At 43.2% G+C, this 288,358-nt stretch overlaps 1 protein-coding gene across 3 annotated transcripts; it reads left to right on the top strand.

Annotated features, from left to right (window-relative positions):
* Positions 1–65,674: 65,674 nt before the first annotated feature.
* Positions 65,675–273,474, top strand: LOC124721831 (heat shock 70 kDa protein 14-like). Of its 3 annotated transcripts, XM_047246956.1 has the most exons (11): positions 65,675–65,872; positions 66,034–66,114; positions 66,260–66,494; positions 164,513–164,711; positions 209,168–209,329; positions 232,368–232,626; positions 243,796–244,011; positions 263,526–263,591; positions 264,699–264,890; positions 272,892–272,950; positions 273,203–273,474. In XM_047246956.1, exons 1-11 carry the CDS (start codon positions 65,813–65,815, stop codon positions 273,291–273,293), a joined length of 1,620 nt encoding a protein of 539 aa, XP_047102912.1. In that variant the 5' UTR covers positions 65,675–65,812; the 3' UTR covers positions 273,294–273,474. The 3 variants fall into 3 exon arrangements, with proteins under 3 accessions (XP_047102912.1, XP_047102914.1, XP_047102913.1); XM_047246958.1 differs by lacking the exon at positions 209,168–209,329; XM_047246957.1 differs by lacking the exon at positions 263,526–263,591.
* Positions 273,475–288,358: the final 14,884 nt, after the last annotated feature.

Genomic DNA, 288,358 nt, shown 5'->3' with positions numbered 1-288,358 from the left:
AGAAAGAACTGATGTGGGAAGGAGATTTAACAGTAATTTTTCCTTGGAGTTCAAGTGCTGGAGATGCTAATCTTAGATGGGCTGATAAAAACGATGCTGGAACTGAAATGAAACATCAACTTCCAAAATAAGGTAAAATCGGAGTAGGATCTATGGAAGATTGTGTTCCTGTCGTAAAATATGAACCAGAATATTCACTAGAACCAGAACAAAGACTTAAAAATCCAAAAATTTCAATTTCTTTCTTGGAATCCAAACAGTTGAAATAGCAGGATAGGAAGGAGAAAGAAATTTTGAACTAGATGTTACTAATTATTATAATTCTTCAGAATTTGATATGCCTTACATTATTTTTGCTGTTTTATAAACTAAACAAAAAATAATCAACTAATTGATTCTAATTTTACTTGATCATGTTAAAATACAAAATATTTATGGAAGAAATGAAGTTTTTCGTCAAGAATTAGGGACTCTTATCTTAATTCACCAAATAATTATCTGAAAGCATAAGACCCTTTCCTCAATTTTAAGATAGTCACTAAACTTTGATGATGATGTCAATGTAAATCCCTTCAGTTTTATTCAAAATTATCCTATTTTTGTTATGACATGTGAAGGTGAATGAATGTATTAGCCACACAGAAAACTACGATGAAATTAATTGCCACTTTTAATGTTAAAATTTAGAAAGATACATGGCCTACATAGTCATGTACATTAAGAAAATTTAACATATGATGCTCAGCATAGAATTTTGAGTGAACATTTTTAATCTTATTTTTTTATTCAATATAAATGGAAACTTTACTGACAAAGCTTAATAATGCAGGCAATTCTAATTTGTTTTGAAAGATTAGTGAACTAGAAGTAAATGAATTGTATTACATTATGGGATGTGAATATTTGAAAACTAGATATGGGGAAAAAAATTGTATGGAGCTTGATAATAAATTTAGAATTATTTTGTCAGACAGATTTAATAAAATAATAACTAATTGGGACTTTCAGTTTTTTGAAGATGGTAATATTGAACTGAAGTATAAAGGAATGAAGAGAACTAAAAATAATTATAACGAATCTCACAATCTAGAGTTCATTGCTTGAATACATTTTTATTGATTTAATTTTTTGTATTTTATTTTTGTGGTTAAGTGGGTTTGATCATTAAATAATCCACTAATGCACTGAATTGGCCCACTTGCTACTCATGATGTATCTATGTATGTTCCCCAGCGTCATCATCACCCTGAGGGTGGAATAATTGCTCAGGACCAGTTGCTCCAGTCACAGCTGCAAGTCACTGAGCTCGTCATTCAAATGGGTGGGACATGGCAATTCTGTTTCTGTGACAGAGCCATATCTTTGAACATACCGAATCTGACGATTTCCTTTTTGACAGCCAGCTGAACCCACCAATTGAAGGAGAATGGTGCACAGCGTTGTTTACATCCACCTTGTGAATCCCCTACATTCAGAAACGAAGCATGTCAACATCAATGAACAGTTTGATGTCTACACGTGTCTTTTAAATTTGCATCCCACGAAAGCCCAGGAACCTCGAATTTCTGCCATACTTCAAATCTGTTATGGCAATGCCTATAAGTTTTTTATGGAATGGGGCAATGGCAGGCAATGTGGTTTCGTCAGATCTCTCCTCCAAATCAAGATATTTGTAATTAAAAACCCTTTTCTTTGTCACAAGCTGAAACTTGTCACTGGGATAAGCAGCTCTAGTGATCTGCATGTCCTTCTAGCACGCTTATCAGCAAGTTTCTGAGAAGTTTCTTCCATGATGTGTGGGAGATCCAGGGACCAAAGCGATAGTTTTGGTGTGATTCGTTTGGAAGAAATCACCCAAGTTCTCGACAACAAAGTGAGTATCATACCCAATCAGATTGTGAGAGAAAGATGGTATGTGTCACGGTAGCTGGTACTGCATTGTGTACTGCGCTGTGGAACTTCCCCATCGGACGACAATCGTCTCTACATGGCATCTCCGCTTTTGTATCTAACTGCAGCTCACAAATATGACAGTCAACTACCTGCTTGTGTAAGACATCATTCTCCTGTGAGCTGGTCAACTATACAAGTTCTTCGAGCTCGCTGAGCAGTCTTCTCACAGGATTATCTCTGATGTATGATTCTAACTGGTTAAGATTAGAGTCGTACAAGCATACAATTTGATATAGGCTCCATAAGGTAAATGTCACACTGTAAAGGTAATATGAGGGGCATTCTGGTTGCCTTCACAACGCGCCACAGGAGTTAGTCGGCGTTCTAAATCTGCATAAACAACAAAAGCTCCTGGTGGTATCCATTCTTAAACTTTAAGAACTTGGTAGGCGTATCCACAAGTACCAGTTCCTGGTTAGTGTAATCAATTAAGTGCCCTTCCAAATACACTCATGTACAGAAAAAATAGAACAACTTGAACGACTAGAGGTAGGACGTTCATATTCACAGGACACGTACATTAGTATGTTCTGCAGGAATAATCAGCATTTGAACCATCTCGGCCCGCAGGTTCAAGGCAACATCGAAACTGTTGCGCAAGTCCACCTACCGGTAGAATGTGCCTGGGCTCTCGTTGTCGCTATAAACCGAAGGTAACTGATCAGTGTGACATGAACAGACGTGCAGGATGCCTTGCAGTCGTATGGGCGAACGGTACCGCCAGAGCACTGAGTTTGAACGAGAGTGCATTATTGCCATGAGAGACTGTGATGCAACCACCCGGGAAACGGCTGTTCGTGTGGAATTAAGGGTTTCTGCAATGCAATGAGTGTGTGCAGAAAGGTTCATGGAACACCATAGAACATGGTTAGATGGGACAGGTCGCACCACCCAAAAAACCACCTCCTGAGAAAATCGACACCTCACGCTAATAGCATTGCAGAACAGATCTGCGTCCTCCTCGTCTCTGGCACAACTGTGGAACAGTATAACACATCGTACCATATCAGGAGTGACCTTTGCTGTGTATTACAGCGTGGGTTACATGCACATTGTCTACTTCTCTGCCTACCTTAGACGAATGAAAAGAAACTCCCTATATGGTAACGATGAATGGAACGACGTCGCTGGGAACAGGAATGGCATCAGATAATGTTTTTGGGCGAATTCAGGGTACGTTTGTTTGTAAATGATGACCACATTTTGGTTCACTGCGGACAGGGGGAGCGGCATTACAGTGACTGCATTTGCACAAGACATACAGCGCCAACTCAAGGTCTTATAGTGTGGGATGCTATTGGGTAGAATTACAGATCACAGTTGGTGTGTGTCCAGGGCACTGTGACCAATGTGACATATGTGAATGACATCCTGTGATGCGTAGCCATACCCCTTCTGCTCAATACCCCAGACACCATTCTGATGTGAAAAAAATGTTGCTTGCCGTTTTAGTGAAGTTTAGTGTGATCTCCTTCAAAGTAGTTCCCTTCTGATTGCATACATTTTTTCCAGTGCTTCTGCCATTGATGGCAACATTTCTGGAACTCATCTTCTGTAATATTCTCCAAGACCCTCGTCACAGCTTTCTGGACATCTTGTGCTGTTGAAAATGGTGTCCCTTGACCGCCGTTTTGACTCTTGGAATTAGAAAAAAGTCGCAAGGAGCGATATCTGGTGAATAAGGTGGCTGTGGTAGTACTGAAACTTGTTTTGAGGTTAAAACTTGCTGTACTGACAGAGCAGTATGAGATGTGGCATTATCGTGATGCAGAATCCAATTGTCAGCAATGTTGCCACAGACACGAAGAACTCTTTTACAAAGTCTTTCTAAAATTTCTTTGTCGTAATATTGGTTAACCGTTTGTCCAGGAGGCACCCACTTTCTATGAACAATTCCCTTGGAATCAAAGAAGCACACACTCATACATTTCACTTTTGACTTTCACATGCGAACTTTTTTGGGTCTGGGTGATCCCTTTGAGCACCTTTGCGAACTTTAGCGTTTTGTCTCTGAATCGTACTGAAAAAACCAACTTACATCACCAGTGATAATACAGCTCAACAATTCTGGATTGATTTTCATTTGCTCTAACAGATCGGCTGCCACATTTTTTCGTGTTTCTCGCTGTTGTGGTGTGAGATTTTTGGGGACCTTTTTGCATAAATCTTTCTCATACCAAGATCTTCAGTTATTATTAGACAAACCGTTTCTCGATTGGTGTTCAGTTCTTCGGCAATCATTTTCACAGACAATCTTCGATCAGATCGTACGAGTTCACGCACCCTGGCCGCATTGAAATCCGTCTGTGAGGTTGATGGTCGTCCACTGTGGTCTTCATCTTCAACATTCGTTCTGCCTTCACTAAACATTTTATGCCAACAACAAACTTGAGCTCTTGACATAACCTCCTCTCCAAAAGCCTTCTGAAGGTTACTGTAAGTTGTCGACGCGTTTTCACCTCATTTAACGCAAAAAAATAGCATACTGTTGCCCAGTATTATGCGGTTCCATTTCCGTGACGAGAGACACAAACACATGTTAACTTATTACAGTACAGGTCACGACTGAGCAGTTGCATCGATGTGCCACTTGGACTAGAAGTAGCTTATAGACCAAGGTCAAAGATATTGTGCCTACGCAAGCCCGTAGGGTTGCCACATCTTTCAAAGAAAATCAGTCTCATTACTTTATTGTCGCACCTTGTATGTAGACATCTATAATAATGATGATAATAATTATAATAATAATTCACAGTAATTATGTGGAAAATCATTGGTACTAGTGTAGCCACATAGGTATTTCAGTCATTCATCATCCTTAGTACTGATCAGAATAATGGCTTTTAATATTACATCCAGCTCAGCATCAATGTTGATCTCATTGTGAGTGGATGTGGTATCATTAGGAGTAATGACTTTCAGTATTATGTCCAGCTTGACATCAATATCGATCTCATTCTGAACAGAAGAACATTGTGTTGATTCATGAATTCTAATATTTTACCCAGCTTGGCATAAGTATTGCTCTCATTGTGAGCAAGTATTGCATTCACAGCAGCTAGAAAGAAAAAGAATCTCATGGGTAATGCACACAAGAATAAAACATATTCAAGAAATATCAATTATAAATCTATAACAGGAACACATCCCCAAGTGGAGATCTAGGTGTCTACTCTACTAAACATCTCTATAATCATATCTATGTATTTTCATATGCCATTCAAACATCATATTATCCTTTTCCATTGTGAAAGCGGATTAACAAGTAGTTGTCCATCGAGTATTGGCACTCTGTACTGCTCTAAATGGTCTGAGTGGAATTACAGTAGATGAGAATGTTGTCAGTACTCGTCCAGTGTTCTCAAAGGCAAGGTATGCAACATCTTTAAACACAAATTGTCCATACTCTTCACAGAAGCCCTACACATCTACAACAACATGTGAACCTTAATGGGCCATCGTGTAATGCCTCAGCTGTGAAGCAGCAGCACCACATTTATACTAATTGCTGTACGATTCCTGTGAGAGATGAGTAATTAAAAACACATTCATGTAACAATAATGCTTACACCACGGAGTGTGGAGGGAAATTGTCTAATGATTCATGTTCAGTATGGCTGTCTACAGGGCCAGATTTTATACTTTCATTTTGATTTGAGCAGTCGATCACAGTAACTGGCACCAAATCTTTAAACTGGTTTGGGCTGAGAATCCATCTAAATTCATTGCCCTTACAGTATGATGATCAAAACTTATTATACATATTGTGCAGTAGGCCAACGTTGTTATTGTCCCAGCCAAGCTGTAGATTATTGTGTGGGTAGTATAAGGAAGTCAGTAAGATTCTTGCATTGGTTAGCTTACAGTTGTCAAACACGTTGGGATCCTTCTTCACATTCTGTCTCCTGTCTGTTTGCATTGCCAGAATAATGAATCGAGGTGTCTCTAGTTGAACTGATATCTTAATCAGCCAACTCTGACTTGGTGCTGTAGGTAGAGTTGGATATGCATAAAGTTTCCATGAGTGGAAAATTAATGGTAGTTGAACACTTGCATTCATTACATGTGACATTTCATATGATCCTTGAACGATGTAGATAAATGGGGCACTTTCCACATCATTGTCTCCAACAAAACTTTATTCTATTCTTTCTGCTGTATGTATTATTATCTATAGTACTTCCACCAAGAATCGGTTCTTGTTTAGCATTCATAGCGATTGTCTATCATTCTCAAAGCACCCTATAAACATTTTTTTCACAAATAAAACTTTATGATTCACTGTCTCTGTATAATTGGTACTTCAGGCCTATACTGGCTGTCTTGACATGAAGATGATTCGATGGTGTCACCTGGTGGCGTAAGTACCTTACAAAAAATTATGTTGTCGTATATAAGTCTCTGTACTTGCAAATCAGACATCAGATTTTTGGTATACTGTAGATGTAGCCTACAAATGTTGTGCATTTTTATATAAATTAGTGTAAAGTGAATTTTTGTTGAATGGGAGACGATTTCATGTTAACTTATGTGTACACACTTGTTGTTTTTACAGGTCAAAATATGTAAAAATGTTGAAGTATATAAATAAATGGTCAAAATTTTTTGTGACCTACAGAATTCATTTTATATTAGCAGTAGGGTAAAGAAGGAAACCAGCTAAAATGTTCCTGACATACCACAAAAAAGGCGAATATGCACCTCTTTCATAGACTCTGACAGAAAAATGGGGAACCAGCTACTTCATTTCTCACTTCGCCCTCCTCAACAAAAATTTTGGCATGCGAACATATTTGTCCTTTTATGTGTTGAAAGAGAGTAGCAGGGAGACAGTGACAGTGGAAGAGAGGACAGTGTCAGTCGGAGAGAAAGAGAGGGGAGACTGTGGTGGTGGGAAAGAGAAAATGGCGGTGAAAGAGATGGATTGAGATAGAAGCAGTGGGAGCAAAAGAGAGATGAGGCAGTTGAACTTAAAAAGAGGGACAAGGGAGAAGATATATAGATTTGGGGGGTCTGGGCTCCCTTCCCCCACCCTCTCCCCCAGACTGGCGAACTTAGGCACAATTTTTTTTTTACAAAATGCATATTTGTGCCATCAGCTGTACAATTTTATGTTTGTTCTCTATCGATTTTGGGCCGTTACAGCCATCTTCACAGGAGAAAAACAATGTACATCAGTGAACCAAAAATATATTTTTTTATTGTGAAGATGGTTTTAATAATCGAAACTGGTAGAGAATAAACACACAAAATTGTACAGTTGATGGCAAAAATATGCTCTTTTTAAAATATTTAACAGCTGTAAAGTGTCACCTACGAAATGTTTTACTACAAAATGTGCCTGCCCTCCCATGTACACACATGTTAAACTTTTCCCTGTCTAGGGGTCAAAACCCCGAGCAAACTATCACCAAGGACATGTGTGGAGAGGAGACAGATGAAGAGAAAGACAGCAGACTGTAAGTGTGAAAAAAGGAGACAGTGGGAATCGGAGAGAAAAAGGATGGACAAAGACCATGGCAATGGAACAGAGAGACAGTGAAAGTAGCAGAAAAGGGGACTGTGGTACGCATGAGCGAAAGAAAGAGATGGAGGCAGTGGAGAGACAGAGAGGACAAATTGCCAATGGGGAAAAAAAGCAGACAGTGAGAGAGAGACATACATAGACAGTGGCAATGAGAGGGAGTTCCTGAGTATGAAGGCTTTAAAAAGAGAGACTCGGTAAAAGCCTTTAGAATGTTCTGTGTTAGAAGAGTGCGAATTCTCCCACTTTGCTGTTAAGAGTCTTTTAAATAGGAGCAAATTTGCCGTTTTTCAGCTTGTAGAACTTTACTTTCGAATTTGTTGAATGCTTCATGCATGGCTTTCCTTACACTAATTTTTGCTTCATTCAGTTTTTGTTTGTTTGCGCGTCTTTGGCTACATTTAAATTTGCAATGCAGTTCTCTTTGGGTTAGTAACAGCTTTGTAACACGGCTGTCGAGCCATGGTGGGTGTTTCCCATCCCCCATAACTTGGCTTGACACTTACCTGCCTAAGGCATTTTATACAATACTCTTGAACTTCGTCATATAAGTAACTATGTCCTATTATTCTTACCTATACCACAACAGAACCTAAAACATATCTCTGAAATGTATTTCCACTTTACCAAGTGTGTTAGTTGTAGCCATATTGAGTTGGGAGCGAGCGAGGGACAGACAGCGTGAGAGAGAGAGATGTAACCATATTACTTCTCCTAAAAACAATTTCACTCACGAAGTATCATTCCTGATCCTATGTGATGCTTGCTTCAGTAAATTTCTGTACTTTTAAGTAAAACTAAACCGCCAAAACGAAAAAAAAACAAGAGAGATGTTAACATCTGTGTACGAATACACTCAGCAGCATCCACAAGGACTTCTTATTAGCATGATCCAACATACTTTCACAAGTGAATGTATATTTAACACTCCAATACACTCTATGTATCTGACAAATACATGGCTGAGTGTGTTTGATGACATTTTAGCAGTGCAAGGGCGACGTTGTCTTCCTCCCTCCTATTGCTCAAGCACCTGCTCCTCAACAGGTTAGTCGAGCATTGTCACGCGTCCAACGCACCAGAGGTGATTAATTTACTTTTGAATCTGACAAATACGTCGCGTGTTTTTAAGTAAGTATTTACAAATGTTTCAGTCTCGATTTTACCCTTCAATTTTCTTTTTAGAATACGTTGTGATATCTTGTGATTATAATTATTTTTGTGGAAATGGATTTGTGTACCTGATATGTACTCTTGTATCACTTTGATGCAACGTCTCTATCAATGTTAGTTTGACTATTTCAAATGTTATGGGTAACTTTATTCTGTCCAAGATACGTGTACATAATTTGTTTTTCCAAAGCCCAGTATTTTTCATTGTCAGGTTCAAAACGGCGACAAAAACAGTGCATTATGATCTCGGAATCCCCATCGACACCCAGCAAATTCACCAACTTCCATTTGATGTGGCGATGAAAAAAGTCTACCTTCACTAGCTGCACCTCCTGAAGGAACATCAAACCTCATTCCAGAGATTCCAGGAGGGGAAGTTGACACTAATACAGAATAATAGGTTCAAGAACACGAAGAGAACTGTGATATTGAACAAAGTGTCTCAGATACACTGCCTGATTGTGAAACCGACGAGACGTCTTATGTTTGTCTCAAAAAGCAAGGAAGAAAAATACTGGATTCAGTTGGACAAAAACACCTTATCCACATAAGAGGAAAGGCAAATAACCTCTTAAGACAACACCCAGGCCCAGTCAGAAAGGCAAAAGAGTCACAGACAATTCTAGAAAGCTGCCTCGGTTTATATGATGATAGCATGTTAGTGATGGTTGTAATGCTCACCACACATATTGATAGCATCCAAAATAATTATTCATGTTGTAGAGGTGCTAAAAAGACCGACAAAACCGAGATAAAAGCATTTATTGACCTTTTCTATATTAGTGGAACTTACAAAGCAGAGAAACTGAAATTTTCAGATTTATGGGCTGGTGCCGGATTCGGGATTGAGATATTCCGTCTTACCATGGGCATGAATAGGTTTTGTTTCTTACTTCAGACACAAAGATTCGATGACAGGCAAACTAGAAAAAAGCGAAAAGCGCTCGATCGCCTTGCCCCTATCAGGGAAATTTTTGAAAAATCCGTCAAGAACTGTAAAGAGAGTTATCAAGCGCGGGTAGGTGTCACCATCGATGAGAAATTTAAGGCTTTTAGGGGTAGGTGGAACTATACAGTATATACCCTCTAAGCCAGATAAATATCGAGTTAAAATATTTGGTGCCGTCGATTCAAGCGTGTATTATAGTGCAACATGGAAATTGGCAAGCAAGCAACATAGTAGCCCTTTCCAACAATGCCTGGTTGCCCCTCTTAGTAAATCAGGTCGTAATATAACAAACAGCTGACAACTGGTTTAGTGATGTTACTCTCCTTCACATCTTATCAACAAAATACGGCCTGTCCCATGTGGGGTCTCTGAAAAAGAACAAATGGCAAATTTCAAAAGAAGTGAAAGCTTTGGGTGATAGGCATTCTCCAGCGTTTCCGCTTTTTAAAACAAAAGGCTCTATGGTTTCATGTGTGCTGCACAAAAAAAAAGAATAAAAATAATGCGCTCTTGATTTGCAGAATGCATGTGGGCGGAACAATTGACAAAGGAAGTGGGGAGAAAAGAAAAGCAGATATGACTGCATATAATAATAAACGTAAAACTTGGTGTGGACATGGTTGACAAAACGTGTTCTGCTTACAGCGTCCAAAGAGGCACGAAAAGGTAGCCAACGGTATTGTTTTCCACCATTCTAAAAGCAACTGGTATCAACAGCCAAGTTATTTGCCTGGGGAACGGATAAAAAGTGCCACCTCGCTGAATTTTCCTTCGTGAGCCAGCAGAAGAGCTCATATAGGATCACTGGGTTAGGCCGTGTCCTACGAGAGCAACAGAAGCAAGCGACATTGAGCGACTTTTGGATACGCGATACTCCAGCGACAAGCAGCAACATCGGGCGAAAACCTTGGGTGTCCTGCTGTGTGCGAGCGACCACGTCGCGCTACAAGATGGCTGCTTAGCGCCAACCAGTTGTTTCTATAAAACGGCGTCCTCAACCTGTAAAATACTGTAGCTGGAGAGTAAGGCTACAGAATTAGGTTTACTTAGGAAAATATAGTGAAAAGGAATGCTGTGCATGAAATTAACAAAGGGAGGAATCTCCATGGAGAATTTCATAAGTATCAAATGGTTCAAATGGCTCTGAGCACTACGGGACTTAACATCTGAGGCCATCAGTATCCTATAACTTAGAACTACTTAAACCTAACTAACCTAAGGATAACACACACATCCCTGCCCAAGGCAGGATTCGAACCTGCGACCATAGCGGTCGCGCAGTTCCAGACTGAACTGCCTAGAACCGCTGGGCCACACTGGCCAGCTCATAAGTATCGTCAACCACGAGGATCACCAGACAAGTCCTTTGGATACACCTGAATGAGCAGAGGAGCATTGGACTATCTCATCAATAAATTAAATAGGAATGTTTTTTACATGATCAAGAACTTTTAACAGCCAATAAATGCAGAAGAATGACAATTACATGACTAACTACGCTAAATACAAACATAAGCACACATATTGATATCACTGAACAATCGGTAGCTGTGGTGTAGGCGTAGTGTACGCAGTTTATAGTTTTATCTGAGGAATAGGTCCTGGGTTCGATTCCCAGCGTTCTTATATTGTTACTGACTCAGTTTACTAAGTTTTATGTATACTGTTTACACTGCATCGCTAAGTATATTTTAAGGTCTTACCAAAGAACTTGATTTCACACCTATCCCAGTATATCACACACATTTAATTCCTAAAAATTACAATGAACCATGAAATTTAACAGATATTTGATGTTGCGAACGTAATTCATCAGCAGTCAGTGTTAAGGCCAAGCCTTTCAATTACTCTAAATAGTCTGTAAAAGTAAAACTTACAAAACTTTTGAAAAGAAAGTCAAACGTTTTGTGTAATGATTTGTCTAAAAGCATGAAATAAAAAATATTAGGGAAACGTTTGGTGCACCTCATTTTCTGTTCATGATTTCGAGCATTATTCAAAGGCACGTGCAGCGTTTCTCTAATCTACTTATTTCTTGTACACTAACCATTTCATGAAATATTTGACTGACTTCTTTCATTTTTTTTAAAATTTCAAGTTTTATTCAGATCTTACTGACTCCTTGTTTGCCTTCCTAACTTACTTAATTCGAAGGAAGCCTTTTTGGTATTTAAATACCGCATCAATGTATATTTTTATGTGCAAAATAGCTAGATCTTGAACAGATGAAATTTTTGACACTTAATTTACACAAGCTTTTGGTGAAATATTTCAATTTTTCCTCAGTTTATTAATTAAGTTTTTGTTCATTACCCTGATGACTTTCAAGGAGTTACATATTTTCATGCCAAACTAGACCTCATACTGGTCACTTTAATACCCCGTTTACCTGTTTCTCTCCCTTTGTTTGGCTATGAAAATTTGGACAAAACCTCTTGGTGTAAGTTATAGGGAGTCTTGTTTTCGCTCTGCTGACGCGTTTACAAAAACGTATCGAGTGTTAATCATATGAGAAAATAGTCCTTTCTGCGTGCTGTCATTTCCAAAATTCGTCGTTTCGATATCTTGAACCTTTTATAAGATATGATGATTTTTACGACCACTAGATTCCCGAAGCGCAGGAAAGGTTCGGACGCGCCGCGAGCGACCCGTCCGCCGATATAACAACCAATATCTCAAGAATGAAAAGAGATATCATTCCAGTCTCAACTTTAAATACAATTTAGATATATTAGTTACATTTCATATGCAATAACGTATGGCCTTAAATGAACTATACGGAAAGTCTACACAATATAATTTTACCTCTGCAAATCCTTAAAAATTTCGTACAGCCATGTACTCAATTTCGTGCAGCACATTAACTATGACGAGTAACGAAAATAAATTCTGACCTTTATCATTTAAGGATATCAAGCTATAGGTTGTGGAGGAATCAAATTTTTTCACCGAATAATTTTCTCAAAATCAGACGTTAAGTAATTCATAGCTCTGTGTTGCGCGTGCTGCAGCGACAAGATTCAAACACGTTTGAATTCAAACGTCGCCAGTTGCATCGGGAGACAGGCAGCGACACAGATGTCGCTCATATAGGACACTTCCGTAACTACACCTGCGGTTGTATTTGTCGCCTGAAGCGATCTAAGGTTATTGCCCGTTTTTAAGTGCTGAACGTTCTAGTCTTAGGAGTGTGTGTGTGTGTTTATGTTCTCTCTCTCTCTCTCTCTCTCTCTCTCTCTCTCTCTCTCCTACCAGAACCTTCGATGCACCGATCATGGACTCTAGAACAATACTTTACACATGATAGATTGGATGATTTGCTTAAAAATCTATCGAACTACGTCGTGTATAAATATCGCCCGGTTTTTGTTCTTGTTCTTCTTAACTGCATGCTATTAAATTAAGGCACTTTGAGATCTGTTACTATAGATCGATATGGTGTGCTAAGCTCCAAGACTTCGTAACATTTCGAGAAATGTGGTGCACTTGGATGGATTAGGACTAGGAAAGCTCTATTCAGTCAAGATAGGTGGAGTGTAGCTGTATTCGACTGCTTGGTTGAGGAATAATTGGGCAGCGATGTTGCGGGGTAGGTAGGTCAATGCCAAGGTGAGGACGGTCTTTTAACGTAAGAGGACTAGATAGCTCTGTGACCGCCATACGCAGAGAGATTGATCGATTACTATGCGTGAGGTCTTAGAAATATGTATAGCGTTGTCTCGTATAATTTGATCGTCTTTATGCGTTCGAGAATTAAGTGTGAATGACGTGCTGAGAAGTCATATATGAATGGTCGCAATGATACTTGCAAAGTAGAGGATGTATGGTTTAGCTATGATACTGAAATTAAGAAAACAAGCTGTCACATGATTGGCCAGTGTTGTACTTACTGTAAAATTTTTCGCGATATCAGCTGTGAGGGATAATATTACAGTAGATCGGTGGTGTCTTATCCATCGCATCTGTGCATTGGGTATGACATAATGATTGACTGACAATGCTTGCTTGAGTTGGGGGACAAATTTTGGTTCACGGACCGCAACTTCTGGGGTTGCTAGCACCGGACACAGTGATCCTGTAGTTGTGTGCAAAAATGACCAATCACTAGAAATTGAATGCAGAGTTATAAACTGTTTGGTCACTGCGACATATGAGTTTAAATGTAGAGGTGGTCAATCACTTCCGAGGGAAGTCGCTACAACGCCACCAGGCTCTTCTAGTTTCCCTATGTTGTGGCTGTCGTTCATTTAAAATCATTCAATGTTAAGCTATCGACTGTAAGAATATGATTTATAAGGTGCAAGGTATAGTTTCCTGTGAGAGACTGTGCATCAGTCCGTGTTAATGTCTGTTTAGAATCAGACAATGACTTCGAAGTCGCGGCAGAAAGACGAAATGCTCGGCAGTGTGCAAAAGCGTGTTAGAAAACACTGTTTGAACAAGGGCCAGAGGCAGCTTCTCATCCGCTTAGAGTATGGGTGATCAAACTTTAAAAGGGTCTCTGCAGTGTGTGTGTATATTAATATGATCTTGTTCATATAGGCATTTGTAGTTTGAGGTGTTGGATTTGGTGAGCTGTTAGGAATTCTTGGATGGTTGCACTCTGAGTTATTCGGGGGGAGTATTGTGAATTCCGTTTGTCCGCGCTGGAGGTGGATCGCATTGGTGCCTTCGTGACTTTTTCACTGTTTGATGGTAGAGGATAAAGATGATAGGGTGTTGAGGATCTGTTGTACTTGTACCTAGTTTGAGGTGTACAACATTGCGCGCATTTCCGGCGAATGGTCAAAACAAGGTCCTGTTGCAGTAACTGAGATCGTTCTATTTATAGACAGGTTGCAGAAGGTAATAGATATGTCTTTCTCCAACTTAAATTGCAGAGATCAGATGAGTGAAGATAAATGCACACTATCTATGCTTAAAAAGAGAGAATGCTTTTTTATTATTAAGTGAGATTTGGCAGGAGTGAATATGGTGTTATATATGCGAGTGGAAATTATCAGCAAAGGGTGAATGACGTCGGGTTCGCTGGCTGGGGCAGACACTGTTTACATGTCCTGTTGGAGATGCAAGGGGGAGGTAGAGATCTGAGCTATTCAGGAATCCATTTGTGCACTGTATGTCGTTAGACAATAGCTGGAGAGCAGGTATAGGGAGAGCCCACTTCAGCATTCTGGTACTGGGGCTGAGTGGACGGCTGTTTAGATGGACAGCTATGTGGCTTTGACATGCCGCCGGCGGCGCTCGAACACTCGCTTTGTAAGGCGCTATGGGATTAGTTTGAGCATTTAGTACTTGTTTCGGTGGTTATTGGATTAAGAACTGTAATATTGAAGGTCATGTCCTCACCAAGATCGCTGTGTAACTGAGTAAGTGTGTTTACGTATTTGAAGATATGTTTCACGAATGGTGATGTTAAGTTGATGGCGCAGTTTAGCTACCACAGTAAAAAAAATAGCTGTCTGCTGCTGAAAGAAGGAAAGAAAGAAAGAAAGAAAGGGGTGACCTTGGCCCCAGACCTGATGAATGAGTTATTAGATAAGAGCAAGTGATAGTTGAATGATGCTGTGTGTTCGGATAAAAGAGTCTCTAAACGGCGCGGCGAGATTTTTTTTATGTGGAAATTTACGCAGTCTATAGACAGTGTTATTCGACCGCTAGTGACAACAGTTAAGAGCGGAAAAATAGGTACAAATCGAGCGCTGGTAGAATGTTGCGGCAATGATAATAATATTTAATTGAAGGTGGAGGTGGTAAATATGGACCAGGCTTTGAATATTGGTGTGAGTGTCGTAGATGCTTGAAGCTCTGTATAAAAGTTTGAGTCTTTAATTGCGTTTGGTATTTCTGGGTGTGTGTAAAATAATTTTACTGTTGAAAGTGCGAGAAAGATGAGTTGATTGGTGTTTAGATAGAGGCTACGTTTGTAATTCGAAAAGAGGGGATGACAATGGTAAATTGATTGATGGGCATGGTTTGCAGGGTGATATATGAGTGTCAAGTTAGGGTTGAGGACGTTTGCGTATGTTGATGCTGGGATGGGTGTGAGGTTAGGTGAGGTGGGAGGTGTGAATTAGATCTTATTTTTTAAAAAAAAGTTGTAAAGTAAGAATAATATTGAGAAGGTTTTTAGATGGCTGGTCACGCGACGAGGCGAGAGCAGGGCTGTGTAGTTATGTTTAGTTAAAGAGCCATGTAATGTCGTGTGAGGAGCAATGCGCAGTGTGCTACAGTGTCATAGGAGGTAAAGACATGTGCAGAGTGGGAGTACCTGTGCACGTCTGCTGAGTTATTTTGCGAGCGAATGTGCAGGCTCTGCTATGCGTTATTAGGATAGTTTACGAGTACTGAGCGTATCTACACATCTGTGTGATGTATTATTTAGTAGCAGTTTGCTATAGTGTCTACTGAAATTATGATTGGGTGCGTGTCTGTGGGCTGTGTAACATGGCCCAGGGCACATCTGGGATTGGTGTTTTGTGATAGCGTTCAAATGGTTCAAATGGCTCTGAGCACTATGGGACTTAACAGCTGTGGTCATCAGTCCCCTAGAGCTTAGAACTACTTAAACTTAACTAACCTAAGGACATCACACACATCCATGCCCGAGGCAGGATTCGAACCTGCGACCGTAGCAGTCGCACGGTTCCGGACTGCGCGCCTAGAACCGCGAGACCACCGCGGCCGGCTGTGATAGCGCGATAGATACACTGTATGGTTAAACAAGTTGTTCGAAAAAAATAAATAGAGTGTTCTCAATGATTACACGCGCCTGCAGCGCAGATCAGAGTAATTGGTTTCCGTCACCATCTTTGTTTTTTTTTTTTCTTAATTGAATTTCAATTCCCCCCAAAGGGGGCGGGCTGGCAGCAGCTTAGGACGCTGCTCTGCAGCCTACAGATTTTCTGACAAAGAGCAGGAGAATAAATAATAATAAAAAACAGGCGATAAAATCGGGGACTTAGTGAGTAACAAGGTGAAAAGAAAATGGGGAAATTAAAACAAGCAACAGAGGGATGATGAAGCGAATAAAAATACATACGGAGCAGACAGGGAAAACAATAGACAGTTAAAAAAACACGGCGACAGTCTGGAGTCTGTTCGCAAAGTATATAAAATTCACACCCAGCGACAGCATGGTTTCTGTTCGCAACACAACACTGAATAGGCACTAGAACACAGCACGAAAAAGTCGGCAAAGGTGACACCACAGTCGAGAGCAGGTGGGGGGAAACTGGACAGGAGATGGTAAAACAAAAAGGGGGGAAAGGAGAGTAAAAGCGAAGGGGGGGGGGGAACCGGGAAAGGAGCTGATGGAGGATGACGACCCATAAGAGGGGTAGGGGGCAGACGCGACAGGGAGGGGGGTAGGCAGAGGAGGGGAATACAAAAGGACTGGGGGGGAGAAGGGAGGTAGGGAGAGCTGTAGTGGTGAGGAAACAGGACGGAAGGGGGGGGGGAAGAGGGAGCCCAGGGAAAGGACAGAGGAAAGGAGGGGGAGGGAGGATCAGAGTTGATAGGAAGGATAAATGGAGGGAGAGAGGGCATCATCCGGGAGGGGGAGTTGATGGAAGCCACCTCGGGAAAGGAGATGGAGGGTGTAGAGATGGAGGGTAGGGGGGACACAACGGTGAAGACGTGGCAGGGGGCGGGGATGGGAGAGGAGAGGAGCAACCAGGGGGTGAGGGGGTTCAAGACGGCGGGAGGTGTAGAGGATGCGGATATGTTCGAGGAAGAGGAGCAGATGGGGGAAAGGAATGAGATCATAGAGGATCCGCGTGGGGGACGGGAGGCGGATACGGAAGGCGAGGCGGAGTGCATGACGCTCAAGGATCTGGAGGGACTGATAGAATTTGGGGGGGCAGATATCCAGGCAGGACTGGCATAACAGAGGATGGGACGGATTAAGGATTTGTAGGTGTGGAGGATGGTAGAGGGGTGCAACCCCCATGTCCGGCCAGAGAGGAGTTTGAGGAGGCGGAGGCGGTTGTGGGCTTTGGATTGGATGGATCGGAGATGAGGGATCCAGGTGAGGTGACGGTCAATGGTGAGGCCAAGGTAGGTGAGGGTGGGGGTGAGACGGACAGGACGTGCGCAGACAGTAAGGGAGAAATCCAGGAGCCGGAAGGAGCGAGTGGTACGACCTACGATGATTGCCTGGGTCTTGGAAGAATTTAGTTTCAGGAGCCATTGGTTACACCATGCAGCAAAAAGGTCAAGGTGATTCTGGAGAAGGCGTCGGGACCGTTGGAGGGTAGGAGCGAGGGCGAGGAATGCGGTGTCATCAGCATATTGCAAGAGGTGCACTGGAGGGGGGGGTTGGGGCATATCTGCCGTGTACAGGAGGTAGAGGAGAGGGGAGAGGACAGAGCCCTGGGTCACACCAGCAGAGGGGTAGAAGGTGCGGGAATTGGCATGATGGATGGTAACGTAGGAGGGGCGGCGGGAGAGGAAGGAGGCCACCAGACGGATGTAGTTGATAGGAAGGGCGTAGGTTTGGAGTTTAAACAGGAGACCGGGATGCCAGACACGGTCGTAGGCCTTTTCAAGGTCAAGTGAGACAAAAATGGCGGAGCGACGGGAGTTAAGCTGGAGGGAGAGGAGATGAGTGAGGCGGAGGAGTTGGTCATCAGCAGAGAAGGAAGGTCGAAAGCCACATTGGGTGTTTGGGAGGAGGTGGTTTTGGTGGAGGTGGAGATGGTCACCATCTCAGTTGCATGCGAGTAGTAAATGTTTTCCCGGCCGTGTTAATCGAGTGTGTCAACGAGCTATGAGCTATTCTGCCAATAGACGTGAAGGCAGGTCCAGACCTGAGACGCCGGCGGTATACATGAGAAGAACAATGCAGCTTTGACATGTGTCGGCTGTCACGAGCGCTCGGAAGCTGAACTTGGCCGGAGACTCTGGAATCCCCTTCCCCGCCGACCGCACGCGCGTGCGGCCTGCCTTGGAGCGCAATCTAAGGCGCATAGGCGATATCAGTTTCTCCGGTGTTAGGTGCGAATGCGACGGTGTTGAGGTCATGTTTGGGGGAGGCCGAGCAGAGACTTTTGGTCGGTTTGGCAGCTGGTGGTATTTGGGCGCGTCTGTTGCACTATTTTGCGAGCATGTCTGTGCACTGTGCGGTGCTTTACTTGGAGGGTTTAAGAGTACAGAGCTCGTCTGCTGATATTGTGTATTGCATTATTTAAGAACTGTTTGCTATTGTGTGGTGAAATTAGGAGTTGTTTACGTGTTTGCAGCCTGTGTCAGATGACCACAGTCGGATCAGTGCGGGTGTTTTGTGACAAATATACTCCACGACTAAATAAAATGGCTCCAAATAAATAGAGTGCAGCCCTTCCTTACTTCCCTGAGCAGCACAGCGCAGTATGAGCTGTTTTTGCGCAATAAAGGCAATCTGGTCAGAATGTGAGTGAGTAGACAAATAACTGGACAAATTTATCTGTAGAGGAGTTACAGGTCTGGATTGGAATGAATATCTTGATGGGTGTGGTTGTGTTGCCAAGTGTAGTGCACTACTGCAGTTCAGAAACAGCCTTATGTCAGCCTTACATATCGAAACCTATGAGAAGTAAAAGTTTCAAAAAGATATGTCGCAAATAAATAAAGTACACTCGTTCTTCCTTCCATCAGCCTATGCACTGAAATTATTTCCGAAAATTAGCAGTTTTTTGGCTATTTGGAGGTAAATGTTTTGCATTATTTACGAGCGGTTCGCATGTCTGTAGGCTGTGCTATGAGTTATTTTTAACTGTTTACAGTTACCAAGCGTGTGTCTAGAACATTATAAATGAGTTATGTAGGAGTGTTTTGCAGGTCTGTATGATGTGGGACATGTCGGTGTGATACATATACACCATTCCTAAATAAAGTAAATTCGTTCCTCGGTCCATGGACCTAGTGCAGGTATACCAGAAACGTGTAGGAAGAGGTTGAGTGCTGGTGGCTTAGTTTGAAACAATTTTCTTAGGTTGGTGGCGGAAGCGCAAGTGAGCTTTGTTTACTGGCAGATTTCAAACTTGGCGCTGGTTCCTAGGAGGAGGGGGTGGCGGTCTGGTCCTCGAAAAGTAGTTGAAATTAGGGAGTTGAACACGTTTGCATACGTATATGAAATTGTAAATTGAATTATTTAATATGATTAAAAACGAAAATATAGCGGGGTGGTGAGAGTGAATTAGCGAGTGTCCTCACGACGAGCAAACACGCTGTTATACGGTCATGGTGGATTCCACTGTCGGTCAAACTATGGCGCCAAACGTATCCTTTGTCCGGAACGCGGTCGACAGGTTCCATCCTGTCCAGCGTTAATTGCTGGCGGGCGCGGAAAGATTTTTACGTAGTCGGACTGTGAGGCTAGCGCGGCTGACCGTTTGTGGCGGGACCCTTAGGTGCCGCTCGCCGCCTACCTGGCGCGCTGGCCGTGGGGGCTGTGCAGGCACCTTTGGTCGCTTGATGTCAGCCAGCCAGGGAGCTGTTGATGGAGCGGACTCAGCCGGTTGCACGTACGTCAGCTGCGCTCTGGAGTTTCGCTGTGTGAGCATGGAGAAGTCAGTTGGGACACACCTGCATGAGCGTAATGTCTGAAATAAAGAGTCACTTTCCAGGTATTTACAGAAGGCTATGTCCGTCGCGTGTATGGAGGGTGTGTGATGTAGGCGGGGCGGCCGCGCAGCGATTCTACAGTTATTACGCCCGCGCGCGAGTTCGAGTCAATTAGCGGGAGTTCTAGTGCGGTCCAAATATCCTGTTATGTAGTCATGGCGGATTCCACTATCGAGCAAACTTTGCCACCAAAAGTGTAGCACTGCGTTCTAGCTCGCACAGGGACACGTGGTGGATGGTGAGCGGTCGGCATCGACAGGTTTGAACATGGCGCCAAAAGTGTGGCAGTGAACGGCTGACCATTGTGTGATTCAGCTCCGAGGCAGACAATTTTGGCGGGAAACGTGGGGAAGCGACGAATACACGTGATGAGCGGACAAGGGGCCGCTGTGACATCAAACTCGGCAAATTCCAGCGTGTCCAGCGAAAACATGTTTACGACTTGGGAGCGATCGCTGGGCTCGCCCCCAGCGCTAGTGGCCGGCCGCCTCACGTGACAGGCGTGGGCAGTGTCTCCGCACGGTGCCATGGGGTGGCGAGGATTTGAACTAATTCAGTTGGAGTGCGGACGTCGTGGTGACTGCACTGCGATATCAAAGATGTGTGCTGACTGTGTTGGAGAACAAGTGATAACCATACTGCTTGAAATAAAGTTTTCAATCCCTTCCCCCCTGCAAAATCAAAGGACGTGAATCACGTTACTATAAGTGCAGTTTATTATTTGACGCAATTATGATAGGCTACCAGTGAAAAAAGATAAGTGACGGAGAAAGCTCGTACATGTGATCAATTATGGTGTTGGGGATTTGAACTTGTGATAGATTTTTGTTATGGATGTAAGGAAAATGGCTTTCTCACCGAGAAAATCGGACATCTTGAATAAATAATAAATGATAATAATACATAGAAGTACAGTTTTCGAGATATTATCGTGTTGCAATTTGAATTTGGCGCAATTTTCTAGTGGAGGTAGGCCTATAATAATAAATGATAATGAATGATAATAAATGACAATGAATGATAATGAATGTTAATAAATAATAATGAATAATAATAAACAAAAGTAAGGTTTTGCAGCCATTATCGTGTTGGAATCTGAATTTGGAGGGAATTTTCTAGTGGAGGCAGGTCAATAATAATAAATAATAATAAATTATAATAAATGATAATAAATAATAATAAATGATAATAAATAATAATAAATGATAAACTTCCCGCCATTTTTTCTTCTGGAGGCTTAGGTTAGTGGACGTAGTACAATTGGACTATTTCCCTGCCAAAATTCAAACTTCCTGCCATTTTTTCTTGAGGTTAGGTTAGTGGACATAGCACAATTGTACTATTCTCCCGCCAAAATCCGCCATCTTTGATGACGTCATGCGCTGTTGCCAAGTGTACATGCCGCCATCTTGGATGACGTATTCGCCGCCATCTTGAATAAATTTGGCAACAATGCAATGTGCGCTGACACCACCCTTGTCCCCCTACTCAGGACTACCTCTGCCAATCTACGTTCCTGGGCACCGTCCGTCAGGGAATCGAAGCACATGATGACTGATATGTGCCGGTCCCCTGTCATGTTGGAACCACATACGTTGTCTTGTAGGGAGCGTGATGTCTTCCAGCAATTCTGGCCATGCTCTGGTGAGAAAATTGTAATATTGCCTGCCATTTAATGGCCTAGGTAGCAGATACGGCCCAATTAAACAGTCCCCAACAACACCGACCCACACATTAAAGAAGAACCGCACTTGATGAGCGCTAGTAACTGTGGCATGTTGGTTATCCTCACTCCAAACATGCGAATTTTGCATGTCGAAGACTCCATCATGCCCAAACGTTGCTTCATCGGTAAACAACACAGAGGATGGAAATATAGGATGTATTTCACTCTGTTCCAGGTACCACTACGAAAACTGTGCTCCGGGTGGATAATCAACTGGTTCCAGGTTGTGGACACGCTGTAGGTGAAATGAACGTAACAATTGCTCTCGAAGGACTGTTCTTACATTCGTCTGATTCGTCCCCACGTTACGTGCAATTTCGCAAGTGCTGATTTAAGGATCCCATTCCACATGCTGCAAGATAGCTTCCTCAAATTGCAGCGTTCTTACCATGCAACAGCGTCCCTCTCCAGGTAATCTGCTAAATGACCCGGTCTCAGGCAGACGTTGGTACACAGCAGCGAAGGTCGTATGATGTGGGATATGGCGATTAGGATATTATTGTTGATAAACCTGCTGTGCAGCTCGTCTGTTGTGGTGCACTACGTAGTACGCACCAACCATATCAGTGTACTCACTCCAGGTGTATCGCTCCATTAGTAAACAGAGACAATGCACTACTACACTGGTGGACAGCAGTTGCCTACAACTGAAGAGCGTAATACGCCCTCTAACAACTGAAGATCGTAATACGGCCTCCACCAGTTTAAATAATCCCCTCAGGAAAAAATGACATTAGGGAAAAATATTTGTTTTGATGTCCCCTACAAACTCCCAGAGTTTGTCGCTTTAAATACTTTTCACCCTGTATACAATTTGACGCCTTGATACAAATGAAGATTTAAATATAATGTTTACAGGTTTACTGATAAACCTATGTGTGGGTAGTTGTCTTGAATTTTCTTAAATTTAGCAGCCAGCATAGCAATCTGCTGTTTTTGGTGAATGTTGTGTTGACTAGTAGACTGTCACAGCATATCGCTCTGTTGGTTTTCCTTTGTGTAATTTAATTTTTTTTTTACTTTGCAAATGCATCATATGTAAAGTGATTGTGTGAAAATGGCGTGGTATGTATTGTCCAATATCTTATCACTAACACAGGACCTGTGTTTACTTAATAGTTAGGTGTGTCAGTTTTGAGTTCAGATGAATCCCAAGAAGTCTTGCATAATCACAGGAATTTTCATCATCTAATATATAAACTGAAGAGAATATTTAGTTTTTTAGTGATTGACACGTAGTTAATTGATTCCCAAGTATGTACTAGCTACTATAAGATGGTCCCTACTTTGATTATTTAAGCTTCTAAGTCTTTTCCAGCTGTGAGAAATGTGCTGACCTCTGTATGTAGCATCATATTACATGACGTAATACTAGTCAAGTCATTTACATACATTATAAATAGCAGAGGTCCAAACATGGCATCTTACATCATTCACTTAGAGAGGCCAAAAAATGCTAATTTAAATTTGTCTCGAAAATATGCTGAATTAACAACTTAATAGTCATGTTATTAAGAACATTTCATATTACAGGACCGTAGCTTATTAGTGTTTTATTGGAGATATATCAACTCTAAACAAAATTTTCCTTTGAGGTTCATGATAAATTGATTACTTTGGCTCGAAATGTGACAGAAATATTCACTTCGGTAAATTTTCTCCATATTTCTTCTTCAGTGCATTGCTTTGCACAGGAAACCTATATCTGGATGCCCAGGTGGGGATCCCAACTGCCGTCCTCACAAATATGAGTCCAGTGTTGTATCACAGTGCCATCTCTCTCAGTGTGTCTGTTAGTGCCTTCATGTCAATAACAAGCAGTTCAAGTACATTTATTGTTCATCATAGGCTGTAGACCATGGCTGGCTTCACTGGCAGAGCATCTGGTGCTTATGCAATGGGTGGCAAGTTTCACAGATGCGTGGAGGACAAAAATATCTTCGCCATAGTCTTCATATTTTAGAGCTGACGTTCCTTAGTACTTAGAAACTATTACAGAAACTAACTAAAAACGTTAATAACGTCTAAAATCTTAAATCTTCAGTTTTTGGGGCGAAGACCATGAGGTTTTGAGGACCAATGCACACAAGTAGGGTTGTGTTGCCTTGAGTGCAGAACTGTACCAATCTCTTTCCTGTGTGCAGTCAGTAGTCAGCTCTTCAACTGTCACCTTGATTGCTTAGCTTGCTAAAGGCTGTCATGATCGGTCAGGTTGTGCCAAAGACGGGTCTCCATTAAACGATAGAAGCATTAAACAGTGCTTGGGGACGATGAAGTTGCTGAAGATATGGGAAGTGTCTGTTCAAATATTTCGTCCAGGATAAAACTTGTGCGGTTTAGTTTAAAAATTAAAAAAAAAATCAAGTCACATTTGTGAGAAGACAGCAGTGTATTACAACTGAGGAAACTTTTGTATCGTTGCCTTAGGGTTTAATACCTTTAACAAGAGAATGGTTGGTTATGGCAATGTGGACCCATGCAAAGAGTCAGTATGCATCTACGGCAGTGAAACGTCTTAACAGAGCGAGACCTGCTTGGTTTCCAAACGATTTATTTTTTAGGAGGTAATGAGGTAAGTTTTGTTTGTATTATTGGTCTAAGAAACTAGTAACAATCAGTCATTTGAGTCATCGTCATCATTTTCTATTTAGTTTTAATCGTCATAGAAGCTCATTCAAGAACTGGTTTTAAAATTAGAATTGTCATTTTAGGAAGGGATTTGCAGTACTGGCGGCAGAATACCGTAGTGAATGGTGGGAGTGACTCATTCCATATGAGTAAGCTAAGACACATGTCATAAATTGCAGAGGTGCCGAATCCGACATATCCCTTTCTTGAAACTTCCTGGCAGATTAAAACTGTGTGCCGGACCGCGACTCGAACTCGGGACCTTTGCCTTTGGCGGGCAAGTGCTCTACGAACTGAGCTACCCAAGCACTACTCACGCCCCGTCCTCACAGCTTTACTTCTGCCAGTACCTTGTCTCCTACCTGCTTCTGTAAAGTTTGGTAGGTAAGAGACGAGGTACTGGCAGAAGTAAAGCTGTGAGGACGGAGCGTGAGTCGTGCTTGGGTAGCTCAGTTTGTAGAGTACTTGCTCACGAAAGGCAAAGGTCCCGAGTTCGAGTCTCGGTCCGGCACACAGCTTTAATCTGCCAGGAAGTTTCATATCAGCACACACTCCGCTGCAGAGTGAAAATCTCATTCTGGAAATATTCCTTCCTTGTTTTATAAATGTCCTGTTCATGGCTGATGATTAAATTTGTAGGGGAATGCATGAATGTTGAGATCTATTTGCATAGTAATGTTGGTAGGTGCATAGTTTCGTATTTTATCTGTTTTAATAAAGTGAAACTGAGGCAGAAATATTTATCTAGCTCACCAGTGTTTCGACGAGTGTGGGTTCACCACATGAAAAACATATTGAGGCTGACCAGCAGACCCGAGTTGAAATCACCTAGGGTCGAATGAAGACAGCAAATAACTTCCACAGTCTAAAGGTCTTGAGATGGTGGCGCAAAGCCGCCTTAGCCGGTTTCGATTGCTCTTAGTGGAAAGAGAAACAAAATACAGGGTGACATTTAACAATTCACTTGTCTAAACAATAGTTTTAATTTCTTTCTAAGTGATTTGAACTAATAAAAGCAAACTTCACGGAGTAGTTTTAGTGTCTTGACTAGTGTTAATTATTTTGGTGTTATAACATTGCAAAAATCAGAGTACAAAGCACTTGGTAGCGCTTAAAATTAAAAAAAAAAATTATTAGACTTACCCACCATTTTACATGGGCATAAAATAATGTGTCAAGAAACAAGCTGCCAAAGTGGGTGATAGGCTGGCCCCTACCACTAAAACTTCAGTCACAAAGCTGATTAACCCTAATATAAGCTCACATACCCTTTTTGTTTACTTTATGGATTGTTCAAATATTACTTGTTTGACATATCTTTACCAGTGAGAAGCAAATGTGTCGAAATTATTTTACTTACAAATGGTGCAGTCATTGAAGGTAATATCTTAATCTGGTTTTGTGCATTATCAGGTTGGAGATAAGCGATCTATGAATGTTAAGTTATTGTGTTCATACACTGAAGAGCCAAAGAAACTGGTACACCTGCCTAATATCATGTAGGGGCCCCATGAGCATGCAGAAGTGCCACAACACGTCGTGGCATGGACTCGACTAATGTCTGAAGTAGTGCTGGAGGGCACTGACACCATGAATCCTGCAGGGCAGCACATAAATCGGTAAGAGTACGAGGGGGTGGAGATCTCTTCTGAACAGCACGTTGCAAGGCATCCCAGATATGCTCAATAATGTTCATGTCTGGAGAGGTTGGTGGCCAGCGGAAGTGTTTTAACTTAGAAGAGTGTTCCTGGAGCCACTCTATAGTAATTCCGGAAATATGGGGTGTCGCATTGTCCTGCTGGAATTGCCCGAGTCTGTGGGAATACACAGTGGACATGAATGGTTACAAGTGGTCAGACAGGACGCTTACGTACGTGTTACCTGTCAGAATCGTATCTAGACATATCAGGGGTCCCATATCACTCCAACTACACACGCCCCACACCATTACAGAGCCTCCACCAGTTTGAACAGTCCCCTGCTGACATGGAGGGTCCATGGATTCATGGAGTTATCTCCATACCTGTATACGTCTATCTGCTCGATACAATTTGAAACGAGACCCATCCAACCAGGCAATATTTTTCCACTCATCAACAGTTCAATGTTGATGTTGATAGGCCCAGGTGAGGCATAAAACTTTGTGTCGTACAGTTGTCCTGGGTAGACGAGTGGGCCTTCGGCTCTGAAATCCCATATCGATGTTTCGTTGAAAGGTTCACACGCTGACACTTGTCGATGGCGCGGCTTTGAAATCTGCAGCAGTTTGAGGAAGTGTTGCACTTCTGTCATGTTGAACGGTTATCTTCAGTCGTCGTTCTTGCAGGATCTTTTTCCGGCTGCAGCGATGTCGGAGATTTGATTTTACCGGATTCCTGATATTCACGGTACACTCGTGAAATGGTCATATGGGAAAATCGCCACTTTATCGCTACCTCAGAGATGCTGTGTCCCATCGCCGATTATACAACACCACATTCAATCTCACTTAAATCTTGATAACCTGCCATTGTAGCAGCAGTAACCAATCTAACAACTGCACCAGATACTTGTTGTTTTCCATAGGCGTTGCCGACCGCAGCCCGTATTCTACATGCCTACATATCTCTGTATTTGATTATGTATGCCTACACCAGTTTCTTTGGCGCCTAAGTGTATAAATAGTCCTTCGTTAATCAAAATAGAAAAAAATACATACAATCGTTGATAACTAGTTTCGGCTAAACAGCTAGCAAATATTCAGATCACATAACACAGACATTGCTGTGTGTAATCACCAGGATACGTTTCATACATGGTCTGGGACTGCACATGCAAGAGATAGATGCAGGTTAGTTACTTAAAAACGCAATTAACGGAAAGCAAGAAAATTTATAGTCTTATGTACTAAATACAGCATTTTTATGCAATTTAACCTCAAAATATTTATGTGGCCTTAATCTGTACCACCCACGCTGTGTTGCCTTCTTTTCGAGACATGTCATGCTATATACCCAATACAGTAATGAGCAGCTCCATCTATCGACAATATAAAAATTTGTACATTTGTAAGTATAATTATAAACTCAATACTCTTTCATAAAATATAGCTGTTCATACAAACTGTTAGGCATGTCTCCTTGGAACCTGAAAACAAGAATGACAGGATCTAACTCTTTTCATGAAGTATGTGCATCATTGCCTAAATATGTGACAACAATATGTTGATGACTTAATCCAAACGCATGGTATATCTTACATTCCAATTTAGTACCAGTAGTTTTTACATCTCATACACCACAACTTCCTTGGGGCCCACATGAAGAGTAATCCACCTGTTCAGATCTGCTGGCCACTGAAGCCATGCTTTAGACCACATCTACCAATTAATTTACTGCCCAAAATAGTAATTACACTTGCCTGCTAAAGTTAAGTTTGCGTACACTGAACATTGGTTTCTGTAAACAAACCAATTACTTCCAACAATTCTGGCAATATATCCTGTAACAACATCAGATTTGTTACACCTGATAGGATAGGTCAAAAGGTGTTAGATTTAATAAAGTTGGTAGCGCCAAAAATTCACTGTTGGAATGGAGGGACAGCTTTCCATGTGTTTTACGTCTACAAACATACTCTGCAAGCCAGCATATGGTAGGTGCTAGTGTGTATTCTGTACCTCTGCTTGTCATTTCCTTTCCTGTTACACTCGTAAACAGAGCAAGGGAAAAAACGACTATCTATATGCCTCTCTACTAGCCCTTATCTTTTTAATCTTATCTTCGTGATATGTACACGAAATGTACGTTGGTGGCAGTAGAATCGTTCTGCAGTCAGACTCAAATGCCAGTTCTCTAAATTTGTTAATAGTATTTCTCGAAAGGAACATTGCCTTACCACCTGTGACTCCCAAAGCATCTCCATAATACTTGCATGTAGTTTGACCCCACCTGTAACATATCTAGCAGGCCACCTCTGAATTGTTTCAGTGTCTTCCGTTAATCTGACCTGGTACACAACAGTGTGTCGCACTAGTGCCATATATGCAGACGTCTTTACAGATGAACAGATAGTCCCAACAAACCGAAGTCGACCATTTGCATTCCCTACTATAACCCTTACATGCTCATTCCATTTCATATAGCTTTACAGCATTACATCTGGATGTTTAACTGATGTGACTCTATCAGTCAGCAGACTAGGAATGGTGCGTTAAAATGCTATCCATTTGTTTTCCCTACTCATCTGCATTAACTTTACATTTTTCTACATTTAGAGCTAGTTACCACTCACATACCAACTAGAAATTTTATCTAAGTCGTCTCCTATTCCTCTACAGTCACTCAACGATGACACATTCGCCTGCACCACAGCATTATCAGCAAATAGCTGCTTACTGCTGCTTACATTGTCCGCCTTACGGAAATCTAGGAATATGGAATCTGCCTGTTGCCCTTAATCCATAGTTTGCAGGATATCATGTGAGAAAATGGCAAACTGAGTTTCGTAAGAGCGATGCTTTCTAAAACCATGCTGATTTGCAACCAGAATCTTTTCCCTCTCACGGACATTTACTATATTCGAACTGAATATATGTTTAAGGAGTCTGCAGTAAACCGATGTTGAGGATGAAACTTCCTGGCAGATTAAAACTGTGTGCCCGACCGAGTCTCGGTCGGGCAGACGGTTTTAATCTGCCAGGAAGTTTCATATCAGCGCACACTCCGGTGCAGAGTGAAAATCTCATTCTGGAAACATCCCCCAGGCTGTGGCTAAGCCATGTCTCCGCAATATCCTTTCTTTCAGGAGTGCTAGTTCTGCAAGGTTCGCAGGAGAGCTTCTGTAAAGTTTGGAAGGTAGGAGACGAGGTACTGGCAGAAGTAAAGCTGTGAGTACCGGGCGTGAGTCGTGCTTCGGTAGCTGAGATGGTAGAGCACTTGGCCACGAAAGGCAAAGGTCCCGAGTTCGAGTCTCGGTCGGGCACACAGTTTTAATCTGCCAGGAAGTTTCATATCAGCGCACACTCCGCTGCAGAGTGAAAATCTCATTCTGGATGTTGAGGATATTGGTATATAATTTTGCAGGTCCGTTCTTTTACTCTTCTTATTTACAGGAATCACCTTCGCCTTTTTCCAGCAGCGTGTGACTTTGTGCTAGGCTAGAGATTCGTGATAAATGCAAGCTATGTTGCCATTGACTAACTTGGAACAGCTCATGCTAGCATTATTTTTTCTTGAGAAACATGAAACACTGTTGTTTCCTGTGTACAGTGGCAGCAACAGCTAAAGTTTTAGGAAAAATGTGGATAACCTTTGTGATGCAGATAAATCTGAAAGAAGATTCAAAAGATCGCTATGAATTCATTTGTAGTTCGCAAACGGATTGTAAATCAGCGTAATTTGGGCATGTATCACCTGAAGATTATGTAGTAAGAATCGAAATACTTCGTAGTTATATAATGAAACCAGTGATTAAGTCTGTCTTTTTGTTGGTATTTTAAGCATACTGTAATAGACTCAACAACCATTTTTCGTTGAACGAGAATATTTTGAAAAAATGACATGTGACAATTAGTTAACATAAGTAACTTAATAATAATGGTAATACTGACTTATGAGACAACAGAATAAATCATCAAAATTTTATTTGTAAAACATTTCCAGTTTCTGTTATCGCTGTGGCCATAAATGGAAGTGTCTCATTTGCTACCTCACTATCATTACTTTCTATGCCACCCTCTCCTAAATCTTTGTAGCCTGATATATTCTTTCCATTCTGAACAAACTATCTGAAGATTGGCGAAATTTTGGGTATTTGAATAGGACAACATAAACAATACAAAATAACAAACAATAAACGGAGTCTGTATCACAAGTTACAGCATATCAATGAGGTGTGGTCCAAAAATACTGTGAATAATTTTGTTATAAACAAAGTAATAAACTTACATAGAAATTGATTTAATCTCATTCAAAGTGTTGTCCCATGGTAACAATGCAATTACACCAATTTTGATTCCATGACTGGGAGCATTTATGGAAGGCTTCTTTTGGAAGAGCATTTTCCTTTAACCACGGATTTAATTTTTGGGATGAGTCAGAATTGCATGGTGCTTAATCTGGTGAGAAAGGTGGATGTGGACAGACATGAACACTTTTTCGGCCAAAAACTCGCGTATCAAAAGCGAGGTGTGGCACAGCACTTTGTAATGATGAACAAGGAAGTCATTGTCCAATTTTTCTGGTCCTTTTCTTTGTACATCGTCTCGCAAATGTTGCAGTACACACTTGTAAAATTTGGCGTTTACAGTTGTTCCCCTTGGAACGATTCTTATCACACTATGCAATCAATATCGAAAAAAACAATGAGCATAACTTTGATACTTCATATTGACTGATGTGCCTTTCTTGGGAGAGGAGATTCACCGACTGTCCATTGAAACTCTGAACTCTCAGCATCATATCCACAGACCCATGTTTCATCCCCAGTTACAATTGTTGACATGAAGTCCAGATCCAAATGAAGACGATTCTTCAACCCTGTGCAAATTTTCCTTCTGTTCATCACTCGAAAGTCTGGGAACAAATTTTGTACTCACTCCTCTCATTTGCAAATTACCGACTTGGGCTACAATCTTTGGTAAGTTTTCGAATAGTTATTCGCCTGTTTGAATGAACAATTTTTGCCACTTTTTGCACATTTTCTTCTGTTTTTGAGGTTAATACTCGGACGCCCAGACTTTGCTTGCCCCCTCGAACGCCCAGAGGGGACATTTTGACTCCTACCATTTAAGAAGAGTTCTCTGTACTATTATTTTGAAATATTAACAATTTATTATATTTTAATGTTCACCAGATTTATAGTCATTTCAGATACAGAGTTGTGAATAAAAAGAACAGACACAAATTATATTATTTATTGACATATAAACAAATTTCACAGAACCTGGTAACACCCAAACAAGTGGAAGCAAGTGACAGGCTTTAATTTGTTCCAAATTCACTAAAAATTGAACTTTTCCTCTGTACAGAAATTTCAGCTACTTCATTGTTTTACGCAATTGACGCTTTTGCATTCAGTTTCCTTTGTACATTTTCCACAAACCATCTTCTTACAAACGCTGCACTTGGAAATAGTTTATTACATTTGCAGAATTTGCGAATTTGAGATTTACGGCGTTTGTGTACCATTTCGTCTTCATCTTCATTTTCATTCTTTTCATACTTGTCTGTGGTAATACGAGGAAAGCGACTCTTCAAGTACTCAGAGCGTAGTTCATCTGCAAGCTGCTGAATAAAATGTCTTCTTTTGATCTTCTTCCCAGTAACAGCCATAAATACTACATATTAATTTATTCCTGCTAGGTCAAGAATATTGTAGAAGGAGAGCACTGGCCATCTTCCTGAGGAAGCCTTGCCTGAATACTGCCTCGGCATTTTGTCTACTATGTCAACCCCATATTTTGTTTTGTTGTAATAACATACTGTTTGTAGAGCTTTTTTCTCATTTGTATTTATGGTAATACTAGGATGAAGGAAACACTTTACTAGCACATTTTTTTGCTTTTTTCCTTGATAGACTGTCAACGATATTTCGTCATGTTTTAAAACTTTTGTGGAATACGGAGGCCTCTTCAAGTACTTCAGAGCATGTGGTATCTCTCTTCTTGCTCTATTTACCGTTCCTACAATGGAGGCTGATTTTTCTTTCAATTTTTTTGGCTGGTTCAGGTTAAGTGAAGTAATTGTCTGCACTGACATTTCTGTCTTTTCCCAGAAATCGGTCCATAAGACGCATCACTACATAATCTGAAACCCTTTCTTCTTGGAATTGTGCAGTATCCTTACCAAGATAAGGGAAACCACTGAGTATATACTTGTTTTCAACATCTAAAGCTAACCAGTATTTTTGCCCATACTTGTCAGGCTTTGAAGCCATGAATTGTGTGAAAGGGCACCTAATTTTACTTGGAAAGAGCTATGTGTCTATTATTATGTCAGCCGGCCGCTGTGGCCGAGCGGTTCTAGGCGCTACACTCTGGAACCACGCGACCGCTACGGTCGCAGGTTCGAATCCTGTCTCGGGCATGGATGTGTGTGATGTGCTTAGGTTAGTTAGGTTTAAGTAGTTGTAAGTTCTAGGGGACTGATGACCTCAGAAGTTAAGTCCCATAGTGCTCAGCGCCATTTGAACCATTTATTATTATGTCACTTCCAGGTTTGTAACACATTGTACAGTTTTCTATGAATTTGTTCCAAACAGCAGAAACCAATGCAAACTTATCATTCTGTAATCATATAGAGCGTGTAGACTTCTCGTCGAAGCTCAGGAATCTCACAATCTCGCAGAGTCTATTTCTACTCATGGTTTCCACACAAAATAATATGCCCCTGGAATCTGACATTAAGGTGTGAAGGTCTGTACTTTGGCAACCACTCACCCCACGAGCATAAATAATTGCAATAAATGCTTCGCGTTCTTCTGTGGTCAATGACCAGCTGTCATTCGCTAGTACTCTGTGTGCCCCTGTTATAGTACATTTCAAGATTTGTTTGATTATACAGGGTGGTCCGTTGATAGTGACCAGGTCAAATATCTCACGAAATAAGCAACAAACGAAAAAACTACAAAGAACGAAACTCGTCTAGCTTGAAGGGGGAAACCAGATGGTGCCATGGTTGGCCCGCTAGATGGCGCTGCCATAGGTCAAACAGATATCAACTGCGTTTTTTTTAAATAGGAACCCCAATTTTTTATTACATATTCGTGTAGTACGTAAAGAAATATGAATGTTGTTTTTGGACCACTTTTTTCTCTTTGTGATAGATGGCGCTGTAATAGTCACTAACGAAGTATGTGGTATCGCGTAACATTCCGCCAGTGCGGACGGTATTTGCTTCGTGATACATTACCCGTGATAAAATGGACCATTTACCAATTGCGGAAAAGGTCGATACCGTGTTGATGTATGGCTATTGTGATGAAAATGCCCAACGGGCGTGTGCTATATATGCTGCTCCGTATCCTGGACGATATCATCCAAGTGCCCAGACCGTTCGTCGAATAGTTACGTTATTTAAGGAAACAGAAAGTGTTCAGCCACATGTGAAACGTCAACCACGTCCTGCAACAAATGATGATGCCAAATAGGTGTTTTAGCTGCTGTCGCGGCTAATCCGCACATCAGTAGCAGACAAATTGCGCGGGAATCGGGAATCTCAGCCGGCCGGGCTGGCCGAGCGGTTCTGGGCGCTACAGTTTGGAACCGCGCGACCGCTACGGTCGCAGGTTCCAATCCTGCCTCGGGCATGGATGTGTGTGATGTCCTTAGGTTAGTTAGGTTTAAGTAGTTCTAAGTTCTAGGGGACATGACACATTTTTCGCACGCGTTCTGTTTAGCGACAAAGCGTAATTCACTAACAGCGATAACGTAAACCGGCATAACATGCACTACTGGGCAATGGAAAATCCACGGTGGCTCCGACAAGTGGAACATCAGCGACCTTGGCGGGTTAATGTACGGTGCGGCATTGTGGGAGGAAGGACAACTGGCCCCAATTTTATCGATGGCAATCTAAATGGTGCAATGTATGCTGATTTCCTACGTACTGTTCTACCGATGTTACTACAAGATGTTTCACTGCATGACAGAATGGCGATGTACTTCCAACATGATGGATGTCCGGAACATAGCTCGCGTGCGGTTGAAGCGGTGCTGAATAGCCATGGCCCGCACGTTCAACGGATCTGATGTCCCCGGATTTCTTTCTGTGGAGAAAGTTGAAGGTTATTTGCTATCGTGATCCACCGACAACGCCTTACAACATGCGTCAGCACATTGTCAATGCATGTGCGAACATTACGGAAGGCGAAATACTCGCTGTTGAGAGGAATGTCGTTACACGTACTGCCAAATTCATTGAGGTCGACGGACATCATTTTGAGCATTTATTGCATTAATATGGTATTTACAGGTAATCACGCCGTAACAGCATGCGTTCTCAGAAATGATAAGTTCACAAAGGTACATGTATCACATTGGAACAACCGAAATAAAATGTTCAAACGTACCTATGTTCTGTATTTTAATTTAAAAAACCTACCTGTTACCAACTGTTCGTCTAAAATTGTGACCCATATGTTTGTGACTATTACAACGCCATCTATCACAAAGTGAAAAAAGTGGTCCATCTTAAACATTCATATTTCTTTACGTACTACACGAATGTGTAATGAAAATAGGGGTCCCTATTTTAAAAAAATAAATAAATGCTGTTGATATCCGTTTGACCTACGGCAGCGCCATCTAGCAGGCCGACCAAAACAGCGCCATCTGGTTTCCCCCTTCAAGTTAGACAAGTTTCGTTCTTTGTAGTTTTTTCCTTTGATGCTTACTTCGTGAGATATTTGTCCCAGTCACGATCAATGGACCACCCTGTTTAACTGTGTATGAACAAGTGCCAAGCACTTGATACAAGTTCATCACTTACATTTCTTTTTGCATGTGCTGTAGGTCAAGGAGATTCTCTCAAAATATTGTGATTAGGAAGACGCCCACCTTGTGAAATAGGCACTGCTTCTATCCAGACTGTTCGATCAGGGGCAACTTCTTTATATCTTTCATCAGATGATGAAGAAGTAGTCACTTGTTCTACACTCCAAGGAACAGGATTATCTCTTCTTCTGTTACATGATTCTTCGCGATCTATGGAGCACGAATAATAGAACAAATGTTAGGAAGCCACCATAAAATCTAAATTAAATACAATAACATTATATGTAGATAAGAATATGATGTTTATAAATTAGCAGCAATAACAATAATATACTTACTAGACTGTAAACTTCCATTATCTGTATTTGAAGAATCAGAATCATTAGTATTAGATGATTCATCTTCACTCAATGTCTGCGGTAAAAACTCTTCCTCTGAATCGTCAGAAAAAATTTCGCCACCATGTGAATCACATTCCATAACTCTTTGTATCTCTGGCAGAATCTCTTCAGCTTGTAAAAACTCTTTCTGATTCATTTCAGTCTTCAGCTCACAATCACCTTTGAAAGACTGATTCTTAAAAGGGAATGACGAACAATGGTAAACGAAGTCCATTGTTGTCATTTCATATGGCAATAATATGAACGAAAGCAAATTATTGCAATACAGAGTAAAGTAGTCGAGGCTTGAGAATGCATGAGATAAATGTATGGCATAACTATAAACAAAATTATAGCTTTTTTCTAAAGGGGTCAATATGACCCCTCTGGGTGTTAAAGGTAAAACTGGAAAAAAGTGATATTCAATTAGGCGAAATGCACTGTTTGTAATATAATGAAAGTACATGCCAAATAAATAAATATCATGAAAGTAAATGTCGCTTGAATCATTCTTCAAAACATAGCTAACACTTAAAAACCGAAAAGGGTCATTTTGACCCCTCTGGGCGTTCGAGTGTTGAACGTTCCGGACGTTGCTCGTCTTCTACCGGCTTATTTCCGCTTCTAAGTTGCTCATACTACTTGTAAACAGTCTTCAGAATTACAGAATTATGGGCATACACCAGTTACAACATTTCTTTCTTCAGCACTTGTTTGCAACGTGAAACAGAACATATTCATAAGGACATATTCATACGTTGTTCGAAATCCAGGATGTGCAGCAGACAAAGAAAACGCAACCTCACTCTAGCATCTCTGGATGTTGACTGACCAGTCAGAACGTGTTCTAACTTGATGCTGCCTGTCTCAATGGATCAGGCAAGTGAAAAAATTACGTCAAATGGCTGTAGCGTCGGAAGTTCCTGTAAAAAAAAATTCATTCATCACATTTTTATTCACATGTTATATATACATAACTATATTTTCCGATACATAAACTCGCTACCAACAGTAAAATACTGAAAGATAGTTCGATTTATACATCTGAAACATCAGTACATCTATGTATACAAACTGCATTTTCCAATACATGCTAATAACACCAAAATATTTAAGAAAATTTCCATTCTTATATTGGAAACTGAAGTACATCTATATACAAGGGGTTATCAAATGAAAACGAGGGACAAGGCAAAAAAGTCAGTAAACTGCTTTTTATTTCAAAACTAATCACCGTGACTGTAAATTATTTATCCCCCTTTGAGACAAGACGATCAATGTCTTCATGGAAAAATATTTATAGTTGCCTATGGAACCATCACTCTACCTATGAATCACCTCTTTATCTGGACTAAATTGATGGCCATGTAAGTCTTTCTTCAGGACTCCAAAAATATGGAAATCGCATGGGGAGAAATCAGACCTGTATGGAGGATGTGTAATGGCTTTCCAGCAAAACTTCTGAAGTGTAGTCGAAACAACCTTGGCAACATGTGGGTGAGAATTCCTTAAATAACTTTTACATGACGCATACACAACAATGTTCTTTCACATGATGCATAGGAAGCTGAAATACTCATTGCTATTTGACTTAATTTGTACAAATCATGTAACACAAGCTTAAATTGCTCTAACAACTTGAGCAATGCAAGTAAAATGTCAATCGTCACTCTGGTTTGCTGTTTATGTCTTATGATAAGATTTTTTACTACCTTAATTTCTGCCTTCACCGAATCTGGATTGCATAAATAATTTTCTGCCAACGAAAATGGCATTTGTTTATTGATAAAATTTTCACTTTTTGGAGTTAAACATTTATTTATTTTATTTATTTTTGATTTATTTCATGTTCCATAGAGCCATATGGGAATATATCCCTGGATTAGAACGAGTCAAGGCTTTTACAGATTATTGTTTTGTGCACTGATACATTGATCTTATCATTAGATTAGAGGAACTGTGAACTTTAGCATATACCCTTACATATTAGTTAAGATACAGGGCATCTAAAAGAATGTACAGTCATACATAAATTTGGATATTGTTCTTAAGTTATACAGGTGTGATATACATACATAAATTTGGGTATTGTATTAAGTTACACTGTACTGACGGAGTATGATTAATAAATTGTAGAGGACACACTGTAAGGTTTAAGCACAAACAAGAGATTCTGTGCATTTTTGCTAAGAAATTCATCAATACTGTAACAACATTCATCTAAAAGGAACTGCTTCAGATTTTCTTTAAACTTTGTCATGTTTCCAACCAGTTCTTTAATGTGCGGTGGGAGGGCATTAAAAATCTTGGTGCCACTGTATAAAACCCCCTTCTGGACCATGCTTTCGTTTTTAGCTCATAATGGATATCCAGTTTCCTTCAGGTGTTATAACTGTGGTATGAGCTACTAATTTTGAATAAGTTGCTATTTTTTGAAACAAAGCACATCAGGGAAAAATATATTGGGCAGGTGCTGTAAGGATTTGTAGAGATCTAAACATATCGCTGCATGAGTGCCTAGGATGTACTCCACACATAATTCTTATTGCTCGCTTCTGTGCATGGAACATTTTTTTTGCTATTGGTTGATTTCCCCAAAATATTATACCATAGGCTATAAGTTGGTGAAATAGCCAAAATATGCAGTTTTTATTGTGCTCATTTCCCTAGTGTCTGAAATTATTCTTAAGGCAAACGTTGCTGAGTTTAGCCTTTTGCACAGATCTTGAATATGGTGGTGCCACTTCATTTTGCCATCTCATGCAGACCCAAGAATTTGGAGGACCCAACCTTCAAAATCTCGTGCTCACCCATTTTTAGGTTCATTTCAATAGTAACATATGTGTTAGAAGAGAAATGAATGTAATTTGTCATTATTAGGTTGACTGTAAGGCCATTGGTTTCAAATCAGTTTGTCAAATCTGCAAAAGCTCTATTTGCAGCCTCATTTGACACATTCCCTGAGAGATTATTAACTGATAAAGTGGTGTCATCAACAAACATGAGTATTTTCCCATATTCTGTACATAGTGCTAAGTCATTTATAAATATTAGAAATAGCAGTGGGCCCAATACTGAGCCTTGAAGTACTCCTGCAGTAATGGAGCCACAGTCTGAAGATACCTGGCCACCATGCAGTCCTTCCACGATTACTTTCTGTTTTCTACCACACAGATAGGATTCAAGCCACGTGCCTACGGTTCCACCCATTCCTAGGGTCTTGGCTTTACGCAAGAGAATATGGTGACTTACACTGTCAAAAACTTTTGACAGGTCACAAAATATTCCAACCGTCATCATATTATTATTTATGGTTTCCATAACATTGTCAATAAAGGCATGTATTGCATCCACGGTTGATACCCCTTTCCGAAAGCCAAACTGGCTACTGCCGCGGATGTTATATTTACTAAGATGCTCAACCATTCTGCTATGCATCAATTTCTCTAGTACCTTGGAGAAAACTGAGAGTAATGAAATTGGTCGATAGTTTGTAGCCTCAGTCTTTTCTCCCTTTTTATAAATTGGTCATATAAGCCCATATTTTAGCCTGTCGGGAAAAACACCTTCTTCCAATGACGTATTACTAATATGGCAGAGGACTGTACTTATTTCTTTAAAACAGTATTTCAGTAGCTTGCTGGAAATGTTGTGAATTCCAGCAGAATTTTTACATTTTAAAGACATAATTATTTTTTCTAATTCTATCACTGTAGTTTTTCAAAGATGCATCTCATTTATTTTGTTAGTTAAGGTGTTATGCAAGTATTCTGTAGCTTTCTTTACAGAACCCTGGCATCCCATTTGGTTGGTGACTGTTAGGAAATGATTGTTAAAGGTATTAGCCACCATTTCGGGAGCATCCACCGAATGGCTCCCAGTTCTTAAGCTAATTACTTCTTTGGCAGATAGGCTTTTCCCCATCTCACTTTTAACATATTTCCATATGGTTTTCATTTTGTTATTTGATTTGTCAGTTTCCTTTTTTAGATACGTACTTTTAGATTTATGGATCAGCTTCCTTAATATAATAGAGAACACTTTATATTGCCCCATCACTGCAGTATTGTTAGACTGTCTGGCTGAGGTACACAATTCTCTTTTTGTTTTGCATCAAATTTTGATGCCCTGGGTAATCCATGGCTTAAATGCAGGGTTACATTGATTTTCTCTGACTCTTTTATTTGGAAACACCTCCTCAAAAAGATTTGATGTTAAATTAATAAATACATTAAATTTTGTGTTGCCATCTGCTGAGTTGAATACTTCAGACCAGTCAACTAACTGTAGCTTCTGCCTTTATGTCTCCATTGTTTCTTTATTTATTGGTCTCACATTTTTCCAGGTAGCATTTGGTTTTCTGTTAAGATTTAAATGGGGGATTGTCAGAAGTATAGCATCATGTTCTGACAGCCCATTTAGGACTTGGCTGACTGTCAAGCTACTGTGCCTAGACTTATCATCAAACACATTACCAATTAGAGTACTGGAGTAGCCAGTTACCCTAGTGGGAAATTCAACTACTTGCATTAGATTGTAACAGCTCCATTCTCTCATAACTTTCATTCAGGAAATTTACATTACAGTCGCCTAGTATTATGACTGAAATGTTTTTTCTGTACAATTTTTGATAACACTGCTTCAATCTGTTTGAGAAAGATTCCAAGATCCCCTGCAGGTGCTCTATAAATTGATAATATGACTACTGATACACTATTTGTTGCCAGTTCTATACCACACACTTCAAAGTGCTGCTCAATACAAAATTTGCTTACATCAAAAGTTCTAAATACTACATTATTTCTAACATAAATCACTGTTCTGCCCCTCTCCATGTTGGATCTGCAATATTGAGATGCTAAACTGAATCTGTCTAAGCACAACATCTGAACACCACAAGTGACATGATGTTCAGTGAAGCATAGTATATCTGGTTGCTTTTCCCTTTCAATATCATTTATGTTTATTAGTAGCTGGTATAGTGAATTTTTAAGTCCTCTTAGGCCAATGTTCTGATAGAAAATTGTGAGTGGTTTAGTCTTTTTTAAATCTGCACCATTTTTACGATTAGGCTTACTTGGTATCAGGGTACTTTCACTGTGGACATGTAGGCCTACTGTTGGTTTGAGCTTCGGAACTTCTGCTATATCCTCTTCCTCTGCATTGAAGGATAGCAAAAATCCTCCTGGAGCCTGGAAGTTATCTTTCTTCTTGGCTGCTTCACCACTTTTATGGTCGCTGCTGGAGATTCCAATGGTTCTGTCTGGCTGGTGTGTTGAAAACTCTGTATGTTGCTGGCACAGGATACAGTATTTAAGTGAGTTGGCAAATCAGTTGAGAACGAACTGTTTTCGTAAATTAGGGTACTTAGTTCGATCTTTTCTGTAATCAGTTCGTTTAATCTTTCACACAAAAATCGTTTCCCCTCATAGTTCAAACGTAATCCATGTACAGCATGCATGCATTTATCTAATGCCCCTATATCCAAAATCGAACATTTTTCATATCTTGAACAAAGCAGTTTAATCCTTGCATTTGTTTTTCTGATCTCTTTGTTAACACACGAATGGTATGTTAAATCATGCCGATGTGGAATGGTAAAAACAACAGTATTTTTACATTTGTTTTGTTCTAGACACATGGACAAGCTTTCCACATAGGTCTCAGCTTCATTAAACGCCACGCCATTTGCGCCTGCTATACATACGATAAAATCATTGTCCAGCAACATTTTGTGTTCTAAGTCTACATTTGCTACGATGTTTCTTGTTCTTGCTCCTGGCTTCACCACGTTGCTTACTTGGATTTTATTGTTTACGCTTTGCAGGGTTTCCGCTAACTTTCTTCCGTGGCTATCAGCAAGCAAGAGAATATTGCACTTCGATTTGGAGTGAATTTACAGTTGTTATCGCGCAGTTTTTTGGGGTTGTTTATCTTGTTAACTGTCTTCTTTCCAGTTGTCTGGACCGTTTCACTACCTTTAGTTACAGGGCTTCGATTTATGTAGCAATTTTCTTTTGTGACCTGGTTTGTTTTGGTACTCGCTGTTTATGGAGTTCATTGTCCTTAGTGTGTTCGTCACTATTTGTCGACAGTACTGTGAGTCTGTTTTTCGGCGAACACAATATCATTTACAAAGTTAGATACATGTTTTGCCCATCCTTTACGCTTCTCGAGATTCTCTACAGCTCCAGTTTGCAATTTGCTTACAGTTTTATCGTTAGGAACACGACACACCTTCTGCAGCTCGGTATTTTCATTTCTTAGTTGCGATATTTCACGTCTTAGGACTTCCACGATTTTTTGTATACTTCAAATGCGTTCGTTTAATTTCGCTATTTCACTGTCACACTTCACGCAATTTGCATTTTTTACGACAAAACTGTAACTTTTTTTCGCTTGATCACTATGAACAACCACACTAGACGCCATCTTGCCTGAGTAAGTTGTCAACTAATTTCCAAGTGATTTATTTAATTATTCTGGAGTTTGAGATAAAATATCTCTCAAGTTCATTGTCTATTATATATAAAACTTTATCATACACTAAATATTTGAACCAGTTGGTTATACAGGTTCCAGACTGTCTTTATTCAGCAAATCACAAACCTATTAATCACGATGTTTTGGCAGCTTTCGAATTCTACCAAGAAAAGCAGAGTCTTTGGGAATATCAGCACCTAGTTTTGTTGCCATATCTACACTCTCTTTCCATACACAAGTGAAACCTAAGCCTGATCTATGCATTTGGTTGAAATGATCACTTGTAGCTTCTACTAAGTTGATTGGAGCAACAATATCACAGTCTTTGCCCTGAAGGAAATCATATACTGATGCACTTTTCTAGCAAACTTGAGAACAGACATAAAAGAAAAAGAAAATAAAAATTGAACTTTGCACAAAACCCTAATGCTTCTAAATCTCGTTCTGAATTTTCTGCCAGAATGTGTATTAGGGCTACAATGGTACCTTCAACTGTCTTATTCATAGCCAAACATAAGCTATAGTAACAAGTCCATCTAGTGTCACTAACTTTTTAATTTCATTTCTCCCCTCTTCAATTTTCTTGTGCATCAATAAACATTTTCTGCACTGCTCCCCTACTCATAAAAGTTCCTGCAGTGTCATACAAAAAAAAATCTTTTGTGTCTTGATCCCTCCACATGTTGCTACTATGATGAAATTCAAATTATGGTTCATACAGCATGTATATATGGCTTGTGTGACTTCCCTGCTTAAAAGAGCTTGAACAACTACACAAGAACCACTCAGAACTGTAGTTTGTGCAACACAGTAATTTAAATTATCTTCACAGAGCGCTACTTTTTTTTATATGCAGACTATCAAAGGAGACGCGTGTAGTTATTCTGATGGTTCAAAGCCTAGATACCTTCGAGCGTGTTACCATGTAAATAGTATTCAAAAATGGTTCAAATGGCTCTGAGCGCTATGGGACTTAACATCTGAGGTCATAAGTCCCCTAGAACTTAGAACTCCTTACACCTAACTAACCTAAGGACATCACACACATCCATGCCCGAGGCAGGATTCGAACCTGCGACCGTAGCAGTTGTGCTGTTCTGCACTGAAGCACCTAAAACCGCTCAGCCACTGCAGCTGGCAAACATTATTCAATTACAGTTGATAGTTACTCAGTTTTTGAACAGTCTTTTGACTCATTAACAATTAGGGCAGAATACTGGGTTGTTTTGCTTCATCTGGGATACGTTCTAGCACGATCATGATTATGGTGCTAAGAATTTTATTTTGTAATAGGATGACCGGAGCGAGTGTCGTGGTTGGGGTTGTAAGGCGTGGCTGGGTAGAAGAAGGTGGCTGTCATTAGCTATCTTCCTCTTTATTGTTGGTTCTCCCAATACATTTTCCGATAGCTCAACCCCATCGCTCATGTCGTGGTGGAGACATGCTGATGCGCGCAGTCCGGGGAATGCGACGCCGCGCTCGGTCAGTGGCTGCGCAGGCGTTCTCATGCTACTTATAGGGAGAATTAGACCCAGTTGCTCTTTTGCAATTACTGAAACACTCACTCATAAAACTAACCAATTCTGTTTTTCTGTCTTCAGTTTGGGCATGCAAAAATCGATACATACAACAAAATGCAGCATCACGTATGATACTATATTCCAGCCATGGGCGAATTTCGTACCAACCTGGCTGGAATTTTCATTTGTCTCAGTACAAGTGAAAAGGAAAATGCCATAATAGAGGTTGTTTTGATTCATCAGTAGGTTTTGTGGATGTATCACAAACTCAAGCAGATGCTGGGGCTATTGCTAGGAATAGAAAATAAATCGTTAATTTTATTTTCATTCAGATTTTCATTTTACAACTGTTTTAATTCTTCTGCTACTGTTTCATGATCATAAAAAGGTTTTTATATACTTCATTTCCTGGATCGTGAAATTTAAACTCTTCAGTTACAGACAAAGAGATTGTAATGTCCTAATTTGGTTTAGTAACTTTTCATTGGCGACTCAAGAAAACTGATATGCTAAGCTGTTCTGTCATGTTACTATGATCACATACAATTCACTACAATAAACAAATCACACACCATGATGATACTAAATATGATTATATTGTTCACCATTAATGCAAACTATAAAACTTACGTGCCAATAGAAAACAATAACTGGGGAAGAACTGTTGGTTCGATAGATCGATCGACTGGTTTGTTCACTTGTAGCTCAGCATGTAGGCATCAATATATAGGCTGACGTTAGCTTTTTTCATAAAATTGACTTCAAATATATTTGTTTCGGTTTACAGCTATAATACGGGACAATACAAATCTGTTTGACAAATTGATGGAGTGCTTTACCTGATGCCTATAAATATATACAGTTTATTTTAATTTTAGCTTTAGTCTTTTATTCTGAAATTTGACCATCTTTTTTGTGTACATCAGAAGGTGGGCCAAGAAAATTATAAGTGAGCCTGGGCCCACACTGGAGCCGCCATTGTTTAAAGTCCAAACAACACAAATCACCACTTGGGGCACCATCATGAGAGAGGTGCCAATGTGGAAGGGGCATCAGAGGCGTCACAACCAAATATTTCTATTACACGAAATATCACAATTAGTCCTTTTGCTGTTGCAGACATGCTCTCTCCATTATATGGCGAGGGTGGCTTTTTTTATGGCTCTACTACTCACTAAATGTTGGAATGCCCGTGCTGAGAGGTGGCGTTCTGGCCGATACGAAATAGTTACTCTGGCGTCACCGCCAGACGCCACAGTTGCTAGGTGGTAGCCTTTAAATCGGTCGCGGTCCGTTAGTATACGTCGGACTCGCGTGTCACCACTATCAGTGATTGAAGACCGAGCGCCGCCACACGGCAGGTCTAGTCTACAGAGACTCCCTAGCATTCGCCCCAGTTGTACAGCCGACTTTGCTAGCGACGGTTCACTGACTACTTACGCTCTCATTTGCAGAGACGACAGTTTAGCACAGCCTTCAGTTACGTCATTTGCTACGACCTAGCAAGGCGCCATATTCAGTCACTATAATTACTGTCTTCAAGTATGTATTCTGAACAGATAATATTGTGAATCATGTAAGTCAAGAGCGACGTTCATCATTAATGGATTAAAGTTAAGTATCAAACTAATTACGTCCGCTTTCTGAATTCTCATTCCTTGTTATGTTCCAGACCTCATGTCAGTATAGTTCTTACCTCCTCACGCCAGCCTGCGTGAGCTAAAACGCGTGCATTTCGGCCTCCACTCGTAACACGGTGTTGGCTCTTCTGCTAACACAAAAGTTACCATTCGATATTTCGAAAACAATCAGATGAAAAAAATTGATGTTTGCCCAGCTTATAGTCGGATATCTTCACTCAATAAGGATCTGAATTTCTTTTCACTATCCATCATACTTACTGCGCGGCGTCAAATTAAGTAAAACATTGCACAAAGTTTTTAAGAGTCTGCAGAGGTTAAAGTGCATTGCGTCAACGTTGTATGCGGTTAATTTTAGCCCTAAAATTGCTGAGAATGAAATGTAGGTAGAATATCGAAATTTTATTTAAAATTTAGAAGAGAACAATATCTCATTTCGTTCACTAGTTATTGGGTTTTATATCCGACGGACGGTCGGGCGCAATGAACTCATTCACATCCTTGCACATCGGGAATCACGTGGTTATAACAATAGTCATACCTCATAAACGATACAAGATATCGAAACGACGTTTTTTGCGAATGATAACACGCAATAAGGCACATACGTTGTATAATAAATACACCAAACATTTTTATTCAGCAAGACGTGTAAATAACTCGTCCACAGCAGCGGGAACTCAACGGGTCAGGACGCAGAAGTCCACAGCGCAATAGGAAAGCCCAAACGGCGAGCTTATACACGTCCACAGCACCTCGAGATCGGCATATCAGGATGTGTATACACGTCCTCAGCAGAGAACGGGTTAGTAACGAAAACTAACATGGTCATGTGAGTATGAGAGAAAAGGGGAAGTGAGGTGGGGCACCAAATCATGAGTCACTTGCGTGAAAAAATATTCTCAAACCAGAGATGGGTGAGACACACTCATCACGAAGTATCACTACAAGTAAGAATTTTCAAATTACTAACATATGATAAATATCATAGCATTTATGAGTAAATGATTTCTATTCGAAATATTGGTCTTTCATCAATGTGACTGACTCCGTACATATTTTTGTAGTTTATCAACAAAACATTCGTTTCCAGACTAAGTTGTCCAGGTCTCACTACCTTCCTACAAAATTGACAGGTGCAATTCTCTAATACAAGACAGCGATTGTTGAACACTGACACTGTATTGAGCTAATGGTGCTAGGGACATCAAAAGTGGAAGTAGGTCACTACATCCACATTCCTGCTCCCCATAGTGGGAATGCAAATTTTGACAGGGACAGGGATTCCGAACAAGGCAACTGCAGTATGTAAAGAGGCATCTCACACCCTCTTGGTAGGAAGTTCAAAATAATCCTATAGACCAAATTAGCAACTGTGGATAAAATTTTGGCAGGGGCAGGAAAACTCGAAACTAGTTCATGCATACTTAGTTACAATGGAAGATGACCAATCTCACCAAAACTTATGCCAATGCCTGGGAGGCCCTTGTTCAGTATTAGGTGATAGTATTTTTAAAAATTTTAATTTTTCCTCTATTACCCATGTTTCTGGTATTTAACGAATCGTTACGAATGTCTCCTTATCTGTAACCTATCAGGATTGTTTCTGAAATGATAGATTAGAGTCTCGGTAATGGTATTCTACCTAAATGCTATTGGTGGTCTTAAATTGTAGGGCAAAGCAATTTCTGGGACAAAATTTTTCTTTGTATGTTACATCACGGTCCAAGAAAATGGTAAGCCACGTCCTCTTCCTAAGCCATGTCCAGCTCCCTCCCCCTCCAATCCCTATCCTTCTCCTCCAACCACTGCCCAGTATTATACTGGCTTTTAAAATGGAACAGCCAATGATATCCTAGTATTTTACCAACCATTGTAACGAAACAGCTAGTCCTTATCTTTATTCCCTGTACCTCACAGTGGTCAGTGAGCATAGTTCGCTCTTTATACTACTCTTGGTGCAGGGTATACTGAATGCTAAAGTTAAATATTCTCACGTCTAAAATATCTTTATAATATATCAAAATGCTTCTGACACTACCACTGATCAAACTTGCAGATTAAGCTACACTTCTCAAAGACCATATTTCGATCACTGCACCTCACTTGGTGTAAGGCACACTGGACCCCCAAATTAAATATTTACGCATCTAAATTGTCACCAAATGAGGTAGTGCAGTGGTTAGCACACTGGATTCACATTCGGGAGGATGATTGTTCAAACCTGTTTAAGGCCATACTGATATAGGTTCTTCATGATTTCCCTAAATCGCTTCAGGAAAATTCCGGAATTGTTCCTTTGAAAGGGCACAGCCAACTTCCTTCCCCATTCTTCCCTAATTTGATGGGACTGATGACCTCGTTCTTTAGTCCCTTCTCACCAAATCAAACAACCAATCTAAATTGTCAGTATTATTATTCTGTAGATGTACAAAGCAAATGTTAGCTAAAATAATATGCCTATCAAAGGTCATAATGTTAATTTCAAGTCTAAAATATATCTCAAAAATACATAAGCTTCATTAGCAACATAATGTTTATGATAATGTTATTTCCATATCCTAAATGTCTGTCAAAAATACATAAAGTGTGTAACTTGCAGTACTTCCATGTCTTGTAGTATTTATCAATAATGTCTAAGCACAAACAATGATAATGTCAATATTGTTTCCACGTTTATATCATCTGTATTATTGATCTATAAAGACATGTTAGTTAAAATGATGTGTCAGTTACTGAAAGAGTGCAGTTATTGTATAACTTACACTTGACACTTAAAAAATGATTATGGTCTCTCAAATTAAGTGTCACAGTGCTATTTCCAAGTCTAAATTGTCTATATTATTATTCTACAAAACACGTGCTAGCTATTATAATGTGTCAGCTACTGGAAGACACAGTTACTGTGTAACTTGGACCTGACGCATAAAACACGACTGTTGGCTCTAAAATTAAGTTTGCAATGCTATTTCTATGTCTAAATTTTTCGATAATAGTACAAAACACATGTGGCTGAAAATAAAATGCTGCAGTAGCCGTTGACGCTTCATCCTACACCTAATTGAGGCTGTGTTGCAAGTATAAACTGAGCAAGCATCAGTTTAGGAGAAAAGAAAATAATGCACCAAGAAAAATATAATTAATGTTATTACCTGGCTACTATAGCTTTTTCAATTACTTTAGCTTTTCAATTACTTTTGATCTGGGATCTATCTTTGGTAGCATGTTTAGCCACCATTACGTTTTCTGACCCTTGAACTTACCATACTGCACCAAAAATGGCACAGTTTAATGAGCTCTTTAATGCGTTATATAGCTTAAACTGCAACACACAAGTATAACTATGAAAACTGGATAAGGTTCCATACAGAGCGGAAATTTCGATACCCCAAAAATTCGATTATTGCACCAAAATAAAATGACTTATGAAAATATGTAAAGATTTTTTGTATAAAACACACATGGACTGTATATCATAATATGCAAGTATAAGTGCAGGTCACTGAGCATGGTCGAAAATTCAGTCTTTGGACAAAAATAAAATCGTCTGTTTTATTTATCAAAATATGTAAAGGTTTCACTTACCAAACATACATGTCAGTACTGTCATACTTTAATTGTTCTATAACATTTTAAAAAATCACATGGTTCACTTATTTGGACTACTGACATAAGTTACAGGCAAAACTGCGCTTGGAAATGAGTCTAAATCGATTGTTGTACCACACTTTAAAAACACTAAAAATTGTCTATATTATTTATCAAAAAATATTAGGGTTTGTTCCATAATATTACAAAACACACTGTCACTGTTGCTGATCTAACTTATAGCTTAAAGTGTTTACTTGTTGAAAACTGCTGTCTCACAGTGGAAAATACATGACACTTTGATGAACTAGCACACTGAACAGTAATAATAGACATTCATATAGGTAAAAAAATGAGGGTTGTTAAGCTGTTGGCTACCCACTTTCAACAACTTTTGAGTCATTCAAATTTATAGTGACTCCTAGTTAGTGTATCAACTTCATTTTTCAGTACAAAATGTTTGGCATCTTCTGCTGATAATGCTAACTTATGTTACTGCACAATGGAGAGTACATGACAATTTGCCCCATACATCGCCATTTTACAGTAAAATAGTAACAAATTGACCCCCTACACTGCTGCGCAGTCAAGGGCGTCTTGCCATGGTTTGCACGGCTCCCTCCGTTGGAGTTTCGAGTCCTCCCTCGGGCATGGGTGCATGTGTTGTCCTTAGCATAAGTTAGAGTAAGTAGTGTGTAAGGCTAGGGACTCCCCCCATGAACCATAGACCTTGCCGTTGGTGGGGAAGCTTGTGTGGCTCAGCGACACAGATAGCCACACCGTAGGTGCAACCACAATGGAGGGGTACCTGTTGAGAGGCCAGACAAACGTATGGTTCCTGAAGAGGGGCAGCAGCGTTTCCAGTAGTTGCAGGGGCAACAGTCTGGATGATTGACTGATCTGGCCTTGTAACATTAACCAAAACGACCTTGCTGTGCTGGTACTGCGAACGGCTGAAAGCAAGGGGAAACTACGGCCGTAATTTTTCCCGAGGGCATGCGGCTCTACTGTATGGATAAATGATGATGGCGTCCTCTTGGGTAAAATATTCCGGCAGTAAAATAGTCCCCCATTCGGATCTCCGGGCGGGGACTACTCAGAAGGACGTCGTTATCAGGAGAAAGAAAACTGGCGCTCTACGGATCGGAGCATGGAATGTCAGATCCCTTAATCAGGCAGGTAGATTAGAAAATTTAAAAAGGGAAATGGATAGGTTAAAGTTAGATATAGTGGGAATTAGCGAATTTCGGTGGCAGGAGGAACAAGATTTTTGGTCAGGTGAATACAGGGTTATAAATACAAAATCAAATAGGGGTAATGCAGGAGTAGGTTTAATAATGAATAAAAAAATAGGAGTTCGGGTAAGCTACTACAAACAGCATAGTGAACGCATTATTGTGGCCAAGATAGACACGAAGCCCACACCTACAACAGTAGTACAAGTCTATATGCCCACTAGCTCTGCAGATGACGAAGAAATTGATGAAATGTATGATGAGATAAAAGAAATTATTCAGGTAGTGAAGGAAGACGAAAATTTAATAGTCATGGGTGATTGGAATTCGAGAGTAGGAAAAGGGAGAGAAGGAAACATAGTATGTGAATATGGATTGGGGCTAAGAAATGAAAGAGGAAGCCGCCTGGTAGAATTTTGCGCAGAGCATAACTTAATCATAGCTAACACTTGGTTCAAGAATCATGAAAGAAGGTTGTATACATGGAAGAACCCTGGAGATACTAGAAGATATTAGATAGATTATATAATGGTAAGACAGAGATTTAGGAACCAGGTTTTAAATTGTAAGACATTTCCAGGGGCAGATGTGGACTCTGACCACAATCTATTGGTTATGAACTGTAGATTAAAACTGAAGAAACTGCAACTAGGTGGGAATTTGAGGAGATGGGATCTGGATAAACTGAAAGAACCAGAGGTTGTAGAGAGTTTCAGGAAGAGCATAAAGGAACAATTGACAAGAATGGGGGAAAGAAATACAGTAGAAGAAGAATGGATAGCTTTGAGGGATGAAGTGGTGAAGGCACCAGAGGATCAAGTCGGTAAAAAGACGAGGGCTAGTAGAAATCCTTGGCTGACAGAAGAAATACTGAATTTAATTGATGAAAGGAGAAAATATAAAATGCAGTAAATGAAGCAGGAAAAAAGGAATACAAACGTCTCAAAAATGAGATCGACAGGAAGTGCAAAATGGCTAAGCAGGCATGGCTAGATGACAAATGTAAGGATTTAGAGGCTTACCTCACTAGGGGTAAGATACATACTGCCTACAGGAAAATTAAAGAGACCTTTGGAGAAAAGAGAACCACTTGTATGAATATCAAGGGCTCAGATGGAAACCCAGTTCTAGGCAAAGAAGGGAAAGCAGAAAGGTGGAAGGAGTATATAGAGGGATTATACAAGGGCGATGTTCTTGAGGGCAATATTATGGAAATCCCCCTGCGGGTCCGGGGTAAGAATAGGCCCGAGGTATTCCTGCCTGTCGTAAGAGGCGACTAAAAGGAGTTTCAACCGTTTCGGCCTTTCATGCGATGGTCCCCCTTGGGGTTTGACCTCCATTTTTCAAAATTCTACAGAAGTACGAGCCTTTTGGGGAAGGATGCCTTACGTGGTGTCTCACTGGTCCTCAGTGCACTAAGACCTTGGCACTCAGCATTGTAACGGCGTTGTAACCACACCCACTATTCCTCAAATTGGGCCTAAACGCCTGATGGGTTGCACAAGTTACGCCCATAGTGCGTCCCCATCTGCACCTACGATCATGATGGACTTTCCATGGCACCCGAAATCCAGCACAGTAGCCAGCCCATTGTGGTGGGGTCGTCATGTACCCTCTAGGTTGTAGCCCCCTGACAACACAGGGATCGTACTGCCGATACCTGAGCTGCACCCTCCCCACGCCGGCCAAGGAGTAGATGCCCGTCCCCTTGGGGCATCAGGACTCCCGTCAATGGTCATCCTGCCAGGTGGCCCTTGCTGAGGCTGGGTGGCGCCTGTGGGGAGAGCCCCGGGTCGGAGTGGGTGGTATCGGGGTGGACGTTTCGCAGATGAAACGTCAACATGTATCAGGTCGCTCTGCGGCCGAGTCTTTTAAAAAGAAAGGTACTGTCTCTGGTTCTAGTTCTCCTGCCCTTTCCCCCTTGGCCACTCCCTGGGAGGAAGGACAGGCCCGCCGGCTTGGGGCGAAGTACTTCCCCCGCTATTTAGTCTGTTCTCGGACCGATGGGGGGACGTTCGCCACCTCCAAGCCCATATTCTTTGTCCAGCACATCGAGGACATCTTCGGGGAAATCGGGGCTCTCAGTAAAATGCGTTCGGGGTCCGTTCTTATAAAGACTACCTCCGCCACTCAGTCGGCGGCGCTCCAGGCGTGCGACCGACTAGGGGTCATCCCAGTGTCCATTGCCCGCATCTGGCACTGAATAGGACTCAGGGGGTTATTTTTCATCGGGACCTCCTGCTGCAATCTGATGAGGAGCTCAGGGCCAACCTGGAGCGCCGAGGCGTCCATTTCTTCTGGCGAGTCCAGTGTGACCCCAAAGACCGTCGCATCGACACCGGGGCCTTTATCCTCGCCTTCCAGGGGGACGTTCTCCCGGAGAAGGTAAAGATGATGTGCTACCGGTGCGACGTGCGACCTTACGTCCCGCCTCCGATGCGCTGCTTTCGGTGTTTGCGCTTTGGGCACATGTTGTCACGGTGTGAGGCTGAGCCCCTTTGTGGCGATTGTGGACATCCTCTTCGTGAGGAACATACATGCACCCCAACACCTCGGTGCGTCAATTGTCCTGGCATCCACTCGCCTAGGTCTTTAGACTGCCCCGCGTATCAGATGGAGAAGAAGATTCAAAAATTAAAAACTTTGGATCGCCTCTCTTATTCTGAGGCCAGGAAGAAGTATGACTGCCTCCATCCCATGACGTTGACAACTTTGTTTGCCTCAGTTGTGTCCACTCCTTCCACAGTATCCTCACCCCTATCCTGTCCCCCCTCCACCTCCTCACCCCATCCGGGGTCTATGCCTCCGCCTCCCAAATCCCTCCCTTCCAAATCCTCCTCCATCGCGGCCCCTGCCCCCTCTGCCCCAGGGGCCACCCTTCCTCCTCCTCCCCCTCCATCGCCTGAGGAGCGATCTTCTTCTCAGGCGTCCATCGGGGAAACGTTCCAGACCCCGGCTTCCGAGGTCCGGCGTTCCAAAACGGACCCCGGGCGTGAGGACCTTCTTCGGGTCCAGCCCACCATCCCTGTGCCTCATCGGACTTCCCAGAAGGCCTCCAAGAAGAAGTCTTTATGCACCTCTCCACCCCGGCGCGTTTCGTCTGACGCTCCATCTGTGAGTCGCTGCTCCCGGCCATCCTCAGTTTCGCCGGGACGCTCTGCTGCCAGGCGCTTAGCTGGCCTCTTGTCGGCGAATGATGCTGCCCCTCCTACGCAACCCAGGAAAGCGGCTGCAGCTGGCGACGACTCGATGGAACAAGATCCGCCTCCCGCTGGTTGTAGCGTTGTTCCCTCGAAACCTGGCCCTCCGTGGCCGTCGAGGTGACCAGCTCTTCACCCGTTTCGTTTCCTCTTTTTTCTGACTAGCGATGGCTTTGTTACATTGGAACATATGAGGTATTCGATCTAATCGGGAGGAATTACAACTGCTCCTCCGCCTGCACTGTCCGCTCGTCCTTGGTCTCCAGGAAACCAAGTTGCGCCCAACTGACCGTATTGCTTTTCCCCACTATACCTCGGAGGGGTCTGACCTCACCCCTGTGGACGGTATTCCAGCTCATGGTGGGGTCATGTTGCTCGTTCGGGACGATGTCTATTACCATCCCATCCCATTGACCACCCCACTCCAAGCAATAGCTGTCCATATTACTCTTTCTGCCTTTACTTTTTCCATTTGTACCATCTACACTCCATCGTCATCTGCAGTTAGTCGGGCTGAGATGATGCACCTGATTGTTCAGCTTCCTCCGCCGTTTTTATTGTTTGGCGACTTCAATGCCCATCATCCCCTTTGGGGCTCTCCTGCATCCTGTCAGAGAGGCTCCCTCTTGGCGGATGTCTTCAACCATCTCAATCTTGTCTGCTTCAATACTGGCGCCCCAACTTTCCTCTCGGACTCTACCCATACCTACTCCCACTTGGACCTCTCGATTTGTTCTACCACTCTTGCCCATCGGATCGAGTGGTATGTCCTTTCTGACACCTATTCGAGCGACCACTTCCCGTGTGTTGTTCGTCTCCTGCACCACACCCCATCCCCATGTCCTTCGAGCTGGAACATACTGAAAGCTGACTGGGGACTTTACTCCTCCCTGGCGACCTTTCCGGATCACGACCTTCTCAGTTGTGACAGTCAGGTCGAATACCTCACGGCTGCTATCATCCATGCTGCCGAACGTTCCATTCCTCGTACTACCTCTTCTTCATGTCGCGTTCCCGTCCCCTGGTGGAATGAGGCTTGTAGAGACGATATCCGTGCTCGACGACGTGCTTTACGCACCTTTCGCCGCCATCCTACGTTGGCGAATTGTATTGGATACAAACGACTCCGAGTGCAATGCCGTAGAGTCATCAAAGACAGCAAAAAAGCTTGTTGGGCCTCTTTCACCAGTTCCTTTAACAGTTTTACTCCCTCTTCTGTCGTCTGGGGTGGCCTGCGCCGGTTGTCGGGCATTAAGGCCCACTCCTCGGTACCTGGGCTGACTTCAGGTAATGAGGTCCTTGTTGATCCTGTGGATGTCTCCTACGCCTTCGGCCGCTTTTTCGTGGAGGTTTCAAGCTCCGCCCATTACCACCCTGCCTTTCTTCCCAGGAAAGAGGCAGAAGAGGCTCGGCGACCTTCCTTCCACTCGCTGAATCTGGAAAATTATAATGCCCCCTTTACTATGTGGGAACTCGAACATGCACTTGCACTGTCCCGGTCCTCTGCTCCGGGGCCAGATGCCATTCACGTTCAGATGCTGGCCCACCTTTCTCCGGCAGGCAAAAGCTTCCTTCTTCGTACCTACAATCGCGTCTGGACTGAAGGTCAAGTCCCCATGCGTTGGCGTGACGCCGTCGTTGTTCCTATACCCAAACCTGGGAAGGATAGACACCTTCCTTCTAGTTACTGCCCCATTTCTCTTACAAGCTGTGTCTGTAAGGTGATGGAGCACATGGTTAACGCTCGGTTAGTTTGAATTCTTGAATCTCGATGGCTACTTGCCAATGTTCAATGGGGCTTTCGTCGCCGCCGCTCCGCTGTTGACCACCTTGTGACCTTGTCGACATTCATTATGAACAACTTTTTGCGAAAGCGCCAAACGGTAGCCGTGTTCTTCGATTTGGAGAAGGCTTATGATACCTGTTGGAGAGGAGGTATCCTCCACACTACGCACAGGTGGGGTCTACGCGGTCGCCTGCCTCTTTTTATTGATTCCTTTTTAACAGATCGAAAGTTTAGGGTATGTGTGGGTTCCGTATTGTCCGACGTCTTCCTCCAGGAGAACAGAGTGCCTCAGGGCTCCGTCTTGAGCATAGCCCTTTTTGCCATAGCGATCAATCCAATTATGGATTGCATTCCACCTAATGTCTCAGGCTCTCTTTTTGTCGATGACTTCGCGATCTACTGCAGTGCCCAGAGAACATGCCTCCTGGAGCGCTGCCTTCAGCGTTGTCTAGACAGCCTATACTCATGGAGTGTGGCAAATGGCTTCCGGTTCTCTGAAGAGAAGACGGTTTGCATCAACTTTTGGCGATATAAAGCGTTCCTTCCGCCATCCTTACATCTCGGTCCCGTTGTTCTCCCAGTCGTGGACACAACTAAGTTTCTAGGGCTCACACTGGACAGGAAACTTTGTTGGTCTCTGCACATCTCTTATTTGGCTGCCCGTTGTACACGTTCCCTTAATGTCCTTAGAGTTCTGATTGGTTCATCTTGGAGAGCGGATCGCACTGTCCTGCTTCGCTTGTATCGGTCCATAGTCCGATCAAAGCTGGATTATGGGAGCCTCATCTACTCGTCTGCTCGGCCATCCCTCTTACGCCGTCTCAACTCCATCCACCATTGGGGGTTGCATCTTGCGACCGGAGCATTCTACACTAGTCCCATCGAGAGTCTTTATGCTGAAGCTGCCGAATTACCATTGACCTACCGGCGCAACGTACTGCTTTGTCGGTATGCCTGCCGGCTGTTGTCAATGCCCGACCACCCCTCTTATCAGTCCTTCTTCGCCGATTCTCTCGACCGTCAGTATGGGTTGTATGTGTCTGCCCTGCTGCCCCCTGGAGTCCGCTTTCGTCGCCTGCTTCGACAGTTGGATTCTGCCCTCCCTACCACCTTCAGAGAGGGTGAGAGCCCGACACCATCGTGACTCCAGGCTCCGGTTCATATTTATCTCGACCTCAGCTCGCTCCCGAAGGAGAGTACTCCGGCTGCAGTGTATTGCTCATGGTTTGTCGAACTTCGTGCGCGACTTGCCAGTCACACCTTTATTTACACTGATGGCTCCAAAACTGACGATGGTGTCGGCTGTGCCTTTGTCGTCGGGGGCGGCACCTTTAAATACCAGCTCCTCGACCAGTGTTCCAGCTTTACGGCCGAGCTTTTTGCTTTCCATCAGGCCGTTCAGTATGCCCGCCGCCACCGCCATTCATCGTATGTACTCTGCTCTGATTCACTCAGTGCTCTTCAGAGCCTTGGAGCTCCATATCTGGTCCATCCCTTGGTGCAACGGATCCAGCAGTCCCTCCATTCTTCTGCTGCTGATGGCTCTCCTGTCAGCTTTCTGTGGGTTCCCGGCCATGTAGGAGTGCCTGGGAATGAGGCTGCTGATGCTGCAGCCAAGGCTGCAGTCCTCCTGCCTCGGCCAGCCTCCCATTGTGTCCCGTCATCTGACATTAGTGGGGTTGTTTGTAAGAGGCTTGTGTCTTTGTGGTGGGATACTTGGTCATCACTTCAAGGAAACAAGCTCCGGGCAGTAAAACCGTTCCCAACTGCTTGGACAACCTCCTCCCGACCATCTCGGCGAGAAGAGGTCCTTCTGACCAGGTTGCGGATTGGGCATTGCCGGTTTAGCCACCACTACCTGCTCTCCGGTGACCCAGCCCCGCAGTGCCCTTGTGGTCATGCATTAACAGTGCGCCATGTTTTATTGTCGTGTCCCCGTTTTAGTCAATCTCGTGTTGTCCTGTCTCTGCCATCTACTTTAGAGGATATTTTAGCTGATGATGCTCGAGCAGCTGCTCATGTTCTTCGTTTCATTGCTTTGACTGGCTTGTCCAAAGACATCTAACTCCTTCACTTATTTTATCTGCATCTTTGTAAGAACTTTCTGGGGTCCCCCCCCCCCTTAAGTTTTACTAGATTCTATGTGCTCTAACACTTGTGACTGGGCGCTAACGACCTCAGTAGTTGAGCACCCTTAAACCCAAAAAAAAAAACAAAAAACAAAAAAAAAATTATGGAAATGGAAGAGGATGTAGATGAAGATGAAATGGGAGATATGATACTGCGTGAAGAATTTGAGAGGCTCTGAAAGACCTAAGTCGAAACAAGGCCCTGGGAGTAGACAACATTCCATTAGAACTACTGACAGCCTTGGGAGAGCCAGTCCTGACAAAACTCTACCATCTGCTGAGCAAAATGTATGAGACAGGCGAAATACCCTCAGACTTCAAGAAGAATATAATAATTCCAATCTCAAAGAAAGCATGCGTTGACAGATGTGAAAATTACCGAACTGTCAGTTTAATAAGTCACAGATGCAAAATACTAACGCGAATCCTGTACAGACGAATGGAAGAACTGGTAGAAGCTGACCTCGGGGAAGATCAGTTTGCATTTCGTAGAAATATGGGAACACGTGAGGCAATACTGACCCTACGACTTATCTTAGAAGAAAGATTAAGGAAAGGCAAACCTACGTTCGTAGCATTTGTAGACTTGGAGAAAGCTTTTGACAATGTTGACTGGAATACTCTCTTTCAAATTCTGAAGGTGGCAGGGGTAAAATACAGGGAGCGAAAGGCTATGTACAATTTGTACAGAAACCAGATGGCAGTTATGAGTCGAGGGCCATGAAAGGGAAGCAGTGGTTGGGAAGGGAGTGAGACAGGGTTGTAGCCTCTCCCCAATGTTATTCAATCTGTATATTGAGCAAGCAGTAAAGGAAACAAAAGAAAAATTCGGAGTAGGTATTAAAATCCATGGAGAAGAAATAAAAACTTTGAGGTACGCTGATGACATTGTAATTCTGTCAGAGACAGCAAAGGACTTGGAAGAGCAGTTGAACGCAATGGACAGTGTATGGAAAGGATATAAGATGAAAATCAACAAAAGCAAAACGAGGATAATGGAATGTAGTCGAATTAAGTCAGGTGATGCTGAGGGAATTAGATTAGGAAATGAGACACTTAAAGTAGTAAACGAGTTTTGCTATTTGGGGAGCAAAGTAACTGATGATGGTCAAAGTAGAGAGGATATAATATGTAGACTGGCAATGGCAAGGAAAGCATTTCTTAAGAAAAGAAATTTGTTAACATCGAGTATAGATTTAAGTGTCAGGAAGTCGTTTCTGAAAGTATTTGTATGGAGTGTAGCCATGTATAGAAGTGAAACATGGACGATAAATAGTTTGGACAAGAAGAGAATATAAGCTTTTGAAATGTGGTGCTACAGAAGAACGCTGAAGATTAGATGGGTAGATAACGTAACTAATGAGGAAGTATTGAATAGGATTGGGGAGAAGAGCAGTTTGTGGCACAACTTGACAAGAAGAGGGGATCGGTTGGCAGGACATGTTCTGAAACATCAAGGGATCACCAATTTAGTACAGGAGGGCAGTGTGGAGGGTAAAAATCGTAGAGGGAGACCAAGAGATGAATACACTAAGCAGATTCAGAAGGGTGTAGGCTGCAGTACGTATTGGGAGGTGAAGAAGCTTGCACAGGATAGAGTAGCATGGAGAGCTGCATCAAACCGGTCTCAGGACTGAAGACCACAACAACAAAAAGGCTAGGGACCGATGACCTCTGCAGTTCAGTCCCATAGAACTTGACACAAATTTCCAAATCTACCCCATACACAGGCCTGTTACAGCAAAATGGCAACAAATTGCCCTATGCATCGTTATGTTACAGCACATTTGTAGCTGATTGCCACAATACATCACCATGTTACATAAAATTGTAACAAATTCCACCATACCCCAAGTCAATGGTGACAGTGTGTGTATGTGACATAACCAGAGAGTGGGTGTCAGCTACTGAATCCCAAATAGTATTCTTAACACTGGCGGCTGCCATTATCCCAATTAAGGTGTCTACCATGAGCTGAAACGCATGTTGGATACTACTGGTGTCATGATAGTAAGTTTACATGATGATTGCTATTATCCTGATCAGTGCAACTACCATTACTTGTAATGTATGATTTTACTCAACAATTAAAAAAATAATGCCCTGTCAGTTGGTCTCAGCTACTGGATCTCAAAACTGTATTCTAATACCAAAAGCTTGTAGTGTATGTGGCATAACCTGACAGTGAGTGTCAGCTACTGGGTCTCAAATAGTATTCTAACAGCAGAAGTTGACTCATGTGGCTATAACCCAACAGTGAGTATCAGCTATTGGATCTGGATCTTAAATAGTATCCCAAACACCAAACAAAATTCAAAAAAATGGGTCCATTCATCAGCACTACTTTACAAAATTGTAACAGATTGCCCCATACATCTACATTGTTGCACGAAAGTGCAAGATATCATAACTCTTACACAAAATTATCAAAAATAGCCACATACATCAACATTCTTGCACAAAACTGTAGTAGACAGCCCTTTTCATTGTCATTGTTACACAAACTGCTAAGAAATTGTTTCATACATTGTCATTTATGCTGATGTCATTTATACATATTCTTAGTTAGCAACATATGGTGCAATTTGTTACAATTTCATGTCACAATGATGACGTACAATACAATTTGTTAGTTTTGTGTATTGGGGTAATTTGTTATAATTTCGTGTACCAATGACAATGTATGGGGCAATTTGTACAATTACATTTTTGCCTAATCTATAACTGTCTGCCTACATAAGTGACTGGTCAGCATAAATGGTTGGCACACGGAGGACCTGGGTTCAAGTCCTCCATACTGCCAAGGATTTTTCCTTGGTGGAGGACTGGTATGGGATGTACTCAGCCTTGTGATTGCAACTGAGGAGCTACTTGACTGACTAGTAGTGGCTCCACTGTCCAGAAAATCTGCCAAAAGGCCAAGTGTCAGTGTGCTGATCACATGTCCCTCAATAACACATCTGCTTGACACCGCAATGCAGAGGATGACACGGTGGCCAGTGGATAGCACTTTGGCATTCACGGCCTGGCCAGGAGCTCGTTTTTTTATCTATAACTGTATGTAAAATGGGAGAACTGGTTACAATTTTGCTGTATCATGGTGACATACAGGGTATTACAAAAAGATACGACCAAACTTTCGGGAAACATTCCTCACACACAAAGAAAGAAAATATGTTATGTGGACATGTGTCCGGAAACGCTTACTTTCCATGTTAGAGCTCATTTTATTACTTCTCTTCAAATCACACTAATCATGGAATGGAAACACATAGCAACAGAATGTACCAGCGTGACTTCAAACACTTTTTTACAGGAAATGTTCAAAATGTCCTCCGTTAGCGTGGATACATGCATCCACCCTCCGTCGCATGGAACCCCTGATGCACCGATGCAGCCCTGGAGAATGGCGTATTGTATCACAGCCGTCCACAATACGAGCACGAAGAGTCTCTACATTTGGTACCGGGGTTGTGTAGACAAGAGCTTTCAAATGCCCCCATAAATGAATGTCAAGAGGGTTGAGGTCAGGAGAGCATGGAGGCCATGGAATTGGTCTGCCTCTACCAATCCATCGGTCACCGAATCTGTTGCTGAGAAGTGTACTTATACTTCGTCTGAAATGTGCAGGAGCTCTATCATGCATGAACCACATGTTGTGTCGTACTTGTAAAGGCGCATGTTCTAGCAGCACAGGTAGAGTATCCCGTACGAAATCATGATAACGTGCTCCATTGAGCATAGGTGGAAGAAACTAAAATGAGCTCTAACATGGAAATTAAGCATTTCCGGACACATGTCCACATAAAATCTTTTCTTTATTTGTGTGTGAGGAATGTTTCCTGAAAGTTTGACCGTACCTTTTTGTAACACCCTGTATAGGGGCAAAGTGTCAAGTAGCCTCATACCCTAACAGTACCCATCATACATTCAGGGTAATGGTAGTCACCATGTCAAATGACCATCATTACGCTCAGTAGTATCAACCATGTCAGTCACTATAATTAAGGTTGTGGCAGTCACAGTCTACTGTTCAGCATGTTATTTCATCAAAGATTCTTGTAGTCTCCGCTATGTAATAGCATAAGTTAGCAATGTCATCAGAAGATCAGGAACATTTTGTAATACAAGATAAAGTTCATAACTTAGCATGGATGCACTATAATGCCTGGGTGACTTTCTAAAATAGCTGAAAATGGATAGTTCAAAGCATATCAACCCTCATTTCCAACCTGTATGAAGGTGTATCAATGTTGTTTCATTGAGGTGTCATGTAGTTTGAACTGAGTGACAGCATTTTTCAGTCATTGGCAAGTGCACTTATAAGCTGAAAGTTAGGTCAACAGTAATGTTACATGTGTTTCGTAATTTATACAACAGATCTTTAAATATTTTGATAAATAATGCACACACATTTTGTTCTCTTTAAAGCATAGTGCAGTAATCAAACTTTGCTTGCTGTGATGTGCACATTAATCTATTAGATATATCAGTAGTGCCAATAATCTGTATTTTTTTAACAATATTATAGAAGAATGAAATTACTTCAGTAGCACCTTTTATGTTTTGTACTTCACACACACACATAGTTTGATTGCTTCAAAGACTGAATTTTTGTTAACAATCAGAGACCTGTAGCTATACTTGCATTTTGATAAATATGTTTTGATAAAAAGATCTCATTTTCAATACCTGGAACTTTCATCTTTGTGTGAAACCTTTTCCATCTTTTCCTTTTTACATTATGTATTTGGTACTTTTAACAGAGCAGGAAAAGATAGATTAATACTTGCCATACAGAAAACCTGCTAAGTTGCAGATAGGCCCAATTAAAAGACACTTACACATAAGCTTTTGGCCACAGTCAATTGGAAAAAGAGAAACACACACCATTCATTACTACAAGCAAGCACACCTCACGCATAGCCCGCCCAGATATCCGTGCAGTCTAATACGCTGTTTCCCGAGTGGGAAGCCTCGGCGATTGAGGGCTGGTTCCCCTTATTCCACCTCAAATTCTGTCTCCATGTACACATAAACCATAATTACTCTACCACACAAACATTTGTGGGTTACACTTGTCTGGTATGAGATGTTCCCTGAGGGGGGGGGGGGGGGGGGAGGTGCTGAACTGCACAATAAACCTGGGTTTAGTGTGGGGCGGCAGTGGGGTGGGTGGACTGCTGTGGTCTGTTGTGGGGTTGTGAACTGTTAGGGCTATGGCAGGACGAAGCCTCTCCATCGTTTCCTGACTGCCAACTCTGGCAGCACAGGCTGGAGTGCAACTATACTGTGAGATAGAAGCAGTAATTTGAATGGGGTGAGGGAAAGGGAAGTGCTAGCAGTGTATAGCTTAGGGAAGAGAGGAGTATCATCTTGTGACGCTAACAGGCACAGCGTCAGGAGGTTGTGGAGCAGGGAGGTGGGGAAAATGGAAGGAAAAAGGAGAGGAGCAGAGAAAGATGGGCAGGTGCATTAGCAGAGGATGTCAAAGAAAGAGTGTAGGCGATGAGAATGGGGAGGAGGTAATAGGACAGAGAGGGTGGGAAATGTTGGGTGGAGGGTGTGGGGACAGTATGTTACCATAGGTTGAGTCCAGGATAATTACAGGATCACAGAATGTGCTGTAAGGGTAACTCCCATCTGTGCAGTTTAGAAAAACTGGTGGTGGATGGCTTGGTTGGTGAAGCAGCCATTGAAATCAGGCATGTTATGTTCAGCTGCATGTTGTGCCACAGGGTGGTCTACTTTCCTCTTGGCTATAGTTTGGTAGTGGCCATTCATCCAGGTGGACAGCTGGTAGGTAATCTTCATGTAGATTGTTCTTATTCCTATGACATTTAACTGGTGAATAAATAATGCTGAAACTTGTAGTGCAATGAAAGATAGATAGCTCCATGTCATGCATTTAAAAAATGTATTAATCATTTACAATAAAATTCAGGTACAATGTGAGATATACAATCACAGCACATTACAATGTGTAAATACACCGATTTCCTAACCATATACAAATTACAGGGTGGTATTTCTGTTGTCACAATAAACTGCCAGCACATACAAAAATAAAAACATGGAAAATATATATATAAAACCAGGCCAAAGATGTAGCTTGTTAGCCACGCTTTAAAGTTCTCTGTAGAACATTGTGTGTGATTTCCCAGTTATAATTTAGTTATCAGAGGAAGACTAAATTATTTTTGGATGTATCTACTTTTGCATGGATGGGTAGACATACAGCAACCTAGAGCACTTAATACATTACATTACATTACATTACCTGAAATGTCAGCAGCTGTTTCCAAAGTGGTAGCTTCAATGTGAGCAATGTTTGACATTCAACTAAGTCAGTTTCCAGAGGATTAGATCAGATGAGGGGAGGAAGGCGGGAAGTATTTGCTTGATTCTGTGAGGAATGTAATGAAAAAGGACATTAGTGGATCATTCTATGTAAACAACACAAAGCAATCCTTTCAAGTTAAACATCTCTGATTTCTGCCACATTTTCTATGTTCAATCATCTTGGTAAGAGATGAACAGCTACCGATCTCTGCCATACACTGTCAGATGGCTTGCGGAGTATGGATGTAGATGTATATGAGAACCCTGTGGAAATTACAGGCCTGCAAACTGAAACTAAAATTTACTAGAATTGTGATTGTAATCTATATAGAGCAATGGACTTACGACCAGAAAATTAATATAGTAGGCCCTTGCATTAATATGCAGTATGACTTCACATCCTCCAATTAATCTTTTCCCTTCCTATCCCAGATTGTCACCAGCCAGCAGTCAAGGTGACCCCGGGTGTAGGGGAACCTTTCTTAACTTAAATGTGTTGTCTCCTAGAGACTTCCATAGAATAACATGAAAGTGTGTATATGTGCCACTTCCATTTTCATTTATCAGTGCAATATAATGAAACTATCAGGTTTCTTTCCATGCGGAAGGAGGTGTGCTTAGTAACTGTACTAATTTCAAGTAGTAAAGGGTACCCCTTACTACTTGACATTGAAACTAAATAACTCAAAATATACCACACACAGAATATATAAATATACTTTTATGAAGATTGGATAGGAAATTTACGCTTGTATTATAGATTTTAATTAAAATTGTACCAACCATCACCACCTCACACATTATCATTGGCACTTTCGTCAGTGAAATTAATTTCATAATTACGTTCTTGAATGCGCAATGACAGAACAAGCAGTGGCAATGACCAACCTAAAGAAGTTTTGTTTTGTTTTGTTTTGTTTATGCCTTCTGGCTGGATCAACGGAAGCGTCCGATTCCACCCGTCTGCTTTGACCCGTGACGTAATGGTATTGTGGTGTGTGACGTCACTACGATGCGGAGTTTTTGAGTTGGTTGAGTTTCTAGGTGCCATGTTGTTATATTTGCTGGTGCCCTCTGCTGGTAAATGTTGACGTGCTGAGTTTAACGGGTAACATTGTGTTTATTTGAGTTTGGGTTGTCATCGTGCTAAAGTGGTTTTGAGTTTCTGTAGTTAGTGCGATAACGTGGGTTGTGAAGTATTTTCAGTGAATTATTTAGGCGAATAGCCTAGGAAGAAATTGACTCCTTGCGAGAAAACGTAAAAACTGAAAATTGTGACCGGAGTGTTGCGGCATTTTTTGTAACACAACTAGAAAAAAAAGGAAGACCTTAAAGAATATGGTACCATTGTCTAGGTGAAAGATACGTATGCATGAGACAATACAAATTTAGGCTGAAGTTCCGTAGAAGCCAAATTATTTTATTGTTGCCAGTGCCACATAAGCTTTCTGTGTATGTGATTCACACACTTTTAACTTTTGCTGCAGAGTTTTAAAGGTGGAAAGAGAATGTAGCAACGCATCAGGAACATTCGCTATGGTCATACAGTGCAGTATTTGTTTCATGCAGTCCCGCACTGCTAGTATGTTCTTACATCCATGTCTCAATTATTAAAGCACGATAAGATGGGTTGGAATGACACTGACGAAATTACATACAAATAGTGTTTAACAACAGAATCAAGGTACTGTGGTGTTCGCTACGACTTTAAACAGCTTCTACAACACTAATTTATCACTCAGCAGGAGCTGCAAATCTTTCGGATACTAAAGACGAACGCAAAGTAAAATGATCTCGCGTTCGTAATACGCAGGTATCACAACAGTTCACAGGGAAAAATTCACCCATTACAAATGCAAATAGTAATTAAGTATGTCATATATGGAAATATCCGACTTCTTTCATTACACATTTCTACATGATCCCACTCTTTTGTTCTTTAATTTTGGTGAGATGATAAATAGGCAAAACGATTTTGGCTTATTTATGCACAGCCTTGGCTTATCCGCGTTATTACCGACAGACATTCCTTCACAGAATTAATTATACTAAACGAGTTGATGGAAAATTGCGCTCATTGCAATTAACAAATATCAGATTTTTAAGCTGCACAGAAAAAACACCATGAAACGCGAAAGATAATATGAATCACAATTTCATTTTTGTTTTTTATGAAAATGTTTTAAATTAACACTTCAGTATTGATATTTTTATTTCTTTAATAATGCGCTATTTCGCTAGTGGCATCTGGAAAAATGAAATTCGTACTAATTACTGAATATTTTCGTATTTCTTATTTTTATGACTGACATATCTCCCCTTCTAACATCCTTGATTATGTCTTTGACAGCAGAATACTTCTTTGAACGCTGTGCAGACTGCAGAGGAAACAAAGACGCGTGAATATTTGTATTTTGGCGGCAGTGGTGTGTTGTTCGCGCATCGTGTACGGTTTGTTGTCGTCGAAGACTAGCAAAATGGCTGGTGTTTTTGGCATTCACGTGGGTAATTCTTCAGCCTGCTTGGCGTATTGTAAGGTTGGTAATGTTTCTCATATTTGTTGTTCACTGAGAACTTCTAATGTGCCAGAAGTGAAGTCATGAACGATTATTCTTCTAGCTCGAATGTATTCGTGAGAAACGTTCTAATAAGATCATATCAATGTAACTTTGACATTATTTTACGTTTTGTTTCTCAGGATGGGAAAGTTGATATTATAGCCGACGACAGTGGCAACAGAGTAATGCCTGCAATAGTCGGGTTTGTTGACGGCGAAGAGGTAAGGGAATTTTGTACTAAGCAGCAGTTTATTTGAATAGTGCCCTCTAAGCTGAAATTGCCTGTTACTTCTTAATTTAGTTGGTTTACCACTGTTCCGTAATTCCGCTTCGTGATCAAAATTTAAGAGATCGAATGTGTTTCAGACTGTTGGACTCCCAGCGAAGGCAGCTCTTGTTAGAAATGCCACCTGTACCATCGTTCGCAATAAGAAGCTCTTAAATGACAGTATTCCTGACGACGAACTTGAGCATCATATAAAGTCAGTGAAATGTAAAATAGTGACTGAAGGAGGCCTGAAATATGAAATCCGAGATGAAGACAAGATTGCTGTGTATACCCCAGAAGGAGCCATGACGTGCATATACAAAAGGCTGTTCGGTATGTAGAAATGTTTTTATGCGTAATGTCCCGATCTCATATTTCTACGAGTAGCTAGTATGGTTCATTCCGTGTAATCTCACAGGGGGTGAAAATGTGGCTATTTCAGAATTTAGTCATATTTGGAACATGGATGCCCACATGTCTCGGTAGTAAAACTGCCAAATAGCACTGTTCTAACTCTTACCATTTTTGATAAATTCAGGTTTGAAGATTCATGGGTGGGTACCCAGTCATTAGTCAGGAACCGGTTTCCGTATTCTCAGACACTTGCTATTCAGTAATGAGGTGACCTACAGACGTCAAGTATTTTAGTCATGTACTGTGTGAGTCATTAAGTTGATATATTGCATAAAAAGTAGGATACATCTCTGTTTTTTATGAAAAACGTTGAGAATTGCTCTTTCTCTGTGATGTGCTTTACATGTGTGATTTTTTAAAAATTATAACTTCACAGGGGGAAAAAATGCAGACTTCATCTTACGCACTATAACTCTTTAGTGCTAGCATTAAGTATAAGAAACAATGACAAGCTTTTGGCATTGAAATTAGTAGTTCTTACCTTCACTTAAAGATGACTCCATCACAAAAAAAGGACAAATTTGACGAATTTCAAAGTCCTGTTGGGTACATAGATAATTGAATCACAACATGATTTTTTGCTGAAATGTTTAAATATCTGTCAGCAATCTTATCTGCAAAGAATACAGGGCATTAATAATAAAAACGTGTATTCCTTGAAAAATTGACCTGTAGGTCAGAACTGTAAACAATTTAGAGCTGAAAACAGTTATGAATTATTTTTCTCAGTGTGTATGTTGTATTTCTCTGTTAAGTGTCTTTCCTGTGTAAAGAATTAAGGGACAATGTGGGTGCACAAATGAGGTGATACATCCATATTCTGTCACTGCAACTTAAAAAGACAAGTTAAATGAAACATAAGAAATGGTGTAAGCAGTAATGAGACACAGTAATAACTTTAAATATGTACTTATATGTACAGATATAAAAATTTTACAAAGAACATTTTGATAAACAAATTCAAATATAAAGAAGGAAACTAACTTTTAAAACCCTTCCACTTTGCATATAACTGTTTTCCTCGACATCTTGATGCAGAAGCAAAATGAGTTCACTTAAATGTGAGAGATATTATTTGGAAATACGGAAGCGTCCGATCCCGTCTGCTTTGACTCATGACGTCACAAATATGGCGGAAACAAAAACAAACACACACACTTTCCACAAGAAGCCTAATGACACTACCGGGACAAGCACGGGAAATGGGGTGTTTTGGGTGGGGGCAAACTAAATATAAACAAATTTAGATGCCTTGCGTAGCTACAACGTGTAAGTGAAGACAGCCATGCATGAATACACACCCACCTCCCCAGGGGTCGTAACCCCTGCAACCTATAGAAGATAAAGATGCTTGAGTAGCTGATTAGTGTTTTTTGTCTTTTTAAAAAAAAAAATCTCACGGGATAGAACGAACAGATCAGAAAGATAAATATAATAAACTAAAACAGAAATTGGAGGAAACAGATAATTAAAATAAATAATAAGTGTTTTTAAATTTAAAAAAAGAAAATCTCACGAGATAGAACGAACAGATCAGAAAAGTAAATAAAATAAGATAAAACAGAACTGGAGACAGCCAAACTCAAACCAAACTCCGCGCCGTCATGACGTCACACACGACAACACCCTTACGTCACGGGTCAAAGCCGACGCGTGGGATCGGACACTTCTGTTGACCCTATTATTTTTTTCCGAAGCACTTATTGTCATGTTTATACAACTCCTCACTGTGTCTTTGTAATGATGGGAATCTGCCTGACATGTAGCATTGGAGAAGGGGACCCAAACAGCATTATTCCAAGCTAGCCATGAAGGGAATTGTAAATCAGCAGTAGGCGTGCAGTTAATCTCAACATCTTTAAACTCATGTGATGCCTGGGAAATGGGTCCTGTGTGCCAGATTTTGTTGTATTTGAAAGCCACGTTCTGCCTGACTTGCAACCTTTTCTGCAAACCATTTCATGAGCTCCCATTGCGACACTGCTCCTTTTTTTATATGTTGGAAGTCTTTTTATTATAAAGGTGTTAATTGCAGTGAATAATAATGTGTGGTGCAATCATATTACTGGAAATGTCATTGCTATACTGTACCTGTGTTCTGAGAAACCTTAATGTTATTTGGTCTGTGAAGAAGCAGAGCATATTAGCACCCTGTATTGTCTGGAGTGCCCTGTGAACAATGCAACCAATTTTCCGATATAAGGAGCTCCTCACTCAGAAATGTAGAATTCAGCTCGTAATGGACAGTTTCAAGTTTTTATTATCTGCTCCACCTTTATTGAGTATTGTCAGAGTAACTTCTACTGTTGGTGTCCTAGAGCACATCGGACTTGGAGAAAGAACAATTAGAGAGAGTCATGGTGTAATTGCTGCTCCAGAATGCAGTAGTGGTCAAAAGATGTTGCCTGGAATTGTCAGAGAAGAAGTAGTGGTATCTTACGAAAATGATAATATTTCAAGACTTTGTGCAAGGAATTAGACTCCTTCCACTATGGTTCATAAGAAGAAGATTCACATAAAATTGCATGAAGGTTTCTTGAAATACAGGTACAGCACAATGACAGTTTCAGAAACCCAATTGAAACAAGCATTTCTAGTCATTGCTACTATCACCTATCTAATGAAGAGACTTCCAATGAATGCAAATGGGAGCACTGTTGCTATGGAAACTCGTGAAAATGCTTTTTGGGAACAATTGCAAGTTGAGCAGAATGTGGCTTTCAAATTCTACAAAATCTGGTACACAAGACACATTTTCCATCAATCACGTGAATTTAAAGATGTTGAGATTAACTATATGCCCCCTACAGATTCACAATTCCTTTCATGGTCCAGTTGGAATGATGCTGTTTGGCTACCCTTTGCCATTGTGACGTCTAAGGCAGATGTCCTATCATTACAAAGACATGGTGCACAGTTTTATAAACATGACAATAAGTGCTTTGGAGAAAAATCATATCTCTCACCTTTAAGTGAACTCATTTCATTTTTGCATCAAGATATCAAGGAAAACAGTTACATGCAAGGTGTGTGTGTTGTATAAATGCAGTTTCCATCTTTGTATTTGATTTTTTTAAATTTTTTTAATGAAATTTTTCTTTGTGGAGGTTTTATATCAGCATATACTGGTATATATTCAAAGTTCTTAACGTCTCTCATTATTGCTTGCTGCTTTTCTTACTTTTCACTGAAGTTTGTTTTTAATTTACAGTAACAGAATAAGAATATATCACCTCATTTGTGCACCAAAGTTATCTATCGTAATTCTTTACACTGAAAAGACAACTATCAGTGAAATAATAATAAAAAATCCCGTGGAGGCCCGGGAAAAGAATAGGCCTCCGGTATGGTCTGCCAGTCGTAAAAGGCGACAAAAAAGAACAAACCACTAATAGGGCTAACCCCCCTTTTAGTGTGATTAGTTGGTTCAGGACAGAACTAAAGAAGCCTCGGACAAGCGCCGTCGTGGTCGGGGATGACGCTTGAACCCTATGCCCGCCAACAATGGTAACGACACTGCTAGCCAACTGGAAAATGATTCAAATCCAAATAGAGGTGTTTTGCAGGATATGCTTCCTGCAACCACCCTAGAAGGAAAACAAAGACAGAGGATGAGATGGTCAGATGAAGTTAATCGACACCTCATGTTCTGTTATTGCCAAGCAACAAACCTAGGAACCAACACAACTGGATACAGATCACAAGTATACACAACATTTATTATCAGATACCCAGAATTAAAATTTTTAACAGAACAATGACTAGCTGATCAGATCCGTGTAATAATAAAAAATAACAGGATACCCCAGTCAGAATTAGAAAACATCAAACAACAAGTACAACAATTACTGGAACAAAATAATGTGCAATCAGAAGAAGAAGAAAATACAGTAATGGACTCAAACATCCCAGAGCAAACAAACAAAGGACAACACGCATCAATTAAACAATCAGAGGAAAACGAAATCTTAAGACAGCCACCAGAACAAGCACAAATAGAACACGAAGTGACACAGATGTTAGATATAGAAGAAAAATTTCAGCTAACATATATAGAATACAAAGACTCAAATACAGACATTAGACCATTCTTGCATAGTCCACCAAATAACCCACAAGTCGAAGCAACAATAAAAACTATCAACACAATCATACACAACAAAATAAATGAAAACACAACTATGGAGGAGTTACAACTACTGGTTTATATAGGAGCACTCACTACACTAAATATACACACTAGGCAGAGATCAGAACCAACCAACACACAGAAGAAACCCACAAAACCAGCATGGCAACACAGGCTACAGATCAGAATAGAAAAACTGAGAAAAGACATCGGACAGCTAACACAATTTATAAGAAATGAAATGTCAGAAAAAAAAACAAACGAAAAAGGTTAGGTAAAATCTCACAACAAGAAGCGATAGAGCAATTAGATGAAAAGAAGCAGAAATTACAAGCATTGGCCAAACGACTTTGAAGATACAAAAAAAGTGAAAATAGAAGGAAACAAAACCAAACATTCAACACAAACCAAAAGAAATTTTACCAGACAATAGATAACACACACATTAAAACAGACAATCCACCAAACATAACAGACATGGAACACTTCTGGAGCAACATATGGTCAAACCCGGTACAACATAACAGGCATGCACGGTGGATACAAGCAGAAACACACACATACAAGATGATACCACAAATGCCTGAAGTGATAATTTTGCAACATGAAGTCACCCAAGCAATTAATTCTACTCACAATTGGAAAGCCCCTGGAAAAGATAAAATAGCAAATGTCTGGCTAAAGTAGTTCACATCAACACATTCACATCTAACTAAATTATTTAACAGTTACATTGCAGACCCATACACATTCCCTGATACACTTGCACATGGAATAACTTATCTGAAACCTAAAGATCAAGCAGACACAGCAAACCCAGGTAAATATCGCCCCATAACATGCCTACCAACAATATACAAAATATTAATTTCAGTCATTACACAGAAATTAATGACACATACAACACAGAACAAAATTCTAAATGAAGAACAAAAAGGCTGTTGCAAAGGAGCAACTGATAATAGATGCAGAGGTGACATATCAAGCTAAAACTAAACAAACGTCGCTACACTCCGCATACATTGATTACCAAAAAGCTTTTGATAGTGTACACCACTCATGGTTACTACAAATATTGGAAATATACAAAGTAGATCCTAAATTGATACAGTTCCTAAACATAGTAATGAAAAATTGGAAAACCACGCTTAATATCCAAATAAATTCAAATAATATCACATCACAGCCAATACAGATTAAGCGTGGAATATACCAAGGAGACTCATAAAGTCCTTTCTGGTTCTGCCTTGCTCTGAACCCACTATCCAACATGCTAAATAATACAAATTATGGATACAATATTACTGGAACATACCCACACAAAATCACACATTTGCTATACATGGATGATCTAAAACTACTGGCAGCAACAAATCAACAACTCAACCAATTACTAAAGATAACAGAAGTATTCAGCAATGATATAAATATGGCTTTTGGAACAGACAAATGTAAGAAAAATAGCATTGTCAAGGGAAAACACACTAAACAAGAAGATTACATATTGGATAACCACAGCGACTGCATAGAAGCGATGGAAAAAACAGATGCCTATAAATATCTAGGATACAGGCAAAAAATAGGAATAGATAATACAAATATTAAAGAAGAACTAAAAGAAAAATATAGACAAAGACTAACAAAAATACTGAAAACAGAATTGACAGCAAGAAACAAGACAAAAGCTATAAATACTTATGCTATACCAATATTGACCTACTCATTTGGAGTAGTGAAATGGAGTAACACAGACCTAGAAGCACTCAATACACTTACATGATCACAATGCCACAAATATAGAATACATCACATACATTCAGCAACTGAAAGATTCACATTAAGCAGAAAGGAAGGAGGAAGGGGATTTATCGATATAAAAAACCTACATTATGGACAGGTAGACAATTTAAGAAAATTCTTTCTAGAACGAGCAGAAACTAGCAAAATACACAAAGCAATCACTCATGTAAATACATCAGCTACACCACTGCAATTTCATAACCACTTCTACAACCCTTTAGATCACATAACATCAACAGATACGAAGAAAGTAAATTGGAAAAAGAAAACACTACATGGCAAGCACCCGTATCATCTAACACAGCCACACATCGATCAAGACACATCCAACACATGGCTAAGGAAAGGCAATATATACAGTGAGACGGAAGGATTCATGATTGCAATACAGGATCAAACAATAAACACCAGATATTACAGCAAGCATATTATTAAAGATCCCAATACCACAACAAATAAATGCAGACTTTGCAAACAACAAATAGAAACAGTAGATCACATCACAAGCGGATGTAAAATACTAGCAAATACAGAATACCCCAGAAGACATGACAATGTAGCAAAAATAATACATCAACAGCTTGCCTTACAACATAAGCTTATAAAACAACACGTTCCCACATACAAGTATGCACCACAAAATGTACTGGAGAATGATGAATACAAATTATACTGGAACAGAACCATTATAACAGACAAAACAACACATAACAAATCTGACATCATACTCACCACTAAAAGAAGAAATTAACACAACTAATTGAAATATCCATACCCAATACAACAAATATACGAAAGAAAACAGGAGAAAAAATTGAAAAATACATCCAACTGGCTGAGGAAGTAAAGGACATGTGGCATGAGGATAAAGTTGACATTATACCAATTATACTATCAACTACAGGAGTCATACCACACAAATCCACCAGTACATCAATGCAATACAGCTACATCCAGACTTGTATACACAACTACAGAAATCCGTAATTATTGATACATGTTCAATTACCCGTAAGTTCCTAAATGCAATATAACATATACCTCACAGTTAAAACGAAGTCACACTTGATGAAGGTCCGTGTCACTTTCCATTTTTGACCAGACATAATGTCTGAGAAAAGAAAGAAAGAAATAATAATAATAATAATTTATTATCATTCAGCTCTTACAGCAATAGACAGTCATAAGCGTACATTTCTATATGAACTACTATATCAATGTAATTTAGTTTACATGAAATAGGTAAAACTAGAAATTATATGTTAGAGAGCAGCATTTTCATTTCCAAAACATTTGTCAACTGGGTAAAGAGGTTGTTTACTAGTAGCTTATACAGAAGCGTCTGATTCCACCCGTCTGCTTTGACCCATGACGTCACAAATATGGCGGAAACGACCGTCCACGATGACTCCAATATGGCGCCTATGACTTCATTACGTAAACATAACAAACATGAAAATACATCGAAAAACACACACACACACACACACACACACACACACACACACACACACACACACACACTCTCTCTCACTCTCACTCTCTCTCTCTCTCTCTCTCTCTCTCTCTCTCTCTCTCTAGGAAATCAAAATTGCAATCAAACACTTCCCTTGACCTGTTATCCTTACGACATATCCACATATAGCCATCCCTGGTCAGAGACGCCAAAACTTTAGTAAGTCTCATTGCTTCACGACACACTGAACACTTCACGACTTCAGCCAACAGCCCGCATTGCTGAAGAAATTCTATTAGAGACAACGCACTGTCCCCCATCATCGCAGACAACCAAAAACTGTTGACCTTGTCAGTCATATCCATACCTACCAAAGACATAAGCAAAGAAATTTACCAAAATTTACACATGAACAGAAAAGAAACTACAGTAACGTCGACATAACAAAACCAAAATCATTAATTCATTGAAATATATTCCACTGAAGGCACAGTCACCACTGATACTACACACATGCAATGCTACCACACAAGTGAACCCCATATCCCCATATGCCACATAACACGCTACCCATAAACACACCACCAGAGAGAACCACCGACTGCAACAATACGCCACCTATAAACATGCCACACACGCACACTAAACCAAAAACATCACCTAACATACAAATACACCACTGGAGACCACCACTGATCACATCAAAACAACACATACAAACACGCCACTCTCACAAACTAAACTCAGCGCCGTGGTGACATCACACACCACAACAGCCTTACGTCACGAGTCAAAGCCGACGGGTGGGATCGAACGCTTCCGTCGACCCGCTTATACAATTTAGCTTCAAAAGTATTTATAGGCAATTCTGTAAAATCTACCCTTGGCCTATTAAACATCCTTAATCCAAAGGCTAGGTAGGAGTTACGTGATTTAGATGATGTGTGGTATGGTATGTCTACATGTGTGCTGTTTCTAGTGTCAAAACTATGTACATCAGTTCTCAGTGTGAAATTAGAAACGTTGTTTCTAACATACAATAAAACATTATAGATGAATAAGTTTACTGTTGTCAGACATTCCAGTTTAATGAACAGAAGTTTACAATGTTCTGTTTTATCAGAATCTGTTATTATTCTTATTACTTTCTTCTGCAACAATAAAATGTCACTTGCTTAACAACTGCTACCCCATGAAAAAATTCCGTATGATATGATACATTGGAAGAAAGCAAAATTTCGTGATCTTGCATAGTTATTTGGAACATATCTTTTTAAATTTGTAGTTATGAATATAATAGAGGGAAACATTCCACGTGGGAAAAATATATCTAAAAACACAGATGATGTGACTTTCCGAACGAAAGTGCTGGCAGGTCGATAGACACACAAACAAACACAAACATACACATGAAACTCAAGCTTTCACAACAAACTGTTGCCTCATCAGGAAAGAGGGAAGGAGAGGGAAAGACGAAAGGATGTGCGTTTTAAGGGAGAGGGTAAGGAGCCATTCCAATCCCGGGAGCGGAAAGACTTACCTTAGGGGGAAAAAAGGGGTATACACACACGCGCGCACACACACACACACACACACACACACACACACACACACACACACACACACACACACACACTCATCCGCACAGACACAGCAGACATGTCTGTGTATGTGCGGATGGATATGTGTGTGTGTGCGAGTGTATACCCCTTTTTTCCCCCTAAGGTAAGTCTTTCCGCTCCGGGGATTGGAATGACTCCTTACCCTCTCCCTTAAAACCCACATCTTTTCGTCTTTCCCTCTCCTTCCCTCTTTCCTGATGAGGCAACAGTTTGTTGCGAAAGCTTGAATTTCATGTGTATGTTTGTGTTTGTTTGTGTGTCTATCGACCTGCCAGCACTTTCGTTTGGTAAGTCACATCATCTGTGTTTTTAGATATAAATTTGTAGTTAAATAAATAACTCTTGAAAAGTCTAGAAAATATATTTTTAATGTGTGGTTTCCAGGCCAATTTATTGTCAGTAAGAACACCTAAAAGTTTAGTAGTTTTTAATTCATGATGGTTAGGAATCTCTTAGAGGCTAAAATTAAGTACCTGTGTTTTACTTTCATTTAGTAAGAAAACATCGCAGTACCCACATCCTGCGAGGCCTCACTCAGTGAAAACTAACCAATATGCAAAGATGTTTTGTGTTGGCCTTGTAGGTACTGCGATGTTTGCATATGTCTGGTTATGATTAACCAATCATATCCGCTCATCTGGAGATAGATTGAGTCGAAAATTGATCGAAGGGTAGCGATTTGAAGGGCAAAAGGGAAAAAAGTGCCAAGGCAAGAGCCAAGGGAAAGAAACCTGTGTGATAGTTGGGTCAGATTTTACGAGCAGTAGCAGTTTTCTTGCTGTCTGCAACAGGTCACGGAAGGCTAGATTTTGATTCTAGTGGGTATCTTGCAGGCAGATGCCTTTGATGTTGTGCAGTGGTGTTTCTCGGTGGCTGCAGCTTCTCGGTCAGTGTCAGCATACCAGTAACAGTTAGGTTCATCATCATTTAGTGTCTTGATAGGTTGTATATTGGATTAACAGTGTAGGGCGGTGTTGGCGGTTTCTTTGTGCATTAGTGTGCGAGCTTGTCAGCTTCCCTGTAGTAGCCTGTTGGTCGGCTATAATAGCAACTGGCATATCCAGTCACTGTTGCTGATGTTGTCATGTGAGAATTTATAAATAAACACAGATTAGTAATAAAAACAATAAAGGTCTGAACACCGATCCTTGTAGCACTCCAGGCCTAACATAAACCAAACTTGACTTCTCGCTATCAATGCACACAACTTGGTGTGTGCCCCCCTGCGGGTCCGAGGGTTAGAATAGGCCCGAGGTATTCCTGCCTGTCGTAAGAGGCGACTAAACGGAGTCCCTCCCCCTCAAGGGGGTAGTTAGCGCCTGCGTCCTGAGACGGACGGTTCCACGACCTATATTTGTGGTCATTTTGGTTGTCACTTCTTCTCGTTTCTTCCTTCCTTTGTTGGTTCCTTTCTTTGTTCTTCTCCATCTCACTGTCTTCCTTTCTCTTCTCCTTGCCTTCTTCTCCTTGCCTTCTTCGGTCTCCGTCTCGGCGTTTGAGACAGTCTGTCCTCTCTCTCCCTCTCTCTCTTCTTTTTCCTCTTCTTCCTTCCTCCCTGTGCGCGCCTGAAGGCCGACCCACGCGTTCGAACGCGTACCCGGTGACGGGGTAACGCGTAATTCCCCGCCCTGGATAGACAAGAAAGGCACGCACGTACCCCCTGGTAAAGGCCAGGCCCAGGGAGGGGTGATTGCCTGAGCTGATACCTTCTGACCATGCCGATTGGTCCCTCCGTCTGTTTCTCGGGAGGTGTGACGTGAGGTGTAAATATTCACCTAAGGCGGGAGTGCCCTCTGAGAGGGTCCCCACAAGGAAGGAGCGTGCCATCGGAGACGCTGGCAATCATGGGGGATTCCTCCGCAATGGATTTCTCTTCTTCTTCTCTCTCGACTTCTGCCCACAAACGGAAAATTGACCAGCCACCAGTGACAAAAGTACTACCGCCTGCCCCACAGTTCGTGGTAGTTTCTCGATCTGAGGACGGAAAGGATTTTTCCTCTGTCAACCCTTTCGTTATCCAGAAGGGCGTAGATGCCATAGCCGGATCGGTCAAGTGTTGTACCAGGTTGCGTAATGGTACCTTGTTACTGGAAACTGAGAGCGCCTTTCAGGCACAAAAACTGCTTCGGGCCACACTCCTGTACACGTTCCCTGTCCGGGTGGAGGCTTACCGCACTTTGAATTCGTCTCATGGTGTTGTATATACTAGATCACTCGACGGATTGACTGACGAGGAGATTCAGTCTTTCCTCGCTGAGCAGGGCGTGATGGCTGTCCGTAGGGTCATGAAAAAGGTCAACAATGACCTTGTACCGACCCGGACACTTTTCTTGACCTTCGATAGTGTTCAGCTGCCGTCGCGCATCAAAGCGGGCTACAAGGTTATTTCTGTTCGCCCCTATGTCCTGACACCTATGCGCTGCTACCAGTGTCAGCGTGTTAATCACACTCGCCAGTCTTGTTCCAATGCGGCTAAATGTGTCACAAGTGGCAGGGATGTCCATGAGGATGACTGTCCACCTCCGTCTCCTCGTTGTGCAAATTGTCATGGTGACCATGCAGTGTCCTCCCGCGACTGTCCCATCTACAAGGAAGAACGCTGTATCCAAGAAATTCGGGTCAAAGAGAATGTGTCCACCTCGGCTGCTCGCAAGCTATTTGCTAGTAGGAAGCCCACGCTGCTCCCAGTGGGGAGATACAGTACTGTCCTTGCCTCTCCTCAGACTACCAGGGAGGTGGCGACACAGACATGCGATCTGACCTTCAGCACCACGGTCGTCCGTTTGGCCAGTGCTAAGATCGCGCGGTCGATGTCTCCTCTTCCTCCCGTCACCCCTCAGACACGAGCACCTTCATCAGCTTCTGCCAAGACGAAGACCCAGAAGTCAGATGCACGGGCCTTCAAGAAGGAACCGTCCCGTGCAGACTTCCTACGTACCCCGAACTCCCAGCCGTCGACCAGTACTTCAACTAAACGACCTTCCAAGAAGGCTCATAGGAAGCACAGTTCTCCTTCTCCGCCACGGCACATTTCTTCTCCTGCGCCACCCAGCCGTTGCCGCCCCAGGCCGTCATCCGTTTCGCCTGGCCGCACCGCTGGTAGCCGAACATCTGGCTGTTCACCTGCAGAGGAAGCTCCCCCTCCCGGCCATCTTAACAGATGAACCTATAGAACCAATGGACGATGACTGTCCGCCTACTGATAGCGTCGGCAGAGCTCGCTCGAAGCCAGGCCCTCAGCGGCCTTCGAGGTGACCCCTTCTTTCATCTTCCTTTTCTTCTCACGATGGCACTTATTCACTGGAATATTCGCAGCATTCGCTCGAACCAAGAGGACTTAAAGTTGCTGCTTCGCTTGCACTGTCCGCTCGTCGTAGCCCTCCAGGAAACGAAGCTACACCCATGCGATCAAATTGCCTTGGCACACTACACCTCTGTGCGTTTTGACCTACACCCTGTGGTAGGTATTCCGGCTCATGGAAGGGTTATGTTGCTGGTCCGGGATGATATTTACTACAATCCCATCACATTGCACACCGGCCTGCAGGCAGTTGCCATCGGAATTACTCTCCCCACTTTTACATTTTCCATTTGTACCGTTTACACTCCATCGTCGTCTGCCTTTACCAGGGCAGACATGATGCAAATTATTGCTCAGCTACCTGCACCATTTCATTTTTGTTAACTGGAGACTTCAATGCCCACCATCCCCTTTGGGGCTCTCCAGCATCCTCCCAGAGGGGCTCCCTGTTAGCAGACCTTTTCAACCAGCACAATCTTGTCTGCCTCAATACTGGCGCCCCTACTTTTCTTTCGGACACATCTCACACCTATTCCCATTTAGACCTCTCTATATGTACTACCCAACTTGCACGCCGGTTTGAGTGGTATGCACTTTCTGATACATATTCGAGCGACCACTTCCCGTGTGTTATCCATCTCCTGCATCATACCCCCTCTCCGTGCTCAACTAGTTGGAACATCTCCAAAGCAGACTGGGGGCTCTTCTCTTCCAGGGCGACCTTTCAGGATCAAACCTTCACAAGCTGCGATAGTCAGGTCGCACACCTCATGGAAGTCATTCTCACTGCTGCTGAATATTCCATCCCTCACACTACTTCTTCTCCACGTCGCGTACCGGTCCCCTGGTGGACCGCAGCATGTACAGACGTGCTTTATGCACCTTTAAACGCCACCCTACAGTGGCGAATTGTATAAATTATAAACGATTACGTGCACAGTGTCGTCGTACTATTAAAGAAAGCCAGCTGGGCTGCTTTCACAAGCACCTTCAACAGTTTTACTCCTTCTTCTGTTGTCTGGGGTAGCCTGCGCCGGCTATCTGGCACTAAGGTCCACTCAGCAGTTTCTGGCTTGACGGTCGCGAATGATGTCCTTGTGGCCCCTGAGGATGTCTCCAATGCCTTCGGCCGCTTTTTCGCAGAGGTTTCGAGCTCCGCTCATTACCACCCTGCCTTCCTCCCCCGCAAACAGGCAGAGGAGGCTAGGCCACCTAACTTCCGCTCCTCGAATCGTGTAAGTTATAATGCCCCATTCACCATGCGGGAACTCGTAAATGCACTGATTCTATTCATATTCAGATGCTGAAGATCCTTTCTCCTGCGGGTAAAGGTTTCCTTCTTCATGCTTACAATCGCGTCTGGATTGAGGGACATGTTCCCGCATGCTGGCGCGAGTCTATTGTTGTACCGATTCCTAAGCTGGGGAACGACAAGCACTTGCCTTCCAGTTATCGACCCATCTCGCTTACCAGCTGTATCTGTAAGGTGATGGAGCGAATGGTTACCTCTCGTTTGGTTTGGAAGCTCGAATCTCGACGCCTACTTACCAATGTACAATTTGGATTTCGTAGGCGCCGCTCTGCTGTTGACCATCTGGTTACCTTGTCGACCTTCATTATGAGTAACTTCTTGCGGAATCGCCCGACCGCGGCTGTGTTCTTTGATTTGGAGAAGGCTTACGACACCTGTTGGAGGGCGGGCATTCTTCGCACCATTCATACATTGGGCCTTCGCGGTCACCTCCCACTTTTTATTCGTTCCTTTTTAATGGATCGACAGTTCAGGGTACGTGTGGGTTCTGTCCTGTCAGACACCTTTCACCGGGAGAATGGGGTGCCACAGGGCTCAGTTTTGAGTGTCGCTCTCTTCGCCATAGCGATCAATCCAATAATGGATTGCCTCCCAGCTGATGTATCAGGCTCCCTTTTCGTGGACGATTTTACCATCTATTGCAGCGCGCAGCGTACATATTTCCTGGAGCGCTGACTTCAGCGTTCTCTCGACCGTCTTTACTCCTGGAGTGTCGCCAATGGCTTCCGTTTTTCTGCCGAGAAGACGGTCTGTATTAACTTCTGGCGCTACAAAGAATTTCTCCCACCGTCCTTACGACTCGGTCCTGTTGCTCTCCCATTCGTGGAGACAACAAAATTTTTAGGTCTTACATTTGACAGGAAACTTAGCTGGTCTCCACATGTGTCATATTTGGCTGCCCGTTGTACCCGTTCTCTACATGTCCTCCGTGTTCTCAGTGGTATGTCATGGGGAGCGGATCGAACCGTCCTACTTCGCCTATATCGGTCAATTGTCCGCTCCAAGCTGGATTATTGGAGCTTCGTATACTCCTCTGCACGGCCGTCCATCTTACGCCGCCTCAACTCCATACAACATCGGGGTTTACGTCTTGCGATCGGAGCGTTTTATACTAGTCTTGTCGAGAGTCTTCATGCCGAAGCCGGTGAATTGCCACTCACCTACCGGCGCGATATGCTACTTTGTCGGTATGCCTGTCAGCTACTGTCAATGCCCGACCACCTGTCTTATCATTCCTTTTTTGACGACTCTCTCGACCGTCAATACGGGTTGTATTTCCCTGCCCTGCTACCCCCTGGAGTTCGCTTTCGTCGCCTTCTTCAACACCTTGATTTTTCACTCCCTGTAACCTTTAGAGTGGGCGATAGCCACACGCCGCCTTGGCTCCAGGCTCAGATTCGCGTTCACCTTGACCTCAGCTCGCTCCCAAAGGAGGTTACCCCCGGTTCAGTATACCACTCCCGTTTTGTCGAACTTCGTTCGAAGTTCATTAATATGACCTTCATTTATACAGATGGCTCTAAGACCAACGACGGGGTCGGGTGTTCTTTTATTGTCGGGGCACAAAGTTTCAAGTACCGGCTCCATGGCCATTGTTCGGTCTTCACAGCTGAGCTCTTTGCCCTCTACCAGGCTGTTCTTGACATCTGCCGCCACCGACATTCTGCTTATGTCATCTGCTCCGATTCCCTGAGCGCCATCCAGAGCCTAAGTGATCCGTATCCAGTCCACCCTTTCGTGCACCGGATCCAACGCTCTCTTCAGCAGCTGGTGGACGACGGTTCTCCGGTTAGCTTTATGTGGGTTCCTGGCCATGTCTGTATCCCTGGGAACGAAGCTGCAGATGCCGCAGCCAAGGCTGTGGTCCTCCAGCCTCGGACAGCTTCTTGTTGTGTCCCTTCATCAGATTGTAGCAGGGTCATTTGTCGGCGCATTTTATCGCTGTGGCATGCCGATTGGGCCGCACTTATGAACAACAAGCTTCGGCCCCCAGGGGGTCCACAACTGTTTTGTGGATACGTGCGTAGCGAGCACGTGACCGCGAGCTAATATGGCCCTCCTTCCTTTCCGGGCTGCTTACCTTCCTTTTCCGCAACCTTCCCTATCCCCCGTCTTCGCCCCCCCTCCCCTCACCTCTGCCTCTTTCCTTCCCTTTCCCCCTCTCTGGGAGTATGGTTTGTGCCTACGTCCGGAGACGGACGCTCGTAAATGTAACGCATTCTTCGCCTTCTCTGCTTGTATGTCTTCATCCTTCCTTTGTCCTTCTCTTTTCCTTACCTCTTCTCTTTACCCTTTTCTCTGCTGCGGCGTTTGAGACCTCTCTTCTTTCCTTTCCCTTTCTTTGTCTTTCCCTTTCTCTTTCTTCCTCCCTGTGCATGTCTGAAGGCCGACCCACGCATTTTCGTGCGTAGCCGGTGACGGGGTAACGCGTAATTCCCAGCCCCGGTTAGACAGGTAGGACACGTACGTACCCCCTGGTAACAGCCAGGCCCAGGGAGGGGTGATTACCCGAGCTGATACCTTCCGAAAGTGCCGATTGGTCTCTCCGTCCATTTGTCGGGAGGTGTGAACAATCACCTAAGGCGGGAGTGCCCTCAGAGAGGGCCCTCACAAGGGAGGAGCGCGCCATCGGAGACGCCGGTAATCATGGGGGATTCTTCTGCAATGGTTTCCTCACCTTCCACTATGTCTGCTCACAAGTGTAAGTTCACTGAGTCTCAGCCACAGACTGTTCTTCAATCGTTGCCACAGTTCCTTGTTGTTTCTCGGTCTGATGAAGGTCACGACTTCTCCACGGTCAACCCTTTCATTATTCAGAAAGGTGTCGACGCAATTGCAGGTCCTGTAAAGTCTTGTTCCAGATTACAGAATGGCACCTTGTTGTTAGAAACAGTCAGTGCCCTCCAGGCACAAAAATTGCTGCGTACTTCACTTCTCCACACCTTCCCTGTCCGCGTGGAACCGCACCGCACTTTGAATTCCACGCGTGGAGTCGTTTATACACGCTCCCTCGATGGATTGTCTGATGACGAAATTCAGCACTACCTGTCTGACCAGGGTGTAACGGCTGTTCATAGAGTTATGAAAAGGGTTGACACGAACATCATTCCAACCCGCACTGTCTTCTTGACATTTGACAAAGTTCAACTCCCATCCAAAATCAAAGCAGGCTATGAGATAATTTCCGTTCGCCCTTACGTCCCAAACCCTACGCGTTGCTATCGATGTCAGCGGTTCAATCACACCAGCCAGTCCTGTTCCAATCCGGCCAAATGTGTTACGTGTTGCAAGGATGCCCATGAGGGTGCTTGTCCACGTCCATCCCCTCGCTGCATTAACTGTATGGGTGACCACGCTGCTTCCTCTCGAGATTGCCCCATTTCTAAAGACGAAAAGCTCATCCAGGAAATCAGAGTGAAGGAAAAGCTGTCAACCTTTGCTGCTCGAAAATTATTCGCCAATCGACAGCCCACCATGCCTCAGACAGGAAAATACAGCACTGTCCTTGCTTATCCTCGGCCAACAAAGGAGGCAGCCACGCAGACTTGCGACCTCACCTTTAGTGCCACGGTCGTCAGATCGGCCAGCGCAAAGATCGCCCGTTCAACCTCACCACTTTCGCCTGCCCATTCTATGGCTCACTCTTCATCGGGTTGTGCTAAATCTCGAGCCCAAAAGTCAGACACCAAGACTTCGAAAAAAGAGCGTACTCGTGAAGATTTTTTACGTACCCCAACTTCACAACCATGGGTTCCTCCTTCATCTAAACATAATATTTCCAAGAAGGCTAATAAGAAACCTAGTTCATCTCCTTCTCCGCCAAGGCGTGTCTCATCTACAGCACCACCTGGCGGAAATCGCCCTCGGCCGTCTTCTGTGTCGCCGAGGCGCACTGCTGGCGACCGATCAACCGGCCAATCGCTGGTGGCAGGAGCTGCTCCTGAACAACCTATGGATCAGGATCTTCTGCCTTCGGCTGAATGCCATTCCATGCTGTCGGTCGCAAGCTCTGAGCAGTCTTTGAGTTGACGGCAACCTTGGTCACATTCCTCCATTTTCTGTTCACCCTATGTCCATTATCCACTGGAATATCCGCAGCATTCGAGCCAATCGGGATGAATTGTCGAGCCTCTTACGATCCTACTCGCCGGTCATCTTCTGTCTTCAGGAAACAAAGCTGCGTCCCCATGACCGCTTTGTTCTCCCCCATTTTCAGTCCGTCCGATTTGATCTCCCCTCTGTTGAAGGCACTCCAGCCCGTGGAGGACTCCTGATTTTTCTCCATGATACTCTCCATTATCACCCAATCCACTTAAACACTTCCTTCCAAGCTGTCGCTGTCCGTCTTTTCCTTTCTGGATATACCTTTTCTCTTTGTACTGTATACATTCCATCGTCCACACCAATGGCACGAGCTGATCTCCTTCATCTTCTTGGTCAGCTTCCACCCCCCTATTTGCTGGTTGGGGACTTCAATGCCCACCACCCGCTTTGGGGATCTCCACATCCTTGTCCACGTGGCTCACTATTGCTAGACATCTTCCACCAAGTGGATCTAGTTTGCCTCAACACTGGGGTCCCTACATTTTTGTCTGCTTCCACGACAAATTTCTCTCATTTGGACCTTTCGGTCGGTACTGTTCCGCTAGCTCGGCACTTCGAATGGTTCGCCCTTGATGATACACACTCGAGTGATCACTTTCCATGTGTCCTTAGACTGCAGCCTCAACTGCCCTATATGCGCCCGCGACGCTGGAAGTTTGCCCAAGCCGATTGGACACTTTTTTCGTCTCTAGCGACATTTGATGACCGTCACTTTCCTAGCGTCGGCGATGAGGTCTCACATATTACCGACGTTATTCTTACAGCTGCGGAACGTTCAATACCATGCACCTCTGAATTGCCTCGGTGCCCCCCAGTTCCTTGGTGGAACGAGGCATGCCGTGACGCAATACGTGAGCGGCGACGTGCTCTTCGCGTTTTCTGCCACCATCCTGCTTTGGCCAACTGTATCCGCTATAAGCAGTTCCGTGCGCGATGCCGTTGCGTCATCCGCGATAGCAAGAAGGCAAGCTGCAAATTCTTTATTAGCTCATTTAACACCTTCACTCCCTCCTCGGAAGTTTGGAGTCGGATTCAATGGTTATCAGGCGCGTCTAGTTTCTCCCCGGTCTCTGGGCTCACTGTCGTGTGTGATACGTTAGTGGACCCCGTCGCAATTTCTAACTCCTTGGGTAAACACTTTGCTGAGATTTCGAGCTCTTCAAATTACCCGCCAGCGTTTCTCCCGAAGAAACATGCAGCGGAAGTGCAACCTCTTGCTTTCTTCTCTTAAAATCACGAAAGCTATAATACTGTTTTCTCCATGCGGGAACTCCGACGTGCACTCTCTTCTTCTCGCTCCTCCGCCCCAGGACCGGATGGTATCCACATCCAAATGTTGCTGCATTTATCAACCCATAGTCTGTTTTACCTCCTTCGCCTTTATAATCGAATTTGGACCGACAGTACTTTTCCCAGACGATGGCGGGAAGCTATCGTCGTTCCTGTTCCGAAACCTGGAAAGGACAAACATCTCCCCTCTAGCTATCGCCCCATTTCTCTCACGAGTAGTGTATGTAAGGTTTTGGAGCGTATGGTGAATTGCCCTTTAGCTTGGTGGCTGGAGTCCCGCAGTCTTTTAACACCTGCCCAATGCGGTTTCCGAAAGCATCGTTCTGCAGTTGACCATCTTGTTTCTCTCTCCACTTATATCATGAACAATTTTCTCCGGGAACGCCAAACAGTAGCAATATTTTTTGATCTGGAGAGAGCATACGACACCTGTTGGAGGACAGGCATCCTCCGCACACTGTTCTCTTGGGGCTTTCGAGGTCGGCTGCCCCTTTTTCTTCGCGAATTTATGACAGAGCACACATTTAGAGTGCGGGTGAACACTACTCTCTTCCGTACTTTCTCCCAAGAAAACGGGTTACCCCAGGGCTCCGTGCTAAGTGTTGTACTGTTTGCTATTGCCATAAGTCCAATTATGGATTGTCTCCTTCCTGATGTCTCGGGCTCCCTCTTTGTGGACGATTTTGCGATCTACTACAGCTCTCAATGGACCAGCCTTCTTGAACGACGTCTTCAAGGATGTCTCGATCGCCTCTACTCTTGGAGCACCGAAACCGGCTTCCGTTTTTCTCCCAGGAAGACCGTTTGTGTTAATTTTTGGCGACGTAAGGAGTTTCTTCCACCCTCCTTACATCTAGGACCTGTCAACCTTCCATTTTCGGACATCGCTAAATTCTTGGGTCTTATGTTTGACAGAAAACTGTGCTGGTCCTCCCACGTTTCCTATCTTTCGACTCGCTGTCTGCGATCGCTCAACACCCTCCGTGTCCTGAATGGTATGTCCTGGGGAGCGGACCGAGTGGTCCTTCTCCGCCTCTATTGCGCCTTAGTGCGCTCAAAATTGGACTATGGAAGCATAGTTTACTCCTCTGCTCGGCCGTCTATTCTTCGTCGTCTCGACTCTATCGACCACCGAGGATTACGTTTAGTGTCTGGAGCCCTGTGGAAAGCCTTTATGCTGAGACTGCTGAACCTCCGCTGTCCAATCGGCGAGCAGTCCTTCTGAGTCGTTATGTTAGCCATCTGTCTTCCATGCCTGCTAATCCAGCCCATGACATTTTTTTCGACACCTCCTTTGATGTAGGGTATGCAGCCCGCCCCTCTTCCCTACTACCACCGGGAGTCCGCTTTCGTCAACTGCTCCATTCTCTTTCCTTCCGCTTTCCTAAAACCTTCTTGACAACTTGGGGTACAGCACCGCCTTGGCTCCGTCCCCGGATCTGCCTGCTCCGTGACCTTTGTCAATTTCCCAAGGATGGTACCCCTTCACTTGTTTATCGTCGGGCATTTGCTGCTCTATGTGCACAAATGAAGGAAGCCACATTTATTTACACTGATGGCTCGAAAACATCGTTAGGTGTAGGGAGTGCCTATATTGTTGGCGACACCCTAAATCAATTTCGGCTTCCTGACCAGTGTTCGGTTTATACTGCGGAGCTTTACGCTGTTCTCCAGGCTGTCCACTACATCCACCACCATCAGCGGATACAGTATGTTATCTGCTCAGATTCTCTCAGCCCTCTCCTCAGTCTCCTAGCTCTTTACCCTGTGCACCCTCTGGTCCACCGGAATCAGGACTGTCTGCACTTGCTCCACCTGGGGGTGTCTCGGTGGCGTACCTCTGGCTCCCGGGACACGTTGGTATCTGTGGAAATGAGGCGGCTGATATTGCGGCCAAGGCTGCAGTCTCTCTTCTTCGGCCAGCTATTCAATCGATTCCCGTCGCCGATCTACGGAGCGTTTTATGTCATCGTGTTGTTCTTTCATGGCACGCAGATTGGTCGACACTTCCCCATAATAAATTGCGGGACATGAAAGCTCTTCCTTGTGCTTGGACCTCTTCCTCCCGAACGCGTCGTCGGGAGGAGGTAATTTTAAGTAGACTCCGGATAGGGCACTGTCTTTTTAGCCATCGACATCTTTTAAGCGGCGATCCTTCCCCACTCTGTCCCCACTGCTCTCAGCTTTGGACGGTAAGACACCTTTTAATTGAGTGGCCCCATTTTACTCCGTTACGCGCCAGTCTACAGCTGTCGCCTGATATATCGTCAATTTTAGCAGATGACACGCGCTCGGCCGATCGCGTTCTCGAGTTTATTAGTGCCAGTGAAATGACGTCAGTCATTTGAAGCTTTTTTTTGGGGACAACCAACCCATTTCTGTAGTGGATTTTTAAGCCTTCCTTCTGCTTTTAGTTTCTCCAATTTTTTGAGTTTCGTTCCCACTGCTGCTGGTTTCCATTTTCGGTTTTTACTGTTTCCTAAGTCATGGACCGGGCGCTAATGACCATAGTAGTTTTGCGCCCTAAAGAAAAAAAAAAAAGCTTTGGGCCTTGAAACCTCTTCCCGCGGCTTGGACGTCCTCCTCACGCCCTTCTCGGCAGGAGGAGGTCGTTATGGCCCAGTTACGAATTGGACACCGCCGGTTCAGCCATCGTCATCTGCTGACGGCTGCGCCGGCGCCGTTCTGCCCATGTGGGCAATTGCTGACGGTCCGCCACATTTTAACGTCCTGTCCAGATTTTAATACACTGCGTCTTGATCTTGGCCTGCCATGTACTCTAGATGCCAACTTGACAAACCTGTCTAAGGGCATTTGATTATGCTGTTTTTTTAATCCTATGCCTGTCAATCTATCTTTTATCGTGTTTTCCCTTTTAGTTGCTGTTTTAAACTTGTGCCTCGCGGTGCATTCCTAACGTAGTCTGGGCGCTAATGACCATTGACGTTGTGCGCCCTAAAACCACAAAAAAAAAAAAAAACTTGGTGTGCAGTTCTCTAGCAAAGATTCAAACATATTTAAGCTGTTGCCATCAAAACCATAGTAGAATAGCTTATTCAACAAAGTATCATGCTCTGTGCAGTCAAAGCTCTGCTCAGGTACAGAATGTAGCTTGGGAATACCCCTTAGCCTCGAACACATCAAGGACAAATTTTACTAGAGAATCCATTGCATCAGTTGTGGATTTACTTTTTCTAAATCCAAATTATTTGCCACTAATTGTATCCAATTTATCCAAGTAAACACTAACTTGGAAGAAAGGACAGATTGCTGCTTACCATAAGGAAGATACATTAAGTTGCAGACAGGCACAGTTAAAAGACAGCCTTCATCAGTAAGAGAGACACACACAAACATCGTTCTCACACACAAGCAAGCACACGTGACCGCCAACTCCAACATCTCGAGCCAGAATGCTGGAGTTGGTGACGGCGGTGTGTGTGTGTGTGTGTGTGTGTGTGTGTGTGTGTGTGTGTGTGTGTTTTTTATATTCCTACCTGCAGTTTCCATTGTTTGATAAACACTAACTTGATCATAAAAAATTTTATAGAGTACAGGGATTATGGATATAGGCCTACAACTAGCGGGACTGTTCTTTTTGCCTTTTTTATATATAGGCACAACTCCAGAAATTTCTAGTAGAACAAGAAACTTACTATCACCTAGACATATATTTTCACAGTAAGTTAAGGGATAAATTATACAGTCAATAACGTCTTTCAACAAATTGCAAGACACTTTATAGGTATCAACACTAGCTTAGCTTTTGAAATTTTTCACTATTTTCGGAATGGTTTTTGGACATTCTTCCGTGTAAGTAAACATGCCCAGGGGATGCTTTTCGAACCAGTTATCCATTATACTAAGTGCATTTTCATGGAGGTTTATTTGTGGTACTACTAATATTTTCAATAGATTGGATGCAAAATTTATTAAATTCTTCTTGGGTTATGGCAATATCATTTTGTCTGGTGTGTACAATAGAGTTGATTACACTCCTGGCTTTTTATGTTTGTTATGGGACTTTTCAGTTTGCTATATTATGTAGTTCATTTGCTTCATCGATTACCTATCTATACTTGTATATAGGCACAATAAAAAAACACACACAAACACACACACAAAATTTCGAGCTTTAGCAACCCATGGTTGCTTCGTCAGGAAAGAGGGAAAGATGAAAGGATATGGGTTTTAAGGGAGAGGGTAAGGAGTCATTCCAATTCCGCGAGCGGAAAGACTTACCTTAGGGGGAAAAAAGGACAGGTATACACTCGCGCGCGCGCCCACACACACACACACACACACACACACACACACACACACACAAGCAGACATATTTAAAGGCAAAGAGTATGGGCAGAGATGTCAGTCAGCCTTTAAATATGTCTGCTTGTCTGTATATGTGCGGATGGATATATGTGTGTGTGTGTGTGTGTGTGTGTGTGTGTGTGTGTGTGTGTGTGTGTGTGTGTCCTTTTTTCCCCCTAAGGTATGTCTTTCTGCTCCCGGGATTGGAATGACTCCTTACTCTCTCCCTTAAAACCCACATCCTTTTATCTTTCCCTCTCCTTCCCTCTTTCCTGACGAAGCAACCGTGGGTTGTGAAAGCTCGAAATTTTGTGTGTGTGTTTGTGTGTGTTTTTTTTATTGTGCCTATCTACCAGCGTTTTCCCGCTTGGTAAGTCATGGAATCTTTGTTTTTAATATATTTTTCCCATGTGGAATGTTTCTTTCTATTTTATTTATACTTGTATATACCTTTATACCTATATATACCTTTAGCATACAATACTTTATGCAGTTCAGGATAATTTTTATATTTGCACCAGAATACATTATGACAGTGTTTTTCAATTGCCCTAACTCTGGAGTACACCATTCTTTTTTTTTAAGCTGCTACTAATATTCCTGTAATTTTTCCAGAGGAATGTTGCTTTCAAACATATTTAAAAATGCAGAGAAAAACTCAGTGAAAACAATATCAGAGGAACAATGTTGAAGCCTACTGAAAAGGGAGTCCCAGTTTTAACATGTGAGGGCATGTCTAAACCTATCAATCTTCTCTTTACTAATTGCTCTAGTAGTCACAGTTTTAGATTTTGGTTTGGAGCTGTTGGAAGTTACAATACTACGTCTAATAAATACTGCATCATGATTGAGAAAGAGACACTAATTACATTAGAGGACATAAAAGTTCTCTTAATATTTGTAAATATATTACCAAGACAGGTAGGGCCTCTTGTAGGTTTACAGTTAACATACAAAAGGTTAAATTGTTGAAGCACATGTTTGAACTCATTCACAGTTTTTTTGTGCTGCAGTATGTCAAAACTTGAACTGACATCCCCACTGATGAGAATTTGTCTGTTTTCCATTTTGGTATAGTACAGATGTACATTAAGAGGTCATCAGTGGCCTGTACACTACTCCTACATCTAGCTCAAGACTCTGTTACTAGATGTGATATTTCCAATTGCATTAATGCATTTCAACACAAAGGGTATTGAGATATGACCTACCACAGTTTGGCCCAAGAGATGTTTTTATGTGTATTGCTACCTCCTCCTCCTCCCCCCCCCCCCCCCTCGCCCATGCAAGTGATGAAGACGAGTCCTCTATTATACCAACTAGGTAATGTGTAATCATTCAGTACTTTGTACCTAAGCCCTTCCTTTTTACACCAATGTTCACTTAAATATAAAATGTCCAACATGTTTTCATTTGAAAAATCATTAACTATTAGATTTGTATCTGCCATACTTTGAACATTGAGGTAGCCTGTCCTAAACTCTACTTCTGGCATTACTTTTTTCGTATATACTTAATTGACGTAGGCCAATGTTACTATGTAAAAGTTGATCAGGTTGTGTTCATGTGGCACTGGAATATCCAACCTGGTCTAATCCTGTAAGTTTTTTATCATCTCAGTTGAAACATAACCCAGAGTATTGATCTGTCTTCCTACCTAAGTTTATCCAATAATATTCTTAGACTTGCGTCACTTAAAACACATTTACCTAGTTTGTTGAGATGTTGGCCATGCTTGGTATGCCAAACTCTGCGGTAACTACTAGTGTTAGGTAAGGAAACACTCCTAAAGTGTTTACAGATAGCTTTGTACTTCTTCTTGGTTTGCTCCACTTCCTTAGTCACACATGACTACTGAGGCAAATCATGTTGATGAAGCACATCGACGATAATCATATTGGTGTGGGTTAACACTTAGTGTCTTCTTCAGTGTCAGTGTAGCTGTCTTCCTCTCATTTCCGCTGATGTTGTTCGCTCCAGCCATTACAACTACAAAGTCTTTGCCCTTGGGGGCTGTGCTGTCTTTCTTAATAGATGTTGAAACATCTTGCAAACCAGCCCCTAATTTAACAATTCCTTCTATTTTAAACTCTTCCGGCACAGAAGGTCCATTTTCCATTAACATAACTGATAATCCTCGCGCATAACTGTCTGTGTTAATCTTGATTTTACATTTCTTCTTATATACTAGTTTGCTATTTACTAAGTTTTGAGTGTCTTGCATTGCCTTATCAGATGAGCGTGCTGATGCAATTTCAATATCATCCATGTTTTGCAATGAATTGTGTTTGTTGTTAATTGATAGAACAAAATCCTTCTCATGTTGATGGGTTTGTAAGGACTCCTCTTTGATTTCATAGTTTCCCATGCTCTGCTGGACCTGTTATTGTGAGTTATTAAAGTCCTAACCTTGCTTTCTGGCAATCCTTCTGGTTTAGATATATTGAGACATACCTGATGATTACTCTCTTCCAAGGTATGCTGGAGTCTTTGATTTTCATCACTCAGTATTTTTAAGTACTCTTGTAGCTCAGCAATAATTCATAACAAAGAATTTTTATCTTCATCAGATAAGTTTTACAATGTTACCTAGGACAAATCCACTCTGTGCTTTCTTCAGGTTGGTCATTTGTGGTAATGTTTGCACAAGTGAAGTGATTCCAATGATCCCACAAATCACCCAAGATACCATTTCTTACATTTCTGTTACATTTTACACACATTTTGGATCAACCTGTTTTTTACGGTAGCTGAATCACTACCTACTACTTCGATCAGTGCCATGTTGTGCAACATATGTACTGAGAAAAAGACTGATAACTGTTTTCAGCTCTGAAGTGTTTACAGTTCTTATCCACAGGTGAACCACACATATATTTAGGAAAAAAAAATCAAAGAATACACGTTTTTATTTATCGGTGCCCTGTAGTGTTGAATGTGGATGGCATGTGTAAGTGGCATTTTCATTTTCTTCCTTGCACCTAACGTTGTTACCCGATATGTAAAAATTTCAGCAAAAAATAAAGTTGTGATACAGTTGTCTATGTACCCCACAGGACTTTGAAATTCGTCAAATTTGACTTTTTTGTGATGGAGTCATCTTTAAGTGAAGGTAAGAACTACCAGTTTCAATTGCCATTTATACTTGATACTAGCACTAAAGAGTTACAGTGCATAAGATGAAGTCTGTACTGTTCCCCTCTGGAATGTTATGATTTTAAGAAATCACCAATGTACAGCACATCATGGAAAAGTGTGTTTTTCAACATTTTTAATAAAAAACTGGAGATATATCCTACTTTTTATGCAATATATCAACTTACTGACTGGTGTAGTAGATGCCTAAAAAACTTGAGGTCTGTAGGTCATCTCATTAGTGAGTAGCAAGTGTGTGAAAATACAGAAATTGGTTCTTTACTAATGACCAGTACACACCATTGTGTCTTCAAACCTGAATTTATCAAAAATGGTTAGAGTTATAACAGTGCTATTTGGCAGTTTTCTATTAAGATATGTAGGTACCCATGTACTGAATATGACTAAATCCTGTCATGGTCGCCTTAGGAGCTACCAAAATATTATTTTAAAGGAATGACCCGTACTGCTCTTGGATCACAGAGATGTATTAGTTTTCTCATCTTGACATTAAGATTTATAAGAAATATAATTATCAGCTTGAGCTAAATTCTCTTCAAGGTATGGCTGCTTCACACTATTTAAAATTAGATCACCAGCTGCTGGCTGGAGTATGGTAGTGCCACCTATCCCGAAACAGTGATTTTCGTGACAGGTTTACATTAATTTGGAAGGCTGCAATTTGATCGTGAGCAGGCAAAGTCAACGAATGTGTATCAAACATAAAGATTTTGATAACAGATTGATACACGGTGTAGCCTGATGTGTACATTTCTACCATATCTAATGCACTTTGGCATATTTGACCTTTCTTGTCATGCAAACTAGAACTGGCGGCTGAAGTCTAAATACCTTTATTGAGTAATAGACATATCTTCTCCTAGTATTCTGGTACGTACAGTGTGGGGCAAATAAAAGTAGCTCGGGCAAGAATATATGATTAGACGACCATTTGTGGCAGCATTGACAGAGAGGGAAAAGACACACAGTTACTTCCAGCACGATGGAGCAACTCCCCATACAGCCGGCTGAACCTTTAGAGCACATTTACACAGTCTACATGCCTTACTGAGTTGTTAGGAGAGGTCAGTCTTGTTGTGGCCCTGGCTGGCCAAGCAGGTCACTTGATCTATCATTGTGTGATTAATTTGTGTGGGGAGCCCTCAAGTCTAAGATGTATTGCCACAACCCTCGTTGTCTTCAAGAACTGCAGCAGAACATATCAGATGATATTGCAGTAATTCCAGCAGATCAGCTTCGATCCATATTCAGTAACTTGCTGATAAGGGCCCAGAAGTACCAAGAGATAAATGGTGATTACTTTCAAGATTTGCTGTTTTCTGTTAGTACTGTATTTCCTTTTCTCTGCTGTGTTTCATTGTACACTGGAACTATGTTCCCAGTGCTACTTCTATTTGCCTCACCCCGTAGATTGTAAATGAAATTTAAAAAAAATTGCAAGAGAAGGGGTAAGTTATGTTTCCTGAAAATTTTTGATCCAGTTTAATTCTAATGCACAGGAAAGGGGGAGAGGGAGGGAGGGAGGGAGGGAGGGAGGGAGGGAGGGTACGGGTAATGTCTGACACTGCAAATTTTGTTATACTAGTGATGCCAGTTAAGGGAGATTTGACGAAGAAAGTTTGATCATAACCAAATCTCTCAAAACTACTAACTGAAGCTTCCCCACATTTGATGGTTAATCAACTGATTCAAAACCATGTGGTGTTCTGGATAATGTATCACTACCACTCCAGTGTCTGCCAGAAAAGTCTTCTATAGTAGCATAGCTAAGTTGGTGGTGAGGAGGGGAAGGTCAGTTCTCCCTGTGCTAATGTCCTCTTCTACATGAATTGCCAATTAGTCGTTTGCTCATCCTCTGACTATGTATGCACACTGTTGCCGCAACTTCATTTTTACAGTGATTGCTATTCAAATATCGCCATAAGGAGACCGTGCCTTTCAGTGGCATTCTTATGTGACACTACTTCATCTGATTCATACAGCTGTTAGTGGTACAGTTTTAATTATCTGTTGCTGGTGATTCAATCATATGTGTGTAGACTGTTTGCAAGTGTTCTTTTGCTGTGATAGACCAAGTGATTTGAACCACCATCCTCCTGAATGCAGGTCCAGTATTTATTACTGGGAAAGACCAAGTGAAAGTTGAACTTTCTTTCTGAAAGATTGTGGTTCACACAATCATCCAATCATTCAGATACAGATCTTCTGGGGTTTCCCTAAAGTGTTCAAGACAGATGCTTGGGTTGGTCCCTGTAAAAAGGATGTAGCCAACTTCCTTCCCCACCCTTCTACTTCCAAGCTTGTGCTTCATCTCTTCCAAGCTTGTGCTTCATCTCTAATGACATTTTATTGTGAGACTTTAAATCCTACTATTTGCACAGAGAGAAAAATGTGTTCCCTCTCTTAATGTCCCAAATTCTCGGTTGATTACAGTTTGCTGCACTTTCTTAAGAGAAAGCTAACTTTCCAAACTTGTTCACGTATTCTGTACTGTTTCTTAATTTTGAGTCAGCTTGAATCAGTCCCAAGATAGATGTACACAAAGGGGGACTCACATAGGAAGTGTATGAATTTATTTATTTATTTTCTATTTTCCCCTGAAGCTCCGTATGACCAAATTGAGGGGCAAATCTCCAAGGTCATGGAACATGTCAGTACATGAAATTAAAACATAAAAGTAATAACAGATAAAAATAAATGCTTATGAACCCAAAAAAAGTTAGTCCGTAAATTTGAGTAAACGCAATCAACAATACAACAAGAAGCAGCTTAAGTTTTCAAGGAACTCCTCGACAGAATAGGAGTAGTGACCCACAAGGAAACTCTTCAGTTTTGACTTGAAAGCTCGTGGATCACTGCTAAGATTCTTGAATTCGAGTGGTAGCTTATTGAAAATGGATGCAGCAATATACTGCACACCCTTCTGCACAACAGTTAAGGAAGTCTGATCCAAATGCAGGTTTGATTTCTGCCAAGTATTAACTGAGTGAAAGCTACTTATTCTTGGGAATAAGCTAATATTGTTAACAAGAAATGACAGTAAGGAATATATATATATTGAGAGGCCAATGTCAAAATACCCAGGCTCGTGGACAGGGGTTGACAAGAGGTTCGTGAACTTGCACCACTTATTGCCTGAACTGCCCATTTCTGAGCCAAAAATATCCTTTTAGAATGTGAAGAGTTACCCCAAAATATAACATCATACGGCATGAGTGAATGAAAATAAGCAAAGTAGACCAATTTTCGTGTCGAATGATCACTCACTTCAGATACAATTCGAATAGTAAAAATGGCAGCATTAAGTCTTTTAGCAAGATCCTGAGTGTGGGCATTCCACGACAGCTTACTATCTATCTGAACACCTAGAAATTTGAACTTTTCAGTTTCACTAATCATATGCCCATTCTGTGAAATTAAAACATCAGGTTTAGTTGTATTGTGTGAGTCTTACTGTGATTTGGAGATGGTGTATTTTCCACAAGCCATGAACTTACGCCATGAACTGCTCTATTTGAAACCGAGCCAATGTTGCACACAACATCTTTTACTACCAAGCTAGTGTCATAAGCAAACAGAATTATTTTAGAGTTACTCGCAATATTAGACGACATATCATTTATATGAATAAGGAACTAGAGTGGCCCCAACACTGATCCCTGGGGCATCCCCACTGAGACCCCACATCACAGCCATTCTCAACATTATGAATAATGACCTTTTACTCTCTGTTGCTAAAGTAAGAGGTGAACCAATTGTGAGTTAATCACCGTATTCCATAATGGGCCAACTTCTGGAGCAATATTTTGTGATCAACACAGTCAAATGCCGGAGTTAAATAAAAAAATATGCCTGGCATTCGAGACCTTCTGTTTAACCCATCCAGTACCTCATAGAGGAAAGAGAATATAACATTTTCAGTTGTTAAACAACTTCTAAAGCCGAACTCTACATTTGATAGCAAATCGTGTGATATAAAATGATAAATTATCCTTACATAAACAGCCTTTTCAATAACTGTAGCAAACACTGATGGCATAGAAATAGCTCTAAAATTATCTACATTATCCCTTTCTCCCTTCTTATAAAGTGGCTTTACTACTGAGTACTTCAATCGTTCAGGAAACTGACCATTTCTAAAGGAAAAATTACGAATATGGCTAAATACAAGGCTAACATGTGCAGCACAGTATTTAATATTCTGCTAGGCACTCCATCATAACCATGAGAGTCCTTAGTCTTCAGTGATTTAATTATTGACTGAATCTCCCTCTTGTCTGTTTCACAGAGGAGTATTTCAGACATCAATCTCAGAAAGGCATTTGCCAAGAAAGTTATATGATTCCCTATAGGAACTAAATTTTTATTTAATTCACCAGCAATGCTCAGAAAATGATTGTTAAGTACCGTACATATATCTGATTTATCAGTAACAGAAATATTTTTACTGCGAACTGACTTAATGTTGTCGAGCTTGTGCTGCTGACCGGACGCTTCCTTCACAACTGACCATATGGTTTTAATTTTATCTTGTGAATTAGCTTTTCTGTTTGCATACCACATACTCTTAGCCTTCCTAATAACATTTTTAAGCACCTCACTACTGTCACTTGGTTGTGACTACTTCTAACATTTTCATATAATTCCTGCTTTGTTCTACATGATGTCCTTATCCCACTAGTCAGCACCCAGGCTGCCTATTACTGGTAGTACCCCGTTCAGAACGTTCTAATGGGAAGCCACTCTCAGAGAGCACGAGAAATGTGTTGCGGAAAGCATTACATTTATCATCTGTTATTGGCACTATAAACATCCTGCCACACTTGTTCCTTGACAAGGTTTAAAAAACTCTCTAATGCTGTTGGATTAACTTTCCTACATAGTTTGTAATTAAATGTAACATTTGTTTGAGTACTAGAGCCTTTGAGTGTTAGGATTTGTGCATCATGGTCTGAGAGGCTGTTCACCCTTTTCCTAACAGAATGCAATGATATTATTGACATAGATATCTCAGAACTAAAATGAGAATGGCATCACAGGAGATAATGGATGTGGAACAAGGACATCAAGGAACAATGGGGCAGTTGAGAAGACTGCCACCTCAACTGCAACCTTCATTTCTCCGATGCTGCATTATGGCAAGGTTCCTCAGACTTAGGCATTATCTACCTAACCCTATGTGTTGCAATAAATGGCCATACAATACTGAATTGTGAAGGTTAAGCAACCTGCACTGCCCTGGTCTTGAATTGGTACCCTCCTGGGCTCTGCTGCGCTGTGGCCGGAATGCCCTGGAAGGCAGATCACTGGTGGGAAGGTGTAAAGTCTAAGAAGGTGGACTCGGGGCCTGCAGTCAGACTGATTGTGGTGAAGCCTCAGACTCATGGTGGTTGCTTGTAGAACCATATCACCTCTCTTCATGGTTGGTGCTGCCAGATTAGAACCCTTTGGCTAGAAATACTGGGTGTTTGTACTCGTTAGGTGCTCATTTGTTGAGCCAATGCACTGCTTCTAACCACGTATGGTGTAAAAAGTCCATCACTCAAAGTTGTGGAAACTGCGCAGCCAGTCCTGTAGAAATCCTGTCCTCTTGCTGTGTCATCAGTATTGCAATGCTGAGGCTGGATCGGCCCAGAGTGTATGAACAGGTCAGTTGCCACAACTGCCATGACAGTGTTTTGGCTCCCGCCAGCTTAGAAGGCTTTTTGTACCTACTGAGGCAGAGCTACTATTTTCATAGTAGTGCCCCAAAAATAGTGGCTGCTCTACATACCCCCCTTCTTTAGTATACCGGGTCTCTGCCTCTGGTTGATCTGCAAAGACTCAACGTACATGAAAAACAGTGTACAATATATTCATTTGCTCCTTATGTGCTTGTCAGCTTGAACCGCAGTGTTCAGCAGCTGTGAACTCAATCTACAATTATAGCTAACTGGTTTTCAGTTTACGTGTATCTAGTAACGTAGTAACGTGCCTGAAATCTCCACTACAACTGACAGGATAGTGTGCTCAAATGCCCACTCTTGCTTACAGTTACTTGACAGTAAATTCATCTCATGGACTCCTTGTAAAATTGCACAACAGAATTCAACTGTTAGCATTGTTGGCACTTATGCAAAATGTCGTTTGCCATAAAAAAAGAAATAAAAGCCACTTAAGTGTACCATGCTGTTAGGTGCATCAGCATTATGTCACATAAGTAAAAAATCTGCAGACCATTTTAAATGCTAGGAAACAGATTCCATAGCTTTTGTACATTAAATGCTCACATATAACAACAATTTTTAACCCTTCATTTCCCACTTTTTTGTGGATTATACATGATTGATAATCCAGTGTGGTGGTAGCTGGTGTAGTGGGGGTTCACATGGATGGGCAGCCCTCCATTTAAGGCAGATGAAGGCTGCACAGAACAGAGTCAGAAGTGTTGTGGTGCTGGATACTGTGAGACTAATGGTCATAATGGTCATAACTGTAAGACACTTTTTCCACAGATATATACTCCCTCCTGGGTTGCTACGAGTTGGTTCAGGCAGAGGGTGAGGTCAGATTCTAATGTACCATTGAGTTAGGTCAGATTTAATGCTGTGAGCATCACTAGTGGTTTGTCCGGCTAGTACAACTGTGTTTATGTTATGTTCATACTGGTGGTCCCCATAACAGTAGCTGTAAGGTGAAATGTAGGCCCCGTTATTTTGTAAATTGTCTCGCTAATTAGCAATCCACAGCCATGTAATCCCAGTCACATTGTTCCTGGGTCATTCCATGTCAGACTGCCAAATTTCAGAATGTTTTCCTGTTCGGGCATCACCTTATGTGAACATTTGTTCATGTCCCTGATGAACACTGGTTAAGTTTAACGTTCCTCGAAGCAATACTGGCTGGGATATAGTCGGAGTGAGTGTGAATTTCTGGCAACTTTGAGCTGTTATATCTTGGACAGCATTTTGTTGGAAGAAGTGAAATGTGGCCATATGAAAAGAATTTTAAGAACCATATTCAGCCAGAAAATTTTAGGCAAATTCGCTCAGAAAAGTCAGCCCCCCTAAAATCGCTGGGACCACAATTAATGCTGACAGGTACTGTGAGACTGAAAAAACTCAAACAAGCAATTCAGAACCAGAGAAGAGTAATGTTGAACAAGGGCGTACACATTCTCCATGACAATGCTCGCCCACACATCGCTCGGCAAACCGTTGCCCTCCTGCAACAGTTTCAGTGGAACACAATCACCCACCCACCCTGTAGCCCTGACTTGGCACCCAGTGACTATCACCTGTTCCCTGGGTTGAAAGGACATTTGGCTGGAAAGCGATTCAGCTCCAACAATGTGGTGAAAGAAGAGGGTCACAACTTTCTGAACAGCATGGCGGCAAGCTGGTATGACATGGGCATACAAAAACTGCCACAGTGTCTACAAAAATGCATCGACAGAATTGGTGATTATGTCGAAAAATAGCTAAATGTTCAAGCTGTAAACTGATGTAAACTATTGTAGAAATAAACAGGTCTATGTACTTACAAAAAAATAGGAGACCTTACTTTTGGGATTACCCTCGTACAATATCCCCCGTTAGTCGTATTTGGTACAGGTCACAGACATATGAGTGGTAGTCTAGAATAGGTTGTAAGAGTGATTTGTAAGCAATCTCCTTCATAAACTGGTTGCATTTCTCCAGTATTCTACCAATAAACCAAAGTCTACCACCTGCTTTACCTGTGACTGAGACTATGTGATCATACCAGTTCATAACCATACAAAGTGTTGAAACTCGGCTTTTTGTGTTAGTTGGCCAATTCCAGCTGTGACTTGTTGATATACCAGTCATAGGACAACGTCCTTTTTTATCATTTTGTGAAGTACACAATTTTACATTTGTGAACATTTAAATCAAGTTGCCAATCTATGCATCACTTTGAAATCTTACCGAGATCTGACTGAATATTTATACAGCTTCTTTCAGACAGTACTTCATTGTAGGTAACTGAATCATGTGCAAAAAGTCTGAGGTTACTATTAATAGTGTATTCAAGGTCATTAATATAAAACATGAATAGCAAGGACCCCAACACACTTTCCTGGGGCACACCTGAAGTTGCATGTACTACATCTGATGGTGATCTCCATCCATGATAACATGCTGTGTCCTCCCTATCAAAAAACCTTCAATTCAGTCACAAGTTTCACTTCATACCCCATATGAACATACATTTGACAATATGCATAGATGTGGTTGTGAGTCGGATGCCTTTCAGAATTCAAGAAATACTGCATCTACCTGACTGCCCTGATCCATAGCTTTCAGTAAGTCACATGAGAGAAGTGTGAGTTAGGTTTCATATGTTCGAAGTTTTCATTCTGTTTGTAATACCACATTATGTTTGAGCTCAGAATATGTTCTAAGATTCTACAAGAAATGAATCTCAAGGATAATGGACGGTAGTTTTGTGGATCATTTCTACTATCCTCCTTGTAAACATATGTGATATGTACTTTCTTCCAACTACCGGACACAGTTTTTTCTTTGTGATATTAGATAGGTTATAGTTAGAAGGGAGACTAACTCGGCCCCAAATTTGGGATGGACTCTGATAGGGATTCCATCAGGCCATCAGCTTTGTTCAGTTTTCATGCTTTCAGCTGTTTCTCAGCTCCACTAACACTTACTGCGCTCATCTTTTCAGTGGTAGAGAGATTAAGCTGGGGCAATTCTCCAGGGTTTTCATGTGTAAAGGAACATTTGAAAAACAGTTAATCGTTTGTGCTTTTCCTTTGCTACCCTTAATTTCAGTTTGTATCTCATATGCAAGTGACTATGTTTCTCGTGCACAGACTTGTTTTATGCTCAACTCAGAGACCTCTAGTGGCAGATGGCTGCAAACTTGTAGACATGAATTATAAAGATGTAGAATATTCATAATTTTTGTTTTATTTAAAAAGTGTTAAGAGTTTTTACATAAAAAAATTCAGAGGCATTACTTTTCAGCACACTCTGGTTCGCTTGCTGTGTTTGCCCCTTAATCATTTGTAGGACATATGCAATGTGCTGTATTCCCCTATAAACACATCTTTTTCTTTGCTTTTTGATGTAACATTGATAACATATCCTCCAACCTCTTCACCTTATTCTTCATCTCCCATGCATTAAATGACAGTGTCACCATCAGTCAGTGACTGATGATAACATCCTCTTGGCTGGTAAATATAACTTAACTTTCCAACTGATGATCCTCTGGCACTGCCGTTCCACTCTTGCTGAAGAGATACAGCACTGCCATGATAGGATTCCCCTGATCCCCATCTCTGGTGCTCAGCAATCTGGGAAAAGGAAACTAATTACTCTCCCTCTCTCCCCTTTGAAAGATCTGATGTCTCCTGACACAATTTGTTGAATTTATAAATAATACATCCTTGACACGTTTAACACTTGTGTATTTTCCTCTTTGTTACTACGTGCATTGCTTCTACAATCTTGTAACTGGTGTCCAACCCCAATGTGCTTTTCATGCTGAGGCTGATGACATTGACTCTGGACATGCCCTGATCTTCCACACCTGTGACACCTTATGTCAGCAGAAAACGCACTTTGTTTATTGCACACCCCTATTGCTATATCAATCTCCTCTAACTGCGTACCAACCTAATGACAGCTTCCAGGTCTGTCAGGCTATCTGTCTGAACCCTCGCAGATATGTTGGGTGGCATGCTCCTGTGGAAGGCATCTAGTGCCCTATTATGTCCAGCTTCTTGGAGTATAATCCTGTGTGTCTCCTCACCCCCCCCCCCCCCTCACCCCACTCCCACGACCCTCCCCCCTCGCCAGCTCATCTGTGTGTTCACTAACTTTCTAGATTCTCTCAGCATAACTTCCCACTGTCTCATTGTATTCCTTCGCTATTCCACTTCACTGCTCATGTTAAAATCTAACACCATTGTATTTTTTTATAGCATTATTGGAAGCCCTGCCTCCACTCCTCAAATGTCGGTGCAATTTTTAAGCGTTTCATACATGTCACAATAGCTCTTGCTTGTATCAACATCCTGCTTGCCATTTGCAATAGCTGACTATCCACCCTACCCCAGACCTTTGCTGTGGCTCCCAGGTCATCTAAGAAAGACATCACATCCTCAGCTGAGAAGGGAGTAATCAAATTAATGGCAGCTGAATCTGTTGGAGAACTAGCTGGCTTGGACAGTACCTCCTTTTCCTTCCTAGTGACAAGTTGCCTAGGCAACTCTTCATTATCTGTCGTCATTGCGCTACTTGATTAACCAACAACTGAATCGCCTCCTGCTCTGGAACACCTATGTTCCAAATTTGACCATTGCGGAAACCTTACCTGCAGTACATAACCAATTCTACAAAACAACATCACTGTAAAACAATGTTTTTCACATTCGTAACCATACTGTATTATTCACACTTTGATGCCTACTCATTAACTTCTATGACTTGGCACACTGGCTAGCAGATGACCATACATTGCCATTGCCACAAAAGTCTGATGAATCAGCTGGTTCTAACAGCTTCACAAGTGCTACCCATAAAACCAGCTGACGTCCTTCCTTGAACCCACCTTCCGTGCACGCGAAAGTAGGGAAAACAAAAATTCTTCACTCACTCCACTGTATGTTGATACTGAGAGTTGCGGCTGTGATGTGATGATGCATGAAGCTGCAAACATCAGCGGTGGTCAACTTTTCCAACACTATGTGGATGGCTTCTACGGTGGTAGGGTTGGATGATGACAGCGGTGGGTGGTTGTCGAGATGTTGGCCATCATTAACATGTGAAAAAAGCATCTCATTAGTCAAATATTTTATTCAGGCTCGAGCTACAACACTAGTAGTGCTGCATTGTACTGACTACGCCCCCTTGTGGCATCTGGTGAGGACAGTGTGTACAGGACAGCTGAGGCCAGCTGTGATGCAAGTGACCAGAGGAATGCTGACGCCCTGATCTGTGCAGTGGCATATGCACCAACTATGCACGGCGAGGCTGCTTGTGCCTAGGTCTGCTGTGGCATAGGGAACTTGGTAATTAAAGCAGGGGATATCAGCCCTCAAAAGTGGAACTTGCCCTAGTGGACGAAGGTGCTCAGCACCAGGATACCTGCAGCAGCGTAGGACCCCCCTGCGCTTCCAGGGGTTAGAATAGGCCCAAGGTATTCCTGCCTGTCATAACAGGCAACTAAAAGGAGTCTCAAATGTTTTGGCCTTCAGTGAAGGCCCCCATAGGGTTTGATCTCCATTCTCCAAAATTTTTGTGAAAAGCGAGCTAATTGGGGAAGGGGGCCTTACATGGTGCATCGTGTCCCTAGTGCACTGAAACCTTCAGCGTTCTTTATCACCGTGACTTTGCAGTTCCACTCATTCTCCCGCATGCCTTTTCCTCCATCCACTGTGCGGTGTCTCTCTCTGCACTGACGACGATCATGGACTTCTTTGCACCTCATATCCAACATGGTAGTCAGTCCGTTGCGGTGGGGCTGCAGTGTACCCTATTGGTTGTAGCCCCCTGACAACACAGGGATCACTGTGCTGATGCCTGCGCCGTTAACTCCTCACATCTGCCAAGGAGTAGATATCCATCTCCCTGGTGCCTTTGCTGAAGCTGGGTGGTGCCCGTGGTGAGGTCCCCTGGTCAGAGTGGGTGGCATTAGGGCGAATGACATGCCATGACGTGTACTACATCATCTCTTGCTGGTGGTCCAACACCAGCATTCTCTATATGGTCAAGATCTAACTTTAATGCGAAGAAGTAGGACTCCAAATCGTGACCACACCAAGGGAGGAACGCCTGGCTAAGTATGGCAGTGACCTTAATTTGCCCCAGTATCTCATACGTACGAGAGCTGATGGGGAATCTTTCATCTTTTTTGTGGAGTATTTAGAGGACAAGTTTGGGTAGGTGGAGGGATTGTCCAAAATGCGATCTGGGTCAGTCTTGATAAAAGCAGCATCCTCTGCCCAGTCACAGGCATTATTCGCCTGTGACAAGCTGGGGGATGTTTCTGTTTCCATCACACCCCATAAGAATTTATAAATATGTTCCAGGGTATTCTGTATTTCACAGGGACTTTCTTTTGCAGTCTGATGATGAGCTGCATTCCAATTTAGAGTGGCGAGGGGTTCATTTTGTGCGGCGCTTCCATCGGGGTCCGAGGGATAATCAATAATCACGTTGCCACCAGTGCCTTCATCTTGGCCTTCGAGGGTGACACATTACCTGAGAAGGTCAAGGTCTACTGCTGTGATGTCAAGCCATATATCCCTCCCCCAATGTGGTGCTGGAAGTTCGGCCATATGTCTTCCCATTGTACTTCCAGCGTCACCTGTCGAGATTGTGGACGTTCTTCACATCCCAATACTCTGTGTGTTGTTCCCCCCCCCATATGTATCAACTGCAGAGAGCACCATTTGCCTCGCCAGACTGCAGGATTCTACAGAACGAAAGGAAAATCATGGAATACAAGACACTGGACTGACTGACCTACACTGAGGCTACGAGAAAATTTGAACAGCTACATCCTGTGCATATGACATCCTCTCATGCCACCACTAAGACAAAGGTTGTAGCCCCATCAGTTCTGCCATTTACAGTTGGCTCTCAGAGCTGTAAGGCTCCACCTGCCCCTTGATGGTGGGGGGCACTTCTATCCCTGTTGCTCCTGCAGCACCTACTTCGGAAGCAATACCCCCTCAACCATCAGGGCATAGTCCCCACTTCTCAACTGGAGAAGCATCAGTCTTCTTCAGCTCCTCTCACTAAGAAGGGGTCTCTTGGGTCGCTCCCTTCCCAGGTTCCTACCAGTTGGAAAGTGGACACCCACCAGTGGCTGAAGCGCCCACAGGCAGCTGGTCATAGGGCTTCATGATCCTCGTGTGTCCCTTAGTCTGAATCAGCGAAGCTCTCCCAGCCAGAGAAACCCAAGGAGCAGCGAGATAAACCTAAAAAGAAAAAGACCCCCAAGAACCAAGACACTGCGGTGGCACCCACACTACCACTACCTACAGGCTCTGCATCTGAGTCTGAGGTGGAGATTCTGTCGTCCCCCCGAGGACCTATATCTCGCTGGCCGCTCGGACACAATGGATATTGATGCACAGGTACTCAGTAGGTGGTAGCAGGTGACCCTGAGGTGTAAATTGCCTCCTTGAGTGCTTCATGCCTTCCCAGCCTCATGATAATGTCATCCTCCAGTGGAATTGCTGCGGTTTTTCCCACCAGCTGGCTGAAATATGGCAGATGTTAAGCTTGCATTGCCCTCCAGGAAACCTGGTTCCCGGCAAAGCGGACCCCTGCCCTCCGCAGCTATAGGGGATATTACAAGAACCATACCGAATATAATAGTGTCAGGTGTTGTTTGCATCTGTATCCTGAACTCGGTATGTAGTGAAACTGTGCCCCTTCAAACTCTTCTTGAAGCTGTGGCTGTCTGGAAATAACAGTCCGCAATGTACATCTTCCTCCAGGTGGTGCCGCATCCCTGAACATATTGGCTGCACTGATTCATCAACATATTTTTATGCCCATAACCCCTTGTGGGGTGGCACCATGCTTACTGGTCGAGGTCGAAAATTTACTGTCTAAACTCGACCTCTGCCTCTTAAATACTAGGCCCCCCACACATTTCAGTGTGGCTCATAGTACTTACTCGGCCATTGATTTATTACTTTGCAGCCCAGGACTTCTCCCATCTGTCTACTGGAGAGCCCACAATGACTTGTGTGGTAGTGACCATATCCCCATCTTCCTATCACTCCCCCGGCGTCATTCCCCCAGACGTCTACCCAGGTGAGCTTTAAACAAGGCAGACTGGGAAGCTTTCACCTCTGCTGTTACCATTGAATCTCCCCCACATGGTACCATTGATGTAGTGGTTGAGCGGGTTACCAGAACAATCATTTCTGCAGCAGAAAATGTAATCCCTTGTTCCATAGGGTGCCCCCAGTGGAAGTCAGTACATTGGTGGTCGCCGGAAATTGCTGAGGCCATTAAAGAGTGTTGATAAGCTCTACAGTGACATGAGTGGCACCCTTCCCTGAAGCACTTAATAGCTTTTAAACGTCGCCATGCCCACATTTGCAAACTTATAAAAATAGCCGGCCGGAGTGGCTGAGCGGTTCTAGGCGCTACAGTCTAGAACTGCGCGACCACTATGGTCGCAGGTTCGAATCCTGCCACGGTCATGGATGTGTGTGATGTCCTTAGGTTAGTTAGGTTTAAGTAGTTCTAAGTTGTAGGGGACTGATGACCTCAGCAGTTGAGTCCCATAGTGCTCAGAGTCATTTTTTTTTATAAAAAGACGAAAACAGGTGTTTTAGGAGAGGTACATATCAAACATTGGGTACCATACGTTGCCTTCACAAGTCTGGACGAAGACCAGACGTGTCTTTGGGTACCAGACCCCGACAGGTGTCCCTGGCCTTAATATCAATGGAGTGTTATCTACTGACGCAAACGCAATTGCCGAGCTCTATGCTTGAGCCTCTGCTTCGTAGAATTACTCTGCAGCCTTTCGTACCCTCAAACGGTGGATGGAAGGGAAATTCTTCTCATTCACTGAACATCACAGTGAACCCTATAATGTCCCATTTACTTAGTGGGAGCTCCCCAACGTCCTTGCACATTGTCCTGACACAGCTCCTTGGCCAGATCGGATCCACGGTCAGATGATTAAGCATCTCTCATCGGACTACCAGCGAAACCACCTCATGATCTTCAACCAGATCTGGTGCAACAGCATATTCCCATCACAATGGTGGGAGAACACCATCATTCCAGTGCTAAAACCCGGTAAAAACCTGCCTGATGTGGATAGCTACCAGCCAATCAGCCTCAACGTAATTTTTTGTAAGCTGTTACTGTTAGAACGTATGATAAGTTGGCAGTTGTGTCGGCAGTTGTGTTGGCTCCTGGAGTCACGTGGCCTACTGGCTCCGTGTCAGGGCCACTTCCGGCAGGCTCGCTCTACCACTGATAATCTTGTGTCCCTAGAGTCTGCCATATGAACAGCCTTTTCCAGATGCTTGCTGTCTTTCTTGATTTGCGAAAAGTGTATGACACTACATGACGACATCATATCCTTGCCAAATTGTATGAGTGAGGTCTCCGAGGTCCACCCGTGATTTTTACCGAGAATTTCCTGTCACCTCGTGCTTTCCGTGTCCAAGTTGGTGCCTCCCATAGTTCCTCCATATCCAGGAGAATGGGGTCCCGCAGGGCTCTGTATTGAGTGTCTCTTTATTTTTAGTGGCCATTAATGGTCTAGCAGCAGTTGTAGGGTCGTCCGTCTCACCTTCTCTGTATGCAGACGACTTCTGCATTTCATACCGCGCCACCAGTACTGGTGTTGCTGAGTGGTACCTACAGGGAGCCATCCACAAGGTGCAATCATGGGCTCTAGCCCACAGCTTCCAGTTTTCGGCTGCAAAGTCGTGTGTCATGAACTTCTGTCAGCGTCGTACCATTCATCCAGAACCTAAACTTTACCTTAATGACAATCCACTCACTGTAGTGGAGACATATTGATTCTGAGGACTGGTTTTCAACACTTGATTGACTTTGCTCCCCCACCTTCGTCAGCTTAAGCGGAAGTGCTGGCAGCCCCACAGTGCACTCCGGTGCCTGAGCAACACCAACTGGGGTGCAGATCGTTCTACACTGCTGCATCTCTACAGAGCCCTTGTTCAGTCCTGCCTTGACTATGGGAGACTGGTGTATGGTTCGGCAGCACCCTCAGCCTTGCAGTAACTAGACCCAGTGCACCACTGTGGAGTTCGACTAGTGATGGGAGCTTTTAGGACAAGTCCAGTGACCAGTTTACTGGTGGGGGCTGGAGTCATTCCATTACAGATCAGGCGTGCACAACTGCACGTGAGTTAGATCACACACATTCGTAGTTCTCCTGAGCATCCAAATTACTGTCTCCTTTTCCCAACCATCGTGGTTCATCTCCCGCATCGGCGGCCTAGGTCAGGGCTTAAGATTGCTGTTTGCATCCGATCCCTTCTGTCTGAATTGGAGTCCTTCCCTTTACCACCTCTACTCAAAAGTCCATTCACATACACCTCCACGGTGTAAACCTAGGCCGTAGCTTTGTCTGAATCTTTCACATGGCCCTAAGGACTCAGTTAAACCCGTGGCTCTCCGCTGTCACTTCTTCTCGATTCTTGACATGTCCCGGGGCTCTGAAGTAGTTTACACCGATGGCTTGATGGTCACGTTGGCTTCGCCTGGGTTCACAGAGGACATATTGAACAGCACTTCTTGCCAGATTGCTGCAGTTTCACTGCAGAGCTGGCGGCCGTATCTTTTGCTCTTTACTGCATCTGTTCATGTCCTGGTGAGTTGTTTCTTCTCTGTAGTGACTCCTCAGCCTCAAAGCTATCGACCAGTGCTACCCTTGCCATCCTTTGGTAACGACCATCCAGGATTCCATCTATGCCCTGGAATGGTCCCATCATTCAGTGTTGTTTGTCTGGATCCCAGGGCACGTTGGAATCCCAGGCAATGAACTTGCTGACAGGCTGGCCAAACAGGGTACACGGAACCTGCTTTTGGAGATCGGCATCCCTGTAACTGACGTTCATTCATTATTACCCCGCAAGTTTTTCAGCTTTGGGATAAGGAATGGCATAACCTCAGTACGCATAACAAAGTGCATGTCATTAAGGAGACTGTGAATGTGTCGAAGTCCTCCATGTGGGCCTCTTGCAGGGACTCTGTGGTTCTCTGTCGACTCCGCATTGGCCACACTTGGGTGACCCATGGCTATCTCCTGCGCCATGAAGACCCACCTCAGTGTCGGTGCGGCATCCAGTTGACAGTGGCCAATATTCTGTTGCACTGCCCTACTTTGGCTGCCATATGACGTAATATTCGGTTTCCAGACTTGTTTCCATTAATTTTAGCTGACAATGCCTCATTCGCTGATTTAGTTTTATGTTTTATATGTGAGGGTGGGTTTTATCATTCTATCTATGTTTTAGCGCATGTCCTTTGTCCCTCTGTGTCCTCCACCCTAGTAGTTTTATGCTGGAGGTTTTAATGTGGACTGATGACCAGAGATGTTAAGTCCCATAGTGCTCAGAGCCATTTGAACCATTTTAATGTGTTGCAGAGTGGTTGCCTTATCCTCTCATGATCAGCCAGCCATGGTCATCTGCTCTCTTGTTTTAATCCCTTCTACCTGTTTCTTGCATGTCTCTGTGGTTTTCTTGTCCTATTTTGTCCATTGTAGTGTTCATTGCTCTTCTGTCTTTCTTGTGGTTTTTTTCCCTATCTCCCAGTTTTGTGTTGTAAGTCGCATTTGTTTTATTATCGCCCTTGTGGAATTGTTTTAATAGGAACAAGGGACCGATGACCTAGCAGTTTGGTCCCATGCCCCCCTCTTTAAATCAACCAACCAACCAACAAACCAGTGTAGGATGGTGAATGACTGCATTGTCCTGGCCTTGAATTGTTGTCCTCCAGGGCAGAAGTCCGCTCTGGCCTGAGCAAGTTGCAGGGCAGCTCGCCAGTGCGAGGGCACCAAGTCCAAGAAGGTGGACTGTGAGTCTGGTGGTGAAGGCTCCAACTTGTGGTGGCTGCTTGCAGGACCAAATTACCTTGTCAACTGACACAGCCCCCTCCTCATGGTTGGCACTGCCAGAGTGGATTCCCTTTAGCTAGAATTACTGGGTATTTGTACTGGTTCTGTGCTCATTTTGTTGCGGCGATGTACTGCTTCTAACCATGTACAGTATAATAAGTCCAGCACTCAGTGTGGAAACTGGCCATCCACCCCCACAGTAGCCATATCCTCTTGCTGTGTCATTGGTATTGCAATGCTCAGGCCAGTTCAGCTCATAATGTGTGAATAGGCCGGTCGCTGCAACTGCCATGATGGTGTTTTGGCTCCCGCCAGCTTCTAAGGCTTCTCACACATGCTGTGGCAAAGCTGCAGTTTTCGTAGTAGCACACAAACAGTAGTGGCTGCGCTACATACATCATCAGGCCTGCAAATTAAATACGTCCTTCCCACCCCTCCTAAAGTGGTATTCTGCTCCTCACCCAACCTCCACAGTATCCTGATCCATCCCTGTGACACTCCCACTCCCAACCACTGTCGCGGGGGTCATATCCCTGTGCCAGATCCAGGTGTCAGACCTGCACCATTCACTCACACAGTACACCCTACTCCAGTCCTATCCCAGGCCTATCCTGTCCCACCAGTGGCAGGGCCACCTGTGAAAGCAGCCATGCCATATACCACATTTGCTGCAATTCCTGCACAGCGTATTACCCGTGTATGGCCACTGCCAAACAGCAACCAGGAGCAGAGTTGACTGACCACCCAGTGGCAGAACACTCTGCTGAGCACAACATGCTAGAGTTCAACAGCTGCCTCACAACTCATGCCATTTGAGTTCTTCACCCAGGTATCAGCTTTTCTCAACTACATGGATGGGAGCTATCCTTGCAACATGTCCTCCATTCCCACACTCCTCCTGGCATCAAATTTCTGCTAACCCACTGCACCCACACCCTCTACGCAAGTCTCCCCTCCATCTGCTCTGTCACCCCTCCCAGTGCACTTCTCCATATTATCATCATACACCACGACTCACTGGCTCTGGTGCCTGTATGTCACATTCCTATCCTGCATACCAGCTACCTCCCTCTTAGCCGTCAGCTATCTTTCCACAACCCCTCCTGTCACTTCCTGCCTCCTTACTTCTTGCCTCCTTACTTCTTCACCCGTCCACTCCCTCACTGACAACACACAAAACACCTAACCCCAGTATACTTCCTAGACTGCAGGCCCAGTGATATGTGTTCAGCTGGCCCAATGTAACTGCAAGAGTATGTGGGTGTGTGCGCATATATATGTGTACTCTAGTTTGTTAAATGATTTGTCCCTAAGCTAGTAAAGTTTTCATTCATTTTGTGTGCATGTCTGTGACTCAGCACTTATACTATTCAGTGAAGTGCCTCATTGATTTCTTAATTATTTACTTCAAGAAAGAGATAGGTATGGCATTTCCGAAGCTACTTACATTATTTCCAAGTTTTAGAGTGACAGTAACTCATGTTTTTTCCCTGATTTGGTATTCTGCAGACATTAAGGGCATTACTAAATAGCTCCAAGAGCCACAGGAATACTGTGTGATGAGTGTTTATTGCCAGGAGTGCCCTAGGGCAGTGTAATAGGACTGTTCTTACTCCCTATATGCATAAATGATCTGATCCACAGGGTGAGCAGCAGTCTGTGGCTGTTTGCTGATAATGCTGAGTTGTACGGGAAGATGTCATTGAGTGTCTGTAGGAGGATACAAGATGACTTAGACAAAATTTGTAGTTGGTGTGATGAGTGATAGCCTGCTCTAAATCTAGAAAAAAATTAAGTTAATGTAGATGTGTAGGTAAAACAAGTCCATGATGACCAAGTGGAGCAATACCAGTGTGCTGCTTGATACAGTCATGTCGATTAAATAGCTTGGCATAATGTTTCAAAGTGATATGAAATGGAACAAGCACATAAGGATGGTAGTAGGGAGGGCAAATGAGTGACTTTGGTCTTTGGAAAGTGGACATCATATGTAAAGGAGACCGTGCAAACCATTCTTGAATACTGCTAGAGGGCTTGGGATCCCCACCTGGTTGGGTTGGACATCAAAGCAATTCAGAGGTGGGCTGTTAGATTTGTTACTGGTAGGTTCAATCAGCACACAATTATTATGGAGATGCCTCATGAACTCAAATGGAAATCCCTGGAGGGGAGAAGATGTTTTCGCAGAACACTGTTGAGGAAATTTAAAGAACCAGCATTTGCAGTTGACTACAGAAAGATTCTGCTGTTGCCAACATACATTTTGCATAATGACCATGAAGATATACCCCCTGCAGGTCTGGGGGTTAGAATAGGCCTGAGGTTTTCCTGCCTGTCGTATGAGGAGACTAAAAGGAGTTTCACACATTTTGGCCTCCATTCTCCAAAATTTTCCCGAAGAGCGAGCCAATTGGGGAAGGGCGCCTTAAAAGGTGTGTCGTGTCCATCTTGTATTGAGATCTTTAGCCCACTTTCTCGTTGTCGCTTTGCAGTCCTGCCCATTCTCCATCTCTTGGGTGAGGACATCTTCCTGGGTGCGTTTTCCACCATGCACTATGCAGTGTCGATTTGTGTGTCGACGATGACCATGGACTTCTTTGCACCTGATATCCAGCACGGTAGCCAGTCGGTTGTGGTGGGGCCATCATGTACCCTGTTGATTGTAGTCCCCTGACCACACAGCGATTGCTCTGCTGATGCCTGCGCCGTTACCTCCCTACATATGCCAAGGGGTAGATGCGCATCCCCTGGGGCATCGGAACTCCCGGCAATGACCATCCTGCCAGGTGGCCTTTGCTGTGGCTGGGTGGCGCATTTGGGGAGGACCCCTGGTCAGAGTCAGTGGCATCAGGGCGGATGATGCACGACGAAGCGTAGTCCATCATCTCTTGCTGGTGGTGAAACACCAGCAGTCTCCAAGCAATGACGAGCTCAATTCAACGCACAGAGTACGACCCCAAATCGTTCCACTCCCTGGCCACACCATGGGAGGAACAGCAAGCAAAGGATGGCAGCGGATATTATTTGCCCCGGTACCTTGTATGTTCTTTCAAGACGATGAAACCTCAGTTTTTTGTTGACCATTTAGAGGACAAGTTCGGGGAGGTAGAGGGCTTGTCCAAAATGAGATCTGGGGCAGTCTTGATCAAAACAGCATCCTATGCCCAGTCACGGGAGTTACTTGCATGTGACAAGCTGGGGGGATGTTTCTGTAACCATCACACCCCATAAGAGCTTAAATATGGTCCAGGGTATCATATTTCACAGAGACCTTTTGCAGTCCGATGATGAGCTGTGCATCAATTTAGAGCAGCGAGGTGTACATTTTGTTCGGCATGTCCACCGGGTTCCAAAGGATAATCAGGTTGCCACCGGTGCCTTCATCTTGGCCTTCAAGGGTGATACATTGCCCGAGAAGGTCAAGATGATGGACTACCTGTGTGATGTAAAGCCCTATATCCCTACCCCGATGCGGTGCTTTAAGTGCTGGAAGTTCTGCCATATGTCTTCCTGCTGTACTTCCAGCATCACATGCCGAGATTGCAGCGCCCGTCACATCACATTACACCGTATGCCCCGCCTCCCATCTGTGTCAACTGTGGAGAGCACCATTCGCCTTGCTCGCCTGTCTGCAGGATTCTCGAGAAAGAAAGGAAAATCATGGAGTAAAAGACCCTGGTCAGACTGACCTACACTAAGGCTAAGAGAATATTTGAACGCCTGCATCCTGTGCATATGACATCGTCTTATGCCGCCGCTACAACAGTTCTGGCACCATCAGCTCCACCAACACAGGTCACCTCTAAGAGCCGGAAGACTACAGCTGCCCCCTTGATGGTGGAGGTCATATCCCTCCCTGTTGCTCCTGCACCACCTACTTTGGGAGAAACACCCCGCCAATCATCGGGGACATCCATCCCCACTTCTAAGCCGGAGAAGCGTAAGTCTTCTTCGGCTTCTCTCGCTAGGAAGGGGTCCCTTGGGTCCCTCCCTTCCCAGGTTTCTTCTAGTGGGAAAGACGACACCCGCCAGTGGCTGAAGAGCCCAAAAAGCAGCTGGTCGTATGGCTTCACACTCATCCTCAGTCCTGGAGATTGAGCCAGTGAACTCCTCTGAGCCAGGGAAACCCAAGGAGCAGCGAGGGAAATCCAAAAAGAAAACCCCTAAGACCAAGGAAATTGCGGTGGCACTCACACCACGGCTACCTACAAGCTCTGCAGCTGAGGATAGGGTGGAGATTTTGGCATCCACTGAGGACCTAGGTCTCTCCAGACCCTCACACACACAATGGATATAGACTGCTCAGGCAATAAATCGGTGGCAGTTGGTGACTGTGAGGCGTAAACTGCCTCATTGAATGTTCCATGCCTTCCCAGTCTCACGATGTCATCCTCCAGTGGAATTGTGGCTGTTTTTTACACCGCATGGCTGAGCTACGGCAACTATTAAGCTTTACACCTGCTATCTGCATTGCCGTCCAGGAAACCTGGTTCCCAGCAATGTGGACCCCTGCACTCCGCGGCTATAAGGGATATTACAGGAACCGTAGTGACTATAATCGAGTGTCAGGTGGAGTCTGCGTTTTGTCCTAAACTTGGTTTGTAGTGAACATGTGCCGCTTCAAACCCATCTTGAGGCTGTGGCTGTCAGAATGACGACGACACAGGAAATAACTGTCTGCAATGTATATGTTCCTGCGGATGGTGCAGTACCCCTGAATGTATGAGCTGCACTGATTGATCAACTCCGTAAACCTTTCCTACTTCTGGGAGATTTTAATGCCCATAACCCCTTCTGAGGTGGTACCATGCTTACTGGTCGAGGCAGAGATGTTGAAAGTTTACTGTCTCAGTTCGACCTCTACCTCTTAAATACTGGGGCGCCACACATTTCAGTGTGGCTCATGGTAGTTACTCGGCCATTGATCTATCAATTTGCAGCCCATGACTTCTCCCATCTATCCACTGGAGAGCACATGATGACCTGTGTGGTAGTGACCACTTCCCCATCTTCCTGTCACTCCCCCAGTGTCAGGCACACGGATACCTGCCCAGATGGGCTTTGAACAAGGTGGACTGGGGAACTTTCACCACTGCTGTCTCCGCTGAATCTCCTCCACACGGTAACATTGATATGACTAGCACAATTGTTTCTGCCACAGGAAACACGATCCCTTGCTCTTTAGGGTGCCTGGGGCGTAAGGCAGTCCCTTGGTGGTTGCCGGAAGTCGCTGAAGGAATTAAATAGCGTCGGCGAGCTCTACAGTGGCATAAGCGGCACCCTTCCCCAGAGCACTTCATAGCCTATAAATGGCTCTGGGCCCGTATTCGCTACCTTATCAAACATGGGAAGAAGTAGTGTTGGGAGAGATACGTCTCAACCATTGGATGCCACGTGTCACCTTTCCAAGTCTGGGCAAAGATCAAACGTCGTTTCAGGTATAGGCCCCAACACCTGTCTCCGGTGTTACCATAAATGGCAAGTTATGTACTGACGCAAACGCGATTGTCTAGCACTTTGCTGAGCACTTTGCTCATGCCTCTGCATTAGAGAATTACCCACTAGCCTTTCGCACACTCAAACGGCGGCTGGAAGGGAATATCCTCTCATTGACTACACCCTGCAGTGAAAGTAAATCCTATAACGCCCCATTTACGGAGTGGGGAGCTCCTCAGTGCCCTTGCACATTGCCCCAACACAGCTCCTGGGCCTGATCGCATCCACAGCCAGATGATTAAACATCTCTCATCTGACTACAAGAGACATCTTTTCGTCATCTTGAACTGGATCTGGTGCGATGGCATCTATCCATCGCAGTGGCGGGAGAGCACCATCATTCCGGTGCTCAAACCCGGTAAAAACCTGCTTGATGTGGATAGCTATTGGCCCATCAGCCTCACCTGTGTTCTTTGTAAGCTGCTGGAACGTATGGTACGTCAGCAGTTGGGTTGGGTCCTGGAGTCATGTGGCTTGCTGGCTCCATGTCAGAGCGGCTTCTGCCAGGGTTGCTCTACCACTGATCATCTTGTGTCCATTGAGTCTGCCATCTGAACAGCCTTTTCGAGACGGCAACACCTGGTTGCCGTCTTTTTTGACTTGCGTAAAGCATACGACATGACTTGGCGACATAGTATCCTTGCCACATCATATGAGTGGGGTCTCCGGGGACCACTCTGATTTTTATCCAAAACTTTCTGTCGCTCCGTACTTCCCGTGCCCAAGTTGGTGACTCCCATAGATCCATACATGTCCAGGAGAATGGAGTCCCGCAGGGCTCAGTATTGAGTGTCTCTCTATTTTTAGTAGCCATTAATGGTCTAGCAGTAGCTGTTGAGCCCTCCGTCTCACCTTCTCTGTATGCAGACAACTTCTGCATTTCGTACTGCTGCTCCAGTACTGCTGTTGCTGAGCGGCGCCTCCAGGGAGCCATCCACAAGGCGCAGTAATGGGCTCTAGCCCATGGCTTCCAGTTTTCAGCTGCAAAGTCGTGTGTCATGCACTTCTGTCGGCAGCGTACCGTTCATCCGGAACCCACACTTTACCTTAATGATGATCCACTCACTGTAGTGGAGACATATCAATTCCTAGGACTGGTTTTTGAGGCCCGATTGACTTGGTTCCCTCATTTTCCTCAGCTTAAGCCTCATTTTCGTCAGCTTAAGCCTCATGTTCGTCATCCTAAGCCTCATTTTCGTCAGTTTAAGCGGAATTTCTGGCAGCACCTCAATGCCCTCCGTTGCCTGAGCAACACCAGTTGGTGTTCAGATCGCTGTGCGCTGCTGCAGCTCTACAGAGCCCTTGTCCAATTGTGAATTGGTTCAAATGGCTCTGAGCACTATGGGACTTAACATCTATGGTCATCAGTCCCCTAGAACTTAGAACTACTTAAACGTAACTAACCTAAGGACATCACACAACACCCAGTCATCACGAGGCAGAGAAAATCCCTGACCCCGCCGGGAATCGAACCCGGGCACCCAGGCGTGGGAAGCGAGAACGCTACCGCACGACCACGAGCTGCGGACCAATTGTGAATTGACTATGGTAGTGTGGTTTATGGTTCAGCAGCACCTTCAGCATTGCATTTACTCGACCCTGTGCACCACTGTGGGGTTCGACTAGTGGCAGGAGCTTTTAGGATGTGTCCGGTGACCAGCTTACTGGTGGAGGCTGGTGTCCCTCCACTGCAGATCAGATGTACGCAACTGCTCGCTAGTTACGCAGTACAAATTCATAGTTCCCCTGAGCATCCAAATTACCGTCTCCTTTTCTTGCCCGTTGCAATCCATTTCCCGCATCGGCGTCCAAGATCAGGACTAACGGTTGCAGTTTGTGTGCGGTCGCTTCTCTCCGAACCGGAGTTCTTCTCTTCACCACCTCTACTTGCGGTCCGTTCACGAATGCCTCGGCCGCAGCTTCGTCTGGATCTTTTGCATGGCCCTAAGGACCCCATTAATCTCGCCGCTCTCCGCTGTCACTTCCTCTCGATTCTTGACGTGTTTCGGAGCTCTGAAGTGGTTTACACTGACAGCTCAATGAGTGTTGGTCACGTAGGCTTTGCATATGTTCATGGAGGACATATTGAGCAGCACTCCTTGCCAGTTGGCTGCAGTGTTTTCACTGGAGAGCTGGCAGCCATATCTCGGGCTCTTGAGTACATCCGCTCATGCCCTGGTGAGTGTACTGACTCTTTGAGCAGCCTGCAAGATATGGACCAGTGCTACCCTCGCCACCCTCTGGTAGCATCCATTCAGGAGTCCATCTATGTTCTGGAACAGTCCCGCCGTTCCTTCTTGTTTGTGTGGACCCCAGGACACGTCGGAATTCCCGGCAACGGACTTGCCGACAGGCTGGCCAAACAGACGACGCCGAATCCACTTCCGGAGATAGGCATCTCCGAAGCTGACTTGCTTTCTTTCTCACACCACAGTGTTTTCCGGGTTTGGGAGACGCAATGGCATAACAGCATGCACAACAAACAGTCATTAAGGAGACTATGAATGTGTGGAAGTCTTCCATGCAGGCCTCTCGCAGGGAATCAGTTGTCCTCTGCCAGCTCCGCATTGGCCATACGTGGCTAACGCATGGTTACCTACTCCGACACGAGGACCCACGTCAGTGTCGCTGTGGCTCCCAAATGACAGTCATCCACCTAATGCTGGACTGCCCACTTTCAAGGCGCTCTGCGTCAGACTCTTAACTTTCCCAGCACCCTGCCTTCGGTGTTGGACGACAGTGCCTCCACAGCAGCTTTAGTTTTACGTTTTATCTGTGAGAGTGGGTTTTATACTTCTACGTAGGTTTTAGTACATGTACTTTGTCCCTGTGTGTCCTCCACTCTAGCGCTATTAGGGTGGAGATTTTAATGTGTTGCAGAGTGGCTGACTTTCCCTTTTTATTCTCGTGGTTGACCAGCCACTGTAATTTGCTTACATGTTTTACTCTCTTCTGTTTCTAGTGTCTCTCTGTTGCTTTCTTGTCCTCTTTTGTTCCTTTTAGTGCTCATTGCCTTCCCTTCGTTCTTGTGGCTTTTTCTTCCTTTCTGCTTTGTGTTATATGTTTCGTCTGTTTTATTCTCACACTTGTGGCGTTGTTTTGTTAGGAACAAGGGACTGATGACTTTGTAGTTTGGTCCCTTCTCGTGCCTTTAAAACAACCAACCAACCATGAAGATATTATGGAAGCATATAGATAGTAGTTTTTCCCTCACACTATTTGCGAATGGAACTGGAAAGGAAGTGACTATAGTTCACTTCTTTTATCTTAGCGGTTCGCGCATGCCCGCCCAGACGCGGGAGATTGCTGCGTTGCCAGTTGTACGCGCCAAGAGAACAGCGCCATAGTATAGTTGGCAAACTTACGTTTAGGGGGGAGCGCGCAGTTTATGAAGTAAAGCCACCACGGCCGCATTAACCCTTTCGCTGCTACAGAGACGTGTTCCTTGCATTCCGGGCTGTGCGTGATTTTGTCATCACTGCACTGCTCTCCTGTGCAGACACATGGTGTTTAGACTGCTTTGACACACTTTATCATTCGATTGCACAAAAACTATTTGGCCCAAAAATTTGATTTTTACACATCTTCTTGACTGATACCTTCCCCACATAACTGACTTAATTTTGTTTGGATGTTCAATGCAGTTATTGTGCAGCATTAGATGTAGTAAACCACGGCACGAAATTTTGAAGAGTTTGCAGAGGTAAAAGTCCATAGCGTATACTTTCCATATGGTCAATTTTAGTTGCCACTACAAATTTCAAAAAATTACATTCAAACGAATAAAATTCATAAAGTAAGACACTTCGATATTGTTTTTAAATAAAGAAAATATTAAGCATCGAACAAGATTTGAACTCACAACCTTTCGCTTGGCAACCAAAATATTTAACCATTACGCTAACGCAGCTCATCCTTCAATAAATATCCGGCAGGACTTTAAAATGGCACGCAAAATACCGACAAACACTGCTGGTATGACTATGAATTACTCACATTTAGTCAAAGTACAATAGGAAATAAACAATTACCGCTCTTCTTTATTGCGAAAAAGAGGTTAGTGAGAATGATACAGACACCTTTCCTTGTTATCACCTGAATTGGAGGCTTATTGCTTGTTTGTTTTAATTAATTAATACAATATGAAGCAATTGGTATAAAGAATGCTTTTTCCAAACTTTCTGTGAAAGAAAGTCTGCTATCAAGACATTGCTTTTGTTCAGTTACTTTATTTATGACTGAACGTTTCTAGAACTGAAGTCACTCGTCTGTGCTCTGCACTGCAGTCGAGCTCTGGCAACGTCGTTCTCTGTTCATTGGCTGACTGCGTTTTGTGATGTCAGATGCACAGAACGAACCTTAACTCGGCCGCCGTCGTAAATGACGTGCACTTTAGTAGAGGGACAAGATGTCCTCCGCCATGCACCGTGAAATGGCTTGTGGAGTATGTATGTTAATGAAGGTCTAGTTAATGAATATTACTAGGGGTGTTCAATGTGTAATGCAACACTTTTGTTCTGAAAACCAGTTGGTTTATTTCAGGATTCCAATACATCAGAGCCGGCCACAGTGTCCAAGATTCATGTGTGCAGCATGTGCAGGCTGTGGGCAGGCCAAGACTCAGCCTCCCACTTTGCTTTGCTCAGTCCTTAGAAGTACGTGGAACAGTGCTATGTTTCATTCAGCATTGCAGTGTGGTATTTTTCAGTTGGTAAAACTCGGAGTTCGGCAGAATCGTACTGTCAGCCCCGTTTAACCTTCGCTGTTTGATCGTGGCGTGAAGGTCCAGTGGCTGTTTGCTCAAAAAGAGGCAATCTAGCGAACTGTCTTCACAATCTGTTAAAATGAATGGGAATGACAGGAGAGAGGGATGAGAATTCGCAATTTGCATAAGCGACAGATACTACATATTTGCTATGAAATGACATTACAATACCATGCAGAAAGAATTTAAAGATTTAGTTGACAATGAAAGAGCAAAGAATTACAATGATCAGCAGATGTAACTCATTGTTCTGTACATCAAAAAGCACTTTCTGCTAAATTTGCTGGCCTGCAGCATGTGAAGAAATTGGTGATACAAATAATAAAAATTTCTGAAGTCGCACGCATTATTCCATTCAGAATCAACAGTTTTCAGTGGAACTGAATGAATAGTATGGATACTTCATATATTACTGCAAAGTATGTTGGTTAAGTCAAGGAACATGTCTGGAATGATTTATCAATTTAAAACTTGCTATTGTTTAATTTATTAAGGACAAAGGTGTGCAAGAACAAAAATTAGAATGGAATGTAGACTTCGCGTTTTAAATGGATTTCACTGCACATTGCCCCCAGCAAGATGTTACAGAGTAACTTATTTCTGATTTGATGGGGATGCATTTAAAAAGAAAATCAAATTGTTGAACGGAAAGTTTGAAGAATTCAGTGTGGCCTTGAAGGAATTACAAGAATAGTTTATAAAGATCTTGAGGGCACTGTCAATCTTAGATCTGTTTCTGATCCGTTTTCAAGATCGTTTGCCATTTCAGTTGAAAGCACCACTGTGCATGTGCAGATGTATCTGATTGACCCGCAAGGTAATTCTAGTTTTAATGAGAAATCTTTTTGTGTTAAAACTGCCCAGCATGTCAGCATTGCTTTCCTCAGGTAGAGTTTCCAAGTCTCCATAATGAGGTTGCAAAAACGCTACAATACTTTGATTGACGTATTTGTGTGAAGGACCTCTTTTCAATTATGAAATTAAGTAAGTTGCGATATGTGGCAAATTATGTGTCAAACTCAGTGAAATTGTATAGATCTGTCTATACACCAACAGTTTGTACCAGTTAAAAATCATATTATGTCTTCAGTGCGCAAAAAATAATTAAAAAATACTGGAAATTTGTTTTGTGTGTGTTCTATGTTGTTGAGAAATGTAAAATGTAAAACCAAGTAGCACGCAGTGCGACTGTACTGACATTTTAAATGCAGCACATTCACAGTTTTCCCTCTTACCCCTCTTTGTGCTCAGACAGCGTGGTGTGGTAGTGGGGGAAATGTGAAGCAAAGCTAAGCACTTTGGCACTCTTGCCCGGGCCAGGCCCATGAGCTGAATTCTTGGCCATCCATGCAATACATCATTTTATTCCTCACTGTTTTGGCTACAAAACCCTATTTTACAACATAATTTCATTTCAGTGTGGCAGCCTTATGCCATCTTTCAGGGAGGGCTTGTATGCCCGCATGGTACTACTCTACTGGTCGATGTCAGACCTAACATCTTGCTGCATCAATAACCGCCCCATCATCTATGTACTGCTTCCCGTGGAGTGCATCCTTCATTAGGCCAAACAGATGGAAGTCGGAAGGTGCACCACCTGGGCCGGGATATAGGGTGGATGAGGAAGAACAGTTCAATGAAGTTTTGTGAGCTCCTCTTGGATGCACAGCCGTATGTGAGGCCTTGCAGTGTCATGAAGAAAGATAAGTTTTTTGAATTTTTGTGACACTGAACACTCTAAAGTCATTTCTTCAATTTTCTGAGGGTAATGCAATACATTTCTGAGTTCACTGTTATGGCGTCAAAATGTATAGGCTCTAGGACAGCCAGGAAATCTGGCAAAAACCCTGGAATTTTTTAGAAGTCTGGGCTTTTAGTTTTGAGTTAAATTATTGTCATTGTGACTGGTAAGAACTGATACACTAACAAAGAATTTTACTTTAGCCCACTACTACAGCAAACTACTGCACCAATAAAACATAAATGAGAGAAAAACACCAATATAAAACTTAAGTTACAAAGAAAATGCACCACTTGCAACAAAACACGGTGCACACAACTGTCTGCCAGCAACAAAATGTGTCAAAGGCTTTAGGACAAAGACTATGCAATACTCCGTAACAACAAACTGCTTTCGATGAGCGTGGCATCACAACAGTTTAAATTCTAACAGGTTGCGGGAAAATTTGTGAAACGTAGTTTGAGAAACTTTACTTTAAAAGTAAATATACTTTTACACAAGATAAATTATGTTAAGTGTCAGACTGTGCAATGATTTTTTTAAATCACAGAGTGTTTGACTTTCATTCAAACCTTAACACTTTGTTGACCAGTCACTTGGAAAAATTTTGAGCACAGAAGACCAGCCATTGATGCCACTATTTCAAATTTTACCAGCACATTTGCGTTTGATATGTCTTGCGGTAGCATTCTCGCTTCCTGAGTACGGGGTCCCGCGTTCAATTCCTGGTGGGGTCAGGGATTTTCCTTGCCTCAAGATGATTGGGTGTTGTGTCATCTTCATGATCATCATTCATCCCCATTATGGTCAGAGGAAGGCAATGGTAGTTGTGATGACCGGGTGGACTATCTCACAAATGTTATCCTTACTGCTGCAGAACTCTTTGCACTTCCTCAGTACCACGTCATGTCCCAGTCCCTTGGTGGACTGAGGCATGTCACAATGCAATTCGTGCACGGAAACGTGCTTTCTGCATTTTTAACTGCAACCCTGTGCTGGAAAATTGCATTCATTATTTCCAGCGTGCAAAGTGTCGTCGAGTTCTTCGGGATAGCAAGAGAGCTAGTTGGATTTTGTTCACTAGTTCTTTTAACAGTTCCACACCTTCCTCTGTTGTTTGGGCCAACCTCTGATGGCTCTCTGGAACAAAGATCCATTCCCCCATTTCTGCCCTGACAGTAGGCGCCGCTGTCATCGTGGATCCTGTTGCTATCTCCAACACCTTGGGCCGCCATTTTGCGGAAGTTTTGAGCTCTTCCCACTATCACCCTGCCCTTATCCATAGGAGGCTCGGGCGATACCCTTCTCTTCTCTGAATCGTGAGTGCTACAATGCCGCCTTCACTATGAGGTGGTAGCTAGATCATGCTCTCAGTTCATCCCGGTCCTCCACCCCAGGACCAGACACTATCCACATTCAGATGTTGCAGCACCCCTCTTGTGGGCAAGCCAATGTTAACCTGAGCCTTCATTTGCTTCCTAAGGACACTACTCCAGCCTTGGTCTATCGCCTTCAGTTTCACGACCTTTGCATGGAACCTAGTGATACTACCTTTGTATACACTGATGGCTCTTGGACAGACCATGGGGTTGGGTGTGCATTCGTCATTGGCACCTATGTCTTTCGATATCGGGTTCTGGCTCACTCCTCAGTATTTACAGCCGAGCTTCTCTCCTTGTAACAGGCCACAGAGTACATCCGGCGACACAGCCTTCCCAACTGTGTCCTCTGCTCTAAGTCACTCAGCGCCCTTCAAAGTCTCTCTGCTCTGTACACTGCTCATCCATTAGTGCAGTGGGTACAGGAAAACTGTCACTTGCTCACTCTTGGTGGAGCCAATGTCATGTTTCTGTGGGTCCCTGGTCATGTTGGTCTGCCAGGAAACGAGGCTGCAGTCCTTTTACGTCAGCCCGTGAGTACCTCTATTCCCTCCGATGATCTCTGCGTTGCGATCTGTCAGGAGGTGGTGTCCCTTTGGCATTGCCAATGGTCCTCCCTTCATGGGAATAAGCTTGCATATTAAGCCTCTCCCAGCACCTTGGACGACCTCCTCTTGGCCCTCCGACTGAGAGGAGATTATTTTAACTTGGCTGCATATTGGGCACTGCCTTTTTTAGCCATCGTCATTTGCTCAGTGGCGCTGCCCCACCATTTTGTACACATTGCGCCCAAATTTTAACTGTCTGCCACTACCTGCTGGAATGCCCTTTTTTTACTAATTTACGTTCCATCTTGGGTTTGCTGTGTAATTTATCAGCTGTTTTAGCAAATGATGTGCAGGCTGTTGCCCACATTTTACTTTTTATCCACCGAAGCAATATGGCGAAATCCATTTAATTTTTAGTTTGGGATCTCAATTTTTGTATGGCATTTTTTTTAGTCCTTTTTCCATGTGCCTTGTTTAGATTTCTTCTATTCTTTCCATTGGGACTGACATCTACTCATTTCCCTTGTCTCTGTGTTTGCGTCGTATAGTTTTGACTTGGGTGCATCTGACCTCAGTTGTTTTTTGCATCCTAAAACAAAACAAAACAGAACAATGAACTGCTTTCTCAGTTACCTGCCTTATCAATTTCTCTTGAGTATTGAGTCCCTGGTATTTGGAATTGATGCAGGTGAACACAAAGGTCTGCTGTAATCTTGGATTAACACTTTTTGGATGCTTGTATATTACTCAAGTCGAAAGTAATATGTCAAGTGTTTGAATTTTTTTCCCAAAAGAAATTACATAAGTTTTAGTTTAAATTTAGTATTACTTCAGGCTACCAGGAAACAAAACATTCTATCAGCTGTTATTGGAAAGTTCTTGTAGAATGTAAATACTGATGACCATAGATTTTAAGTCCCATAGTGCTCAGAGCCATTTGAACCATAAAACACACACACACACACACACACACACACACACACACACACACACACACACACACACAAATCTATGCTCCTACAGGGTACTGTCCGGACTAAGACTGCAAGTGCTCTTTTTTGGCAGTCGAATTGGCTGTTGTCAGGGTAGTGTCAGGTGGAGTGGGTAGGGAGGCAAGGAGAGAGATTGGTGATGGGTGGCTAGTGGCTCAGAGGGATGCGGCCAGTTTGCCTGCTTGGAGTGTGTGAGGGAGGGGTGGCAAGTACATGGGCTGGCCTGATTGTTGCAGCTGGTGGGAAGCGGCACATGCTGAAGGTGATATGGGTACATGAATTAGAAGGGGATGACAGGTTGGGGTCGCACCTACAACTACTTTTCCTTTGAGGGGAAAGTTAACGAACAACTTAGTGGCACAACCATGGGCACCTTTATGACACCCTCCTATGCCGACCTCTTTATGGGCTATCTAGAGGAAACCTTCCTACCTCCAAAAACTCTCAACCCCTGGTCTGGTTCAGGTTCATTGATATCTTCATAATCATTCCTTCACAACCTCAACACCTTTTCTCCCATCCCCTTCACTTGGTCCTCCTGTACCCAACATGCTGCCTTCCTGGACGTTGACCTCCACATATCTGATGGCTCTATCCACACCTCTATCTGCTTGAAAGCCACTGACCCCCAGCAGTGCCTGAATTTTGACAGCTGTCATCCTTTCCACAGCAAAAAATGCCTTCTGTACAACCTAGCCATATATGAATGACATACCTGTAGTGACAAGAATTCCCGTGTCCAGTGTGCTGAAGGCCTCACAAAGGCCTTCACAGACAGGCAATACCCCCCAAACCTAGTCCACAGAGGGATTTCTGTGCCATATTGACACATGCAACCAGTCCTCCCACCACACCCAAGAATCAGCTACAAAGGAGTGCCCCCAATGTCACCTATTATACCCCAGACTGGAACAATTGAACCATATCCTTTGCCAAGGCTTTAATTATATCTCATCCTACCCAAGATCCTTCCCCCCCCTTCCACAATCCTCTCAAAGTGGTGTTTCATCACCCATCAAACCTACACAACATTCTAGTCCTAACCATGTGCCTCGGGGATAATATCCCTGTGACAGACAAAGATACAAGACCTGCCAAATCCACCCACCCAGCACCTCCTCCTCCAGTCTTATCACAGGCTTATCCTACCCTATCAGAGACCGGACCACCAGCAAAAGCAGCCATATCATATTTCAACACCGCTCAGCTCTTTATGTTGGTATGATTGTCTATCAGCTGTCCACCAGGATGAACGGCCACCGCCATACTGTTGTCAAGAACAAAGTTGACTACCTAGTGGCCAAAATGCAGCTAAGCACTGCATGTTTAAATCCAATGGCTGCTTCACAAATTGAGCCATCAGGTGCCTTCCCTCCACCACCAACTCCTCTAAACTATGCGGGTGGGAGTTACCTTTACAACACATTGTCCACACCCATAATCATCCTGGACTCAATCTGATAGTGGCACAACAATGGGCAATCCTGGACTCAATCTGATATCTCCTCCCAACAGTTTCCCTTTCCTCCATCCTGTCACCCCTTCCAGTTCATATCCCCAGTTCACCTTCAGCATGTGCCGCTTTCCACTGGCCAATACAATCATGCCACCTATATACCTGTCGCTTGTCCCTACTGCATTCCTAACTGTCAAACTGGCTGCCTCCCTGCGAGCTGCTAGCCAGCCACCCCCCAGTGCCTCTCCCCGCTTTCATCTACCTCTCCTGATAGTGGCCCCACCACAACCAGTCAACCTGCCAAAAAATAGCTTTTGCACTGTTAGTCCTGTCGCCACCATGTAGGGGCATAGGCATGTGCGTGCGTGTTACTTTAGCTCATCAAAGAATAACTTTGAAAGCTAGTCAGTTTTCTTTCTTTTGTGTTTGCCTATCAACCACTGGAACACTTCTGCCGAGTGGGGTCTTCAGGGCCCGCTCCAGATTTTTATCTGCCAGTTCCTGTTCCATCGGTTGTTCAGGGTTTGGGTTGGTACCGTTTTCAGTTCTCCACAGACCCAGGAGAATGACATCCCACAGGGTTCTGTATTGAATGTACTTCTATTCCTCATAGCTATAAATGGACTTGTGGTGTCCGTCGGTCCTTTGGTCACCCCTGCTCTGTATGTGGATGATTTCTGTATTTGGGTTAGTTCCTCTTCGATGGCCTCTGCAGAGCGGCAGCTCTGGGGAGCTACACGGCATGCCTCTGCATGGGCCCTCTCACACGGGTTTCAATTCTCTCCTTTAAAATCGCAGATGGTCCGCTTCTGTCTCTGTACTACGGTCCACCCCGATCTGGAGTTCTACCTCGATGCATAATGATTACCTGTGGTCCCACAGTTTCGTTTCCTGGGTCTTCTTTTCGACAACAAGCTCACTTGACTGCCTCATATTAGACTTCTGAAGGTAGGATGTTTTCGTAAACTCAATGTCCTTCGCTTACTTGCCCACATCTCTTGGGGTGCGGACCGCTCCATCCTTCTCCGCCTTTATCGAGCCTTGGTGCTGTCTTGCTCGGACTATGGTTCTCAAGTTTATGGTTCAGCTGCTCCTTCCACACTGCACTTTCTGGATCCCGTCCACCATCATGGTATCCGTTTGGCCACTGGTGCCTTCCCTACTAGTCCTGTTGATAGTCTCCTGGTTGAAGCTGGGATCCCCCCCCCTTTCTGTTTGGTGGTCCCAGCTTCTGGTTTCTTATGGAACTGCTGTCCGTTCCTCCCCCACTCATCCGTCCTTTCCTGTTCTGTTCCCAGACCAAGGACGTTGCCCACCTGATTCCCGCCCTCAGGTGGGTTTACCAGTTGGGCTCTGCCTTGCGTCTCTTCGCCATGATTTTAATGGTGTTCCATTGTGCTTTCCACCAAATTTTATGGGAGTTTTGGGATGCTGTTGTTTTTTACACTGATGGCTCTAAATCTGCTGATTGTGTGGGATATGCCTTCACGTCCTCTGTTGGCATGGAAAATCATCTCCTGCCAACTACATGTGCCGTGTTTACTGTGGAACTGATGGCAATTTCCCAGGCCCTTACCTTTATTAAACAGTTCCAACTCCACCGTGTTTTGCTATGTACGGACTCGAGTGGCCTTCTTGCTATTGACCGGGGTTTTTCCCGCCATCCCTTGGTCTCGACCATCCACAACTGTCTCGCTTATCTTCACTGTGCTGTTGTTCCGTTGACTTCCTTTGGGTCCCTGGTCATGTGGGTATACCAGGTAACGAGCTTGCAGATTGTTTAGCTCTGTGAGCAGTCACTGACGCTCCCCTTCTCTGTAACCCCTCATGGGGCGGATTTACGTCTTCACATCAAATCCCACTTCACACAATCATGGGCCAACTCTTGGGAGGCTACCTCCCTGTCTAATAAACTTCATGCAATTAAGGTGACACCTGTCCTGTGGCGTTTTTCCTTCCATCTTCCCCAAAAGGACTAGACCACCCTGTGTCATCTCCACATTGGCCATACCAGGCTGACCCATGGTTTTCTTTTGCGTAATAAGCCACCCCCACTTTGTGATTGTGGAGCCTTCCAGTCAGTAGCCCACTTTTGGTGGAATGCCCCCTTCTTTTGGCTCTGCGTACTAAGTACAGACTTCCCCACACTTTACCTTTAATATTGGCAAAAGATTCGCGGATGGTCGAACTGGTTCTCAGTTTCCTCCATGAAAGTGGTTTTTATTCTCAGTTCTAAGGTTTTTAATCTCGCTCTGGAGTACCGAGCGAGGTGGCACAGTGGTTAGCACACTGGACTCGCATTCGGGAGGACGACGGTTCAAACCCGTCTCCGGCCATCCTGATTTAGGTTTTCCGTGATTTCCCTAAATCTCTTCAGGCAAATGCCGGGATGGTTCCTTTGAAAGGGCACGGCCGATTTCCTTCCCAATCCTTCCCTCACTTGAGCTTGCGCTCCGTCTCTAATGACCTCGTTGTCGACGGGATGTTAAACACTCCTCCTCCTCCTCCTCCTCCTCCTCCTCCTCCTCCTCCTCCTCTCGCTCTGGAGTAGGGGCAGGGTGATGAGGGTTGGAGTGTCTCCCACTGTGAGCTGTGTTTGGAGATCCCTGACTCCCCTCCTTGGCCAAGATCCTCTTTTCTTTCCCTTTTACTCTGTTTTTATCACTTTTTAGAATTGGTTAGTCTCCTTTTACAATACACACTTCTACATTCTAGCAGTTGAACGCTTTTGAATAGCAGGTGGTCTTGCCTGTACTGCATCAGAGGTGGAATATTTCCTGCCTCTAGCATAGCCTTAGAGTTGCTCACTTCTTGAATTCCCTCATTTTGTTTTCACCATTGACAACACGACTGCACTTCTACGTTTTTTAGCCTTTTAGCTTTTATTGTTTTGACTTTTCTGAGATGTCAGTCTGTCTGAATGGACAACATTTGAAACAAGGTACTGATAATCTTGCTGTTTGGTCCCTTCAACCCCAATCAAACAACCAACCATTTTTTGCATAGTTTTCTGCTTGTTGAGTTCATTCCCAGAGGTGAAATCCTCAGTGCAGTACAGTACTGTGGAACATGGAGGAAACTTTGACGTGAAATTCAAAACAAAAGGCGTGGAATGCTCAGTCCAGGCATTGTGTTGCTTCATTAAATGCATGTCCCCATTCTGCTGGTTTCACACAAAACCTTGTTCAGAAATTCGGTTGGGAGCAGTTCGATCACCTTACTGTACAGCCCTGACCTTGCACCTTCTGGCTATCATTTGTTCTTGAATGTAAAGCTCAAGTTTGGAGGAAGGTGCTTTGACAGCGTTGATACTCAGAAAAACTCTGTTCATCATTGGCTGTCTTCACTGGCAACATCTTTCTATGAACTGGACATAGAAAAGTTGGTTTCCCTCTATGACAAATGTCTGAACAATGGTGGCAACTATGTAGAAAAATAGTCTAAGAAATGCTCTTTCTTGTAAAAATAAATTTTAGTTTGAAAAAAATGTTTTATGAGGTTTTTATTTTTTTATTTTTTTATTTTTTCCCCAAAACAATACTTACATTCCGGACATGCCTCATAAATTAATTTATTTATGCAATAATATATCTTTAATAGTATAATTGATATTACCTATCCCATGTGCGAGTTTGTCCTCCGCTATAGCTTTGTGCTCTATTCTGTAAGTTAAACAGCCAGATTAAAAAGGGGTGATTTCCAGTGAGTGTGACCACCTTATTGCAGCAACTTTCCCAATTTCTTATTCTACTTGGGTACATCAATCCACACTACCTCCTTTACGGGCATACCACTTCTTCTGGTAGGAGTCTTCTGACTGACCAACTTCTTATTGACTGTGAACTGTGCGTCGACAGTGAACCTACTTCTGTGCCCCCATGACATCTTTTCGCCTGTCGATCTACCATCTCTTCCCCCAATCTCGTGGCTTTTCTGTGTTGGTCACTACATGATTATATTTGTGTCAGTGACCACTGCCAGATAGATTGACTACCACAGCGGCTGCTTTGAAGAGCCAACTGGCAGATGTATAACTATACTGTTACCTTCGCCCCCTCTCTATTAGACTGCATTGATGAGGATGTGCAAGATCTCTGATGCGATCACCCATGCTGCTGGAGCTGCTGTTCCCCCATTTTACGGGTCCCCTCCATCACTGACTGGTGCCATGGTGGACTAAAGACATTGCAATAGCTGTTTAGGATTGCCAAAGTATGTTGCAACATTTCTAGCAACATCTTTCGCAGACTATCTGTATCACCTTTAAGTGACTTCATGCTAAGGCTTACTATCTAATTAAACACAATAGTAAGAAATTCTAGTAGTGCTAAGTCTCCTCCCTGGGAACGTATGCCTCTGTACCTCAGGTGTGGGCCAAGCTCTGTAGTTGACTGGACTGCCAAAGATTTAAAACTTTCCCTCCCCCTTCATGACGATGGTGGTGACCTCTTCTTATGCGACTGCTTTCAAGATGCGTAAGCGACGAAATGAAAACATCCCCTTATTGTTCACATCTTGGCATGCCGAATTATGTAATGAACCTTTCACTGATACAAGTCTGACTGTTACTCAACTGCTGCCTTTTCTCAGGATATTAAGCTGTATTTGGCTCAATGGTGTCTTCCCTTCACAGTGGCAAGTTAGTGTCATTGTTCCATCATTAAGCTGATCAAAATCCAATTTCCATTCATAGTTACTATCTGTTTAGATGCACCGATGGTCTCTGCAAACTGGTTGAAAGGTTGGTTGGCTGCCAGTTATGCTGGGATCTTGAAGGTTATGACAGCTATTTCTGTGTGCCGCTCTTTCTGTGTGCCGCTCTTTCTGTGTGCCGCTCTTTCTGTGTGCCGCTCTTTCTGTGTGCCGCTCTTTCTGTGTGCCGCTCTTTCTGTGTGCCGCTCTTTCTGTGTGCCGCTCTTTCTGTGTGCCGCTCTTTCTGTGTGCCGCTCTTTCTGTGTGCCGCTCTTTCTGTGTGCCGCTCTTTCTGTGTGCCGCTCTTTCTGTGTGCCGCTCTCTTTTTCCTCCTTTCCTTCATATCTTTTTTTCTCCTCCCTGTGTGTGCCTGATGGCCACCCATGCGTTTGTCGCATAGCAAGAGACTGAGTAATTGGTAATTCCCAGCCCTGAGTTGGCATATAGGCCCCCCCCCATGTACCCCCTGGTACAGGCCACACCCAGGGAGGGGTGATTGCTTGAGCTGTTACCTTCCTCCTCTGCTGATTGGTCCCTCTGTCTGTCGTTCGGGAGGTGTGACCTGAGGTGAGGACAATCGCCTGAGGCGGGGAGTTCCCCTTTGGAGGGCCCCTGGCTGGAAGGAGCGCACAATCGGAGACGCTGGCAATCGTGGGCGACTTTCTCCCAATGACTGACTTTCCTTCTCTTTCTCTGAGTGTTTCCCGTAGACGAAAGTGGAGTGAGGCTCCTGCCTCAATGTCTCTTCCTGTTGCGCCTCGATATCTAGTGGTCTCACGTTTAGACGAAAACCAGACTTTTACTACTGAAAACCCCTTTGTTATACAGAAAGGCGTTGATGGCATCTCCGGGCCTGTGAAGTCATGCTCTCGACTCCGCAATGGTACTCTGCTTTTGGAAATTGATAGTGCTCTCCAGTCCCAGAAACTATTCAAGGCCCAAATCATCCACAAATATCGTTTAAAAGTGGAGGCTCACAAGGACACTTAACTCGTCCCGTGGTGTTATCTACAACTGGCTGTTGGATGGTTTGACAGTGTGTGAAATAACTAATTATCTATCGGATCAGGGTGTTAATGCTGTTCATCAAGTTATGAAAAAGGAAACTGCCTCGCACATTGTTCCTGACTTCCGTTCAGTTAACGCTTCCTACCAAGATAAATGCAGGCCCTGTGCGCCTGTAAATTCCCAATCTGTTCAGATGTTATAAATGCCACCAGTTCAATCATACCAGAACGTCATGTAGAAATGCAGCCAAATGTGTCACTTGCAGCAGGGATGCACACGAAGGCACCTGTCCACCTCCTTCCCCCCCACTGCATTAATTGTCATGGAGACCATGCTGCTTCTTCTTGTCTTGTCCCGTCTATCAAGACAAGCGGGCTGTTCAGGTGATAAGGGTGAAGGAGAAGGTACCTTTTCCTGTTGCCCGGAAACTGTCGGCAAGCCGTAAATCGACTGTCCCTTCGTCTGGAAGCTACAGCACCATGTTAGCCTCTCCCCATCCCACGAAAAACATGGCTACGCAAACTTGTGACTTACAGTTCAGTTCGATGGTGGCCTTCAAGCTGACACTCCATCTCCCGCTTCCCAGGCTGCGGATTCTGCTACCCGTTCTTCACCCTCACCTTGCAATGCAGCCAGTGAACTGTCAATTCATAAAGGAATATTCCCAGGAAGATTTCTTGCATACCTCGAGTTTGCAGCCGTCTGGCCATTCTGCCAATTGCCAAAAGCTAAAACAATCATCTAAAGGCAAACGGTCTTCCCCCTCTTTGACTCGTCGGCCCTTTTCAACTGATCGACACCGGGGAAGCTCCATTGATCCTGCTGAATTGATGGACGAAGATCCTCCACCCGTGGATTCCAGTGGCCATCCTCCCTCGACGGCTCAACCTAAGCGGCCGTCGAGGTGAGTGTTTCTTCTTCATTCTCCGGTGTTCCTAAATTTTATGGCCCTTTTACAATGAAATATCTGTGGCCTTCAGTCTAACAGGGCATACCTCCAGCTGCTCCTGTGATCGCAATGTTCGCTTGTAGTTGGGGTCATGCTGCTTCTACGAGATGATGTTTGTCATCATCCTATCCCATTGCACACCCACCTGCAAGCAGTTGCTGTCTGAGTTTTCCTTCCCGAATTTACCTTTTCCCTCTGCACTATGTCACTAGGGCAGACCTGATGTAGCTTGTTGCTCAGCTTCCTCCACCCTTTCTACTCCTCGTTGACACCAGTGCCCATCGTCCTCTTTGAGGCTTGCCTGTCGCCTGCCCGAGAGGTTCTTTTTTTGGCAGATCTTCTTAATCATCTTAATCTTGTGTGCCTTAACGCTGGCAAAGTCATGTTTCTCTCTGATTTCACGCACACTTATTCCCACTTAGACCTTTCGATCTGCTGTGCGCAGCTCGCTCGACGTCTCAAGTGATGTGCTCTTTCCGATACTTAATCGAGTGACCACTTCCCTTGTGTGACTCGCCTGTACACTGATACCCCACCACAGCTGCCCGTTCATTGGTAATTCTCTCTTGCTGTCTGGAGGTTATATTTCTCCTTGGCAGTCTTTGACAAACGGCCAATTCCAGCTGTGATGATCAGGTCGAGCACCTCATGGATGTTATTCTCTCAGTTGCCAAATCCTCTAGCCCTCATACTACTACTTCTCCCCATTGGGTCCGGGTCCCTTGGTGGATTGTGGAGTGCGGCAATGCGATTCGTGTCCGACGACATGCGCTTCGTGTATTTCACTGTCGTCCTATGTTAACGAACTGCATCCGCTACAAGCAACTACGTGCATAGTGCCGTTGCACTATTAAGGAAAGCAGGAAGGCATGCTGGGTTTCCTTCACCAGCTCATTCAACAGATTTACTTTACTTTACTTGGGGTGACCTGCACTGGCTTTTCGGGACTACCACCCCCTCCCTGATTCCTGGTCTGACTGTGGCGGGAAACGTCATAGTCGACCCTGTCGATATTTCCAGTGCTTTGGGCCGGTACTTCGCGGAGGTTTCTAGCTCCACCCACTACCATCCTGCCTGCCTTCCTCGGAAACAGGCGGAGGAGGCTCGTGCAACCTCTTTTCTCTCTTTGAATCAAGAATGCTACAATACTCCTTTTACTATGAGGGAGCTCGAGCGTGTTCTCTCCTCATCCTGGTCTTCTGCTCCTGGGCCCGATACAATCCACGTCCTCATGCTGCAGAATCTTCCTCCTGTGGGAAAACACTTTCTCCTGAATACCTACAACTGTATTTTGACTGACAGTGTATTTCCCACGCTTTGGCATGAAGCTACTATTGTTCCCCTACCTAAGCCTGGTAAAGATAAAATCTCTTCCTTCCAGCTATCGTCCAATTTCCCTTAGCAGCAGCGTTTGTAAGGTGATGGAACGCATGATAAATGGTCGATTAGTGTGGTGGCTCTAGTCACACCATCTTCTCACTAATGTTCAGTGTGGGTTCCGAAAGTGGTGCTCAGTGGTTGATCATCTCGTCACCCTGTTGATGTTCATCATGAATAATTTTCTGCAGAAGCGATAAACAGTGGCCGTTTTCTTTGATTTGGAGAAAGCCTATGATACGTGTTGCCAGACAGGCATTCTACGTTCTACGTACTATGCACACATGGAGCCTCTGTGGTCGTCTTCCCACTTTCATCTTGGAATTTTTAACGGACCAGAGTTTTCTGGGTATGTGTAGGTTCCTCCTTATCTCACACCTTTTCACAAGTAACAGGGTGCCTCAGGGCTCCTTACTGAGTGTCGTCCTCTTCGTCGTAGCCATCAATCCTATTATGGACTGCCTTCCAGCTGGCATTTTTGGCTCTCTTTTTGTTGAAGACTTTGCTATTTATTGCAGCTCCCAGTGGATGTGTCTCCTGCAATGCTGTCTTCAGTGTTGTCTGGACCATCTCTATTCGTGGAGTGTCATAAATGGTTTCCACTTTTCTACTACCAAATCCATTTGCGTCAACTTCTGGTGGAACAAGGCGTTTCTTCCACCGTCCTTGTGACTGGGCCAAAATGCTCTCCCATTCGTGGATGCAGTAAAGTTCTTAGGGCTTATGTTCAATAGGAAACTCAGTTGGTCTCCCCACACGTCCTACCTGGCCTCACGCTCCACCCGATCCCTCAATGTCCTTCATGTATTGAGTGGTACCTCTTGGGGAGCTGACCGGACTGCCCTCCTCTGCCTCTATCAATCTCTTGTCCACTCCAAGTTGGATTATGGATGCATTGTCTACTCCTCTGCACGGCCTTCTATCTTAGGCCATCCGAATACACCATTCGGGGATCTGTCTCTCCGCCGGTGCCTTCTGTACTAGCTCTGTTGAAAGTCTCTACGCAGAAGCTGGTGAACTACCACTGTCATACCAGCATGACATCATACTCGGTAGGTATGCGTATCGGCTTTCTTCCATGCCAGGCCACCCAACCTTTGACCTTTTTTTGACCGCCAGTACGAGATATATGTTTCTTTTCTGTGGCCTCCCGGCGTCTGCTTTCGTCACCTGCTTCAGCAGCTGCAGTTCACACTTACTGCCACTTTCCGAATGGGGGAGAGCCCTTCACCACCTTGGCTTCAGACATGTTTGTTTCCATTTTGACCTCAGCTTGTTCCCGAAGAATTTGACTCCCCAGCTGACGTATCGCTCACATATTTTTGTACACTGATGGTAGAACGGGCCACAACAAGAAAAAATTGTCAGGTAAACGTGGACACAAAAATGCATATCTTTAATAGCTTTGCTACTGTGAAAGACATCTTTTCTACTGAACAAGGGTTCACAGCTCTTAAGGTATGAATTTTAGAGCCTATGTTTACTACACAATTTTTTCTTGGTTTGGTCCATGCTACCCGCTACCAAAATATGGAAAGCAAAGAGCTCATGGTAGAAGAGATTTGGTTCACAGTATCGAATATGAGGTGTTCATAGCTCTTACGACATGCGTTTTGGAGTCCATCTTTACCAGATTTTTTTGCTTCGAGTGATCGTTCCTTTAATATCCCTGAATATAGACCATTCGGTGTTGGCTGTGCTTTTGTCGTCGGGACCGATAAGTTTCAATACCGGCTTCTTGACCAGTTCACAATTTTTACAGCAGAGCTTTGTGCCCTCTATCAGGCTGTTCACTGCGTCCGTAGGCACCAGCTCACTCGTTGTGTGATCTGCTCCGACTCTCTCAGTACCCTTCAGAGTCTAGATGATCCCGATCCAGTCAACCCCATCGTCCGGCGGATGCAGGACTGCCTCCATTTGTTCCCGGATGGGAGAGCCCAAGTGGTGTTCATGTGGGTTCCTGGTCATGTTAGTTTGCCTGGGAATGACGCAGCTGATGCTGCAGCCAGGGCCGCCGTCCATCTTGGTCAGTCCGCCTCTTACTCTGTTCCCTCGCAAGATATTTGTACATTCCTCTATTGACGTATCATCTCACTTTGGCATGTGGTGCTCCCTTCATGGGAACAAACTAAGAGAAGCCAAAGCTCACCCACCAGCCTGGTCGACTTCGTTCCGGCTGTCTCGCCATGAGGAAGTACTGTTAGCTTGGTTACGAGTAGGGCACTGCCGCTTTAGTCACCACAATTCGTTGAGTGGTGACCCTGCAACCAGCTGTCCTTTCTTTAGCCAGCCATTAACGGTCAGACATTTCCTGGTCCTCTGCCCATATTTTAGCCACGTACATCTCAGGGTTGCGCTACCACCGCTTTGCCAGACATTTTGGCAGATGACGTGCGAGCTGTGGCTTGCAATTTTAAATTTTTTAAAAAGCAGTAATATGACAAGAGATTTGATTTTGACCTGGTGACTCCAGTGTCTTGTCGATGTCTTTCAGATACTCTTCCGTAACGTCTTGATGTTTTAGATTTTTTTTTTCACCTCGCAACGATTTTTTACCCTTGCGGTCCCAGCATTCTGTGGTTCTCTACTGGGTGCCCATGACCTTAGATGTTTTGTGCCCTAAAACCCCACAAAAAAGAAAAAAAAAGACAAACTGGTTAACTTCTGCAGAAATTGTTTTCTTACCACCACAAACAACAAAGCAGTTTAAATCATTTTTAGGACTGTAATTACTGTAGGGAATTTGTTGAGGAGTTTGCCAAAATTGCTAAGCTGTTGAATCATTTGTTGAAAAATGATGTGGAATTTCCGTAGTCAACTTTCAGACAGCATTTGAAAAATTGAAGGGAGCATTGACAACGAACCTGGTACCAGTGTTCCCAAACTATGAGTGAGAATTTATTCTGTCGTGTGACATGAGCAGTCAGGTGATTGAATGTATTCCCAGTTACGATGTAGATGGCAACGAACACTTGGAAGAATATGCATTGACACAGATGAATAAGCAGAACAGAACTATTCAACCACAGAGATGGAAAAATTGGCTGTTATTTATGCTATTACGTATTTCCATTGTTATTTGTACACGAAAAAGTTTAAATTTGTGAAGTGATTGCTGGGACCACAAGAGGCTCGCAAGTATGTCAACGTATTGTGCTCTGAAATCAAGTGAATTCAACTATGAAGTCATACACCAATCAGGAAAGAAAAACAGAATTCTGAGAGCCCAAGAAGGAAGATTTGATTTCAAGTATTTAGGGCACAGCTGCAGTCCACAAAGCACTATGGCCTGTTGTGTAGGAAGATGAAATACAGCCCCAGTGTGGTGCCAACTGCGCTTGACATGATTAACGACTATCATATGACCTTATACATGGTATTTCATTACGAATGGTCTGTATTCAGGGATATTAAAGGAACGATCACTCGAAGCAAAAAAATCTGGTAAAGATGGACTCCAAAATGCATGTCGTAAGAGCTATGAACACCTCATATTCGATACTGTGAACCAAATCTCTTCTACCATGAGCTCTTTGCTTTCCATATTTTGGTAGGGGGTAGTATGGACCAAACCAAGAAAAAATTGTGTAGTAAACATAGGCTCTAAAATTCATACCTTAAGAGCTATGAACCCTTGTTCAGTAGAAAAGATGTCTTTCACAGTAGCAAAGCTATTAAAGATATGCATTTTTGAGTCCACGTTTACCTGGCAATTTTGTCTTGTTGTGGTCCATTCTACCTCTTCCCAAAATATGGAAAGCATGTTTCATAGTATCAAAGATGAAGAAAGCTCATAACTGTTACAGTATTCATTTTAGAGCAAGTACAGTGGCAAAGACAATGGTGAAAAGCTGGTTGCTGAAGTTTAGTGTTCCTGATACAATAATTACATATTTACATCTACATTTATACTCCGCAAGCCACCCAGCAGTGTGTGGCTGAGGGCACTTTACGTGCCACTGTCATTAACTCCCTTTTCTGTTCCAGTCGCGTATGGTTCGCAAGAAGAACGACTGTCTGAAAGCCTGTGTGTGCACTCGAATCTCTAATTTTACATTCGTGACCTCCTCAGGAGGTATAAGTAGGGGGAAGCAATATATTCGATACCTCATCCAGAAATGCACCCTCTCGAAACCTGGCGAGCAAGCTACAGCGCGATGCAGTGCGCCTCTCTTGCAGAGTCTGCCACTTGAGTTTGCAAAACGACTCCGTAACACTATCACGGTTACCAAATAACCCCGTGACGAAATGCGCCACACTTCTTTGGATCGTCTCTATCTCCTCCGTCACCCCCTGCGGGTCCGGGGATTAGAATAGGCCCGAGGTATTCCTGCCTGTCGTAAGAGGCAACTAAAAGGAGTTCCACCCCCTCAAGGGGGTCGTTAGCGCTTGCGTCCGGAGACGGACGGTTCCACGACCTCTATTTGCGGTCATTTTGCTTTTTCACTTCTCGTTTCTTCCTTCCTTTGGTTGGTTCCTTTCTTTGCTCTTTTCCACCTCACTGTCTTCCTTACTTTTTCCCTTGTCTTCTTCTCCTTGCCTTCTCAAAGTGCCTTCTTCTTGCCTTCTTCTCCTTGCCTTCTTCTCCTTGCCTTCTCTGGTCTCCGCCTCGGCGTTTGAGACAGTCTGTCCTCTCACTCCCTCTCACTCCTCCTTTTCCTCTTCTTCCTTCCTCCCTGTGCGTGCCTGAAGGCCGACCCGCGCGTTCGCACGCGTAGCCGGTGACGGGGTAACGCGTAATTCCCCGCCCTGGGTAGACATGTAAGGCACGCGTGTACCCCCTGGTAAGGGCCAGGCCCGGGGAGGGGTGATTGCCTGAGCTGATACCTTCTGACCATGCCGATTGGTCCCTCCGTCTGTTTCTCGGGAGGTGTGACCTGAGGTGTAAACATTCACCTAAGGCGGGAGTGCCCTCTGAGAGGGTCCCCACAAGGAAGGAGCGCACCATCGGAGACGCTGGCAATCATGGGGGATTCCTCCGCAATGGATTTCACTCCATCTGTCTCGACTTCTGCCCAAAAACGGAAACGTGACCAGCCACCAGTGACAAAAGTACTACCGCCTGCCCCACAGTTCCTCGTCGTTTCTCGATCTGAGGACGGAAAGGATTTTTCCTCTGTCAACCCTTTCGTTATCCAGAAGGGTGTAGATGCCATAGCCGGATCTGTCAAATCTTGTACCAGGTTGCGTAACGGTACGTTATTACTAGAAACTGAGAGCGCCTTTCAGGCACAAAAACTGCTTCGGGCCACACTCCTGTACACGTTCCCTGTGCGGGTGGAGGCTCACCGAACTTTGAATTCGTCTCGTGGTGTGGTCTATACTAGCTCCCTCGACGGATTGACTGACGAGGAGATTCAATCATTCCTCGCTGAGCAGGGCGTGACGGCTGTCCATAGGGTCATGAATAAGGTCAACAATGACCTTGTACCGACCCGGACACTTTTCTTGACCTTCGATAGTGTTAAGCTGCCATCGCGCATCAAGGCGGGCTACTAGGTTATTTCTGTTCGCCCCTAAGTCCCGACACCTACGCGCTGCTACCAGAGTCAGCGTTTCAATCACACTCGACAGTCTTGTTCCAATGCGGCTAAATGTGTCACTTGTGGCAGGGACGCCCATGGGGATGACTGCCCACCTCCGTCTCCTCATTGTGTGAACTGTCAGGGTGACCATGCCACATCCTCCCGCGACTGTCCTGTCTATAAGGAAGAACGCTGTATCCAAGAAATTCGGGTCAAAGAGAAAGCGTCCACCTCGGCTGCTCGCAAGCTGTTGGCTAGTAGGAAGCCCACGCTGCTCCCAGCGGGGAAATACAGTACTGTCCTCGCCTCTCCTCGGACTACCAACCAGGGAGGTGGCAACCCAGACATGCGATCTGACCTTACGCACCACGGTCGTCCGTTCGGCCAGTGCTAAGATCGCCCGGTCGACGTCTCCTCTTCCTCCAGTCACACCTCAGACACAAGCACCTTCATCAGCTTCTGCCAAGATGAAGACCCAGAAGTCAGATGCACGGGCCTTCAAGAAGGAACCGTCCCGTGCAGACTTCCTACGTACCTCGACCTCCCAGCCTTCGACCGGTACTTCCACCAAACGTCCTTCCAAGAAGGCTCATAGGAAGCACAGTTCTCCTTCTCTGCCACGGCGCATTTCTTCTCCTGCGCCACCCAGCGGTTGCCGCCCCAGGCCGTCATCCGTTTCGCCTGGCCGCACCGCTGGTAGCCGAACATCTGGCCGTTCACTGGCGGAGGAAGATCCCCCTGCCGGCCATCTTCCCAAGATGGCCGATGAACCTATAGACCCAATGGACGATGACTGTCCGCCTACTGATAGCGGCGGCAGTGCTCGCTCGAAGCCAGGCCCTCAGCGGCCTTCGAGGTGACCCCTTCTTTCATCTTCCTTTTCTTCTTACGATGGCACTTTTACACTGGAATATTCGCAGCATTCGCTCCAACCGAGAGGACTTGAAGTTGCTGCTCCGCTTGCACAGTCCGCTCGTCGTAGCCCTCCAGGAAACGAAGCTACGCCCATGCGATCAAATTGCCTTGGCACACTACACCTCTGTGCGTTTTGACCTACCCCCTGTGGTAGGTATCCCGGCTCATGGAGGGTTTATGTTGCTGGTCCGGGATGATATTTACTACGATCCCATCATGTTGCACACCGGCCTGCAGGCAGTTGCCATCCGCATTACTCTCCCCACTTTTACATTTTCCATTTGTACCGTTTACACTCCATCGTCATCTGCCGTTACCAGGGCAGACATGATGCAACTTATTGCTCAGCTCCCTGCACCATTTTTGTTAACTGGAGACTTCAATGCCCACCATCCCCTTTGGGGCTCTCCAGCATCCTGCCCGAGGGGCTCCCTGTTAGCAGACCTTTTCAACTAGCTCAATTTTGTCTGCCTCAATACTGGCGCCCCTACTTTTCTTTCGGACACATCTCACACCTATTCCCATTTAGACCTCTCTATATGTACTCCCCAACTTGCACGCTGGTTTGAGTGGTATGCACTTTCTGATAAATATTCGAGCGACCACTTCCCGTGTGTTATCCATCTCCTGCAGCATACCCCCTCTCCGTGCTCCTCTAGTTGGACCATCTCCAAGGCAGACTGGGGGCTCTTCTCTTCCAGGGCGACCTTTCAGGATCAAACCTTCACAAGCTGCGATAGTCAGGTCGCACACCTCACGGAAGTCATTCTCGCTGCTGCTGAATATTCCATCCCTCACCCTACTTCTTCTCCACGTCGCGTACCGGTCCCCTGGTGGACTGCAGCATGTAGAGACGCTTTACGTGCTCGTCGACGTGCTTTACCTTCAAACGCCACCCTACAATGGCGAATTGTATCAATTATAAACGATTACGTGCTCAGTGTCGTCGTATTATTAAAGAAAGCAAGAAAGCCATCTGGGCTGCTTTAACAAGCACGTTCAACAGTTTTACTCCTTCTTCTGTTGTCTGGGGTAGCCTGCGCCGGCTATCTGGCACTAAGGTCCACTCACCAGTTTCTGGCTTGACGGTCGCGAATGATGTCCTTGTGGCCCCTGAGGATGTCTCCAATGCCTTCGGCCGCTTTTTCGCTGAGGTTTCGAGCTCCGCTCATTACCACCCTGCCTTCCTCCCCCGCAAACAGGCAGAGGAGGCTAGGCCACCTAACTTCCGCTCCTCGAATCGTCAAAGTTATAATGCCCCATTCACCATGCGGGAACTCGAAAACGCACTTGGCCGATCACGGTCCTCCACTCCAGGGCCTGATTCTATTCATATTCAGATGCTGAAGAACCTTTCTCCTGCGGGTAAAGGTTTTCTTCTTCGTACTTACAATCACATCTGGATTGAGGGACATGTTCCCGCATGCTGGCACGAGTCTATTGTTGTCCCGATTCCTAAGCCGGGGAAGGACAAGCACTTGTCTTCCAGTTATCGACCCATCTCGCTTACCGGCTGTGTCTGTAAAGTGATGGAGCGAATGGTTAACTCTCGATTGGTTTGGCTGCTCGAATCTCGACGCCTACTTACCAATGTACAATGTGGATTTCGTAGGCGCCGCTCTGCTGTTGACCATCTGGTTACCTTGTCGACCTTCATTATGAATAACTTCTTGCGGAAGCGCCCGACCACGGCTGTGTTCTTTGATTTGGAGAAGGCTTAAGACACCTGTTGGAGGGCGGGCATTCTCCGCACCATGCATACATGGGGCCTTCGCGGTCGCCTCCCTCTTTTTATTCGTTCTTTTTTAATGGATCGACAGTTCAGGGTACGTGTGGGTTCTGTCCTGTCAGACACCTTTCGCCAGGAGAATGGGGTGCCACAGGGCTCAGATTTGAGCGTCGCTCTCTTCGCCATCGCGATCAATCCAATAATGGATTGCCTCCCAGCTGATGTATCAGGCTCCCTTTTCGTGGACGATTTTACCATCTATTGCAGCGCGCAGTGTACACGTGTCCTGGAGCGCTGTCTTCAGCATTCTCTTGACCGTCTTTACTCCTGGAGTGTCGCCAATGGCTTCCGTTTTTCTGCCGAGAAGACGGTCTGTATTAACTTCTGGCGCTACAAAGAGTTTCTCCCACCGTCCTTACGACTCGGTCCCGTTGCTCTCCCAATCGTGGAGACAACAAAATTTTTAGGTCTTACATTTGACAGGAAACTTAGCTGGTCTCCACATGTGTCATATTAGGCTGCCCGTTGTACCCATTCTTTAAATGTCCTCCGTGTTCTCAGTGGTATGTCGTGGGGAGTGGATCGAACCGTCCTGCTTCGTCTATATCGGTCGATCGTCCGCTCCAAGCTGGATTATGGGAGCTTCGTATACCCCTCTGTACGGCCATCCATCTTACACCGCCTCAACTCCATACAACATCGGGGTTTACGACTTGCGATCGGAGCGTTTTATACTAGTCTTGTTGAGAGTCTTCATGCCAAAGCCAGTGAATTGCCACTCACCTACCGGCACGATATACTGCTTTGTCGGTATGCCTGTCGGCTACTGTCAATGCCCGACCACCTGTCTTATCATTCCTTTTTTGACGACTCTCTCGACCGTCAATACGGGTTGTATGTCTCTGCCCTGCTACCCCCTGGAGTTCGCTTTCGTCGCCTTCTTCAACACCTTAATTTTTCACTCCCTGCAACCTTTCGAGTGGGCGATAGCCACACGCCACCTTGGCTCCAGGCTCAGGTCCGCGTTCACCTTGACCTCAGCTCGCTCCCAAAAGAGGTTACCCCCAGTTCAGTCTACCACTCCCGTTTTGTTGAACTTCGTTCAAAGTTCATCAATATGACCTTCATTTATACAGATGGCTCAAAGACCAAAGACGGGGTCGGGTGTTCCTTTATTGTCGGGGCACAAAGTTTCAAATACCGGTTCCATGGCCATTGTTCGGTCTTCACAGCTGAGCTCTTTGCCCTCTACCAGGCTGTTCTTGACATCTGCCGCCACCGACATTCTGCTTATGTCATCTGCTCCGATTCCCTGAGCGCCATCCAGAGCCTCAGTGATCCGTATCCGGTTCACCCTTTCGTGCACCGGATCCAACGCTCTCTTCAGCAGCTGGTGGACGTCGGTTCTCCGGTTAGCTTTATGTGGGTCCCTGGCCATGTCTGTATCCCTGGGAACGAAGCTGCAGATGCCGCAGCCAAGGCTGCGGTCCTCCAGCCTCGGACAGCTTCTTGTTGTGTCCCTTCATCAGACTGTAGCAGGGTCATTTGTCGGCGCATTTTATCGCTGTGGCATGCCGATTGGGATGCACTTACAGACAACAAGCTTCGGGCCTTGAAACCTCTTCCCGCGGCTTGGACGTCCTCCTCCCGCCCTTCTCGGAGGGAGGAGGTCGTTTTGGCCCGGTTACGCATTGGACACTGCCGGTTCAGCCATCGCCATCTGCCGACGTCTGCGCCGGCGCCGTTCTGCCCATGTGGGCAATTGCTGACGGTCCGCCACATTTTAATGTCCTGTCCGGATTTTAACACACTGCGTCTAGATGTTAACCTGCCATGTACTTTAGATGCCATTTTAGCGGATGACCCACGAGCAGCTGCTCGTGTTCTTCGTTTTATCAATTTGACAAACCTCTCTAAGGACATTTGATGATGCTGATTTTTAATCCTATGCCTGTCAGTCTGTCTTTTATCGTGTTTTCCCTTTTAGTTGTTGTTTTAAACTTGTGCCTCGCGGTGCATTCTTAACGTAGTCAGGGCGCTAATGACCATTGAAGTTGTGCGCCCTAAAACCCCCCAAAAAAAAAAAAAAAAAAAAAAAACTCCTCCGTCAACCCGATCTGGTACGGATCCCACACTGATGAGCAATACTCAAGTATAGGTTGAACGAGTGTTTTGTAAGCCACCTCCTTTGTTGATGGGCTACATTTTCTAAGGACTCTCCCAATGAATCTCAACCTGGTACCCGCCTTACCGACAATTAATTTTATATGATCATTCCACTTCAAATCGTTCCGCACGCATACTCATAGATATGTTACAGAAGTTACTGCTATCGGTGTTTGTTCCGCTATCATATAATCATACAACAAAGGATCCTTCTTTCTATGTATTCGCAATACATTACATTTGTCTATGTTAAGAGTCAGTTGCCACTCCCTGCACCAAGTGCCTATCCGCTGCAGATCTTCCTGTATTTCGCTACAATTTTCTAATGCTGCAACTTCTCTGTATACTACAGCATCATCTGCGAAAAGCCGCATGGAACTTCCGACACTATCTACTAGGTCATTTATATATATTGTAAAAAGCAATGGTCCCATAACACTCCTCTGTGGTACGCCAGAGGTTACTTTAACGTCTGTAGACATCTCTCCATTGATAACAACATGCTGTGTTCTGTTTGCTAAAAACTCTCCAATCCAGCCACACAGCTGGTCTGATATTCCGTAGGCTCTTACTTTGTTTATCAGGTGACAGTGCGGAACTGTATCGAACGCCTTCTGGAAGTCAAGGAAAATAGCTTCTACCTGGGAGCCTGTATCTAATATTTTCTGGGTCTCATGAACAAATAAAGCGAGTTGGGTCTCACACGATCGCTGTTTGCGGAATCCACGTTGATTCCTACAGAGTAGATACTGGGTTTCCAAAAACGACATGATACGCGAGCAAAAAACATGTTCTAAAATTCTACAGCAGATCGACGTCAGAGATACAGGTCTATAGTTTTGCGCATCTGCTCGACGACCCTTCTTGAAGTCTGGGACTACCTGTGCTCTTTTCCAGTCATTTGGAACCTTCCATTCCTCTAGAGACTTGCGGTACATGGCTGTTAGAAGGGGGGCAAGTTCTTTCGCGTACTCTGTGTAGAATCGAATTGGTATCCCGTCAGGTCCAGTGGACTTTCCTCTGTCAAGTGATTCCAGTTGCTTTTCTATTCCTTGGACACTTATTTCGATGTCAGGGCACTAATTTTATATCCAGTATGATTAAGCACCTATGTCATTTACTAAGCACTCACAAGCTCAGGACTAGCCCTTGGCTCCCTCAGTCTATCAGGAAAACAGAATACATTCACTGTACAGTTGGTAAGATGTTGAGTTGTTGTTGTTGTGAACTTCCATCACAATGATTGGTACATTTACCTTCTGTATGTCATGTCAGCTTACAATGCTGATGTCCAGTGTAGTAGTGTTGGTCCATCACCATATGAGGTAATATATGGTACAAACCTGCCTTCTCTTTTTGAGGTGATTAAGCCTAAAATTGGAAAAACTGGGAATCAGTTACGAAGTTTGCAAAGACGTTACATGATGTTTGTAAGAAGTTAAAGAAAGCAAACACAGAAGCACTCGAGTGTCAAGAGCAAGCAGGATGACATATCGGCCAATTACTGCAGTTTGGAGTTGGCCAGTGGGTCTTAGTGACGAATCCCTGCTCACCTAAGGACAAAGCAAAGAAATTCCTGACACCACCACAGACCATAGCAGATCATAAAAATGAATTCACTCATTAATGTAAAGTTGTAATTACCAACAAAGACCCCCTCATTGTTCACGTTGGACATGTTAAGCCATTTAAGGGAACTGTGATGCTCCGCTGCAAATGCTGACATCACTGCCAATAGAGGGCACTAAATCTAAGAAAGCAATGAAGGAAGGATCAGCAAAGTGTGCATTAAGTGCCTTACGCAATTAGATCACAATGAGGAGTAATAATGATTGTTTTGTTTTGTTTCGTTTTAAGGTGCTAAAACAACTAAGGTCATACACGCCCATGTCAGAAGAGGAAAAAGGAGTTAAATGCGACTACAAGCCCAATTGATGGACAGCCATTCCCTTGGAGAAACAGCCATAAAATATGGAGGTCCTGAACTAAAGATTAAATGTCCTTCGCCATACTGCTACAATGGATAAAAAGTAAAACACGGTTGACAGCTCTCTCGCTGCTTACTAAAATGGCCGATAATTCAGACAGCAAACATACAGTAGAACATAGGTGGTTAAAAAATAGGGACATTCCATCCGGAAATGGCGAACCATAAAAGTTTGATGACAATGAGCATACAGTGGTGAGGGATTCCACTTAACAAATGGTGATGGTTAAAAAGACAATGCCCAACATGCAACCTAGCTAAAATGATCTTATCATGGTGAGATGACCAAGAGGAGGTCGGCCAAGCTGCTGGGAGAGTTTTAATTCCCCGGATGTTGTTCGCATGAAGGGAAGACCAATGGTCTTACCAAAGTGACACGACTTGCTGACAGATGGCAATAAGGAGATCATCAGAAGGAATGGAAGAACTAGCTAGTCAAGATAGGAGGACTGCAGCCTTGGCAGCAGTAACAGCAGCCTCATTTCCTATCAGACTGACGTGACCAGAAACCTGCATAAACATCACAGTGGCCCCATCAAAAGTGAGGAAGTGAAAGCGTTCCTGGACCCACTGCACTAAGGGATGGATGGTGTGCAGCACGCAAGAGGCTCTGGCCCACCCAGGGGGTCCACAACTGTTTTGTGGATGTGTGTGTGGCAAGCACGGGACCCTGAGCTAGTGTAGCTTTTTTTCCTTTCTGGGCTGCATACTTTCCCTTTCTGCATCCTCCCCCCACCCCGCCCCTTCCCTTCCTCTTCCCCTTCTCCCTCTCTTCGGAAGTATGTTTCGCATTTACATCTGGAGACGGACGCTTGTAATTCTATGACGTGGTTTCTCGTCTTTCGTCTCTATAATGGAAAGTCTCTGTCCCTACTTTGTCCTTTTCTTTTCCATGATTCTCCTCTTTATCTTCTTCTCCACTTGGGCTTTTGAGAATTCTTCTCTTCTATCCTTTTTCTTTGTTCCTCCCTTCCTGTTTCTTTCCTCCCTGTGGGTGTCTGAAGGCCGACCAATGTGTTCTCACGTGTAGCCAGTGATGGGGTAATGCGTAATTCCCAATCCTGGGTAGACAAGTAGGACATGTACGTACCTCCTGGTAAAGGTCAGGCCCAGGGAGGGGCGATTAGCCGAGCTGGTACCTTCCGAACATGCCCATTGGACCCTCTGTCAGTTCTTTGGAAGGTGTGATCTGAGGTGTGTACAATAACCTAAGGTGGGAGTGCCCTCAGAGAGGGCCCCCACTTGGAAGGACTGCGCCATCAGAGACGCCAGTAATCATGGGTGATACTTTCGCAATGGTTTCTTCTACTTCTACAAAAGAAAGCTAGTGAGTCTCACCCACAGAAAACTCTTCCCTCACTGAGAAAGTTCCTAGTTGTTTCTTGATCTTGTGAAGGTCAAGACTTCTCAACAGTAAACCCTTTCATTATTCAGAAAGGTGTCCTGTAAAGTCTTGTTCCCAGTTATGCAATTGGGACCTTGTGGTTAGAAACAGACAGTGCCCTCCAAGCACACAAATTGCTTCGAACTACACTGCTACACACCTTTCCTGTCCGGGTGGAAGCACACCATACATTAAACTCATAGCGTGGGGTGGTTTATACCCGATCACTTGACGGATTATCAAATGAGGACATTCAAAATTACCTGTCTGATCAGGTAGTAATGGTCGTATATCGAGTAATGAAAAGAGTTGAAAAGGAATTGGTACCAACCCACACTCTCTTCTTGATGTTTGACAGTTCAACTTCCATCGAACATTAAAATGGGATATGAGGTAATTTCACTTCACCCGTACGTCCCCAACCCTACATGTTGCTATCGGTGTCAGAGGTTTAATCATACCACCCAGTCATGTTCCAATGTGGCCAAATGCGTTACCTGTGGCAGGGATGCCCATGAGGGTGATTGTCCACCCCCCATCCTCTCACTGTGGCATTCCTCTGGATCCCAGTGCATGTTGGTATCTGCGGAAATGAGGCAGCCAATATAGTGGCAAAGGCTGCTGTCTCTCTTCCTCGGCCCACTGTTCACACGGTTCCCTTTGCCGATCTACAGAGCATTTTGTGTCATCGTGTTGCTCTTTTATGGCACACACATTGGTCTGCACTTCAGGATAATAAATTACGGGACATAAAACCTATTCCCTGCGCTTGGACCTCTTCCTCCCAGCCTTGCTGTTGGGAGGAGGTAATTTTAACTAGACTCCGGATTGGGCACTGTCTTTTTAGCCACTGACATCTTTTAAGTGGCGATCATCCCCCATTTTGTCCCACTGCTCTCAATTGTGGACGGTGAGACACCTTTCACTTATGATGCACGCTCACCTTATTGCATCCTTGAGTTTATCAGTGTTAGTGAGAAGACATCGGTCATTTGAAGCTTTCTTTTGGAGAAAACAACTCCCGTCAATAGCAATTTTCTAAGATTTCCTTCCGTTTTTAGTTTCCCTCCTACTTGAGTTTTGCTCCCATTGCTGCTGATTTGACATACGGTTTTTTACCCTTCACTAAGCCACAGAATGGGTGCTTATGACTGTAGCAGTTTTGTGCCCTAAAACCATTATTTTTTTATATATATATATATAATGTGACTTACCAAACGAAAGTGCTGGCAGGTCGATAGACACACAAACATACACATAAAATTCAAGCTTTCGCAACAAACTATTGCCTCATCAGGAAAGAGGGAAGGAGAGGGAAAGACGAAAGGATGTGGGTTTTAAGGGAGAGGGTAAGGAGTCATTCCAATCCCGGGAGCGGAAAGACTTACCTTAGGGGGAAAAAAGGACGGGTATGCACTTGCACATACACGCATATCCATCCACACATATACGGACACAAGCAGACATATTTAATATATATATAGGGCCAGCTCTGTTGTAAATACTGAGTAGTGTTCTGACAGCTGATATCAAAAATGTTTAGTGCCAGTGATGAAGGCATACCCAATACCGTGGTCAGTCAGAGAGCCATCAGTGTACACCAAGGTACTACCATGAAGTTCCGTGCGAATATCAAGAAACTTATGGGGACAGAGCAAGTCCTTAGGAATCCAATGAAGTACAAGGTGAACACAGACCACTGCACGAAGCCAAGGTGGTGAAGGGTTCATACCCAAAGAAAAAGTAGCAGGTAGCATGAAGTTAAGCTGCTGTGCATTAGCCGAAAGCAAACTCCAGGAGGTATTAGAGAAGAGGGGCATGCCCCATGCTGGTGGTCAAAGGAGTCATTGGAGGAGGCATAGGATGAGTGGCCAGGTATGGCAGACAAACAGCATGCATATCAGCTGAGGAGAACATGATGTTGGAATGACAGTGGTAGTTTGGCAGTTTCAGCATAAAGACTCTCAACCAGGATAGTGTAAAAGGCGCCAGTGGCCAAACGGATGCCACAGTGATGGATTGTACTCAGACAGCATAAGATGGACGGACGTGCAGATGCGCAAACAAAAGACGCATAGTCTAGTTCGAAATGGACAAGGGACCAGTACAAGCAGAGGAGGGTGGTCCAATCCGTTCCCCAGGAAGTACCACAGAGAACACACAGTATACTGAGGGACAGGGTACAGCAGGTGGTCAGGTAAGACACATGGGAGGACCAAGAAAGTTTCCAATGGAGCACGAGTCCTAGTAATTTCATAGTTTCAACGAACGGAAGAGCAACAGGCCCAAGATATAAAGATGGTGGAAGAAACTCGTTGTGCCACCAGAAATTCATACAAACTGTTTTGTCAGTGGAAAACTGAAAGCCATTGTCGATGTTCCATGAGTAAATAAGATCGAGACAGTGCTGAAGACACTGCTCAAGCGGACAAGTCCATGGAGAATAACAATTGATGGCAAAATCGTCAGTGAAAATGGTGCCGTAAACAGTCGGGGGCACAGTGTCGTTGGCTTCTTCGGGACAGCAAAAATACTAGCTAGATTCCATTTACTTGTTTTCTCTCTTGGACCTAGGTCCATTCCCCAATTTCCGGCCTAACAGTAGCAGATGGTGTCGTCTTGGACCCCACAGCTGTCTCCAACACCTTAGGTCGCTATTTTCTGGAGATTTTGAGCTTTACCGACTATTGCCCTGCCGTCTTCCATCCGAAATGAGTGGAGACGGCTCGGGTGATACCCTTCTCCTTTCATAATTGTGAATCCTGCCACCTTTACTGTGAGGGAGCTAGATCACACTCTCGCTTCATCCCGGGCTGGACGATGTTCACATTCAGATGTTGCAGTACCTTTCTCTTGTGGGTAAGGCATTTTCTCCTCCATACATACAATGACATCTGAGCAGATTTCCAGCGACTGCCCCATTTCTCTCACCAGCTGTGTTTGCAAGCTGATGGAATGTATGATTAATGCCCGGCTGGTATGATGGCTTGAGCCTCGCAGTTTACTAACTACTGCACAGTGTGGATTCCTAGCCTGCCGTTCGGCAGTTGACCATCTCATGACTTTGTCAATCCATGTTGTGAATGGTTTTCTGCAGAAGTACCAGACTGTGTGATGTGTTTTTTGATTTGGAGAAAACTTATAACACCTGCTGGAGGACTGGTATCCGTCATACTCTACATATGAAGAGCTTCAGAGGCTGCTTGCCCCATTTCCATCAGGAATTTTTACAAGACAGAGTTCTCAATGTAATTGTGGTTTCTGCCTTGTTGGACACGTTTAACCAGGAAATTGGAGTGCCTCAGGGCTCCATCCTGAGTGTCATCCTTTTTTGCTATAGCCATTAACTCTATAATGGGTTGTCTCCCGCCAGGCATCTCTGGCTCCTGTTTCAGTGATGATTTTGTGATTTATTGCCTTCAGAGGCATCTTCAGCGATGTTTCAATCGTCTTACTTATGGCACATTGACAATGGCTTTTGATTTTCCACTAACAAATCCGTTTGTATGAATTTGTAGTAGCGCATTGGGTTTCTTCCACCATCTTTACATCTTGGGCCTGTTGCTCATCCGTTCACTGTAACAATGGAATTCCTCGGGCTCGCACTTGATGGGAAACTTTCATGGTTCTCCCATGTGTCTTGCCTTGCTGCATGCTGCACCTGGTCCCTCAGTGTCCTGTGTGTCCTCAGTGGTACTTCCTGGGGAGGGGATCGGACGTTTGTACTGATCCCTTGTCCATTCAAAACTAGGCTATGGGTGTTCCGTTTATGCATCTGCATGTCCATCCTTCTTACACTGTCTAAAAACTCCCCTGTGGGTCCAGGGGTTAGAATAGGCCTGAGGTATTCCTGCCTGTCGTAAGAGGTGACTAAAAGGAGTCTCAAATGTTTCAGCCTTTGTGATGGTCCCCTGTTGGGTTTGACCCCCATTTTTCAAAATTTTCCTGAAGTGCCCCTTACATGGTGCATCGTGTCCATCGTGCGCTGATACCTATCACATCCTTAGTTGACGTGGATCTGCACTTCTGCTCATTCTCCAACTGTTGGGCGAGGTCACCCTCCTGGGTACGTATTTTTCCATCAACTGTGTAGTATCATTTCTACGCTGACAATGATGATGGACTTGTTTGCTTGGTTGCACCTGATGTCCAGCACCATAGCCAGTCAATTGCGGTGGGGCCACCATGTTGCCTGTTGGTTGTAGCCCCCTGACCACACAGGGATCTCTCTGCTGATCCCTGCGCCATTAACTCTCCTCATATGCCAGGGGTAGATACCCATCCTCCTGGGGTATCGGGACTCCTGGCAATGGCCATCCTGCCAGGTGGCCTATGCTGTGGCTGGATGGCACCCGTGGGGAGCCCCACTGGTCGGAGTGGGTGGCATCAGGGCGGATGACACCCGATGAAGCGTAGTACATCATCTCTTACTGGTGGTCAAGCAGCAGTAGTCTTTCAGCGTTCACAGGCTCAATTCAACACACAGAATTAAGACCCCAAATTGTTCCCCTCCCCGGCCACACCATGGGAGGAACATCAGGTTAAGGATGGCAGCAGCTCTTATTCGCCCCGCTACTTTATATGTTTGAGAGCTGATCGGGAATCTTTCATGATAATGAAGCCTCAGTTTTCTGTTGAGCATTTAGAAGAGAAGTTTGGGGGGGGGGGGGGTTTGAGGGATTGTCCAAGATGAGATCTGGGTCAATCTTGATCAAAACAGCATCCTCTGCCCAGTCATGGGTGTTACTCACTTGTGACAAGCTGGGGGATGTTTCTGTAATCATCGTGCCCCATAAGCGCTTAAATATGGTCCAGGGTATCATAATTCACAGGGACCTTCTTTTGCAGTCCGACGATGAGCTGTGCACCAGTTTAGAACGGTGAAGTGTACATTTCGTTCGGCGTGTCCATCAGGGTCCGAGGGATAAGCAGGTTGCCACCGGTGCCTTCATCTTGGCCTTCGAGGGAGATACATTACCTGAGAAGATCAAGGTGATGGTCTACTGCTGTGATGTGAAACCCTATATCCCTCCCCCAATGAGGTGCTTTCAATGTTGGAAGTTCCGTCGTATGTCCATCCAGGGGGCCGACAGTCCCTTTGTGGGTACGTGTGTGGCGTGCACGGGGCTCCGAGCTATTTGCAGTCTCCTTCCTTTTCCCAGACCTGCATTACCGTCCCTGTTCCTATCCTTTCCTTTCCTGTCCTTGCTCCTTTCCCCCTGCCCCCTCCTTTCCCTCTTGGTGGAATTCATGTCGACTTGGCTTTCCTCCCGGCTTTGTTTTGGTATGTGCTATTGTTTAGTTTGCTGTTTCCATCTCCTTTTCAGCGTTTTGGTCCCCTTGGAGTTTGACCTCCATTTCCAACATTTTCCGTCAGTGTGAGCCATTTGGGGATCAACTCCCTACCTAGTTTCCATGTTGGAGGCTCATCTCACCCTCCCCTCCCCACCCCTCCATTTTCCCCTTGCACCCTGGCCCCCTTCATGCTAGGTCACCAGCATGGTAGCCAGTCCGTGTGGTGGGGCTGTTAAGTACCCAACTGGCTGAGCCCCCTGACAACACAGGGATCACACTGCTAGTACCTGAGCTGTTAACGGCTCGTGTATGCCAAGGAGTTGATGCTCATCACTTTGGGGCATCAGAACTCCCAGCAATGGCTGCCGTGCCAGACGGCCCTCGCTATGGCTGGGTGGTGCCCACTGGGCGAGCCCCTGGTCAGGGTGGGTGGGGTGGGTGGTACTAGGGCAGACGCCTTGCATATGAAGCGGGAAAGGCTTCAATATCCTGGCCATTCTTTGGCCATTTCTAAGAGTGATAGTAGACATGATAGTCCTTCTGATCCTTTGGCCTGCCCCTCCCTCGCCACCCCATGGGAAGAAGGTCAAGCTTGCCGACTTTGGTTGAAACCTTTCCCTCGGTACCTGGTTTGTATCAGAACAGGTGGTGAGAGTTTTGCCCTGACCAAGCTTTTGTTTTTTTGTTGAGGCAATTGAAGATAAGTATCATGAAGTGGAATCCACGAGTAAAATGCAGTCCGGTTCTTTGCTCATAAAGACATCTTCTCCTGCCCAGTCTGCAGAGGCCGGCCGGAGTGGCCGAGCAGTTAAAGGCGCTACAGTCTGAACCGCACGACCGCACGACCGCTACGGTCGCAGGTTCGAATCCTGCCTCGGGCATGGATGTGTGTGATGTCCTTAGGTTAGTTAGGTTTAAGTAGTTCTAAGTTCTAGGGGACTTATGACCACAGCATAGTCTCCGTCGCACCCCACCAATCTTTGAACTCGGTACAGGGTATCATTTTCTACTGGGATCCTCTTCTCCAAACTGACAAGGAGCTCCATGCAAACCTCGAGCGGCAAGGAGTCCGATTTATCCACATTGTACAGCGAGGCCTTAAAAACAATCACACTGATAGAGACTCCTTTTTTCTGGCCTTCGAGGGGGATATACTCCCAGAAAAGGTAAAGGTGGTGGTGTATCGGTGTGATGTAAAACCTTACATTCCACCACCGATGAGATGCTTTAAATGCTTACGGTTTGGACACAGGTCTTCCCGCTCCACCAGTTATCACCTCTGTGGTGACTGTGGGCGCCCCCTCCATGAGGGGAGTGCCTGTGGTCCCCCGCCTGTGTGCATCAGTTGTGATGCGCAGCATCCTCCGCACTCGCCAGCATGCCTGGTGTATGTGAAAGAATGACGGATTCAAGAGTACAAGACTTTAGATCGACTTACCTACACCGAGGCTTGTCGAAAGTATGACCGGCTCCATCCTGTGCCTCTAACTTCTGCTTTTGCTTCAGTTACGTCCACTCCCCTTCGTACCCCCTCCTCTTCCAAGCCACGCCCAAATTCCCCCTTCCCCCTCCCCCTCACCCCTTTGGGTGCTACTCCCCCTCCCCCGTCAGAGAAGCGCTCCCCTTCTTCGGCAGCCGATGGTACAGGAGCTCCCTCCCGGGACTCCTCTTCCCGGCACCCCCTGAAAGGCGATCTGCAGCTCCACATAGGCCGCACGATCTGCGGCCGGTGGGGGCCGCTATTGCCAGGTGTAATTCTGTGTCCTCCCACACTGCAGTCTGCCCTTCTGTTCCATCACAAGAGAAGCAGCAGAAACACACGAACAAGGGAACAAGCGCAAGGCCCCTCAGGTACCCCCCTGATGTGCCACCTTCCCCTCCTCCAGCCAATGAACCAACAGTCTGACCCCACCTATATGGACATTACTCCATCCTTATCGGTGATGGATGGCGACTCGGTGGCGTGACCGGCCCCGGTCCATTCGCTTGCCATTTGGACTCCAGCTTGAGAATCCTCCAGTGGAATTGTAATGGCTATTTGCGTCACCTCCCGGAGTTGCGACCCCTTCTTTCCTCCTACTCTGCTTCTTGTATTGTTCTCAAAGAGACCCATTTTGTCAATTCTTACTCACCCACCCTTCATGGGTTCCATGCTTTCTGTTGAAACCAGATTGGCCCTGTGCAGGCTTCTGGTGGTGTTTGCACCTTGGTGCGCAAAGACATTTTTAGTAAATGGGTTCCCCTCCATACCACTCAGGAAGCAATTGCTGTCAGGGTTGATCTGACCACTCCAATCACGATCTGTAATCTCTACCTCCTGTCTGACAGGCCACCCACATCCCTTGCCCTAACCACCCTTCTTCAACAACTCCATTCTCCCTCCCTGCTTGTAGGGGACTTAAATGCCCACAACCCTCTTTGGGGTAGTCACCCGACTAGTGCCCTGGGCAGGACAGTTGAATCTGTTCTGGCAGCGCTTGACCTCTGTAACACCGGTACTCCCACAGACTTTAGTGTGGCACATGGCACTTTCTCTTCCATTGGCCTCATCATCTGCAGTCCCAGCCTTCTTCCCTCCATTCAGTGGGGTGTCCACGATGACTTATGTGACAGCGATCATTACCCGATTGTTTTGACCTTCCTTCAGTATGTCTTGCTCCGTCACTCTCCCAGGTGGGCCTTCTCTAAAGCTGATTGGGGTGCCTTCTCCTCTGCTACCATCCCCCCATACTACCACACAGTAGTATTGATGAGCCTACACAGACTTTAACTGCCGCCATTCTTGCCACAGCTGTTTCAGCCATCCCTTCTTCCTCGGGGGGGTTCCCCCTCCCCTGTCAAATGATGGTATGATGGTCCCATAGTGGACTCTGGAAATTGCTGCAATCAGATTTCAGAAACGGATTTGCTGGTAATGGTATGTATCTGCCATAGGACTGCACACCTGCTCTTCACAAGACTGGACAAAACTCAGGTGAATTTTTGGCTATTGTCCCGTTACAGGAATTTCTGTGCATGGTGTTGTCCTTCCCATCTGTACTTTGTCGCAGAGTGTTTCGCTCAACACTTTGCCCAAGCCTCTGCGTCGACTCAGTATCCGCCCTTGTTCCTCCTCTTCCTCCTCCTCCTCCTCCTCAAACAGCGCTCGTAACGACTGCCTTTGTCTTTCATTTCTCGCTGCTTGGAGCCTTATAATGCCCCATTTAGCGAGTGGGAATTCGCCAGCACCCTCACCCTTCATCCTGACACGTCTCCTGGACCGGATTGGATACATAACCAAATGCTCCATCACTTATCGGTGGCTGGCCACCGTCGTGTATAGACCCTTTTCAACCATCTGTGGAGTGAGGGGGTATTTCCTACCCAGTGGCAGGAAAGCATTGTTATTCCGGTGTTGAAGCCTGGGCAGCCACCTCTTCAGTTGGATAGCTACTGTCCAATTAGCCTTACCAACACCCTCTGCAAGCTCGTTGAACGCCTGGTGAGTTGGCGGCTGTTTTGGATCCTCGAATTCTGCGACCTTTTGTCATCGACTCAAGGCGGTTTCTGCCGTGGCCGCTCTACATTGGATAACTTAGTCCACCTGGAAGCTGCTATCCGGTCGGCTTTTGCCAAATGGCAACACCTCATTGCAGTCTTCTTTGACCTGCATAAAGCCTACGGCACCAGCTGGTGCCACCACATCCTCACCACCCTCCACGACTGGGGCCTTTGTGGTGCTCTGCCCATTTTTATCCATAACTTTCTTTCATGTCGCTCTTTCCGGGTCCAAGTTGGTTCCTCCTACAGCACTTCCCGTCGGTAAGAAAATGGGGTTCCACAGAGTTCTGTACTGAGTGTCCCTCTTTTTTTTCATCGCCATTAATGGACTGGTAGTGGCTGCTGGGCCGACAGTGTTCGCGTCTTTGTATGTTGACGATTTTTGTACGTATGTCGCTTCCTCTGTCGTGGGCGCTGCAGAAAGCCGTCTACAGGGGGCAATCTACCGGGGGCAATCTTGGGCTCTCTCCCGTGGCTTTCAGTTTTCGGTGACCAAATTGTACGTCACGTATTTCTGCCGTCGCCATATAGTCCATCCTCATCCGGACCTGTTCCTCGATGGCCAATCCCTCGAGGTGGCGGACACCCGTCTCTTCTTGGGTCTGGTCTTCGATGTCCGGTTGACACGGCTCCCTCGTCTTCGCCAGCTGAAGAGGATGTGCTGGTTACGTCTCAATGTTCTCAGATGTCTGTGCGATACCACCTGAGGTGCAGACCACTCTATTCTCCTGTGATTGTACAAAGCACTGGCCCAGTCTCGTTTAGACTACGGGAGTCTTGTCTATGGTTTTGTGTCACCTTCGACATTGCAGATACTAGATCCCATCCACCATTGTGGGGTCCGACTTGCGACTGGTGCCTTCCGGACTAGCCCCATGATTAGTCTTCTCACAGAGGCAGGGGATTCCAGTTCTTCAACTTTTGCACCAACAACAGCTGATATCTTATGCGCTCTGCATTTGCTGCACCCCAAAACACCCTAATTATGGTCTCCTTTATCCAGACACTCCAGTGCTGTAATTCAAGAAAAATAAAATACACTATACCTGTCCATCCCTGGCCAGCACCACTGCTTCCACAACCCACCACTTCACAGCCTCTGTACCTTAGAGGCCCCAGTGACCCCAGGTCGCTATAGTATCGTGCACACGTGTGACCACATTGACGTAATCACTAATACGTTGGCCACTACTGACCTTAAGCAGCTAGTTGTTTCTGGGTAGAATCATGTTCTGTGCCAAGTTTATTCCCTAGGTGGCACAAATCACAGATCCCCTAGATCAACTATGCAAGAAGGGTGTCAAATTTGTGTGGTTGACCACCTGCCAATTGGCATATCAGAACATTAAGTACAGTTTCAAGGTGGCATTGTGACTGACACTATATGCATTGGACCTGCCCTTGACACTCGAGACAGACACTTCCCGATATGGTATAGCGGTTGTTTTGTCTCATAAGGTGTCGGGTAGTAGTGAATGGCCAGTTGCTTTCACCTCTGGAATGTAGACTGTATGGCAGCAAATTACACCTGTTGAGCGACTGCAAAGCTCAAAACCTCGATTTTGTTGTTTGTGCATTGTTCTAAACTCCTGGAAAAGATGATGCATTGTCTGCAGAATTGGGCATTGTTTTTGATTAGGTATCAATTGAAATCCACTTTCATCCAACTGACCAACGTGAACACCCTACCCCCACTTCCTCTTGGTGCCAATGTGCAGTTCAACCACAAGGAAACAGTTTGTTTCCCCTGGACCAACATCCACAATAAATCCTGGTTCAATTCCTTCTGACTGCACGTGAGGTATCCACTGTGTTGTTTCACGATCCTGTCCTGTTGAAAGTTTTGTCTGAGGTACTGGAGAGGTGTCCAGAGAATGTTTTGAGCCTTAATGATCTAGCCTTTCACAATTATTTCATGTTATGCTACTGATTCAATGCTACAAATGATGTTTTAATGATGGCTGCAGAGGACTCTCGAAAACCTGACCATCATTCGATCCTCGCTCTGTCCCCGCATCCTCCAGCTCCTTTGTGCTTGTCATTGGTGGAGGACATGTATGGAGGCACTAGCCCCACAGCACATGTACTGGCCCAACATCAATGCAGACATTGAATGCGCATACGGCTCGTGTCGTGCCTGATCTCTCAATCACTTGTCCCACGGTCAAGGTTCCTCGTCGTGGCCCCATCCTGATAACTTGTCGGAGAAGGTCCTCGTTGATTTTACCGTGACATTTCAGGTTGTTATGTGGCTTTTGGTGGTGGCCACCCTCTCAAAACTTCGCTTACGTGGCGTGGATGCTGTTCATTACCACCATTTCTACCACTTGTGACCTCATGATGGTATTCTACCGTGAGGGAGTGCCACTTATTCCCTGGTGTTGGATAATTAGCCCCCATTTACGTAGATGCAGCTTTAGGCTTTCTGTGGCTGTAATGCGATCACCACCCTGTTTCACCGTGCTCCTAATGGGGAGATTGAGCAGATGGTCCATACATTTAAAACACAGCTGCTGAAGACCTTGCAGACATCATCTGGCTGAAATACTGCATTTGAGTTGGTATTGTACACCATTAGACCTCCTGCATCCTGTGCTGTGTGCCAAACCTGCATATAGGCCTGCCTGTGGGTGGAATGTCTGTCTGGGCATGCATATGCAGTTGGTGTCTGGGATGGACCCAAGGGGTCATCATTGGTGACAGAGCATCAGTGGCTTGATGTTAAGGCCAGACATGACTGTCTGACCCACCGACACGAAACAGCTCTGGCTGTGACCACAGTCGCATTTGGCACCCTGTCGTCACTTCCGATGCTCAGGCTGGAACTAAGATGACCGCCACCTGTGCCTCGTGTCCCTTCTCACTGGAGGATGGTTGAGAGGATCACAGTGTGTGTGCCTGTGGAGGTGGGGGACCAGTCCCTCTGTCGTGACCTTCCATCACTCTTGTTGTAACTGTGCAGTCTGCTGGCCTCTGCTAACCATGCAGTCCTCGGGCCTGGGTTTGTGTCGTAAGAATGAACAGGAAGTAATAATTGCCTTTTGCTACTTTTTTTCCATTTGAAGTGGCTGATATGATTACATGTGTTTAATAAAAATGAATCTTTCACTTTACATTGGAGTGTACATGTAATGAAATTTTCCTTCAGAATAAAACTTTTCACTTGACTGAATCTCAGACCTGAACCTATGCCTTTCGTAGTCAATACTTCTACTCCCTGAGCTGTATGACCACAGGTGCAGTGTGTGTCTCACAGTTTGTTTGCGAATACCTATCCGCTCATTCACATGCTGTAATAGTTTAATTTCTGTACCTCGTGCTATTTCTGTTGAATTTATTTAAATTTACGTAATACACATTTATGGGAAGAAATGTGGAGAACTGCGGGATGAACCACTTAAAGTTTCCAATATTCATTTTCATCAATTTGTTGACATATTTCTCACAATGTCTGCCAGATCACATGTGTAGCCTCTGACTTTATCAGAGCTTCAGTCAGTCACCCCAGATGGTTGAGGAATATTCCATAGTAAATTTGTAAGGATACCACAGTTTTCCAATATTTTACTAATAAACTGAAGCCCACCATGGACTATGATCATGATGGGACCTTCAGATTATTGCTTTGCTTTGCAGTTGTTATCCCCCATGTGACTTGCCGTGAAATGCTTGTTACTGACATAACTCTGGTTAAATATCTGAGATGAATCTGTCTTTTTAAGTATGAGTACAGTAATGAATCAAATAATTACCTTGGGAACTTACTGAATTCAAGCATAATTTATCTGTTCAACAAACAGTTATGATCAGGAGTGGTTTTAGATTTGTACATCAAAAACTGTATAGGGAGTGTAAAGAATAAGATGGAGTTTTACCAAAAGTGTGTGTAGACTTCTTTAGGCTTCACTGATGGAATGTGGTGGTTAGTGATCAAGAATGCTGTACTTGTATTTTGGAGGAAAGTTGTTTGGATCCCAGTCCAGCCAGCCTGACTTAGGTTTCCTGTGGTCCCCCAAATTCATTTTAGTTGTATACATCCAAGTGTACCATGGAATGGTTGTTGACACCATCTTTGGCCAAATAAACTAATACTTCACCTTTTATGACACAGAGGGGTGATGACTTTTTACTTTCCATTCTTTACAGTAGAGCTCACCAATGCCGCTACTAAACTAAATTCACAGAGATTGTTCTTTTGTTAGAAAGTAGTGCAAACTTGGTTTTCAGTTAGCAAATTTGTTTCTTGATTAAATGTATTAAGCTACTCTAAGAAATGCATCAAACTGCTTTGCTCCAAAGTAGAAAAATTGTAATTACATTTTATACTGTCTAGTGTTGTAAGAGTTGTAACTTGTGTGTGTGTGTGTGTGTGTGTGTGTGTGTGTGTGTGTACACAACTTGAGTAGGCAATACAGCTTACTCAGACATCACTGATCACTGTCCACCATACCTTAGACATTATTTTTCCTTCTTTTCTTTATCTTTGTCTGAAAACATGGTTGACTGGATTTCCATTATTCACTAATTGCTAGTATAAGCATAAAAACTACAGACAAAAGCTACAGACATTATTAAGAAAAGATACTAAGAGCACTGACCTTCAGGCACTTATATATGTTGTCTGATAGTTGTTTTCAGAAGTCTGTAGCAGTATATTTACTGATATTACTATTATGATTCTTTGTTTGTCCATTATGTATTAATAATGTCTGTTTCATGTTTTTCTTATAATACAAGTAGTTTATAAACTGACAGTAGGATCTTAACTACTTAATGATCCATTTGGGCATCATAGGAGATATTCCTCAGAGTATAAATTGTATCATTCGACACTCCATTCTTAATACTATACCCGCATTGTTAGATTGTGAGCAGTAATTACTTAAAATGATTCTGTTGTTCAACACACTAGCTGGAAAAAATTGCAACATATCTCTGTTGTAATTAATCCAGAGACTGACAAAGGTGTTATGCACAATCCAGTAACAACAGTGTGACCACTGCCTATGTTTGGAATCAGCATGAATAACCACTCACAAACAGCAGGTGGCAGCGCCAGCGGGGGAGGGTATATAAAGTGTGTTGGGAACATGGAAAACATTGCAGTCGTTATAATGTGGAAACAGAGCGGTTTATCTGACTTCCAGAAGGACATGATCATTGACTTTCAGGCCAAGGGTGGAAGAATTTCCAAAACAGCTAAGTTATGAAACTGTTTGTGTGCCACTGTGTTTAAAGTATACCGTGCATGGTAAAATAGCTGCTATACAAAACCAGCACAACGGTAGCTATAATGCACTACGGGCCAGAGATGACGGGGTGAACAACAGCTGTGTAGATATGTATGGGTGAGCATCAGACTGCCCAGATAAACCCATGGCTACCAAAAATGTCTCCTCAATGACCGTTCAGCAAACATTGCTGTGTATGGTTCTCCGCAGCAGGTGCCTGGTTTGTGCACTCTTGCTGACTGGTGTTCATCGGCAACAAAGACTGGAATTAGCTCACCAGCACTGCAGCTGGGTGTCCACTGAGTGGTGACAGGTTGCCTTTTCGGATGAATCACGTTTTATACTCCATTGGACAGCTGGCCATTGGTGTGCACGGTGTGAATCATCTGAAAGCAAAGGGGTCCAGGCTGGAGGAGGGTGCTTTATGGTCTGGGGAATATATTCAAGGCATTACCCGAGTTATTTTGTCATTCTGAAAGGCACAGATGATTGATATAAGTATGCATCTAGCCTTGGTTACCATGTTCACTCATACATGCAGTTCGTTTTTTCCTTCACACAATGGCATTTACCAGCAGGACAATGTAATGTGTCACAGAGCTCACAATGTATGTGTGTGGTATGAAGAGCACCAGGATGAATTTACTGTACCCCCCTGGCCACCAAACCCTCTGGATTTAAACCCGTTTGATAATCTGTGGGACCACCTCGATCGAGCTGTTCTCGCGGTGGATTCTCAAGAGAAACCTGTCACATTCTGGCCATGGCAGTGGAGTCTGCATGGCTCCATATCTGTGTCGTTACCCTCCAGAACTTCACTATCACTATTCCTGCATGTCTCGCAGTGGTCTATGCAGCAAAAGGTGGTTATTCAGGCTTTCGACTGATGGTCACATTAATGTGACTGGACAGTGTATATGTAACATGTCAAAATTACAATCTTACTTTGGTTGCTATCTTTGCGAGCAATCTGTACAGAATTGGATCCTGACAAGGCAGCCAATTTGAAGAAGTTTTGGGGTTTAAAATTTTATACACATTTTTATCTTCTAAATGCTTACTTCCTTTGGTGTAGTGCTTTGACATGTTTTGCTTGTAGAAGCTGTCAAGTGGGAATATGATTGCTGAAATAGAGAGAATGATTTGGTCTCGGTTACTTTTCACTCATTATTTCACACCGTCCTATTACACAAAATGATTAAACTATTAGAGTTTTCCTTTTGAACATGTAACTAATAAGTACTCTCACAGTGGAATCAATACTTTGCAGTAACAAAACTCTTTGGCCCATTCACAAAATGTTCCTGCCCCTAAAAAAAATGAATTACAAATTTTTGATGCAGGTACCGAACTAGTCTATGGGTAGCTTTTCTGATTCTGTAACTTTCGAGGAATTTGGTGGTAGGACAAAGCAATTTACAGGAATACTTATGTTGCGAATGCAAGATCCTGCTTTTAATGGGGTCGCATGTCAATTTAACAAGTTTTCCAGTGCTGCATCATATTTGTACTGTGAGTTTTTTAAGTGTTTCAAATTATTTGATGGAAAAGGATAAGCTGTAGGCATTGACTCTACTGACGACCAGCCAGCTAGCTGTCAATCAACAATAAATATAGTGTTTGTATACAAATATGAAGCTTGTGGTTTGGTAATAATGTAAAGCATTTCTTTATTTTTTGTTTCAGGGTTTGCTTCCACATGTGTACCTCCAGATACAGATCTGCGCACAGTCCTGTGTGTCCCCTTAAATTTTTCGAAGTGTAGTCGTCAGGTACTGGCACATGCGGCTGAAGATGCAGGATTCGATGTTCTGCAAGTAATTAGTGAACCTATAGCAGCCTTGCTTGCTCAAGGCTATGGTGTTGAGTCCCCAGATGAGAGAGGGTGAGTGCTGTAATGCAGTATGTTATTCTTGGTGTTGGTGATAAGTTATGAAACAATCTGCATGATCTTTAGCTACTAAATGAGGTGTTCAACATTGTTAACACATATTTTAGGGCGAATATGCTGCTCATTATTGAAATTGTTGTTTCCACTATTGACTAGCCTACATAAGATTGGAGGAATGCATGTGTTCTCCTGAGACTTTACTCTGAGGGCTTTGGCCCCAAAACACTGCATAGCATGTGCACATAGGCTGATGTTTTCGTCAGTAGAGCTGATAAACATTCCACAGTGATACGTTTCAGTGCTGTGTTTTGTGGGTTACATTTCTCCAAATAAATTATTAATTTCTTATTAACAGATGAAACTTTTATGTTAAGATGCCAGTGGTTCAGTTTGTTGAGGAAATCTGCATAAATAGCAGTAAAATATTATTTTATAGTGAAGTGTATATGAGAAAGACAAGTTGACTGTTGTTACATGAGCCCACATCAGTTGCTTTATCTTTGGATTCTGAGGTCAATGATCCTGCATGATCTAGACTACGGTCAGATTGCTCATTATTAGGTGTTCCAATTTAACGCAGATGATGGATCTCCTCGGGGAAATAACAATCAGATCATAAAGGAAGTCCTTTTGGATATCCCATATGTTTACTGTGGGAAGGTCTCGTCTGAGATACAGAAGAAGCTCTGCAGCCATCTGTTTAGTGCAATGGTTACAGCTGGTTGTAAGTAACGCTTGTCATCATCTTAGTTCCTTTTGGTGGCGAACAGGGTTACTGTCACTCGACTAATGGAATCACAGTTCACAGTTTGTTATTTCATGCCCAGTATTGATTGGAATCCTTGGTTTGGAGCCAGGTAGATTTAAACTAGAGGCTCCATTGATTTTTTGGTGATCTTGGGTGCAGATTTCTTGACTTAATCTGTATTGGATGTAGAATTTTAAAGTGCCTCCCTGAATTGGTTAGGCATGCAGTACCCGCAGAAAGGATTTCCTTCAATAGCGCAATATGTATAGTTTGCAGTATAATTTGCAGTATAGTTTGCATCCTTTTTTTTTTAGATAAATTACTTTGTAAGCCTGTTTACCTTTAGATGTTGAACACCAAAGAGCCATGATCACTTCACATGTATTTCATATTGAGGAGATCAAATAGCCATGTAAGTCAACTGTGAAAATGAAAACTGAATATTAGGTAACTGGACAAGTATTCAAGGCAAGATCACTGAATTACTGTGACTTGCTTAAACAGCATTGCTTGTGTAGCAAGTGGAACAGAAAATTGGGTAAAACTAGAAACAAACAGAAACAAAATCTTAAATTCTGACTGGAATATGTATGTGACAAGTCTCTTTTTGTGTAATGAGATAAATGCAGTCAACAATAGATAATTTGGGTAAAGTTAAGCCTTAAAGGTGGGCCAAAATTTCTTACTAAAACTATCTATTGGTGACACACTACATCAGTTGAGATGGCATGGAATGCTACGGAAGATTTGTGGAAAAATATTTCTGATAAATTACCTGATCGTGTTTTAGCCTTAGGAGAGGTTCCTGTTAGTCAGCCATGCATGACACAGATGGCAGGGATGGCGGTTCTAGTGAAATTGTACTAAATATCTTATCTGAAAATTATCTTGGACAGCCAACTAAGTAGAATACATACGATTTAAGTATACAATTTATGCTGTCAATAAAAAAATGTGAACTTTTCAATTCAGTGAAAATAAATGGATGAATCAACAAACACAGAGCTACAGCAGCATCATTGATCAGTGGTGTTGAATGAAAAGTTGTGCATGATGTGTCAATAAAATGACAACAAACTATCTGAGCAACTATTTACATCTGGGAAGGAGAATATTGATTAATGGGAGAAATTCACAAGCCTTGTCAGAAACATGCTGGTTGAGTTTGTGTGATGGGATGTAGTGAGATGTGGGGAAGGACCCACCAAGGTTCAATGACAATATTACTCATTTAGCCCCTGAGGCCTCACAACTCTCGTGTCAGTACTTACCTGCTTGGCTACCATGGAGCCCCATGCTTTGCAGCATTACTTCGTTTCTGTCCTGCAAGCTTATACTTCCACTGTCCCTTTCTCCCTCTGCCTCTCCATTGTTTGGTTTTCTTGATGCAGACCCAGCTCAGATCTCGTTTGTGACTGGGATTAGAGTTTCCGCTTTTTTTTGTTTTCGACAACTTTTCATTAAGTAAAGACATAGTCCCCGTTGTTAGGTTTGACCTGCCATCAGTTTTCAGATTCTCCAGGAATGTTGACCATGCAGGGAAGGTCACCCAACGCAGTGTAAGCTCCAGCATGGTGGCCATCCTGTCATGGTGATCATCAAATAGCTGCACAGTGGTAGCCCCCTTGCCACGTGGGTATCGTATTGTTGGTGCCTGAGCTGAAAACTTCCCATGTATGCCAAGGTTTATGTGCATGTGCCCATTGTGACTGGGACACGGGGACTCCGAGCAACAGATTACTGGCCAAGTAGCCATTTTCTGAGGCTGGGTGGCGCGCATGGCAAGAGCCCCCATTCGAAGTGGGTGGCACCATGGCAGATGAGCCGCAAATGAATCTGATGAAGTTATCTTCCGCCGGTAGCTGTATGATCCCAGCAGTCTCTATGGAAGGAAAGTACTATTTAAGTGCAGAGAGATATGACCATAAAATGTTTCCTTCCATAGGGCTAAGCGGCAAGCAGAGAAATATCCCCGTCCCCCCAATAATTAGTTTGCTCAGGGATTGATGGGGATTCCTTCTTGGCCACAGAACCCTTCTTCTTTGTGGAGAACATAGAAGTCAAGCTTGGGGAAGTGGCAGCCATTTCTAAAATGAAAAGTGGGTCAATTTTGATCAAAACAGTATCCTCTGCCCAATCACGGGTGCTACTAGCTCTTAACAAGGTGGGTGACATACCGATGACTGTCACTCCCCATAATAGTCTAAATATGGTTCAGGGCATTATTTTCACAGAGACCTGCTCTTACAATCTGATGCTGAGCTACGCACCAACTTGGAGTGCCAGGGTGCACACTTTGTTAGTCATGTACATTGGGGACCAAAGGACAACAGTGTCGCTACCAGTGCCTTCATGTTGGCCTTTGATGGTGATTCATTACCTGAAAAGGTCAGGGTGACATTATACCAAAGTGATGTGAAACAAAGCATCACTCCCATGGACGCCTGCCCAGATGGACTCTCAGCCGTGTTGACTGGGATGCTTTTGCCTCTTTTGTTGCCCTTGGCTCCCCACTGCATGGAGATATTGATGAGGCAGTCCAGAATACAACTACAACCATTATTTGAGCAGCTGATTTTGGCGATTCCCTGTTCCTTCTGTGCACCCCGACAGAAGACAATACCTGGATGGTCATCAGAAATTGCAGAGGCCATTAGAGATCGTAGGCGAGCTCTCCAGCACCATAAGTGGCACCCATCGATGGAGCACGTTATTGCCTTTCAGTGGCTCCATGCCTGGGTCTGCCATCCAATAAAGTGATGGAAACAAGAATGCTAGGAACAGTACGCTTCAACCATCAGACCATGAACCTTCCCTTCATAGGTTTGAGCCAAGGTCAGATGTATCTACAGATACCAGACACCTGCAGGTGTACCTGGTGGTGGTACGTTGAATGGTGCCGTCTACACTAACACAGATGCCACATTGTTCTCTGTATTATGCTAGAGCCTCTGAGTCTGAGAACTGTCAACCCTTTTTTGTGTCCTAAAAAAGTCGGTAGAGCAAAAGCAGTTACCTTTTACTGCACACCACCTGGATCCGTATAATGCTCCATTCAGTGAGTGGGGATTTGTCAGTGTCCTAGCCCACTGCCCCATGATCGGACCACATCCTCAACCAGATGATCAAGCACCTATCTGTGGATTGTCAGTGTCATATCCTTGCCATCTTTAACTGCATCCTGGAGTGAGGGCGACTTCCCATTGCAACAGCGACAAATCATCATCATCCCAGTACTGAAACGGGGCAAGCACCCTCTAGAGATGAATAGTTATTACCCAGTTAATCTCACCAGTGTTCTCTGCAAGTTGTTTGAATGCATGGTGAGCTGGCGGCTGTGTTGGCTCCTTGAGTCTCGGGGTCTTCTGCCTCCATCCCAGGGCGGTTTTTGCCGAGGTGACTCTATACTGAAAATCTGGATTGCCTGGAGTCTGCCATCCAAACAGCTTTTGTCCAATATCAACACCTTATAGCCATCTTCTTCGACCTGAAAAAGGCTCAAGACACCACATCCTAGCTACTGTACACATCTTCTTATCCCACCATACTTTGCAGGTTCAACTTGCTGCTTCCCACAGTACCACCCCCACCCCCCTCCCCTCCTCCCCCAATCTGACGAGAGGATGGGGTACCACAGGGCTCTGTTAGTATGGATGTCGCTGAACATCGACTGCAAGGTGCCATAGGAAAGGCGCAGTCATGGGACCTCACCCATGGCTTTCACTTTACAGTGTCGAAACTCATGTTATGCACTTCTGTCAACATTGTAGTGTTCACCCACAGCCAGAACTTTACCTCAACAGCTAACTACTCAATGTGGTGGGAACGTTTTGGTTTTTTGGACTGGTCTTAGATCCTAAGTTGATGTGGATTCCCCATCTATGCTAGATTGATCGAAAGTGTTAGCTGCACCTTAATAGTCTTCACTGCCTTAGTAACACCAGCTGGGATGCAGATCGTACTACCTTTCTACAGCTTTACAAAGCCCTGATACAATCCCGTCGAAACACCGGAATCCATCCCCCGCAACAGCAGTCCAGATCAAGGATTACAATCGCAATCCACATCCTGTCTCTCCTCTCTGAACTCCAGTTGTTTCCTCTATCACCTCTCCTCCAGGCCCATTCACTACACATTCATGGTGTATCCCTCGGCCACAGCGTTGTCTTGACCTATCACCAGATCTGAAAGACTCGGTTCCTTCTGAGGCCGTCTGCCACCAATTTTTAGCCATTCTTGTCATATCATGGGGTTCAGAAGTAGTCTGTACTGATGACTTAATGGGTGCTGGTCACGTGGGCTTTGCTTATACTCGCATGGGACACTGAACTGTGCTCCCTGCCAAATGGTTGTAATGTTTTCACTGCGGAGTTGGTAGCCATCTCTCGTGCTCTTGAACATATTAGTTTCTCCACCGGTGGATCTTCTCTCATCTTCAGCAACTCCTTGTGCAGTTTGCATCTCTTGACCAATGTTACCTTCACCGTCCCTTGGTAATTGCTATCCAGGGTTCCCTGTATGTCTGGACCCCAGGCCACATCAGGATCCTGGGAAATGAACTTGCTGGTAGCCTGGCCAAACTGGCTACCTGTAAACTGATTTGTGATGTTGGTATTCCAGTAATGAACCTCTGATCAGTATTATGCCATGAAGGTTAGGGAATCTGGAATGGCTCACTCTGACTTTGCCAAACAAAGTAGGGTGATGAAGGAGACTACAAATCTGTGGAGGTTCTTCATGTGGGCCACTCTCAAAGACTTAATCATCCTTTTGCTGGCTGCGTATTGGCCATACTTGGCTAACTCTTGGTCATCTCTTCTGTCGCAAAGACCCACCTCTCTGTCATTGTGGTTCCCATTTGCTGGTGGTCCACATTTTGCTGGACTGTCCGAACTTAGCCACCATGCAGTGGGCTCTTAATCTCCCTCACTCGCTGTCTCTGGTGTTAGGAGACAATGCCTCAGTGGCTGACTTAGTTTTATGTTTTATTCTTGAAGGGAGCTTTCACCGCTCTCTTCAAGGTAGGTCCACTTACCCATATTGGCCCATTGATGGGTTGGCAGAACACTCTTTGCCTCCTCTGCCAAGTCCGTGCTGTGGCTATCTGGGCATTGTGGTGCAGCCTGGTCCTCACCTTACCTGTTCTTTTACTCCCCCCCCCCCCCCCCCCCCCCCCCATGGTCTGTTAGACTTGTTCGTCTTTTGTCTCTCTGTACTTCTCTCGTCGTGTCCATGTTGCTAGTCTTTCCTAGGTGATTTCTGAGTGGGCTACATCTGGTAAGGGGGGGGGGGGGGGGGTGTATGTTCCCTCATTGCATTGCACTGTGCTTTCGGAGGCTTCTGGCTGCTCCCTAGAGGGAACACCTTTCTTGTGCTCTCTCTCTGTCTTCCTTTCTTTCTTCTTCTTGTCCATTATCTCACCTTCATAGACCTTGGGGTTTTCCTCCCCTGGGTTTTGTGTGGTAGGCTATCTGATCTACAGGCATGTAGACCTGTCTGTCTGAGGAAAAAGGGACTGATGACCTAGTAGTTTGGTCCCTTTAATCATCCAGTCAACCAACCAACAACTCTTAAGAATGTTATATTCTGAAATATAAACTGCCGATTGAATAGGTCATCATCATGAGTCAGAAATTGTGAATCTAGCATACCTAAAATACATAAAACCATGTCAGTATTATGAAAGGGATAGAGTGCTACTCTCCATGTAGCGGAAATGTTGAATTGCAGATAGGCATAATTAAAAGACGGTCAAACAAGTAAGTTTTCACACACACACACACACACACACACACACACACACACACACACACACACACACACACACACAGAGAGAGAGAGAGAGAGAGAGAGAGAGAGAGAGAGAGAGAGAGAGAGAGAGAGAGAGAGAGAGAGTCAGTCACACAGAGTCTCTGGTTGTCGAGACCTGATTGCTACTCAAAATCTCTGCTATATGGTGATTGGCAATCTATCTTTTTCATAATATTGACATTATTCCATCCTGGATTTTCCGTTGTTAGATGTTATAATGTCATCATTAATTAAATAAGAATGGTGGTGTTTTTATTGTAGTCATAATTAAGAACAGATTATTTAGAATAGTAATCCACCAGTCACAAGCTGTGAACAGTTGTTACAAACTACTTGCAAAAAGAGAAAAAAGAAATAATTTCTGTTGGCACTCCTGTCCCGCATACAAACTGTAACTTCAACAACACACTAAAGTCATACACGTCCATGTCAGAACCTTTGAACACCAAGATGAAAAAGGAGTTAAATGTGACTGCACGTTAAGCCCAATCAACGGAAGGAAAGGCAGGTAAACAAGGACTTACTCTTGGAGAAAGGTACACGAAATATGTCATAGAGACTATGAAGACCATGAATTAAATATTAAATGTCGTTCGCTATATTGCTATGATGGATAAAAAGTAAAACACAATCAACATCCAATGTGCCGTTTGCTAAAACGACCGATAACTCAGACAGCAAACATACAGTAGAACGTAAGTGGTTAAAAAAGAGACATTTGGTCAGGAAACAGCTAATGGCCAAAGGTTGATGACAGTGAGGACAAAGTGATGGTGGGTCACCACTTGACAAATGACGATGGCTAAAAAGACAGTACCCAGTACGTAACCTAGCTAAAATCATCTCCTTGCGGCGAAAGGGCTGAGAGAGGAGATCGGCCAAGCTTTTGGGAGATGTTTCATTCCCTGGAGTTTGTTCCCATGAATGGAAGACCAATTGTAATGTCAAAGTGACACCACCTTCTGATAAAAGACAACATGGAGATCATCGGAAGGAATGGAAGAACTAGCTGGATGATGTAGGAGGACTGCAGACTTGGCAACAGTGTCAGCAGCCTTGGCAACAGTGTCAGCAGCTTTGTTTCCTGTCAGACCATCCATCAAGACATAGCAAGTGGAAGCTTTCTTTGACCTGTTGCACTAAGGGATAGACAGTGTACAGCATACAGAGGCTCTGAAAATCACTGAGAGAATCTGAGCAGATGACAAAATTGAAAAGCCTGTGTCGCTGGATGTACCGTGTGGCCTGATACAGAGCAAAGAGCTCTGCTGTTAATACTGAGCAGTGTTCTGGAAGCAGATATCGAAAATGGTCGGTGGCAATGATCAGGCATACCAGACACCATGGTCATTCAGAGAGCCAACAGTGTACACAAAGGTACTATCACTAAGTTCCGTGCAAAGGTTGAGAAACTTACACCGATAGATCGAATCTGGAGAAGTTTCCTAAGGAAGCGAATCAAGTTCAAGGTGAACATGGGCCACCACAGAAGTCAGGGTGGTGAAGGGTACACATCCATCGGGAAAGTGGCAGATAGCGTGAAGTGAGGCTGCTGGAGCAGTAACCAAAAGCGAACTCCAGGAGGTAACGGAGAAGAGGGACACACCTACTGGCAGTCAAATGAGTCATTGAAGGAGGCGACAAGATGAGTGGCCAGGTATGGCAGACAAATGGCATGTGTATCTGCTGAGGAGAACATCATGTCGTTATGACCGCAGTAGTTAGGCAGCTTCTGCATAGAGACTTTCAACTGGGCTGGTGTAAAAGGTGCCAGTGGCCACATGGATTCGATGGTGGTAGATTGTATTTAGACAGTGTAAGATGGATGGATGTGCAGATGCATAAACGGAGCATCCATAGTCTACTTTCAAAAGGCCAAGGAATCTGTACAAACGGAGGAGGGTGGTCCAGACCACTCCCCAGGAAGTACCACTGAGGACCCGTAGAACACTGACGGACAGGGTACAGCGGGCAGCCAGGTAAGACATGTGGGAGGACCAAGAAAGTTTCTATCAATCATGAGCCGCAGGAATTTCGTAGTTTCAACAAACGGTAGAGCGACAGGCCCAAGACCGGGTGATCAAAAAGTCAGTATAAATTTGAGAACTGAATAAATCACGGAATAATGTAGATAGAGAGGTACAAATTGACACACATACTTGGAATGACATGGGGTTTTATTAGAACCAAAAAAATACAAAAGTTCAAAAAATGTCAGACAGATGGCGCTTCATCTGATCAGAATAGCAATAATTAGCATAACAAAGTAAGACAAATCATACATGATGTTCTTTACAGGAAATGCTCAATATGTCCACCATCATTCCTCAACAATAGCTGTAGTCGAGGAATAATGTGAACAGCACTGTAAAGCATGTCTGGAGTTATGGTGGGGCACTGGCGTCGGATGTGGTCTTCGAGCATCCCTAGAGATGTCGGTCGATCACGATGCACTTGCGACTTCAGGTAACCCCAAAGCCAATAATCGCATGGACTGAGGTCTGGGGACCTGGGAGGCCAAGCATGACGAAAGTGGCAGCTGAGCAAACGATCATCACAAAACGACGCGCACAAGAGATCTTTCACGCGTCTAGCAAAATGTTTTTTTTTTTTTTTTTTTTTCTTTGGTTCCAATAAAACCCCATGTCATTCCAAGCATGTGTGTCAATTTTTACCTCTCTATCTACATTATTTCATGGTTTATTAAGTTTTCCAATTTATACTGACTTTTTGATCACCCGGTATAAAGAAGGTGGAAGAAACCCATTGTGCAGCCAGAAATTCATACAAATGGTTTTGTCAGTGGAAACGCGAAAGCCATTGTTGATGCTGTATGAGTAAAGACAATGAGACAATGCTGAAGACTTCGCTCAAGGAGACAAGTCCATGGGGAACTGCAATAGGTGGCAAAATTGTCAACAAAAAGGGACCCGGAAATACCCAGCGGGAGACAGGCCATAATAGGGTCAATGGCAATAGCAAGGACAACGAATGTCAGGATGGACCCCTGAGGCATCCAATTTTCATGGATAAAAGTGTCCTACAAGTCACATTCCACACGTACTTTGAGAAGTCTGTCTTTTAAAAATTCCTGAAGGAAACGTGGCAGGCAGACTGGAAAGCCCCACATGTAAAGAGTACAGTGGGTACTGGTCCTCCTGCTGGTGTCGAAGGATTTCTCCAGATCAAAAAGCACGTCCACAGTCAGTTATTGTTGCAGAAAACTGTTCATGACATGGGTTGCCAAAGTGGTGAGATTGTCAACTTCAGAATGGCACGCCTGAAATCCACACTGTGCAGTCGTTAGTAATTTGCGAGACTTGAGTCACCATACCACCCGGGCATTAATCATACGTTCTAAACCTTGCAAACATAGCTAGTGAGGGAAATGGGGTGGTAGCTAGAAGGAAGGTCTTTGTCCTTACTGGGCTGAGGAATGGGTATGATTAAGGCTTTATACCAGCGTATGGGAGCATGCCCAGATGTGGTTGTATGTATTAAGCAGAAAATGTTTGCCCGCAAGAGAAAGGTGCTGCAACATCTGAATGCGAACATCATCCGGCTGTGGGGTGAAAGATAGGGATACAGTGAGAGTGATCAGCTCCCACATAGGAAAGGCTGCTTTGTAGCATTTAAAATTCTAAGAGGAGAAGGGTATTACCCAAGCCTCCTCCATTTGTTTCCAATGGAGGAAGGTAGGGCGGTAATGGGTGGAGCTTGAAATATTTGCAAAATAGTGGCCCTAGCTGGTGGATATAGCAATGGGTTCCACAATGACATCATCTGCTCCGATCAGGCCAGAAATTGGTGAATTGACCTTGGGCCCAGAGAGTCGTTGGAATTTAGCCCACACAATGGAAGACAGAGCGGAACTGTTAAAAAATTAGTAAATGAAATCCAGCTAGCTCCTTTGGCATCCCAAAGAGGGTGATGACACTGCACACGGGACTGTTTACATCAAATGCAGTTCTCCAGTGTTAAAAACGCCGAGAGTGTGTCTCTGCACATCAATTGTCACGGTACGCGTCAGTCCACCAAGGACTGTGACATGATGTGGTAAAGTGGAAATGTGAGGAATGGAACATTCTGCAGCGGTAAGGATAACTTTTGTAAGGTCATCACAACTGGGGAAATGTCGTTTGTCAAAGGTCACCAGGGAGGAGTAAAGCCTCCTGTCTGCCTTTGAAAGCTGCCAATTAATTTAGTAAGTAGATGAGGGAGGAGTCGGCAAACAGATAGGATGTGGGGAAATGGTTGCTCAAGTATGTCTAAAAGAGAACACACCACTCGAGACGACGGGCAAGCTGGGCAGTGCAGAATGAGAGGTCCAAATGGGAGTAAGAGTGTGTCAAGTCTGAAAGGAACGTTGGTGCTCCAGTGTTAAGGCAGAAGAGGTTGAGTTGATCGAGAAGGTCAGCCGAGAGGGCACTTTACGGACAGGTTCACAAAGAGCTGCAAAGGGGGTGATGCGCATCAAAGTCACTGAGCAGCAAAAAGATTTGGGAATTTCCCAACGAGCTAGAGGAAGTCTGCCCTGCTGAAACCGAATGACAGGGATTTAGGCGGTACAAAGAGAAAAGGTGAAGCGAGGAAGGAGAATGCGGGCTGCAACAGCTTGCAGCCGGATGTTGAGTGAGATGGTTTGACTACGAATGTCATCACGAATAAGCAGCACGACTCCACTACGAGATGGATTGCCGTCCTTGGCCATATGTTCCTTTTTTCATAAACATTTTCTTCTCCGGAGAACCAAAAAAAAAAAAAAATTACTGATAGAAATAAAATTGGCTTGATATTGTCTACATTGTCTCCATAAGTTATAAAGTGATTTTTACCTAATTCATGTTTTAACCTATCTGGAAAGTGATTGAGTCCCCTGTTCAGCATGTCTTTGAGACAGAGTACCTCTAATATAATTTGTACAGGTCATTTCCAGCCTAATTGATACTTTTTATTTACAGATGAGTCTTTCCACTATTTTAATAACTGATCAAATGTTCGTGCTTACGTTGGGTAGCTGCAGAAAAGAAGGCTGTCTCAAAACACGAACCGTGATGAGATGTAATATGATGAGCAGCCACCTACTACTGTCAAACTTCTTTCACTACTTGCATTATAGTTTTAATTTTGTTTAGAGGTCTATTTACTGTGTTGATGCAATGAATTGTTTTATCCTGTATTTTTGTAGAGCTCTTGCCAGATATTCTCCGCAGTATTAGATATAAATGCCTATGTTGCAGTAGGACCCATATCTCTAAATCTGTGATTTGCTGTTGTGGAATGTGAGTCTATTTCAGTGTTGGGGCCACTCCTGTTCCTTATTTATACAAATGATATGCCGTCTAGTATTATGGGTAACTCTAAAATATTTCTGTTTGCTGATGACACTAGCTTGGTAGTAAAGGATGTTGTGTCCAACATTGGCTTGGTTTCAGATAGTGCAGTTCATGACCTAAGTTCATGGCTTGTAGAAAATAAATTAACTCCAAATCACAGTAAGACTCAGTTTTTACAGTTTCTAACACACAATTCAACAAAACCTGACATTTTAATTTCACAGAGTGGGCATATTTAGTGAAACTGAACAGTTAAAATTTCTAGGTGCTCAGATAGATAGTAAACTGTCGTGGGAAGCCCACATTTAGGATCTTGTTCAAAGACTTAATGCTGCCATTTTTACTATTGGAACAATATCTGATGTGAGTGATCATTTGACACAAAAATTAGTCTACTTTGCTTATTTTCATTCGCTTTTATCATATGGTGGTATATTTTGGGGTAAGTTCTTGTTGTATTGTAGATTGCATTTACTTAAATTTATGGATTGACTTCTTTTGGGTTCATATACATTTTATTTTTATCTATTATTACTTTTATGTTGTAATTTCATGTACTGACATGTTCCATGACCTGGGAGATTTTCTCCTCAATTTGGTCCTATGGAACTTGACATGTAAATAAAATAAATAAAATTGATTTGAATGTTGATTTTTGTGCATCATTATCTGACAGGCCATTACTAAATTTGATTACAATGTGCTTCTCAATTTGAAGACAAGCTATTGAAAACAATACGTATGATCCTGCGACTATTTCCCCACGCTGTAGTTGGAAAGTGTGACATCTTTATCAGATTGGAAGTTTATTAATGTTATTTTTGCTGTAAATTAGTCAAAAATATAATATTGAAATCTTTACCAAATTAATTTGATGTGTATCTTATAAACTGAGATTGACAAAGTCCTAAGTCTGGAAAGTAAAGTCATCTCACCGAACTGAGAGGTGAAGTGAAAACTATACTTAAAAATAACCCATCTTTAATCCAGTTTCTAAAAATATGGATTGTACCTAGTAAGATGTCCTAGGTCTTTGAGGCATGTGGTTTACAATATATCATGTGAGTTTGGTGTGAATTATTACAACAGTGTAATCACATTATTAATGAACAGTGCAAGAAACACTCCAAAATGTATAACTAAGACGTTGTGAGAAACCATTCATTGCAAAGCATGGTGTTACCAACACACAAATTATTATTTGACAACACTGAAATCCTGGCACACACCTTGTGTTACTGGGATTCATTTATCAAGAAAGCAGTGGAGATCCACAAGTGTCCTAAATTTTTTAATGGAGTTGATGGCGTCACCTGAATCCCAACATGGAGGAAAGATCTAGAAAACAATATAAACCCCATACTAATGTGAGTGGCTGATCCGTTTCCTTATCATTGTTGTGGTATTATTGGTAAAGCGAGCATGAGCAGTGCTAAAGAAAGCATGAGAGCTATAATCTGACAGATGTGTGTTGACTAGAGTTTGTTTACATCTTACAGCTTGTCATACCAAGGTATTAAGGAGACATTTTGGGAACTTGCGTCCCTGTTTTACCTGTTTTGGTGAATTTCAGTAGTTGTTTCTGTTCGAGTGAGTGTATGTTCAGTGAATTCTGGAAGAAGTCAAAGTTACAGGTTTTTAGTTATTCCAAGATAGATACCAGAGACTTTATGCTCATTTCATTAATAATGTATCAAGTTACCTCTTCATTTTAATATTTGCTGGCTAAAATCTGCTTCATTTTAAAAGATCAAGACTTTTTATTAAAAAAAAAAAAAAAAAAAAAAATTCCGTGGACTTGATCAAATCTGGTAGAAATAATATTACTGAATATATTGCTGTGTTAGTCTAGAACAAAATTAGGTAAGTAGAACCCAACAACATACAGATACTAACTTTATATAAATTAATCCATTGAGTAGGAGGAGTTATCAAACAGAAATTATTTCAGTTGTTTTTAAAACTTTTATTATGTGCCTGCACCCTTAATTTGTAGGTGATATTTTCAAATATTTTTACAGCTGAGTAAGTTAAGTTGTGAATAGTGGAGGCAATATTTGTTCCAAGTGTTAGACTTACAAACAATACTACTATTTTTAAATTGTGCCTGATGCCTCACAACAAACTTCATAAGAGAGGTTGTTAGGATGCCTAAATGAAGTTTGAGGATGACCACCAGATATCCTTACAGAATATTTCTGTATGATGAATACTTAGTGTCTGTGTGTAGAATTGCCTCAAAAAACTATTTCCAGTCACATCAATGAATGACAGTGTGCGAAGTAAGCTGGTTTTTTAATGCTTTCATTAAAAAAAATCAGCAATTACATGTAGAGAAAATGTTGCTGAATTCGAGCATTTTAAGAAATCTGTAATATGTGATTTTCTATTCAAGTTTTGGTCTATATGCGTACCTAGGAATTTTGAACAATTGATTTTTACATGTTTCCCATCTCCCAGTGCTCTATTATTGTTGCTGGTGAAATATCTTGCCTTGTACAGATTTCAGTGAAGTGTATGTTTTCTAAGTAATATTCCGAGAATCAATATTTTTTAGCATTTCTTTTATTGATCAGTCTGTTGTCACACCTCTGAAGGACTTGATTGTGATTGTTGCATTATCATCAAAGAACACCATTTCTGCTTTATTACTGTAAGGTGGAATATCATTTATACATATCATGAACAGGAGTTTTCCCAGAATTGAACTCTATGGAATGCCTGTAATAATTTGTCCACACTCAGGGGGAGATTCATCATTAAAACTTCATGAGCTATCTAACATGGCCATTTTCTTCCTGTCAGTGCAGTATAAATTCAACCACTTAAAGCATTGTACCTTGAAAACTGAACTATTTAAGTTTATCCAAAACAATCTTGTGATTTACAAAATCAAATGTCATACATACATCACAAGAACGTCCTGCTAGGTATTGACTTGCCAGTCAGATATTTCAGTATGTGGTCAGTGAAATGGTAGATGCCATATTTAGTGGAGAGACTCATCTGGCATTCAAATTTTGACTGACAGTATATTTGTAGATCGGCATGACCATTCTTCAATACGTTACCTTTTGCAGCAACTTTAGAAAATGAAGTTCACAGTGAAATTAGTCATTAGTTATTAACGTCTGTCCTATTACCTTTCTTAAAAAGTGTTCTAATATTGTTGGGCTTTGGCAGGCCTCGAAAGACACCTTGTGAAAGTGATGCATTAAAAATATGGATGTAAACATCAGCTGTAACTGAAGTACATTCCTTTAATATTTTGCTTGAAATACTATCATCCTTATGAGAAATTCTTACTCTTGAGAGTTAAAATCCTGGTATCTATTGAAGAAGCTGGAGTGATCTGAAATTTATGCTTGTGATACTGGTTATTGCATATGCTGCAATGCTTTTCCTTTCTTGAATTTTATGTGATTGGCTGTTCGAGAACTGACAATAGTAGTGATGATGTATAGGATAGGTGGGCAACCAGTTGCCTGCAGGCCGGATTCGGCCCATCATTGGTTTCAGTTTGACCTGCAGAAGAAATTTTTGGGGAGAGTGTGAGGCGCTCACATTGTACTCCATCCAAGACCTATTTTTGGATATTTCTGCCGATGCTCACCTTGCCTCGGGTTTGCAACTCGTGACACAGACCACTGTCAGTTTTGCTTACTCTGCACATGCATAATGCAATTATACCACCGCTGACTCCCCCCACATGTTACTTATTGCGTACTGCCTACATCTGTGTTACACATTGATGGATTGTAAACATTGGTAACAGGTGACAATGACATGAAAACTACTGACTACTCAGGAAATGTGCTGATTTAAATGGCAGCAGGGTGCCATTCATAGTGGTGTGTCACTCCCATAAACATTGTCACAGGTGCTACAGTTTTCACTTCCTGCACCTGAAGCACTACTATTGCATCACTTGAAAAGTGGTCTGTGAGCTTAAGTAATTATGTGAATTAGGCCCGCAGGTTACCCGTGCCTATCCTACAGCAATGTAGGAGTGTCTGGGGGTGGCACCTAGTAGCTCGAATTCGATTTCCTGTCTATAAGGACGAGAAAATTGAAAGCATGAGTTTCAACTTTTGATTTGTCACAATTAAATAATTTTCATTTCAGGAAAACCTTGTGATCACATGTGCTGTGCAGTTCTACACTGTTGCATAGTAAATAAGCTATATGCTTTTAAAATATCGGAACAGGCATGAAGCAGGATTGAAGACTTGCTTGCAAATAAGAGTCCACTATGTTGTTAGTAAAGGGATCCACAGATAGAAATAAAGTAGCATCCTGTGTACTGAACGGAAGTGCAGTAGGAATATTATTAGAACTGTGTGTGTGTGTGTGTGTGTGTGGGGGGGGGGGGGGGGGGGGGTGTTGCAAGTCGTTTCTGGATAACTCCCTTGGTAGAGCATTTACCCATAAAAGGCAAAGGTTCGTAACAGTTCAGATCTTAATTTGGCACACAGTTTTAATCCACCAAGAAGTTTCAGTAGGATTACTGTTCACTTTATTGTGTTATGTTGTGCCAGATAATACTGACATTAGAAAATTGTTACAAATTCCAGAAAGACTTGTAATTTATCAGTACTTGGTGCAAAGACTGATTACTGACTGTCAGTATAAATAAATCTAATATTGTGCTTCTAGATAAATGAAAAGTATAATAATGTTTGAGTACCCAATCAGTGATCAGTCGTAGAAATCAGGATGTAGAGTTCATGTGCTTAGTGATATACGGTGGAATAGACACAAAAATCTGACTTTGGGGAAATCAGATGCCAGCCAGGCTTTTATTTGTTGAAAGGATTTGTAGGAAGTGCAATTTATTCACAAAGGAGCTCACCTATGAAACCTTCATTTGACCAATTCTTTGGCAATTTGGTGTCCTTACCAAGTTGGGTTAATGGATGAGATTCAAATAAGAGGTTTACAATTCATCATACATTTGTTTAACCATACCAAGAACATCACAGAAGTGCTTAATAAATTGTTCCAATACAGGGTTGCCCTCAGGAAGTAGTACTTTTTCATTTGGTTATTACGAAGTTTTGCTTATATTTAGACCAGTATAACTTATAGGTAACTGTTCTACACACGTTACCATTATTGAAAAGCCAAACAAAAGTTTATTTCATAAAATGTACATCATTGGTGATGCATTGCTAAAGAGGTTTGTGGAAGGTCCTTGTTGAATTCTCAACTATTTCTTGAAGAATTTTCTCTGTGTCTTTATGTATCATGGCTTTCAATTGATCAGTATTGTGGAGCCATGAAAAAAGCTTTTTTCTTAAGATGATCCCACAGAAAAAAATTTGCTGCCGAAAGATCGGGTGCTCTCACTAGCCATGGGATAACACTGAATCATAATAGTAATCGATGTGGAAAGTGGCACCTCAGTTTAGTAATTGAGTTAAAAGCCCCATCTTTCTCAAACCATATTGTGTTTAGATGAAAACTTCCCTGCACTGTGTGGACTGAAGAAATTATTGATAAAGGCCGCATACTGATCAGAAGTGACACATACTGACTTCCCATTGTTGTTGTCTTCAAAAAAATATGGCCCAATGATTCCAGTGAACTGTCAAAAAGCACACCAGATGATGACATGTGAGCTATCCTGCAACTTTTCATGAATGAGCTACAGATTTGTGTCTAGAGTAATATTGAAAGCTTGATTTATTGATAAACCTATTCATATGAAAGTTTGCTTCATCAAACATCACGAGATTCATCAGAAATACCTCTTACTGGTCAATTCTATCCAGTAACATTGCGTGGAAATTGTACCAACTCACTTTTATCTCCCCGCTGTAACTGTTGAGCCACTTGCATCTTATAAGGAGGAAACTTCAAATCCTATTTCACAATCCCCAGCAAAGACGTGTGAAGGATCTGTGATGGTCTGGAATGGTGACAGACTGATCACTGTGGGCTTTGTTGCAGAGCTGCATGAAATCATTGGATATTTACTGGCATTCAGATTGTCATTCCAGGTCCCTTATGTTTCACACTGGCTCCACAGTCTGTCTTACACCATTGTTTCATCTGTCTGGAACATGGAAAAGGCAGACTCTACCATGGAGCATAGACTGCTGCAATGCTCTGCACGTGACAGAATTCCTCTATTGCCTTAGAAAACGGAAGTGAAATTGTGTATCTATAGAAGATTATTATTATACACAATGTCTTACGATAGTCTGTAAACGAGGATGAATGGACTGCCTTGAAACGTATTGTTGATAAATTCCTGAGTTCAGTTTCCAAATACTGATCTAAGAAGCAGTTTCAGGTAAACGGGCATATGAAACTACTAGTGTATAAAACAAATTACAGATTGCTATTCATTGAGAGAATATTGAAAGTGTTTATTCGCCAATGGTGAGGCTGGATTTGAAATCCCAGTGCTGCCCATGTCTCATTCTAACCAGCTCTGATAAATGTTTGACAAATTTAGTAATTACTGCCATGTTACAGTATTTGAAGTGGTTGTGCAGTTTGATTATACTGTAATACAGTGCTAAAATTTGGAGATGTTTTTCTATTGCTTTGTTGAAATTGTCATGAAATGTACTGCTTTCTCATCCAATACTGTTTAGGGGGAAAAATTGGAACATACCAGAAAGCAGGTATCTTACTGTGAATGGTCAGTCCAGTGGAACTATAGAAAGGAACTAAAAATTATCTGCATTCTCAGCCAGTTCATAATGAATCATTTGGTTTTGTTTACCTGGGCTTATAACCTGGGAATGCATATTCGATTGTTGCTGTTTACACTAGGTATTATCGGAAATAATTGGTAGGCTTTGCTGTATTGTTGAAATTTGCAATACTGCCTGTATTTACTGTGTGGCTTTAAAAGTGATAACTGCACAAACAGTCATGTTGTATATTCCCACAGTTACTTACTTTAAATTTGCTCACACTTTTCTCAGTCCACAGTTGTGGAGAACATTATATGGGAGGATCAATGCAAAACTGGATGAGCCAAGTATTAAACAATGCGTGGTCTTTTGTGTGACTTTACTTCTTGACACAGTCTCTTAAATCTCTTAAATTCAGTGAATATTTCCTGCACTGCTCTTGAACTTCAAATCTTTTGAATGGAAGCTCTTCAAAAGAGTGATGTGCAACAGTCACCAAATTGTAATGTGGCAGAAATGTTTTTAGGAGCTGGGATTTTGTGCAGATTGTGGCACATAACAGGCAAAGGTGAAATTAAATTCAGCATAATGTTGATGCTATAATGTGTCTGTTAACTGAACAGTAACAAAGTGAGTCCCCACTCTGTGTACACAGCTACATCATAAGTCTGTTGTGCAAAATCATACTGCTCCTGCCAGATTGTCCCTTTGAATTAGTGGTGATGCAGATGGACCCAAGGAGTGTTCATTTTATATTAACACTATATGTTTTTTTGTTGTTGTTGTGGTCTTCAGTCCAGAGACTGGTTTGATGCAGCTCTCCATGCTATTCTATCCTGCGCAAGCTTCATCTCCCAGTACCTACTGCAACCTACATTCTTAACACTATATAGAGTATAGAAATTAATAACTAATATAACTAACACAAGTAGAATATACATTAATCACAGCGAACTTCACTGCACTACTAGGATTCAAATGTCACTGCACTACTGGGATTCCAATATAATTCTAGCATTTTCTGGCATAAGCACCCCCCCCCCCCCCCCCCCCCGAAATTGAGAGTTGAAATAATGGTAACGATGCTTGTAATGGCTCAACAGCATCCAAGGGAAATATCTGTAGAGTTTTAAGTGGGCAGTACCAGTGCATATTGTAATGACCGCATTGGTCAACTGTTGAGGTCCCTGGCAGTGATGGGTAGATCAAGGTCAGAAGGTCATTATTAGTCACTCAGGTCAGGGTGAGCAGCTGTGAGGTGAGTGGATACCTGGCAGATTCCTTTTGGGATGTTACAAAAACAGTATTGACAACGTTAACATTTGTTATTCAGAGAACAACAGTAGTCGGGACTTTGCTCCAGGCCACTAGTGCTTGTAGGTCGAGCAGTACGCGCCCAGTCGAGGGATGCTATTGTCAGCTCATGGCCAGTGCTGTCGTGGTGATTGATGTCAGAAGCAGCAGGTCATTCTCCTGCTTGTCTGCTGCACTGCCTAGTTGTAGCAGAACATCTCGGCACAGGGTTCGCACAGGCGTACCAGACCACGTTGCGGCTCCCAAAACAGGAGATGCAACCCCCAGTATTGGAGTCTGCCAACAGAAGCAGAAGTGGGTAACAGGAAGCCCACTTACCCTTGCAATGGTGGAAGTCTGGCTGCAAGTCTCCACGCTCATACTGTAGGCCACCAGGAAACCCGCCGGAAGAGAGGCACTAATATTGTTACATCAGACACGGCACGAATAGTGGCACTGTGACTAGCAGTGGTAGAGTTCCCAGGATGGGATTTGTGATTCTGTAGAAGCTTGCAGACTGTTAGATGAGTACACAGCAGATCAACATAGGTTGCTCTTCGTAGCTGGGTGTCAGCAGACTTAGCATGTCTGGGAACATCTGAGAATAGGGATCCGATACAGGGGCGGTGAAGGGACTACGAGAGTCTGCTGGTCACTTCAGACAGCGGCACCCCAAGCCTGGAAAAGGCAACAAACCATAGTAGCCTGACACCACTTTCGACTGGTGATAAATAAATTCATTCTGCCGTTCTTGTTTTGTCATCTCCTGAAGGAACATAACCAGAGAGGTAATATTAAACAACTTCACTCTTTGGAGGCACTGGCTAACATCTTCTGCTTTGTCAGATCCCTGAATGAATGTTCTTACACTCTGAACAAGTTTTTTTTTCTTCATAGTTTGTGATCAACAGAGTGCTGCCACGTCTCTCCATACGTTGTCGTTTTACAGAATTGGCGTCAGACTAGGGCATTGCTTAACACTCATGCTTTCTATGGCTTCTTGCAATACCAGGGAAGGTGTCTTAATTTTTACCTGGCTACACCAAGTACAATATTTTGTGGTGCCACACACCCATCTCCTTTAAAAAGTATGCCCCAGATTTTGTTTAAAGTGCTTCTATATCTCTTGATATATATTCACAAAATGACCTTTGTATATGGGACACTTTGTTTCTTCCTTATTCTAGTCTGGTCTAAATCAAAAGTTCATTGACCATATTCTTAATGGTGAAACATCTTAACTAAGGTCAGTCCTCTGGACAATCTTGTGCCCCCACGAAAATGTCTTCCCACTGAGTTATTTACAAACTAGTACAATCATTTGATCCCTTTCTCGCATCTTAACACATTCTCTCAAACATTTTACAATTAACAATCACACTTATTCCTTGTCATTTAAAAAGTAGGTTGTACTTCTATCTTACTTGGGTAATCCTTAATTGCTACCAGTTATCCAGTTGATTGGTGTTTGATGTACTTCTCAGTTCAAGGGTGGTGTTTGGGTTTCTATTTAAGGTAGATATAGAGAACAGAAAATGCTGTCAGAATCAATACAACACTAGAAACTGATGTAGTTAAAACACTGTGGTGTTGCTTATTGCGATGCTCCCATACACACTGTGCCATGTGTTCAGTGGCTGTCTGTCCCCCCTGCTACATACCATTGACTAGCATTCCGTCGTCCTGTAACTCTAACCTTGTGATTCCCTTCGGCCTTTCTTGCTCTTAGCAGTTCACTATTGCCACCTGTGGGGGAAAATACAGAGTGAACCTAATTTTGGAAAATATGGGTGCAATGTTAGTGCTCCCTTCTGACATCTGGCTACTTCTGGCTCCTCTGAAAGTAGTTGTATTTCACATGCCAGCACACTAGCCTGAACCCACCTCTTCAGACATACTGTACCGTTCCCTCTTCGGCACGATCGTATGCCAACGTCAGTACATAGGTTTCCTTCCAGTCTAAGACTAGTGACACTTCCTCTGCTTTACCAATACAAATTGTCCTATGGCTCTCCATTTCACTGAGCGCAGATGAACTGTGTATCCCCACTCAACAGTGGGAACTACACTGATATTTGAACTGTTACCCCATCCTTGTTAATCTCACCAATGCTCGTGGTGCTAAGTCCGTTACGTAATATAACTGTTCTCTCTGTCTCTCGTACAAAAGTCATAACCACTGGTATTCTCCCTGTATTTTTGTTAATACTCCTTTTTCTGCTTCCCAATGCAATTCCACAAATGTTTCCTGCAGTCTTTGTATTTTGTTCCTTATCTCTTGTGCATCACGTCTCAACTTCAGTGGCAAGAGGGTAAAACTCTCGTTTTGAATTGTCAGTTTTGTAATGCGTCCACTACACCTCCCGTGAAGGGATGTGGAATCACGAGGGTTATTGCACCCGTTTGAATGTTTGTGAAGGAAGCCCCAAAACACAACGCGCCCCCATCCACCCCCAGGAGTGTCGTCATTCTTTGACGAGTTCATGCTTGGCTACCACGAAGCCCCAGCCTTTGCAGCATCTTTTCCCTTTCGTGCTGCACATCTATCCTCTTGCTATTCTTTTTCCCCTCCCTTGCGGAGCATGTACGGGATATTTTTGAGAATGTATCCTGCATTTTCAGTAGCCTGATATCAGAACAGTCATTCCACTGTGTTTTTTCCCCATTCTCCTATCTTTCCTCCACTTCAGTGTTTGAGAATCCTCTTTTTCTTCTTCCTCTCTGCGCTCTCCTGAAGGCTGGCCCATGCATCTGATGCATAATAGATGACTGAGTAATGTGTAATTCCCATCCCCGGGTCGACAGGTAGGGTTCGCACCTATCCCGTGGTACAGGCCGGGCACAGGGAGGGTTGATAGCCTGAGCTGTCACCATCCCAAATTGCCAATTGGTCCCTCTGTCAGGCATTTGGGAGGTGTGAACAATCACTTAAGGTGGACGTGCCCCCCCTCTGGGGATGGCCACCACAATTGGAAGGAGCGTGCCATCAGAGACGCTGGCAATCGTGGGGTATTTCCTTCAGTGAGCCAACGTCATCATCTCAGTACACAAAACATAAACTGAAAGAATCTAATGATTCAAAGACCCTCCCAGCTGCACTGCAGTTCCTTGTGGTTTCGTGTACTGAAGACGTCAGTCTTTTGCTACGATTAATTCAGTCATTATTCAGAAAGGTAGTGATGCAACCACTGGCCCTGTAAAACCCTGCTCTCGTTTACATAGAGGCACTGTACTTTTGGAGACTACTTGTGATTGTTAAGCACAACTGCTTGCAGCTTCACTCCTCCACGGCTATCCCGTTCGTGACGAGGCCCGTGGAACACTGAATTCTTCGTTGGTGTTATTTGCAGTAGGCTGATCGATGGTCTGTCTGAGGCAGAAATCCAAACTTACCTCTTTGATTAAGGCTTCATTGAAGTGCATTGGGTGATGAAAAAGGGAGATGCATCTTTAGTGCCCGCCTGCTCTCTTTTCCTCGCATTTGATAGGGTTGTGGTTCTATCAAAGATCAAAGCAGGCTATGAAGTTATCACAGTCTGACTGTACATTCCAAACCCAATGCGCTGCTGCCTGTGTCATCGTTACAACCACACTCGACTGTCCTGTCGACACCTCTGGTATGGATGCTCACAAGAACAAGTGTCTGCCTCCTCCTCCTCCTCCTCCTCCTCCTCCTCCTCGCTGTATGATTCCAATGGCTACCACGCAGTCTCCTTCCTTGATTGTCCCACGTATCTTGATGAGTGGGCTGTCCAGGAGATCTGGGTGAAGGAAAAAGTACCTTACCTAGTCAGTCGTAAGTTGTTGGCTAGTCAGAAACCCTGCATTTTACCATCCGGCAGTTAACGATACCATTCCTGCTGCATCTCGTTCCACAAAAGATGTTGTAAAATCGCCCTGTCATGGTAGCATCCCAATCTCTTTCTGCTCCAACTGTGCAACCGGCCACCAAATTTTCACCTCACTCGGCGAAATCACCTGTTCCACAACCAGCAGGCTGGAAAGAACAGAAGGAATACTCCTACAAAAGACTTTTCAAGTCCCTCCAGCCAACAAACACCTGAATCATCATTTGCCAACCACAAAGACTCCAAGAAGTAAAATAGAGGCAAACGGTCTTCTCCTTCGCCTGCATGGAGATCCTCATCAATGGTTTCACCATGTGGTACCCTCACCTGGCTGACCTCCGTGTCACCAGTGCGCAACACCAAATGTTTTTCTGCCCTGGACTCCACAGAGTGACTGTGGGAGAATGTCGATGCCTCTGTAGATCTCGTGGAGCAAGATCCTCCAGCCTCTGCGCCATTCCCTGTAGCAGAGTATCTTCGAAGGCTGGCACTTGGCAGCTGCCTAGGTGACACCCCCTTCACTTTTTCTCCCCTCCCCTTTCCTTGTTAAGACCTCTCATCCAGTGGAACATTCACGGCCTTAGATCCAACAAGTAGGAATTATGGATGCTCTTGGAATAGCAGTGTCTTCTTATTCTGTGCTTCCAGGAAACAAAATTGTGTCCTCACAATCACTTTGACCTTTTGCATTTCTTTCTGGTCCGCTTTGACCTCCCCCATGAGGATGGCATTCCATCTCGTAGGAGAGTAATGCTGCTCATCTGGGATGACCTTCATAGTCACATCGTCTCCCTGAACACCTAGCTGCAAGCTGTTGCAGTCCGCATTTTCCTTCCTCGCTTCACCTTTTCCCTTCGTACTGTTTACATTCCTCCATCTTTCGGTGTCACCAGGGCAGACTACCTCCAGCTGATTGGGCAACTCCCTCACCCCTTTTTGCTGCTCGATGACTTTAATGCACATCATCCCCTTTGGGGCTCTTTGCAAACCTGTCCTTGACATGCCATCTTGGCTGACCTCAATTAACTCAACCTCATCTGCCTTAATGCTGGAACACCCATGTTCCTGTCAGACTCGACACCCACTGATTCCCATTTGCGCTATCCATTTGCTGACTCCTACACACTCCACCCTGCCCCCCCCCCCCCCCCCCCCCCCCGCCCCTAATGTGCAAACCAAAATGGCTGCTTTCTAAAGCAGACTGGCGGCTTTACTCCTCCCTAGCGACCTTTGGCAAACAACTTTTCCACAATTGTGATGACCAGGTAGAATCCCTTGCCAAAATTATCCCAACCACCACAAAATATTCCATTCCTCGCACTTCGTCTTCACCACACGATGTCCCTGTCCCATGGTTGACTGAGGTATACTGTGAACTGTGACCCAATTCGCACAGGGAGACATGGGCTCCTCGTTTTTGACCATCATCCTATGATGCAGAACTGTAATTGTTATAAACACTTGCATGTGCAGTGTTGTCGTGTTCTTTGGGATGGCAAAAAAGACAGCTGAATACTAGTTCTTTTAACAGTTCCACTCCCTCTTCCATCGTGTGGGCCAAACTCGGGCGGCTCTCTGGGACCAAGGTCCATTCCCCAGTTTCCGTCCTGACCATAGCAGATGATGATGTAGTGGATCCTATTGCTATCTTCCAACACCACTATTTTGCGGAGGTGTTGAGCTCCACCCACTGTCACCCTGCCTTCATCCATCGGAAACGAGCGGATGAGGCTCAGGTGATACCCTTCTCTTCCCAGAATTGTGTTACAACACTGCTTTTACTATGAGGGAGCTAAATCATGTTCACATTTCATCCCACTCCTCCACCCCAGGGCTGGACGATGTTCACCTTTCTATTTTGGGCAACCACTTTCTCCTTCATATGTACAATCGTATCTGGACAGTGGGCATGTTTCCCAGATGCTTACGTGAAGCCACTGTCATACACGTACCGAAGCTCAGTTAGGACAGACGCCTTCCTTCTCTCTATTGCCCTATTTCTCTCACCAGCTTTGTTTGCAATGTGATGGAATGTATGAGTCATGACAGGCTGGTATCGTGGCTTGAGTCTCGCAATTTACTAACCACTGTACAATGTGGATTTTGAGCACGCCGTTCTGCAATTGACCATCTTATCACTATGTGAACTCATACGATAATGGTTTTCTGTGGAAATATCAGACTATGGCCGTGTTTTTTGATTTGGACGAAGCCTGGGACACCTGCTGGAGGACTGTTATTGTCTCTACTCAATACATGTTGGGCTTCCAAGGCCACTTGCCCCATTTTCAAAAGGCAGGGTTTTCAAGGTATGTGTGGGTTCTGCCTTGTCGGAGAACTTTATCCAGGAAAACGGTGTGCCTCACGGTTCCATCCTGTCGTTCTCATTGCTGTCGCCATTAACCCTGTTATGGCCTGTCTCCCAACAGCCATTTCCGGCTCCCTTTTCGTTGACAATTTTGCCATCTATTGTTATTCTCCATGGACTTGTCTGCTTGCGCAGTGTCTTCAGCACTGTGTCGATCTTCTTTAATCGTGGAGTATTGACAATGGCTTTCAGTTTTCCACTGACAAAACTGTTTGTATGAATTTCTGGTGGCACAATGGGCTTCTTCCACCATCTTTATATCTTGGGGCTGTTGCTCTTCCATTTGTTGAAACTACGAAATTCTGGGGCTCATGCTCAATTGGAAACTTTCTTGGTCCTCCCATGTGTCTTACCTGACCACCTGCTGTACCCTGTCCCTCAGTATACTGTGTGTTCTCTGTGGTACTTCCTGGGGAACGGATTGGACCACCCTCCTCTGCTTGTACCGGTCCCTTGTCCATTTCGAACTAGACTATGCGTCTTTTGTTTGCGCATCTGCACCTCCGTCCATCTTATGCTGTCTGAGTACAATCCATCCCCCCCCCCCCCACGTGACTTACCGGGCTGCCCACTGTACTCTGTCCCTCAGTATCCTGTGTGTTCTCTGTGGTACTTCCTGGGGGACAGATTGGATCACCCTCCTCCATTTGCACCGGTCCCTTGTCCTTTTGAAAGTAGACTATGAATGTTTCATTTATGCATCTGTACATCCATCCATCTTACGCTGTCTAAGCACAATCCATCATGGTGGCATCCGTTTGGCCACTGGCGCCTTTCTCACTACCCTGGTTGAGAGTCTCTATGCAGAAGCTGACAAACTGTGACTGTCTCACAATACATGACGCTCTCCTCAGTGTCCCCAGGGGCTCAGCATTCATGTGCCTGGTACGGGCTTGGCGACCCTGGGGTTCCTGAGCTGGGAACTGGTAAGTGCCGCCAGTCCCGTCACCGTAAGCTGTGGGCATATTTCAGCGACCACCATGCTGTGCGTCAGTGGAATGTTGTGTGTCTCAGGGAATGGGTATCTTGGCTTGACCGCCCGGATCGTGAGGATGGAATGAACCTCTTATAAACAACCCCTCAGTCTCAAGGTGTGCTGCATGCTGATAAGATGCATGGCTGTTGAGGTGGAACACTCGTTAGTGGACAACCTCTGGGGAACCTGCTGCACCTCAGTTCTATAAGGCTTACCTAGGCACGCGGGGCTCTGTCTAGGTGGACTTCTAGTTCCCTAGCTGCTCATGGGACCGAAATGGATCCTTCGAAATCCTCTGTTCCTCCTACCAGCAGAAAGGGTGGGATGCTGGAAGGTTCTAACACCCACTCTCTTAAGATGGCTCGTGCACGCAGTCCCCCTGACTCTGGCACTTCTTTGACACGTAAAGTCTTTGGTAACAGAATGCATTCTGGTAATCAGAACGTGTTTCTCATTGTGAAACAGAAGGAGGGTAGTTTCGAGAAGGTTTCGCCCTTCTATATACAAAAGAGATTGAAGGGAATCTGTGGCTCCTTAAAATCGATGAAGCGTTTCCGTAATGGGACCTTGCTAGTGGAAACTTCCACTTCCCAGCAAGCAACTAACCTCTAATCTGCTAAATGCCTTGGGGAGTATGCCGTAGACACTGAAATGCACAGCGCCTTGAATTATAGCAAAGATGTTGTGACATGCTGGGATCTAGTCGACATTCCCAGGGAAGAACTGCAACGTGAGTGGCCTTCGGAAGGTATCATTGATGTACAACATATCATGAAGAGAATTGATGGCAATCTTAGCAAAACAAATCCAACTCCTTTATTCTGACCTTCAGTAGCACGAAACTTCCTGACCATGTTGAAGCTGGCTTTCTTTGCCTTAGTGTGAGGCCTTATTTCCCGACCCCAATGCACTGTTTTAAATGCCAGCATTTTGGGCATAACACCTTAGGGTGTAAAGGCGACGCGACATAGGCAACTGCGGTAAGGCTGCTCATGAAGGAGTTGTGTGCTCATCTCCAACCAAATGTATAAATTGCTCCGGAACCACCCTGTTTGGAGTAGGGACTGCCGAATATTTTTGAGGAATCCAAAGTCCAGAAAATTAAAACAACCGAGCGTATCTGCTATGGTGGGGCCAAGAAGATGTAAAAGTCAATGCAACCTGCCACATTTGCTACATCTTTTGCATCCATGGTTCAGAAGTCTACTCCAATGGCCGATGCCTCTACGCAGACAGAGGTGGTGAGTGTTAGCACTAACACCTGCAGATGTCAGTGCACGTGCAACGCAGCCAGTGTTTGAGCCTGTAGCCCCTACTCGAACGGCAGACACAGGTACAGTGGCGAACTTGGGCCAGCCCTTGGCGCCTCTGACAGCTGAGGCTGTTCCGAAGCCCAGTATGTCCATTACCATTCCCACGTCGGCTCCCCCAAAGCCCACCAAACCGCAGAAAGCTCCTATACAGCAGCAACAGCAGGTCAGATCATGTGATAAACCGTCCGACCATGCAGATGTCGTTTTATGTGATGCTTCTTCTGTCTCTTCCCCAGAGCTGATGGAGTACAATGTATATGTGGGGCAATCATCTCGCCTCACTCCTGCTGCTCCACCTGCTGCAGTCTCCCCACCCCATGGGAGAGACAGGATGAAGGTGCTACCACCGTCATAGGTAGCTCCCATACTTCAATGGAACTTGCAGGGGTTCAGGACGCATGTGGAGGAACGTTGTCTAATCTCTCAGGGTAGACCACTATGTGTGTGTGTCCCCAGGAGACTTATTTCCATCCATCATACTCCCTTGAGCTATGAGGCTATACACTCTACAAAAAGGACAGCCTTCGTGGAGAGAGAGCTAGAGGAGGCGTAGGTATTTTCGTCAGGATGGACTACCACTCCTCGCCTCTCTCTCATACGACGACTTTACAGGCCGTCGCTGTGTCTGTGCACGTGCGTCATCCATTGACCGTATGTTCTCTTTACTTGCCTCCACATGATGCACTTGATGAAGCAGCCCTCACTGACCTTCTTACACAGCTCCCCCAGCCGTTCATTATTTGTGGTGATTTTAATGCCCACAATGCACTTTGGGGCTCTGCCATTACCTGTCCCAGGGGTAGAGCAGTTGAGAGGCTTCTCCAGTCATCCTGTGCCTACTTGCTCAATGGAGGACAGAGCACTCACTTCTGCACAGTGACTGGGTCATTCTCTGCCATTGCCCTCTCGCTTCGCTCTCCAGCTCTTGCCGCCAGTGCTCAATGGGAAGTGGTCACTGACTTGCACGACAGTGATCGCTTCCCAATCTGGATTCACCTGCCAGATGGCGTGGGCCCCGAAAGGAGACCACCACGATTGGGTGCTCAGTGGGGCCGACTGGACACTTTATAGCCAGTTGGCCCAGTTCGAACACTGTGCGAATGTTGAGGCGTGGGTGGATCATATTACAAAAATGGTCCACCATGCCACTGCAGCATCCGTTCCACAGTCCACAGGCCACCGGAAGAGACAACCTGTCCCTTGGTGGAGTGCCAAATGCTGCTCTGCAATCAGGACCAGGCGTGCGGCTCTGCGCCAGTTCCAGTGTCGGCCGACTGCTGAGAATCTTGCAACCTTTCAGGTGGCGAGGGCAAAATGTCGCCGCATTATTAGAGAGAGCAAGAAGAGGTCGTGGCAACAGTGCCTGAACGCTATTAATCGTTACACCAAAAGTTCCATTGTGTGGGAGACCATCAGGAGAATTTCTGGGAGAGGAGGGAGGTGAACCATGGCTGCTGTAATGAATAATGGCACTCTCCACACGGATCCACGAGACATTGCCCACGCTATGGCAGCGTATTTTGCCACGGTTACTGCAACAGCCAGTCAGGATCCAGGTTCCAGTGCCATAGAGCGTTTGCTGAGAGGTATACTCTGGACTTCCAGTCCACCTCTAATGAAATTTACAATTGCCCATTTTCCATGTGGGAGTTGGATTCTGCATTATCGTGACACATCACCTGGTCACGACAGGATCCATTACAGTATGCTACGGCACCTCACAAGGCGCAACAAAGAAATCCTCCTCGCACTTTTTAATGCCATTTGGGCGTCATGTCACTTTCTTGACTCGTGGCATGAGGCAGTTTTAATTCCCTTTTTAAAACCTGGAAAGACCGCATGAGCCCAAGTAGCTACCACAGTGTTGCCTTCACTAGTTGCACAAGAAAGACCTGGGAGCGGATGGTCAACCGGCGCCTTGTCTGGATGTTAGAATCCCGGCAAGTCCTTAGTCGCTTTCAGTGTGGGTTCAGGAGGGTTTGTTCCACCTTCGATAACCTTGCCCTCCTGGAGGCGGCTATACAGCAAGTTTTCCACCACCATCACCACCTTCTAGGTGCATTTTTTGACATCGAGAAGGCCTACGATACCACTTGGAGGCGTCTCATCTTGGAGCAGCTTCATGAATGGGATTTTCGTGGTTGTCTGCCTCTTTTTATTCAGTCTTTCCTCTCGCCACGATATTTTAGATGCCAAATTGGTGACGTCCTGTTTGACTGCTTTGAGCAGGAGAACGGTGTCCTTCAGGGTAGTGTTGTAAGTATGACTGTCTTTGCCATCACTACTAATAGCATTACCTCCATAGCGAAAAGTCCTGTCCAGTGTTCCTTGTTTGTGGATGATTTCTCTTTGTTTTGCTCCTCTTCAAGCCTTGCAACAACAACGCATCAGTTGCAACTTACTCTTAGACATTTGGATGACTGGGTGCAGAAGAGTGGTTTTAAGTTTTCCACTGAGAAGTCCACATGTATTCTTTTTCACCGTTCTCGTTCGTTTGTAACCTTTTACTGAGTTGAGGATGAGGGACACTGTCCTTGCTTTTGAAGACACGGTGAGATTTGTGGGGCCCGTTTTTTGCTCGAAGTTTACGTGGTTACCTCATCTTAAAGACCTAAAAAGACTGTCACTTAGGCTTTAAGTATTTTAAAATATCTTAGCCACAGTACATGGGTAGCCGACAGGACTTGTCTGCTCCAGTTTTACAGGGAGTTTGTGCGACCTCAGCTCAATTATGGGTGCATGGTGTATGGGTCTTAGAGGCCTTCTTACTTAAAGATGTTGAACGTTGTGCACCATGAAGGGCTTCGGTTGGCCACTGGGGCATTCAGAACTAGCCCCATACCAAGCCTCTGTGCAGAGGTTGGTGAACCGCCACTTCATATGCGGTGGCGGCTACTTATGGTGCGCCAGGCGTATAAAACTTTGTCCACACCATACACACCTGCATACCATACCATTGCTCAGCTTCCTCTGGCACGGCTATTTCATAACCGGCAACGAGCGATGCGGCCCTAGGGGATTCATGCACGGGATTGCCTCTCTGCGATGGATATGGCTTGTCTTCATGTTTTCCGTCACGGTTGGAGCAGATTTCCACCTTGACTCCTCCGGAGACCCAGACTTATTTTAGATTTGACTAATTTTAAGAAAGATAGTACACCAGATTTTACATTCCAATCTCTGTTTTTTGACGTTTTAGGTGTGCGTCACGGTTTTACTGTCGTTTACACTGATGGCTCCAAACAGGAGAATTTCATTGGCTGTTCTGTAGTGTTACCTGATATGTTAACCGGATTCGCCTCCCTGATGAATATACTGTGTTCGCAGCGGAGCTCCATGCGATCCTGAAGGCAATGGATTGGATGGATCATGTTCGGGGCAATCGATTTCTCCTCTACTCTGATTCTCTTAGTGCCTTACAATCACTGCAGAATCTGTACCCAACTGAGGAGATGGTTCAGCTGATATATGACCAACTGTACTTGCTCCAACGGCAGGGTAAGGAGGTGTCCTTCTGCTGGGTGCCTGGTCATGTAGGAATATGGGCCAATCGGGCTGCCAAGGAGGCCTGCAGAGAGCAGTCAGTCATTTCTGCACTCCACAAGAAGTGCGTGGAGTTGTGAGAGGAAGAATGGCTGGCGGTGACTGCCAATAAACTGCTGTTGGTGAAGTCAACAACTCGGCTGTGGCGTTCCTCCTGCCGGTTGCTGAGGTGGGAAGAAGTGACCCTCAAGCGACTTCGGATTGGGCACTGTCCTCTCACACATAGCTTTCTATTACGGGGGGGAGGATCCCCCGTTTTGTGGTGCGCACATCTCTGTCTGGCACGTTTTAACAGACTGCATTTCATACCGTGATGCAAGGGCAGAAGCACAAGTTGATGGGGATCTGCCCTGTGTTTTAGCTAATGATGAGATGTGTGTGTCTAGGATTTTAAAGTTTTGTGAGGTGTCTGGACTCTGGTCTAAACTTCTAGGCTGGAGGTTTTTGTGTCTTGCAAAGTGGCTGGCTCCTCCCTTTTTTCCTTGTGGTCAGCTAGCCACTCCCATCTGCTATATTGTTTTAGGTCCCTCTACCACTTTCTTCCTGTGTTGTCCAAGTTTTACTGCTGACAGCATGCTTCGTCCCACACTTCGGTGTGGGTAGGCACATATTTTTCCAAGCTTGTTACCTGTATTTTACATTCTGTTTTATCTTACTATTCTGAGTATTTTCTTGCCACCCATCTTAATCTGTTACTGGGAGCGGGCACTGAAGACCTTGCTGTCGTGCACCCAAACAACCCACTACATACTGTACATACATGCTCTCCTCAGCAGGTATGCATGCCGTTTGTCTGCCGTGCCTGGCCACTCATCCTATGCCGCCTCCTTTGACCGTCAGTATGGTGCGTGTCCCCCTTCTCTGTTATCTCCTGGAGTTTGCTTTCGGTTATTGCACCAGCAGATTAACTTAAAACTACCTGCCACTTTTCCTTTGGGTGTGAACCCTTCACCACCTTGGCTTCATGCAGCGGCTCACGTTCACCTTGTACTTCATTTGATTCATAGGGAGACTGCTCCAGACCCGCTCTATCCCCATAAGATTTTTCGATCTTTGTACGGAACTTCGCGGTAGTACCTTTTTGAATGCTGATGGCTCTCCGACTGACCATAGTATTGGGTGTGCTTTCGTTATTTCCACAGAGCATTTTTGGTATCAGCTTTTGGAAGACTGCTCAGTATTTACAGCAGAGCGGGACCCTGTATCAGGCCACATTATACATCCAGCGACACAGGCTGTTCGATTGTGTCATTTGCTGTGACTCTATACCCTCAGAGCCTGTGTGTGATGCACATCATCCATCCCTTAGTGCAGTGGGTCCAGGAAAGCTTTCACTTCCTCACTCTTGATGGGGCCACAGTGATGTTTATGTGGGTTCCTGGTCACATTGGTCTGATGCGAAACGAGGCTGCTGATGCTGCTGCCAAGGTTGCAGTCCTCCTACCTCAGCCAGCTAGTTCTTCCATTCCTTCCGATGATCTGCTTATCGCCATCTGTCAGCAAGTGGTGTCACTTTGGCATCACCACTAGTCTTCCCTTCACAGTAATAAGCTGCAGGGAATTAAACCTCTCCCAGTAGCTTGGACAACCTTCTCTTGGCCCCCTTGCCATGAGGAGATCGTTTTAGCTAGGTTGAGTGTTGGGCACTGTCTTTTTAGCCATCATTTGTTAAGTGGTGTTTCCCACCACTTTCTTAATACTCATTGTCATCAACGTTTAACTGTTCGGCATTTCCTTATGGGATGCCCTTTTTTAACCACTTAAGTTGTACTGTATGTTTGCCGTCCAATTTATCGGCCATTTTAGTGAACAGTGAGAGAGCTGTTGACCATGTTTTGCTTTTTATCCGTTGTAGCAGTATGGCGGAAGACATTTAATCTTTAGTTCAGGACCTCCATTGTCTTTATGGCTGTTTCTCCAAGAGAGGCTGTCCGTTGATTGGGCTTAACTTGTAGTTGCTTTTAACTCCTTTCTCATCTTTGTGTTCTACTGTTCTGACATGGACGCATATGACCTTAGTTGTTTTAATGTCTTAAAACAAAACAAAACAATCATTGTTACTCCTCATTGTGATCTAATTCCGTAAGGCACTAATGCACACTTTGCTCATCCTTCTTCCCTTGCTTTCTTAGATTTAGTGCTCTCTACTGGCAGTGAAGTCAGCACTTGCAGCAGAGCATCACAGTTCCCTTAAATGGCTTAACATGTCCATCATGAACAATGGGAGTCTTTGTTCGTAATTATAACTTTACATTAATGAGTGACTTCATTTTTATGACCTGCTATGGTCTGTGGCGTCATCAGAAATTTCATTGTTTTGTTCGTAGGTGAGCAGGGATTCGTCACTAAGACCCATTGACCAATTCTGAACTGTGGTAATTGGTCGATATGTGATCCTATTTGCTATTGACTCTCTAGTGCATCTGTGTTTGCTTTCTTTACCTTCTTCCAAACATCGTGTAATGTCAGTTTTTCCAATTTTAGGCTTAATCACCACAAAAACAGAAGGCAGATTTGTACCATATATTACCTCATATGGTGATGGACCAACACTACACTGGACATCAGAATTGTAAGCTGACATGACATACAGAAGGTAAATGTACCAATCATTGTGATGGAAGTTCACAACAACAACTCAACATCTTACCAGCTGTACAGTGAATGTATTCTGTTTTCCTGATAGACTGAGGGAGCCAAGGGCTAGTCCTGAGTTTGTGAGTACTTAGTAAATGACATAGGTGCTTAATCATACTGGATATAAAATTAGTGCCCTGATCTGTAATTATTGTATCAGGAACACTAAACTTCAGCAACCAGCTTTTCACCATTGTCTTTGCCACTGTACTTGCTTTAAAATGCATACTGTAACAGTTATGAGCTTTCTTCATCTTTCATACTATGAAACATGCTTTCCATATTTTGGGAAGAGGTAGAATGGACCACAACAAGAAAAAATTGTCAGGTAAACGTGGACTCAAAAATGCATATCTTTAATAGCTTTGCTACTGTGAAAGACATCTTTTCTACTGAACAAGGGTTCATAGCTCTTAAGGTATGCATTTTAGAGCCTATGTTTACTACACAATTTTTTCTTGGTTTGGTCCATACTAGCCCCCTACCGAAATATGGAAAGCAAAGAGCTCATGGTAGAAGAGATTTGGTTCACAGTATCGAATATGATGTGTTCATAGCTCTTACGACATGCAGTTTGGAGTCCATCTTTACCAGATTTTTTCGCTTTGAATGATCGTTCCTGTAATATCCCTGAATATAGACCATTTGTAATGAAATATAATGTATAAGGTCATATGATAGTCATGAATCATTTCAAGTGCAGTTGGCACCACACTGGGGCTGTATTTCATCTTCCTACACAACAGGCCATAGTGCTTTGTGGACTGCAGCTGTGCCCTAAATACTTGAAATCAAATCTTCCTTCTTGGGCTCTCAGAATTCTGTTTTTCTTTCCTGATTGGTATATGCCTTCATAGTTAAATTCACTTGATTTCAGAGCACAATACGTTAACATACTTGGAGCCTCTTGTGGTCCCAGCAATCACTTCAACACAGCATGGTCTGTCACAACTTTAAACTTTTTCGTGTACGAATAACAGTGGAAATACGTAATAGCATAAATAACAGCCAACATTTCCATCTCTGTGGTTGAATAGTTCTGTTCTACTTATTAATCTGTATCAATGCATATTCTGTCAGGTGTTCCTCGCCATCTACATCCTAACTGGGAATATATTCAATCACCTGACTGTTCATGTCTATTTATTTTATTTATTTATTTATTTACGTGTCAGGTTCTGTAGGACCAAATTGGGGAGCAAATCTCCAAGGTCATGGAACGTGTCAGTACATGAAATTAAAACATAAAAGTTATAACAGATAAAAATAAATGTTTATGAACCCGAAAGTCAGTCAGTCCATAAGTTTAAGTAAATGCAATCAACCATACAAAAAGTATCAACTTAACTTTTCAAGGAACTCCTTGACAGAATAGAAGGAGTGAGTTATGAGGAAACTCTTCGGTTTCGATTTGAAAGAGTTTTGAATTTTTGTGGTAGCTTCTTGAAAATGGATGCAGCAGTATACTGCACACCCTTCTGCGCAGCAGTTAAGGAAGTCTGATCCAAATGCAGGTTTGATTTCTGGCAAGTATTAACTGAGTGAAAGCTACTTATTCTTGGGAATAAGCTAATATTGTTAACAAGAAATGACTTTAAGGAATATATATATTGAGAGGCCAATGTCAAAATACCCAGACTCGTGAACAGGGTTCGACAAGAGGTTCGTGAACCTACACCACTTATTGCCTGAACTGCCTCTTTCTGAGCCAAAAATATCGTTTTAGAGTAGGATGAGTTACCCCAAAATATAATACCATATGATATAAGCGAATGAAAGTAAGCAAAGTAGGCTAATTTTCATGTCGAATGATCACTCACCTCAGATATCATTTGAATAGTAAAAGTGGCAGCACAAAGTCTTTGAACAAGATCCTGAACTTGGCTTCTCCACAACAGTTTACTATCTATCTGAACACCTAGAAATTTGAACTTTACAGTTTCACTAATCATATGCCCATTCTTTGCAATTAAAACGTCAGGTTTTGTTGAATTGTGTGCTAGAAACTAAAAACTTAGTCTTACTGTGATTTAGCGTTAGTTTATTTTCTACAAGCCACAAACTTAGGTCATGAACTGCACTATTTGAATCCGAGCCAATGTTGCACACAACATCCTTTACCACCAAGATATTCATCATACAGAAATATTCTGTAAGGATATCTGGTGGTCATCCTCAAACTTCAGGAAGGCAATTGTTTAAAAATTTAGGCATCCTAACAACCTCTCTTATGAAGTTTGTTGTGAGGCATCAGACACAATTTAAAAATAGTAGTATTGTTTGTAAGTCTAACACTTCGAACAAAAATTGCCTCCACTATTCACAACTTAACTTACTCAGCTGTAAAAATATTTGAAAACATCACCTACAAATTAAGGGTGCAGGCACATAATAAAAGTTTTAAAAACAACTGAAATAATTTCTGTTTGACAACTCCTCCTACTCAATGGATTAATTTATATAAAGTTAGTATCTGTATGTTGTTGGGTTCTACTTACCTAATTTTGTTCTAGACTAACACAGCAATATATTCAGTAATATTACTTCTACCAGATTTGATCAAGTCCGTGTAATTTTCTTTTTTTAATAAAAAGTCTTGATCATTTAAAATGAAGCAGATTTTAGCCAGCAAATATTAAAATGAAGAGGTAACTTGATACATTATTAATGAAATGAGCATAAAGTCTCTGGTATCTATCTTGGAATAACTAAAAACCTGTAACTTTGACTTCTTCCAGAATTCACTGAACATACACTCACTCGAACAGAAACAACTACTGAAATTCACCAAAACAGGTAAAACAGGGACGCAAGTTCCCAAAATGTCTCCTTAATACCTTGGTATGACAAGCTGTAAGATGTAAACAAACTCTAGTCAACACACATCTGTCAGATTATAGCTCTCATGCTTTCTTTAGCACTGCTCATGCTCGCTTTACCAATAATACCACAACAATGATAAGGAAACGGATCAGCCACTCACATTAGTATGGGGTTTATATTGTTTTCTAGATCTTTCCTCCATGTTGGGATTTAGGTGACGCCATCAACTCCATTAAAAAATTTAGGACACTTGTGGATCTCCACTGCTTTCTTGATAAATGAATCCCAGTAACACAAGGTGTGTGCCAGGATTTCAGTGTTGTCAAATAATAATTTGTGTGTTGGTAACACCATGCTTTGCAATGAATGGTTTCTCACAACGTCTTAGTTATACATTTTGGAGTGTTTCTTGCACTGTTCATTAATAATGTGATTACACTGTTGTAATAATTCACACCAAACTCACATGATATATTGTAAACCACATGCCTCAAAGACCTAGGACATCTTACTAGGTACAATCCATATTTTTAGAAACTGGATTAAAGATGGGTTATTTTTAAGTATAGTTTTCACTTCACCTCTCAGTTCGGTGAGATGACTTTACTTTCCAGACTTAGGACTTTGTCAATCTCAGTTTATAAGATACACATCAAATTAATTTGGTAAAGATTTCAATATTATATTTTTGACTAATTTACAGCAAAAATAACATTAATAAACTTCCAATCTGATAAAGATGTCACACTTTCCAACTACAGCGTGGGGAAATAGTCGCAGGATCATACGTATTGTTTTCAATAGCTTGTCTTCAAATTGAGAAGCACATTGTAATCAAATTTAGTAATGGCCTGTCAGATAATGATGCACAAAAATCAACATTCAAATCAATTTTATTTATTTTATTTACATGTCAAGTTCCATAGGACCAAATTGAGGAGAAAATCTCCCAGGTCATGGAACATGTCAGTACATGAAATTACAACATAAAAGTAATAATAGATAAAAATAAAATGTATATGAACCCAAAAAAAGTCAATCCATAAATTTAAGTAAATGCAATCTACAATACAACAAGAACTTACCCCAAAATATACCACCATATGATAAAAGCGAATGAAAATAAGCAAAGTAGACTAATTTTTGTGTCAAATGATCACTCACATCAGATATTGTTCCAATAGTAAAAATGGCAGCATTAAGTCTTTGAACAAGATCCTAAATGTGGGCTTCCCACGACAGTTTACTATCTATCTGAGCACCTAGAAATTTTAACTGTTCAGTTTCACTAAATATGCCCACTCTGTGAAATTAAAATGTCAGGTTTTGTTGAATTGTGTGTTAGAAACTGTAAAAACTGAGTCTTACTGTGATTTGGAGTTAATTTATTTTCTACAAGCCATGAACTTAGGTCATGAACTGCACTATTTGAAACCATCCAATGTTGGACACAACATCCTTTACTACCAAGCTAGTGTCATCGGCAAACAGAAATATTTTAGTTACCCGTAATACTAGAGGGCATATCATTTATATAAATAAGGAACAGGAGTGGCACCAACACTGATACATGGGTCTGCCCCTACTTGACTGTACCCCACTGAGACCCCCACATCACAGCCATTCTCAACATTGTGAATAATAACCTCTTGCTGTCTGTTGCTAAAATAAGAGGTGAACCAATTGTGAGCTACTCCCCATATTCCGTAAGGTCCAACTTCTGGGGCAGTATTTTGTGATCTACACAATCAAATGCCTTCGTTAATTTAAAATACATGCCTACTACAGTAGTACAAGTTTATATGCCAGCTAGCTCTGCAGATGACGAAGAAATTTAAGAAATGTATGACGAAATAAAAGAAATTATTCAGATAGTGACGGGAGACGAAAATTTAATAGTCATGGGTGACTGGAATTCGGTAGTAGGAAAAGGGAGAGAAGGAAACGTACTAGGTAAACATGGATTGGGGCTAAGAAATGAAAGAGGAAGCCGCCTGGTAGAATTTTGCACAGAGCACAACTTAATCATAGCTAACACTTGGTTCAAGACTCATAAAAGAAGGTTGTATACATGGAAGAAGCCTGGAGAAACTGACAGATTTCAGATAGATTATATAATGGTAAGACAGAGATTTAGGAACCAGGTTTTAAATTGTAAGACATTTGCAGGGGCAGATGTGGGCTCTGACCACAATCTATTGGTTATGAACTGTAGATTAAAACTGAAGAAACTGCAAAAAGGTGAGAATTTAAGGAGATGGGACCTGGATAAACTGACTAAACCAGAGGTTGCACAGAGTTTCAGGGAGAGCGTAAGAGAACAAATGGTAGGAATGGGGGAAAGAAATACAGTAGAAGAAGAATGGGTAGCTTTGAGGGATGAAGTAGTGAAGGCAGCAAAGGATCAAGTAGGTTAAAAGACGAGGGCTAGTAGAAATCCTTGGGTAACAGAAGAAATATTGAATTTAATTGATGGAAGGCGAAAATATAAAAATGCAGTAAATGAAGCAGGCAAAAAGGAATACAAACATCTCAAAAATGAGATCGACAGGAAGTGCAAAATGGCTAAGCAGGGATGGCTAGAGAATAAATGTAAGGATGTAGAGGCTTATCTCACTAGGGGTAAGATAGATACTGCCTACAGGAAAATTAGAGACCTTCGGAGAAAAGAGAACCACTTGTATGAATATTAAGAGCTCAGATGGAAACCCAGTTCTAAGCAAAGAAGGGAAAGCAGAAAGGTGGAAGGAGTATATAGAGGGTCTATACAAGGGCGATGTACTTGAGGATAATATTATGGAAATGGAAGAGGATGTAGATGAAGATCAAATGGGAGATATGATACTGCATAAAGAGTTTGACAGAGCACTGAAAGACCTAAGTCGAAACAAGGCCCCGGGAGTAGATAACACTCCATTAGAACTACTGACAACCTTGGGAGAGTCAGTCCTGACAAAACTCTACCATCTGGTGAGCAAGATGTATGAGACAGGTGAAATACCCTCAGACTTCAAGAAGAATATAATAATTCCAATCCCAAAGAAAGCAGGTGTGACAGATGTGAAAATTACCGAACTATCAGTTTAATAAGTCACGGTTGCAAAATACTAACACGAATTCTTTACAGACGAATGAAAAAACTAGTAGAAGCCGACCTAGGGGAAGATCAGTTTGGATTCCGTAGAAATATTGGAACACGTGAGGCAATACTGACCCTACGACTTATCTTAAAAGGAAGATTAAGGAAAGGCAAACCTACGTTTCTAGCATTTGTAGACTTAGAGAAAGCTTTTGACAATGTTGACTGGAATACTCTCTTTCAAATTCTAAAGGTGGTGGGGGTAAAATATAGGGAGCGAATGGGTATTCTCAATTTGTACAGAAACCAGATGGCAGTTATAAGAGTTGAGGGGCATGAAAGGGAAGCAGTGGTTGGGAAAGGAGTGAGACAGGGTTGTAGCCTCTCCCCGATGCTATTCTATCAGTATACAGAGCAAGCAGTAAAGGAAACAAAAAAAAATTGGAGTAGGTATTAAAATCCATGGAGAAGAAATAAAAACTTTGAGGTTCGCCGATGACATTGTAATGCTGTCAGAGACAGCAAAGGACTTGGAAGAGCAGTTGAACGCAATGGACAGTGTCTAGAAAGGAGGATATAAGATGAACATCAACAAAAGCAAAACGAGGATAATGGAATGTGGTCGAATTAAGTCGGGTGATGCTGAGGGAATTAGATTAGGAAATGAGACACTTAAAGTAGTAAAGGAGTTTTGCTATTTGGGGAGCAAAATAACTGATGATGGTCGAAGTAGAGAGGATATGAAATGTAGACTGGCAATGGCAAGGAAAGCATTTCTGAAGAAGAGAAATTTGTTAACATCGAGTATAGATTTAAGTGTCAGGAAGTCGTTTCTGAAAGTATTTGTGTGGAGTGTAGCCATGTATGGAAGTGAAACATGGACGATAACTAGTTTGGACAAGAAGAGAATAGAAGCTTTCGAAATGTGGTGCTACAGAAGAATTCTGAAGATAAGGTGGGTAGATCACGTAACTAATGAGGAGGTATTGAATAGGATTGGGGAGGAGAGAAGTTTGTGGCACAACTTGACTAGAAGAAGGGATCGGTTGGTAGGACATGTTCTTAGGCATCAAGGGATCACCACTTTAGTATTGGAGGGCAGCGTGGAGGGTAAAAATCGTAGAGGGAGACCAAGAGATGAATACACTAAGCAGATTGAGAAGGATGTAGGTTGCAGTAGGTACTGGGAGATGAAGAAGCTTGCACAGGATAGAGTAGCATGGAGAGCTGCATCAAACCAGTCTCAGGACTGAAGACCACAACAACAAGAAGCAACTTCCCCACCACACAAAGAACTCCTAGAAAACAGCCAGCTAATCTGTATCCTGGTAAAGGAAGCCCCTGAATTGTCAAATTATTATATGGTACGCCAATATGCCAATAATTCCATAATCACATCTGTAAGCAGTTCACTAACTTTATCTCTAATACCTTTTATATTTTGATGAAATATGCTAATTCCTTCTCTTCTTGGAAACATGACTTCCTCTGAATATAAGCCTGTAGTTAGAGGGACTTCCTTTTAGCAGGTATACATATCAGCTGTCTTCACTCTAAAATAGGTGCAGCTTCAACATCAACTACTACAGGAATTTTTCCATGAGTGATCCTACCAACACCCACTACACTGTCGTCTATAAGCTTTGCCAGCTTCCCCTTCCCATACCTTCTGAGGTGGAGGCCATGCCTAGTGAAACATGACAGAATAAATTGTCCCTCATAGTTTGGGAATATCAGTACCAGGTTTGTTGTCAATGCTCCCTTCAATTTTTCAAATGCTGTCTAAAAGTTGACCATGGAAGTTCCACACCTTTTTTCAACAAATGATTCAATAGCTTAGCAATTTCGGCAAACTCTTCAATGAATTCCCATTAGTAATTACAGAACCATAAAAATGATTGAAACTGCTATGTAGTTTGTGGTGGTAAGAAAGCACATTCTGCAGAAGTTAGGTGTGCATCAATTTTCACATCTTCCTCTCATTACTGAGTGTTAACTGTGCTGGATTTAGCCTCTTAAAGAATTCCTCTGACGATTGCATGTGCTCTTCCATATCCTTAGAAAATGCAATTATGTTGTTGAGATAAAAAACAGTCTTCATTTTAATCCTCTGAGCACTACGTCGGATACTAATAGCCTCCGATATAGCTGGCACATTCTTCAGACCAAATGGCAGCCTAAAATATTGATAGTGACTCCAAGGGACAGTAAATGTGGTCTTTGGCTGCTCTTCCAGAACCACTTCCAACAGTGATAACCACTCCTCATACACATTGTGAAGTATTTACATTGACTTAAGTTCTCTCTAATCTCCATTATATTTAGTACAGGATGTCTGTCCATCACCGCTCATGCAGCAAAATCTATGCTTTTTTGTTCCATTCTATGATTTTTTTCAGGACTATTACAATGGTAGCTGCCCATGGACTGTAACTTGATTCGGTATTGCCCTCAGCCAGCAGTTGATCAATAAATTCTTCCAGTATAGGTTATAGGTGCCTAGGTATCCTGTACGGCTTCTTATACACTAGGGCATTGTTAACCGTTGGTATGATATGGCGAGTTACCAGTATTGCAGGTAATGATTGACCAGGATTGAACAGGTTGACAAATCATATTAGCAAGACTTTCATTGTTGACTTATCTCTTCCCTCCAAATTGTTTTACCTTCTCGCATAATGCAATTGTGTTGATGGTCTGGTTGTGGCAAAGGTCCTCACGTGACCTACCCAGATTATACTCGTCCATGATCTCCAAGTTTGCAATCTATAAGGTCAACTTGTCAGAGCTAAAATCATCCACACTTTCCAAAACCATACAATCCCCATCTATTTCCTTCACATGTACCAGGCTTCAGTGCACAATATAGTGCAACATGTCCATCTTGTTATTGCATTCCAGTACCTCTGCAACACGCATCATCTGAAGGTCAGTACCCACCCACATTTGTCTAGTACCGGCTGTACAGCTGTTCTACATTCTGAGGCTCTGTCTCTTTTGCATTTTATGCTAAGGAAAATTCAGTAACAGGGTGTAATTTGTCAAAACTGTAAAATGCAGATATTTGGTTATGTTATCTATGTAAACCAAAGTGTGTTTGCAGAGACTGTGGTAGATGTTATAGATCTTGATAATGATCTTAAACCTACATAGATGTGTGAAAAAATACTAATATAATTTAGGTGCAAATCCCCATGTCCTGTATGGGCATCCATTGTTCAGTGTGTTTATGGTGGTGAGGTATGTGGATACTTCAGACTTTTATTGAGAGAGAGAGAGAGAGAGAGAGAGAGAGAGAGAGAGAGAGAGAGAGAGAGCTGCAAAAAGGGACATAATTGAAATGTAATCATCAAATGATTCTCTTAAATTTTTTCAAATTGAGTTGATATAACAAACCAAAATCTGAACTCACTTTCAGGATGAGTGAGGTTCAAATCTCCACCTGGCCATTTTAATTTAAGTTTTCTGTGATTTCGTCTTCTCACTTCAAAGAAATGCAATAATAATTTGATTCCAGTGCCATTTCCTTCACATCTCCTCATGAGCTAATGTTCTGTTCCTAATGTTCTGGGTTGACAAAATGTTAAACTTTTATATTTCTTCCTTTTTATCTGATAAAATAAAGAAACCACATACAGAAATGATAAAATAAAGAAACCACATACAGAAATATGTGCATGTGTTATTCAGTTGTTTCTGCTTGGACTGTGTTATAATGAAATATGTTGTTTTAATGGTGACAGCATCTTTCAAGAACCTAGAGGGCAGATGTCATGTGAGAAAATTTATGTATTCTTCTTTATTATTTTGTGTAATCCTTAATTTGGATGGTAGGATGTGGAATCAAACCTGTATACTCCCATATATAAATTAGTCAGTTCTTGTAAATAATTACTGGGTTTAATTTTTTGTGTTTTTTTTTTTATCCAGAAATTGAGTTATCATTGTTTAGTGTAACATTGTTTGTAATTATATAATTTGTATTTATAAATAATTTATGAGTAATGATTACATACCTCCTGCAGGATGTGCCTTGTTTATCGCCTGGGGGGAGCTACAATGGATGTTACAGTTGTATTGTGCTGTGCAGGAATGTACACAGTGAAAGGCCATGTGTATAAAGCAAACTTCGGAGGGGACAAGTTCACAGAAATACTTGCCAGCTTTCTCGCCGAAATATTTCACCAGTGAGTTCAGTTGGTCTCTGTTATTACAAGATGTCTCTCTTCTTGACACTGTGTTATTGTAATATTGTTGATAATTACCCTATGTATGATTTGTGATCAAAAAGTAATGGAAATTTTTATTTTCCTAAAAGAATCTTTGTTTATTCATAATCATCAGTCTTTTCCGCTTCAAAGTAATCCCCCTCAGATGTGATACACTTACGCCAGCACTTTTTCCAATCTTGGAAGTGCTTCTGAAATTCACTTTTTGTTATGATGTTCAGCTCCTTCAGTGATTCTGTTTTTATCTCATCAGTGGTGGCAAAACAACGTTCTCTCATTGTTCTCATCGACCTCAGGTATAGGAAGAAGTTGCATTTGGCCATGTTTGGTGAGTATGGTGGCTGAGGCAACATAACGTTTGTGGCTTTTGCCAAAAAATCATGATCAAGCATTGAGATGTGAATGGGAGCATTATCGTGGTGCAATTTCCACGAGTAGTTTTGCCACAGTTCTGGCAGGTTTTTTTTTCTGCTTCATGCAAACAGCACTTAACTTACAGGTAGTGCTCCTTATTGACTGTACAACCATAAGACAAGAACTCTTGATGCACTATCCAATTGTCATTGAAGGAAACAGTGAGAAGAACCTTGGCACGTGATCGAATTTGTTGAATTTTTTTCAGTCCTGGCTCTTCAGGCAGTTTCCATTGGGACGATTGGGCCTTGGTGTTGGTGTCATACCCGTATACCCATGTTTTGTCGCCTGTTTTAATCTTATTTAGAAGTTCTGGATTGTTGTCAACTTTGTTCAGCAATTCCTGAGTGAAGTCTTGATGGCGACGTTTTTGGTCAAAATTCCACGATTTTGGAGCAAACTTTGATGCTGGTTCACGTTTAATACCCAAAACACCAAAAAAAAAAAAAAAAAAAAAACTTGGCATGAGCCAAAGGATATGCTGACATCATCAGCAACATCTCTGATGGTGATTTGGTGGTTTTCCAGGGCCATTTTCTTTACTACTTCCACTTTATAAGTAATGATGTGCTAGGGCATCCAGAACAGTTACTGTCTTTTTCTTCTCAACCCTCTTTGGAATGTTCATACCCCCTCATAAATTCTTGTCTTACTCATAGTAGAGTTGCCAAAAGCCACAGTCAGTATTTCAAATGTTGTGCTACACTTTATTCAATTTTTCAAGCAAAATTTAGTGCTACAATGTGGGGAAAACATAGATTGCTACTTACTGTAAAGATAACACACTAAATTGGAGACAGGCACAGTTAAAAGACTCAAATAAGCTTTTAGCAATGGCCTTCATTGGAAAAATAGAAACACACACCATTCATTCACGCAAGCAAGCACACCTCACGCACACATGACCACCAACTCCAGCTTCTTAGGTCTGACCCCAGCTGCCGGAGTTGGCGGTCAGTAGTTCATGAGGTGTGCTTGCTTGTGTGAATGAATGGAGTGTGTGTCTCTTTTTGCAATGAAGGCTGTTGCTGAAAGCGTATTTGTAAGCATCTTTTAATTGTGCCTGTCTGCAACTAACAGTAAGTAGCAGTCTATCTTTTCCTATGTTGGATATTCCTGCCTGGAGTTTCCATTGTTTAAAATTTAGTGTAAATTCTTTGATCCACCTTTTTCGAAAGTAAAACATTTTCCAGGCACGTATAACCTTTTCGACTGTGAACAATAAAATAAATATTTAAAACAGCTGAAAATCCCAAACATATATCAGGAACATGTGTATCAACAAGAGAAAAAAAGGAAAGAAATCGAAGATCAGATGTATGAAGCCCACGAAATAAAAAAATTCCCATTACTTTTTTTATCACACTTTGTATTATGTGTAGTGATGATTGTTGTCCCGCTCCTAGTAGTTGATCATTTTGACAATATGTGCAAAATGCACCTGTCTCCTATGAAAATATAATATTTTACTGTTAATTCCTTTCCAAACACTACAGAAGACTGCCAGTGGTGTATGAAATACAGTAATATTATTGTTGTTGTTGTGGTCTTCAGTCATGAGACTGGTTTGATGCAGCTCTCCATGCTACTCTATCCTGTGCAAGCTTCTTCGTCTCCCAGTACCTACTGCAGCCTACATCCTTCTGAATCTGTTTAGTGTATTCATCTCTTGGTCTCCCTCTACGATTTTTACCCTCTACACTGCCCTCCAATACTAAATTGGTGATCCCTTGATGTCTCAGAACATGTCCTACCAATCGATCCCTTCTTCTAGTCAAGTTGTGCCACAAGCTCCTCTTCTCCCCAATTCTATTCAATACCTCCTCATTAGATATGTGATCTACCCATCTAATCTTCAGCATTCTTCTGTAGCACCACATTTTGAAAGCTTCTATTCTCTTCTTGTCTGAACTATTTATCGTCCACGTTTCACTTCCATACATGGCTACACTCCACACAGTAATATTAAGAACAGTAAATTGTCTTGGGTTTATTAATGAGTTTTCAGTGATAATGAAAAGTATAAATTGCCTTGAAATAGAATACATATATGATGCAATTTGAAACAGTATTGAGATGTATTCATAGTCTTACGTTTGTTGTGTAAACTGTGTTACTAAACATCTAACCCACTGTTTGGCATATGGTTCATGATTCCAGTTACAGATTGCCTATCTGATGGCTTCCAAGGGCAACAAAAATTTGACTTTCAGTATTTCATTTAATTATTGGCCAAATTTAAAACATTAAAATTCTGTCATAATTTACTCGTTAAGAGGTATAAATCTTATGTTAAAAGTCGGGCACAGTAATAAAAGTCTTATAGTTAGAAATGATGTACGTATCTTGAGGCAGCGTAACTCGGGGCGTGCAAGTTGTCCAGGCTATATTCACCCAGAATTTGAGAATGAGAGCACTTAGCAACTTCCAACTAACTATACACGTAATTTCAAATCTTTTCTAAACTTTTCTCACTTACATGTTTAATGTCAAATATATTTAACACATTAACTCGTTTGTAGAGTAATCATACAGTTTGAAACTGTTTTATACATGAGTGTTAGAATCTTTAAAGAATCTTCACTGAGGTTTACTGTTAATTACTAGGATGTGATCAGAAAATTGGCTATAGCAGTTGTCAATGCTAGTATTGCAAACCCATGCAAGGTTGCATTTATATGGTGAAATGTATTATAATGTGAGATAATGTAATGGAGAAAAACTGTGTAGCTTTAATACAGGGTGTACATAAAGTCCGGGAACACTTTCAATTATTTATTGCGTAAGAACCAAACATTGTACAGATATCATACATGTCGTCTTGAAGAGAAACCCTGTAGGTTTTTTTCCATGTATACCATGTAGTTTGGTAATTTGCCAATAGTCAGGGCTAGTCGCACCGTGGCAGGTTTTCTGTGTGTTGCAGTTCGACAAAAACGAGTGTGCTACAGCTGTTCAGTGGATGCTTAGAACCAAGTATGGTAAGAAGCCACCAACAAGGAAGGCCATTTAGCACTAGTACAACAAATTCATTAGGATGGGTTGCTTGTGCCCAGAAAAGAGAAGCATGTATAAGAGACTGGGAAGGCAATTTAATCAACCAAGATAGCATAACTCTTGTTACAGATCCTTACCATTTTTAAATGATGGGAAATATTAGCTCAGAAAATAACTGGATATGTAACCAAATATTTGCTAAGTAAATGTTGATAAATATAAATTTAAAGATAGAAGGAACCAGGGCATAAACAGTGGAATTATATCTTGATAGCAAAACGGACAGTGTGTGACATAAACTTGAGCCCTGTGCATGATTACCCGTAAACACTATTTCTGAGTTTTTCTTTGGTTTCCTTCACTGCTTGCTCATTGTACCAGTTGAATAACACCAAGGATAGGCTAGAGCCCTGTCTCTTTCCCTTCTCAATCACTTCTTCCTTTTCATGCCCTTCAACACTTATAATTGCTATTAATTTTTCCTGGTGTTGGCTTCTACCAGTTTTTCCCTTTTGTAAATAATTTCAGTATTTTGCAACTGTGAATTACTATACTGATATTTTGGTAATAGTCACACCTGTCAGCAACTGCTTCCTTTGGAATTGGAATTAGTTATTCTTCTTGAAGTCTGAAGGTATTTTGCCTGTTGTCTCATATATTTTGCATACCAGGGTGCGTAGTTTTGTCATGACTGGTTCTCAAAAGGACATCAGCAGATGTTACTGATAAAAATCTACTTCAGGGGCCTTGTTTTGGCATAGATCTTTTGGTCCTAGGTCAAATTACTCTTGCAGTATCATAGCTCCCATCTCATCTTCATCTACTTCCTTTTCCCCTTTCTGTAATATTGCCTTCAACTTAATTTCCCTTGTATAGCTCATCTATATATTTCTTCCACATTTCTGCTTTCCCCCGTTTGCTTGGTACTGGTTCTCCATCTAAGCTCATGATACTCATACAGCTGCTTCTCTCTTTTACCAAATCCCTCTTAATTTACCCGTAGGCAGTATCATTCCCTTGCAAACATTTGCTCATGTCCTGGTGGAATGTCCGCCTTATAAAAATATCGTAATCTAGTCAGTTACTTTATATTTTAAGATTAAAAAAGAAATATTTATAGATTTTTAATGAATTCTTCTACCAGATTCTGTAAATGCTTTAAATTTTTCAGTTAAACTTACCCCAAAAATTTAAATCTTAGGATTAGATGTCACTTTCCCAGTGAATGTCATACTAAATATTTTCAGGTTTAGGTCCATACTTGCACATCAGTAACTATTTAAGTAGTATGTTGTAAATAAAAATCTTAATGAAATTTCCATTTCTTAAATTATTTTTATGGCGGGCTTAAACTAGCACTCATTGATAGCCCACATTACTGAAAGTGCGTTGATATTACTATGAGTTTGGTAAAAGATATTTTCAGGTTCTGGACCCTACTTACATATTAGTATGTATTTAAAAAGTATGTTGTTAATGCAAGTAAAGAACAAATAATGAATATTTCTGTTTAAAAAAATTTTTTTAGGGCAACTGTCGGGAAAAATGTGTTGGTATTGCTAGAGTTAAACAAATGTCTTCAAGATGATCATGAGTGAACATTACATAATATTCTGGCCCCACATTTTTGAGCAACGAAGACTTACAAAAGAAAGATGAGTTACCCTAGGACATTATTCCATATGACGTTATTGAATTAAAGTATGCAAAATATGTCACCTTACTTATTTGTCTCCCCAAGGTTTACAATGATTCTAAGTGCAAATGCAGCTGAACTAAGCTGTTTTAAGAGTTCCAAAATTAAATCCCTGGAATATATTGCTAGACTTACTAAGTACAACATTCTGCAGTCTTTTGTTTAGCTATGGCATTGATTGGTTGGTTATACCATCAATCCCACCAAACTTCAATTTATCTAAGAGAATGCTGCGATTCACATAGTCAGATGCCTTAGATAAGTTGCAGAAAATACCAGACGGCGCTATTTTATTATTTAGTGCTCGTAAAATTTGGCAAGGGAATATGTAAATGGCATTCTCAGTAGAGCAACTCTTCTGAAACCCAAACTGTGGTTCGTTGAGGATATCAGTGCTGCAAAGGTGAGATAATATTCTAGAATACATCACTTTCTCAAACATTTTGGAAAATGGTGTCAGCAGTGAAGCTGGTCAGTAGTTATTGAACTGACATCTCTTTTTATCACCTTTCTTAAAGAGAGGTTTGACAACAGAATATTTCAGTCTCTTTGGAAAAATGAGTTATGTTAGTGATACATCACATATTTCAGATAAGACCATGCTTTTTATATTGGAACAAAACTTTATAATATTGTATTGGAAACACTATCTAAACCAGATGAGCTTTTATTTTCAAGAGTATGGATAATTTTCTGAATTTCAGAAGGAGAAGATGGTAATACATTCATATGATTGAATTTTATGAGAGTTTCAACACACTGCTGTGATTTTCCCCTTTAACTGTTTGTCCCTATACTTTCTACCAATTATTAAATGTACTTACTACCTGTGACTCATCATTACATCACTGCCATTCAGTTCAGTAGTGGTGATATCCTGTGCCTCGTTGTCCTGTCTCTCGTTTCACTGCATTCCATAAGGCCCCAAGTCTGTTGTCAGAATTACTGATTTCTGACGTGATGTAAAGGTTTCTTGAATTTTTAATAATTTTTCTTAGTAATTTTGAGTAGTTTTGTTGTGTGCAACTACAGCTGGATCAATACTTGTTCTTGCTAATAGGTACATTTTCCTTTTCCTTGAAGATGATATTTTAATCGCTGTAGTGATCCATGGTTTTCATATGGCCATTTAATATTCTTTCTAATTAGCATATATGGAAAGGTATTTTCAAATAATTAAATGAATTTATCATGGAATAGATTTAATTTAGCATTTGGTTCAGCATAAATTTCATCTCGGGTTATCTCTTGTAAGCTGTTCTTAAAAACATCTGTTGTGGAGGCATTAATTATTCCGATTTCCACTTAAGTGTATCCATACTGTAAGGCACTAGGTAATTTATCCTAACAAACAGTGCATCATGTTCAGAGAGAGCATTTGTTACTGGGTAAACGGTATTTTTCTGGCTTTGAGCTTTAAAACCAATTAGGGTCCTACAGTCTTTATCCATCTGTGTTGGAAAGTTAATTACTGGAGTCAAATTGTGTGATCCAAATAAAGTTCCCTATTTTTCCTATCAGGATCCTTTAGAAAATGTGCATTGAAGTCACCACAGACCATTAACTGCTTGCTGCTGCCTGACAGATAGCACAGTAAGGAATCCAGATTCCTCATAAATAGTTTAAAATTTCCTTGTGGGTATCTATATAATTCACAGATACACTTCTCTGTATGCTGATCACTACAAAAACTACTTGCCTTAATGTTTTTGAACTTGTGTTCTGTCTTAATATATGTAACAAATCTTCCTTTTCATATGTTATTTCTGCATGAGTAAGCTGCTGGAATTAATGTTTTATACATAATAATAACAAGGAGCATACTAAGAGTATTAGAAAATAGTCTTGCTGCATATAATGTTAATTTATAGCAGTGCACTTTAGTAGTATCTTTACACACCTTGTGATCACATGGTTTCTTTGTCAATGAAAGTCTCTCTATTGTATAACAGATTTGTTTTTGTGACCACTCACACCATCAATCCTCACATAAATCCATATTTTATGATTTTAGTCTCATTTTCCATTTCTTAATAGCTGTACTTTATTTACATGTATCATCTTGAACATGCAAATCTGAAGTGTCCTCCAGTTTCCCCCGTTCGTGTCCTGTGAAAGCCTACACTAATCTACTTTGTCTTATTTGTTGCTGACAGCCACATTTACCCGTGCACTCTAATATGCATAACAAGAAGTTACAAGCAGAGGATTTGAACGTAATTTTTAAAATATTAAATGTAAATCACACTATTCACATAGTTTTACACTTCCAATTTTTATCTCTCTTATTCCGTCGTCATTCTGTCATTTACAAAATTCAAACGAATAAAGAAATGTGTTGATGAACTGCTATGATAAAAATGTGTCTTCGCTTACAGTATGAACGTTACAACAGCTACTAGTGATAGTTAGCGCCCTAATCGATCTACCGTATGCGGCCGATCACTACACACACTCCCCCCTGCGGGTCCAGGGATTACAATAGGCCCGAGGTATTGATGTCTGTCTTAAGAGGTGACAAAAATGAGTCTCATACGTTTCAGCCTTTATGGGGTAGTCCCCTGTAGGGTTTGACCTCCATTTTTCAAAATTTTCCCAAAGAGTGAGCCAATTGGGGAAGGGCACCTTACACGGTTTATCCTGTCCATTGCCTATAGAGATCTTTAGCCCACTTCCTCGCCGTCACATTGCAGTCCAGCTCATCCTCCATCTCTTGGGCAAGGAACCTTCCTGGATGTGTTTTCCACCATGCACTGTGCAGTGTCGCTTTCTGCACCAACGATGACCATGGACTTCTTTGCACCTCATATCCAGCATGGCAGCCAGTCAGTTGTGGTGGGGCCGCCATGTACCCTGTTGGTTGTAGCCCCCTGACAAAACGGGGATGGCTCTGCTGATGCCTGTGCTGTTAACTCCCAACATATGCCAAGGATATGCCTGTCACCCTGGGGCATCAGGACTCCCGGCAATGGCCATCGTGCCAGGTGGCCTATGCTGTGGCTGGGTGGCGCCTGTGGGGAGGGCCCCTGGTCAGAGTGGGTGGCATTGGGACAGATGATGCGCAATAAAGCGTACCACATCATCACTTGGCGGTGATCAGCCACCAGCAGTCTCTAAGAGTTCCACGTCTCAGTACAATGCAAGAAATTCTGACCCTAAATCATTCCCCTCCCAGGCCACACCACGGGGGAACGCCAGGCTAAGGATGGCAGCGAACCTTATTCACCCCGGTACCTCGTACATACGAGAGCTGACGGGGACTCCTTTGTTTCGATGAAGTCACAGTTTTTTGTAGAGCATTTACAGGACAAGTTTAGGGAGGTGGAGGGCTTGTCCAAAATGCGTTCTGGGTCAGTCTTGATAAAAATAGCATCCTCTGCCCAGTCATGGGCTTTACTCACTTGTAAAAAGTTGGGGGATGTTTCTGTTACCATCACACCACATAAGAGCTTAAATATGGTGCAGGGTACTATATTCCACAGAGACCTTCTTTTACTGTCTGACGATGAGCTGTGCGCCAATTTAGAGCAGCGAGGTGTACATTTCGTCCGGCATGTCCTCCGGGGTCTGGGGGGGGCAATTCCCTCCTGTTGCTCCTGCATTGCCTACCTCGGGAGCACTGCCCCACCAACCATCGGGGACACCAGTCCCCACTTCTCAGCTGGAGAAGTATAAGTCTTCTTCGGCTCCTCTCGCCAGGAAGGGATCCCTTGGGTCACTCCCTTCCCAGCTTTCTGCTAGTGGGAAAGATGATGCCGCCAGTGGCTGAAGTGCCCAAAAGTAGCTGGTTGTAGGGTTTCACAATCATCCAGAGTCCCGGAGACTGAATTAGTGAAACCCTCTCAGCCAGAGAGACCCAAGGAGCAGAGAGAAAAGTCCAAAAAGAAGACCTCTATGACCAAGGAAATTGTGGTGGCACCCACACCACCGCTACCTACAAGGTCTGCATCTGGGGATGAGGCGGAGATGCTCGCATCTGCTGAGGACCTACACTACTGGCCATAAAAATTGCTACACCACGAAGATGACGTGCTACAGACCCGAAATTCAACTGACAGGAAGAAGGTGCTGTGATATGCAAATGATAAGCTTTTCAGAGCATTCACACAAGGTTGGCGCCAGTGGTGACACCTACAACGTGCTGACATGAGGAAAGTTTCCAACCAATTTCTCATACACAAACAGCAGTAGACCGGCGTTGCGTGGTGGAACGTTGTTGTGATGCCTCGTGTAAGGAGGAGAAATGCGTACCATCACTTTTCCGACTTTGATAAAGGTCGGATTGTAGCCTATCGCGCTTGCAGTTTATCGTATTACTACATTGCTGCTCGCGTTGGTCGAGATCCAATGACTGTTAGCAGAATATGGAATCGGTGGGTTCAGGAGTGTAATACGGAACGCCGTGCTGGATCCCAATGGCCTCGTATCACTAGCAATCGAGAAGACAGGCATCTTATCCGCATGACAGTAACGGATCACGCAGCCATGTGTTCGACGACGTTTGCAGCAGCATGGACTATCAGCTCGGAGACCATGACTGCGGTTACCCTTGACGCTGCATCACAGACTGGAGCGCCTGCGAATGTGTACTCAACGACAAACTTTGGTGCACGAATCGCAAAACATCATTTTATCGGATGAATTCAGGTTCTGTTTACAGCATCATGATGGTCGCATCTGTGTTTGGTGACATCACGCTGAAAGCACATTGGAAGCGTGTATTCGTCATCGCCATACTGGCGTATCACTGGGCGTGATGGTATGGGCTGCCATTGGTTACACGTCTCGGTCACACCTTATTCGCATTGACGGCACTTTGAACAGTGGACATTACATCTCAGATGTGTTACGACCCGTGGCTCTACCCTTCATTCGATCCCTGCGAAACCCTACATTTCAGCAGGATAATGCACAACCGCATGTTGCAGGTCCTGTACAGGCCTTTCTGGATACAGAAAATGTTTGACTGCTGCCCTGTCCAGCACATTCTCCAGATCTCTCATCAATTGAAAACGTCTGGTCAATGGTGGCCAAGCAACTGGCTCGTCACAATACAGCAGTCACTACTCTTGATGAACTGTGGTATTGTGTTGAAGCTGCATTGGCAGCTGTACCTGTACATGCCATCCAAGCTCTGTTTGACTTAATGCCCAGGCATATCAAGGCCGTTCTAACGGCCAGAGGTGATTGTTCTGGGTACTGATTTCCCAGTCTCATGATGTCATCCTTCAGTGGAATCACGGTGACTTTTTCCACCGCCTGGCTGAGCTACGGCAACTGTTAAGCTTGACACCTGCTATCTGCATGGCACTCCAGGAAACCTGGTTCCCGGCAGTGCGGACCACATCCCTCCACGGCTATAAGGGATATTACAGGAACCGTAGCAACTATTATAGTGTGTCAGCTGGAGTTTGCATTTATGTCCTAAACTCAGTCTGTAGTGCAACAGTGCCCCTTCAAACCCCTCTTGAAGCAGTGGCCATCAGCATAAGGGCGACACAGGAAATAACTGTCTGCAATGTATATCTTCCTCCAGATGGTGCAATACCCCAGAATGTATTAGCTGCACTGATTAATCAACTCCCTAAACCTTTCCTACTTTTTGGATATTTTAACACCCATAGCCCCTTGTGGGGTGGCACCGTGCTTAGTGGCCGAGGCAGTGATGTCGAAGCTTTACTGTCTCAGTTCGACCTCTTCCTCGGAAATACTGGGGCCACCACACATTTTATTGTGGCTCATGGTAGTTACTCAGCCATTGATTTATCCATTTGCAGCCCAGGACGTCTCCCATCTATCCACTGGAGAGCACATGACGACCTGTGCAGTTGTGACCACTTCCCCATCTTCCTGTCACTGCCCTGGCATCAGGCCAACGGTCACTTATCCAGATGGGTTTTTAAACAAGGTGGACTGGGAAACTTTCACCTCTGCGGGCACCATTGACTCTCCCCCACAGGGTAACATGGGTGTGATGGTTGAGCAGGTGACTACAACAGTCGTTAATGCAGAGGAAAATGCAATCCCTCCCTCTTTTAGATGCACCCTTGGTGGTTGACAGAAGTCACTGAGGCAATTAAGGAGCATCAGCGAGCTCTACAGCAGCATAAGTGGCACCCTTCCCTGGATCACCTCATAGCCTTTAAGCGGCTCCTTGTCGGTGTTTGCCAGATTATCAAATTACGGATGGAGGAGTGTTGGGAGAGATAAGTCTCATCCATTGGATGCCGTACGTCTCTTTCCCAAGTCTGGACGAAGATCAGACGTCTTTTTTGTACCAGATCCCAACAGGTGTCCCTGGCATTAACATCAATGGTGTGTTGTCAACCGGCACTAACGCGATTGCTGAGCACTATGCTTGAGGCTCTGCTTCGGCGATCTAACCCCTCCCCCCCCCCCCCCCCTTTGCACCCTTAAACGGTGGATTGAAAGGAAAGCCCTCTCGTTTGCTACACCCCACAGTGAACCCTATAACGCCCCATTTACATAGTGGGAGCTCCCCCCTGCGGGTTCGGGGATCAGAATAGGCTCGCGGTATTCCTGCCTGTCGTAAGAGGTGACTAAAAGGAGTCTCAAATGTTTCGGCCTTCTGTGATGGTCCCCTCTCGGGTTTGACCTCCATCTTTCTAAATCATTCCGAAGAGCGAGCCAATTGGGGTAGGGCGCCTTACATGGTGCACTGTATCCGTCGTGCGATTAGACCTTTAGCCGGCTTTCTCGTCGTTGCAATGGCGTCCAGCTCGTTTTCGATCTCTTGGGAAAAAGATACGTCCCTGGGTGCGATTACCACACTGCCCTCTGCAGTGCTTCTTTTAACTGCGATGACGACCTTGGACATTTTTGCACCTAAGATCCAGCACGGTAGCCAGTCCGTTGTGGTGGGGCCGCCATGTACCCTCTCGGTTGTAGCCCCCTGACAACACAGGGATCGCTCTACTGATGCCTGCGCCGTTAACTCCCCACGTATGCCAAGGGGTAGATGCCTATCCTACTGGGGTATCGGGACTCCCGGCAACGGCCATCCTGCCAGGTGGCCTTTGCTGTGGCTGGGTGGCACCCGTGGGGAGGGCCCTTGGTCGGAGTAGGTGGCATCAGGGCGTATGACCCGCAATGAAGCGTGGTACATCATCTCTCGCTGGTGGCCAGCCGCCAGCAGTCTCTAAGCGTTCTCGGGCTCAATTTAATGCTCAGAAGTACGATCCGAAAACGTTCCCCTCCCTGGCCACGCCGTGGGAAGAGCGTAAGTCTCAGGATGGAGGTAACAGTTATTCGCCCCGATTCTTAGTTTGCACGAGAGCTGATGGGGAGTCTTTTCTCTCCACAAAGCCTCAGTTCTTCGTCGAGCATTTAGAGGACAAGTTTGGGGAGGTGGAGGGCTTGTCTAAAATGCGCTCTGGGTCAGTACTGATACAAACGGCATCCTCCGCCCAGTCACGCAGGTTACTTGCTTGTGACAAGTTGGGGGATGTTAACGTTACTATTACACCACATAAGAGTTTAAATATGGTCCAGGGTGTTATTTTCCATAGGGACCTCCTTTTGCAGTCTGATGACGAGCTGCGCGCTAATTTAGAATGTAGAGGTGTTCATTTCGTCCGGCGCGTCCATCGGGGTCCGAGGGACAATCAGGTTGCTACCGGTGCCTTCATCTTGGCCTTCGAGGGTGATACGTTACCGGAAAAGGTCAAGGTGATGGTCTACCGATGTGACGTCAAGCCCTATATCCCTCCCCCGATGCGGTGCTTCAAGTGCTGGAAGTTCGGCCATATGTCTTCCCGCTGCACTTCCAGCCTCACATGTGGAGATTGCGGACGCCCATCTCATCCCGATACTCCATGTGCCCCGCCTCCCATCTGCGTCAACTGCGGGGAGCACCATTCACCGTGCTCGCCAGACTGCAGAGTGTTCCAGAAAGGGCGCAAAATCATGGAATATAAGACCCTGGACCGGCTGACCTATACTGAGGCCAAAAGGAAATATGACAGACTCCATCCCGTGAGAATGACATCTTCTTATGCAGCTGCTACAACAACTGTGCTAGCCCCATCAGTTTTGCGACTTCCAGCCAACTCGATAAGCAGTAAGACTCCTCCTGCCCCCTTGCCAGTGGGGGGCTCTACCCACCGGGTTGCCCCTGCGCCACCTACCTCAGGGGCAACACCATCCCCCCCATCAGGGACGTCCGTCCCTGCTTCTAAGCCGGAGAAGTGTCCCACTTCTTTGGCTTCTCACGCTCGCAAGGGGTCCCTCCCTTCCCAGGTTTCCACCAGTGGGAAGGCTGACGACCGACAGTGGCGTAAGTGCCCGCAATCAGCTGGTCGACGGGCTTCACGATCCTCCTCAGTCCCAGAGACTGAATCGGTGAAGCCCTCCCAGCCAGTTAAACCCAAGGAGCAGCGTGAGAAATCAAAGAAGAAGAGCTCTAAGCCCAAGGAACTCGCGGTGGCAGCCACCCCACCGCCACCTTCCAGATCTGCATCTGAGGACGAGGTGGAGATCCTGGCGTCCGCTGAGGACCTCGATCTCGCCGGTCCCTCAGACGCCATGGATAGCGCTAGCACGGGTGCTCAATCGGAGGCAGCAGGTGACCCAGCGGCGTAATCTGACTTCCCAGTCCCGTCACGCCTTTGTCCGCCATGGACACTACCATCCTCCAGTGGAACTGCAGCGGTTTCTTCCACCATTTAGCTGAGCTCCGCCAACTTCTCAGCCTTCGCTCTTTCTTCTGCATTGCTCTCCAGGAAACTTGGTTTCCAGCGATGCGAACCCCCGCCCTCCGTGGCTATCGGGGTTATTATAAGAACCGAGCAGCTTATGAAAGGGTGTCTGGTGGCGTCTGCGTATATGTCCTTCACACTCTGCACAGCGAGTCTGTCCCTCTTCAGACGCCTTTAGAGGCTGTCACTGTACGCGTGTGGACGCCACAGGCTGTTACCGTCTGCAGTCGTTACATTCCACCGGATGGTGATGTCTCACAGCCTGTCCTGGCTGCACTGGTCGCCCAATTGCCGCCACCTTTCTTGCTATTGGGCGACTTCAACGCCCATAACCCTCTGTGGGGTGGGTCAGTGGCCACAGGTCGGGGCGCCATCGTTGAGCATTTATTGTCGCAGCTCGATCTCTCGCTGTTAAATGATGGTGCCTTCACACACTTCAGTGTGGCGCATGGCACCTACTCCGCCATTGACCTTTCCATCTGTAGCCATAGCCTCTTACCATCTGTCCAATGGAGTGTGCATGACGACCTGTGTGGTAGTGACCACTTTCCGCTCTTTTTGTCACTATCACAGCGTCACTCTTCTGGGCGCCCTAGCAGATGGGCTATGAATAAGGCTGACTGGGATTTGTTCTCCTCCACTGCCGCTTTTGAGCCTCTCTCTACTGATGACATTGATGCGGTGGTTCAATCGGTCACCACCGGCATCGTTACTGCCGCCGAATCTGCCATTCCCCGTTCTTCTGGGTCTCCTCGGCGGAAGGCTGTGCCTTGGTGGTCACCTGAGATCGCTGAAGCGATTAAAGATCGCCGGCGGGCGCTCCAGCGTCACAAGCGACATCCCTCCTTAGCGCACCTTATCGCCTTCAAACGGCTGCGTGCACGGGCCCGCCTCCTTATCCGCCAAGGCAAGAAGGAGTGCTGGGAGCGGTATGTGTCCACCATTGGCCTCCATGTCACTCCCTCGCAGGTCTGGGCCAAGATTCGACGCGTCTACGGCTATCGGACCCCTGCCAGCGTCCCTGCGCTCTCACTGAATGGAGCCGTGTGTACTGACTCAGACGTCATTGCAAATCGCTTAGCAGAGCATTTTGCTATGAGTTCCGCTTCTGCGAATTACCCCCAGGCCTTCCACTCCATTAAAGAGCGGCTGGAACGTCGGAGCCTTTCGTTTCGCACCGACCACCCGGAATCTTACAATGCTCCATTCAGTGAGTGGGAATTTCGCAGTGCCCTAGCTGCTTGCCCTGATACCGCTCCTGGGCCAGATGGCATCCACTGTCAGATGCTGAAACACCTTTCAGTGGACTGCCAGCGGCGCCTTCTTGATCTTTACAACCGTCTTTGGGTCGAGGGGGAGTTTCCGTCGCAATGGCGGGAAGGCATTGTCATCCCCGTTTTGAAACCTGGAAAGACCCCTCTGGAGGTGGACAGCTACCGTCCCATTAGCCTCACCAACGTTCTTTGCAAGTTGCTTGAACGGATGGTGAGCCGGCGCTTGCATTGGGTACTGGAGTCTCGGGGCCTTCTGGCTCCGTCTCAGGGTGGGTTCCGTAGAGGCCGCTCCGCCACCGACAATCTGGTGAGCCTGGAGTCGGCCATCCGTACTGCTTTTGCCCGCCGTCAGCACCTGGTCGCTGTCTTTTTCGACATGCAGAAGGCGTACGATACGACATGGCGTCATCACATTCTTTCTACGCTTCATGGATGGGGTCTTCGGGGTCCTCTGCCGATTTTTATCCGCAATTTTCTGTCGTGTCGTACCTTCCGCGTGCAAGTCGCGGCCTCATATAGTTCCTCCCACGTCCAGGAGAACGGTGTGCCACAGGGCTCTGTTTTAAGTGTCTGTCTGTTTTTAATAGCCATTAACGGGCTTGCTGCGGCCGTGGGGAATTCTGTCTCCGCTTCCCTGTATGCTGACGACTTCTGCCTTTACTACAGCTCTACTGGCATTGCAGCTGTTGAACGTCAGCTACAGGGCGCTATCCGTAAGGCGCAGTCTTGTGCTGTAGCGCATGGGTTTCAGTTTTCGGCAGCCAAGACCCGCGTTATGCATTTCTGCCGGCGCCGAACAGTCCATCCTGAGCCGCGGCTTTATCTTGCCGACGAACTCCTTGCTGTGGTGGAGACCCACAGGTTTTTGGGGGTGGTTTTCGATGCCCGGTTGACTTGGCTCCCTCATATCCGGCAGCTTAAACAGACGTGTTGGCGGCATCTAAACGCTCTGAGATGCTTGAGCCGCACCCGCTGGGGCGCCGACCGCTCTACCCTGTTGCGGCTCTACCAGGCGTTAATCCAGTCCCGTCTGGATTATGGGAGCCTGGCTTATGGCTCAGCATCCCCATCTGCGTTACGGGTGCTGGACCCAATTCTCCACAGCGGGATACGCCTTGCCACTGGTGCTTTCCGCACCAGCCCTGTGGACAGCGTACTAGTGGAGGCAGGTGTACCTCCACTGCGGGTACGACGCCAACAATTACTGGCTGCTTATGCTGCCCATGTTTTTAGTTTGCCCGGGCATCCAAATTACCGTGTCCTGTTCCCGCAGTCGGCCGTCCATCTGCCGGACCGTCGGCCCCGGTCGGGTTGTCAGATCGCCGTACGCGTCAAGGAGCTTCTCTGCGGGCTTAGGTTTTTCCCTGTTCCGCCTCCTTTCCAGGCGCCTCTGCGTACACCCCCGTGGTGTGTTCCTCGCCCTTGCCTTCGGCTCGACTTGGCATAGGGCTCGAAGGACTCGGTCCCTCCAGAGGCCTTCCGCCGCCGCTTTTATTCCATCCTTGCCACGTATCAGGGCTCTGGAATTGTTTACACTGACGGTTCGATGGTTGCTGGTCGTGTCGGGTATGCGCTAACTCTAGGGGACCATTCCGAACAACGGTCCTTGGCGGCTGGCTGCAGCGTTTACACTGCTGAGCTAGTCGCTATCTTTCGAGCCCTAGAGTATATCCGCTCCTGCTCAGGTGAGTCCTTCGTGATCTGTAGCGATTCCCTGAGCGGGTTACGAGCTCTCGACCGGTGTTTTCCTCGTTCTCATCTGGTGATGGCTATCCATGAGCCCCTGCATACTCTTGCGCGTTGCGGCCGCTCTGTGGTCTTTGTGTGGACCCCCGGTCATGTCGGTATCCCGGGCAATGAACATGTTGACCGCCTGGCGAAAGAGGCCACGTGTAAAACATCTCTGGATGTTGGCCTCCCAGAGGCTGATTTGCGGGCAGTCCTCCGCCGAAAAGTTTTTGCGCTTTGCGACGCTGAATGGCGCGATCGGATTACACCCAATAAACTCCGTGCCATTAAGGAGACAACGACTGTGTGGCGGTCATCCCTGCGAGCCAACCGCAGGGACTCCGTCGTCCTTTGTCGGCTCCGCATTGGCCACTCCCGGCTAACACACAGTTATTTACTGCGCCGGGAGGACCCTCCTCCGTGTCGCTGTGGGGCAGCTTTGACAGTGGCCCACATTCTGTTGGCCTGCCCCCTTTTAGCTGTGGTCAGGCAGACATTTGCGCTGCCTGATACGCTCCCTGCCCTTTTAACAGACGACTCCACTATGGCTGACTTAGTTTTACGTTTTATTCGGGCAGGGGGATTTTATCATTTAATCTGAGTGTTTCTGTTTTATTTTATTGTTTTGTGTTGATTCTGGCCTTTGGCCTATGATTTTACACTGATTTTTTAATGTGTTTCTAAGTGGTTGGCTTTTCCTTTTTTATTTCTATGGTCGGCCAACCACCGTCACACTCTGTGGTTTTAGTTCGTTTTGTCTTGTCCTTGTCTCAGTTTCTCTTGTTGTGTATCGTCTGTGATCTCTTCTGTTCCTCGTTATTATTCTCTGTGGGTGTTCTTTGTATTTGGAAAAGGGACCGATGACCGTAGCAGTCTGGTCCCTTTCATCCCCAAAACCAACCAACCAACCAACCATAGTGGGAGCTCCTCAGTGCCCTTGCACATTGCCCTGACACAGCTCCTGGGCCAGATCAGATCCATGGTCAGATGATTAAACATCTCTCATCTGACTACAAGTGACATCTCCTTGTCATCTTCAATCGGATCTGGTGCATCTCGTCTTTCCATCCCAGTGGTGGGAGAGCACCATCATTCCGATGCTTAAACTCGGTAAAAACCTGCTTGAAGTGGATAGCTATCGGACCATCAGCCTCACCAATGTTCTTTGTAAGCTCCTGGAGTGTATGGTGTGTCTGCGGTTGTGTTGGCTTCTGGAGTCACGTGGTCTACTGACTCCATGCCAGGGCGGCTTCCGCCAGGGTTGCTCTAACACTGATATTCTTGTGTCCCAAGAGTCTGCCATCTGAATAGCCTTTTCCAGATGCCAACACCTAGGTGCCATCTTGTTTGATTTACAAAAAGCATATGACACCACCTGGTAACATCATATCCTTGCCACATTATACAAGTGTGGTCTCAGAGGCCCACTCCTGTTTTTTTATCCAAAATTTCCTGTCACTTCATACTTTTCGTGTCCAGGTTGATGCCTCCCATAGTTCACCCCATTTCCAGGAGAGAGGGGTCCCGCAGGGCTCCATATTGAGTGTATCTCTATTTTTAGTGGCCATTAATGGTGTAGCAGCAGCTGTAGGGCCGTCCGTCCCACTGTCTCTGTATGCAGACGATTTCTGAATTTCACACTGCTCCACCAGTATTGGTGTTGCTGAGTGGCGCCTACAGGGCGCCATCCACAAGGCGCAGTCATGGGCTCTAGCCCACGGTTTCCAGTTTTCGGCCGCAAAGTCGTGTATAATGCACTTCTGTTGGTGTTGTATTGTTCATCTGGAACCAAAACTTTACTTTAATGTCGATCCACTCACTGTAGTGGAGACATATCGATTCTTAGAACTGTTTTTTGACGCCAGATTGACTTGGCTTTCTCACCTCAGTCACCTTAAGCAGAAATGCTGGCAGCACCTCAATGCCCTTCGCTGCCTGAGCAACACCAATTGGGGTGCAGATCGCTGTACGCTACTGCAGCTCTACAGAGCCCTTGTTCAATCCCGCCTTGAGTATGGGAGTCTGGTTTATGGTTCGGCTGCACCCTCAGCTTTGCGTTTGCTCGACCCAGTGCACCACTGTGGCGTTTGCCTAGTGACAGACACTTTTAGGATGAGTCTGGTGAATAGTGTCCTGGTGGAGGCCAGAGTCCCTCCATTGCAGGTTAGGCGTGCACAGTTGCTCTCCAGTTACGTTGCATACGTTTGTAGTTCTCTTGCGCATCTGAATTCCGGTCTCCTTTTCTTGCCCATGGCGGTTCATCTCCTGCACCGGCGGCCCAGGTCAGGGCTTACAATTGCAGTTCATGTTCAAACCCTTCTGTCTGAACTTCAGTTGATGCCTTCACCACCTACACTTGAGGTTCATTCACGAACACCTCAGTCGTGTACATCTAGGCTGCAGCTTCGATTCTCGTCACGTACTGGGGCCACAAAGTGGTTTACACCGATGGCTCGATGGCTAATGGTCATGTTGGCTTTGCCTATGGTCACGGAGGACATATAGAGCAGCATTCCTTGCGTGATGGCTGCAGTGTTTTCACTGCAGAGCTGGCGGCCATATCTCGTGCTCTTGAGCACATCCACTCATGCCCAAGTGAGTCAGTTATCCTGTGTACTGATTCCTTGAGCAGCCTACAAGCTACTGACCAGTGCTACCCTCATCATCCTTTGGTAGCGACCATCCAGGAGTCCGTCTATGCCCTGGAATGGTCCAGTCATTCAGTGGTGTTTGTCCGGACCCCAGGTAAAGTAGGAATCCCAGGCAATGAATTTGCCGACAGGTTGGCTAAATGGGCTGTGCAGAAACCGCTTATGGAGATCGGCTTCTCTGAAACTGACCTGAGTTCAGTATTACGCCGCAAGGTTTTGTGGCTTTGGGAGACAGAATGGCATAACCTCAGTATGCACAGCAAGCTGCGTGCCCTTGAGGAAACTACGAATGTGTGGAAGACCTCTGTGCGTGCCTCTGCGTGCCCTTAAGGAAACTACGAATGTGTGGAAGACCTCTGTGCGTGCCTCTCACAGGGACTCTGTGTTTCTCTGTCGGCTCCGCATTGGCCATACGTGGCTGTCTCATGGTTACCTCCTCCTTCGTGACGACCCACCTCGGTGTCACTGTGGCTCACGAATGACAGTCGTCCATCTCTTGCCGGACTGCTCACTTTCCGCCACTCTGCAGCGGACTTTTAACCTTCCCTGCACCCTACCTTCAGTGTTGGGCAATAATGCCTCAACAGCAGCTTTAGTTTTACATTTTATTCTTGAGGGTGTGTTTTATCATTTTCTCCAAGTTTTAGCACATGTCCTTTATCCCTGTGTGTCCTCCACCCTCGTGCTTTCAGGGTGGGGGTTTTAATGTGTTGCAGAGTGGCTGGCTTTTCCTTTTTATCCTCATTGTCAGCCAGCCATGGTAACGTGCTTTTTTGATTTAAGATCTTTTACCTGTATTTTGCGTCTTTGTGGTTTTCTTGTCCCCTTTTGTCCATTTAAGTGTGTTGACCTTCAGTCGTTGTCATTTTTCCTTTCATTCTGTTTGGTCTTGTCTCATTGTCTTACTCTCACCGTTGTGGCATTGTTTCCTTTGGAACAGTGGACCGATGACCTCATAGTTTGGTCACTTCCTCACTCTTTTAAACCAACCAACCAGGCCACTCTTTGTGCAGTCTGTTGATTACTGGCTTGCCCAGCATTATTTGTGCCAGGTTTACTTAATTGGTACACTACATGGCTATGACAATTGAAACATGATGTCCTCCCTCTCTCTAAAAAAAGAAGAAGAAGAAGAAGAAGAAGAAGAAGAAGAAAAGACCTCATAAATGTGTGCTGATGGGATGGATGACCATTGAGGCGAAATGGTCGTTAGTGGTAACCTCAGGTGAACCTGCCACTCCGTAGTTTTATAACACCTACCTAGGCAGTCAGTGCTCTCTATCTGGGTGGACTGTACAGAACCCAAGCTGTTTGTGGGAATGCATGTGGATCCCAACTAAGACGAAAGAAATATCTCCACGTTACGGGTGGGTCATTAGCAGTCACCAAAACCCTCTGGAACTGCACCAGGATATTGAACTTTGATCATTGTTGAAAGGCACAATCTTGTCAGAATGTCTTTGTTGTGGAGTAGAAAAACACGATACCCTCAGCTACCATAAGGCCTTGTAAGTTGTAGGGACGTCATGGACATTGACACTGCTGAACTGAAAAAGTAGTGGGGAATCGGAAGCATAACAGAAGAGAGGAATTTGATGATGTAAGTGAATGGTGAACTGTAGAGAACTGTTGCCTTCACCGTAACATTCAGTTGACTATCCTAGAACTCATCAAGGTTTTATTTATTATACTAAAAGTAAAACTTTAGGTACCCAATCTAATGTGGTGCTACAAATGCCAAAGGTGTGGTAACACCACAGGAAAGACACCTTCAAAGCCAGGACATTATGTTCAGTGCCAGACTTCTGTCTAAATTGCTCAGATAGTCAGCTGCTAGGAGCAGGCATTGTGTGGTATTTTTAGAAGAAACGAAAATTAAAAAAATTATGTTTGTCATTAAAATTTCCTGTACTGAGAAAGAAATAACATAATACCTTGCAACCTCGTCTGTTCTGCATCTACATACATACTCTGCAGGCCACCTAATGGTGCCTGACAGAGGGTAACTTGTACGAATGTTAGTCATTTTCTTTCCTGTTCCACTTGCAAACAGAGTGAGGGGAAAATGACTGTTCATATGCTACCATATGAGTCCTAATTTCTTTTACATTGTCTGTGCAGTCCATATGTGATGCTATGTTGGTGGCAGTAGAATTGTTCTGCAGTTAGCTGCAGATGCTGATCCTCTAAGTTCTCTCAGTTCTCTCAGTAGTGTTTCGGGAAAAGAATGCCAGCTTTTCTCCGGGGATTACCATGTGGGTTCACGAAGTATCTCTGCGATACTTTCATGTTGATTGAACCTACTGGTAACAAATCTACCGACACGCTTTTGAATTGCTTTGATGTCCTCCTTTAATCCATCCTGATGTGGATCCCAAACACTCTAGCAGTACTCAATAATGGATCTCACAAGTGTTCTATACACTATCGCCGGCCCCCCCGCCCCTGCCCCTCCTGTTTCCAGGGAAGAGAATGTTTTTATCACTTATATGAATGATATTCCATAACAGAATATTTGTTTGTAACCTATATAAAATCAGGTCACAGATATCAGGATATTTAGACTCAAAACTAAAGAAAATCCACTTCCGAACAACACTGTCTTCCATGCTCATGTGCAGTCAGGTGTCTGCTTATATGAACATGGTCTCCTATATAACGGACTTTTAAGAACTTTACAGTTAGTTGGCTAGTTTTTGAAGAGATCATCTCTGAAGCTGGGTGTTTTGCATTGAATTGCAATTTTGGCGTTATTTTTGAATAGACTCGTCATTGATTTTGAAGGATATTATTGCGTTTTACTTAACAACGTGTACACATTTTATGGAAGCTTTAATGCTGCTTGGAAGTCCATGTTGAAAAGAAATGGACTTGGCTGTCTTTTAATCTAGGTACCTTAAATATCCTGTTAAATCATTGGGTCTTATCAATTGGTATGAGCCTCTTATGGTGGCTGTGAACCAGCACACAATTAAGTTTTGCATTTCATTTTTTTTTCCCATTTTGTCATCTCTGCCTTTTGTGGTGCTACAATAAATGCAGAACACCATGTATTAAGAGATACAGTCTAAATGTGTGTATTTTTAAACAGTGGAGACATTGGGCCATAGTGTGTAGATGGAGGGGGGGCGGGGAGGAGAGAGAGAGAGAGAGAGAGAGAGAGAGAGAGAGAGAGAGAGAGAGAGAGAGAGATTGTCTACATCTGACAAAGGACTTAGTATTTTAGCTTACAATGTCAAACAGTCTTCTTTCAGTGTGCCTGTTTGCCACCAAGCACCTCCCATATGTGGTGAGTAGTAATCTATCTTTTTGATATGTAATTATCAGTTCCCTTAATTCTACTATAGAGTTTCTTATTGGAACACATCAAAAACTGAGCAGTTGTTGTGGTGAAAAACTACTATAACAACCTTAACTGTTCGCTTTCCAATTTTTTAATAAAAGAAGGAAGACTGACTAGTGAGACCATTATTCAATATGTGTGGGCCATTTAAACATAATACTTTCTTCTTATTGCAGAAAATGGAAGTTGGATCCAAATGATAGTCGGCGTGCTATGGCTAAATTGTACAGTTCTGCAGAGCAGTGCAAACACATTTTGTCCACAATGAGTACAGCTCACTGTTTTATTGAGTCTCTTTGTGAAGGAACAGACTTTAGCTACAATGTGACGAGAGCACGATTTGAAAATTTGATTAGTGCAGCTGTGAAAACGTGCACTGCCCCCATAGAAGAAGCACTGAGCCAAGCAGATATCGATTGCAGAGACATAAACAAGGTGAGTCATCTGGTAGAGTTACTACCATTTTACAACATTACCCTTTCTCCATCCCTTCCCCAATACCTCATACCCTTCCATGCCCCCAACCCTCCCTTTTACCATTCCCTTTTGCACTGTGTAACAATTCTGAGTCAGGTGTTTCTTCTTGTGATAATGCTCATGTTCTATTTCTTATTTTTTTAAATTTTATTATACTGTATTGCTCTTCTGTGTCAGTGATTCAAGGCTATGACCATAGCATCATACTTTCAGGTGAATTTTCAAGCTCTATATCTACATACGTACTCGGCAAGCCATCTTATGGTGCATGATAGAAGGTACCTTGTACCAACACTAATCATTTCCTTTCCTGTCCACTTGCAAATAGAGCAAGGGAAAAAGCAACTGTCTACGTGCCTCCATATGAACTGTAATATCTCTTATCTTATTGTCATGGTCCTTAAGCAAAATGTACTACTTTGATGGCAGTAGAATCCTTCTTCAGTCAGCAGCAAATGCTGATTCTCTGACTTTCCTCAATAGTATTTCACAAAAAGAATGTGGTCTTCCCTCCAGGGATTTCCATTTCAGTTCACGAAGCACCTTAGTAATAATCATTTGTTGATCAAACCTACTGGTAACAAACCAAGCAGCCTGCCTGTGAATTGCTTCGATGCTTCCTTTTATGTGACCTGGTGGGGATCCCAAACACTCGAGCAGTACTCAAGAATGGGTTGTACTAGTATTCTATACGTGGTCTCCTTTATGGATGAACCACACATTCCACACGATATTAGGCAAGTGTACTAGTTTCTTTGGCTCTTCATTGTATGTCACAGATGCAAGGTGGTGGTGGTGGTGATTTTACATTATTCTCCAGTTCTTTTCACTTACCCATGTTTCCTGTTAGGAAACACTGTGTGTGTGTGTGTGTGTGTGTGTGTGTGTGTGTGTGTGTGTGTGTGTAAATTCTCAAAATATGTGAATGCATAATGTTTGCCTAAAAGAACAGACACCACGGTGCAGAATCTGCAGCTACGAAAAATTGTATGTAAATTGAAGGGGGATAACTGCTGTCAGCTGCCGCAGGACGTTAAGTGGAATCGGTGGCGATGAGCGAAAATGTGTACTGGACCGAGACTCAAATCTGGGCTCTCCTGCATACTAGACAGGTGCAGTAACCACTGAACCATCCGGGACACAGTGTGAAATTTAAACTTCTGTGATTTCTCCAGATAAATGTAGGCAAATGCCAGAACGGTTCCCTTGAAAAGGATGTGGGCGATTTCGTTCCCGATACCTGCATACACTGAGCTCGTACTATCACTTCCTTGTCATTGGTGGGCTATAAGACCCTAATCTTCACTTCTTCTTTTATTTACCATGAGTATTGCTGTCTAGTGTATACCAGCAGCAAGTGCAAGGCAAATAAATGAGAATATTAGTTCATATGTCTTAGCTGCTTCAGTTCAATTGTCAAGATTTTCAGCTCCGATTAGTCTATCGCAAGCTGTGCTGCTGTATGTAAGAAAGCAAAATGAGTGAACTCTGGAAGCACTCAGTATTTTTAGATATGTTGGTCACAGAATATGGGAAGTAGGCACAACTTAAGAGCTCCTTTTTTTTTTATATAGTGCATTTTGCCTGGTCTCAAGTTGATTATGGTTGTGTGATGTGTCAGTATGCTCAGTCATTCTAGATGAAAACCTGTGAAGCAGTCAATCATGCGGAAATAGTGTTAGCCACCAAACCTTTTATGTTCAGCTCCACTGTATGCTCTGAGGCTAGCAAACCACCTCTTGTAATTGCATAGCAGCTCATCATGGTGTGAGAAGATTATAAAGTTTCCTCAGTGCAGAAGACACAGGCACACCATATCGTCGGTCACCTATTGACAGAAAACCACACTGAATAACAATTTGTGAGCACGTATTGAGCCTTTGGAATACATAGAAGTCAGGGGAAGCTCATGGAGGCCAGACGGATTGAACTTTAAAAGGGTAAGTAGGTTATTAGTAAATGTTACTACATGCGACCTAAGAGGGTGAACCTTCCATCTGCTAGCCACAATTACAAGAATTGTGCAATTGAACATCTCACAGACAAAGTTGTAATTGCCACATGTGCCTTTAGAGTTGTTACCAATGCAGAATGTAAAATTTGTTAATCAAACTCTAGAACCTGACCTAATCCATTCCCTGGAATGATTTATTGCTATGCAGGAAGGGGTCATTTCAGCCAAGCACTTAATGCAACACGTAGAGCATTTCAGAGAAGGATGACGACATATGACAATGATTGTGAGTGCTGCAGTACCAAGTGCCACAGTGGCTCTGACTCTGGTGCGTGTAGCTTTTATTCTTTTGAGGTGGAGAGCCAGTCATCAGCATAAACCACCAATACTCCAGGTTTTAGTAGACTAGATCCATAGAGCATAAGAGAGAGTGAGAGTATAACTTTGTAGTGTGAATGCAGAGTAGGTGTAAATTTAGGATTAAGAGAAAAGGAAGCACTGGGACAAGCCATGAAGGTTTAAATTGCCAGAAGTGAAAACAAGTGCAAAAAGAAGACTTCTAAGCAAATAGCAACAAGCAGCTTAGTAAGAAAGATTTGATGCAGTATCTAACACGTCAGCAACTTGCTAGTTGTTTTGGGTATAAAATTTATTTGTAATTTGTACAAACAAGTAGTGTGATATGAAAATGGTGCGTCTTGTTCGTGTGTGTGTGTGTGTGTGTGTGTGTGTGTGTGTGTGTGTGTGTGTGTGTAAGGGGGGGGGGGGGGCGCTTGTAAAGTAGTATAACACAATATAGTTAGCCTTACTCAAATTCAAAAAAGCCATCGCATGTAGTAAAGGCAACTATTTAATATCGGAAGAATTTTTTAATTAATATTGTATTTAACTTTTCTTGCAATATAAGACACACAGATAAATAACATTTACACTACCAGAAAAAAACTTTAATAATGAATGTAAAGTACATTCTTTTTGAAGCATGCAGAAATTTTTTAGATCTTCACTAATTTGTCAGGTCCTTTCTCTCCTAAATTATTTCTTAATTTTGACCAAACAAGCCAGTAGGTGGAGAAGATCCTCTCAATGGATGCAGTGCTAGCAGGGCAAGAAAAGGGGCCTAATAAAGTAATTGTAAGAATGGGTTACATTTTGAATAAGTTAATAATAGGAATTTTAATTGAACTATCGTCAATGTGAAAAATAGAAAAAACAATAAAACCCACAAAAACTAAATTTGACCCACTGGGTTGGATTTTTTTTTTTTTTAATGCTCATGTTTATCTCAACTCTCACGTATGGCCATATTAGAGTAAATCTGAGCAGTGCATTGCCACAGCTATGAAAGCAGGCGAGCACGGGATGTTGTCACTGTAATAATTCAACAAGGCCAGTGCAGTGTTTTGATGTAGGTTAGCTTGTTGAAACAGTGAACTCAGCAGTACTGCATATACTAATGCAGCAAAGGGCAAGGCAGTTGTCCAAACTGACAGTGGCAGTGAATTTTTTGGATATGTGACTGATAGTGCTGCATATGCATGAATGAATGGTGCACTGCTATTGACAATAAGTACAAGTAATTTTTGTACTGGATTTATTCTTAGTCTTGCAGCCGAATTAGGGCGACAGGGTTTTGCCAAATGAGGATACCACGTGGACCTGCCAATAAAAAGTCACTGGTTTGAGGCCACAGATGGACAACAGCTCTATACACTAAGTCCCTCCCCACAATTAGTCCCAATTTGCAGTGGACTACACCAGGTCATCTCCAGTAGCATGGCTGACGACTGCTCAGAGTGCAGCAGGTATCCACACTAGGCATCTTCACATGGTAGGCATCCCCTACTGTGACTCAGCTGGGTGTCAGCCGGGGCCACACAGCATCGTCAAGAACATGCCACAAACGCTCGGGGCAAAAGCCGCATCAGTATTGTGTGGAATGTGAGCAGCCAGCACAGTGGAATTCAGTGGTCAGCTGGCCACTGATAGTCTATCGAGCAGCTGAGATGCCTCAATGTAAGAACTTGTTAGATTTGCAGCTGCCTTTCCCTGGAACCTCTCGGGCTCCCACCTCGCCTCCGTCGCCTGTTTGCACCGTGCTGGCTCGTAGCCACTCCACCCTGCACCAGGGAACACTGTAGTTAGCACACTGGATTCATATTCAGAAGGACCAGAATTCAAATCGACATCGAGCCATCCACATTTAGGGTTGTCATAGTCCCTCCCTCTCCCCCTCTGAAATAGATTTGCTGGGATTGTTCGTTACAGAAAAGCTTGTCCTATTTCCGTCCTCATTTTGATCGTATCTGTGCTTGTATTCTCTCTCTCTAATTACAATGAACGGTACATTGCAATCTATTATCTTCCTTTTCCTTTCTTTGTGGTTTTTGAGAAGGACAATGAGTGCTATTGCATCAGTTGTCACTTTGATTCCATACTAAACTGCAAGCACAAGGTTTCATTTCATATCAGTGTGATTCAAAGGAAGAATTACACAGTAATTAAATTTCCAGAGATGTCCATGAATTTTGCCTTTAAGCAGGCAAAATATCTGCGTGCCATCTTCTTCCAGGGCAATGATGTGGAGCACATTTGGTAATGCACAATTCATCAGTTGTCATTTATAGAGTCTACTTTTCACAAATTTTTAATCTTGAAAGTGGTTCTTCATGTCAGAAGCTGACACTGGCATTGACAGTCTGTCACACCCTTGCCATTCCAAAAGCAGTTGACCTGACCTTAAACATAATTTATGTTGGCATCTTCTATACTGTTGCTGTTTTCCCCAATCTGTAAGACATGGTGTATACGACCCGGGACAACCGGGAGATCCGGGAAAAACCCGGGAATTTGTTCATCCGGGAGAAAACCAGGAAAAACCAGGGAATTTTTTAGAATTCTGGAAATTTTTCGTTGTTTTAGTTTCCAGTTAAATTTGTGTAACTTTGACTGGTAAGAACCGATACTCTAACAAAGGATATTACTTTATCCCGCTACTCCAGAATAATACTGCAGCATTAAAACATGAACGAGAGAAAAAATTGAAAATAAAACTTAAATTGCAAAGGAAATGCGCCATATAAAATAACACATACAAGCGTCTGTCAACAGCAAAATGTGTTAAAGGCTGTAGGAAGACTATGCAATGCTTCATAACAACGAATTGCCTCCGATGAGTGGGATGTCACAACTGTTTAAATTAGATTCATTTAAGCAGTTACGAGCGGGCTCATGCACACGCGTATGAGTAATACCTTCTCCCGCTGTGCAAGCAGCAGTAGCAGCAACCAGCCACATGGGGTACCTGGAAAAATTTTACTGGCGCGCCCAAGCTGCCACATTCACGCGTGCGCAGCAGTCCTGGATCTAGTGGGGGGGGGGGGGGGGGGCAGCAAACAATTGTATCTGAACCGGGCAACAATTGCGGGGGGAGAGGGCAGATTCATATTCTTGAGGGGGAAAAACCTTCTTTTACAAAGCACCTAGCATCCAGCGCACGTCGGTCTGTCGATTGTTCATATGATTTTGAAATGCACCTCTGCTGGTTTTTGGACATTTTTGAACACATTCTAAGTTGATTTTTGAATGCGTGCATATTGTACGTGATATCTCTGCCAGGGGAATCCTCATCACATCTAGACATGAACTTTCCTCCAGACAAAACGGGACGGGGCTATACGAGCTGAGCGGAATAAAGCCGAACCGGTGAATGCCAACTGCTGCTTGTTTATGTGGTTGATTTGGTTTGCAAATGTTCAGCGTTGTTATAATTACTAGCGAAATCCATAGATTCAGATTACCAGAGTTGAAATAAATGACTAACAGGAATAACAGGTAAGAAAGATTATGTATTATCTTCTCGGTGTATCCAAGAAAGTGAATTTTGACGGAAAATTTTTGGCCACATCGCTACATTAGACAGGGCCAGTTGTAGTCACGAGCTAGCAGCTGCTTAAGTTCCATTCTGGGAGTAGTGCGGAAAATGCATTCTACGAACACATACAAACACCTAACCGGAGAATAATCGCTGGATAACTAAACCAGTGATTGTGGCAGGGTTAGTAAAGTTAAACGGAGAATGAGTTTTGATAGTAGTAGGAATGGTTACAGAGTTAGTGATGACAAGATTGTTTGTTAGTACGAGGAAGGAGAAGAAATGGGGACATCACACAAATTATGGAAGAATATGACGATTCCAAATTCATACAAAAATTTTATTCTACTACTTTTCGGTCTCGTGCATGAAACTGGAGCATATGAATGAAATTTGAAACTAGTTCCTAACATAAAGCTTTTTGATTGTAGTAGGAAAATAGATATTCTGTGTTGCTACTTCGTGAATTATATTGCTGTAATATAAAAATGATCATTATTGCCAAAACAGTCTTCCTTATTTGGTGTGTGTTACAATTGCTGCAGTACTGGAATGGCCTATTTCGTTTTATCCAGGAAACAGTGACAAAATAGATGTAGTTAGATTGAGAAACCACACCATTCTTGGGTACTATTTGTATTAACAGCTTTTTCAGTATTAGACAACATTTCGATTTATCATGTAGCAAAATGTTTGACAAACTTTGATGAGGTAATAGTTCTTTCGCAGAAAGGAAAGCACACCATGTAAAGGTGTAGCAAGATTAGAGAGCAAAATCACTAGAACCTAAGGATTGAAGAAATGTATACTGTCTTGCATGTCTCTTGTCTTTACTGGTTTTAGGTATCCTATATTTAATTTTATGTCACACAGAAGAGCAAGTTATTAGCTAATAGGTAATAGAGAGTCCTGATTTTGTGAAGAGTTCTTGTTCTCCTGGTTACAAATAATCCCATCCAGTATTAATTGCGTGTTTTTTAAAAATAAGAGGGGCAGAATGTCAAACCGGCTGACTGGGAGAAGAAGAGACACTACAGGAATTTTAATTTCCACAGTCCTGAAATAGTTTGATGGGATCCGATACAAAATATACACCTTTGAGTTACACAGAGCGAAATACAGTGATGTGTGGTATAAGAATGTTGTTTGAAGAGGTGTGGCACTGCACTTCGGCACACTTAAGACCAAATAACATCTCTTACATTTCCTCTCAGATATATGTTTTATGTATCAGACTCTTCAGAAAGATGTGCGCTACAAAATGAACTTTTTTGAAAAGTTTTTTTTTATTTTTTTATGTGTGCAGAGCAGTTTGAGCTATAGTGGAGGGTCTCCACGTGACACGTGTTTACGTTTAGTGATTTTTGTGTTTCCTCTTCATTTAATGCTCTCACGTCAAATGAAACCAAGACGGATTTCTGTGGTTGGGAGCTATCAAGTAAATTAAAATACATTCACATAATTATGGTAGGCTAAAATGTGTTACTAGTTTCAGAATTTATTTTATTTCCACCTTTCTGACAGTCAAGCATTGATCACCTTGCAGAACAGTGTAGTTATTTTTGTCAGTTTTCTAAAGAAATTTGGCTTTTATTAAGCTTTCCTGCTGAGGCAGTAAATTTATTCGACACGCAGTGTTTAATTCCACTCTGTTGGCTAGTTTCAACTGTTCACTGCATTTCAAGTGCACGATTCCATCTTCTAGCACATACGGAATTATGCCATAATAAAGATCCAAACATGAGATAATACAGTACTGGTACTCCAAGAAAATTTACATCCTGAAAACCACACTGAAAAGCTTAATATGAGGTTGAGGCCTACATCATTGGGACATGTGAATGTGCGCTTTAAGTCAAACTATGCTTTTTAGTATGGTTCACGAACTTCCGATGCTCTTGGTGTGTCCTCTGATGTCTTGTTTCTCTTATGACATAATGTAAGAAAGATCTTTTAATGTTTTACATGTACGAACATACGGGCTTCCTACGTCACCGAGCTGTGCAAGTGTGGTGACGCCTCTTATCTGGTGCTCTCTGGCAACTGCTGAAATGAATCTATTTTTAACAGGTCGCAGGAAAATATTGAGAATTGCAGTTCGAAAAGCGATATTTTCAAAGTAAATTTCCTTTTATGCAAAAGGAACTATGTGCAAGAATGTACAAAGAATTTCTTTAATTGCAGAGTGTTTGCTCTCATTTAAAAATCAACTCTTTGATGACGAGCCATTTAGAAGAATTTTGAGCCCAGAAGATCAGAGATTTATGTCGGTATTAAAAATTTTACTGGCGTATTTGTGTGATGTATCTTAAAGTGGAACATGCACTGAACAGATCAACATTATATGTGAAAGCTTAGCTTCTCCTGTAGCTTATTAATATTCGAGACAAATATTCTATGTGAAAGCTTTGCTTTTCTTGTAGCAACACTATGGATATTAACTTAAGCCATCAACTTTTCCTTTGGTGGAATTCGAATTTATACTTTCTTAATACAAAAATATGCAGCATACATGTTGCTGCCCATCAAAGATCTTCCCAGAACGTGTTTTTTCCCCCTGAGTTTCATTTTCTAAAGTGCTGAGAAATTCTATGCTGCTGTATAAAACCATATCCGTTCAAAGGATTGATAAGTTTTACAGTTCTGACGGAAAGTATAATGTCACTTAACAGGGAAAAAGTGTATTTTCACACGGGAGAAAATGTATTTTTCACCGGGAGATCCAGGAATTTTTTCTCCTTGTCCCCGTATACACCCTGTAAGAGATCTGTGTGTTCCATAATTGTTCTATTCCAATGTTATAAGACTTATTCCACTGTCTACAGTAGATACCCGGTGGAGAGTTTGCTGTGTGAATGCCATGACATGTATCAAAATGGTCATGTGCACTGATGTACATCCAGCACACATTGACACTGATATAAAGGAAAATTGGCTGCTCTTTTGGCTAGGCCATGTACAGGGTTATTACAAATGATTGAAGCGATTTCACAGCTCTACAATAACTTTATTATTTGAGATATTTTCACAATGCTTTGCACACACATACAAAAACTCAAAAAGTTTTTTTAGGCATTCACAAATGTTCGATATGTGCCCCTTTAGTGATTCGGCAGACATCAAGCCGATAATAAAGTTCCTCCCGCACTCGGCGCAGCATGTCCCCATGCACCTCTGCTGGTTTTTGAACATTTTTGAACACATTCTAAGTTGATTTTTGAATGTGTGCATAGTGTACGTGATATCTCTGCCCGGGGAATCCTCATCACATCTAGACATGAACTTTCCTCCAGACAAAACGGGACGGGGCTATTCGAGCTGAGCGGAATAAAGCCGAGTTCGAAAGCATCGTTGATGCGAGCTCGCAGTTCTGGCATGTTTCTTGGTAGAGGAGGTTTAAACACTGAATCTTTCACATAACTGCATAGAAAGAAATCACATGGGGTTAAGTTGGGAGAGCGTGGAGGCCATGACATGAATTGCTGATCATGATCTCCACCACGACCGATCCATCGGTTTTCCAATCTCCTGTTTAAGAAATGCCGAACATCATGATGGAAGTGCGGTGGAGCACCATCCTATGGTACGTTTAGCTCCCTGCTTGCTTTATTCGTCGACTTCCGCGGGCTACGCGTGAAACTTGCCCGCATGCCTTCAACCATTTCTTCGCTCACTGCAGGCCGACCCGTTGATTTCCCCTTATAGAGGCATCCAGAAGCTTTAAACTGCGCATACCATTGCCGAATGGAGTTAGCAGTTGGTCATTCTTTGTTGAACTTCATCCTGAAGTGTCGTTGCACTGTTATGACTGACTGATGTGAGTGCATTTCAAGCACGACATACGCTTTCTCGGCTCCTGTCGCCATTTTGTCTCACTGCGCTCTCGAGCGCTCTGGCGGCAGAAACCTGAAGTGCGGCTTCAGCCGAACAAAACTTTGAGTTTTTCTACGTATCTGCAGTGTGTCGTGACCATATGTCAATGAATGGAGCTACAGTGAATTTATGAAATCGCTTCAATCATTTGTAATAGCCCTGTACCTTTTGTAGCTCATACAGTATATTCTGTATATTGTGTCTTTTGTGATGTACGTAGATTGCTGGGCTTCGTTTAGAAGGAAGATATCAACTCAAACTAACATTTATTTGTCTTGTAAAGTAGTTTTTTCTGTCAGATTTATACCTTTTGTGTTTATATTTTGATATGTCTTACACATGAAGCTGTTCTCATCCTTATTGGTAACAGGTATAGTTAATTTGAAATAAATTTGTGATTGACTGGTCAGTGAGTCAAAATATGGGGAAGAGGCATCATACAATTGTTGTTCTTTGTTGCACTGCACATGCTTATTGTGATGCTGTCTCTAGAGAGCATGAGGATTTATAAGTGATACCATACTGCAAATTGTCTAGCATCGCTGCTGCTCCTTCATTGACTCACTTGTGAAACACAAAGCTGTTTCTGTCAAACAAAGTGTGCTACTTGCGTATCATTTCACCTCTGTTATGATCTCTTCAGATACTAGTGTCTCCGTTTTCTTGTAATGAAGACGAAATACAAATTGAAGCAAACCGTTCTCTTATTTTTGTACAGCAAGTAAATGAACGATCTCTCATCATCCATTTGCACTTTTTGTACATCATACACCTTTAATATACGTCCATGATTCTGCCTGAGATTTTGTATAATGCTTGTACGAGATTTGTCTTAGTGGATGGCGCGCTATTGTTTTCCAGCATTTGTATACAAGAATTCGTTTCCTGACGGATGCATCATTGTAGCACCTGGTTATTGAAATATATTGTTCTGCGTCAGTTTTGGGACAGAATGATCCATAAAGTGAAACAGCATGACTCTGTTATAATTATGCTAAATAGCTTACAAATTACTGACAGATTGCTACTTACCGTAACCATTGTGGCCCGAGATGCTGGAAATGGTGGCTGTGTGTGTGTGTGTGTGTGTGTGTGTGTGTGTGTGTGTGTTTTGCCTTTTACTTATGAAGCTGTGGCCAAAAGCTATGAGTGAGTGTCTTTTAATTGTGTTGTCTGCAACTTGTTGTTTCTTCTTCACAGTAAGTAGCGATCTGTCTTTTCCTACATTGCTGATATTCTTTTCTGGAGTTTCCACTGTTTGATTACAAATTACTGAATTGTTTAAGAATTACTATATTGACCAGAGTAAGATTTATGTTACTAGTTACATAAGCTCCCTCTTGTATGTCTATTTAACTTTTCAGACCTTTTCTTATTTCTACTAATGTTATGAGTGTACTACAGAATTCTGAAATATTTCTTTTAGGTGCTCCTGTGCGGTGGATCTGCGAAAATCCCAATAATTCAGCAATCTGTCTCAGAAATGTTTCCCAATTCAGAGTTATTATGTAGTGTAAATCCTGATGAACTGATTGCCCTGGGTGCTGCGAAGCATGGTAGTTATCTGAAAGAACCATTTGACCCAGGTTGTGATCATCTATCATATGATATCCCAGTTGTAACAAAATCAATTTTTATGAAGGTAAGGAACTCAGTTAGTGTAGTTCTGATTTAGTCCTATATCATCACATGGTCTCCTTGTGAAGATCAGCAGTTAGGAACTTCTTGAGTGGTTTTGAATGGTTGGTGTGCGTAAATACTTTTATTATTATTATTATTATTATTATTATTATTATTATTATTATTATTTGTAAATTATAGATTGCAGCAATCAGTCATTCTTTTTAAATTTTATTATACAGATCTAGATTTCGTGGGTGAAGCCCGATCAACAGGGACTTACATCCTTTGAGTGAAAATAACAGTGCATTGAGAATGGCTAGCTTCTAGCCGAAATGTAGATCTGCATAATAAAATTTAAAAAGGATGACCAATTGGTGCAGTCTATAATTTACAAGTTAATATAACAGTCCCTGAGTGCAACCGCTTTCCGAATGGAAGGTAACCTGATTATTATTATTATTATTATTATTATTATTATTATTATTATTATTATTATTATTATTATTTCCTGTGTTGGTGTCAGTTCAGATCATGTTAAGCTTTGTTGGCAGTGAGCTTCATTTTCTTCTTTTCTCAAAATTTCTTCATTCAGTTTCTTCCAATTTTGTTGTTATAAAAATTAATTTCCACACAGTTGTGGAAATTAAAATTAAACTCCAGTTAGCAGCAACATAGAGTGGTTGATATAATGCTTGCAGGCTTCTTCCTTGTTATACTTTCCGTTTCCTGATAACAGCTGTTTTTCAGATATTAGCATGCTTCACCAAAACCAGTTTCAGATTCAGAATAAGTTGTATAATTTAAATGAAAACTATGATCCATTGAACATAAACTGAATTTTAAAACTATTGCTTTGGTTCATCATGTAAAGAACATACTGAATTTTTTTCTTTAAGTCAGATAATTTCGAAAGCGTTACGGAGATGATAGATAAACTCCAGTGGAAGACTCTGCAAGAGAGACGCTCAGTAGCTCGGTACAGGCTTTTGTTGAAGTTTCGAGAACAAACCTTCACCAAGGAGTCAAAAAGTATATTGCTCCCTCCTACGTATATCTCACGAAGAGACCATGAGGATAAAATCAGAGAGATTAGAGCCCACACAGAGGCATGCTGACAATCTTTCTTTCCACGAACAATAAGAGACTGGAATGGCAGGGAGAACCCGATAGAGGTACTCAAGGTACCCCCCGCCACACACAATCAGGTGTCTTGCAGAGTATGGATGTAGATGTAGATATTACTATATAACTAATTCCTTGAATATAATAGAGGGAAACATTCCACGCGGGAAAAATATATTTAAAAACAAAGATGATGTGACTTACCAAACGAAAGCGCTGGCACGTCGATAGACACACAAACAAACACAAACATGCACACACAATTCTAGCTTTCGCAACCAGCGGTTGCTTCGTCAGGAAAGAGGGAAGGAGAGGGAAAGACGAAAGGATGTGGGTTTTAAGGGAGAGGGTAAGGAGTCATTCCAATCCCAGGAGCGGAAAGACTTACCTTAGGGGGGAAAAAGGACAGGCACACACTCTCGCTCGCGCGCGCGCACACACACACACACATCCATCCACACATACACAGTCACAAAACTGTGTGACTGTGTATGTGCGGGCGGATATGTGTGTGTGTGCGAGGGAAACAAAACTGCAAGGAATACAGGAAACCAGATGGATAGCCAGGTCGACGTAAATAAGATAATCGAGGAAGGGGGAGGAGGTGGCAGCGGGGAAGGAGAGAAGGCAGTGAAAGGACACGGGGAAGGAAATGCAGCCCAGGAAGGAAGAATGGTCTGCAATAACTTGGGGCCCTGTGAGCACCATGCACAAACTCACGGAAGAATTCTGAGCCCCCTGGGGCATGTTCGTTGAAATGTGCAGGGGCAGTGGGTTACCAAATAATGAGGCCAGGATGATTATGGGACTGTATGATGTGTTTTCAAGATGACTCATCTGCAACTATTGCTTGGTAGTCATACTGACATAAAGGATTGTCCTGCGTTTGGAGCAGAGTAATGGCTGCTTTCACAAGTTGCCTGGCTTCTGATGGGGTAGGAAATGCCTGTGACAGGACTGGAGGAGGTGGTGCAGGGTGGATGGATTGGGCAGGTTTTGCAGCTTTGTCTGCTACACGGATATAATCCCTGTGTCAAGTGGTTGGGAGTGGCATAGGGATGGACTAGCATGTTGTGTAGGGTGGATAGGTGACAGAACACTACTTTAGGAGGGGTAGGAAAGATCTCGAATAGAATGTCCCTCATTTCAGCGTAGGATGAGGGATAATCAAAGCTCCGGGGAAAGGTATATTTCAGTTGTTCCAGTCCAAGGTGATACTGGGTGACAAAGGGGGCGGTTCTTTGTAACTGATTTTTGGGGTGGTGGAAGGATTGAGGGTGTGTGAGGATATGGCACAGGAAATCTGTTCATTGACTACGTTCAGTGGGGTGGGGCTGGGGTTGAAACTTATCTACATTCCTTCACAACCTTAACGCCTTTTCCTCACCTATGTTTCACCTGGTCCTTCTCTACCAAACGTGTACCCTTCCTGCATGCTGACATCCACCTCTCTGATGGCTCCATCCACACTTCTGTCCACATTAAACTGACTAACCACCAACGATACCTGTATTTCAACAGCTGTTATCCCTTCCACAAGAAAAAATCCCTCGCATGCTGCATAGCCACCCAAGGATGACATATCTGCAGTGGTGAGAACCCCCTTGCTCAACATGCTGAAGCCTTCACAAAAGTTTTCACAGACACATGATACAACCCCCATCCCCAAACCTAGTCCACAAACATATTTACTGTGCCATTGCCTCACACATCCCCAATCCTACCACAATCCCTACAAGTCAGTTACGAACCAGTACTTCCCTTGTGAACCTGCATCACCCTGGTTGGAACAATGGAACCAAATCCATCGCCAGGGCTATGATTATCTCATCCTGCTCTGAAATGAGGGACATCCTACCAGAGATCCTTCCCATCCCTCCTAAAGTGGTGTTCTGTCGCTCACCCAAACTACAGAACGGCCTAGCCCATCCCTATGCCAACCCTAACTCCCAACCCCATGACACAGGGATTATATCCCTGTGGCAGAGCAAGGCCCAATCCAAGCACCCAGCATGTTCTACCCCCATCACAACCACTGCATCTGCCGCAAAACAGCATTGCCACCATTAGTCTATTTTGTGTGTGTGTGTGTGTGTGTGTGTGTGTGTGTGTGTTTTATACTCTAACTCTTCAATGGATAACTACAAAAGTCTGCAAGTGTTCTTTCTTTTGTCTGTGCCTGTCAACATCCCAACACTTCTGCTTTTCATCGAGTGGTCTTTAATCCTAAAGTTTAAGTTCTTTATGTGATGTAAATTTCAACAATTCCATTTCAACTAGTTTTCCACTGTAATTATTAGCTTTTTACCTCCTGACATGAAATACCCTTGTTTATGACAATGTGAACTTAAGTTTTCTTCTTGAAATATAAAAATGGATTGTTATCACATCAAGGAATTAGTTATATTTAAAAACAAAGATGATGTGACTTACCAAACGAAAGCGCTGGCACGTCGATAGACACACAAACATACACAAACATGCACACAAAATTCTAGCTTTCGCAACCAGCAGTTGCTTCGTCAGGAAAGCAACAGACACCACACAGATCCCACAGCTGTGAACTCTATATGTAATTGGAAGGGGACATTAAGTGGAATCGGCGGCATCGAGCGAAAATGTGTACTGGATCGGTATTTGAGCCCGGGATCTCCTGCTTACTAGGGAGGTGCGATAACTGTTGCGGCATCCGGGACACAGCATTATCGCAACTGCATGAACTACTTTGGTACGTCTCACGGCCATTCCACACTCCCGCCAAGTGGTACCTATCTGCAGTCCCTGTCAATTATATTCCCGTCGCTACTCAGTTTCCCACAGGAGGTCGGATGTATTTCGTGCATTCACACTGAAGAAAGTGGATCCATTGCCCATCCAGACTTACGTGAATGCATAGTGTTTGTTCCTTCAAAAGAACACACACCACGTAGCTACTGCAACTGTGAACACTATTTGTAAATGGAAGGGCAGTCACTGCTGTCAGCTACACAGGGACATTAAGATGATTCCACTTAATGTCCCACTGCAGCTGACTGCAGTTATCCTCCTTCCATTTACATCTAAATTTTCTGTTTGTAGTGTGAGCCATTTGGGAAAGAACTCCCTCCTTAGTGTCTATGGCGTGGATTCCTCTGCCCACTTCCCTCCTCTCTTCCCTCCCTGCCGTAGCCCCCCTCCACTTCGATCACCAGCACGTCTAGCCAGCGCGTGTGGTGGGACTGTTATGTACCCATCTGACTGACCCCCTTGACAACACAGGACACACTTCTGATGCCTGAGCTGTTGCCTCATATGTGCCTAGGAGTGGTTGCTTGTTATTCTGGAGAATCAGAACTCACTGCTATGGCCACCATACCAGATGCTTCTTGTTATGGCTGGGTGGCATCCATGGGGAGAGCCCCTGATCGAAGTGAGTGGTATCGAGGTGAATACTTTGCACAAGAGGCATATCGAGCTCCAAAAACCTGGCCGTTCTCCTATGGCCGTCTCTTAAAGTGGTAATGTATCATTGAATGCTGCTTCTTATGATTCTGCCACCTTCCCTTCCCTGGCCACACCCTGGGAGGAGGTCCAGGCTCGCCGGCTTGGACTGAAACACCTTCCCTGCTACTGGGTCTGCACTAGGATGGACAGGGACACATTCACCCCCACAAATCCGCTATTTTTTGTGGAAAATGCAGTTGGGTTCCCTGTCGATCAAAGGTTCTTCTTCCACCCAATCTTTAGCTATTCTTGCTTGTGATCATCTTGGCAATGTCCCGCTGTCTGTTACACGTCACTAGTCTCTGAATATGGTCCAGGGAGTCATTTTCCATAGGGGCCTCATCCTTCAAACTGATGAGGAACTGCAGGCTAATCTGGAACAATGGTGTGTTCATTTTGTTTAACATGTGCAGAAAGCTCGTAAAAATGCCCACACCAATATTGCCACCTTTATTCTGGCTTTTTGGGGAGATACCCTCTCAACAGGTCAAGGTTATGTGAGATTGGTGTGACATGAGCCTGTATGGCCTGCCACCCACGAGTTGCTTTTGGTTCTTGGGTTTCAGGCACATGCCTTCCCAATGTACAGCAGACCCTCTATGTGGTGGCTGTGGCCACCCACTTCATGGGGGGAGCCCCTGTGTTCTGCTACCCGTGTCTGTAAATTGTCATGACCATCACACTTCGTGCTCACTAGATTGCCCAGCTTACAAGAAAGAAAGGAAGATACAAGACTATAAGTTCCTGGATCCACGATGTGTTGATGTCTTCAACTTTTGCCTCTATTATATCCTTTCGCCCTCTTATGTCTCTCTTATCAGAGTCCTGCCCCCTCTGCTTGGCCCCTCCCCTGTGGTTCTCACACTCTGCCTTCTGGATGCCACTCCACCTCCTCGGTCATAGAAGTGCCTCCCTTTTCAGCACCCAAGAGTGACAGGTGTCCCTCCCGTGACCCCTCCTATCAGCATCAGCTACCACAACTCGGCTACAGGGCATACAGTCTGTGTTCCCCAAGGTTGCCTCCTCTTTCTCAGTTCTGGATCTTTCAAATCATGCTCTCCCTCTGTGCTCTGCCCTCCTCAACCTATGAAAGAGAAGAAGAGAAAACACAAATACCAGGACAAGGCCCCCTCCTACAATGTCTCCTGTAGGTGTCATCTCCCCCGCTCACAACCTGAGTCTGACATCTAATTTATGTGACGTGACTGGCTCCAGCCCATTCAACTCCCATTTCGATACCCGCTCAGTGAGGAACTGTAACGAATACTACCTTCACCTCCCAGAGTTGCACTCCCGTATTGCCTTTCACTCGTCAGCTTGTGTTGTTCTTGAGGAATCTCATTTTACTAATGCTCACTCACTGTCCCTTACTGAGTTCTGTGCTTTCTGTCAGAACCAGGTTGGCCCATTGAGGGCTTCTGAGGGTGTCTGCATGTTGGTCTGTATGGATATTGTTAGTACATGGGTCTCATTCATACCACATTGGAAGCGGTTGCCGTTTGGGTCCACTTGGACTCTGCCATCACAGTTTGCAATCTCTATCTCGCTCCCTGCCAGGCCACCTATATCTGCTGCCCTAAATGCTCTCCGGCAACTCACCCCTCCCTTCCTCCTCCTTGGGATTTTAGTGCCTATCACCCCTTGTGGGGCAGTGCTTCTTCATCTAGTCAGGGGTTCCTCCTCGACCAGTTTCTTGCAGACCATGACCTGTGTCATCTTCATGATGGTTCCCCTACTCTTTTAGTGCTGCATGTGGCACCTCTGCCACTGATTTCCTCTCTTCCCCTCTCCTCCTTCGTTCCTGGTCGCCACATGATGACCTCTGTGTAGTGACCTTTTCCTGTTGGTTCTCTCATTCCCTCCCCAACTCCTGATGACCAGGTTTCCCTGCTGAGATTTCTGTCATTGTCCTCTGTATACCTCTCGTGTCGTGTTTCCACCTTCTTTGTCAGGTTGTCGTCCGTGATGTGTCAGATGAGAGAGTCTGTGCTGCGGGCATTGCTGTTCCCACTTGATGGGCACCAGTCACCATTGGCCAGTTCCATGGCAGAGCATGACTATTACCACCACTGTTTGCAATTGTTGTAGCACCTTGCAGCATCTGAAGCGGCACCTGTCCTCCGTATTACCTTTGCGCCAAAGCCCGTTACTTACACAACCCGAGCAAACGGGTGTTTTGGGAATGCTCTCTGTACCCTCTGTGTTCTTCTGGCTCTTCATCGTGGGTGTGGGCTACACACCGCACCCTTCAAGGTTATCAGTGGCAGCCTTCCATTCCGTCCTTGCCCTTAAAGTTGGCCTTTCTACAGATCCATCATATTTAGCTCTGAGGCATTTTCTCCTCTCAGTGGAGAGACTATTGAGGTTTCTGTCCTTAAGCCTAGCAAGGATATATCATCCCTTGATAGTTACCGGCCCAGCAGTCTGACCAGTGTTCCCTGCAAGTCACTAGAATGGATGGTGGCTCGTCAGCTCAATTGGGTCCTTGAATCTTGGAACATTTTATCTCCCCACCAGTGCTAGTTTTGGGAGAGATGGTCTCATCTGCTTCGATTGGAAGCCACAGTTCTGGAGGCCTTTTCTGAGTGCCTTCATCTTGTTGCAGTTTTCTTCAATCTTTATAAGGCCTCTGACACGGGTTGGAGCCATCACATCATCCTCACTCTCCATGAGTGGGATCTTTGGGCCTCCCTCCTGATTTTTATTCGTTAGTTCCTGTCCCACTGGTCATTCAGAGTCCGTGTTGACACTGTTCTCAGCTCTCTGCGGACTCAGGAGAATGGCATTCCACTGGTGTCAATATAAGGTGTCTTTCTTGTAATTGCTATTAATGGACTTGTGGCTTCTGCCAGACCATTGCTCACCCCTGCTCTTCATGTGGATGTTTTCTGTATTTGGGCTAACTCCCACTCAGTGGCCTCTGCAGAATGACAGTTGCTGGGGGCCATCCAGCGTGCTTTCATATGGACACACCTACATGGTTTTCAATTATCTCTCCTTAAGTCAAGGGTGGTGCATTCCTGTCATCCTACTATGGTCCGTCGTGATTCAGAACTCTACATCGATGTACAACACCTGACCATGGTCCCCTAGTTCCATTTCTTGAGTCTTCTTTTCGATAACGAGCTTACTTGGTTGCCCCATAGTCATCATCTGAAGGTTGGCTCTTTTCGTAAACTCAATGTTCTTCGCTTACTTGCCCATGCCTTTTGTGGCTTTGATTGTTTTATCCTTCTCCGCCTTTACTAGGCATTAGTTCTGTCTTGTCAGGACTATGGTTGTCAAGCTTACGGATCAACTGCCCCTTCCATGGTGCTCCACTTGGACCCGGTTCACTGCCGTGGTATCCATTTAGCCACTGGTGTCTTTCGCATTAGCTCTGTCGATAGTTTTCTGGTTGATGCTGGGATCCCTCCCCTTTCGATTTGGCAGTCCCAGCCCCTGGTTTCCTATGCCGTCACTATCTGCTCTTACCCTGCTCATCCTTCTTATTCTGTTCGTTTCACTGAATCAGGCAGTCGCCTGCCCTCGGGTGGGTTTACAGGTTGGGCTCCATCTCGCTTCGCTCCACTGTAACTTCCATCTCCCATCCTTGTCTTCTTCCCCATGTTTCCTCGTGACCACACCCCCTTGGTTAGTTCCTCTGTCATGGATTCAGATGAATCTCTTCCAGGGACTGAAAGCCTCCATCATTCCAGTGGTGTCTGACTGTTTGTTCTGAAGGCTCTTATGGGTGTTTCAGGATGCCATGGTTTTTTACACAGATTGCTCTAAATCCACTGATCATATTGGATATGCCTTCACATATTTTTTGACACTGAATACCATCTCTTGACTGCCAAGTATGGGATGTTTACTGCGGAATTGATGGCCACCTATTAGGTCCTCTGCTTTATTAAATGGTCCTCCCTCAGCCGAGTTTTGTTATGTAAGGACTGAAAGAGTGGCCTTCAGGCTATTGGTCGGTGTTTTTCCTGCCACCTCTTGGTCTCTGCCATCCCCAATCTTCTCGTGACCATGGTGATGCTGCTAATTTGGTTGATTTTCGTTGGGTTCCTGGCAACATAGTTATCCCGAGTAATAAGCTTGCTTATCATTTGGCTGGGTGGCCGGGGGGGGGGGGGGGTTCAGGGGGGGGGGGGGAGACTACGTACACACATAAGTACACATAACAATATCCAAATTGAAGGAAAATTGCAATATATGAAAGAAAATTACACTTTATAAAATATGGGGCAACTTGTACAGTACATGACATATGAACACTTTCTTACCTCTGTCACAACCAAATTAACTCAATGTAGAAAGACATAGCATTTTGTTTATAATATTTAAACATTTTGTCAAAAATGCTGGTGCTGCAATCTGCATTCAAGTTGATTCAGAACTACACGTGATGAGACCTTTCAATGCTTACATAATATTTTTTTGTATTAGAACCCCTTTTCTTCCACCACCTTTGAGGACTCTTTGCTCGGAGAATAAGTACGGCATGTTGCTGTGGGGATATCAACTTCACACAGAATATGAGAGAAAGAAACATCACAAATATCATTATCAGGCCAATAGGAAGACGGTGATGCATGAACCTTACTGTAACATATCCTTCACAAATAACCTTCTCAACAATTCCCAAATACCAAGAAGAGTCTCATGCACATGCAGTATAGCAGTTGGGCTGCACAGTGCATTCTGGCCTTAGTGGCAGAAGTGCATCTGAGAAATCATCCACAATACTAAAATCTGTATCACAGCTCAGCCTTTTTGCTCCAATCTTGGTTGGTGATATTGGTACAATGTAATGCATAGATCGTGTTCCAGCAATTGTTTTTGCACTTGGGAAGTGCTGAGAAAGGTAATGTCTTGCTTGTACCATTTCATTTTTTGAAACAAAGAGAATTGAAATGCCTTGCAGGTTCTCGTGACAGAATTCAAATACCTGTGAAGCTGTAAGTATTTGATCTTTATAAACTCTTTGCAAACTTGTTTTTGTGACAAGTCTTTCAACAGTGCCACCAGTACAATCACAGGGAGATTTGCCATGGCGGGTAGCAAAAAATGACCCGCTGCACTTTACGTTGAAGTTGTGTTCGTGGTAGCAGATATTTCTGAAATCCTTACAATTTTTATATTGTGTAGTACAACCATCAGTGAAATATTCAACATACACAAGATGAATTTCAGGAAATTCACACTTTAAAAAATTCAATACAGTTTCTGAGGCTGGTAAACCAAGGCAACATCATGTTCTAGGTCATCAGAAACGATACAAATACTTTTTGCATGCAACTGTTTGTCCTTTTTGTAATATACGTGGACAGTGTGGAAGAGTGCAGCTGCCATTGATCCAATGGTACCCCTGTACTTCATCTTTAACAACAAAATTGAGAGTTTCACTGAAATCCATTAAAGTTAACACTGATCCTTCTTCATTTTCATATAATCAGACTGTGATTGAGAAATAAGTGTGTGGAGTAATTTTTCAATTTTCTTAGTTTGTCGCACGATTCTGATAGAGAAGTGATGTGAACAGTTAGTCATTCTATGAGTTGATACCCATTGACTGTACTGAACCATCTCATCAGGAGCATAGTCTTCTATTTCATTTTCTAGGTGAGTTTGAAGCAATGAACTGGTGGGGCATTTTTCACACAGATGAAGCGTAAAGACTCTGTTATTTATATCACATGTTATTATTTTAATTAGATCTTGGTATGTTTCCTAATAGAAATGGAATTTAGAAGCAATTTAACATTTTGGTGGTAAATGCACACACATACGGTATGTGTTCCTGATGATCCTGCAAGCATACATTGTTTTGGTCGAAGAGAAGCAAATTTTGAGAATCATACTTTGCTTTCAGGATAATTTTTTTAAATAAAGAGAATACAGCAAATTTTCTTATGTAGAGAGAATCTGTGCAGGTACTTGTCTTTGTGTTTAACACACACACACACACACACACACACACACACACACACACACACACACACACACACACACACACACGAAACACTTAAATCACAGTATGAATGACCATTGCTTCGCCATAATAAAAGCTCTTATTCTTCACTAGTCAGTTCATTCACACAAGTCAGGGCATTATCACATATATCTTGCAGATACTGTCCAAGAAAAGACTGCCTACTTGTACTTTCCATAATGCTTCAGTCATAATACCAATATTTGTCGTAAATAATTCAAAAGATGATTGGTGTAACCTAAAAAGTAATTAATTAATGAAGAATCATTCTATCCCATTGTTTCATTACAAAAGTATTTCACATTATTATTGTAACATTAGGGGACTTACTTTTGTTTTGGAATGAATAGTTAAAAACTGCAACAATCGAATTTTTAACCAATAATTGTCTCTGTGTACAGCTTGGTACAAGAGCTCAGAACTGCATACTCAGTGGAGACGTGACCCAAAATCAAAGGAACTGGATGATGCCATACATATAGTGGCAGTAAAACGGTGTTCTCAGATATGATTTGTTCCCAGGGAAATCCAGTATAGCCAACTCCAGCAATTTAGTGGTGACATAGTAGTCATCAATTAGCAACTTCAGTATTTCTTTTACAGTAATGTTGTTTTTTACACTTCGCATTATTACTACAAACTGATTCGTTTTGCATGACATAATGGAATATGTAGTGTGTTCATGGTGTTTGTAAATTTTTCAAAAGTATCTGTGAGGAGGCAATACCTTAAAAAAAAACTATAATGTCCATGCATGGATTTTGTTTAAAAGAAATTATTTACAATTTTTTCTGAGATGTAGATGATGGATATGTACTACAGGAAACATGACTATAAAAACATAAACATTCCTCCTTAACCCTTTAACTGCTCTGGACATGTTAATGCGTGTGCCTTTGTACCTGTCCGTGTGTGCTCTGAACGTGTTTACGCGCGCCACCAGTCCTATCTGGTACTGTGAACGTGTCTACGCGTAGACATGTTCAGAGTACCAGGTAGGAGGACTGGTGGCGCGCATAAACGCATCCAGAGCAGTTAAAGGCTTAACTAAAAAAACAATCAAGTTTCCACTGCAAAAACTGTACAAACTATTGCATTTTTAAATTATAAAGGAGCTCGTTTATGAAAGCCTGAATTCCTGAATCTATACAACTTCTTTTTGCGATAAGTGAAAAAGTAATTTACCTACAACACTTACATTTTGAAAATGTGAATATATCTAGGTAAACTTATGCTACCCAAAATTTCAAGGATTTGCTTGACAATGGGTGTCATTTCCTAAAATTTCTGGATGATTTGATGGGGAATGACCCCTATGCAATAATGCGACATGCGTTACCATGAAGTAACAGCACCCTTTGTCACACACCATTAGACAACAGTGGTTTTTGACGGACATGCTGCTTCATAAATATTCTTCATTCTCCGATGTGATGTCTACCAGTATGTGTTTACTGGTATGTGTTTTTCCGTTGCTAAGAAAAGGAACACCACCACGTTGATCCTGTTTCGACGCATTGGGTAATAATGTCGCCATTGTGTGTGTACCTTTCTGCATTTACTGCACGAATGTCAGAAAGACACGAATGCCACACTAATACCTTGCCAACAAATTGGTACTTATATGTCCGCATCAGACTCACCACACACAATTCAACAAAAACTGACATTTTGATTACACAGAATGGGCATATGATTAGTGAGTCTGGACAATTTAAATCTGTAGGTATTCAGATAGATGGTAAGCTGTCATGGAAAGCCCGTGGGTAGGATTTTGTTCAAAAATTGAATGCTACTACTGATTAAGTTCAACCATTAAAGATGTTTTAGAACCTGTGACTGTTTATTCAATGTAAACACATAGAACTGGAACCAATCACTGTTTTGCAATAGTTATTTATTCATTCCATGCACCAGTTTTCAAGCCTTTTCAGGCTCATCTTCAGATGGTTTTCAGAAGTTGCATAGCTATTTCAAGCATAATGCTGGGTGCTGGTTTGCAACAGTATGGGCCGCTTTTGTTGTTAGTATCCATCTGTTTGCTTCCATTGTGATGACCAGTTGGTACCACAACACACACTTTCTCACAATATGTATGCACATGCTAGATGCTGGCAAGGTTTCATTATCACAGTGTATATGCGCAATATTGTGTAAAACTGAGTGATGTGGGATGAACTGGCCATCACAATGGAAGCAGTCAAATAGATACTAACAACAAAAGCTGCCCATACTGTTGCAAACTAGCGCCCAGCGTTATGCTTGAAATAGTTATGTGACTTCTGGAAAACCATCTGAAGATGAGCCTCAAAAGTTTTGGAAACCAGTTCATGGAATGAATAAATAAATATTTCAAAAAAGTGACTGGTTGCAGTTTTATGTATTTACTTTTAATGCTTCTATATTCTCCATTAGAACAGTATCTGAAGTAAGTGATAGCCCAACATGAAAATTAGTCTACGTTGCTTATTTCCATTCACTTGTGACCTATGACATTGTATTGTAGAGTATTTTTGGCTTAGAAAAGAGAGTTCAATCAATATGTTGTGTAAGTTTGAGAATCTCTTGTCGACCCTGTTCAGGAGCCTTGAAACTTTGACATTGGCATCTCAATATATACACTCATCATAAAAAGTTAAGCATATTTGCAAATTACCTACCAATAATCACTATGAGCATTACTTTTGTGTTTATGTAGGAAGGTGGTTGTGTAAATGTTGTGAACTCATTTGTCGTTGCCACTTTCCCTCATGGGCGTTCCTTTTATGTGTATATAGGAAGGTGGTTGTGTACATAATGTGAACTCATTTGTCGTTGCCACTTTGCCTCATCAGGGGCAGTGCAATCACGGCTTGTAAACAAATACAGTACACCAGAGCTATGAATGCACAGTTGTCCGTGCGCCTTATAAGGGGCTCTGGAAATGCTCAAAATCATGAAAAGTTCAATTTTTACTTTTTTGCGTATTCTGAATCTGCAGATTATTACCTTTTAATAGATATATAATTTATTCAATTCCGAAGACCACAACTATTTTTAAATTTTTTTTGAAATGTGTTGTACATGGGCGTGACCCACTGTGGCGCTGTTAAACTGCTGCCAAATGGTGTTATTATTAACGTCCGTGTTCATCAGGTACATTTTAGTGATGTGAGATAAAGTATGTGTTGTGGCTAACCTGTGATGGTTCAATATATATCGCTGCTGTGATTGTCGATTGTTTCACGTTTATTTACTCTGTCGTTATCCCGAAAATATTCGTAATTAATTCTGTTTCTTGAGTCTCTTTTTTGTTGAAGTATAATAATGAGTAAAAGTAAAGTTATTAGAAATCCTCTGAAGGCTTTTAAGAAAAGGAGAAATGTTGGAAAGCCGAAGGTATGTGTTATTACTGTAAACAATAAAGACGATAACCAAGTGAGTGAACCTAACCTCTCAAGTACACCTGCCCATAGCAGTCAAAGTGGGAAAGAAAATACTTCACAGAAGAAGCTTGGTTCAATGAGTGAAAACTATGAATGTTTTATGGGCGAATCGGATGTGAATGAAATAATTGATATGTCGGTTCTCAAACGAATTTTTTCAAACTGTGTAAGAGGTATTCATTGTAGTGAAGTTGGTCTGGAACTCTCCATAATAAAGCACGTAGGACTTGCTAGTGAAATACAACTGAAATGTGATAAGTGTTCATACATGACCACCTTTTGGAACAGTGTTGCAGTAACTGCAACTGAAGAAAATGGTAGCAAAATCTACGAACACAACAACGAGCGATGCTTGCTTTAGACAAGGAACGCCTTCGGGCTGCAGACAGGGCTGTAAAGAGTCTAGAAATACAAGCAAGAGTAAACAGGAGGAGGAACAAGAGGAAGCTGGAGGAGGAGTTTGCAGAGGATGAAGATAATCCATCCTATGGACCTGGATTGCACTAAAACGTTAATCCAATCTTTGTCGCTCGATTCCCAAAACTTTTATTTTCTCATACTAATTACATGTTTTCTAAGGATATTCCAAACATAGTTGTTTCAAACTTTCAGTAAATGTTACACAGTACCTTCTGCATAATTTAACACAGCCTTTTTCCAAAAAACTGTATATTTTTGAATATATAAATAAAAATTGCAAAAAAATGTTGTGAATTTTCATTACAATTGAAAAAAAATCATCTTTAATAACTGAACTAAAATTTTGTAAAATCCCTGTGTTAAGTTGTAGCCCATATTCCAATAAATAATCTGTAAAAAGTTCAACTTCCTACCTCAAATACTTTGTGAGGAAAGATGTAATTTATAAGCGTTATTTTAACATTGCAAGTATAGGGCGTTCCGGAGCCCCTTCATACAGCAGAATGCCTCAGCACAGGCTCTCCATGGCAGTCTGTATCAAAATTGTCACATAGATGTGATTAAACACAAGACAAGTTGACATTGTGAATATTGTTCACGTTAATCAAAGTGTTGTCTCCAGACTGTGGAAAAGTTCCAGGAAATGGATTCAATAGTGGATCGACATCGCGAAGACCGTCCACGCAAAACTACAGCAGCTCAGGACCAGTATGTAATGATATCTGCACAGACACCCCCTATAAGGAGAGTGACTACTCTGTGCCATGAGCTTCAAGAAGCCACGGGGGTTACCGCAAGGACCCAGTCTGTGCACAACAGACTTTATGATAGGGGTTCGTACAGCTGAAGACCTCTCAAGACTCTAGCACTCTGTCCACATCACAGGGGTGCTTGCGTAAGAGGGGCTAGAGCACATGAACCTTGGACATGACTCCAGTGGACCAAAATGCTGTTAACAGGTGAATTGCAAATAGGCTTGCATCCTGACAACAACTCTATTCGCGTATGGAGGCGAAAAGGGGAATATAGACATCTCTAAATGACTGTGGAATGTCACCAACAATCCGGTGGCTCAATTTTATTATGGCCAGGTATCGTGTAGGGCCACCGCACACCACTCATTCCAATTGAAGGCAACATGACTACTGCAGTGTATGAAAACATCATTCTACAACCCATAGTCAGTTGTTTTGCAGAGACTTCACAGTGTGTGTTGGTATCTGACAGGATGTGAGATCTGAGGAATGGATTGGTTAGCATGCTCCCCTGATATAACTGCATAGAGCATACATGGAGCGTGCTCAAAAGAGCGATTTCTAGTCGTCAGTATCCTCCATTAATGACTGAAGCTCTCAGGAATGCTGCCATTGAGGAGTGGGACAAACGTCCCAAGAGGCCTACAGTGATTTGGTACTGAGCACGCCCTGTCCCATTCAAGAGTGCCTGAGGGTTCGTTGAAGACCTACGCATTACTGAACAGTGTGCTATACAAATCATTTAATGTTTTTTGATGTTGGAGGTCATTGCAACTTTTTTTCCCAAATGTTCCTTTTTGATTTCATAATTGGTTCCAAGAGAATGTATAGATTTCATTTGCATAATACTCCGTGGCATAAAAAAATTCAGTATAAGATATCTATCTTATTTTGAGATGCGAGAACCAATTATGTGCTTAACTTTTTTTAATGGGTGTATATTTTCTTTAGTGTCGTTTGTTGTTAACAATATGAGCGTATTCCAAGAATTAGTAACTAGTAGGCAGAAATTGAATCTGCATTTGTATTGCGGCTTGAATCTTGTACAGAAAGGCATGCAGTATTCTGCTGCATTCATTTTCAGTAAGCTGCCACAAGAATTAAAAAATTGTAGCAGTAATCTTTGCACTTTCAAGTCTAAACTGAAGAATTTCCTCATGGCTCACTCTTTTCAATTTTTCAGGGAGTTCCTGGAAAACAATTAAGTTAATTCTGTATTATATTGTTGATTATGCTAGTATATACTCGCAGCTTGTCATCTGCATGGGATTTGTGTGTATTTTATTTTTTGTGTTATTACTTTTCTGAAGTCAATTTCATATACTAACTTCATTCGATGACCATGGAGATTTGCTACTTAATATGGTCCTATGCAGTACATGTAAAATACGTTATAAATAAATAAATAAAAAAAAGATGATGAGCTCAATACCAGGGATGAATTTCAGGCTGAACTGAAAGAAACTTTTGGTGACAATCAACAGAATGTTACAACAACAGAAGAATTCATCAAGTGGTACAAGCACATCAAGGAAAAGCAATAGAAAGGAAGAGGGTTGATTCCTGAAAGTAGTCCATGTGGAAGTTAAAGAAGACCACCATGATCTCACTACTCTCATATACCAGATTGTAAGAGAAGAGAGACAGCATTTTGTGGCAGCCAGAACTGTCAGACCAAGTACACTCAAGAATTGGTGACCAGTAATGTAGACCCCATACGTCAGAAGGTAATAGAAAATGTTGAAGGAGAAGTGTATTGTTGTTTGACACTAATCTCCACCACCTGTGGGATGTGCCATGAAAAATGGACTTGGACTTATGTTGCTGTTGTCAGATGATAACCCAGCATCCAACTAACACAGGTACAACCAGCTAATCCACCATGTAAAATGCCCTGCAGAAGAACAGACATTTGAGGGTGGAGGACAACAAACAGTTTGTTTTCATTGTTGGTGGCGTGGATACTTTGTACGCTACTGCAGAGGAAGAAGACTATTAGATGACTATTATGCCACAAGACATCAGCAATCACAACAGTGCTATTCATACCAGTCAACTGCAAATGATTATAGTCGATCTGTGGACCGAAGCTAATCACTGTATCCACAATGGGTCACTCCCCAACACGCCATAGGCATTTCCCGTCACTGTACGGAGGTACCAGCCACTCGGCTAACCACTGAAAGGCTGCCACAGATGAAAATCCTCTATGGACAACAGTTATCAAGATGTCAGGAAAACTCACTGACATCATTCACAGCCAACTGTGTTAGGTGCTAGTGAACTCTGGGGCTTCTTTTTCTGTTATGTCAAATGCTTATTGCTAGCTAAAGAATACTGTGTTTTGTGATATGAAAATAATTGTCTGGAAGTCACAAAAAGGAAATATGTGTAGCTGACACGAACATGTATTGCAGGAATAACTATCAATAACAGAACACCGCCTTTAAAATTTGTCATTTAAACAGAACAAAGTCATGATATTATTTTCAGGGGAAACTTGCTGCAGGCATCACAGTGTGGAAGATCAGAGCTCCAGACTGATAAAGCTATTTCAACAACCACAGATAACAAAGATTGCTTCTGGGCATTTGTTTGCCATTGAAGTTGTTGTTACCCCTTCGTCAACATCGAGACATCTCCCAAAAGAAATCTACAAACCAGTAGTGATGATAAGCATTCTAGATGGGCAAGGAGTGTCACGAGCAGCCACAACTCGTCCCTAAAGGTACATGCTTAGAGATAGCCGAACCAGTCCAGGAGGGTCAGCTTAGTGACATCAATGAAGAAACATGCCCTACTACCACTACAGATGACATAGGGAAGGAAGCTAGTATCGAACTGCCAATAGGACCTGACGTGACCGAGGGACAGTGTCAGTTGTGGTCCTTCTGCATCAGTTTCTGGATGCTTTCAAATCCTGAGTGAAGAGCAGCCAGGGAAGCAGCCTACAGTAAAACACCGTATCGACACTAAGGATAATTCACCGATTGGCCATCACTCGTATAAAGTTTCTCTGGTAGAATGATGGATGATCCCGGAGGAAGTGGAGATGATGCTGCAAGGTAACATCATTGAATGTTTAGTGTGTCCTCGGTCCTCTTCGATGGTATTCTCCAATGGTCCTTGTGAAGAGCAAAGATGGCACATGGCATTTCTGTGTCAGATCTCGAAGACACCCTGGACTTCTTCGACGGAGCAAAGTATTTCTCAGTTATGGACATGCTGACAGACCATTAGAAAATCGAGGCTGACCAGGAAAATACTGCATGCCTTCCACACACACGAATGGCCTCACAGTACACTTTAGTAACAGGTTGGCAGGTACGGTCTCGATGTACATTGACACGGAACAGAGAGAGTGGGATCAGTACTGCCTATAGTGACATTCGCACACAACTGAGCGAAGCGAGAAACTAAAAGCTTCTCACTTTTCTTTCTGTTCTGTGGTTGCGAGGCCAAAACAACTGTGGATACCCTATTCCTGTTTCAGCTGGATGATACTCAGGATGACTAAATGAAACACATTACAAAGACCAAAGAAGCAAAGCAGCTGGCTCGAATATGAACCCTGTATGCCCAGATTAAATACTGAATGCACTCTTAACGCCAAGCACCGACCGGTGAAGTACAGCCGAGGGGAGTTGGTACAGAGTTTTATACCTGTGCGGATAGTGAGACTATTGAAAATGTTACTATAGTCCTAGTTTGGGTCTTGTCGTATCCTTAATCGTGTGTTGCATAATAACGTACAACATTGAGGACTATAACCCTTTGTCACGAAGACGAAAGCACGAGTCCTCTGTGTGAAGCCCTGATACAGTCCAGAGACACACATTGATGGTGGGAGGTTCAAGAAAACTGAAGACCAACTCGAGGATCCTGGAGCTTTGAAGGGAGGGGCTACTTTCGATGCTCATACTAGTGAAGAGGATATAATGACATGACCACAACATGAGAATCCACCAGCACTGCCATACAGAGGACCATTGACAAGATCTAGATCTAGGGTGCTGTAGTCTGCTCCAGCGAGAACTAATGATGAAGCGAGCTGTGGCACATGAAGTGTAGTGTAGTGGTTAGCATCGTCAGCGGGTGTGCTGTTGGTCACAAGTTCAGATCCGACCACCAGCAGTTATTTGTTATTTAGTGTTTATCATTTCTGGGAGGTTCTAGAAATATGTTTGTAATGTTTTAATAATCTGGAGTATTAAATGTCTGTATAAATAGCTGTAGTCTCTATGCAGGAGGTCAGTTCTGGTCTGGGTACTTTGGTGTCAATAATAAACATGCTTTGAGTTCTAAGTGTCGTGTTTTTGTTTTGATCTGACAATATTTCTCACAGACAGCAGCAGTGATCCACTACAATTCCAAACTAATGGTGATGGTATGCTGTCTTATATTTAATGAGGTAGGAGTCGCATTCTGTTATCACAGTACATTTACTTGCTTATGAGATGTACAGTTGGCACCATAGCATTGTTTAAAATGAAATGCAGCATCCATGCAGACAGGGGAAAGTTGTGGATGTATTTTTTAATGTTCTATGACTGGGTGTCATTGACAGAAAAACTGGTTTTTCTGGAAACAGCTGCCGGTCATCTTGCAGGAAAATTGTTGCTTCCTGTTTTGAATGCTGACACTAATGACTGAGTTTGCATATTCTTCCAGTATTTTCATTCAATGATGCTTTAGGCAGTAGGTGAAACAGTGAAGGGTTGGCATTGTGTGGTCACCTAGGGCTGATGTCTTATCAGGTTTTTTTTTTTTTCTGAGATAAAGAACAGTGTGCAGTAGTACAAACATCAGGTATTAATCTATAAAATTTCTAAACTATGAGCAGTTATATAGGTTTATGACCAAAGAATAATGGATAAAAATGATAATGTCCTAATTTCTTCTCATGTATATGACAGAGAGATGTATGATGCCTTTTGTTAATACATTTGTGCTTAATAGATTTAGCGATAGTGGCTGTGTTGGAGAGTCAGCATGATTGTAATCAAAACAAATGGAATAATTAGGTATAATGTGATAAGGATGCTGTGAGATCTTCTATTGGTTGTTGGAGTAACAGTTAAGTGCCCTATTACAAGAACAGACAATTTTGCCAGAAAATGCTTCAAAAAGTAATAGAGAGAGAGAATCCTAATTAATAACTGATTTTTAAGTAGATCAAAATAATAATATTTAAATCAATTGAACAAAAAGTGTGAGAATACCTTGAATGCACCACATTTCCTGTATTGCTATTTTCAAGTTCAATTCATTGTGACACAACCTTCATCCACTTTCATGTGAGATAACATAAAACTATATAAAACCAACAAGAAATCAAATTTTTTAAAACTTTTGTCATATTTTTCTGTCAGTTTTCTTCCTAACTTCTTTTGTGTGTTTCATTTTTATCTACTAATTCACTTTGCTGTGGTTCTTATTTCTTTACTGAAATAAATAGTAAAAATGTTTAATACTTTAATATGTCATTTGGCAGTTTCATTTGGTCTGTGCATTTCAGGCAAACGATGATAAAGTGTTGGTTATACCAGCACAGACACCTGTTCCGGTCAAAGTCACAAAGCGACTTCCATTGACACTCTCAGGAGAGAGTATAGTAGTTCAGGTTGTTGAAGCTGAAGATGATGATGATGATGATGATGATGATGATGAGGATACAGACAAAGAACAGGGAGCTGTAGTTTTGGGAAATGTAAGTAAAAGTTTGTACACATTCTGTCTAATAATTGTAGTAGATTTTTTTGTAAAAATTTAGCGGACAATTTAATTTTAATTTATAAAAGTGATAACTTGCATGAGAATATTCCTTAGTGCACCTATAGGCAGTGCCGAACCCCCCCCCCCCCCCCCCCCCACTCCCCTCCAGTCACACACACACGCACACACACACACGCACACACACACACACACACACACACACACACACACACACACACACACACACACACAAAAAATCATAGTCGAAGTAATGAAAAAACCCTCTGTTTTAAAATATGAAACTGTGGGTACTAGCAGAGATCACCCATGAATTTCAACTACCTTCGTTCTATGAGGAGTACACTTGATTCCAAGATGATTGTGTCCCAATTCAAAGAGTGGCATTCTTAAAGAATGGTTTAATCAATATGTGAATAATTTGTTACTCTGCTAAGTTCAACAGGCACCATATTTCAACATTATTGAACACCTTATGTGACGGGGCCCTCACACACTTAATATGTATGCGCAGTAATATTGTGCCAATATATTGCAGGAAAGTGCAAGGCCAAGGACAGCACAATACAATTGCGCAATATTCATGCCTTTGTAGTGAACACGTTGGTGCGCAAAAATGTGGAACTCATATGTATTGTTGCTTGCCTTGCAAAACACAAGCAGAAATTATGCAGAATAGATGAAATTAGCCTGAAAATCTTCCAGTACATGTTTCAATGGGCCACTGGCTCATTCACTGTGTCGTAGCTTGATAAACAACAAAAACTAATTAAAAATTAAACAAGGAAATTGTAAATTATTGTGTACACATGCTGTGTTTTCTGTGTGTCCTCTACTGTAACAACTGTTGCAAAAAAATAATAATAAAAAAAATAAAACAATTATTTACTGATTACTAATTGAAAGCTTATGTGATATGATGTCTGTGGAGTGCAAGGAAGAAAAACATTTATGCTGACAGGACAGCTGCCCTGATCTTATTTGCCAATTCTGAAAACTGCTATAAGTAAAATAAACTTTTCTGCTGACTATCATGACACATGGACTTCAGTTCCCTCTGCCATTTTGGACAATGAGGTATATGGCATCTGAGAAATGAAGTTTGTGACTGTTTACAAAGTACTGCATGATGCTTTAATATACATACTCCAGCACACGCCCTGATCTTTTGTCATCTAATTTTTTCATTTCTCTGCAGAAATTCATTCAGTGTGAATTGAATTTCTCTTGATCTCAGTAGGAACTGCTGTTTATTGCACATCACTGCCCTTACATGGTACAATATACATTGCCATATAGTGAATGTGTGTCAGAATTGTTTAAAGCACTCTAGTCTCCTTCAATGTATTGTACAGACTGTTAATACTGCTCATAGAGGGTCAGTATTATTGCAAAATAAATATTGAGCATGGGAGGGCTTCTCAAGTTTTTGAGCAGATAATTCAGTACGTGCTTCCTCCTCAGTTAAAGGTTGTGAAATCCCTCTGTGGGTCCGGGGTTTAGAATAGGCCCGAGGTATTCCTGCCTGTCGTACGAAGTGACTGAAAGGAGTTTCACACGTTTCGGCCTTTATGTGATGGTCCTCTGTAGGGTTTGATCTCCATTCTTCGGATTTTCCCGAAGAGCGAGCCAATTTGGGAAGGGTGCCTTATAAGGTGGATCGTGCATTGAGATCTTTAGCCTACTTTCTTGTTGCTGCATTGCAGTTCTGCCCATTCTCCATCTCTTGGGCGAGCACACCTTCCTGGGTTCATTTTCGACCATGCACTACACAGTGTCAATTTCTACGTCGACGATGACCATGGACTTCTTTGCACCTGATATCCAGCTCGGTAGCCAGTCCATTGTGGTGGGGCTGCCACATACCCTGTTGGTTGTAGCCCCCGACCACACAGGGATCGCTCTGCTGATGCCTGCGCCATTATCTCCCTATGTATGCCAAGGGGTAGATGCCCATCCTCTGGGGTATCGGGACTCCCGGCAATGGCCATCCTGCCAGGTGGCCTTTGCTACGGCTGGGTTGCGCCTGTGGGAAGCGCCCCTGGTCAGAGTGGGTGGCATCAGGGCGGATGGCACATGATGAAGCGTAGTCCATCATCTCTTACTGGTGGTGAAACACCAGCAGTCTCTAAGCGATCATGAGCTCAATTCAACGCACAGAAGTATGACCCCAAATTATTCCCCTCCCTGGCCACACCATGGGAAGAACGTCATGCTAAGGATGGCAGCGGATCTTATTCGCCCCAGTACCTTAGATGTTCGAGAGCTGATGGAGAATCTTTCATGACGATGAAGCCTCAGTTTTTTGTTGAGCATTTAGAGGACAAGTTTGGGAAGGTGGAGGGCTTGTCCAAAATGAGATCTGGGTCAGTCTTGATCAAAACAGCATCTTCTGCCCAGTCACGGGAGTTACTTGCTTGTGACAAGCTGGGGGATATTTCTGTAACCATCACTTACATGGTCCAGGGTATCATATTTCACAGAGACATTCCTTTGCAGTCCGATGATGAGCTGCACACCAATTTAGAGCGGTGAGGTGTACATTTCGTGCGGCGTGTCGACCGGAGTCCGAAGGATAATCAGGTTGCCACCGGTGCCTTCATCTTGGCCTTTGAGGGTGATACATTGCCCGAGAAGGTCAAGGTGATGGTCTACCGGTGTGATGTAAAGCCCTATATCCCTCCCCTGATGCGGTGCTTTAAGTGCTGGAAGTTCGGCCATATGTTTTCCCGCTGTACTTCTAGCGTCACATGCCGAGATTGCGGACGCCCATCACTTCCCAATACTCCATGTGCCCTGCCTCCCATCTGTGTCAGCTGTGGAGAGCACCATTCGCCTTGCTCGCCTGACTGCAGGATTCTCCAGAAAGAAAGGAAAATTGTGGAGTACAAGACGCTGGACAGACTGACCTACACTGAAGCTAAGAGAAAATTTGAATGCCTGCATCCTGTGTGTATGACATAGTCTTAAGCCGCTGCTACAGCAGTTCTGGCACCGTCAGCTCAGTGGTGAAGGCTGGAATTTGCATGCCAATACCACAATTGGACATTCGCTGAGTGACGATAAATGGCCTTTCCAGATTAATTGGTCAGGTGACCGTTGGTGTGTATGGCATGAAACATCTGAAAGCAAGGGGTATCAGGCTGGAGGTGGGAATGGGGGTGTGGGACATTCCAGCAGAAATGCAATCTATTGGCTGGAGCCCGCTGACATCGTGGTGAGGCAGCACAGCACAGCATAGCACAGCAGTCTGATATTCAGTAGATGTACTGCACCACACTTGCTTTGGGGTGTTATTCATTCATTTTACTTTCAATTTGGTTCAATACATAGTTGAACAAAGTAAATAAAGTGGCATGACAGATGTATTACACATTAGGAAATGATAATTAAGATGAAACATAACTCACTCGTTTGGTGTAGAAACAGATGGTAGTGTAGACTGTTCCACATTTCTGTTGCCGTTTATCAGATGAAGGTGAAATCCATAGCAGCTTTCTCCTTGTGCATATCTCTTTATAGTTTCCAATTTTGCTTATTGATTCAGAGACCTAATCCTTAAATGAATGTTCTTGTTCCTACATAAAGAGCAATAACTATGTGGAAACTGTTTCAAAATAGAGCACAGAGACTTTACAACATTTTTTTGTTTGCGCACTCTGTTTCCATTAAAATCAACAAATTCTCCTTCAAACTGCAACATGTTGTTTTTCCGTGCTCGTATTGGAGAGTAATGATCATCATGAGATATAATTGATATCCAGTCTGCAATAGACTCTTCTAATTCACTTTTTGCTACTGGAATACCTAACAATTTATCATTGTTTTGGTACTTAAATGCAGTATAACTTGCAATGTATGTCACTGCATCTGGAAGAACATCCAGAATTGCTGCACAACCACACAGTTTTACCTCATCCATACAAATTATAAAAGTGGGTGTGCGTATATATGTATGCATGTATGGGGCATTCAGAAGCCAAGCTGACTGACTCCATCAAATGAAAATGTTCAGTACAAACACTTAGTTATTGAGTTATTTTTAAAAAAGCTCTAAAATTTTTCAGCATATTTAGAATAAACTGATGTTAAGGTTACGTTTTCAGCACTTTATAAATATATAAAAAAATTCAATGGCTGTCTCTCCCATAAGAAAAACTGCTTTGTATGGAGTGAGTCACATTGCCGACTGAAAGGTGTTGACAAAATATTGTGAGTGGTTTGAATACAGGCAATTTTATGAAACAAATAAACACAAGCAGGGCCATTTTACATGAAAAAATCACAAGTATTAATGTAAGTAATTAAATAGTACTTAATGTACAAGTAGAAAATGCGGTCTCCCCCCTCCCCCCCCCCCCTCCCGCACACCATGGAGACCAGTCTTCATGTACTGTAAAGAAGACCATGTGGAACATCAGCCAGCTAGACTTTCTAAAGGTCAGTTTCCATTTTTCGTGGGGATATTAATTTTTCCAAATGGCATTTCTGGTGAGAAAGTAGTTTTATATTGGATAGCAAATGGTTCAGCCTTCTCAGTATTGATCCATCTCATTGTCAGCTAGTTAATTGTTTCTCCTTCAGCATTTCTTTTCCTATGGGTGATACATTTTTCTAAGTTTGCTGTTGAATGGAAGTTTTCGTGGTTCATTTCTGTGAGGTAATCAGTGTTTCTTTCCTTGCAGCTAAGAACATCATCATACTGATCTCTTAGACAAAAGATGTGATGACTAGTTTTTAGTCTCTTTTTAATAAAAGAAAAATCTGTATCATTTGGAAGGTAACTGTGTCCTGGCGGAAGGAACTTTTAAGACAATAGTTTGTGTTACCTCTCGTATTTTTCAGGTATTTTATAAGACGGAGAAAAACATTTGTGTTGCAGTTTTGACTGCTGCATGAGCCAGAGTATGTGAAAATATCTTTGCCATTACTGCCATGGAGAGTCAGGTGTTCTATTAGACAAGAGATTATTTCTTGCAAACCTCTCGAACCACCAGTTTGGGACCATACATACATACATGTAATCTATTTTGTAATTAAACATGAACACCAAAATCATGGACATAAGAGATCCTTATAACATTGTACGACATTTAGTTCGGGAGGTATGAGGTCATAAACAGTGAATGCATGAAAAACTACTGCATCAAGCATGATGGTTAAATTTATTACTTCTTTGCTGCTAACTCAATTTGCAACACATTTCGGAAACAGTAATTGCATGTGCCACTGATTGTACCTAAAAGACTGTATCATTATATGACATACAGTACAGGAGATATGACATTACAAACACAGAGATGCTTGAGAAACGGCCACACCATGCATGATTTTTTAATTTATTACTTCATTACTTCTAACTCTATTCACAACACATTTTGCAGACTGTATCACATATGCCACTTTATGTACCTGCAAAATTATATCATTATACAGCATGTAGTTCAGGAGATACGATATAAACATTTAAGATGCCTGAAAATGAAACTGCAGGTTGAAATTCGCTAGACATATAGTCGAAATATATGTACAAATATGCATGAAATATGTTAAATATGTGTGAAATAAATTTGACATGAAGATATACGAGCAAAGCCGTCTGTAAACAACTCATCGTAAACCCCTGGAAAAATTTCTGATTTGGTACACACACTGGTTACAATTTGGAAAGAAATACTGATTGGGTAAGAACTGCCAGTCTCTTGTTTGGATGATTGTGGTAATGTGGAGAGAGATAGGAGGAGGAGGGCAGATACTGAGGGGAGAGGAGGAGAGAGGCACAGATAGGAGGAGACGGACAGAGCTAGGGGACAGAGGGGAGGAGATTGACACAGAAAGGAAATGGCAGGAGATGAACATAGAGGGGGGGGGGGGGGAGGAGATTGATAGATATAGGGGGAGGAGGAAATGGACAGAGAAAGGAAAAAGGATGAGATGAGATGAACAGAGAGAGGTGGAGGAGGAGAGGGAATGAGCAGATGAACGGAGGAGGAAGCAGCATATTGACAGGGAGGTGGGGGGGTGGGGAGGAGGAGGAGGAGGATATGGACAGAAAGAGGAATGGGAGGAGGTGGTTAGACAGAGACAGGGGGAAGGAGGTGGACTAATAGAAGATGGGAATAAATACGTACCATGGCAATTCCAAGTACTCAGCTAGCATGTTAATAAATTTTCTTAGACATTCACAGCTTCTGGGATTTCTCGCATTGGTGATCCCTCGACAACATTTATACGGAGTTAATTTGTAATAAAACTTAGGGATACAGAATCTGGCTCGACATTACACTGAAAAAGACTCTGCATTTAATTCTTCAGTAATTGGTGTGTTTCCAGAGAAGGAAGTATCACTTGCATTACCTGGAAATTTAAGGAGACACGCCTCATTTCTCTCTTCAAATACAAAATATTTCTAATCCTCATACCCTAGGAGAAAATTTTTCCAAGCAATCTTCATTTAGTCTGGAAGTTAATATGTAGCTGACTTTCATACTTTTTAGACTTTCAAAAAGTCCAAAGAGAGATCTTATTGACGTAATGAAACCTTTTTTGAAAGGCAACAAACTCTCTCTATCACCACCTTGCACTCGGGAACAAATGTCAAGGAGTCTCTTTAGAGTATTCTCCTGAATTGTGACATTCATTCCACATCCCCATTGCAGAGGTGAACATTCATCTTTTGGAACTCTTAGAGCTCGAGAAATCAAAGACACCAATAACGAATTCATTCTGCTTTGCACGTCCTCTTAGATTTAAGTGTGCTTCAGTAATGTGGTGTGTTATCATTAGGTCACTTTTTTATGTTTAAAAATTTATTTTAAGATAATTTTTTAGCTATAATTAATTGGAGTGTTATTTATGCTCTTGCTTCTTACCTCTTTGCTTACATCTTGGCTTTGTGTAGTTTATTCTCCATGTCAGTTTATGCTGGGGATTGCTTTGGGTAGTAGCTTCCTTCTGGAAAGTAACCCTAGAAGTTTGTTTCTTGAATCTCATTCATAATCTTCAGGCCAAAAATGAATTGAACGTGCATGTACAGTTACCACATTCACTTTGGCTGCATGTTTGTGTCGAACTGTTGCTCATCTTTGGGAAATGCGTGATAAATAATGTTTGTTATCTTTTGAGCAATATTAATGCATTGTGCCACAGCCCAATTTCAGTGCCCCTTGCTCACTATTGACACAAAACAAGTTATTTTCTTTACACGCACAGCCACAACAGTTCTCAAAGCGACATCAAGGCGTACAGAGGCGTCGAAGAACTTCTTGCTCACCAGGAGCCAGAATGGTTTACCTCCTTATTCTGTTGTCCGTGGGAGGAGGGAACATCATGGTCTGGGGAATGTTTTCATGGCATTCCCTTGATGATCTTATCATTGTGGAAGAGAGAGTGCAGCAATGAAAGTATGCATCTAATCTTGGGGACCATGTTCGCCCTTACTTGCAATTTGTTTTTCCTAGGCACGTTCACATGTACCAGCAGGACAAGGAGCATGTCGCACAGCTCACTTTACACATGTGTAGTTCGAAGAGGGCCAGGATGAGTTGACTGTGCTCTCCTGGCCACCAAACTCCCCAGATTTAAACCCGATCAAGAATCTCTGGGACAACCTCGATCAGGCTGTTTTTGCCATGGATCCTCGACCGTGAAACCTAGCCTAGCTGGCCACAGCACTGGAGCTGGCATGGCTCCACATCCCTGTTGGCACCTTCCAGAACCTTATTGACACTTTTCCTGCATGTCCTGCAGTGGTCCGACACTGTGTGTGTGTGTGTGTGTGTGTGTGTGTGTGTGTGTGTGTGTGTGTGTGTTCTTGCAATAATTATATCAGTTATCAGCATCACTCAGTTCAGTTTGTGTGTATATTGTTATTTTTGCAATTTGTTTAAACATTATGTTGAAGTCAAAGAATATGTTTTTAACGAAGCAAGCAGTAGCTTTAAATGTCCTATACAGTAAATGCAATAAATTGTTTCAGCTGACGCTTGATGATGTGTCCGCTTCCAGCAGTTTAACTGCTGAAATAAATGTAAACAGGTATGTAAATTTCATATTTTTGATTGTGAAGAGGGAGGTGGTTGTTGTTATTTTAATGTATGAATAGTCAGCAAAAAATGTATAAATATTTGACCAGTTGACTGACCCGCATTTTTTTCTTTTTTATTTATTTTTTAAATTTTTATTATTTGCTGATGTTCAAAGTTTAAAAATTTAATTTTATGGTATGTGTTGCAACTTTGCTTTGCTACTCTGTTGCCTTTGATATTCATTCACTTTTCTCCCTTTTAGTATTGGAAGTTTGCATGCAAGCGTAATTGATACTGCAACACAGAAGAAATCTTCCTTTCGACTAGGTCCTCCGGCACCGGATGGACAATAATTCTCAAACAAACTGGTTAAAAACCATAATTTAGGAAAACAAAATTTAACAAAATGTTTGCTAACATGTGTTGACACAAATCTGTCAATAAGCAGAATGTGTTCAAAAATATGTTTTTTAAATTTGAAAAATTATATGTTGATATTGCCTGTGATATTAAAATAAAATGTTTTCATATACTTATTGAGCATTCAGCCATCCTCTCCCCTTTCTCTCCTTACTGTTAACAGTAGTAATTAGAGACTGGTTTATATGCATTTGGATGTTGCTTATGCATTGGCATATTTGGCTCCTTCTCACTGGTTACTACATATTTTGACTAAAAACTAGTGACGATGCATATTTTCACCTATGTTTACAATATTTTAAAAATTTAGATGGGCAGTCTCTAGCTCGATCTAGTTTTGATGTCTTACAGATTGACCGCAACCTAGAACTGCATGCAATCACTAACCGAGAGGCCACTGCATAGTGAAATCATTACAGAAGAGGAACAGGAACAGGCAGACAGTCAATGCTCCTGCACTGGCTAATCCAGGTTAATCCCCTCCACTGTCATACCGTACGCGTCGGTAACAATTGAATTAAACTAATCAAGCTTTCTGTCGCATGTCCGTGGTTTCAGTTTAGCTTTCCATTTACACACAGTTGAATGTGTTTACATGTTGTTTGCCATGTTGCCTGAAAAAATAAATGTCATTTCGTGGATAGCTGACCATCCTGAAACATTTACATATGACGAAATTACTTTATATTGTTGAGTTTGTGAGAGAAACGTTCCGTGCAAAAAAAAAAAAAAAGTTTCAAATAGACCAGCATGTCAAGACAAGTCGTTATATCACAGGAATGCAGAAGAAAGGACCAGCAAGTAGCAGTACCAGGGATTTGTCCAAAGGAAAACAAAAAGTTGGTTGAACATGGATGTGTGTGAAGCATTCACTGAAAGCAACATTCCTCTTCACAAACATACAAACCCTATCCTCAAAGGCTTCCTGCACAAATAATGCTTAAATCATAATATATACCAGATGAATCAACACTGCATAAAAATTACATACCGACAATTTACGTAAATGTTCTGGAAGAAATACACTATGAACTCGAGGACAGCATTATCTGGATTTCAGTTGATGAAACTACAGACACTTGTGGCCTTTACATTGCAAACTTAATTGTTGGTGCTTTAAAAGAAGAGCCTTCTTCTACCTATTTAGCGGCCTGCAAAGAACTTGAAAAAGTAGATCATCGTATGATTGCCAGATTTGTGGATGAGGGTAGTAGAAAAATATTTCCTGAATCTTCTGCAGATGAAAGGGTGTTTGTGTTTATTTCAGGTGCTGCTCCCTATATGATCAAAGCAGGAAAAGCCCTCAGAGTGTTTTATCCCAATTAAATTCATGGGACGTGCTTTGCTCATTGAGTACATCACCTTGCTGAAGAAGTACGTTCCACATTTGTGAATGTCAATAAACTGATTTCATCCTCAAAGACAGTGTTTCTAAAGGCTCCTGCTTGCATCAAGACGTACAAAGAAAAAAAAAACACCAAACGTGCCTTGACCTCCCGAACCAGTGGTAACTCGTTGGGGTATGTGGGTTGAAGCTGTGTTTTTTTAAATGAACATTTTGAGGCCATTAGAGGGATAGTAAACAATTTCAATAGTACAGAGACATTGGCAGTTTGCCAGTGCAAGGAAGCTTTTAATGATTCCTGTATTAAAAAAGACATTGCTGTGATTAGTACTCATTTTTCCCATATACCTGCAAGTATTAAAAAGCTTGAAACTCAAGGTTTGGCATTGAATGAATCTATTCAGTTAATGAATAAAATTATTCTAGTGAACTCCTCATTGCCGAAGGTATTCCCAAGAAAAGTTCGAAAACATTTTAAACAATAATCTATGCTTTGAACCCTTGTGCCAATTTGATAGTTTTATTAATGCAACAGGTGAACTTTTACCAGAAACAGTAAGTGCCAACATATTGTAACTGTGGGCATGTATAGTGTCAGTATAAGTGGGTATAATTTAGCATCTAACACTTGTAGATATAGGATGGATGAAGGAGTTTCAATTTTCATAAAACAAGGGTTAAATGCAAAACTGTAGAAGTAAGCAAATTTTGTGTTGATCTGCGCTTTGAGTTTTGTGCATGTGAAGTTCAGCTAGATAATGTAGTATTGATATTAGCAACAGTCTACAGGTCCCCATTAGGAGACTGGGAGCTATTCGTGAAAAAGTCTGGCGGACAAAAAGCAGTAGTTGTTAATCTGTGGTGATTTCAATGTAAACTTTCTAAGTAATTCTGATAGGGAAAGTGAACAATAAGTGTTATTAACAACATATAACTTAGAATCAGTGATCAGTTTCCCTACATGTATAGCGCAGGACAGTAGCTCGCTAATGGATAATGTATTTGTACAGAAAGAGGATGTATAACACACGCTTTCCCTGTGGTATATGGATTGTTAGACCATGATGCACAACTGATTAACTTACAGAACCTAACAGGGTGTAGAGTCCAGAAACCATTAAGTAAAAGTGTGAGCTCGCTCAACCCGGTATCTATAGAGCACTTCAGAGAAAGCTTAAGAAATGTTAATTGAGGAGATGTATATAATGAGCCAAATGCTAATGATAAATGCAACACATTTCTTGATAAATTTATATCCCTTTTTGAACATTGATTCCCAAAGAAAATTACTAAATGTAACACCACACACTTTTCAAGGAAACCTTGGATTACTACAGGTATTAAAGTGTCTTCATAAAGGGAAAGAAAACTGTGTGAGACAGCAAGAACTAGCAAAGATCCATCAGTAGTTTTACACTATAAAAATTATTGTAACATACTAAGAAAAGTTGTAAGGGAATCAAGAAATATATATGTTAGAGAAGAAATTATCAACTCTGTAATAAAATCAAATCAATATGGAATGTTGTTAGGAGGGAGACACGAAAAGTAACTGCTGGGGTAGGTAGTATTACTATTAAAGAGAATGAGAACATCCTAACCAACAGTACACAAGTAGCTAATGTATTTAACAACCATTTCTTAAGTGCAGGAGAAAAAATTGGTGAGAGCAGTTCAAAAGAAAAAGCCAGACAGTACATGGAAGAGTCTGTTTTGAAAAAATGTAGTCAGATTAACTTTCACCTAACAGCCTCTTGTGAAATAAGTAAAATTATTAAATCTTTGAAAAATAAATGTTCTGTTGGAGTAGATGAATCTCTAATAAGATATTAAAACAATTGGAGCAATTACAGCTGATGTTCTGATTCACACATGTAATGCATCACTAACTCAAGGTATTTTCCCAGACAGGTTAAAATATGCCATTGTCAGGCCTCTCTACAAAAGGGGGACACCACAGATGACAATAATTATCGGTTAGTATCCTTGCTTAGAGCATTTTCAAAAATCTTCGAGAAAGTAATGTACTCAAGTGGTTAGCCATCTCAACAGTAATGGGATACTTAGTAAATCACAGTTTGGATTTCAAAAATGCTGTTCCACTGAGACAGCAATATACAATTTCATTGTCCACATAATATAGTCTTTAAATAGTAAAATGTCACCAATAGGAATTTTCTGTGACTTTTCCAAAGCATTTGATTGTATGAACCATGACATTATGTTACAGAAATTACAACTATACGGTATAAATGGAATAGCATACGAGTCATACCTACGGAACAGGAAGCAAAAAGTTTCCTTACATAGGTCCAGTGATTTAAATAAGTTTGCCACTTCATCTAACTGGGATGAAATTACATTAGGTGTTCCACATGGTTCAATCATGGGTCCCCTTCTGTTCTTGATATATGTGAACGACCTCCCTTCCTATCTGAAACAGGAAGCTGAACTTACACTGTTTGCTGATGATACAGGCATCATTATTAATCCAGGTAAAGAAACTCCAATTGAAAATTATACAAATAAGGTCTTTGGAAAAGTCATTAATTGGTTTTCTGCGAATGGGCTTGCTCTAAACTTTGAAAAAACACAGTAAATCCAATTTTCTGCTGCAAAAAGTACAGTTTCTTCAATAAATATAACACATCAACAGAAGTCAGTAGACAGGGTAGAGCATACTAAGTCTTTGGGTGTACATATAGATGAGAATCTTAATTGGAAAATTCATATTTTGGATCTTCTGAAGCGACCAGGCTCAGCAACTTTTGCAATCAGAATAATTGCCTATTTTGAGGATATAGAAATTAGTAAGCTAACATGCTTTGCATACTTTCACTTTCTGATGTCATACGGAATAATATTTTGGGGTAACTAAACATTTAGACAAAAAGTATTCACTGCTCAAAAGAAAGTGATTAGAATAATTTATGGGGTTCTCAGTCGCACATAATGTAGGCATCTTTTAAAAAAATTGGGAATTCTTACAACAGCCTTGCAGTACATTTACTTACTAATGAAATTTGTTCTCAACAACATGGACCACTTTAAAAACTACAGTGACATTCATGATTATAATACCATAAAAAAGAAAGACTTACACTATCCTTTACTCAACCTATCTTTGCCACAGAAAGGGGTAAAATATGCTGCTATAAAAATTTTCGACAAATTACCAGATGAAATGAAATGTCTGACAGACTGCAGTAATAGCTTCAAAAATAAATTGAAATCATATCTCCTTGACAACTCCTCCGATACCATAGATGAATTCTTGAAGAGTAGTAAATAAATATATAAGTATAGTATATCCATTTTGTGCAATTTAAAGGAATGGGGTAAATAATAGAATTATTACTCTTTAACTTAGTATTGTATTAAAAAATCTTATTTCATATGTGCATTGCTTGTGGACTTGACACGTCCCACATGATAACGGCTACTGTACAGTGCGATTGATCAATGGAACATGTAAAAAAAAAAACGAACAACAACCCAAATTCAAATACTGCTCAGTTATCTCAGTTGATGTAGAAAGGTCCTTTTCTGCTTATAAAAATGCTCTGAGTGATCAAAGACACAATCTTACTACCGAACATTTGGAACAGTACGTGGTTGTTTATGTTTACAGTAGTAGAAAAATGTAAAATAAATTGTGAATGATTTGGTCCAATAGTATTAACTAAAAGTTAATGCTGTTCAAAAAAATTTGTGATTGTATGTTGTTTTTTAAATAAAATATTTCGGAGTTTTTGAGCATGCCCCTCTGCACGCGATATATCTCGAATTTGGTCCTATACATATCGATTTTTTCGCTGCGACTCACTCGCACCACATCTGCTTGTTACCGACAACAATAGCAAAGAAGGAACAGTTCTTGAAACATGGTATGCATCCCCATTTTGCAAATTTTTATAAAATAATTCCAGAAAGGTCTCCTTCCTAACCTCTACCAGAAAGTATTCGGAAAATGATGTCAGCTTTCTAAATGTACAGATTTTTCGTGTGGCCAGTGCTCTTCCTCATAATTGATAGGCACAGGTTCAACTTTGAGATATAATGCACACAGTAACCATGTTTTTTTTATTATTTGTTCTTGCATATTTCATCAATTTTCATACATTTTTAAGCACGTTTCATGCATATTTTAAGGTTTTTATTATGCATATAATCCGGTCTCTAGAAATAATACTTTAAATTGCAAATTATGTATCAAGAATACATAGGTGTGTGTTTGTTGATTCATAGGGTTTTGGTAGAAATGTAATGTACCATTGATCATGTTTCTTGAACACTAGTAAGTGTTACACATATCATGGATTTATTTCAGGATGTGTCAGGATGAGTAGTTATGGGGTGTGGGAACATTAATGCCAATATACGTAATTCAGTTTGTTGCAAAAGTCTTTACTCTTTACCGCTATTACATGTATGTGTGATCACATTGAGCAGAGTGCTGGAAGAATGACTGATAATTACAAGCCTATACATGCTTCCACACTTCTAGTCATTTGCTTGCTATGTCTGACATGTTCATTGCTGCTGCCTCTTGCTGATGTTGCAAAGTCAAACTGCGAGGTCATTCACACACTGTAGATAGTTTCATAAGAGCTGAGTGGCAGTATGAACCTTCATGTTGTAAACACAGGATGTATTGTGTGTCCCACAAATCATGCCCACTGACAACATAATAACTTCCAATTTTCGCGGTGGTTCGATGAACTGTTTCGAGCTGTACATTCCCCTCAGGGAATTTGCGTCACCATTAGCTCATTAATTATCAGCAATCTGTGTACTTGCTGTAACAAGTTGGAAGTAAAATTGGAAACTTGGTTGCTACTTGTAGAAGACAGTGAGCTCTATTTGAAGATCCAGTGTAACTAATAATACACACCACTTTGGTCCAGAATTGGTACCATTATCTTGAAAAGTGATCTAGAATGGTCAAAATATAATGATTCTCATTTTTTTGATTTTGCTAAGGAACAAGTAATATCCAAATCCACACATTCAAGAAGTTTCTGGGAGTTCTTGTAGAGATCATTTTGTTTTGCCCATATCATTCTGCTTATTCCATAATCATAACATGGAACATAACTGTAAGCATCTGCTTTCCAGTTTGACTGCCAGTAGAGTTGCACTACTCATAGGTTACTTGCTCTTTCACGTCTGTCTTGGGAATGGACTGCCATGACTTTCTGTTAACACTTGTTCTCATAGGCTTTCAGGTACAACAATAAGGTTACATTTATCACTGCTTTTGTAAGGTGTTACACCAACTACTTCAAATTTAGGATCTTGTTTCCAGGATTGACAGTACATATTGACCTATCACATGTTCATCAATTGTTGTTCTCTGCCTTTTGGGGAACATACTCTGACGTTCTTACTTAATTAGTTCACATTACTGTGTAGTTTTCAATGTCGATGAACTACTGTGAATTGGTACTCACCTAAATGTGATGCCCACCTAGGTAATCTACTTCTGGGATCCTTCAGTTTTAGTAGCCAATTCAGTTCTGCATGATACGTGATGGCAGTGAATTCTTTTCTCACTGTTGTTGTTGTTGTTGTTGTTGTGGTGGTGGTGGTGGTGGTGGTGGTGGTGGTGGTCTTCAGTCCTGAGACTGGTTTGATGCAGATCTCCATGCTACTCTAGCCTGTGCAAGCTTCATCTCCTAGCACCTACTGCAGCCTACATCCTTCTGAATCTGCTTAGTGTATTCATCTCTTGGTCTCCCTCTACGATTTTTACCCTCCACGCTGCTCTCCAGTACAAAATTGGTGATCCCTTGATGCCTCAGAACATGTCCTACCAACCGATCCCTTCTTCTGGTCAAGTTTTGCCACAAACTCCTCTTCTCCCCAATTCTATTCAATACCACCTCATTAGTTATGTGATCTACGCATCTAATCTTCAGCACTCTTCTGTAGCACCACATTTTGAAAGCTTCTATTCTCTTCTTGTCCAAACTATTTATCATCCATGTTTCACTTCCACACATGGCTACACTTCATACAAATACTATCAGAAACGTCTTCCTGACACTTAAATCTATACTCGATGTTAACAAATTTCTCTTCTTCAGAAACGCTTTCCTTGCCATTGCCAGTCTACGTTTTACATCCTCTCTACTTCGACCATCATCAGTTATTTTGCTCCCCAAATAGCAAAACTCCTTTACTACTTTGTGTCTCATTTCCTAATCTAATTCCCTCAGCATCACCCGACTTAATTCGACCACATTCCATTATCCTCGTTTTGCTTTTGTTGATGTTCATCTTATATCCTCCTTTCTAGACACTGTCCATTGCGTTCAACTGCTCTTCCAAGTCCTTTGCTGTCTCTGACAGCATTACAATGTCATCGGCGAACCTCAAAGTTTTTATTTCTTCTCCATGGATTTTAATACCTACTCCAATTTTTTTTTGTTTCCTTTACTGCTTGCTCTGTATACTGATAGAATAGCATCGGGGAGAGGCTACAACCCTGTCTCTCTCCCTTCCCAACCGCTGCTTCCCTTTCATGCCCCTCGACTCTTACAACTGCCATCTGCTTTCTGTACAAATTGTAAATAGTCTTTCGCTCCCTGTATTTTACCCCTGCCACCTTCAGAATTTGAAAGAGAGTATTCCAGTCAATATTGTCAAAAGCTTTCTCTAAGTCTACAAATGCTAGAAACGTAGATTTGGCTTTCCTTAATCTTTCTTCTAAGATAAGTCGTAGGGTCAGTATTGCCTCATGTGTTCCAACTTTTCTGCAGAATCCAAACTGATCTTCCCCGAGGTCGGCTTCTACCAGTTTTTCCATTCGTCTGTAAAGAATTTGCGTTAGTATTTTGCAGCTGTGACTTATTAAACTGATAGTTCGGCAATTTTCACATCTTTCAACACCTGCTTTCTTTGGGATTGGAATTATTATATTCTTCTTGAAGTCTGAGGGAATTTCGCCTGTCTCATACATCTTGCTCAGCAGATGGTAGAGTTTTGTCAGGACTGGCTCTCCCAAGGCTGTCAGTAGTTCTAATGGAATGTTATCTACTCCCGGGGCCTTGTTTCTACTTAGGTCTTTCAGTGCTCTGTCAAACTCTTCACGCAGTATCACATCTCCCATTTCATCTTCATCTACCTCCTCTTCCATTTCCATAATATTGTCCTCAAGAACATCGCCCCTGTAAAGACCCTCTATATACTCCTTCCACCTTTCTGCTTTCCCTTCTTTGCTTAGAACTGGGTTTCCATCTGAGCTCTTAATATTCATACAAGTGGTTCTCTTTTCTCCGAAGGTCTCTTTAATTTTCCTGTAGGCAGTATCTATCTTACCCCTCGTGAGATAAGCCTCTACATCCTTACATTTGCCCTCTAGCCATCCCTGCTTAGCCATTTTACACTTCCTGTCTATCTCACTTTTGAGACGTTTGTATTCCTTTTTGCCTGCTTGACTTATTGCAGTTTTGTATTTTCGCCTTTCATCAATTAAATTCAATATTTCTTCTGTTACCCAAGGATTTCTACTAGCCCTCGTCGTTTTACCTACTTGATCCTTTGCTGCCTTCACTACTTCATCCCTCAAAGCTACCCATTCTTCTTCTACTGTATTTCTTTCCCCCATTCCTGTCAATTGTTCCCTTATGCTCTCCCTGAAACTCTGTACAACCTCTGGTTCTTTCGGTTTATCCAGGTCCCATCTCCTTAAATTCCCACCTTTTTGCAGTTTCTTCAGTTTTAATCTACGGTTCATAACCAATAGATTGTGGTCAGAGTCCACATCTGCCCCTGGAAATGTCTTACAATTTAAAATCTGGCTCCTAAATCTCTGTCTTACCATTATATAATCTATCTGAAACCATCTAGTATCTCCAGGGTTCTTCCATGTATACAACCTTCTTTCATGATTCTTGAACCAAGTGTTAGCTATGATAAACAGTGTTCACTATACTGTTTGTAGTAGCTTAGCCACATTCCTATTTTTTTATTCATTATTAAACCTACTCCTGCATTACCCCTATTTGATTTTGTATTTATAACCCTGTATTCACCTGACCAAAAGTCTTGTTCGTCCTGCCGCCGAACTTCACTAATTCCCACTATATCTAACTTTAACCTATCCATTTCTCTTTTTAAATTTTCTAACCTACCTGCTCGATTAAGGGATCTGACATTCCACGCTCTGATCCGTAGAACGCCAGTTTTCTTTCTCCTGATGACGACGTCCTCTTGAGTAGTACCCACCTGGAGATCCGAATGGGGGACTATTTTACCTCCGGAATATTTTACCCAAGAGGATGCCATCATCATTTTTTTTTTCCCCCTCACTAGAAAATATCGATTGTAATTTATTGCATAGAGAAGCTCACATAGTTCCTTTTTCCATTGTCATTCCACTCTGTTCAGAAGGTGAGAAGCAAATGCACTCATATTCAGTCAAACGTGTGTCAATTCGGTATATCATAACTGTGTTGTTTCACAGTTTTGGTATTACCTCACAGACACTAGCATTCGTTTGAGTCTGATTTTTAGAATATCCGTTGCAGCCATAATTGGGAAGACCAAATTGGATTTCTCATTGTGCTACATTGATCTGAGCATGGTTAGCTACTGGGAAATCTAACACCAACATGTACTTTTCTCATGTTTTTTCTGTTTATCACTTTTCTGAAGCATATTCATCTTGGTCTGTCAGGAAGTCAAATCACAACTTCCCTTCAGTTGTGCACCCAGGTGCCATTTAACCCTTTAGCTGTACAACTTGGCTGCCACCAACTTTCTTCCTTGATTACACAGAACATATCACAGAAATCTGATCCCCTATGTTTTCACCATGATAAATTGCATTAATCAGCAGACCTTTGTGCGGTCATTAGTTGAGCTCACAGCAACTTTTGCTTTTTGGTAGGCTGGAGTAATGTTGGTCCTTCCTTTCCCTCTATCATTTAACATACTCCTACCAAAGCCCGCCCCCCCCCCCCCCCCATTCGTGGCCATGTCTTCTGTGTTCCCCTTCTTGTAGTTTTGTGAAATGTGTCCTCCACTCTACAGGCAAAACATTGAATTTTGTCTTACATGAAGTTGTACTTTGTTGGCTGCTCCTACAATAGTTTGTTTCTGGTTATGGTTTGAAAACAGGATGATCCAGTTTCTCATTAAGTTGAGGCCTCCATAGCTCTTCTATGAATTGAGCTGCCATTTGTATTGTTTCTTCAAATGTCTTGCAGTGTTCCAGTCTAACCGTGCGGCCAGCTTTACTGTGTAGACCATTCAAAAATGTATGTTATGCCCTTTGTTCAGCTTCAAACAGTTCTGCCTCATTGCGTGAATTGTTCTCTCTATGGTTCTGTGTGTTAACATTAATTTTCCTATTGATGCTCAGTGGCATCTCTGTCCAAAATATGCATATTTTGGAGTAGCTCCCGTGCTTTTCTTCTTGTTCTGTTGCACAAGTGACTGTTTAAATTGGTCCTATATAGCTTAACAACTGTGTATATTATCACATGTGACAAGACAGATTGCACCATCATGGATTCAAAGCTTTGCCATGGTCCTTTTCTGAGAGTCACTCCAGAATCCTAGGCTGCTGCATTCTAGAATTTACCAAGCAGGTGAACATCCCGATCTTATCTTCAGCAAAAAATCGGAACTGTAGGGATCAAAGAAATGTTCTCCAGATCCAGAGTGGTGCACAGTGGCGTGCTTTTGCGACCCAGCCCACCACATACGACACGACCATTCAGTGCTACGGAGGGGCACGAGCGCTGAGTGACGTGCGGAAGCAGCACGTGTGTCCTGCCATGAGCTACCCTTACTTTTTTGTTCACAGGCACTATGCTCATATTTATGAGATATATTTTAAATGACTACAGTGAGTGTTTCATGATGGCTTCATGTGTTACTTTTGTAACAACATTCTTGATTTTTTGTTCTGATTATTACTCATTGCAGTGGGTCATTAGGCACATTTTTTCTTTTATTTTCAGCAGGTATGTGCAGTTTCGTTCTTGCAATGTGTAGATGGGGTCGACCTGAACAAATACTTCTCATTAAGTCTCTCGTGCGACGAAGTCCTGTCAGTGTGTGTCGGCTTCTTTTCTGTTCCAAAGAAAATTATTTCTAAATCAGAATTTTACATGCCCATTCAACAGAGTGGTCCCAAATTAGCCTAATGCAATATTCACTGTATAGATATGTATTATTTCTGCTGCATGGTGTTAGCAGTAAGTGGGAATCAGGACGGTGCTGTCACTGCTGGAGTACTGGCTATCTTGTTTTGCTGTCCTTGTTAACACATATTGGTAAAACGAATATCCCACTATACTAATTTGTCATCAGTCTGTCAAATGGGCATGTAAAATTCATTTTGTTTGTAATGGGAAACAAAGCGACGCTTTCCATCGAAGCTGGACATTGCTTGAAAGACGTGACGGGTACCAAAATATATGCGGAAACAATAGAGAAAATGTGCCTGCTGACTCTCGGGTGAGACACCCTTACAAAAATTACAATCAAGACACTTGTGATTAAAGACATATATTGTTCAAAATACTAACTTCAAAACACAACTCCCCCTGCAGGTCCGGGGGTTAGAATAGGCCCGAGGTATCCCTGCCCGTCGTAAGATACGACTAAAAGGAGTGTCTCACTGTTCAGCCCTATAAGTCCAGGTCCCATGTTACGGGTTGACCTGCCACTTTCCAAATTCTACAGAAGTGTGGGCCATATGGGGAAGGACACCTTAAGTGGCGCATGAGTGCCCTTAGATTCAATCTCCTGAACCTCTTGTCATGGCTCTGCATCTTCACCTGCCATTCAACTATTTGGGTGAGGACACTTTCTGGGATATGTCATCTTCTTCCATTGTTTCCTGTCCTCTTTCACCCCCATGACAGTATTGGATTTCTCTGTACCCAATATCCAGCACGGTAATCAGTCGGTTGTGGTGGGGTTGTCATGTATCCATTTGGTTGTGGCCCCCTGACAACACAGGGATTGCACTACTGATGCCTGAGCTGGAAACGCCCCACGTATGCCAAGGAGTAGATGCCTGTCTTCCTGGGGCATAAGGACTCCCAGCAATGGCCGTCATGCTAGGTGGCCTTTGCTGTGGCTGGATGGCGCCCGTGGAGAAAGCCCTTGGTCGGAGTGGGTGGCATCAGGGTGGATGACCTGCAATGAACCGGACTAAGTCATCTCTTCCTGGTGACTATATTGTGCTGGCAGTCTTCAAGAAGGACAAGATTGAGTACAATGCTGACAGATATGACCCTAAATTGTTCCCGCCCCTCGCTATGCCGTGGGAGGAACGTAGGGCTACAGTAAGAAGAGAGCCATATTCACCTCAGTATTTAGTCTGTAGCAGAATGGTCGGGGACTCCTTTCTACCACTGAAGCCTCAATTTTTTGTTGAACATCTTGAGGATAAGTTTGGGGAAGTGACAGCACTGTCCAAGATCAGAAGTGGTGCAGTCTTGATTCGGATTTGTGACCGGCTGGGTGATATTCCTGTTTCTGTCACTCCCCATAAAAGCCTCAACATGGTCCAGGGGATTATTTTCCATCGTGATTACCTCTTGCAGTCTGACAACAAGCTCCGTGCCAATTTAGAACGTCAGGGTGTTCATTTCATCTGGTGTGTTTACAGGGGACCCAAAGACAACAGGGTTGCTACCGATTCCTTCATCTTGGCCCTCGAGGGCGATTCATTGCCAGAAAAGGTCAAGGCAATGGTTTACCACTGTGACGTTTAACCATACGTCCCTCCCCCTATGCGGTGCTTTAAGTGCTGGAAATTTGGGCACATGTCTTCCCGCGGCACTTCCAACGCCACATGTTGAGACTGTGGACGTCCACTGCATCCAGATATTCCTTGTGCACCTCCTCCCACTTGTATCAACTGCGGAGAGCAGCACTCCCCCTGCCCGCCAGACTGCACATTACTCCGAAAAGAGCAGAAAGTCGTGAAGTATAATACTTTGGACTGGTTGACTTACCAAGAGGCTGAACGTAAATTTGAACGATTACACCCCGTTTGGTTGACATCCACGTACGCTGCAGCTACGTAAACATCACCATCACAAATAACAGTCGTGCCACACTCTGTGCCATGAACAGTTGGCCCTCTGGGCCTCGAGACTACATCTGCCCCCTTGATGGTAGGGGGAAAAATCTCCTTCCGTTGCTCCCAAAGTACCTTCTTTGGGAGCAAGGCCCTTCCAAATGCAGGGGACATTGGTCCCCTCCACCCAGCTGGAGGAGCAACAGCTTTCTCCGGCTCCTGTCATGTGGAAGGGGTCCCTTGGTATCCTCTCTCCCAAGTTGTCCACTAATGCCACAGTGGACACTAGCCAGTGACTAAAGGAGCCAAAAGCTGCTGGACAAAGAGCTTCTCGGTCTTCCTCCATGCCTGAAGCTACTTCAGAGAAGTCCTCCCAGCAAGCCCCTAAAGAGAAGTGAGAGGCTAAGCAAACAAAGAAGTCTGCTAAGAAAAAGGACCCTCTGGTGGCCCCAACACCACAACTTCCTCCCAATTCTGCACCTGCAGATGAGGTGGAGATCTCACTATCCCCTGTGGACCTGGATCTCACTGATGGCTCATCCACAATAGGAATGGATACAAGTACTTAATCGGTGGCAGCAGGTGACCCTAAGGCGCAACCTGCCTCATTGAATGCTTCATGCCTTCCGAGCCTCACGATAATGTCATCCTCCAGTGGAATTGCTGTGGTTTTCTTCACCACCTGGCTGAGCTATGGCAACTGTTAAGCTTCACACCTGCTTTCTGCATTGCCCTCAAGGAAACCTGGTTCCTGGCAATGTAGACCCCTGCCCTTTGCAGCTATAGGGGATATTACAATAACTGTAGCGACTTTAATAGTGTGTCAGGTGGAGTTTATGTCTATGTCCTAAACTCAGTATGCAGTGAACCTGTGCCCCTTCAAACCCTTCTTGAAGCTGTGGCTGTCAGGATAAGGATGTTGTAGGAAATAACTGTCTGCAACGTACATCTTCCTCCAGATGGTACAGTACCCCTGAATGTGTTGGCTGCACTGATTCATCAACTCCCTAAACCTTTCCTACTTTTTGGAGATTTGAATGCCCATAATCCCTTGTGGGGTGGCAGTGTGCTTGCTGACCGACGTAGAGATGTCAGAACTTTCTTATCTCAACTTGAAATCTGCCTCTTATATACTGGGGTCCCTACACATTGTGCCCTTAACTCGGCCATTGATTTATCCCTCTGCAGCCCAGGACATCTCCCATCTGTCCACCGGAGAGCCCGCGATGACGTGTGGTAGTGACCACTTTCACATCTTCCCGTCACTCCCCCAGTGTCATTGCCCCGGACATCTACCAAGATGGGCTTTAAACAAGGCAGACTGGGAAGCTTTCACCTCTGCTGTCACTGTTGAATCTCCTCCACATGGTACCATCGATGTGATAGTTGAGCAGGTCACTACCACAATTGTGTCTGCAGCAGAAAACACGATCCCTTGTTCCTTAGGGTTACCCCCCCCCCCCCCCCCCCCCCCGCTCCCCAGTGAAAGTCAGTACCTAGAGCACCTAATAACGGCTCCGTGCCTGCATTTGCCAGCTTATAAAAAGATGGAAACGGGCATGTTGGGAGAGGTACGTCTCGACCATTGGGTGCCATATGTCACC

The sequence above is a fragment of the Schistocerca piceifrons genome, chromosome X, assembly GCF_021461385.2.
Source record: "Schistocerca piceifrons isolate TAMUIC-IGC-003096 chromosome X, iqSchPice1.1, whole genome shotgun sequence".
NCBI lineage: Eukaryota > Metazoa > Arthropoda > Insecta > Orthoptera > Acrididae > Schistocerca > Schistocerca piceifrons.
The sequence above is the reverse complement of the archived record's forward strand: the minus strand, read 5'-3'. Positions and strand labels throughout refer to the sequence as shown.

Coding starts and splice junctions, on each gene's coding strand:
- LOC124721831 (XM_047246956.1), top strand. CDS start 65,813: ATGGCTGGTGTTTTTGGCATTCACGTGGGTAATTCTTCAGCCTGCTTG. Junction 66,495..164,512: donor CATATACAAAAGGCTGTTCG/GTATGTAGAAAT, acceptor TTTTTGTTTCAG/GGTTTGCTTCCACATGTGTA. Junction 164,712..209,167: donor GAGTCCCCAGATGAGAGAGG/GTGAGTGCTGTA, acceptor TACCTCCTGCAG/GATGTGCCTTGTTTATCGCC.